Source organism: Carassius carassius, chromosome 8 (assembly GCF_963082965.1).
Source record: "Carassius carassius chromosome 8, fCarCar2.1, whole genome shotgun sequence".
Classification (NCBI taxonomy): domain Eukaryota; kingdom Metazoa; phylum Chordata; class Actinopteri; order Cypriniformes; family Cyprinidae; genus Carassius; species Carassius carassius.
Window position 1 is genome coordinate 12,992,940 of NC_081762.1, and position 288,358 is coordinate 13,281,297.

Sequence of the window (288,358 nt, forward strand, 5' to 3'; positions counted from 1 at the left end):
CCTTATTTATTTATTTATTTTTTTACTTTTGAAATGTCATAAAGCAGCCAGTTCCGTTAATTTCAAGTTGCCCCCAATCATGGTATTTCAGTTAGTGCATTTTATGTTCTGTACTAATTCCTAAAACTATTTATTCTTTTTTTCTCTTTGCTGGCTATACAACAAAATAAAAGTGCCCGCGGGCCGCGCAATAATTTTACGCGTTCACAGCCGCCAGACCATATATGGGAAGCCGGAAACTGAGCACGCGACCCATGAACATGCAGCATTTTAATGAGTTTGAATGATCAAAAATGTCCTAAAACGAATATCAGCTCAAGAAGGCGATGGATGCAAGAGGACACGAACAAAGCCTTTCATAGCTGGAAAGAGCAAACAACTGCAAACGCTGGAAAACAGAGGCCGAAGTTGCATTGTTTCCGTTTGACAGGTAAATATACTGCTTGAACACTGTTGTTACGTCGAAGAGTGGAGGTTGTAGAAAGAGAGGGGGTGTCTAAAGTCTGGCAGAAGTTCTAGAAGGTAACATCACGAACACTACCTGCCAGTCCTTTGAATGAAAACAACACTTACCAGCCTACTTACCTGTGTCCATAGAGCTTTCCTAGGCCACCAGGCCCAAGACACAGCTTTTATAGACACTCAACGTCTATACAGTGCTTTTAGTCCTTCCATCTGCCCACACATTTTAACTATGAACAACTGGGACAAGAGCTGGGCTTTCATTTCCCTCTTCCAGTCAGTGCTAAATAACAAGTTGGCCTCAATAAATGGAAACCCTCAACTTGTATTTATTCTCTTGCCTGGGTCAAAAAAAAATCCTATTTCCAAAAAACAGTGAAAGGAAAAAAAAGGCAAAAAGTTACATTGGAAAATAATTGACTGCTTGACAAATAAACAGGAGTGAAAAAGGTTGCAGAGCCCATAAAATAAATTGACGGGGGTAAATAGCATGTTGGTTTTCTGTGGCCCTGGTGCTTGTGATGAAGTATACAGATTTGCAATTTCCACAGGCAAAGACAAGCCCAATAAACCTCATAATAACATGCAGGGTTAACAGAGGTGTTGTTTTCACCTAGACAGTCATGCCATAAATATGCTTTTAAACTAACTGAAGATGGTTAGGTGTGTGGTGTATTTATTACCTGATGCCCTAGCGGTTTGTGACCGCCCTCTGTTCTTTTTTCACTTTATGGCTGTCTGTTAAGTTTATATTTTCCTTAGCTCTATGGCTAATCAATAGTCACATATTGAAAGCATAGATCTTAGGAATAACTTGCTGAATCTCGCTAGTCTCTCCCGAAATGCGAATGTGTAACAAATTTCATTACCAGTTTCAATAATGAAAACAGCAGGCTATTCAGGGATGTGAGTAGTTCATCAAGATGTGTCTGTGTGTTTGTGAGAGAGAGAGGAAAAAAAAAGTAAGGTTTAAGCTTTTTGTTTCTTTTACAGTGATCCTGACATAAACCAAGATTTCTCCTCCGCTGATGATAAACAATGGTGAGTATAAGTGTATTTTGAAAGAAAGGGGCAGTCAGGCAGCAGCACTGGGATGACTCTGGGGCTGGGAGATATATTTATTTACTTAAGCGATGTGTGTATATTTGGCTCCGTCGGATTGCTCTCTCTGAGGTAGTGGGCCGGTGGTGACCCTGCTGCTCCCTGTGTGAGAGGGTTAGTCTGCTGCTGCTTCAGGGCCCTGCTGATAAGACAGGGCTGCCCTGACACTGCCCAATGAAGAGCAACCCAGAGAAAGACAACAAACATAGCCTAACACCTCCGTGCTGTGACCAATTTAAAACACAGAAGCAGGCTCTAAAACCCTGAATGCAATGAACAATGAACACAGACGCACATGAGGGACATGCACAAACAAAAAGATTGCTGTTTATAGGATTGTAGTAGGATCTCTGTGTTTGTAGTATTTCTAGAGAAAACCTTTTGTACTGCATAAAAACCAAACATTTTTAGAGTAAAGTACAGTGGCAGCATAGTAATGGCATTCGTTGGTAATACTGAATGATTAGTATTAGACATGTATACTGTACCATTAAAAGTAAGTACAGTGATGATCTCAGATGGTAATGGTACAAATATGGTAGTTGGAAACTAAAATTCATACCGTGACATTTAGAACTAACTCAAGAATACTGTGGTACACATCCAAAAAGCTTTTGCAGTATCATAAGTACTGTAGTTTGATATGATAGTATAAGATGCTTTGGTACTTTGAAAGCATTTCTGTCATACTTCTATAGGAACTTTCAAATATTATGATAATGCCCTTCAACAATGTATTACATTTATTTCATATTTAAAAAAATAATGTAATTAGATTTTTATTTAAGAAAATAAGTTATATTTAAGAAAATAAAAAATATAGTATATGCATACATTTTTGGAGTAAAACATAAAGTTTGGTAAGACTTTTTTAAATGATTTGAAAGAAAAGTCTTGTGCTCGCCAAGACTGCTTTTATTTGATCAAATATATAGAAAAAAGGTAATACTGTGAAATATTATCACAATTTTAAAAAGTCTGTTTTTCTTCAATTTATTCTTGTGATGGCAAAGATTCATTTTCATGAGCCATTACATTAGTTTTCAGAGTCACATAATCCATTATAATAAGCTGATTTGTTGTTCAAGGAACATTTCAACATGATTAATGTTGTTGTTGTTGTTTTTTTGTGGAAACCATTTTTTCAGTATTCTTTGATTAATAGAAAGTAAAAAAAAAAAAAGTAATTTATTTAAAATGGAAATATTTTGTAACACAGTAAATGTCTTCACTATCACTTTTGATCAATTTAATGAATTCAAAAAAATATTTAGACATGTTTTGGTTTCAAATGTTAGTGGAACATGTATTTAATGAGAGGAACTACATCTGTAGTAACTCTGCTAGGACACCTGTGAGAACTGGATGGCAAATTACTTTATAAACCCACTTAAAATCATGATTTATCACTTGATTTAAAGTTCAGAAAAGCATCTTTTCTAATTTTTATTTTATTTATTTTTTTATGGATAACTTTGTATTTGTCATCTGATACAGTGAAATTCATAAAGTGTCTTAAGTACTTTTTACAGCCACTAAATCTGTAAAAAAAATCTAAGGGAAAAATATATAGGAAATGCGTTATAAAAGTATTCTTAGTTGCACAAGTAAAAAAAGGCACACAGCTGCAAAGGTACTGAAAGCTCTTCAGCATCTGTTTGCAAATGCAGTTACACATCGCCTCTCAACCCTCCTGTCACGCTTTTGTCTTGTGCCTGTTAATATGATGAAAACTGCTGCGATGATTTTATTAATAAATCCAAACTGGAACGCTGCGAACCTGTTGCCCATATGTTACATATATGTGGACTCCATCATCAAATCAAAACCAGCAGCTGCTGTGACTGTTAAAAAAGCGAACTGAATAGTAGTACAGTTGTCTACGCTAGATAGAATAATATGTTTATTATACTGGCAATGGAGTGCCATTGCCAGGAAATACATAATATACACAGCGATGTATAGGAATATATTACTCATCCCTTGTGTGGTGTGGGCCTCCTCGCAGGTAATGGATCCAGCACATGGTTTTGGACACACTCCTGCGTCCCTTCATCACAGATTGAGCGATGAACCCCTGACTGTAAGTGCATTACAGACCGGCTATAGTCAGTCCTGCCTTTAAAGATACTGCATTTAGTCCATTCAGAAGGGTTTTTCTTTCCTTCCTAAACATAGAACTGAATGTCGCTCATTTATTTCAGCTGCTCTCCTGGAACATGCCAATGAGCAATGTGATTAGGCTCAGTCGAACCTGAGAGATTGTTATTTTTGCATCCGTGCCAGGGTATAAAAGCACACCTTGTACATTATATGATACATCATATAATGTGAGCTCAGCGTCTCTGACAAGGGAAAAAATGTAGTGCTGTGTTGGTTACGGTGTGTTATAGCCAGTTCCATTTTAATGATTTGGGCTTTCCTCCACCGCCGGGACCCAGGACTCCACACAATATATCTAAATTCATATTATGTCCATTTTGTTTTCACATATTGTCTTTGTGCACTATAAGTTTTGTAGTGTGTACTTACATTTAAGGTGTTTGTTGATTTATTCAGCTATCTTTTAGTTTGATAATTAATCACGCTTCCTAAGGTATTCCACTTAGCTGCTGCAAACGTTTTAAGAGGTGATATATTCTCATATGTCTTTAAAAAAATCCATCTTTCATGCAAAGTACTGGTTAAAAAACGTAATGTACCATCATTACTCATCTTAGGAATTGCTTTTTTGATGAGGAAAAATAAAGCTAGAGAATGTGCAAGCAAGATGAATCCAAAACCCATGAATGATTAAACAATTTATTATGATCACAATTCGGGGGGCGATTACGATCAGATGATGTCATATACGTTTCAGTTGATTGCTTTATATGTATCATTCCAATTCCATCTCATCTTTAGCATATATTATTAGTTATAGTGCACAATAATTATTTTATATTATCATAACTCTACTGACAGATCACTCCTTGAGAGTGAAGTCAGTGGATGTTCTGCATTCAAACTCACATGAATCATGAAAAAAATAACCTATTAAATTAATATTCAAGTCTGGTAAGTAAATAAACAGAGCCACCAAATTGCCACCTGTCACCTTCCTCCTTTATGTAACATACTGTACAAAATAAATACAGACTTTTCTACTGTATTTTATGAAGGACTGCCATTGATCCACAAATAACGCTAGCCGTAACATCAACTGTTTGATTTTCCATGCTTTAAAGTTCCCTCACAGACTTGTTTGCTTACATTATGGGGACCAAATGTCCCCACAAGGAGAGCAAAAACTGAAAACGCATGAGCAAAATAGCTTAAATGTCTTCACACTTTATATGTGCTATATTATAAATATAAATAATAATGAAAATTGAAAATTAGATTGGGTTACGAATAGGGCATAGAAAATGACACAACAAATGATTATATTGTAATTTATATTCTAAATAACCTGTATCCATAATATAATATATTATCTAATAATATAATACATCTAATCAGTTTAAAAAAAAAAACTATAGAACTCAGTGGAAGGTCCCTGCCATGATAGGAAACAAGTGTTTTGTTTTGTGTGTGTGTGTGTGTGTGTGTTAAGCACGTTGCTTTAGTGGAAGGTGACACGTTGAGCTTGGTTTTTTTGGAACCTGTTGAAGCAGAAAATAAGTAATAAGTAGCATCACATGTATTCATCAACATTACTTTGACAGTATGAAAAATGTAATGAAGAATTAGCATAATTTCCCTGCAGCTATACGCTTCCCTCAGGAGACCCCTAAAGCTACTATGTGATATATTCTGAAACGATTTCAATGTATGTGATTATTTATTTTGACTAGATCAGACGATAACTGCGTTTATTCTTGTATTTTCCTTTAGCTGTCATTATGAAAGATCTGCCTTTCACTTCAGGCAACTGCTTTTGTTATTACTGTAGTCTGGGTCATTCAGGAAAATTATGCTTATGATGCACTACTCCAATCACTGTCAATTCTAACTCGCTTCCATTTAACCTGGGGTGAATATGCCTTTCTGTGAAGTCCTGAAGTGATAAAGGCAAATAAATAGAAATTGATGTTTCATAAGAATAGCAGAGCAATAATTTGTCCACATGGGGGTGCTATAAAGACTCCATAGTGTTTTTGACAATCTCTGTAGTGTAAAAGCATTGCAGTCAGACAGACAACGTCTCCGTTAACTACAGTTCTGGGGTCAGTATAACTGAACAGATGGGCCATGCCTTACTGACTCTTGAGCTGGTAATCTGAGCAGACAGAAGCACAGCAGGCCCAGACCAACTAGTAGACTATTTGTTCAACTGTACAGAATTTGGAAGTGTTGCTAACCCCGCTGGAGGCTATTTGATGTGGAGAAAAAATGATTATTGGCTGGTTAGGTATTGTTTCTTTTGGCTGTCAGCTGTTCTTATAATATTTGGTTAAAGCTGAATTGGTCAAAACTTAATGTTTACTGTCTATTGAAGACCACATTTGGGAGATAAACTTTACAGAGGGACTTTTTATAGAAAACTCTGCCTCTAAGGAGTGTTTAATTCGCTGGAATTTAGAATTAATCAGATTTTGTAGCAAATGAAACTAAATTAGCCAGTGGCATTGTCATTTTGTGGATAATTAAACAGAATGGAACAATGTTTGACCAAAATTCCTCTGGGTTTTTATTGCACACAGTATCTTACTGTCTCTGTTTTGCAAACTCCCCTTTTTGGAAGAACCAAAATAGAATCTTTTCCTTCAGTTCAGAGGCAAAGCCTCTCTCCTTTTCTAGATGTCAAGAGGAGAGATTTAAAAGCACGTTTTTCTGTGTTTGTGCTGGGTACGGTAAGATGTGTCACTAAATAACTTACCATGTCAAAGATACAGACAAGACTATTTCATTCGGAGCTTTACTTGCCGTTTCATCTCAGAGTATGTGTGCACATGAGAGAAATGGTATCAACGGGGAAAATACCTTTCAATTGGCGAGTAGAACCCATCATCTCTGGATTTATCCACACAAAGCTTTTTGAAATGTACCTTTTTTATTTTTTCCAAGTCTGCAGTGTTCAGGGCTTTCACGACATGTCTTACTGTACATCACTGACACATCCAGATGAAGAGATTACACCCAAAATCCACATGAGAGAGGGGAGCCCTGAGGGAATTTTCCCATCTTCACTGTCATGTGGGATCACATGAGGAGCCAAGCTATTACAGTGGCTCAGCTCACCCATCGGATCATAACAACTGTCACGCATTTCGATATAAGAGATCTGGCCCATTAAAGGAAGTGCTGGTCATTTGCACAGGAAGAGGGGTGATGTCATTGCTTTACCGCGCTTAGGGATTTAGTACAGTGGTTGGATCGCAGCTCAAAAATGAGACCCATGCACGTCTGTTTTGATGGGTTGAGGAAAGCAAGGAAAAACTATTTTAAAAGCATTTTTTTCCTTGTGTTGTTGAGCATATTAAAAAAAGATTTTATTTTAGTTTTTAGATCTAATTTAAATTGTATAATATTTTAATATAGTTTTATTTTTATTTTTTGATTTTGTTGTTTTTAAGTAAGTTTTGAAGATTGTTTAGTTATAGATCTTCTTGAGATGTCTTTATCCAATCATTTTGTCTTTGTGATTGAGCCTTGTTTGTAGAGAAGAGGCACGTATCGTGAGGATATCTGCTAACAAATATAATTGCTTCATCATTTGCCATGTGGACTTGCCATTTTTGGTCTTCCTGTGCTTATTATTTATTGTTTGAAATAATCAAATTGAAGAAACATGTGTGGAGTTGAGTGGATCACTTGAAAAAAAAAAGAAAGAAAGAAATTATGGAGTAATGTGCTTGCAAAATTGAATCATGCTGTCGTAGAAACAAGGATTTAGGATGTTTAGTAATGCACAATTATTGTTTGCTGTAACGGATTTGCGAAAATAGTAGACTGCTGTTTTAAAGACAAAGCAAAGCATTTTACCTCACAGGAATGTTGCATCACAGAATAAACAGCACATATAGCTACAGGAGACAAGGGGTGTGTAATACATATTGCACTTCAGCTTTTTTACTGTTTAACTGCATACAAAAACAATAGTTATAATAATAATAATTACTAGTTTCTTGCGTAGTTGTGCTTGCATGTTAAAATAGCTGTGATTACTGCAGCTGCATAATATTGCTGGATTTGCATATACATATATATTGTGTAACATACTAAATCATTATTTTTACTTTAATTTCATCATAAATTTAAGTTTTGCTAATAATAATTAACTATACTTGCCTAAAATAATCTGAAGAATCTGAAGAAAACGTTTATCTTCCAACTTCTTTCTATCATGCTCTCAAACAGTATTTCATACACACAAACCTGTTAAAATACAGCAGTACAAGGCTGTACCGTTGTTGAAATGTTCCTTATGCTCTCAGATTAACTTCTACCTTTACATACATCACATTAACGTCCTTGACTGGAGAACAGCATTTGTTCTTCCTTAGCTGACAGTCCTTGAGGGACTATTTCTATTTCCTTTTCATTTGATCACTATTAGCTTTTAGCTCTTAGGGTGCATTCAATAGCTGGAAGCGGTTTAGAGTGATGCCCATGGGCACTGTGATGCACGGCCAGTCTTTTGGAACTGTTTTTGTAAGTCTAAGACATTACAAAAAGCACACTCCCCCACGACAGTCCCCATGGGTGCATAGGAATGCAGAGAAGATGATTCAAACGTCTGCGTAAGTTACTATGTTTGTTAGCTCAGATGCAGATGAGCCATGAATTAGAAGAGACAAGAAGTCATTACATCATAAATGATGCAATCTTTTGGTTGTGTTCATGATATGATTTGTTTTTGTTTCTCTCAGAAATTTTTTTGACATAAGGCAATATGGATGATTGAAAAATAGTCCCTAATTAAAAAGTAAAAGGTAATTCATTTTAGTTGCTACTTAACTGTATATTTCAACTGAGATGTCATAGTTTACAATTCCAAATTATTTATCATAACTGTGACTTTATATCGCACAGTGGTTGAGATTGTAACTGTTTAGCATTTAATTTTTTTTTTTTTTATTTCATTTTTTAACTCTGGGATAAAACGGGTTCCATATTTATATTGATTTAAAAATATATATTTTTTAAAAATGTTTTTAAACACGTCTCTAATGCACACCGATGCTGCATATGTGTTATAAATAATGCAGTAAAACAGCAATACGGTGAAATATTATTACAATTTAAAATAAATGTATGCCTATGATGGAATAGCTGAATTTTCAGTGTCACATGATCTTTCAGAAAGGGTTCTAATAATGATTTGGTGCTCTATATGCATTCCCTATATTGTTATCAATGTTAAAAACCATGATACATTTGTTTCAGGATTCAAAAAGTTCAAAAGAACAGCATTTACTTTTATTGCAACAATGTAAAAAGAAAGTTTCCAAGCAAAATATTTTGTTAACATTAAGCAAAAAGAAGTTTTTTTAAATTTGCAATTATAAAGCAATAGATACATGGTTTTTTCTGTTAACTTAATTCTGATATAAATTTATTTTTTTTGAGTTTATATAAAATGCAGTGATGTTTCTAAATTTTTACATTGTGTATAGATTATTTTGAGACCACCGTAAATGCATCAGGCATCTATATGTGTCATATAATACTGTTGAAGTCTCTCGAGCTCCCTGACAGTGTGTTTCTGGCAGACAGTGCCTAGTGGTTTGCTATCTCTTTGTGTGTGTGTGTTTACAGCACAAGTAACCGCGGCTGTTGAAAACTACAGGCCGTCTGTGGTAAAGTCCGAGCCCTGGTGTTTTTAGCCCTTGTATGAGTAAAATGTGCACGTAAACAAATTAGGGACTGAGCGACGGCTTTCCACTCCATCTGATTCCTCTGATGCCTGTAGGCCCAGCCCAGTTGGCCAGGGTTAAAAGGAAGCCAAAAGTAGCTGAGTGCGATTTTTGGCCGTCTGCTGCTCCAAAATGAGAATGAAGAAAGATGAACTTAACAGACTGGGTATAACATATCCTTTTTCCTTCTCTATTTCTTTCACTCTCCCTCTTGCTATCACACGTGACCTGGCAGACAATAGACAGTATGGGAACACATCAACATTAAAAAAGCGAAGCTGGTTGGATGAGGGAAGAAAGCAAAAAGGAAAGGGTGTTAGGGTGGAGGAAGAGAAAAAAGGTTGCATCTCCATCGGGCGCAATCTTGGCAGACCGAGCTCAGCGTGACTGATGAGATGCGTGCCATCGCTGACACCCCCGCTGTCCGGCACTGGGAGGGAGAGCGGGTGGGAGGAGACGTTTATGGGAAAGGCAGATCATCCAGTTCTGGTGTGCTCGTGCCAGACACAGAGTAAATCTCTCTCTGGAGACTCACAGCAGCCAGACTCCACCAGCCGTGCCCACGTTGTCACCGTCTGTGATGTAACGCATTCTTCTTTCTCTCATGCACGGACGACACCTAATTTGGGCACAGACTCCTCATCTGATGAGACTCCATTATATGATTTAAACCATATCTTCTGTTAGCGTTCAGATGGCCATGTGATTCAGATCATGTAGACGTTTATCATACTGGCATGAAATACTTTAAGGATCTTTCAATACTTTATTTAAAACAAGTTTTTGTGTTTTTTTTTTATTGAATAGTTTTTAGTCCCAACTTAATTTAGCAAGTGCACAGAACATTTATTTATATTTTAAAAATTCATCGGACACACTGCAGAACTGTTTAAATTAACTAATTAATAAAAATGCCACTACATTTTTTTTTAAAACACTTGCTAAATAAGTATTGCTTTCTCTCTCTTCCTCTCTATGTCTGTATGTGTGTATGTATGTATGTGTATATATATATACAGTATATATATATATATATATATATATATATATATATATATATTTATATTTATATTTATATTTATATTTATATTTATATTTATATTTATGTGTGTGTTTGTGTGTGTGTGTGTGTGTGTGTGTGTGTTATTAACATAAAATGTGATCTTAAATGATTCTCTTATGTCTCGTGTTACATGTCAACTGTCCAAATACTTGGGTGAATAACCATTTCTTCAAATGTGTGTACATGAATCCATATTTCTCTAATAAGTATATACTTTCTGATACAGAAAGACACTGTTTTTGTAATTATGCCATTTCTTTGTAAATATATAATATAGTGGACATGATATAACATTTCTCGTTCTCGCTTTTGGTTAGTATATTCATTCTGTTAATGTTACACATGTCTAGTATATTATCCTCATTCTGTTTATTCATTGTGATTAATGTAGTTCAACACAGAAATTAATCTTGTTTGTACTCCTATTTAATTTTCTCTGTGCTCTCTCTAGCTTACAATCAGTTATACACTCACTTTTGAAGCATCAGCCAGCTAACAAGAAGGTTTCAATGAACACAGAATCTATGAAGAACTTTTAGTCTCCAAAGAAGCTTATAGCAACTTACAGGAACCTGTGAAGCCCAAAATGGTTCTCGTAAGGAAAACCTTCATTTTTAGGAGTGATGGTTAGGGTTAGGTTCAAAGATAACATAAAAATAAATTAAAGTGCTACTAATCAGATGATCTTGATCACTTGCACACTTCATTGCAAAACCTAACAATTGTATATTTGTTCTTACAGAATTCTGTGCTCTAATGTTACAAACAAGTTTGTATTAGGAAAGATAAAAACTGCATATTTTTACATGTGCACTCCCTCTGTCTTTTCCCTGTTGAGAGATTTGCTTTTCTCCAGACAGACCCTCATTTCCTATGTTCAATTTTTGCACTGTAAGAGGTGTTATTTAGTGTCGGTGCTGTTTGAACCTAAAGAGAATGTAAATGCATTGAGAACTTGGCTTATCGTTGGATGTCATCCTTAACTAGTGGCTTAATCTGACTCTCCACAGCTTTCAAGCAGCCAGGCGTAAAAGGAAAGGCAACAGAGAATGGTTTCCAGATTGAAAAAAAAAAAAAAAAAAACTCCCAGGAAAGAGAAATGTGGATCCAGATGGCTCCTCTGTTCATGTTCTTGTACATATTTAGTCATAGCGTTTCAAGTGGTGGATATTTGCATGTTGGTTTTGTAATGCTAATGAATATGTTTTTGATTTGCATTGAAGAAAAAGAAGAAGAAGAAAAGAAAGAAACTGTCCTGTAGTGACTCTTGGTCTCTCTTTCTCTCTCTCTCTCTCTCTCTCTCTCTTTTAATTACTTCCAGGAGACAGATCCTCCTTTAACCTTTAATCATTTTAATCAGCTTATCTTTCTCGGGAAGTGCCTGATCTTAGATGGTGATTTGTTTATATGTTAAAAGTTGCTCCCTGTTGTCTTCTTGAAAGCCGTCATTTGTTTTGTGGCTAACAAGTGATTAACAGTTAACAAAATGAGTTAAGCTATTCTCCTCAGGTCATGTTCATGTAAAGTGCAGTGTAACACCAGATATCATTTTTGATATTTTTTTACTAGTGGGTGCAGGGCTCTAGTTCATTTATGTAATGGAGGATAGCAAAATAAAGTGAACTGTGACACATTATATCCAAATATTCTTCATACAGTGGACTACCAGTAAAATTGATAAAAATTGGGGACCAAAATTATTCAGACACTTTGACCTGACCATGTTTTGACCAAGTGTTTTTTCTTTAATTGCTAATGCGGCATTTTTACACCACAGACTGAAAAAAATGAAGAATTACTTGGCAATTGGTTGACATAAATTGGTATTGTCTAATTGTGTACTTAAATTTAACTACTGAATTTTTGGTTGATTGTAATCCATTACATACAGCACCGTACCTTTCTTTCAAAGTCATCTGACATTACCAAGATGAATTTGTTCTGACGCAGTTTAACTCTGAGTTCTTGTTATATGTTATTACCATTTTCGAAACCATAGCGAATAAACTGATAATGTGAGAAATATTGAAGGTGTCTGAATAAATTTTGGTTTGACTAATATATATATATATATATATATATATATATATAAATCTCATATGTATTTATTTAAAAAATAAAAAGTAAAGCAATTATTAAATTACTTTTTGAGTAAAGTTTTAAAGCCTCTCCCTCTGTCTGTCAGTCTGTACATGTACTTCTCTGTGTGGAGTTGGCCGGTGGTTTGATAGGTCCTGCTTGGTGGGATAATTGCCTGTTAAAGTGTTTGGGAGGCAGGTGCAGGACGGCTGTGTTACCAGAGCACTTGCCCTGGCAGACATTCTGAATCAACACTGTGTTCTCTTACACATTACGCTCCTGTAAAAAACAGCCATCTGCACAAATAAGCAGACTTTTTATAGGTATACACTGAGAATTAGCTTCAGGAAGGACAGACTCAATGCTTGAAAGATTGGTGACGTCAAGGCCACAGCGTCATTCATTCCAGCCAAGGGTTTTGTTGTAGAAAGGTAGGCCTGCTTCAAATTAATTGACACTTGCACAGCTGTTGTAGATTATATCTAGTTTTAATCCAACATGCTTGTTGTCAAATCCAACTTATTTATGTAGACCAGAACATTTATTATTTAATCACTGGGGAAGAACAACTCAAAGTGTTAATGTTCATACAGTGTGTAGCATTGGAAACATTGATTCATTCTTGTGAATTGGTTCATTTGGCTTGTTTGTGTGTATGAATTATATAAATTGGAATACTATAATACTATATTTTCTGTTTATTAATTATAAGTAGTTTGTTGATGTCGCTATGCCATTTATCATTCAAAAACATTGTTTTTGACAAGAAAATATAGAAGTGATTACATTTGATATTTATAATATAATATAATTGTGTATATAATTATAATATAATATAATATTTATAATAATTAATATAATTTATAATATAATAATATTGTCACTTTAAAGCATTTTTCTATTTTGCTACTTAAAGGAGCTTGACTTTATAAACTCAACTTGATTGGATTCTATTTACTTTTTTAGGTCATGTTCCTCTTTAGCACTCAATTCAGGTGTGTAATGCACTTTTACTTCCTTTCGGTTTTTCTCTGAAATTCATTTTCAGTTCTGAGTATCTTCTAAGCTACCATTTTAAACCAGGGCTTGACATTTTCTTCATAGTCATGATTGAACATGTCATTTTATTATTATTGTTATAAGTCATGGTGTAATATAGCATTTAAATTCAGTCTTTTCTCAGCTCCAATCAGTCTGTCAGGTCAAGATGTGCTGCATTTCATAAGTATCAGCTTTGGCGATAACATTGGATCAGCTGTCTTTGATGGATGATCCAGAACCCGATGTCTCTAAATCATTGCTTTCAGTGTACAGAGGTCTCTCTGGTTGTGACCAGCCTATGATTATACGATCTAAATATCGTACGCTGGAATAAAAATACTTGTATGATGTTTGTTTCTCTGTGTTTTATGACCGGCTGAAAAACAAACCGAGAGGCAGGGAAGTATTCTAAGGTCACTAATGATTTTCTAGTGCACTTAGAGAAAAGCACATTAGGGCAGTTGAGGAAGTGTCTCCGTTTTCTATAATGAAACCACAAATTGAAGTCACAATTTCAGAATACTTTCCTTGTGGTCCAGACCTGGTTTTCCAAGCCTTTACAGTATCATCATAATCAAACCCATATGATTGCTAGAACCATGTTTTGAATCACTGAAGGATTTCTTTTTTATTTTTATTGTATTAGTTTTACAAACTAGATTCCGTCAAAGATATTTGGACGATCTTCTGAACTCAAATTCAAAGATATTTACATCACTGTTATATTTTGCGCGCTGTATGAAAGAGAAGAGCAATATGTTTGCAGTCAACATCTGACTGTTGAATGTTATTGCCATGTTTAGTAAATGCAGGGCCAAGCATGCGGTAAATTTAGCTTTGTTTAATGTTCAGTGCCTTTGATGTGTTTCACGCAGAGCTGCATTGCCTCCGAACATGAACTAAATCGCGTGAGGATCCTGACTGATCTCCATTGTTTCCCGTTGTTTTGCATTATTAATTGCCGTTTTGTAGCAGTGTTGTTCTGGAGCTGTAGTTTTAATTATCTGCTTTACATATAAATGACCATGCAATAAAGTGACTAATTGAGTTTTTTGACATTTGAGAAACCATATGTCTTTTTATGTGGCTTAGGGAGCTTCAGAAACACGCTGGAAAATGACTAGGCTTTGCGATACTATAAACCAACCACTTAAAGAGAAGTTTGTAATGTGAGGAATGTAAACTATTTTAACACAATGTTTATAAATGCGTAATGTTATAAAATGGATGTCGTAGAGTTTGTATGAGATTTACTATTACTGGGATCGCCTTGGGCTGAGATATTGCTTTAAGAGTGTAATCTATCACCATAAGGCTTTGGCAACAAAAGCTAGTGTGAGGAGAGAATTTTGATTATGGACAATAATGCCTTTTTAGCATTAATTGTATCGGAGTTATCATGGCCTCATTTATAATTTAATAGTTGGCCCAAAAATGATCATTCTGTCCTCCATTTCATTACAGATGTGGGTTCATTTCTTTTGTGAAGCTTGTCTCTTTTTTGCATGAATTGAGTCTACATGGAGTTTGACATTTCAAGCGCTTCATAAAGTATCCAAAAGCACCATAAAAGTAGTTTATAGGATATCTGAAACAATACAGTAGATTTGTGTCAGGAGCCATAGTGAGAGTGAACTAGAAGTTGTTTACCAATAATCTTCTTTACTCACTCAAAATACTAATTGAATCCTTCCAGCTGGATCAGTCGGACTCCTGAATGGATCACTGAAACATTTTTGTTAATAACTAAAGCAGCAGATTCTTTGAAAAGATCCATCTTGAATGATTTCTTCACAAATTGGATGCTAATATTTCTGTTATATGGCTTTAGAAGTGTTAATATAGCATGAGTCATGGGCCACTTTTATTATATTTTTATGGTGCGTTCGGGTCTTAAAAAAACTTCAGTCCTCATTTATTTGGAAGGAAGTTGGTTTTGAATAAAATTAGGACACATACAGTTCTATTCGAAAGTTTTGGTAATAATGAGATAATAATATGGTAATAAAAATGTTTCTCTAGCACCACTTCAGCATATTAGACTGATTTCTGAAGGACCGTGTAACACACTGGAGTCACGACACAGGAATAAATTACATTTCAAAATATATTAAAATAGAAACGGTATTTAAAGTTTTAATGATATTTCACAAATGAATGCAGCCTTCAGTGAACCTTACCGACCCTAAACTTTGGAATGGTAGCATAAATAATAGCTAAATTTCATTTTATCCCTAAACTAATCCTTTAAAATGGACACAGTGAGTTATTTACAATAAAAGCATGTTATCTACTTCCAGCAGTGTACAGAAAAAATATTCTGGATGGCTATGCTGGATCCAAACTGCGGATGAGCTGGGAAGTCTCCTGAGGTACGGATAGAATATAGTCATGCCAGCCTTTCAGATGAGAAGCACATTTCATATTCACGGGTGCCTAGCCTCACCATACCTTACAGTCTCAAAATCCTCATATAATGACATCGAGTTTCCTCTGCACTCCTTCCTCTGTTATGTTCACAGTGGGTGCAACATAACTTCACACACACATGGCCTGGCACCTGGGGACTGAATTATCACAACATGTCAACCACCTCTGCATCTTACTTGGCTTTTGCGAGAATGCACACTGGCTTTTTATTATTACCATTATTATAATTTCTATTATTTATTCATGCCTCTATTTATTTATTTATAAATGGCAGGCTGAGTGTACACTAGACTAGTGCTGCTTTCTGTTTTACTTGTGTCCCATAAGCCATGTTAATGCCATGCTGGTTGTGGATCTGTATTTCACATTAACAATACTAGCACCCAGCTGCTTTATGGAACCTGTAAACGTGGCTGACTCTTCAGTGCCTACACCAGTGCAGCGCATATACAAGTGAAAGGTATATGTCCATTATTATAGATCTGGTACCATCACAGTAATTCTAGTATTGGTAACTAACTTAAAGTAGTGATGCTGCTGTATCTTTCTGTGCATGTGTGACAGTCTGCTGGTTACATAGCAGTGTAGCTTTTCCAGCTATTTTTTTTAACAAGCGTTTGTTAGCGGTAGTGGTTTACTGTGACTATACACCGTTTTTTTTATGTCACATTGGATTGCACCTGCAGCTTTACACCCAAGCAAGCTGAGGCAATTATCAAAAACACTTTCTTTTATGTAGCTTTAGGAATTCTGTTTCCTTTCGGTGAACTGAACAGTTTATCTGAATCAAATGATTTATAAATGATTCACTGATTGATTTGATTCATCCTTGTACCCCTGTTCTATTTTTTTTTATTTAAACCTTTTTCATTAATTTAGTTGTTCTGACCATTTTTGTTTCCTTTTTTGACTGTTTCTGAGTTATTTCTCATTAGTGGATATTCCTATTGGTCTCTAAAATGTTGACCATTCAATGAATTCTAGTTGACCTCTCTGGATCAGATGAATGGGGTATTTGCATATAGATATCTTCTGTATCAATGGTGTCTTTGCAGGAAAAGAGTCATCTAATCACTGGGAGTAGGAAGTTATAGTGAGATTTCTTATTTTATTAGTTGTGTTTGATAACTAAGAGTACCTGTTTAATGATGTCACAAATTAATGATATAATTTTGGATTCATTTTCTAAACTACTATTCAAAGTTTTGGGGTTTTTAAGATTTTTTTTATGTTTTTGAAGTAAAATGAAGCATGCTCACCAATCTGCATTATTTTTTTTACAAATACAGTAAATTACTGTATGAAGTAAATACCGCAGTTTTGTATTGTAATATATTTTAAAAAAATATTTTATTCCTGTGATGCAAATCAGATTCTTCAGCGGTCATTACTTCACATTTCAGTGTCACATGATCCCTCAGAAAAAAAAATTATATGCTGATATGGTTCTTAAGAACCAGGACTAAAAACAGTTAATATTTAGCTTTTTTATATTTCTGCAAAAATAGCGATACATATGTCACTTTTGATCAATTTAATGCATCTTTACATCCTACTGACCCTAAGCTTTTTGAGTGGTTGTGTATTACTAGATATTTCTCCATAAATAGCCTCAAAATATCTTTAGTAAAGTTTCAAAAGAGTAGCTTGACTTCTGTTGAATTGTGAGTAGCTTGTCACCTGACACACTACAATTTCGAAGCAGCTTCAATGCCAAAGACCTTTGTGGGTCCCTGCATAGACCTGCCAGTACTGTCTGAAATGGACAAAAGGAATATAAAAAGAAAGGAAAAGACAAAAGGAAAAAATGTTACATTTCCTTTTTGCAGTGCTATGCCTTCATTTGTCCAAACATTTCAACATAGTGTCCTCTTCTCAGCTCACTGGAGCCGAGTGATGTGAATTTCATTTATCATACGAGTGGGCACTCAGCTTCCATCCATCTGCTTTGTGCTCAGAAAACAGGGAGCTCAACATAAAGAAAAGCATGAGAAAAAAAGAAAACAGAAAAAAATTAAAGACCTCTTCTTCCAGAATACTCATTTGTACTGGCTCATCTTCATTGGCTCAGAGTTCTTGTAACTCACTGGTTTTACAACGGAGTGGGAGGTGGGAGCGACATTTAATGGACTGCGCTGTTCAGATCAGATCCATCAGACAGCAGAGGTGAAGAGAGGGGAACAGCATGCTGGTAAAATGTGTCTCAAAACTGATTTTAGAGGGACTTTCTCCACAAGAGCATCTGGCATTTGCATGTGCAAGAGCAGCGGCCCATGACCTGACTTGCTCTAAGCAATAATGAAGCTCATAGTTGAGTTGTATTATCATCAAAGAACGCCTTGTGTTTATTGCGTTTAGGATGACAATGAGCGTCATCTGTATTGCCATGGTCTGTAAGCACTCACAGCAGTCGACAGAGCTCTCTTCTATGATGTGCCCTCTCAGTTCATAGTAATGAGTTCATCTTTAGATGAACAGACGTGGCTAATTATTAATGCTGCAAGCAAAGATTAACATAATTTTGGATTCATATAAAACACTGATCTCTGTCCAAATTAGAGTTAAGGTTAATAAGAGTTCAAAGTATTGAAAAATCAAATTCTCTTTTGCGTTTTAATAACAAGGACATAAGTGTAAATTTGAGAGGCAAGGAGGGTTTGTTTACTGGCTAATGAAGTGTCACAATCATGCATCTGAATTTTATTTATTGACACTTTCTGCAGGTTAAATCAATACACTAATAAAATATCAAAACTGTCTTTCTGAGTGAGACGTTGTATCATTCAGTCAAATGATTTGTTCAAAACTCTGATTCATTCATTTAAGAATAAATCATGTAGTTGTCTTTATGAGTGAGTGATTGAATCATTCAGTCAAATGATTTGTTCAAAACACTAATTCATTTAATGTTAGGTATTTAAGCAGGGATAGTACTGACTAACACGAAAATTAAGAGCCCAGATGATGTCACTTACATGTGAATGATAAGGCTGCTGAGTGTGTAAGTGGCGGGGTCTTAGACTTAAAAAAAAAAACGCTGCCTGTATGTGAAGAGGTGGAAGAAAAGCGCTCGGCTCTAATCGTGTACTCTCCTTGTGTTAGCCAATTATTTCTTTTTTTCTTTTGTTTTGGGACTGTTATTATCACTGTGTTTTAATATAAAAAGAAAAACAAACCTTGCATCCCTACATCTGGGTTAGGACTGCCTCCCACAGTATTTTGCATCATGTAGGGAAAGTTGATTGGTGTTACGACCGATAAACCAAAATAAAACCCCTGGACGGCTGTATTGAGATATATTTTTCGTTTGTTATTTCAGAGGTAGCTTTTGTCGTAACATTCAGGAATGAAACAAGTGTGAATGGAGTGTGAATGTAAATTATTCACTGTAATAATTAATTAAAAAAGTGTTCATTCAGAAATGAGTCAAGTAATTGTCTTTATGAATCATTCAGTCAAATGATTGAATGATTTAGGAATAACACTTTTAAATAAGTTATTTCTTCACAACTGTTAAAAAGAATGTTGTGTGCAGTATGAATTAGGTGTGTTACCGCATTCATACCGAAAATGTTTGGTGCGGGTCTTTCGATTTGGTACGCATGTGTACTGAACAAATCATTAAATTTTTTCAGGAAATTCAGGCAATAAATGCAATTTTGGCGGTCTTTGACATATACAAGCCTCACGTTTGATGCTATGAAGGAGCGCTATAATCCCTTCCTCTTTACTGCTGGTTTTAATGTGAAATAGACATGAATTAACACCTCATGCCACATGTAATCGCACAAACAGGGTTCCACTTATGAAAATGGCTTGTAAACAAAACAATTTCTTTACCTCAGGCAAGTCATCAGTGTCCACAGCTAGCCTGTTCACCAGAGAAATGAAGTCTACAGAAGAGCATTTCACGAAATATTTCACGAGTATATGACTATATACTCATTATATTTTACTTACCTGTAAGTGATGTCTTAATTATTTAATGTAGGCTATATATAAATAAATATTCAATAAAACTGATGGACATGGTGTAAATTATTATATTTCAACAAAAACTAGAAATTGAAGCCTATAATTTATAAATTAATTTAAAACTGTACTGAGTGCCATTTATATATTTGAATACAATTTTTAAATTTAAGTGTTGATTATTATAGTTAAAGATAATTGTAACCTTATAGTTACACTATGTAAGTAGTGTAACAAAAATACACATGAATTAGACAAAATTACTGACAACATGGGCACTATTTTCTCTAACACATTAGAAGCTGTTGCCCCCATCAAATTGAAAAAGGTTAGAGAAAAACGTACTGTGCCATGGTATAACAGTAATACTCACTCTCTCAAGAAAGTAACTCGTAGTCTTGAACGCAAATGGAGAAAAACTAACTTGGAAGTTTTTAGAATTGCATGGAAAAACAGTATGTCCAGCTATAGACAGGCTCTAAAAACTGCTAGGGCAGAGCATATCCACAAACTCATTGAAAATAACCAAAACAATCCAAGGTTTTTATTTAGCACAGTGGCTAAATTAACAAATTACCAGACGCCACCTGATTCAAATATTCCACCAACGTTAAATAGTAATGACTTTATGAATTTCTTCACTGATAAAATAGATAACATTAGAAATACAATAGCGAATGTAGATTCTACAGCGTCTAACCCTTCAGTTTCATCCATCGCACCCAAAGATAAACTGCAGTGCTTTACAAATATAGGACAGGAAGAGCTAAATAAACTTATCACTGTATCTAAACCAACAACATGTTTATTAGATCCTGTACCCACTAAATTACTAAAAGAGCTGTTACCTGTAGCCGAAGAACCGCTTCTCAATATCATTAACTCGTCGTTATCTTTAGGTCACGTCCCAAAACCATTCAAGCTGACGGTTATCAAACCTCTTATTAAGAAACCAAAACTAGATCCTAGTGTACTGGCAAATTATAGGCCTATTTCAAATCTTCCATTTATGTCTAAAATTTTAGAAAAAGTTGTGTCTGCTCAATTGAGCACCTTCCTGCATAAAAATGATCTGTATGAAGAATTTCAGTCAGGTTTTAGGCCCCACCATAGCACAGAAACTGCACTTGTTAAAATTACAAATGACCTGCTTCTTGCGTCAGATCAAGGCTGCATCTCATTTCTAGTCTTACTTGATCTTAGTGCTGCGTTCGACACCATAGATCATGACATACTCATAGATCGATTACAAAACTATACAGGTATTCAAGGGCAGGCTCTAAGATGGTTTAGATCCTACCTGTCCGATCGCTACCATTTTGTTTACTTAAATGGGGTGTCATCTCATTTATCATCAGTAAAATATGGAGTGCCACAAGGATCCGTCCTAGGTCCCCTTCTATTTTCAATATACATGTTGCCCCTTGGTAATATTATTAGAAAATACGGAATTAGCTTCCACTGTTATGCTGATGATACTCAGCTATATATCTCAACGAGACCAGATGAAACTTCCCAATTATCTAAGCTAACAGAGTGTGTTAAAAATGTAAAAGATTGGATGACAAATAATTTTCTCCAATTAAATTCGGATAAGACAGAGATATTAATTATTGGACCAAAAAACACCACACAGAATCTTGTAGATTACAATCTGCAACTAGACGGATGTACTGTTACTTCCTCTACAGTCAGAAATCTGGGTGTTATATTGGACAGCAATTTGTCTTTTGTCTTTTAAAAATCATATTTCCAATGTTACAAAAACTGCATTCTTCCATCTTAGAAACATTGCCAAGCTACGAAACATGTTATCTGTTTCTGATGCAGAAAAGCTAGTTCATGCATTCATGACCTCTAGACTGGACTATTGTAATGCACTTCTAGGTGGTTGTCCTGCTTCGTCAATAAACAAGCTACAGGTAGTCCAAAATGCAGCAGCTAGAGTCCTTACCAGGTCAAGAAAATATGATCATATTACCCCAATTTTACAGTCTCTGCACTGGCTACCTATTAAGTTCCGTATCAGTTACAAATTATCATTACTTACCTATAAGGCCCTAAATGGTTTAGCTCCTGCGTACCTAACTAGCCTTCTACCACGCTACAACCCATCACGCACCCTAAGGTCACAAAACGCTGGACTTTTGGTAGTTCCTAGGATAGCAAAGTCCACTAAAGGAGGTAGAGCTTTTTCACATTTGGCTCCCAAACTCTGGAATAGCCTTCCTGATAATGTCCGGGGTTCAGACACACTCGCTCTGTTTAAATCTAGATTAAAAACGCATCTCTTTCGCCAAGCATTCGAATAATGCATCTCTTAAATTGTGAGTGTAGTTGCATCTGCATTTTTATTCTTTAGCTTGGGTTAAACTAATTTTACTTTGTTGGATCAGCAGCTATGCTAATGATGTCTCTATTTTGTTTCTATGTTTTGCCACGGGATTTACATCCCGTGGTAACTAGGATTTACACAAGCTCCAGTCTGGATCCAGAACACCTGAGAAGAGATGATGCTGACCCTCAGAGGACCCCAGATGATCCTAACCTTGAATCAACAAACATAACTAACAATTATTGCTACATGTGTGACTGCATCATATAATTACTATTAATTAATAATATTGATAGTTCATCATCTAGCTGACTACGTCTTGTATTATTATTATTATTTTTCTTTTTCTAAAATCCTGTCAAACGTGCACAAACTACTAGCTACTACTAAATATTGTAGAAACATAATTTTCTGTAAAGTTGCTTTGTAACGATTTGTATTGTAAAAAGCGCTATACAAATAAACCTGAATTGAATTGAATAGTTAGCCTAATGTAAAAGGGCTCCCTATAGTTTAGAGCAGAGGAAGATTTTTTTAAAGATTTGTTTTATTTTATGTTTTGAGATTTAAAGACATTTTTCATTCTAATCATATTTTTTTAAAGAGAAATTTATTCAGTAAAACATTGCTCTACCGAAACTATACCATACCGTGATGCCAAAACTGAGATACGTACTGAACTGTCGTGTTTGTGTACCGTTGTACCCCTACTATGACTGAATTCCTTACATGTGTCATGTTGTCATTGTCATGTGACCTACTAGCATCAGTTTCATCACTTCACTGCCACTTCACTTCACTGCAGGCTAATTGGTGTATGACATCAAATTCCCGCGGGAACAATAAGAGTGCACATAGCCTTGTATGCTTTGAGGGTACTTTGATGTCATACATCATTAGGTCTGTGCAGCGCTGCTTCAGGTCGAACACACCTAATCACAATTCCTCTCCTGTGGCCTCATGGGATAGTAAAGTCAATCAAATGCTATTTTTGGTGAGGTTGTTTCATCTTCTATATAGCCACATATGAAAATATCACTCTCTTGCCCATATAATATTAATTGTTTCAGAACATATTCACACTCACACTTCATAGTAAAGTTTACTTGAATCAGAAGATGTTGTTATTAATCTCAGAGCTGAATGGTTTGATTCAAAGCTTAAATCTCTTTAGTGAATTTAGTGAATCATATAGCATGCCATGGTTTTGCTTTTTAGTTTGGAATTTTGTTCAAAAATTTTCATGAACCACCTGGCAGTTTGAGACAAACCCCCTGTCCCCAGTTTGGGAAAAGCTGTCAGGGAATCAATGGAACATTTTACATAAACTTAATGCCATGTTCATTTTTATTTATTTTTTTGCTTTTGACTGCCTCTCTTGTTGCTTTGGTGGGTTCTTGGAAATCACACATAGATATCACAGTGTCCAAACCATGAAACACAGACATAACCGTGATAAATGGCCTCCTAAACCAGTTCTGACGCAGTCGAGAAAGTCCTAAACTGTCTGTCCCATACAGGCTAAAGTGAGAGCCAGCTTATTGTATTAGTATTGTGTCTTTTTTCTCTGAATTCCATTATGGGTGTATGACGTTTTTTCTTCCCACACCATGTAATGTTTTCCTGTGAAATGTGTTTCATAAATGATTTGCCCAGACTTCATGTGTCATTTGAGATGCTCCGACAAAACTTCTCTTCCTTTGAGTGCAAGAGAAAAAAAAAACGTTATCTTCAAACAGCAAACTTTCTTCCTCTGGGACTCACAGACTTCATCAGTGGCGCCTTATTGTTCAGTTTCCATTCTCTTGGTTTTGAAGCTACAATAAAGCCCTATGTCTGATACTGTGTGATGTGGTTTCGTCCGAGAGAAAAACAATCTTTTATTTTTAAAGAAAATCCCATATTCCCAAATGAATTGATAATTACAAACAGGATCGTTGAGATCTATGGCTAATGCGGAGACTGAAAATATGGTCTCTCTGTTGGACGACATGTTTTATGAGGTTGGAGAGTGAAAATAATTAGAAATTCTTATGATGGTTCTGAAAAGACAGGGTGATAAAAGACATACGACCCACAGCTTGCGGGCTGACTGTTGGGCATGTCTTTTCGCTTTGCGTTCGTTTTTGCTTTGAGGCATGAGTGTCAGTGGGCCCTTTTCCTTTACTTTAAGAGCGAAGAGGAGAGCTAGCGTGAGAGAGGAGCGTGGTGGGTCAGGGTTTATGAGTAAGCACATTTTGTAATAGGGATTACACTGTCAGTTTAGCTGGTGATGATTCCCTGTGTGCAAATGTGGGTCAGAAAGACTTAAGAACCACCTTTAAATATGCCTCTTACTTCTCTGTGTATGTGTGTGTGTGTATGTGTGTGTGTGTGTGTGGAGAGAAATGCGAGATTCCATGCATTTACAACAAATATGTGAGCACTTTGACCCTGCACTTTTTAGAAAAGAAATTTTATATATATATTTCACTAGATATTCATATGTTGTCTTAAATAGTGTTTATTCAATTCAATTAAATTCAAGTTTATGCACACATTACTGAAGAATTGTCTTTTCCCCCTTTGAACATTACCATAACATCTCAACAACATTCTTACATTTTTATCATTTTTGGAATAACATGGCCTACTCATCTGTCTTTCACAAGGCTAATATCATTGTTAGATTTTTTTTGTCATCACAATTAAATAATATTTTCATACTTTTTGCATAATTTGACAATGATTGATAGAAGTGACGCTGTAAAATATTCTGTGATATATATCCTGATTTTCTTTTTTCCTCATACATCATGCCTCATATTTCATCTCAGACAGGCTCTTCACTGACTCCGTTGTCTCCTTGGTAAGCAACTAACTTTAGAAAAAAAAAATTCAAAGATGTAAACAAATCAGATTTCTTGCATTTTGCAAGAAAATACAATTTCTTTCTTTCTACTTCAAAATGTCATGTTTAATTAAATGTTACTTCCTGGTTCCTTGTTATTATTAGTAAAATTTACATGTAATTTATGAATGAAAGTGGTTTCAACGTAAACCTCAACTAATTCCACTGTTGAAAATCAGACATAACGTATGTAAAAAAATTCTAAATCATGCTTATGCAATAAATATTAGCAAAAATGTAATTTATATTTTTTATGAAATAAAGTGATATTACATTTGTAAAGTTTTAGTGTAGTTTTAATGCGTTTTTCCACATTACAGCAAGAAATAAGTTTTAATTTTACATTTTAATTATACTTATACTTATACTTACATGTACACAGACTTGTAAACTGTGTGTGTGTGTGTGTGGTAATATGAAATGCTAGAAATCCTCTGAGCAAGCACCTACCCAGTAAATGTAATGCATTTATTTAGCTATCGTCTGACCAGCTCCATACAGAAGTCAGTTACTGTTTAATAGGATGGCCTGTCATCATGAATGAATCCGGTTCAGATGAGGTCTATGAAAACAATGCTTTTTCAAAATGTCAATAGACCAAGACTAATGAAATTTTAATGAGACTTCTAAAATGATATTTTAGCTATGCGGCATAGTTTCTGCTAGAACAGCAATAAACATCCTCCGGGGATAGATTCGGAATTAGGAACCAGATATTGCCAAGAATTGTTTGTTTAGGGACCATTTTAAAAAGTATAGAAACTGAAAGTAGTTTTTTTTTAAACTCCCAAATTAATAGTCGACCTCATTGAGAGGTAAAAACCTCCACCCCGAACATTTCCACCACCATGTTTACTGCCATTCATGATCAGAACAGATTAATCATTCATGCTCTTTGAAAATAACTCCATCTAGTATCATAATTTTATTTTATTTTTTCCATGAGAAAGACAGAAATGTAATAACTGTACTTATACATGCCAATTTTATGTATACAGTATATGCAATTTTTACCAAATAGTGGTGCTGTTGCATAGGAGGAAAAATAATAATTTCTAGAAGCAAGATGAAATTATTGCTAGTTCTTCATGTTGACATTCTGGACATTTTCATGAATACATGGTTGTTTCTGGTATCTCAGCAGCACAGGCATGTCTGAGGTCTAAAATTGTTTCCAGTCTTTAAAAGCATAACAGATGCGTCTCCTTAGGGCCGTGCAACTGTGACATGTTCATTGACACGGCTTTGAACATGAACACTCGGCAACGCTAGGACCTCACACATTCACAACTGACATTTAAAGGACAGCGTAAAGCTGCGAACAGAGCATCCGTGTGTGTGACACATTGCTGAAATGACATCTCAAGTCTCTATTGCAGAGGAAAAAGGGAAGGTGGGTGTACATGTGAGTGAATTCACAGAAAGCAGGCTAACCTTTGGCTGCAGGTGTCTGTATGGAGGCAGACGTGTGGGCCCACCCCTTCATGAAACCATTTGTTCACAATCTAGTAGAGAGTAAAGGCTGACTTGTCATCTCTAGAGTGTAAAACAGAGGTTTGTCAAATATCAGAGAATGGATTTTTGGGTAGCCAATAAGGCTTTGGTACTAATACTGTACTGTGACCTCCACATGAATACAGTAACGTAGCTACAAATAGTGAAGCTGTTAGTTATTTCACTATACATTTCTCAGTAGAAAAGTGCTATTTTGGATGTGGTTTATTGATTTCATAGCATTATATGTGTTGCCTCTCACTATTAAACTACATTTTGCATGACAATATCTAAGCAATCAAACCTTGTCTGTTAACCCAGAGATATCTGATTCATGAATAATTCACTTGCGCGAGTCAGTTCATTTCAATGAATCTCTCATAGGGCTTAGCACAACTACTATAATTGTGTTACTAACATTGTTGCAATTTGGTTACATTTGTTTTTTTTTTTAACATTTGTTCAAACAATTAAATGTATTTTAGAGATGTTTTATCCTTATCAAATGCACCTCTTTTCATTTATACATATACTACTTTTCTATCTAATATATTCAATATTTTCTATATACTATTTTTCAGAAGTCTTTTAAGCTTTCCAAGCCTGTATTTATATGATCAAAAACAGTAAAAGCTGTAATATTGCGAAAAATTACAATTAAAATTTGGTCCTTAAAATAAAGTGTTACCTTTACATCTTTATATTCACTTTTGAAAAATTTAATGCATCCTTACTGAATATAAATTTTATGAAAGTATAATGAAATAATTAAGTACACTGAATTTATTTCCCAAAACTCTTACTTTTTGTATGGTATTGTATTTAGAGAGCAAATGGCAATATCATTTTTCAGTTTAATTTCTAATAAACATGTATTAGATCAAATTACAGCTGACTAATATTTCATTTTATACAGAAGAAATTATATAAATAGTGTAATTATTGAATTAAATATATTTAAATGAGGTTACACTTTATTTTAAGGTGTCTTTGTTACAATGTAATTATACATTTAAGGACTGAGTAATATTAATTAACTGTACTTATTATATAGTTAGGGTTAGGATTAGGGTTTGATTTAGAGTTACTTGCATGTAATTATGCATAATTAATTTGTTATTATAATAGTAAGTACACGTAACGTGTAACAAGGACAACTTAAAATAGAGTGTTACCTTAAATGATTAAATATAAGCTAATAATTTACAATGCCACATTGGTTGATTTAGTAGAGAACCTCACTTTTTTATGAAAGGAATAATTCATTTCTGTAGTCTCCATCAAGAGTTATGGACTGTCATAAAATTTGAAATTCATTTCTATGGTTGCACGCATCAGAAATAATCTGAACTTATGTTCGATAAATAATAAATATTGCAGTATGAGCACGCACTGGTGCATTAGTTTCCACTGCTAACCCCAGAGCTCAGAGAGAAACTAAGAAAATAATTGTATTAATATCTTATTTACAGACGAAAGTGTATATGTGTTGTCGTTTTTTTTAAACCAGTTTCTGTCTGAGCTCTGAGGTTAGCAGTGTAACATAATGTGGTGTTGTGTGTTCAAACACCTGGAGTGAGGGCAGACATGTGCAGCTGATGAATGCTGTGGCCCATCCCAGGTGACAGGACTAACCGGGTACGAGCTGACAAGAGTCCCTGGAGAGTTCATCCAGACCCCTGGCACGACTGCACACACGTTTGCTTAGACACACTCTCATTCAACCAACATTCTGTCTAAAGTGGTAGGGGCCCATGTCATAATATATATATGTCACTGCCTAAGTGACAGCACCATGGACTCATGGACTCCAGCTATGGTGGACATAGAGGACATGATGGGTCCATTTGTCATCTTTCTGTCAGGGTCCCTAGGGTGTTAGGGGGGTGGTGATGGATTGGGCTGAGGGAAGCAGTGGGGGTATTGATTTTCACGTCCAACTTTGCCATAGAAACCACAGGGAGGCGTAGTTACTGTACCTGTTGTTGTCAACACTTATTTGACAACTTTGTGCAACTATGCAGTCCAGCATTTGCAGAATAATGGAACTATACTCTCATTCCAGCGTGATAATCAAGGAACTTTGCTGCTGTACCATGGGTGTAGCAGCACAATGATAATAGTCCCCAGCTAGTTTGTGTAGTTGCAGATTTGCTGGAGACTATTTTTTTAGGTGCTGCGTAATATCATTGTGTTATATCATGATCTATGCTAAGCTAAGCTAAAAGTGCTACCGCCAGACCCGGAGATCAGCTGAATGGATTCAAAAACGGTAAAAGTCAACTGTTTAACTCTAGGGGAGTTGTTTTATCAACTTGTTTTATTGTTTACCTATTTTCAAAATTAGTGGCGAGTTCCTTCAAAACCACTGATGGTAGAAGAAAAATCTGCAGGTGATTTACAGACAAGAATATATTTTTCATAAACTATATGAAATTACAGACATGAAAATGAATGGCAAAATAGCATGTGAATTTAATATAAGATTAGTTTCGATTCACGTTGATGTTATAATGACATCATCAGCCTAATCAGATCATTTACCTATGCGTGACAGACTGACAGCCCAATGTAACGCAAAATGATGAATCACCTTTTCCCCCCTCTGCTTTGTCTTTGTGGTATTTAGTGATCCGTGCATCGAGAGAAGCGAAGCAGAGTAAGATTGAAATCATCGGCCCACACATGCTGTGCATGCTGGGAGGGGGCCAAGGGGCTGCTGGCTGTGGGGTGATAAAAACTTAATTGCTGAATGCTGCTTTACAGTCGTGTTTCTGCGGTGAGGCTGTGAATAAATTCCCCATGACAATGTCTGTGCTCTTTGAGTAAACACAACACTGGCAGGTCCTTGTTTGCATATTGTTAATTTGTCCACATCGCACCGCGGCTCCACGGTGCTCTTGGAACCGATGTCAGCCGTCACGCTGCCACCCGTGCCCTTCCGCCCGCCGCCCACTGACATGTTAACATTTATCTGAGAAATGCCAGGCCACGGATGTGACATGGGGCGGCCTACCACATGGTCTTGGACCAGGGTGATGGACCTGCATGGGGTGGAGTGGCAGTACAATTTTAACCCTGTCTGAAACACTTCACATTGCAAAGTATACCCCCTCTTTGGGTCTGATGAGGCCATATTCCTAAATTAAAAATGAATTCTTCACTCAGTTTGTTTCTGATGCAGCTTGGACTGAGGGTGGAAATGACAATCGACATGAGGAAAGTTGTCAGTTAGCTCACAGGGGTTTCACAGAATATGTTCCAGTAACACTAACTGGCTTTCTGTTTAGTGCTTTACAAAAGCAAGCTGTCTGTAAAAAGTTACAGCTAGGAAACTATATGCATGGCTACAAAACGAGAGATGAATTAACTGGATGAATTAACACCATTAATTTAACTAATTTTGAATTTGTTCACTATCACATTTGACCCAAATCCTCCAAACGTGATAGGAGTTTTACCATTAGCACAACAGTGCTGTATTTTTTTATTTTTTTCCGATTCATAATTTCAGTTGTGATCATTTTTATGAATGTCAGTGCATTTTCTTTGTTCTAATAATGTTACAACTTGATACGTCTTTAAATAAAAAAAGTTGTTTTAAATATTTTACAGTATTTCTGTTTTTACTGTATTTTTTATCGAATAAATGTGGCCTTGATGAACATAAGATTTTTATTTAAAAAAACCTTAAAAAAAACTTACCCACTTTAACGTTTTGACATTACTGTACTGCTGGTTTTAACTTTCAGTATATCTCTAGTGAAAAATAAATATACCAAAATGTATTTGAAATACATTTATTTCATGCCAATTACTGCTTACTATTCACATATTCCCTGCAATTGTAATTTTTATATTTTAAATGTGTATACTTAAAGTCTGCTAAATTGGAACAACTAATTTTGTAATTAATGCACTTTAATTGTAAGTAGACTTCAGGTAATACCTTGCATTTAAACAACAATAGTATTCAAAGATCTTAAAATCCTCATTAATAGTGACATTAAAACACATTATATTATTAATATTAATATTAATAAATGTGCATTTTGCACAAGTAGTACTCCAAATAAAGATTAATTATAATTTTTTATGTCAGTAAATCTTGAGCGATATGTCAGTAAATATGTTAATAGAGTTGATCTTGGTATGAAATAAATGTATTTTAAATATAGGAATTTAGGGATAGTATATAGTACATCAAAAAGTTTGAAACAAATTGACAAAGTTGTACAAAGTCAGACAAATCTTAGCAAATGTAAATTTTTTACAAAACATTTTTGTTGTCCCGTTATGTTCATATAACTTAAAAAAAGAAAAAGAAAAAGTGAATATGTTTATTGCATTTATTACCCTGCAGGTTTAAGGATACGCTATTTAAAATACTTAATTATTTTGTAGCCCAAAACTAGTTTCTTTTGACAATGAGTTTGTCAGTGGCCATGCTCGGGGAACTTTTAATTGAAACAAGGGAACAAATAGAGCCCTGCATTGGCCCGGCCCTTGTCCAACTACTTACAGCCTAAAGTAAACAGACATTAAACACTTCATGCATTTCACAGTATTAATTTAAACATTTAACCTTGATAAAGGAAGTGCATATCCAATCGTTTGTGCGGAGAGTGAGCCCTTTGCAGGACATGGAAGCGTCAGTGTGATCACTTGCATTAATGTGTTTTTTATTGACAGTGGAAACTCATAATGGTAAGAGTATACATCATTCAGAACTGCAATGGGTCTACTTGGTGCTTCACAGAAATGATACATATATCTATATAATGCTTTAAATTACTATTTTAAAACGAAATAATTCAAATTAAAAACAAAAACTAAATTATGTAATTCGTGAGATGCATTTCTCCCTAAAGGCACGTCCAATGAGGAGATGGCGAGTCAGGTTCATCAAATACATTTTGCAACATTAACTCAGAAAACATTAGTTTATTAAAAAAATTAATTAAAATATATCCCTTCACTATTTTTTACATTTTACTTTTTTTGCTTTTTGGTCTGCTGTGTCAAAATTGTGTTTGCATTCAGTAGCCTATACGGCAGGATTTTTTGTTCCACGTTGACATCATATTTTTTTCTTTTGATTTTTTTTTTTAATTCTGATTGATCGATTTATGAGACATTCATTTGTATTAAATTGTTCAGATTTTTTGAAAAACACATTTATTGTTGGATGTTTAAAGACTTATATTGGCCCAGGGCTGAATCACTATGCCACTGGAGTTTGTGTTTCTTCTGTTGTTTGTTTTGAGCCGGTGTGAATGTGCTGACTAGCTGCTGTCATGGTCCTGCTCACTATATGGAACATTACAACCACAAATCCAAACACAGAGACTCTCAGCTCTTATTGATCTGTCAAAAAGGTGAAAAGCTGCAATTACAAAAGCACCAGCACAATACGATAAAAACTGGGGAAAGTCATTTGCTTGTACAGCTTTCGAATAACTTTTTGACGTTTGATGTCAGTTTGGTTTCATAGATTTAATAGCAGGTTTCAGGGGAGAAGACCATTTGTTGAGGCAAACAGCGAAAGAAAAAAAAAACAATCACTGAAACGTATTTTCCGTTATTACTGGCATAAATCGCAAGGAGAGGCCACGTTTGCTTCAGAGCTAAAGATTTAAACTGGAGATAGAGTGGATGATGGGATTACAAGGGACACACACATATATATATATATATATATATATATATATATATATATATATATATATGAAGAAAGGTGGAATTTGTGTGGAGAACAGAAAGAGGTGTTGAAGGATTAGATGTAAAACACATTTAATCTTGATCTCTATCACAAAAAGTGTGTGTGGGTTAGGTTTGGCCTATATTGTGACGAGGTTAATCAAATGTATTTTTTCACACAAATTTGCTTAAAATAATGCTCAACATACAGTTAACGTCTGCACACATGGTTGAGCTCATAAATGTGCAAATTTTATTATTCAGTAGAGTTTTCTGCCAGATCAGTCCCTCTCACCGATGATGTCTCTTGGCCGGGTTGTTGTTTTGTCTCTGAATTAGCAGTCTCAAATATACTCCTTGTGATACACAGATGCATTTTCCAGAAGTCTATTTATAATAAGCCTGAAGTGTAGCTCCAGTAAAAAAAAAAAAAAAAAAAAACATTATTATGGGAAAAATGTCACTATGAATGCCTCCGAAACGTCTGTCCCTGCCAGTCCACACTGATTTATTCTGCGTCTGTAGACGTGATGAATTTTCCAAAATTCTCGTTATTTGGCCAAAATGTGTAACCGGAGTCCCTCTTCATCACTTCAGTGTAATGTTGCTAAAGCATTTTTTGAGTAGAAAATAATTTCTGTTAGTACACTCTAAATGCTAATTAAACTAACCCTAAACAGTGCATTACTCTTAATTAAAAAAAAAGACTAATTGATGGAATCATTCTAATGCAGCAGCACCTATGGCATTATACATTTGCTTTTGTGTTAACTCCATTTTTCTTCCTGTGTCCCAAACGGACTTGTTCTGATTAATTAGCGGCTGAAGAATATCAATGGCAGGCACATTTGCTTGGCTTGCAGGAGGGTGTGAAGATGCTCGCTGTAGTGTCTAAGTGCATCCAGATATCTGTTAATTGGCTCTCTGGATCTCCTATATGTGCTTTTGCCTTTTTTTATACTGTGTATCTTTGATGCTGGCATATCACAACAATTACTCCAAGAGCCTGATAAGAGATACCATCAATGTCATGAGCTGCGCACAGCAAACACAGCGTGATGCTGATGACTGTAGTGAGTGTTTATCACTTTCTGGTTGGTTGGCTGCTCATGGATTAATTATCCTTTTAGTTTTGTACCTCAAACTCACATTAGCTTAATTGAATCTTGCAAATATCACACACACAGTTGGGATATCTTCTGCACGAACAGCTGTAGTCTTTCTTTCCCCTGTTTTCTTCGTAATAGAGCATCTCCAAATGGTATCATTTATATCTTGTTGGTTAATTAGTCGTTGCATTGGACTCAAGCGCAGGGTCATTGTTTATTTAAAGATTTTTCTTCTGCACTGTAAGTTATGCTACTTAACTTTCTCTGCAAATATAGACCTTGAGTGGAGATGGGTTGTGAAATATTTATTGATGCTAGTGATTTGAATTTTCCCCTGAATGTATAAGTTTCATATTTTTGTAGTAAGTAAAAAGTACCTGTCTTTACAAGCATCTGTTTACATGCTGAATTCCATGAGGGTAAAATGGTTAGGGGATAATTAATATTTGATTATTGAGACATCTGTACCTTGGCGGTGAAAATGGATCGAACAGTTGTTAAAAGTAAGCACATGAGTTTCTGTATTCTAGAGTTATTTTGAATGAGTTTAGTTCTTTGCAAATGCTCTTGCCATTCTCTCTTGTATCGTTGCATATACTGATACAAAATAATGTGGCTTAATGTAATGTTTTCATTGTTTTTATTATTTATTAAATTACTGAAAATAAGTAATAAGTATAAATAATATTCCAGAATTGTATTTTCTTCAGTATTTTTATTTTTAAATATGTAAATATCCATTACAATTCAAATAATGGAGAATGTCAATTTTTCGGATCATCTTTACCAACTTTCTCAGCATGTCTTAATTTCATCATCCAGTGAAAGAAATATGGATATAATGCTGTAATGATAAAACACTTCCTAGTCATCGGGAAGAAGGAGGCGGGAACCGGCGCACAATCAACAGAAAACTTTAATGATCAAAATAAACACAAAGCAGCGCATCAGCCCCTCACGGACGACTGATGCGCGCAAAATAAAACCCAAAACACAACTAAAAGCCCAGGCCTGGTCCTCTCTCGTCCTTCACTGTCGTCGCTCCAGTTTTATATCCTTCCATCTCCTCCATGGGCCTCGAGACTGGTGGGTCGAACAGGTGTAGTTCATCTCCAATCACTCCCCCGGCCTCGCTCCCATGTCCCTCGGCCCCGCCCCACTCGTCACAAATGCTTTCCATAGTATGTCCCCAATGTTGAACAGCACAATTAAATTAATAATTGTTTATGTTTCACCAAAGAAAGAAAGTCATGTGGGTTTTGAGCTATACAAGAGTGAGTAAATTATGACATAATTACCGATTTTTGGGTGAACTATCCCTTTAAGGCTCATAGCCTTGGCAATAAAAATGTTTCCTGTTACATATACTATATATTTTTACATCATTTATCAGCACTTTGCCTGTAGTAAATCCACAAAAAAAAGATTTTGTATAGGCCTATTTTATTTCACAGCAGACAGTGGACTTAATTTTGTCTGTCCAGAATAACACTTCAGATGTGACTGAAAAGAACCTGGCTCTTATTTTTCTCGAATGAAAATGATTGGTTCATTAATAACGCGACATTCTGTTGCAACTGAGTTAAAGCTAGTCAGTTACCAGCCACCGAATGGTATTAATGCTTCAAGGTCTCTTAATATGCAATACGTACTGAATGCGCACCTGCTAGACCCATTAAGTCTGCAGGATGAAACTTTTCCAAGTCCCAACAATTTGACGATTTAATAGTGATCTATAAAAATGTGTGAGAGGGGCTCACGGGGAGAAAGTGAACAGCAGGGCTCTCCAGAAACATATCGGTTCAGTGTGTGCACATTATATCTGGCTCAAGTCTTCAGGAATAGTTTTGTAAGCAGACTGTGTGTCTAGCTGTGTGTGTGTGTGTGTGTATGTATGTATATATATATATATATATATATATATATATATATATATATATATATATATATGTACAGTATATATACTATATATATATATACCAGTCTGCCCCCTTCCCCCATTCTGACGACTTTATTCCACTTGGTTCCGTTACTCTTTTGCAGACAGCTGAAGCAATCGGTTGAAACCTGGAGTGGAGGAATAAAAGGTATCATATGATGTCAATTGATTGACAGAGGCAGGACAGTTTAATGAAAAGGAGAAAAGAATCGGGCTCAATTTTTGCAGGTGAAATGGATGCTGGGTAATCTGAGATGGCTGATGAATCGTCATCTTTGTAAATAGAACTTCAGCCTTCTAAGTGTGTGCAGGGGAAAAACGTCAAACAAAGTTGTGATAAATTGACAGCACATGTCCGAATGTGCCCACCATCTTTGCTAGCTGACAAATCCTTCTCGTGGGAAGATAGTCAGGGGTAATTACATCAGACGAAGACATTTAATGCATGTTGGGTGTTTAAGGTTTAGTGCAACTGAACTGAAGCAGACATTTTTAAAATGTGCAATTTTCTTCACCCATTTTGTTTTATTTACTACTTAACCACATGAAAACATACTTAAGCTTAATTGTTGCTTCTCATAGTTGCTGCTCCAAAAACAACAGTTAGTCTTTCACCAACGAACCATAGAATAGAATGCACAAATTTCACATTGTTTTCTTTCAAAGCCCAAAGATGTGTTTTGTTACGCATAATGGACAATATCATTTTAATTTATGCATATTCTTTAGGACTTCAACAGATGGTAGTTTTGCAGCTATTCAATATTGTCTGTTGGCGTTTGTGCATTTAGCAGATGCTTTTATCCATAACAACTTGCATGGTACAATATTTTTTTTTCAGTATGTGGGTTCTTTGGCAATGCTAACATATTTGCAATGCTTGTGTTGTACTGTTTATAATTTTAGGACCCTATTTTACAATTATTTTTAACCCAAGATGTTGACTTTAACATTTATAATTGTTTTTGAAATAATAATAAGACAAAAAACTATTTTAAAGTAGTATAAATTAACTAAAACATTCGTTTCACACAAAAATTGTTCACCCAAATATGAAAATGAAGTTATTTACTCATCCTCATGCCGTCCCAAACCTGTATGACTTTATGACTTCTGTGGAACATAAAGGAAACAATTTTGCAGAAGATTGTTGGTCACCAAACCATTGAGATAAAGAACACTGAAGCATTTCTCTCTCTCTCTCTTTTATCTGGCTTTCATTTGATGGCTTCTTTTTTGAGAGCAAACTGTCACATTGATTTGCCTGCTGTCTGAGGGGAAGAATGAGACTTGTGTTGGTTGTTTCTTAAAGAATCAATTTCCCTCCAAACCGTTGCTCCATTACTCAGTAGACAATAGTTACATTACCAGCCTTTTCCCCCACCGGCAATGCAGCAGCGCAGCTCGTTAGGCCTTCACCACATTAATTAGCTGGATATCTACAACACTGAATAATACTTCGCAAGTTAAAGATATCCTAACGTTCATGGTTAATTGAGAAATGTATTGATCGCTCAGAGGTGGGAGTCTCACAGGTCGATTGATGTGAGACTTGCAATGAGAGCTGAGTGAGATCCAGCTAATCTCTCTTTGTCTTTCTTTCTTCACACACTCACTCTCTTGAACTGTGAGAGATTGTCTTCATTGAACTAAAAAAGGTCCATCGGTTACACTTTATTTTAAAGTATTGTTACTATCTATCTATGTATCTATGTATCTATCTATGTATCTATCTATCTATCTATCTATCTATCTATCTATCTATCTATCTATCTATCTATCTATCTATCTATCTATCTATCTATCTATCTATCTATCTATCTATCTATCTATCTATCTGTCTATCGGTCTGTCTGTCTGTCTATCTGTCTATCTGTCTGTCTGCATTTATTTAATCAAAAACACAGTCAAATCACTAAAATTGTGTAAAAACAGTAATATAATTACAATTTAAGTTATCAAAGTTAATTTTACTTCTTTTTTCTATTGCATATATTTTAAGGTGTCATTTATTCCTGTTATACAAAGCAGAATTTTCCGCATGTTTTTCAGTGTAACATGATGTTACCTCCAAAAATCATTCTAATAACTTGGTGCTCAAGAAACATCATCATCATCATCATCTTCTTCTTCTTCTTCTTCTTCTTATATATTACATTTATTTGAAATCAAAATCTTAAGTCTTTACTGTCACTTCCCATCTATTTAATGTATCATCCTCTCTGAATTAAAGTATTAATTTCCTTCTTTAAAAATAACTAAAATAAACTTTTGAACAGTAGTGAATATAACACACACACACACACACACACACACACACACACACTGCATCAATCTGACTATGAGTTGGAGGACTCGAGCTTTACGAGGTCCATAAGTTGCATGGATAGAATTTAGCATAAACCTGCAATGCTTTTTTTTAGTCCTATCTACCGTGTCTCTGTTAGTTCAGCTGGTGTTTCTTTGGCCCACACTCACCTCTGGCCCGACCGCCCTCACCCTTCACAATCCATCCTGACCCATGCAGACTCTCTATACACCCACTTTACACAAGTCAAGGCAGCCAACTTCAGGCTAATGACTCTGAGAGGTAAGTTTGCATTCAGTCCCCTAAATTGTGCCATGACACGGCAGACTGCATTTATGACCGTTTTATTCCGCCTGGGATCGAGCTCGTTTTTATGATATACTGAAATTTGTATTACTATTATTGAATGAGGCCACAGTTTAGTGCTCGTTGCCTGGGCTGTCAAAAGCCATTAGTGCAGTGACTCAACCTAGTGCTGTCACACTTCCACATGTATGCAATAAGGATGATGTCTGCGACTCTAGCCATCCTTATGGGGGATCCACATCGTATATGCGTTATATCTGGATCTGGGAAAGCTAGAATAGAGGATAAAGTCAAATTAATAAGTTAAAGGCAATATAAATATTGCACAAAATAAAATATATTACAAGTTTTGGTATTTATGAAATATGGTGTTATAAAATGCATTTTATTCCTGCTTTTCTTGCTGCTGTGGTGCCGCAGACTAAGAACTTTAGGGCTCAGCTATGGACAGGATACATTACTATTACATTTATATTGTACATTATTCATTATTCAGAGATATGAATTTATATATATATATATATATATAAATCCTTGTGGCGTCCTCTATATCGTTACTGATTTTTTCATTTCTTGTCTGCAGCACTTTATCAGTGTACTTGGGGTCGCAGTAGCCTTCCTGTCTGCAGCTGTTGTATCTACTGAACACAGGTTGGGGTCAAGAGGTACAAACTCCCCCTGATTTGATCACGGCATGAATTGCTCCCCCTACAGGGCATATATAAGTAATTTGGGACTGACAATCACTTTTCCAGCTGAGATATCTGTTGTGTCTCATCTGCATGCTGCTAGCAAACTACAGCAGCTCTGCATTACGGCATGCAGATATTTCTGAAGCCAGTCAGGAAATTCCTGTGAAATATTACGCGGAATTAAACCAGATGCCTTTTGGTTGCACCAATTACAATTAAATATTGATCACATTCTCTTTGTCAAATAACAAGTGAAGCAGGTTGATGATAAACAGTGAACAAATGTGGACATTAAATTGCATATAAACATATATATGAAATCCATGTCAGTTTAACAGGGTCTGTTGGTACCTGCTCATTTCTTTTTCCAAGGCTCGGGTATGTTGAACTAAAATAAGGCTACCACAGGAATTTGCTGTGATGTTTCTAAACCGCTTTTCTGCAAATGTCATTTTAATTATGTAATGTCAAATCCGGTATCGGTACACACTACGTTTCTCTTTAACTCGTTTAGAGAAATGCTTCTTGTTTACGGGGGAAAAGAAAGATGTATTGTTGCTCAACATTATGAAGGAATGTTTAAACAGGATGTAGGTTTTTATAAGGCTGGCATTGGCACTCATCTGCCGTGAATCATTCCCAAAGCGCACACGCAGTGACAGTGGAGAAATACACAACAGGTTTATTAGTTTTGTGACGCATTAAGTCAGAGGAAACATAAATGCGGCTGCTGTTTGCGTGTACCCTGGAGCATAATGGCACAAGGGGCACAAAGTGACAGCGGCAATAAGTGAAAATAATCGCAAGTGACACTTAACTGGACTCTTGGAACGGGCCGCAACTATTCACCAGTCATCGCTGCCTCCTGTTTCATCACAGCAACTTCTGACCACAGAAAGATGGGAACATTTTTCGACCCGAAATGGCAGAAGCACAAAGGCTTGATTGTGCGGGTCATTAAGTTAACTAGTCTATTTTGCCTCAAATGGTCTCTGCTATGAGTTAAGGTGAGGTAATGTTTATATAGCATTATACGGCACCACTTTCTGAAATTGAAATGCGCACAATAGGTATATTCACACACCGTTTTTCTGCGCAAGAGTGGGGATGGAGGAAAAAAAGGAATAAATTCTATATTCCTCCACTCTAATAGGTGTAATTACATTGGTGATATGGTAATGTAGAGGCGCTCCCCCCGTCTGGTGCGAGAGGAACAAAGAGCCGCTTGTGCGGCAGTGGCAAAAATCAGATGTTAATGATATTTCAGGACCTTGTTGAGTCTGGACAGCAGGGCTGGAGCACCTAGAGGGGAAATGACTTCCATGCCTAACCTATTTCAGCCGGTCTGAGCGATATTGAGGGGGAGGGAAAAGGAGGAGGGTCTGTTGGGTTGGCAGCCGATTTATCCGTTTTACAATCTGGCCAATGTGTGAAGTTAGACTTTCAAGATGGCTATTCACAGGGCTTTTTCCAGACGTTGCAAAATTCGCAAGATTCGGATTCACTGATTAGTGTTTTTCCCTTCATACGTCTCATTCCACTTAATAAGGAGAGCAGGAAAGGACCCTCGGCGTGCACATGCAACCAAAGTCAAACAGTTTGCACTGAGGCCCCCCTTTTTTTCAAATAATTTGCACTTGGCTTGATGTTGTTATGAGCACAGAAAATGCCAGATGGATTTTCCACAGCGCTCCCCTTGATGGGGCGTGTGCTGGACATGTCTTGCCAGACAAATCCAGTATGAGTTTCTGTACCACAAAGGACACTACTGTTTCATAAAGGAATGGGCGAATGCCCAATAAACAGGGCTGGGGAGACTCGGCTGAGCAGCAGTAGTGTTTTAAGTCCACCATGGGCTTTTTACAGAAATCTACCATGACAAATATTCAGCTGTAAGGGGTCTGGAGATAAAATGAATTGAAGGCGAATCACCAGTGCAAGTCTATTCTCAGAAAACATCTGAGGTTTGAATCTGGCTCAAACCTGCACTATTTTTCCCTAAATTTCTTACATGTGTAAAATAATTTAAGATAATCTGCTGGAATGAAAAACAAACATATCCCACGATAAACAACGAGAACTCCTTTTAAAATCTCCATTTGACTAGTTTTAAGAGTCAATGTGGGTGGAAAGGGATTCCAGGATCGGCTTAATCTCCATACGATTTTCTTTTCTTTTCACTCATGCAATTTGTTAAATGGCAGCGTTTATTGTGTGTATGTGTATGTTTGCTTGTCTCTTGCAAGGATGCATTTGCAGCAGCTCTGCCACATTACAATATAGAAATTTATTACCAGGGTGACTGCAGTTTTCCAGGAAAAGAATATGTGAGCAGCTATTACAAATTTAGAAATCTCATAAAGCTATAGTTACCGTACCATTATTGATATCAATCAGCAAAGACATTAAATTGATATACAGTGCATAAGCTAAGTATAAAATAAAGCTGTTTTTACAGCAAGACAGCTTAACACATTAAGTTTAGTTTTTATGTCTTACAGCACATAGAAGTATCATCTTGATGTGAGGTTAGTGTAACATTGTGTAACACAGCTTTTGTTTTTAGAGGACAGATAGATGCATGTGATTTAGTGCATTTAGTTTTTTACATATTTGTACATATTTTTACATATCAGGAGCACATAAAAAGCATGAAATAAATATTTTTCAAACATATTTCAGGACTGTAAAATAGGTAAATTAACTTCATGATAGTGATTCACTGATGCTTGTTTTGGGTTGTGATTTGAGTATCAAGTTGGGTGACCGTGGTTGACACCTTTTTTTTTTTTTTTTTTTTTTTACTTAAGTAAATGTTTTTTATGTTTGTTTTTAAAAGATTCTGTGCAGACTAAACTAAACAAATCAACTAAACATTTACACGGTTATTTATCTGAAAAATTACATGTTGTATAATAATACTTTTTTTGTTTGTTTTACTTTTTTTTTAAGATTCTGCGCAGACTACATACTTTGTACATAAGTTTTGTATGAAATAAAATGAAATGAAACACTACAAACAAAACTAACAAAAACAAAACAATTTAACTAAACATTTACACTGTTATTTCTCTGGTAAAAATATATAGATGTTAATACATATAAACACCTGTTGTATAATAAACTTTTTTTGTGTGTTTTTTTTAATGTTTTTTCCCCCTGCATAATGCATGGTGTTTCAAGCACTGTAAATATTTTAAAGGCACAGTACAAAACCTCATAAATGTTTTACACCCCAGAGAATCTTGCGTGAGGCTGTTAATCTGACCATCATTCCATAATAGGTGTTGCACAAGTACAATAACATGTTTTCTGTGGCAAGTTCCACATGTTTCTCGGGCTTTGTCACACTGCAGCCATGCAAACTATTCTAAATCTGAATCCCTATACTCCTAATGTAAACACTGCCTCACAGAAAATCACTTCTAATCTGCCTCTCTCTGTTTAGTAATTGTGCCCAGTCTTAATCTACATGCCTGCTCGGCTCTGCTTCCCTCTGCTTTTAGTTTGGACACAGAGCTTTCATGTGGCATATTGTCTGACGCTCTTTGGAAACTGAAATGCATTACACCATATGCTGTGCTGCAACTCATTAAGAGCAGTGTCTGCTTCAAAGGCCTGAGACAGATTGATCCTCTGTACTAAACCCAGCCTGAAATGCATTGGAGGCAGGGCTTTGAAATAAATAAATAGGGTTTGAAATTGTTAACTCTATGTGATAATTTCTGTGCCGTTACTGCTAAGAATGCAGAATGACTTTAGTTTTTGTAAAAGTGGGGGTTTATGTTCCTATATTGTTTTTAATTGACATAATCGAGACAATAGGTTTGATTGCGTATGAAAATCTAGTATTAAGATCATCCCCCAAGCTTTTTGAACAGGGGCAAGGGGCAACTGTGAATAATTTATGTCCATCTAAGCGTAGCAGTCTGTGAGAGATTTCACGCATGAGCATACATTTTTAGCCCGAGTTTGTGCCATTTAGCGGAGAAGAAGGGAAAAATCATAATATTGCATCAACCCCTCCACAGCATGACAGTGATAGAACACAGCTCCCTTTATAGATGGGTTGTTTAGTGTATGCATGTAAGTGTATATGTATAAATGGGTCTGAACACCTGCAAGCCGACATACTGTATACATACATACATATATCTTATACGGAGATACATTTTGTTTGTGCGTTTGCATTAATAGGTACAGAGGGTCACGTCCAGCACATCTGGTGCTCTGTAATGCCTTTGTGTTTGATGAGCTTGTAAAAGCAGAACGTGTGACAGACAGCAAGAACCGTGTGAATTAACCGTAAAAGTGTCACAGTCTATTGCACAAGAAAAAGAATAATCAGTCCCACATAAACTTCTTAAAATTTCAGAAAACACTTTGATAAGCTACCATCTGATTCAATGTAATTATGAGTAAAAACAGTGATGTCTCACTTCTTTAATTGTACCTGATCTTTGTATTCCAAGTGATGAGGATAGAGTTAAGAGCTTGGTTTAATAAATTCTATGTCCTGACGTTTTTATGTTTAACATGATCATTTTAGTTTAAATAAATACAAATATTTAAAAATAAAATGAATTCAAATAATGTAACTTATTTAAAATAAAATATGAATATATATTTTAGGAAAAAAAGACCAAAAAGTGCATGTTAAACATTTTGTGTTCTGTATCATGAGATATTTACCAAATCGCATGCACGTTACATCTTTAATTCTGTAAAACTTGGATTTCAAAGTAATCTTTTTTGTGTTAATGTACATTTTATTAATTTCAAATGTTTGCTTATTCCAATTATTTATTTTATTGCGTTCCGGAATGTTCTAAATCAATTCTTTGTTTATCATAAACAGATGCCCCAGTTTCTTTTATTGTTGTATTTTGTTTACAGGATGAATATTACTTCAAAATGATGGACATGACAGTCTTGGAAACAAATGCAATATGGATGGAAACTAAAACATACTCTTTCCCCCCATCATCTGGTAACTAGTCTCGCTATTTTCCTCATTAAATACACTTTATAATGCCTGTCTGTTGTATGACGCTGCATAACTTTAAAATATTTTTAACACTCAATAAATCCAGTGAAACTGTATCTAAATGTAGGTCAACTTTTAGCCGTGGTAAACAGAAAACCAGAAATCCTCTCACAAATTACACTAATGTAGAACTGTTGAGATCACACGGAGACTCCCCCTAAAAATACTTTGCTTTTTGCAAGATTTGAGGACGAAAAAAAATCACAGAAATCTGTCTTCATTCAGTCCCACTCAATTTATTCCAGAAATGAAACACTTTTATGTCTTTACACGCAAGTGTGGGCCGTCGTGGGGCCTCTACCGAGAGATCTCAGTGAGCATCAGTAAGCATGTGTGTCCTATTTGGGTCTTACAGTAACATGCCATCTGTATTTGTGCTTGTAATAGTGTGATTAATACCGGGGAGGTACATCACACACTCTGGCTCGGGTTTTTAGGCTGGACTATCAGCGTGCAGCTCCTACTTTCATGTGCAGATCAGCAAATTGAACCCAAATTCTGTAATGATGTGCTTTTGAAATAATTCCTTATCTTTCATAAGCAGTTACTGTCTGAAAACAATGAGGTTATTCCTGCAGGCTGCTGAATACGATTGTGAATATTCAGCAGAAGCAGATCTGTGCCGTATCTGTCAGCATATTTGGAGATAATCGATATGACTAGTATCTAGGATTATTACAAGTGTTAGTGAAAAGGGCAACCTGGGGGTCTGCAGTTATTTATTTGTTTGTTCATAGGTCACATGGAGCTGGAAATCTCTTCATTGACTATTTCAGCCGATGATGGACATTGCCAAGGAGAGGTCACTGGCTTATGCAATACACAGAGAAAGGATCATTGTCTTACTGTATTTGTGTTTTATTGATGTCTGTTTTAATGTCAAGGAATATTATAAATTTGGATGGGTTTTTTGGCCACCCTTCAACATTTCACTTTAGCATTTATAAAGCTTTAAATTGGCTTAAAAAAAGATTTAAGACAGACGGGAGATGATTTTTTTAGACTATCTGACTCAAATCTGTTTAGTTACACATGGAATCCGTTTTTCTGTGGTTTAAAATCTAATTTTGGAAGCTTGATTCAGTTTGAACAATCAGATCAAGATTTCAAGTAGTTTTCTCATTGTTTGCGGTGAAGCATGTCAGTTTTCATTAATATTTGTACAGTTTGTGTCACAAGTCATACAGAAACGTGCAGGAATGCTTACAGTAATTTTTGCATTTTCACACAAATGCTTCATTTAAACCTTTGAGTGACCATGTTTAATAAATGCTGTTAATGGTCCTAATGGTTTTAAATTTAATATGATTGCAATGGAAATTAAGTACATTTAAATTAAAATAAATATAACTAAAATAAATATTAATGAAAATGATATATATATAGATATATATATGTGTGATACAGAGAGGGGTCCAGAGACAAAGGCAGGTTCAGTCTTGTTTTAATGAAGTAAACTTAAGGATGCGCCGCACGGCTGTTTAACAGAATTGAGGATACATAAAATAAACAGGGTCCTTGACCACTTTTTCAACGGAAAACTCAGGATTACAGCCGGAGGTCCGGGCGACTCTTTGGGCGGCGAGATCAGGAGCACAGGTGAGAACCGCAGATCTCTGCAACCCTCTATGAATCCCGCTGGGCACAGCGCAGAGAAGGTAAGCACAACCACAACACTTAGGCTCTACAAGAAACACTGAGTTAGACGAAGCAGGAGTAGATTTTAGACAGGACAGGACTACTACGATAACGCTCAGCTCTGTGGATCTAGTTTTAACAATAATCCGACAACACAGACACGAAAAAGAGAGCTAGATATAGCGAAGGCAAAGAGGCAGATAGTGAACAGGTGTGATGATAAGAGAACGGGATCCAGCTGGCGGTAATGAGGGGAAGAGTGAGAGTAGGAACGAAAAATAACCAGCAGAGGGAGGAAAGGAAAAAGGGAGGAAAGCCAGGATCATGACAGTACCCCCTCCTCAAGGTGCGCCTCCAGGCGCACTAGAAGATGGGGACTGACGGGAGCGGTAAAAATCATCGAAAAGCGAGCGGTCCAGGATGTCCCGGGAGGGGATCCAGCATCTCTCCTCAGGACCATAACCCTCCCAATCTGCCAGAAATTGATGGCCCCTCCCCCTGTCCGCATATATAATGGGGGCTTCTGACACGCCGCTTGTTCCACATAATGGAGCGCCATCTGTACAAAGGGCGGATCGGACCGATCTCCAAGTTCGTTTGCAACGTTGAATGAACGCTCGTACGGAAGGCACCTTGGATTTGGTGTTAGAGGGAAAGAGGGGGGGCTGGTAACCCAAACAACCCTGGAATGGCGACAGACCGGTAGCAGACGCGGGGGCGGAATTGTATGCATACTCAGCCCAGGGAAGCTGTTCTACCCAAGACGTGGGGTTACGAAATGCGAGTGCGTAACAGCTGACCAATAGTTTGATTAGCGCGTTCGGCCTGAAAGCCGGAGGAGAGACTAGCTAAGGCACCGATAAGGCGACAGAACTCCTTCCAAAAGAGGGAGGAGAATTGTGGCCCTCTATCAGACACAACGTTCTCTGGGAGACCATGGATCCTAAAAATGTGTTCTATGACCGTCTGAGCGGTCTCCCTGGCTGAGGGGAGCTTAGGGAGGGGAATAAAGTGGGCGGCTTTGGAAAAGCGATCTATCACGGTGAGGATAACCTGGCTACCTCTGGAGGGGGGAAGACCAGTGATGAAATCAAGGGCGATCTGCACCCACGGGCGAGACGGCAAGGGTCTTAGATACCCAGCAGGAGGTCTATTACTGACCTTCGTCTGGGCACAGACCGGACAGGATGCGATAAAACGGCGGATGTCTCGTTCACGTGAGGTCCACCAAAACCTCTGGCGAATGGCGGCAATGGTGCCTCTGACCCCTGGGTGAGCGAATAATTTAGATGAGTGTCCCCACTGAAGGACAGCACGACGAGTAGACGGAGGGACAAACAAAAGCCCCCTAGGGCAGAGTCTAGGCGTGCGAGCGTGAGACAAGGCGCGTTTAACCAGGCGTTCAATACCCCAGATGGCCGCGCCCACAATGACCCGCTGAGGAAGGATGCCCTCTTCAGACGGTATGGACTCAGGTCAAGGAAACTGGCGAGAGAGATTGTCAGGCTTTAGATTCTTGCACCCCGGCCGGTAGGAGATAGTAAAATCAAAACGCGTAAAGAAAAGGGACCAACGAGCCTGACGGGCATTAAGTCTCTTGGCTGACCGAATGTATTCAAGATTTTTATGGTCAGTCCAGACTACGAACGGGACCGCAGCTCCCTCCAACCAGTGCCGCCACTCCCCTAACGCGAGATGAATGGCCAACAGCTCTCTGTTACCTACGTCATAATTCTGTTCAGCAGTAGTAAGGCGATGCGAAAAAAAAGGCGCAGGGATGAATCTGATCATCGGCTGAGGAGCGCTGAGAGAGGATGGCCCCGACACCCACCTCTGAAGCATCGACCTCGACAATGAACTGTCTTTCTAAGTTGGGGGAGATAAGGATAGGAGCGGATGAAAATAGTGATTTGAGACGTTCAAACGCTGTCTGGGCGGCCTCTGTCAACAAGAATTGAGTATTGACTAAAGTTAGCGCAGTAAGGGGGGCCGCTACCTGACTAAAATTTCTGATAAAACGTTGGTAAAAATTAGCAAAACCCAGAAAGCATTGAAGAGCGACACGAGATTCTGGTCTGGGCCAGTCAGTAATAGCGCGAACCTTGACAGGGTCCATACTAATACCCTGGGAAGAGATAACGGAACCAAGAAACGTGACCGATTGAGCGTGAAAAGTGCATTTCTCTGCCTTGACAAAAAGACGGTTCTCTAATAGTCGTTGGAGGACCTGTCCAACATGTTGCATGTGAACTTGGAGATTTGGAGAAAAAATCAGAATATCATCGAGGTAAACGAACATGAACAGGCTTAACATGTCTCTAAGGACATCGTTAACGAGAGCCTGAAACACGGACGGAGCGTTAACTAGCCAGAACAGGAGAACACGATATTCAAAGTGCCCAAGAGGTGTATTAAATGCCATCTTCCACTCGTCACCCTCCCTGATACGTTCAAGGTGATAGGCATTATGAAGGTCCAGTTTTGTGAAGTATTGTGCCCCCTGCAGGCTCTCAAAAGCAGATGACATAAGGGGTAACGGGTACCGGTTCTTAACCGTTATGTCATTCAAGCCTCTGTAGTCTATGCAGGGGCGCAACGTGCCATCCTTCTTCTTCACAAAAAAGAACCCAGCCCCCCAGGAGAGGTGGAGGGAACGATAGTGCCCGCGTCTAACGATTCTGAGAGATATTTCTCAAGCGCCTTACGCTCGGGAATAGAAAGAGAATAAAGACTCCCGTGAGGGGGAGTGGTACCAGGAAGCAGTTCTATGCTGCAATCGTACGGCCGATGCGGAAGAAGAGATGTGGCCCGGGAACGACTGAAAACCGCCCGCAGATCGAAGTACTCCTCAGGAACCCCAGACAAATCACCTGGCTCCTCCTGAAAGACAGAAACAGAAGACACGGGAGAGACAGCAGACACAAGACATCTGACATGACATGACAAACCCCAGGAGAGTATGGAATTCTTAGCCCAATTAATATGAAGATTATGTTCAGACAACCATGGATGGGCCTACAGGGGTCTCCGGGGAGTTAATGACTAAAAAATAAATAGTCTCTCTGTGGTTACCGGACACGGTGAGACTCACCGGTGCTGTAGAACTGTTCACCTGGACGAGAACGCTACCATCTAGGGCGAAGACAGAAGTGGGGTCCCGAAGGCTAACAAGAGGAATACCCTGTTCCAAAGCCCAACTCCTGTCCATAAAGTTCCCTTCCGCCCCAGAGTCTATTAAAGCTGGACAAGATGCAGCGGATTCGGCCCAGCGAAGAAAGACAGGGAAGGTGGTCCGGAGGCGCGGTTGAGGGTCCAGAGAAGAGGCGCTCACCAGTCTCCCTCTTACGACTGGTGAGCTCTGGCTTTTACCGGGCACGCCGCGGCGAAGTGCCCCTCCGCGCCGCAGTAGAGGCAGAGGCGGTTTGTGATCTAACGCTGGCGCTTATCAGGTGAGATGCGAATCCCTCCCAGCTGCATCAGCTCAGGAGCGATAGAGACAGTAGGCAGAAAGCAAGCAGTAGCTGACGTCAGATCGGTCACCTGAATGGATAATGAGTCCACCATGCGGCGAGCCATGGTGAGCTCCTCATCGTGCCTTCCCAGCAGCGCTCCTTGCATCTCAACAGCGGCCTGAAAAGGGTGACTCCCAGCCTGGTCCATTCCTCGTGGTCGGATTATTCTGTGATACAGAGAGGGGTCCAGAGACAAAAGCAGGTTCAGTCTTGTTTTAATGAAGTAAACTTAAGGATGCGCCGCACGGCTGTTTAACAGAATTGAGGATACATAAAATAAACAGGGTCCTTGACCCCTTCTTCAAAGGAAAACTCAGGATTACAGCCGGAGGTCCGGGCGACTCTTTGGGCGGTGAGACCAGGAGCACAGGTGAGAAGCGCAGATCTCTGCAACCCTCTACGAATCCCGCTGGGCACAGCACAGAGAATGTAAGCACAACCACAACACTTAGGCTCTACAAGAAACACTGAGTTAGACGAAGCAGGACTAGATTTTAGACAGGACAGGACTACTACGATAACGCTCAGCTCCGTGGATCTAGTTTTAACAATAATCTGACAACACAGACACGAAAAAGAGAGCTAGATATAGCAAAGGCAAAGAGGCAGATAGCGAACAGGTGTGATGATAAGAGAATGGGATTCAGCTGGCGGTAATGAGGGGAAGAGTGAGAGTAGGACGAAAAATAACCAGCAGAGGGAGGAAAGGAAAAAAGGAGGAAAGCCGTTTATTATTTTAAATGTGCAGTAATCTGCAGTCATTTTCGCATACGCTTGAGTAAACACTTCACTTATCTCTTTATAGGTTCTACGTTAAGGTATCCAGTTGCTTATTTTCATTTGAAGCTCTGCAATGCCCTTTCTGGGGCACAAAAGTGCCATTTGGAATTGGTCCATTCTGTCCATCCATAACCAACAGATAAAATCTTTGTCTAATTACTGCAGCCAGTCCAGTAACAAAAGCAAAAAAGAACCTCCAAAGTAATTTAGCTCTGTGAGCATTGCTAGAAAGTAATTAAAGACTTTGTATAGAGAGCTGTATCTTTTGAGATGTGAGATCTGTTGAGCTGGAAAGCTTGGGATTAAGATGTTTTGCATCAGCTTTCTGTAACACTGGAGAATATGAGAGAAGAAAAATGTGTGTAATAGAGACACAATGGCATGACAGAAGTGATATAGCAGGTTTTTCTTTATCATAAGAATTGGTTGAAATGATGTTTCTCAATGCGACGGGAGGAACAAGAATGGTTATGAATAAAGATGAGGATTCTTTCCCAGTAAGGCTGTATTAGTTGAAATAAAACAGCTAATGTGTGTGAATGCTAATAATGTCCCAGAATACACAATGGTGTTACCTTGGAAGGCCTCTTCCTTCTCCTGAGATGTCTGGAAGTCCTGCAGGTATACTCAGTAGAGTTTCAATTCAGCTTGTGCACTTGGCTTTACCACACTATTGTCATTTAAATATAAAATACCTAGCATTCTACAACTATTTATGTCTTTCCATTTTAATATTGTTTTTAAAATTTGGTTTATTTCTGAGGTTCCATGTTCCATTGTCAAATGTCTCTCAGTGGGCAATGAGGGATTTGCCTGAACTGTTGAACCATGGTAAGAATTTGTGGTTAGAAATTAAGATATTGTTTTGAAATTGTGTAAATCTATGAAGCAATGGCTTGAACAAGCAAATAATTAAGCTTTCTTCATTCTTTGGGAAATCAAGTAATACTTCGCAATCATTATCATTTTATTTCTGTATTTATGCATTTGACAGATCCAGAGTCCCAGATTGCATCAAAGGGTTTGTTCACCTAAAAATGAAAATTCTGTCATTAATTACTTGCCCTCATGTCGTTGTAAACCCGAAAGACCTTCGTTCATCTTCGGAACAAAAATTAAGATATTTTTGATGAATTCTGAGAGCTCTCGGTCCCTCCCATAGACAGCAATGTAAATAACATGATCAACATCTAGAAAAGTAGCACAGAGATCTGTAAAATAATTCATGTGACATCAGGGGTTCAACCGTAATCTTATGAAGCCATAAGAATACTTTTTGTACACAAAGAAATACAAAAATGACAACTTTAATCAACAATTCGTCACCTCCCCATCACCCTAGCACCATTTTGGAGAGTATCCACTGAATGTAAACAGCATATGCTGTTTTGTGTCAGCTGTGCCACATCAGATACGTTTTCTACTTGGATTTGATTTGATCGAAAACATCGCATCTGCATTGCACAGTTGACACAGAACAGCATACACTGTTTACATTCAGTGGATACTCCCCAAAATGGAGCCAGGGTAACGCGAAGGAGATAAATTGTTGAATAAAGTTGTTATTTTTGTTTTCTTTGCATACAAAAAGTATTCTCGTAGCTTCATAAAATTACGGTTGAACCCCTGATGTCACATTTATTATTTTAGCACGATCTCCATGCTACGTTTAAGTAGTTTAGTAGTAGTTTAATGTGTTCTAGTATAATTAATACTACATACTATAAATACATACTATAAATTACATTCATATATTAATGTAAGTGACATATAGATTTATATATTCTTTTGCATACACACTACTGTTTAAAAGATACTGTTTTTTTTAGATATTTTTGTAAATGTATTATACTGACCAGTTGTTGCATTTATTTCATCAAGAATACAGTAAGAATGGTAATATTATGAAAAATCATTATAATTTAAAATAACTGCTTTAATATATTTAAAGTCAAATTTATTCTTGTAATAGCAAAGCTGAATTTTGAGCATAATTACTCCAGTCTTTAGTATGACATGCTTTTTCAGAAAACATTCTAATATACTGATTTGGTGCTCAAGAGACATTTGTTATTATCATCAATGTTAAAATCAGTTGATACATTTTGATTTATAGGTTTGTTTAATGAATAGAAATTTTAAACGAACATCAGTAACAATTTAAAAGTCACTGCCACTTTTGCAGTTTAATGCACCATCCTAAATAAAAGTATCAGTTTCTTTTAAAATAAAGTCTTAGTAATGTATGTGCTGTGTACATTAATAGAAATCATATTTTTAACAAAATTACAATGTGTGGTTGCAGCAGCTTTGGACATATGACCTAAATCTAGAATCATTTTGGTTGGTGTTTTTTTAAAGGACGAAAAAAAAAATTGTGCTGCATATTCAGGTTTAGTTTCAAAGGACCATAAGACTGAACACATCCACAAAACTTTGAGTGGGTTTTGTATGTGAAGCAGTTTGAGGAATATCAGCACAAGGCTGCTTCGCAAACACACTAACGACAAATGAAAAGTGACAGCAGTAATATGTTTTTCCATGGGCCATAAGACAACTTTAGAAGTTGTGTTTTCCAATAGAATTGCAGTAAAACGGAGGTAGACTGAAGAAAGAAATCTGAATGCAGTAGACGTTCTCCATCTGCCACTGCTCCACTGTGAGACTCCTCCACTTTGTTCGGCCCAGTTTGAGGGGGGTTGCTTCTGGGGAGCATGTTTGCCAGCCCTATCGCGTTTCCCAGAAACCTCAAAGAACATCTAAAACATGTTTTCTCTCTCTCTCTCTCTCTCTCTCTCTCTCTATCCTACAGACTGCAGTGAGGGCAACACTGTCTCTTCTGCAGAGGATTATATCCCCCGAGCATTCATGACCTTCATAGTCTCACTGGAGAAGGGCGTGTTCTGAGAGAATTGGATTCTCTTTGTTGTGTCTGTTTCTTCATTCTCTTTTAGACTTTCCTCTTAGTTAAGCAAGCAAACTGAGGTACAGTGAGCCAGAACACTTTTACTAACATTGGCCTGCTGTGCACTGTTCAGTGATGTTCAACTTCTGTCGCCCTCATGGCCTCTGCAAGTCATCATGACAACAAACATATCTGAACTGTTTTGGCACCAATTAGCACACATGCAAACCGGTATAAACACAAATTGATTGAGGTTTTCTTAATCAAAACTAGACTACAAAAGCATGACATCGCTTTATGAAGGACCTCCATAGACGATGTTGATGCAACTCATGTAAAGATTCCACTTTGTTGATAGTTTCTGCAAATGCAAAATATTGCAAACTTTTCAACTTGATATTATCAGCATATTTACATTTTCATGCAAAGAAAGCATAAGAATGGAGGAAAAGCATTCGCACTTTGTGGTCTTTGTTTTGTATAGTAAAAAGATGTCCTAAAATGAGACATAACTGACAGTATATAATAATATTATGTATATATGTGTTTATTTATATGTTAGCAATATAAACACACACACACACACACACACACACATTTTATACTTTTTTATAATTTTATACTGTACAAACTGTATATTCTATGGCCCTACACCAACCCTACACCTAACCCTAACCCTCACAGGAAACTTTGTGCAGTTTTACTTTCTCAAAAAAACTCATTCTGTATGATTTATAAGTGTTTTGAAAAATGGGGACATGGGTTATGTCCTCATAAGTCACCCTCTCCTTGTAATACCTGTGTCATACCCATGTCATTATACAGTTGTGTCCTGATATGTCACAAAACCAAGAGCGCACACACACACACACACACACACACACATTTTATACTTTTTTATAACTTTATACTGTAAAACTGTATATTCTATGGCCCTACACCAACCCCTATACCGAACCCTAACCCTCACAGGAAACATTTTTTACTCATATATATGCATATATATGTGTGTGTGTGTGTGTGTGTGTGTGTGTGCATATGTAAAAATGGTTGTTATACATGTGTGTGTATATATATACACACACACACACACACACACATACAGTACATGATATATATATTTCACTGTTAGCCAGGCTTTACATGTGAAAATGCTTCTTAGTTTCTTATGTTTCAGTGCTCGGACAGATGCAAGACAGATTTGAATGTGGGCTTGGCGAAATGAGAGTGACATTTTTACAAGTTCGCCCAAATTATAAAGTCCAAAGATTAGATAATTATGTGAGTTTTTCAAATCTACACTCTGCTGTTGTGCAAAAACGTATGACCTTAAATAAAGAAGAGCAGCACTAAGCCTTCTTTATAAGCTGTCAGTGATTACAGTTTTCTGCACATAGTCTTCCACCCCAAAAGCAAGCCCGGTTTGATGAAGAAGACATGTATCCTTCCGTATGATTAATACTACATCCACTTCTTAGTGCCTCTACTTCCCCTTCTGACCATCAGAGTAACTCCTCTCACAGCCAGGACACTCTGAATCATTTACCTGCAAAACAGCGTTTTAATTTACAAATCAAGTGTTGGTCATGAAAACAGAATTAAATTAAAAATATGCAACAATTATTTTAAAATCTAGTTGATGAATCTTTGCGCATCCATTTGTGATTTTGCAAGAAAATGATTCTTATGAACTGATTCTTTTTAATGAGTCAGTCAGATTCACACAACCAGCCTTGTGCTTGGGTATCATGTTTGAACCATAATCAACATAATCTTTTACTTTATTTTTATTTATGTTCTAGAGTTTTTGGTTGTTTAAAGCCCTGTGTTTTGTAGCCTGATCTTATTAAAAAGCGGGGCTTTGGTGGTTAGCAACTTACACGGTCATTTTAAAGACGCCACACAGTGCCTCTTTCATCAGTGGTTCGGTGGAAATATTCTGTCTCCAGCGCTTCACGTAAACCCTTTCACAGTCTGTTACATTGTAGAAGATGGAAGTCTGATAAATAACCTCATTACAGGAGTTCAAAGAAAGTCGTCATGGATTGTCTGGAACTTTCCATAGACTGTGTGCTGGTTAGCCATCTGCAGGCCTGCGTCTACAGTATCTCATCAATTCTAAGCTGATTGGGGTCACGTACCGTGAGGAAAATATATGCTTCGGGGCTCCAAACACTGTAATAATGAGACCTCCTTTTCCTACATTACTGAGGACAGACGTTGGTGAAATGTGATCACATATGTTAATGAAAACCATAATCACTTGCCAGTGTCCCAAATTGTAGACCTGTTGTCAATGTGTGTTTATTCACCATAATTTCATGAACTTTTTAGTCTTTTTGAAACTTTTGCGTCGAGAACCGATGGGCTTCATAGAATGATCTCATGGAGGTGAGGGTGGCATTAAAGTTCACTCAAAAATTGAAATGCCCCAATATTTTTCTAAACTCATAACTTGTTCTTATTTAATTTTTTTAACTGCCCATTGTTCCGATTTTTTGTAGAATGTCATATTAATTTGGAACAACATGAGGATTAGTACATTTTCATGTTTGGATTAACTATCCCTTAAAATTGGCGCATATGTGTTTTAATGCATGTGGGTTGAGACTTCTTCTGAATGTTTCATTACAGAATATTAATTAGATGAATATAACTTAGCACATCTCAACTATAAGGATTTCAGACCAGATTTTTACTTGCCCCAACATAAAAATAAGGAATATATATATAAAATATAAGAAATATATATATATATATATATATATATATATATATATATATATATATATATATATATATATAAATAAGGAATTATTTAAAAAATAATATATATATATATATATATATATATATAAAAAAATTTTTATAATATATATTACTATATTTCAAGCATATCATATTATTTAATAATTAATAAAACAAAATAGTAAAAATAACAACCGCAAATATAATAACTATTTATTAATAATCAACGTGAAGTTTAACAACTAAATGCTGGAATCATTGCTATTAGAAGTAGTTACTTGTTGTTATTATTATTATTATTATTATATATATATTTTTTATTAAATGTTACGTTTTGAAACTAAATACTGGCTTCATTCAAAATTCTCATGCATGTGACAAAAAAATCTTTGACTCTCAGTGATCTGTTGGGTCATGAAACCTCTTTAGCTCTTAATTGCCACTAGAACATTTTGGAAACTTCTAGTGCATTAATTGGATGTTAATAGCTGTAGACATGAATGATTCTGTCAAAGTGAACTGAAATGCAACCTATAATCTATAATCCTGCAATTTAGCTGATAAAATAGTTAAGAGTGTGGGTGTGAGGGGAGGTGACAGCGTGGAAAACTTCATGCCCGAGTGATCGGGGATGATTGGAGGCTGAAGTATCGACAGAAACATTTTCTCATCAGTTCCTTTAGATGGAACAGACGTCAGTGACAGGAGAAAGACACAAGACTTTTGTGGAATATCAATTATCCTGCTTTCACTGAGCTTCCATGGCTGAGACATGACGGGGAATCTTCAACGGGTCATCTGAGGGGGTTTTTTTATACTGAAAAGTGAATGGCAGATAAAACTCCTTTAGAAAATTGTCCTGGAAGTGTGTGCTTTATCCCCCCTACAAACCTGAGAGGATGATTTCCATCTCATTTCTATGCACGTATCAAATGTTGAAATACTCAAAGACTGAACATGCTCAGCGAGTTGTCTTCCTCTCTTGGTGGCTCTAATATTGGCTGAATTTAATACATGACTTTTAAAAAAGCAATAAATACCCTCCTCTTAAGAGAAGGAGGGCAGATGTTCTCAACATAAATGTGTTGCTTTGAAAAGCAAATGCAAAATGTATACTTTTCGTCAGAGAGGAAAGAGTTTCAAATGAGCAGGTTCAGTATCCACTTTGTCTTATTTTGGCCTTTACAGCTTGAAATAAATAAATAAAATAATCAGAGCGCTTGCGAGATCTCATGCTGTGTAGAGGGACAAACCTTGGTGTCTCTGAATATATAGCGAGTTCAGAGGAAGCCTGAGAGCTGAAACCACTTCAGAGACTTTTCTACTTCAGGTCTGCATGAGATCAGACCTTCTCTAAGTGCAACTATGAATCCATGACAATTTGAGTGTGATGAACAAATGATATTCCATATCAAGTGTTCCCACTTATCACCCACTTTTCCACTCCAGCCTTGTCTGTGATGTATAATGTCACAGATTGAATACCATAACATACCATTGATCTCTTCTCTTCTCTTCTCTTCTCTTCTCTTCTCTTCTCTTCTCTTCTCTTCTCTTCTCTTCTCTTCTCTTCTCTTCTCTTCTCTTCTCTTCTCTTCTCTTCTCTTCTCTTCTCTTCTCTTCTCTTCTCTTCTCTGTTGTGGTAACTGCAAGGTTGTAGATCTGGAAAACCTGAGAAAATAAAGTATATATGTTACACACACAAATGTCTTTGAATTAATCCTGCCTTTCATTTTTCAAAACTAAATTTTCAATTTTTTTTTATTTAGATATATTTTAAAATGTGAATTCTTCCTGTGATGATCATGTGATCCTTCAGAAATCTTTTTAATATGCTGATTTAGTGCTCACTAAAAATTTGTTCTTATTATTCATTTTGGGAGAATGATAATAATAAATATAATAATAATGGTACATCTTGTTTCATTTCCTCTCATCTTGAGTTTTCTTTTTCTTCTCCGTCACAATCTCAGCTAATGTCCTCTCAAAGTCTCATTATTGTCTTCTCTTATCTCATTTTATTCATCTAAACTTGTCATCTCATCTTGTCTTCTTCTGACTTATTCTGTCATCTTGTCTCGTTTACTCTCATCTCTTAGATTATCATCTCATTTTAGCTCATTTCATCCCATCTCTTCTCATCTTGGTCAAATCAAGTGGAGTATGTTTCCTCAAGAATATGTCAGCATCTATATTTCTTGAGGAAACTAAGAGTTCATGGTGTTGACAAGGATATTATGTTACTATTTTATAAGGCAGCTATTGAGTCTATTGTCAGATATGGTATGGTAGCTTGGTTTGGTAACCTGTCAGTTAAACTAAAATCACAGCTTCAAACATTGATTAAAAGGGCGGGAAAAATAATTGGACGAGTGCCACCGACCACTCTTAATGAGCTTTTTGAGGAGGCGGTGAGGAAACAAAGTTTAAAAATTACTAACGATCCGAATCATGTCCTCTACAGTGAGTATGAGATGATGCCCTCAGGTAGAAGGTAGAAGTTACCAAACTGTAGACTGAATAGGTTTAAATTTTCATTTGTACCACTTTCTATTAAAATATTGAATAAGAACAAATAAGGGGTGTGGGTTGGTGGTAAATTATGTGTAGGGGATGTACAGTATGTTGTGTTATATGTATATTGTGTGCATCTGTTATCCCGAATGCCCAAGACAAATTTCTCCATCAGGAGACAATAAAGGCAAATCAAATCAAATCAAATCAAATCAAATCAAATCTTCTGCCATCTTGTCACAGTTTTCTCCCCATCATCTCATCCCATCTCACTTGGTCTCATCTTTTCTTTTGTATCGTCTGGTCTCATCATCTTTCTTCTCTTCTGATCTCATTGCATCTTGTCTTGTCATATTGATTCTCAGTGGATGTGGCATCACAGAAACACTGAGTCCGTAAACGTCCTGCGGTGCTGATAGACCCTGCATTCCTCCACCACTGATTAAAGATCTCTCACTACACATTTATTCATTTTCTGATTTATGTCTTATCATCCAGCTGCTGGCTTCATATTTTTCTTGCTGTGCTCTGTGCTTTTTCTTACTTACGGTAATGGGTATGGTAATCCTTAGGCCAACATTCATAGTACTCTGAATACAGACAGAGTTACTGACATGACACCGACAATCCTTTATTTTTTTTTCTTTTATTTTTTTACAGCTGTTGAAAGCAGCAAGTCCCCCCCCCCCCCAATTGCTTTGGCTTGACACCTTTGCTAATGTTTCTGACTACTGATACTTGTTACTGTATGTCCTGAGAGTTAGACTCAAACAGATGTCTTTTCCTTGTCCTCATTCACATAAAAGAGTGGAGATGCCTCCGAGTTTCATTGCTTTAGAGTCCCGGAGGATCGCTTTAATTCGAAAGAGTGGCTGAAAATGTTCTTTTTGTATGACGGCCAAGATCATCAATCATTTTCCTTGTGATTTCGAATGCATGTGAATCCAATTTAGTGGAAATTCTCTCTACAAAGGCCCTACTAATGCGGTGCATAATCTGCTGGTTACACAATATACTGTGAACCAATAAGCAAATGATGTTTTGCCAATTTGATTGATATATGGAAATATGAGGAAATTTTGTGCATGAAAATTCCAGCTGACATTGACAAAGATACTTTTTTTCCGTCCTTTCTTCCATTATCGCAAAAAATCCTCTGCACTCATGAAGTGGGCAACAAATGAAAAATAGCTACACCACAATAGCTGGCAACACATTTCTCCATCCTAGTGACTGGCAGACTGCAGATGTTGGTTTACAGTTAATGTTCTGTTATAGATTTTTTAAACAGAATAGAAGATAAATCTCGATCGCCTAGGAAAATGTGAAGCTTGTGTGTTGTTTTATTCGTTTTCACCAAAGCTGGAGTGTATATAACTAAACTTTTTTTTTTTTCTCTCGGATTCCCTTTGTAAGGTGAGAAAGTTTAAAGCAAACACAATGTAAGTGAGCTTATGAACAAAACCTGCACAGATCCCATAGGAATATTTTCACACAAGCAACAAGCTACTATACGCTGCATCTGATTTAATCTTAAATTAACACATATTAAATGTGTCCTATATTAAGATGTGACCCATGTAACATTCTTTTGGAATTGTAGTGCTACTGATTCTTTTCAGAGACTGTGTTTCTTTATTTCTTTCTGAGAATGTGAGGCAGTGAAGCTCTACTGTTCCCATAAATCTGTCTGTTTTCACACATGAAAAATCACCCTTGTTGGCCTTTGGGGTCACGTTTACAGGGAGGGTGGTTGAAGTCATGTCCACACTAACTCAAGTGAAGCATTACCAAAAGCCTGGGGTCACTGGTGGATGTGAATACGTGCCTGAAAATGTGTTGAAAATGTGCTGCATGGATGTAGTCGGATTGGTGCAAATGCAAATAGGATAAAATGCTATTTTCAGTAGAGAAAAATAAATCAAGCTGCATTTTTATACTTTTGCACTGGCTGTTGAAATATGCAGTTTTATTTACAGTTACCATTTACAGTTTTTCCTGTCTGATGCATTTCTGCTTGAATGCTTTTTATCGTCTTGCTAAAAGAGTACATATATTAAATACATCAACACGTTCAATACAAACTGGAGTCCTGGGAGCCCTTAGCGGGCCGCACGGGGGTCTTACAGGGTCCACAACAAGTGTGACACAAAAAATGTCAAATTAATTTTTAGAGCTATGAAAGTTTAAATGTAAACAAAATGAATGAAACATGTTTTGTGTAATGATTTACTACATTCAGAATCGCAATTTTGATATTATTATTTCATGTCGCTTGCTTTTTTTTCGTGAAAAATTTGAGAACATACATAGTGTGAAATATGCAAATACACTAGATATATCAACATATTCACTGTATCCATAACAATGAATAAAAAACAGAAAAAGTAAAAGAAAAATGAAATAATTTTAATCCATTTGTTTGTTATTTTATTGTATTTACAGCACAACTTATTAGCAGTTAAAACAAACTGCATACTGTAGTTTTGAGGAGAAAATATCTTAAAGCTCTTTGAAGCTTGAAGTTTCAGTATAATGGCAAAATATTTTTTAAAACAAGTAAAATTTATATATATATATATATATATATATATATATATATATATATATATATAAATTTTACTTGTTTATATAATTAGTATTATTTTTGTAACTATTTCAGTGAAGGTTTTTTTTTTTTTTTTTTTTTTTTTAACCAGCAAGGAAGGGGGTCCATCAGAAAGGGACCATCATATTTGGGTGTCTAAGAGATGAAATGAATGTTTTATTGGTAAAAAAAACCCCATTATTTTCTTTAAAACACGGTTGAATTATTATTATTTTTTGTTTCTTTCAGTTGAGTCGGAGTTGCTTGGTTCTGGTATATCCCTGCATGCCCATTTCATAACCTCAGTGCCCACTGTGATTTCTGTTTGTGAAATGTTAATGGACAGGTCTGGCACAAGGTATAAGAGGAGCCCACGCGAAGAACCAATCAGACAGCAGTCATGGTCCTGATTGGACCCACAGCAGTGGTCCGGAGCAGAAGAACTGGGACGCATCTTGATACGAGAGGACGGGGCAATTTCTAATCTGGTGAAGGGGAGTTGAAAGGAAAGTGGAACCCAGGGTAATTCAGCACAGCAGCAACAGGCTTTTCCATTTGGACCCCAGGCTGTTGTTGGCAAGTCCTCACATTTTGCAGGTCTCCGTGGGATTAGCCATTACAATGGTGAAAAGCAGAGGTCTGCAACAGCAAAGGAGATCAAAGCCATTTCTTTGCAACCAGGACCATGCTAAATGCACAATTTGAAAGGAGAGAGAGAGAGAGAGAGAGAGAGAGAGAGAGAGAGAGACAGACAGACAGACAGACAGACAGACAGACAGACAGACAGACTGAGACCTATATATTCCGACACATAGAAAGTAAGAAACTGAGAAAGACACTTTTAAGGAAACTCTAGGTTCTATCTTCACCCCTCCCCTCTTGAGGCATTCAGCGATTCCATATTTCATTAAATGTGTCGGGGATGAAAGAGTGAGTGTGTCTCCAGCAGGGATTTCTCTTCTCTGATGCATGCTTCTGCTCATTGAGGCTGCTTTCTGCCTCAGATAGACTAATATCTGATTTGCACATCCTGAATTAGGATTGCACAGAGCACGTTTATTTAATCATCATTCTGTGTGCACTGAAACTTTGCTAAATAACATGGAGTTTTAAAAACTAGTATCAAATGAATTGAATGGTGGTGGTGAAGTGTCAAAAGAATATTTCAGTTTTACAAGTTTATGATACAGCTTGATTCACATGGCCATGGAAAATAAAACTTGGGTGTGTTTTAAAGATCGTCATGTCAATCCAAATCTGTATGACTTACTTTATTCTTTGCAAAATAGAAGATGATATTTTTGTTTGAATTTATGTTTTTTTTTTTTGGTCGATAGAATGAAAGTCAATGGTAGCCAAATCTGTTTGTCAAATCTCCTTTTATGTTCCACAGAGCAAATAAAATCAGTCCGATCTAGAACGACATGGAGGTGATTAAATGGTGACACAATTTTTGTTTTTGGGGGAAAAATCATCTTAAACCATATAAAGTCATAAATATTTCTTTAGTACAGTAAGTATGAATTTTATACATTTCTGGTTCTAAATATTTTATTGGCTAGAAATGGCCCTCTGAGTGTAAAAAAATGTAATGCATTAATGTGTTTTAATGCAACACTGTATTTAATGAAATACACTAATCTTTGACGTTCTGTCCGTTACCACAGGAAATAATTTGCTCAACAGTAAAAGGTTTGCAATGGAAGTTTAATAATGCGATTATTACACCGAAGTTCAAAATTAATTGCACCTGAAAATCACTTTTTTTTTCCTGAAAAATACATGTAAGTGCTTTAACGTAAATAAAAGCTTGACATTTCTTCTTTTAAATCCTCATTTTCTCCTGGCAGGTAGGCCTCCATTATAAGTCTATTGCTGCGTTTTTTCTCAAACTGAGGAACAATTTCAAAAGGTTTGTCGTCGTAACTGATGGTGTGTCACCAATAAATAACCTAAAATTACTTTAAATGAACTAAAATTCTTGGATGGCAGAAGAAGCCCTTATCGCTTTAATGCCCTTGAACAAAGCACTTTATCCTAAGATGCATTAGCATGTATGTCTTTACAGTTTTGATTTCACGAGAGCTCAAGTATGCAATTTGATTCATTATTGTCAATTGGAAAAATAATTCTTGCTTTCAAATGGCTTCCTGAAGACTCATAGTCTTCCACTGGTTAAACCTGTGTTGGGATGCTCCTGACGGTCCGATTTCCCAGTGACCGCTCAAGTCTGGGAAGTGAGAGTGTTGGTGCCCAAACCTCTCTAATTTAATTGACTGGGACCTCAGAAACTGGCAAAAGGTTGGGAAGCTCATTATCTGAAAAAGATCAAGCTTTTAACGTTGATGCAGGAAAAGCAAGAATATAATTTAATGAGTAAATGGAATACAGTCATGACAGGGAAGCTTTGTTCCTTGTTTGCGAGGACTGCATCAAGGGATGAACATAATTTGTTATAACTTGCTTGCGTGAGACAGGATGGGGGAAGGAGAGAGGGCATGTTGGGTTCCAGTTAGCAGCTGATGGGAGAGACACATATTCTTTTAATAACATATTTATTTTATATATTATTTAGTAATAGTATAGTATAGTATAATATCTAGAACATGCTTTAGCACTGGTAGGATTACCCAGGCTGCACAACAGGCTTTTGAGATAGGCTGAAAGGTATCATTATGACTGATTTGCCAGGAGGATGTGTCACCCCTCCAATCCAAAATTCAGTTTTGCATTTTGTGATCTTACAAAATTCTTGAAGCTACACATACTATTCATCCTTTCAAACTTATGTTGTTATTATAATATTATGTCAGCTGAGGTAACAGTATTTTGATGTGAGAGGACAACAGGAGATGCTCCTTTCCAGCAAATTTTTGTCAGTTATTTTAAGCTTTTAAACACCATTAACGTAGCATTAAAGTGGTCCATATGACATGGTACATTATTTTAATATAGCCATGTGATATCTTTGTATGAGGAACACTTCAATTTTAGGAGATTTTTGTAATTGCATGGGGGGAGGGGGGTTATATTTTCTTCATAATCTTTAATTTATCTTTTTAAACAGTCTAAGTAGAATTAAAATACATGGTCAGTATAGTTTTACTGTCCATTGAAACAGAAGCAATCTTCACATCACCTTTGTGTGAGGGCCAAGTAAAAAATACTCTTGAAAAAGCCAAAAATGAAAGCCTTAGGCAAATATGATGTCGTTAATGCAAATATATCCCCACTCAACATGAAAAAACAGCAAACAGTTCCCTCCCAATGGGCGCTGAGTTGACACTCTAATTGACATCCCCTGCCATGAACTAGAGGTGATAATTGCCTTGACAGAGAAAAAATGAGGCAGGTGATTTGGAGCAATTACTGTGCTTTTTGTGTCTAGAACATTCAGATGCACCCGTTACGCACTAATGGAAAGTCTAATTAGACAGCGTAACATTAGTTACTGATATCTAATTATTTGACTTAATTAGGCACAGCCACAGGAAAGATGTGCAGCGTGATGCACTGACAAATTATTTGACATTTCGACCTGACTTTTGTCCTCAGGTGTCTGCTAAGGTGATTTAATTGATTTTTCTTCGTGAACTCTTCACCGTGTGTCTGTAAAACATGTTTACTTCCCTTTCAGATGAAATAATCTTAGATATGTTTAGGGGATAAAACATTTCGAACTGAGATAATTGATCTTGTCCTAATCTGGTTGAGATAATTAATCTCCTGATGATGTTTGATTTGTGTGCCGCATTAATTGCTGTGCATCACAGGTTTACCTCACAAAGTTTCGGTGATTTATTTGAAGCTCTCATGACCGTACAAATATTTTCATGGGCAGATTAAAGAGAACTGCAAATACACCAAATGAAATCCCACTCCAATACACATTCATTCAAATGCAGTATATTGTGTCTGAAAAGTTACCCAGAATACTTGCCAAGATATTAAATATTAAATATGTGTCTGTCTCAGGCCATTAATCCTCTAATGCATGATGTCCAGTATACAGCAGAGATCTTTTAAAGCCATTGTTCTCTTTTCATGGTGGAACATTACATTTAAACCACTAGGGGTGACCTTTGACCTTTACTAATAATTGTATATAACTGTCTTCTTTATAAATACAGTTATGCAAATTATGCTCAATTTGCTTTTCTTTTTCTACTTTGGGATGCCCATTCAAAGATAAGTGATGTAAAATAACTGTGTGATTTTTATAATCGCAGAATTGTACATTTATGCCATTCAGACAAGTCACACACAATCACTCCTAAATGTAGAAACATTCATTTTCTGTGAAGCTGCTTTTGAAACAATATGTATTCTGAATTGGGATAATAAAAATAAATTATGGAAAAACTGGAAGAAATGGAAAAACTGAATTTAATTAAAATAAATAGAAGAAAATGTATAAAGATAAAAACAAATTAAAAATATTAATGAAAACTGCAATAGATTCTCAATGATAGTAAAAGAATACTGCAGCAAAAGTCGAATATGTTGAAGTATTATTATTATTAGATTAAAATGTAAAGTTTAATGAAAAAAGTTAAATGTACAAGTTAAATGTAGTATTACTAATACAAAATCCTTATTGTTAAGCCCTGTTTTGAAGCAAAAAGAATCATTATGGTTTTTTTGGTGATTTAATAATTCATGCATTAGAGGGTTAAACTAACTGCTTAGTTTAACCCTATAACTGCTAATGCTGCTTAACCTAAAAAATAAATAAAATAAAAACACAAACCTGTGACAGAAATGTATATATATATATATTAGCCCAGCAACACTGACCCTGTCATCCTTACATGAGCGTCAGATGAAGAGAGTTCTCCCTGCCTTCACTCTGCCCCTGACGACCATAAAAACATCCCATTTCTTTGTTCAGGAATGGAAATGTACTGTATGACTTAAATGGGGCAGTAGTAGAGTGAGAATGAATGTGTGTTTGGAGGAAAGCAGGGATACGCAGCCCTGATCTGCAGTGCATCTGTTTTTGAATGAACATTTTGTATTGTTTCAGAATATTTTTCTCTAAAAGAGCCTTTAAAAAGATGTTTAAACAATGTTGGCATGGCATGAGGCTGAGGTAGATCGTTGTTGATTCAAACTGGTAGCCTACAAACCTCTCCACTGAGCAAGGCACTCAACCCCAGATTGCTCCATGGAGGCTGTCTCTGTAATAAGTCTACTGTAAATCGCTTTGGATGAAAGCATCAGCTAAATGACTACTTAACATCCTCAATATACTGTATTGAATAGCTGCAGCAGTATGGGGAATTTCTGAAAAAAGAAAAAAAAATCCACATTTAGAGGGTCACATGCTGTGTTCAGCTTTGGCTGTGTAGAGCACTAAATACCTCACAGCAAATGAATGAGTATCAGGATATCTATTTGGCACAGAGTGTTGCCATTTTTGGGGGTTTTCTGTTTTTCTGCTTTGTTCTCATGCTTGAGTGAGGTCTTGGCATTAATGGTTTAAACCTGAAACAAGGCTTAAAGAAAACATCATGGTCATTGAGAACTCTCATCAGATTTCCAGAACAGTCAGGAACATGGAAGCCAGGAATAAAAGTCAGAAGTTCCACAAAAATTTTTTTTTATTTAAAATAAAAGTATTTCAGTTATTGTGCGTTACTTCAAATACAGAACTGCTATTTAGAGCACATTTGAAGATCTACTTGCATTTGCATGTAAGTGCGTGATATGATGTGTTTCCTTTTGTTGTGAATTCCTAGCAATTCTCCTGAATTCCCATTCTCCTCACACTTACTGTGAGTGACACGAGCAGCAGCAATCAGTCACATCTTTGAGTAATGAGCGCTGTGTCAACCTCAGCCGCCCTCTACCTGTGAACATACTGAGCTTCCATCAATAGTGAACGACTGCGGTGCGATTACGGTTTAATGTAGACCCGCAGAGAAGCCTTGTATGCAGACTGTGGAACGGGAGAGAATGACAAAAGAGAGGACACATGATATGGAATGTGAATGAAAGCCGAGAGAAGAAATCTGTTCAGTAAGCAATCTCAGGTGTGTGAAGTATCTCAGGCCATTTTTCACGAGCTGACTGACTGACTGACTGACAGGGTTATGCTGTTGTGTAGAGGCAAAAACAAGACTGATATCCTATCAGTGACTATCCAGTTCAATCAGTCAAGTTCAACTAATGTCCATCAAATATCCCTCAGTTTTTATGTTTCTGATCTTTTGGTGCGAAGTAGACTTTGAATGCAGCTCACACACTAAACAAATATAGAGTATAGTCATGGATTAGAAATAAAAAGTAAATGTATTTTCTATCCTCTTACCCGAACCCTAAATTTTTTTTTTCATTCATTTCAAACTTATGTAAACTGACTTTACTATCCTTGTAAGGAATACCATGGTACTCTCTCTCTCTCTCTCTCTCTCTCTCTCTCTCTCTCTATCTATCCATCTATTTTTTTAAACAATATCTGTCTATCCACAAAATGCATTTTTTATCATAATGTTTACAACAGGAAATCAATTTGTAGAAATTAAATGGAAAATGCTTTTAGAGTAAAACATTTACTATAGATGATTATCCCAGACCTTCTGGGACAGCCGGAAAGCTTTAAAGGAGAAAATAGAAGCTTGTATTTTTATTAAAACATATAGTTCTTATTGAACCATTTCCATTTATTCTTCAGAAAATGGTATTTTATTTTATTTTTTGTGACTATAGAAGCAAGTCTATGAAAAAGCAGTTGATATACAATTCCTAAGATAAAATTACATCTTTAAAAAAAAAAAAATGTATGGCATTGTGCACACACACTTTGTGACAAAAATGGTTATCAGGATTTGTCTTCCTGTGTAAACAGCTGAAGCTCTTTGAGTTTGTTGAACACAGTGCTGCCTCCTACCTAGAGGTCAGTGAAGTGCAATTAGTTGTCAGCGGGTTTCATGTTTATACACTAATCAGGAGCATTCAGAAAAATCAAACACTGACTTTATTGTGCTCTTTTAATACATGCTCATACACAACTGGCAAATAAAAGCTTTTCATGGAAAGTCTAAGGGATCTGATGACCATTTTTCTTATGCCTCCGCACCAATCAAAATGGCGGCTTTTATTGACGTCCCACTGTTTCGGCGGCTGCAATTTGCATAATATGAGGCCTAAAAATTCTGACACAATTAGACTTTCCTCTCCAAATGAGTCTGTGGGACAGGCCTGAGGGCGCTCATGTGTCTCGCCTCAGAAAGTGAGGCTGTTTTGTTTGGCACGGGCGTCTCGAGTCGGAGAGAAAGCGAGCCCTTGTGTGAGCCCAAAACCACTGGGTTTTACTCCTCCAGTCATTAGCAGAGAAAACCAGGCATTTCCTAATGACTTCACGCTTTCCAACGCGTGGGTTAATCCATCTCTACTCAGGGTAGTTGTGTTGGAAGGCATATAGCCACGAAAGAAGGAATAAATCTCTTTTTGGGCTTTTCAGGATGCAAAATTACCTCATGAGCTTCAGTGAGTGCTCACCTACCTCATTTGTGGTTAGAACTCACATTAGCAAGATTACAAAATGAAGACTGTTTTGTCTGGATACCACTATAATATCGCTGCAGATGATGTGATATACCTTCACAATCGTTTTGGCTATATGCATACAATTATTGCAGGTTTGACGGGGCGGGATGGATTAATTTGACTCGTGAGGTTAAATTAGTCTCTCAGAGGGCCGTTGAGTGTGTCTGCTCTGAGGGAGTCATTACACAACAGGATGAACTCGGCAGCACTCTTTGTTTAGCTTTGAATGAAGCAGTGCTTTCCTCCATTAGGTGGTGAATAGGTAAATGGGCTTGATTCATATTTGAAAGCTGTAATCAAATAACCGCCAGCACTCTCTTCCCCACTGTACTCTCTCTGCATCCAAGTGGATCGCCGCTGCCATGCAATTACATCCAAGCGGGACCTATTAACCCTTATGAGAAGAGAATGCTTGAAAATTGGATTATTTTGCAGAGGGAAATGTCATAGTTTTAAGTTACACTGGCTGAATGCTAAACGTTTTGGTTTTGAGCTCTCAGAAGTCTCTGAAATTGCTCTTTGGATTCGAGATGCATTAGCCTGCTGTATATTGTTAAAGACATTACAAATAAATGAAAAGTAAATGTTCATAACATTTAATTATAGATTTATTTACATCATGATTTTTATTTTTATTTTTATTGATGTTAATAGATACATTTAATAATTTTCATTTGCATTGAATAAAAGACGTTAAGACATCTGAATTAGATCTTGCATTTGAGATTCATTAAGCTCTGCTGTACTGATAAGATAAAACAAACAAATAAATAAATACGTAAATTAAAAGTTAAATCATTTTTATTTATTTATTCATGAATGAAATAGAGTAATATATTTATTTATGAATGAAATAAAGTAATAAATAGTTGTATAAATGAAATAAAATGTATCATTTTATTTATTCATTAATCAATCAATCAATCAATACTTTTTAATATTTTTATGTTATATTGGCTATAAAAATTCAACAGCCTTCTATCTACAGTCTGCTATGTTGATTAAGATTAAGAATTAAAATTAATGTTAAGAAAATGAAGGGATCTGATTTTTCTGAAGGGATCTGATTTTTCGGGTGGTGTTGGCGCAGTGGATAAGACACACGTCTTTGGCGTGAGAGACCTGGGTTCGAATCCACTGTGAGACACCAATGTGTCCCTGAGCAAGACACCTAACCCCTAGTTGCTCCAGAGGCGTGCGACCTCTGACATATATAGCAATTGTAAGTCGCTTTGGATAAAAGCATCTGCTAAATGAATAAATGTAATGTAAAGAATAAAATTGATTATAACTATGTAAAATGAATTAAATGTAGATTTATTTAAAACCAAGTTTATTTGTTTTTTCATTTTAAATAAATTAATTTATTGTTTTAAGTTACTTTGAATTTGATATACTGTACATTATCTACAGCTCACTGTTCAAGACATATAAATGAAAATACAATTGGATTAAATAAATCAATTTATTTACAACATCATAGTTTTACATGCATTTGGCTGGTTGCCAACAGCTTTACTTTAAAACTCATAAAACGCCTCTGAAGCTGCGCTTGGATTTGAGGAACATTATCCACAGGCCCCTGCTATTGATCAAAATCTGAAAAAATTAATCAGTTTTGATGCTGTGCTCAAAGCAAATGCCACAGAGTCTGTCTAAAATTGTTGTTTTGTAAATTGTTATTATTGATTTCTGGATTCCTTGTCTTCAGCTCTTTACATTTAAATTGTAGTGGGAAACTGGATTGCCTGCAAAATATTTCTTTTTTTTCTCCGTCAAAGCTGGAATGTAAATAAAGACAGAAGCAAATGTCAGAGCCCAGCATTGGCATTCTGAGATGTGGTTTTCCTCTTGGATACATAATAAGTTAAAGATGAAGTTTGGCCTCAAGCTCCCTTTAGATCTGAGCACAATCAGTTTTGCTCTGGGCTTTAATTCGAAGCCTGCTATGTCTTTTTTTCTCTCTTCTTTCTCCCTCCTGCTCTCTCCCCCGCTTTTTCTCTGTTTTATGTCATTTTATGAGAAAGCCACATTGGCATTGTTGTCGTGACTGCTTGCAATGGTGGGTCGCGGCGAATGGGCAGAGATGGATGAAGTTAATGACAGTTTGTGAACCTTGCTGGAATTTCCTCTAAAGAGGCCCCAGCATCACTCCTTCAGAAAGCCATGTGCTCCTGTGAGTTACAAATGCCCTGCTAAACCATTCATCAGTGTCAGCTCTCAAACATATACATTTGAAGATGAAAAGGAGCCATTTAGCTCAAAGGATGAAATTATGTTTATCTGTAAATATAACAAACCCGCTTTACAATTCAAAGCAGCTTGAAGAACGTTTGATGGATGGATGAATCACCTTTGATATTTTAAATCGAGGTAGAAAACTATCTGCATATCTCACTACTTTCAGTACAGAGATGGAAAAGTGCATATTGGTTGTTGCAAATCCATATTTGTCATTATTATATATTTCACTCAGCTCAGTAAATATGTCCTCTGTACTGTTTTTGCACTTCAAACTGATCTTTCAGATCATATTTTATTTATATGTGACCTGAAAAGCAGCGTGTACTCTTCTGGGCTACTTTGAAACTTTGAAGTGCAGTACTTTTAATGCCATTGACTAATTGTGTTTTGCACTTTTCCTCACAAGTTCCTTTTAAAAACCTTGTCAAGGGATTTCCAAGCAAGTCCAAGATGGTTAGTGCTTGTTTGCTGCTGGTTTAGCTGGTCAACCAACATACTTTGATCATGTTGACCAAGTGTGGGTTACTACATATTTTAGTGTCCGTCCATTATAGCATTATTGTATTCTGTTTTCTAAACTGTTTGGAAAGACTGCTGTGATTGTTTATTCAGTCTGGTTATTCAACAGTGATTCAGCAGCCAAAAAAATCTGGACTGTTTCATTGGTTTCCTTTGATTATAATTGTGCTCATTGAACTTGTGAATAGTTAGTACATTTCACAAACCATTACTAAGAAATGGCAAGTAACACATTTAATTAAAGTGGAAATTCTCAAGTAGAAATAGTTTTTTGTTATAAAACATACTCTAATAAGAAGTTTGAAAATGTCCCGAAACCTACTGCACTAGTGTTATTTTCAACAGGGAAGTGAGTAGATATAAAGCAAACCATTTCTTTCAAAAATAAAAGGTAGAAGCTAACCACTCGTGACTGTTTGGTAGGGAGATGACCTTTTGCGAGCACTGAGAGTATATGTTGTTCTTAAAAGCAACAGTATTTTAATGGATAAAACCCACTTATGGTGTTGTGGCTAAAGGTTCATTGGTAAAAAAACTAACATTTTGGCTTCCCAAGAAGATTTATTTTCAAATCTAAAACATTTGAAAGCCAAAAGAGATAGATGGGAGAGCAGGTGTTGAAAAGAATGAGCTGTGTATGTTTACTTGCGTTGAGAGGAAATTAATCCCAAAACTTTGCCATCAAAATCTACAAATGATGTAGAAATGACTCCTCCTCCCTCAACAGCTTGAGGCAACATCTCAGATTGATGTCTGGCACATAAAATAGCCTGATCATGTAGCACATCAACATTTATAAATGAAAACATCACAGTTCCTCAAGTCTCTCTTGTCTAAAATACTTTATTCACTCTTATGTTTTCAGTAGGGTATGCTGATGTATATATTCATAAAGTAAATGTACTTGGGGAAAAATCCCCTTTCATTTCTGATCATCTTTTGGGCATGTTCATAGATACAAGGCCGTCTTAATCCATATTTTGACCCTGCAAATTCATGAGTCAGATTGCTTACTCATGACTGAGTAACGTTCGCTATGTTGATTCATTGCAGATTCAAACAAGATCCTGGGATGTGGAATGAATCATACACTGTTAAAAATTTACTGTAAATTTTACAGTAAAATACTGGCAGCAGGGTTGCCAGCCAGTTACTGTAAATTTTACAGTAGTCTTACTGTAATTAGGGGAAGTCGTGGCCTAATGGTTAGAGAGTCGGACTCCCAATCAAAAGGTTGTGAGTTCGAGTCCCGGGCCGGCAGGAATTGTGGGTGGGGGGAGGGCATGTACAGTTCTCTCTCCACCTTCAATACCACGACTTAGGTGCCCTTGAGCAAGGCATCGAACCCCCAACTGCTCCCCGGGCGCCGCAGCATAAATGGCTGCCCACTGCTCCGGGTGTGTGTTCACAGTGTGTGTGTGTGTGTTCACTGCTCTGTGTGTGTGCACTTCGGATGGGTTAAACGCAGAGCAAAAATTCCAAGTATGGGTCACCATACTTGGCTGAATGTCACTTCACTTCACTTCTTCTTCACTTCTAATTTAATGTACAGATTTTTACTGTATTCTCAATTACAGTAAAATTCTGTAAATTAAATTACATATTTTGTATACTGCATTTTTACCAAAAATAAATTATATACTGCATTTTTAATATATTGTATATGGCAATTAACATAATTATTATCATCAAATACACATATGCTTTTTTCAAAGTATTAAAAAATGAAAGCATTCAATATATTTTCCCTATTGCTGACTTAATGACTGGCAGCTGAATTTTAAATGTAAACTATTAACTGCATATGCTTTAAACAATTTTTATCTGCATAAAGTGTTGTATAATGCATAACTTAATTCACCAAAAAAATAAATAAAATAAAAAATTTAAAATCTTTAAAAAAAAACAGGTCAAAATGTTATATATCACTTTCAAATTTACATGAAAAAATGCCATAAAAAGTATTTTATTTTGAACTTATTTTTATTTATTTTAAAATTATTTCTTTTTCTTTTTTTAATGGACATGAAAATTTTGGCATGATTTTTTTTTTTTTAATTACTTGGAACATATTGGCCATCATGGACCTTGACACAAAGAAATATTCAAACTGCGTTATAACAAAAACATGACCAACATGGTCATATTAAAACAGTTCACCCAAAAGTGATAATGCTGTCATTTCTCACCCTCATGTCATTCCACACCCTTAAGACCTTTGTTCTTCTTCACAACACACATTAAGATATTTTTTTATAAAACCTGATGGCCCAGTGAGGCCTACATTGCTAGCAAGATCATTTCCTTTTCTAATGCCCAGAAAGGTACTAAAAACATGATGAGAATGAGAATACTGAGATGTGTGCCAAAAAACAAAATAATGACTATTCAACAATATCTCGTGATGGATGATTTTTTTTTAAAACACTGCTTCATGAAGCTTCAAAGCTTTATGAATCTTTTGGTTCAAATCATAGCATATCAAACTGCCAAAGTCACATGATTTCAGTAAACGAGGCTTCGTTACGTCATAAGTGTTTTGAAATTTCAATAGTTCCTGTGACTTTAGCAGTTTGATACACGTTCCGAGCAAATGATTTAAAAACAAAAGGTTTGTAAAGCTTCTAAGCTTCATGGAGCAGTGTTTTGAGATCGCCCATCACTAGATATTGTTGAATAAAATCATTGTTTTGGGAAGTCATACAAAGTCATACAAGAAGTCATACAAACTTTCCATCAAAAACAGATAAAAATCGACCAAATAACCATTATGCTCCAGATGAAGTTCCATCCCAGGATTCAAAGTGTGACTAGAAATATTGAAAAGAGCAAAGAGGACAATACATTAGATATATTACAAAACATAATAATACTTTCAGAAACAGATAGGGGAGGACAAATACATTCAGAGACAGATAGAGGGATGAGAGGTACAGTCAGAGACAGATAGAGGGGTGAGAGGTACAGTCAGAGACAGATAGAGGGGTGAGAGGTACAGTCAGAGACAGATAGAGGGACGAGAGGTACAGTCAGAGACAGATAGAGGGACAAGAGGTACAGTCAGAGACAGATAGAGGGATGAGAGGTACAGTCAGAGACAGATAGGGGATGAGAGGTACAGTCAGAGACAGATAGAGGGACGAGAGGTACAGTCAGAGACAGATAGAGGGACGAGAGGTACAGTCAGAGACAGATAGAGGGAAGAGAGGTACAGTCAGAGACAGATAGAGGGATGAGAGGTACAGTCAGAGACAGATAGAGGGACGAGAGGTACAGTCAGAGACAGATAGAGGGATGAGAGGTACAGTCAGAGACAGATAGAGGGGTGAGAGGTACAGTCAGAGACAGATAGAGGGGTGAGAGGTTCAGTCAGAGACAGATAGAGGGAAGAGAGGTACAGTCAGAGACAGATAGAGGGAAGAGAGGTACAGTCAGAGACAGATAGAGGGACAAGAGGTACAGTTAGAGACAGATAGAGGGATGAGAGGTACAGTCAGAGACAGATAGGGGATGAGAGGTACAGTCAGAGATAGATAGAGGGACGAGAGGTACAGTCAGAGACAGATAGAGGGACGAGAGGTACAGTCAGAGACAGATAGAGGGACGAGAGGTACAGTCAGAGACAGATAGAGGGACGAGAGGTACAGTCAGAGACAGATAGGGGATGAGAGGTAGAGTCAGAGACAGATAGGGGATGAATGAGAGGTACAGTCAGAGACAGATAGGGGATGAGAGGTACAGTCAGAGACAGATAGAGGGACGAGAGGTACAGTCAGAGACAGATAGAGGGACGAGAGGTACAGTCAGAGACAGATAGAGGGACGAGAGGTACAGTCAGAGACAGATAGAGGGGCGAGAGGTACAGTCAGAGACAGATAGAGGGAAGAGAGGTACAGTCAGAGACAGATAGAGGGACGAGAGGTACAGTCAGAGACAGATAGAGGGACGAGAGGTACAGTCAGAGACAGACAGAGGGATGAGAGGTACAGTCAGAGACAGATAGAGGGATGAGAGGTACAGTCAGAGACAGATAGAGAACAATAAAAGGAAGACTCAATCTTGGTGTGTGTGTATCCTTACATTTCAGAAATTCCATTGGAAATCCATTACTTTGCACAACATGTGGGTTGACTGCCACACGTTTTCCTCTGTATCACTTGTCCTGTTTTTTTATTTTTCGATGGCACTTTTCCCTTGGCTTTGGTTCCTCTCTCACAAAGCACCTAAAGGGTCATGAAACAGACAATATGTAATTAAAATCGGTTTTAGGACCTCCCAGAAAGTTTGAGATGTCCACTAATAAAAAATAAAAAAAACATTTAACTCAATAGCTTGATGGTGTTAAACTGGGAGACAAATATATTCTCTTCTCGATTTAAGAAACATTGTTTTAAAGGCCTCAACAGAAATATATTTAACATAACATAACATTATTAAAAGGAATGTTCTGATATAACTTATCTATAAAATGCTGGTTTTGAACTTGTTAGAATTTAACCATTACCTTTGAATGAACTCCAAGGTACACACTGCTTCCTCCTGGTACTCAAGATTAAACAAGTAATAAGCAGCAAACAGAGTGGCAAGGCCGGACAGGAAACTGGGCCCTCACACACAACCTCGCCTTCAATACTCAGCATCCAGTGCCCACTTGTCAAAGTGTCTCCTAAAACAATCAATATCACAATAGTAATTTTTACCTATACCATTTTTTGTTTGTATTTCAGATTTTTACATTTACATTATATACTATATTTAGTAGGGGTGGGATAAAAATGTGATTCTTAAATGTACCGCAATGCATAAGCAGACGATTCTGAATTGATACACAAATGTCAAAAATCTATTTTCTAAATGTTAATTGATAATGTAATGTTGACAGAAAGTAAAAGGCGGATCTCTGAAACGTGGAAGTGCATGCCCGGACAGTCAGTAACGTGCACATACTGGCGCAGAGCGAGCTTTTTCAGTTCATTTATGGAAGTTGAGCTTCCATAGTTGCATATGGTCAGTAGTGGATCGATAATGCAGCAAAATGCCTCCTAATGTGAAACATTAAACCTTCGGGTTGTTCGTTCTTTTGTCCCGTGACAACATTGGTTAGAGTCATTAGTTAATTTACAACCTTCCTTACAAATGGGTGCATAGTAGGTTTTTTTTTATTTTTTATAATAATTATTATTTACTCTTACAGTTATGTGATGCATTTCTGGTTTCAAATTGTTGCTTTTAATTTCTGTCATGATGGTACTTTTCCATAACACTGAATGTGGAAATAAAGAGTTGGTTATGCTTTATATGATGGCAAAATCACTTTGATAAAGAAGAGATATTTTTTTCTGTCTGTTTTTTTTTTTTTTTACAGTGGATTGAAATCTTCAAAACTGACCATGTTGTATGATTTCGCTCTTTTGAGTTCAACCTTCAGATTAGACTATAGAACTGTAGTGTTACTTGTTTAGGATTCAAAATGTTATTTGCTTTTAATTTATGTCATAATGTACTTTTTGAGCAATCATCTTATACATATATTAGACCAATATGTCAAGTCTGCCTAGGAAAAGCAATTATTATACCAGCAAACTCAAAATTGGAGTAAAAATGAACAAACTAGCCTATAAATACTTTGTATTGTAGGCTAGGATTATTATGTTATTATATAACCTAGTGTTTATTTACTACACAGTCAAAAATACAAATTAATCAATACTTTATTTATAACAGGGTTTTATTTATTAAAAAATGATAACACACCACAGATCCTCAAGAAACGGAAACAAAAACAGTGACAAATGTCAGAAATAGTGTATGGGTCTGTCACGTGATTAAGGAACGACTTAAACCCGAAGACTTGTCAGACAAGAGGTGAGGTGAGCTAATCACAGACTGAAGACCCAGGTAAAGAATTAATTCATCTTTTCTGTTTATTATAGCATTTTAGTTTTGTATCGTTTGTAGTGTGAACGTTTGCGTAAGTACTGGATGTGTTGGGGAAGTAACACGTAACATTTAATTACATTTTGCTAAAATGAACGAAATGACTCGAAAAAAGATTCGTTCATTTTGCTGAACGAGACTCAAGAGTCCGAGTCGGTAAAATGATCCGAACTTCCCATCACTACAACTGATGATAAGATTCAAGTCAAAGGCGCAATAAAACTTCAGAAAAAAAAGAAAAATATTCTACAACTACAAAAAGTCAAGTCAAGTCGTTTGTTTATTGGTCAGCGTCGCGCATGATCAGTTCATTTGTTCAAGTGTCACCGCACTGATAAGGTGCCTTTGTGCACCCTGTGCAAAAATACACACAAGATTTGCCTGCCGACATAAATATAGACACATATCTATAAATAGCATATTTAATCATTTCAAGGAAAAAGTATTTGGTTGCCCTATGGTAATAAATTAGGCTAACTATACAAAGCAGACTTTATATCAAACAGATATGTTAAAGTTTTCACATTACCTGAAGTTAGCAAAGGCTCAAAAAATCTACATCTCACTGGTTACGCACCACTGAGAACGGACGGATGATGCTTGAATCTGGGGTTTCCAGTATAAACAGCGAATGTAGATACCTTCATATACTACAAGTTACCTAACAAGAAAAATAAAAAACTGAAGTCAAGTCACTTACCACAGTTTTGAATCACTCATCTTGCCTTTAACGTTAATCTCCTCGACCGTTGAAGACCTACGATGTGGCTCTGAAGATTTGAAATTTACAGCAAAATTCTGTAAATTTGAGTCAGACCTACACGTGACCCCAGAATGCATTGCAGTTTACAGCAATATGCTGTGTTATTAAAAAAAACAGCCCGCGGCTGTAAAATAATGCTGTAATTTTTTACAGCAATTCATTACAGTGTAAGATGATGGCTGATCAATATCTTCTTCGCTATTGATTCATTCATTTATTAAAGTCAACAGTCATTCAAGTTCACAGACTTTTTAGTTCAGGCTATTGATCCCCTGGTAGTTGAACTGATAAAAGATGACATGAACCTGATGTGGGTAGAAATTACTTAAAGTACGGCATGTTTTGAATGATGGACATTAAGCTATGACAACTTGTCTGGGTTGTATAATAGAGTGGTACACGATGTACAGGCAGTGCATTACTGATTACATCAGGTCTTGGATTGGAGGTATTTTTGGACAATGGTTCGGACAAGGTACGGTGGAAGTGCTTGGTTTCTTTTGGGTTGTTCAAGTTAATGCAGGAACTTAAAATTATATATATATATATATATATATATATATATATATATATATATATATATATATATATATATATATATATATATATATATTTTTTTTTTTTTTTTTTTAATTTTATAATATGAACACTGATCATGAGATCATTGTGATTTTATTCTATTGACAGCACTTGTTTTTAATAGTTAAAAATATACATATTGTTTAATAATAAGCTATTTTAACAAATACATTTAGTACAATGACAAATGCTAGTTATTTGACTATGGACACAAATATTTCAGTTTGTTGTTATCTAATATTTTTCCTCATGCAGTATACTGTACATGGGCTTTATGAAAATACATCATAATTTAAAAATCCAGTAAGATTTTCAAAACGTTTTTGAAATAATTATCTTATGCTTACCAATGCTGCATTCATTTAATCATATTTACAGTAAAAACAATACTATTATAAAGTATTATTATAATTCAAAATAACTGATGAATATTACAGTTGGTATAATTTAAAAGTTTTAATAGTTTTAGAATGTATTCAGTCTTCAGTGTCACATGATCCTTCATCAATCTTCAATATGCTGAAATTAAACATTTCTTATAATGTTTAAAACATTTGTGCTGCATTATAATTTTTTTTTTTTTTTTGGAAACCACGGTGCATTTCTTTTTCTCAGGATTTTTAAGATTTATTTGAAATAATAATCTTTTGTAATATTATAAATTTCCTTATTGTCATTATCAATCAATTTAATGCATTCTTGCTAAAATAAAAGTATGATTTATTTATTTTTACCTTTGAATGATAGTGTATATACATGCCTTTACTTTTTAGAAATGTAATCACAAAACAAGAAAAGGTTTGTCCCAATTTTGATGAATGTTCGATGCATTACTTTTGGTGAAAAGTAATGCATCGAACATTTTCCTGCTGAAAGACATTGCACTGATCTAATGCAGCTGTATACATTACTTTAAACTGGTTCTCTAGCTGCAGTGTAAATGCAGGTGAATCCCTCTGCTGGAGCGTTGTGTGTGTGTGATAGGAGCAAGGCTCAAGACACATTGCTGTGTGTTTGATAAATGTTAAAGGAGTTGAAAATTTGCCACTTCATGTGCTCTAGATTATTTTGCAATCAACAAGCATATTTACCTCAGTGAAACGCTGTCATCTGCTTTTTCTGCAACCCATCCCTCCATGAAAGTATCCCTGGGGCATCCTACTGCTCCACTGGTATGTGCAGTTCATTACTCTTTGCTGGTGACCAGACCTGAGTGCTCATTCTTCACATGCTGAATGTAGATCATCAGAGCTATTCATAATCCATCTCATTGAAGGCTGATTTGCCAAACATGCCCAGAGTCATGCTAATCAAGGACATAGCAAGATAAGAAAAAAGACCCACAGAGACATTTTGAAATATACTATACTTCCAGACTTTTAAACCTGCTTAACAGCAAGAGTTCATTTGTCAAGCAGCTAATTGACAGCTTTTATTTGCTAATAGACAGATCAGCTAAGCCTGCCTGGTTAATATCGTGATGAAACAGAAGTACTGTAGCAACAGATTGGAAGTTTTAAGTGGGCTAAATGAACACCAGTCTTTTGTTTCACTAGAAAATTATGACATTTTGATTAAACATTACCAAAAAAAATAATCAAATCAAATCATTTTCAAAAAAATCTAATTTTTTTTTTTTGTCAAATTGTGTAAAAAAATGTGAAGAAAAAGTGACAATATTCTACAGATGCTATTGTTAGTGAGCTATGTAGAAAAACTATTGTAGTGAGAGCATGAAAAGTGCATTTCAAGGATTATTTTGCTAAAGAAACATGGTTAAAAGTTGAATTGCTTCAACACATTTTAGACAGTGTTGCTATAAAACAGACTGTTGTGACAGTTTTGTGAAGGTCATACAGGCTTCTAAGTGTTAACGGTTAACTTTGATTCTTGTATGTATTTTTGAGTCACGTAAGCGTTCCAATGTTCAGAACAATTGAATTAGTTATTACATCGTGGCTTCAGTTCCTGTGCTTTGTGTTCTTGGGCACAAAGCACACAAACCCCTAACGGCTCTTTCTTTGTGAGATGACAGAGTGTAGTACGTGTTGTTTGAGTGACTCCGACAACAACAGAAAATGATTTTTAAAAAATTTCATTTCGGAAACTTTTATAAGTTTATCATCCTCCATCTCCGAACAAACTGCCGGACTGTAATTATTACAACAGCAACACTGTGTCGAGTACACCATTCGGTCACCAAATGGCTACCACTGGCTCTGCTGTGACCGAGCAAACGTTGTACTGGTCAGCCCTGTTGCCTTAGGCTGGAAAGTTGTGGGTTCCCGATGCGAGCCAAGTTTGAGTCAGCCCGCTCCTAAATCTAAAAAAAGAGGGCTTCACGGTCAGACAGGCTGACCACAGAGACATCAGTCGGCCCAGGGTTCCCCTGCCTTCTCATGAAGCCTGTGGCCTGCCAGCACAAAACAATGCAGGTTCAAACGGGCCAACGAGAAGCACGCTGTAAAAGACATTAGCTGGGAATAGCTATGACCGTGACCAGCCAGTCCATGCGGGGCGTGCAAAGACGGCTCGGCATTTATGGGAACAAATATCGGCCTTTTTTCTCGTTGTTGTTGTTTCCCTTTGCCTTTTCATGTGTGGACATCCCCACCTCGCTCTGTTCTTTTACATTTTAATACCCGACTTTGAACGGCTCTTGTTTGATGAGGTTTTGCGATCTCCTCCCTGTGTTCTCTTTAATTGGCCGCTTTCAGTTTTCCAGCAGGGTCTCAAAAGATTGAACGACATTTGCGAGCAGGCCAGACGTGACTAGCGGCTAGGCTCTGCGTGCCTGAGAGTATTGCATTACTGTGACCACAGCTCTTAAAAACAGAAAATCCATCTCCAGTGTTTTGAAGGGAGGGGAAGAGCCATAGCAGAGATAAGTCAGCAGGGTTTGTCAGATGCGGCGCTTCCTCAGAGCGATTGGCCTGTCTGCCAGCGGAGGATTCTGGCAGCCACTAGTATGCGTCGCCTCAGAAAGCCGGCCATAGATCAGAAGAGATGCGTCTCAGAGCGCGCTAAAAGTCTCAGAGCTTGGCAAGATATTCATCAAGATAACTTCCATTAAGAAACTTGTCGTTTTTTTATTAGTTGCTCAGTTTCTGTCACCGTCCTTATCTCCGCTTCTGCTGAATGTGGGAGAAGTATCACTGCATAAAATGCTGAATTTATGATTCATTCTGGATGTGTGGTTGAGTGTTTTTCGAAACAATCAGGTTCTCCCGCCTCAAATCAATTATGCTTTGACCAAGTAACTAGCGGGACTAGCAAAGACAATCCTCAGCTTCATGGGCGTAATTCACTTTGGCAGGTCTGCATATTTGGCTTGGCCGCACGCCTGCCTGCTACAGCTGTGCAGGAGACATTTCCGCAAGCTTTTCCCCCCTTCTTCTCTGGGAGACTACACTGTCTTTTTGAGGTCTGCCAGCCAGCAGATCTATGACACATGGGTCAGTGACATGACACTCATCTAGCCATTTATTTAAAAATACATTCAAAATGAATACACTTCTTCCGTGATGAGCATGTTTATTCCTTTTTTTTTAAATGAAGTTATTATTTGTTTTTGGAGATGTAAAGTCATGAAATGAAGATAAAGGGCAGAAAGAAAAACCATATTATATAGTTTGGCATAATCTTTTATTATTGTTTCTTAGAAAAAAAGAGGAAATAATAGTTAAATAACATATTTCCTTACAACCTTTATATATGGGTTTGCAAGGAAATATTTGGTAATATAACCTTATTAAAATATATCAGATAATACAGTTTCATAAAAATAAATTACATTTTCATTTTAGCACTAAATTAGTTCAAGGTATATGGAAAATGTCATTTTAAAGTTTTCCAAAATCATATGCAAACTTCTGAAAACTAGCACGTTTTAAACCCATTTTACCTTTTCTTTACTTCTTGTAGACACTCTTTTGTGTCACTGACCAATATGTTCCTGGTCTATCCTATACCACAGTCCACGGTGTCCAGAGAACAAATCGCTCTCATCAATGTGCAGCACTGCATTATATAACACTGATGATGGCAATTCTCCCTCTCGAACGTGGCTTGTGATTGATACTGGATAGCATCCATTTTCACTGGCACTCACAGCAAAGATGATATTTCTTTCAATCGCCCTGCCTGGAAAACAAGCCCATGTTTAGTTTCTTTCCTATTACCTTCTGAGACGCAGAGCTAACAGTGAAAGCGAAAAGAGGGCTGAAGCGATTGCAAAACCGGCCACAAGACCAATACAGAAGCGGGCGAACGTAGAGTAAGACATCAAATAATTCTCCATCTCCTGACAGGACATGAAGTACTGGAGCTAATTGCAGGGATCAAAGAACAAAGGAATTCACTCAGACATGATTTAATGGAGGCAGGCCAAGAAAACCTGTTTCAATTACAGCAATGAGGAATATTCAAGCGGCCAGTCGAACAGTCGGAAACTGCCTCTGAGGAAATCTCTGGCCGTTGAGAGGAGAGAGTGCTGAGAGCATTGACTGGGTAGGCTAGCACACAAATCAATCACCTGGGCGGTGGGCTTCAGCCAATAACAGGTGACATAAAAAGTAGATTGGGGTTAGGAGTAACAAGTAAAACACTTCAGAACATCAGCAGCTGATACTCTCTATCAAATTAAGTGAGAATGAACAATAATCTGGGCGATGACACACACACAAAAAATGGAGGATATTACTGCAGACAAATCTGTGTGAAATATATGTGCAATAGCCTTTGTCTGCTCAGGCTGAGAGGTCAAATCCTTCCTTCCTCCAGAATGAAAAGCAAGGGGAAATATCTGCAGGTGACAGGAAGCAGCAGATGCTGAAAATGTTATTGTTGCAGAAAAGTTTCTGACACGTCCCTCAAAGATGATTTGGTCTCACGGGCTGTGAAACAGGGCTGATTATTTTTCTCTTGCAAATCTGATGTTTGTCCACAATGTTACTGGCTAGTGAGGAAATCATGTCTGTGTGTTTAGGGCAGAGAAGTAATTTTATGACAAATATACATATTGGTTGGCATCGACATGCTCCCAAGTGACTTCCACAGCAATTGAGTGCAGCGAGCAGGAAATTTGTCATGTTTACATCATGATCGAATGTGGAATAGGCTGGAGGGTTTTGGCTGCTTTGGAATGTGTGCCTTTATAATTATTGTGTGAAGTGTATGTTTTCATTATTTAACATTGATAATAAAGTGTTTTTATTCTTAAGAATGTTTAGATTAAACAAATTTTCGAACGGCAGTTCCATAAATTAATACAAATAAATATTTTAAATCTATAAATAAATATATATATTTTTAAAGAGTTTAATATGTAAATATGTAAAACAGATGTAATTTATAAATATATTTTAAATAATGACTGTTATCAAACTGGTTTCCCAATTGCTTACTGTTTGCTAATGGTGGGAACTCTAGCCCTAAACTCAACATTTGTTGAACAGAGCAATACTGAAGCACACAGAAACAGCATTTCTTTTTTTTTTGGGGGGGGGGGGGGGGGGGCTATAAATGACTTAGCCTACGTATTGATGTCTTTGCATATTAATTTGAAATAAGTATTTTAACAGAAGAAGATTATACACTTTAGCTTTAAAATTGACTGTGTCATCTTAAATGGATCTTGGCTCTCCTTTTCCATCTTTATTTAACATAAAAGTCCCCTCTCTTCTCACTAATATAGAGCAATTGGAGAGAGAATGGCTTGTAATGCTGAGAATTATCAGAGGGCATATCAGTTGTCCCAGATCACCTCTCTAACTCGGTTACTGTTGGAAAGGGTCTTGCATCGCTGGCCTGGCAGCTACTTAAGACGCCCCTCCAATTCCCTTCTCAGCTTCATCGTGTGCAGCAGGCGGCTAAGAGCATATTTTGTGCATTAGTACAGACGTGTGCCTCCGCCACCGATCAGGATTCTCAGGCTGTCTCACTCTGTAAGTGTGTCACTATAAAGGGGTCAACATAGAAAAACAATGGAAGCAGTTCAGTGGAATGCAAAATATAAAAAAGGGTATGTATAAAGCACACTTTTCTGAATTCGGTGGAAACGCGGCACACATAGTTACACCAGTACACTCTTAAAAAAAAAAGGTGCTCCACGATACCATAGAAGAACCTTTTTGTCTAATTGGTTCTATTAAGAACCTTTTACATTTGAAGAACCTTTCTGTTTAACAAAAGGCGAAAGAAGGTTTTTCATTTTACAAAAAGCTAAGAAAGAGATGGTTATTTAAAGAACCTTTGACTGAATGGTTCTTTGTGGAACCAAAAATGCAAGTACCTTTTTGAAGCACCTATTTTTAAGAGTGTAGATGGCGAAAAGTGATGGTTTTTAATGAGTAAGCAATTATAGGAATCAGTCAACTGATTCGTTGAAACACTGATTCAGTCAGGAGCGAAACACCATGTGTTGTTTGAAAGGGAACTGCTTTGGCTTCGTTTGGAAATTTGTCTAAGGAAATTGTAGCAAGATTTTTTTTTAAATGTAAGTTACTGAATATTAACTTCTTGTTTGTTGAGCTGTTGTTTAAAATCAGCATCAATTAATTAGACCTTAGATATGAATTGATATGATTTTTGGGGGGATTAGATCATTGTTTAGACACACACAGATTCAAGTTCTCCATTCGTGTCAAAGGAAAAACAAAGTCATACATGTTGGGAATAAACATGAATAATATCTTAAAAGGGTCATGTGATGCGATTTTAATTTTTCCTTTCTCTTTGGAGTGTTGCAAGCTCTTGGTGCATAAAGAACATCTGTAAAGTTGCAAAGATTTAAGTCTTAAATCCAAAGAGATATTCTTTATAAAAGTTAACAGTCAACCACAACCTCCAAAACGGCTCATTCAAACATGCCCCCACATCTCTACGTCGCTATGTGGGAAGATTTACATAATGCTGCCCAAAAGTTCACGCAAAAGAAAGAAGGCGTAACTTTTATTCTCAATGTTGCTGCTGCTGCCATGTCGTGGAGTCGCTATGTGTTTTGTGGTGCAAGCGAAACTACTTGTTTGCCTTTCCGAAAGAGGACACGACCAGAATGTTGTATTTCAACACTGTTCCAGAACAGTTCAACCCAAATATTCAGATGTATGCTGCGCATTTTATGGAGGATAAGGACTGTTTCCTGAACCAGTAGCCTGCATTTTATGTTTACGCAGCAAAATACACAATGCAACGCATAAAAAGAAAGTATAAGTCATTATAATCAGTAATTATGTCCCCACTGGATGCAACAAATGCCTAATTTGTAATGGGTTTTATTGGTTTTGTCTAGTGAAGCCCTGATCGCCAATGAATCGTTCTATTTAACTGGATCTTCGAACCAGTTTACCAAATCGAACTGAATCGTTTGAAATGGTTCGCGTATCCAGTATGCACTAATCCACAAATTAAGTTATTCGGTTTATAAACGTGCCTTACACTCCCTCTGACGTGAAATAAACAAATATCCCAAGTTATTCAGTTACTCCTAACAGAACATTGACTGAACTGCTAAAAGAGAACCAATGATGGGATGTGGCAGAGCAGCTGGACAGATTCTTGTGCTGCTGGCCTGAGAGAAGGGTGTTTTTTTTTCTACCTTAAACAGCATAAACACATTGCATTACACCAAATACACAAAATAATGTTCTTTTTAGCAGCATCATATGACCCCTTTAAGTCTCATTTTTGGGTGAACTGTCGCTTTAATATGAGACCACCACCACCACAAAAACAGGAAGTATGACTCAGACTCTCAGTTGCACTGTCATCTCTCACCCTTTACTGCAAGTTAGTAAAGTCGAGTCATTATAGTCACTGGCATTTTTTCTTGTCTTTCTGCGGTAAAAACGATACGTGCATAGTGCAGGTATTTGAAACGCATGTTTCATGTCCTTGACGCATGTGTTGTTATTGCATACAAATACTAAATGCAGCAAATCACTTCTTCATTGTTATTGGTACAATGCCATAAACGAATTGACCGGTGCTGTCCTTGACTGAATCACATTCTTTTTGGTGACTCACTCTCTTTGTTCATTGGTTTTAATTTTATTCTATACAGTGCGCTGTGGGTTTTGTATATAAATGAAAGCAAATCATTAATAGTTAAAGAGAGAACCAGATTAATTCACTTGAACAAATTCCTGGCTAATGTGTTTTATTTGATCTGTTGCTGTTGCATGAACATGTAATTTATCGTTGCCTTTTTACATATGAATGATTAAAGGGAAGGTGCGGCATGGATGATAAATGTGTCTGGCTGGATGTTCATATCAGCAGTTCTGTATCATTAGCGTGGTGGAAATGATGAGTCACCTGCAGCTTAACCAGTTCCTGCTTTCACTGGCATGCAGGAGAAAGAAACCACTACAAATGCGGACACAATGCACACCTTTTCCTCTCGTTTTCCTTCATTCTTTCTCCTAGAAACAGATCTGTCACTAAAGCAGCAGGTCTTCTTCCTACAGGCAACAAATGAGGAAGTCATTGCTGAACAGGGATGAGGGGGGTGTTTAGGAAACCGACAATGTATAAAACTGAGCAGGGCACATAGAAATAATGACCTGTGATACTAAAAACAGAGGGGTTTGTTTGTAAGAGTTCACCTGGACCCATTTTTTTGTTCTTTGAACAGCATAATTCAGTCTTATTAAACCAGCCTAGCCAGTCTGCATCTGGGTACAGTCTGGTCTGATGACCAGTCAAAGGAATAGGTAACTTCAAATATGAAGATTTTGACATTAATTATCTTACTTTTATCTCTATTTCTTTCTATGTTTTGCCACGGGATTTACATCCAGTCTGGATCCAGAACACCTGAGAAGAGATGATGCTGACCCCTCAGAGTACCTCAGATGATGCTAACCCTGAATCAGCAACAGAACTAACAAATATTGCTACAAGTGTGACTGCATCAAATAATAATTGCTGTTAATAGTGTTCATCGTCTGGCTGACTATGTCTTGTATTAATTTTTTCAGAAAAATCCTGTCATACACGCACAAACTGACAGTCACCACTTATAAGCTACTACTAAATATTGTAGAAACTTAATTTTTTTTAAAAAGTTGCTTTGTAACGATTTGCATTGTAAAAAGCGCTATACAAATAAACTACTAAATTAATTACTTACTAAACCTTTATCACTTTCTATCTTCTGTGAAACACAAAATAAGATATTTTCAAGAATGTTGGGATCAAAACTGTTTCAAGACTGATTGTGATGACACGTTATTTTTTGTTCCCACAGCACAAAAATATGTTTGATGTAGTTTCTATTCATCATTTTCAAAGTGTACCACAAAATATTTAAAGGAAATTTGAGCTTCATGTTTTCTTATCTCTTTTAAATAATTTTATGGCTGTAGATTACATATTAAATCTTTCATAACTAAATAACTATAGGTTATCCAAAGCAACTTACACCAAGTTTAAGATATTTTAACAGTTCTTGCTTTTCCTGGGAATCAAACCCTTTTGTGTTATTAGTGACATGCTGTACTGTTTGAGCTACAAGAAGAAATATCACCAGTAGTTTCATAAATATATATTTGAAAGCATTTTATGTTCAATATTTGTTCAGAATCATGGAGCAATCTCACTTTCTTTAATTTCAATCTACTTTTCCTTATCCTGTTATCTCCTGATATATTTTCAAGATATGGCAATGTATATGATTGAGTCACATTTTGAATAATCACAATCGCGTGAAATTGCGTGACAAGCTTTTTACTTTCATGTGAGTGCACACGCTGTGTTCCTGAGAATAGAGTAGAAGACACAGATTGTCACAGTCTCCAGTAGATAAGAAGCTTTGTCAGCATCTCTCGCCGGGAGGCCGTATAGATCGCTCAGTAACATTAGAGAAACACTGTACCTGCTAGCTAATCAAAAAGAAGATGGTGATTACACCCTTCATCTGCACGTATTGGTGATAACCTAAGAGGTATTCCATAGCGCTTAATCAGTTACAGATCTGAACCTCTCGTTCTATAGTAGAATATTTATTCTACTACTTTCTTTTGAAGTCTTGCTCATCTTTTCCCAAGATAGAATGGACATTCACTGCACAGCCACTTCTCATCACTTAAAGTGCTGCAAAATCCATTAGTATCCTCTGTTATTGCCTCTCTGTGTGTGTAATGAAGGGAACATCTACTGGATGTGTATGAACTTCTGTGAGTGGGTGAGTAAAAGGGACAGAGAAAGAAAGAAAAAAGGAGAGAAAAAGAGCACTTCAAGGAATAATAAGTTTGTTGGAGTCACGTAGGTTTACATTAGGAAATCTTTGAGAGAGAAACTACTGGAGTGAGGCCACATAGACCTGTTAATAATGTGGAAGGCACTTAATTGAAGACCATAGCAGTGGAGAGAAAGGCCTTCTAAGGTTGTGTGGAACAGAATAAAGCAGGAGAAACTGACAACAAATTTTAAAAACTATTTTCCATGCAAAATGTGATTAACCATAACCAAACAAAACTAAATCTCTCTTTGGTGATTCGTTCATGAATCAGACTTATCCGGTTTTAACACTGACTCATTGATCCGGTACATGCTTGGAAAATGTTGCATGAGTCGTATTGACCATTTTTGTTGTTGCCCTTTCATTGTTATAGAATGGGAAAGATCAGCCAGCACAGTCACAATTTCTTTTTTTGTGTTCTGTGGAATAAAGTCATACAGGTTTGGGACAACATGAGATTGGTTCAGGACAGAATTTTCATTTTTAGATGAACAATTCCTTTAGTGATAAAGCTAATGCCAAAGCCAGTTTGAAAATATATTTTTTTCAGGTCAAGCAATAAATAGAGGCTCTTTCCGGCATGATCTTGAATTCATTATTTTATTAGAATACTAATAATGGTTGACCAAATTTATGCATGCCAACTATTAGTCAAACAGAAACATCCATGCAAGAAATTCTCATTATGGCTAAATGCCAAAATAAGTTGAAAATCAAAAACACATATATGCACTGTTTGTTACCCAGATGAAATTAATGAGCTCTATATGTGCAGAAATTTCAGTAAAAATGCCATAATCATAAAAAAAATAAAAATAAACACACACACACACACACACACACAAACATTGTCCTTTCTATTAACGCTTCTGTTTCAGACTTCAGTTTATTTGTGGAAATTTTCTCACCTCTGGACTATCTACATTTTTAGCTAATCATCTAATTAGTGATGACGCACAGACAGTGAATATTGATATATATATATATATATATATATATATATATATATATATATATATATATATATATATATATATATATATATATATATATAATTTATTTTGTCTTTTTTTCTCATTACAGTTGTTCATTGTCTAGTTTTGTGTCAGTTCCGGCTCTTCTCCTCTATCTTCATTATTTACTCCTCTCTGGTAGGCTCATTTTAATCACAACATCTTTTCCAATATTTTAAGAAACAAAAAATGTTCTAGAGACTCAATTTTCAACTCAAATACCAGGTCTTCTTCATTTGATGCTGTGAAAGTGTTTTGCTTCCTTCTTCTATTTTTGTTTTTTTGTAGGAGAGGAAAAAATAATATAATTATTCATGCAGAGATGTATCTGAAAAATGTTTTACTCAAGTGTAAAATTGTTTTTATTCTGGCCCTCCATGTATCACTTATTTTGCTCCTTGGAGTGCAAAAGTAATGTAGAAGAATCACCTTGAGTCGTTCTTCCAGTGCAAATTCCCCTTTTATTCAGAAGTTACACTCTGCAAATTCCGTTTACGCTGCATGGTTGAACCGAATTGTAAAATTGAAAACTGCCCATTTATGAATCACATTTGTGCCACATATGCAATTCTGTTGCTCACAGGAGATATCTTTAGGGACTGTGATGGTATAAGACATTGCAAAAAATCATTTTTCTCATATTAAAAAAAAAGTTTTTGTCCTTCAGATGTTTTCGTTCAAATCCATTAGTCTGTGTTCACTCTGCATGTAAGGAATCAATTTTTAATTAAAAATGCAGTTTGATTTAAAAGTTGTCACATTAAAATGTTTTATGTTTTAAATATATATATATATATATATATATATATATATATATATATATATATATATATATATATATATATATATATATATATATAAGCAGCTCTAAAAAATTAATATGCACTAATATGTTAACTCTAACAATATGAAAAAAGTAAAGAATGGATACTTGAGTGAGCAACTTTTTTTCCTTTTCTTTTTTAGGGGGAGTGTATTTTAATAATGCTACATTATACTATAACATACTAAAATAATTAGGGGAGACCATTAAAATGCACATAAAAAGGCTACAGAAGTGGATATTCAAGCCTTTACGTCAAAAATATATGGTGCTTTGGGGGAAAAAAGTCAGACCACTAACCAAACCCAATCACTAAAAAAAAGTTATTCCTTCACTTTTCTCAGATTAGTGATTTAAATGTAATATGCAAGTCAGTACATTGCCTACAGATGTGCCTATACTGTTAAACACATGTCGTCACTGTGAATACGGATGAATACAGATATTGTAGCAGTGTGTTTTATTGTAATGCTTGTACTGCAGGAGGCGTTCAATAGCTCAATGAAGGGCTGTCTCCTACGCATGAGGTGTTCTAAATATGACACATGATGAATCTGGCTGTTAGCATGGACAGAGGAAAGACTATACTGAAACAGTATCAAGCTCAGATAGGGGACAGCATTGGTGCCAACTTAATGTAATATGTCTAGCAGAATGTAACCACCAGGACTAAAAATATTTCAGTGACGACCACCTCATGGCATGATATCTCTGTGAAATAAACAACGCTGACTTCTCTTCTCAGGTTTCATCTCTAAAAAAGTTTCATCAGTGTACCTCACGATAGTGGTGCGGTGGCAGAGAACACATGTGAAACATTTTTATTTTTTTATAAAAGTCTGAATAGAGTGTGCTGCTTTAGTACTTCTTAAATAAGTTCATGGAAACATGCAGTATAATTTATGATTAAATTTTTTTTTTGCATGCTTATATATGTATTATATTTTTTTGAATCGCTGGGTGGAACATGTCTGAGTGAATTTTTCTCTATGTGTAATTGGCCCACCATTACTTCATCTGAAAAAAGAAAAGAAAAACATAATATGTGTATTCTTGGAAAACAGTTCTTATGCTATTTTCATGCAATGCTATTTTCAAATAATGTTAATCCCCAGGAAACCAATATTGCAAATGTTTGCAATCAAATCCATTTTTTGACAGCTTATTTATGCTGTTTTTATAAGAAAAATTCAGAGAAAGGAAAAGAAAACATAAAAAAGGAAAACATGAACATAATACATTTTGAACAACCTTTTCCTTTTGTTTAAACATGGAAAGTATATAGGTTATGTGTTGTATCTAATTTTGTTTTCTTAAATTGATAAATTATTTTTCTAAATAAATAATTAGTCTCTAGCTGAGAAAACTTTCCCAAATGTTCATGTATTTTCTTAGCAACTGAAAGTCTATTATTGTACACATTTACCTTGAAACTATATGTATTCATCTTCTGCTGTAGATTCATATGTTTGATTCACATTTTATACAGCTAGCACAATATAACTGATAAATTGGTGTAAAATTTTTATTTTCATAGATAGAAAATAAAATGCATTACAAACAGTAGTCATTTGGAGACACTACTGCCAAGTTTATTTTGTATTTTCTTTAGTTGTGTGTGTGTGTGTGTATGTGTTTGAAAACAATTGGCTGGTTCATCTTGAAGTTGTTATTGTGGACAGGACTAGTAATTATGGACCTTTGGAGTTATGGTTTATGGTTTGTCATGGATGAGAACAGAACATTTAAAACTTCGTGGTTGGATTCTACAAATACAAGTAAAGCACCTGGAACCCAAAACCATGTTAACATTGTAAATATGATGCACTCTGTATTATCATAAGACTATACAGGTACCTATATAGTATGTAACATAATATACATTCGTTTGCTTACAAAAATTTAATTTTCATTTAAAGGTTTTTTTATTTTTTATTTTTTTTTATAATGACACAGTATTACACATTCTACAAGGGCAGACTTTACATCAAGATTTTTAGGTTATAATATTTATATGAATGTAATGAAAAGTTTATGACAGCTAGGTGTTTAATATCATGTTAAATTATCCAGTGGTGTACAGATTTTCCATTCAGTCAATAAGATCATAAATGCTGCAGATATGATAATTATACAAGAATAATCATGAAATGCTTTTTACAGTAATTTTAGATGAAGTACACCACAGGACATGTCAACTTCCCAAAAGTGTTTCATGTCAGCTACACTCATACTCGTTGTCAAAAACATCAACTACTGTGTTCTGCTAATTATTCCACGCAGAAATTACCACCTGTCAGTAAATGCTCACAGAATGACAGAGTGTTTCATTTCACTTATTTGGTTTCAGTTCTACATTGCTGAGCACTGAGAAAGTTTTGAATAAACAAATATGTCCCTAAAATCAAAAACCAAAATTTATTTCTATATTTATTAATATGTTCTTACCCCACAATATCTGTAAAAACATTCTGATTTGCGTGTATTATATGTATATATCTGACCAAATGTTTGCCCAGGGTTTTGTGTCATACACCTTTTTCAATACCCTGAGAAGAACTGACAGCACTAAGAAGAAAAAAATTGTCCAATTTTGAAAATAACTACTAGCAATAATTCTTAAATAACATTTCTATTGTATGTCGAATTGTTGTTTTTTTTTTTTCTCTGCTCGGAAAAGAAGTGCGAACCACCGGATGAGAACCGATTCTAATTTAGATGACTTATCTGACTAGGTTTCTTCAGCAGTCTATGGCGAAGTTGCAGAGTGGCGCTGGAGCTGTTTTAGTGGTCACTGTCCCTTTAAGAGAGCGCGCTCTAGGGTGGCGCTTTCCTCCGCAAGGGCTTCTTGATATTAATAGTGTTGGTGTCTTGAAACTGACGTAATGCTTGGAGTCTGAGGTCCTGACAAGCGATAACATTTCTGATAAAGAACTGAGATCACTGCAAAAACCAGCCTCCTTTTTTCAATCCCAGACTCAGGCATTTTAACTATTAAAACACAGTCTCCCAAGATTTCACGTGTACAGGAGCAATTCGCTATCTTACATCCCCATAAAAAAGAAATCATTCCCCGCGATCAACAAACAAACAACACAAAGACGCGTCATGGCTCACGCCAAAGCTCCACCATCTTTCAGACTGCAAAGACTATTACAATTTAATCAACAGGTAAGGAGAAAGCGAATCAATGAGCATTGCGATCACGACAGAAGAACGATGTGAATTTTAGCTGTAGTTCCTGATGGCTTTTAGGGGGAGAATGTTATGTAATGTTGAGTAGGGCGAAGGGATTTGGTGATGAATCAGTTGAGTGCTACTTTGCAATGAAAATAAGAGCACGGCTCTTCGGATTTCGCCGTGCCATTTGGGTTTTGAGGCTAAATTGCAAATTGAAAAATTGGCGACTTGTGAGCTCCCAGTAGTTGAGAGAAAACACACGAAGAGGTTTTTGGATTACTTTTTCCTTCCCATTTCTTTTCAGCTATTTCGTTCTGTGTTGCAATGCGTTTTGCGCAAGATAATATCCCGAATGTAGTAATATCGTTTATTTCTCTTGTACATTTAAGCCGCGAGGCGTCTTTTATGTGCATTGTTTATGTGTGAACCGGTTGCACTGCGCGCTAAAGTAGCTAAACGGTGCATAGCTCAAGTTGTAGAAAGTTTCATTAGTGTGTAGGCTACTGTTTTTGCGTAAATGATGCTTCAAGCCGAATGGCGCTTTCCACACAAACTTCTAAAACTTTCCGTAACTGATGTACGATAAGAAAAAGCGTAGGCATGGCAACGCGCTGTACGTTACACTTAATTTTCCACATACAAAGAGTCTCAGGTTGTTTACATGACAGTCTACGGATTTTAACGGTGTTTTTATTGCTATTTTGCGGTTTTATTCGAAGGCAGGTAGCGAAAAGACGTTTTTCTGCTTCATTGCGTTCTTCGAGGCGATGGAGACGTGATATAAGTTTCTGAGGAAAAGTTTATGAATAGCGGTAACGAGCTCCTGACTATACGAATACTATTGTTTCATTTGGATGTGTATTTTTGTGAATATATAAGTAACGTTAATGGGCAAGCTTTTTATTTGTTTTAGCAACTGTGTGGACAGCTTTCGCACTGAGGTGTATTTGTGGGGGATGTAGTTCACAAAAAAGTTTCTTGTGGCGTGACCAAAGTGGCGTGATGGAGCTTATCACTTTTCAAAAAAACTTTTCAACAAAAGTTCAATGATTTTAAATAACTCTTTGTTAATCTTCTAAAATGAGGCCATGTGTATAGAAATTGTACTTTTTTTTTTGTTGGCGTGTACAGTAGTCGTTTTCTCCTTTTTTTCTTGTTGATGTTATTCATCGATAGAAACTTTTGTACAGAGGACAGGAACACACTTCCAGTGTTCTGTTTATTTATAACAAGTTTGAACAAGTTCGGTGTATACATGTTCATATCCTATACATTTTGTATCATTGTTTAGATTTTGAGTTTGAGTTGTTGCAAGGTTCCCCACTTCTGCAACTCTGGTAACGTTTCTAGTTTAATTAGGTTTTACAATCACTTTCACATTAGAATATCATTAGTACGTTCAAGTGGGTGGAAACTCATATTTATCTTCAAACTGATAAAATCACCCACACTTCACTTAAATGTGCTGTACTGAAGCGTAACCTGTATCTGATTGTTATGATACAAAATCCCATGTTGGTTCCAGTAGATGAGTTGCGCTGTTTCCTGTAAACTGTGAAAGTTGCCACACTCGGGCAGTCTGGAAATGATATGCTCTCTTTTTTCTGAAATAGTTTGTCGGTAAAAGTTTCTTAATGACAAAGCCTGTGCAGGTAAATGCGGCTCATCATTTAGAGAAACAGAGAAACTCACAACTGTAAACATAGTTTCAGATACAGTCAACAAGGAACCTCTGTCATCATCAGGCTTTTGCAGTTACAATTTTTTTATCTTAACTCTTTTTGCAGTTACATGACTATTTTTATTCTGCGAAGATTTAAAGAACTTTTCCCCACTTTATTGTCACGCATGAAATAGCTCATTGTCATTTTACATGTATAACAACCTGGAGATCAGAAGAAAAATCTCCATCTGCTTGGAATATGATTTAATTCCTTGTGCATCGTAAACTAATATGAATTTGTTCTCGCTATATCCGTTCAGTGGTTTACTAGATTCAGTTCTCAGTCGGCACAGAAGAATAAGATCCACATGAGTTGTCTGATAAGACGCGTTTGAAGTGATTGAAAAGCTTGAGGTGTATTTGAAATGTAAATGACTCCACATCTGTGAGCTCTTTGGAGAGAGGCAATAGATCAGCGCTGTATAGTCAGGAACTTTACGGCTGACAAATGAATTTGGGCCTTGGTGGAGGGAGAAAGCAGCAGTGGGGGTCTTCCATTTGTTCTTCGTGGCTTCGGAGTTTGCACAACTTCTTTTTGGGCTAACTTCTTGCCGCACTTTGATTTGCCACTTGTGTCCCTGCGGCAGATTCATGTGGCGTTGGTGCCGTTGAATAAGAAGCCTGCAGAGAAAATAAATTGTAGGGGATTTTTATTTTTTTTAATGACAGTGAAAGAGAATGGATCGCGCTACCATATTAAATCCAGGTGTTTACTCGCAAAGAACATATTGTAACTAGTTGATGATTTAAAAAATTGTAATTGTAATTGTTTTTACTTGCCTCGTTTGTTAGAAAATCTACTCAGACCAGATTATTTTTTTTTGTATTTATTGCTAATCAAAAGTTAACACAATCTTTTAAACACTAATCTCAAAGATGTTCATGTTGCAAAGGACATACAGTAGTACTTAAATACAAACAAAAACTTTTTTTTTTTAGATAGACTGAATAACTTTTTTTTAAACTTCTTAAAATTTTCTCTCTCTTCTTTTTCTTTTTAAAAATGATGTTTTATGGAACGGCATGGTATTTTTTCTACTCTCTATACAAGCGACAGGCAAGTCTGCAAAGTAGCATCACTGCTTGTGTTTTGAAATGACGCATCAATAACTTAATAGAAATTCTTTTTTGGTTTTGTTTTTCGTGGTTCGAAATCTCCAAACATAGGAGACATGAAAACTGAGAATTTCTTTTTTTTTGTGTGTGTGTGTGTGTGTGTCCGTCCCCGCCTGATGAAATGCCAATGTTTACACAGAGACAGCTTCTAATAATTGGTCGCCTTAAAAGCTTTTATAACATATGTTTGATTTACCCTGCGTATGAATAGCTAGTCTTTTTTCCTCCGGATTTTCAAGAATAAAAGAGTTGCAGTTCACTGAGGTCGTCCCTTGTCTCGTCATATGCTTTTCATCCTGTTTTAGCAGTGTTTTGAAGTCACTAAATGGCTCTGGATTTGTGCTATAGACTTGCTATGGTGAGTTATAGCAGATATATTGTAAAGACTTGCCATCGTCATGGATTTTCTCACTAAACTTTCATGCAGTATAAATGAATTTAAAGAGAAATAACTAGAAATGTGCAGTTTTATTTGAGTGAAGACAGTGTTGTGTGTGAGTGTAACATCGAGGCATTTTTTATTATCCAGATTAAGTGCTTTAAATGTAAATGTTTCTTTTGTTCGAAGAAGTCTTGTTCTCTTCCCTTTTTATTTTCTCACACTCTGTGTGGGGAAGAAACGCGAGGACCTTTGACCTGTGGTGTCATAGCAACCTCCTTTATCCTGTTATAAAGTTTAGGTTTAGCTTCTCCACGTATTTATTAATATTTTATTTTGATTGCTAATTTTAACATGTCACAAATGCAGCTAAAGTGTGTTTAACAACTCCTCCAGATAAGAGATGGTTTGGGTCTCTAACTCTGTCAGAGCTGTTTGACATCACTTGTTAGGCTAATTATGTGGCGTGTAATATTTTAGTGGTTAGCGTACATCTGGTAAAGTTTGCTGACAGAAAACTCTCGTATTCTCAGTAGAGTGGTAGGTTGCACTGCAAACGAAGAAATAGAAATCGAAGTTCCCCTAAATCTACAATCTTACTCATTGACAAAAACATACTTTTTTTTACTCAGAATATAAAAAAAACTTTTGTTTTGAATATGCAAGTTAAAGTGATGTGTCCCGATAAACCTTTTATTGGTGGGATGTGTTGACATTTTGGCTACATGTGGTTTTTCAAAGCTATTGGTTCCCGTTCGGTTAGCTTTTCATATGAACTGACTGTCCTGAACTTTTATACTAAAATTAGAGCATCAGTAAGTACTTGTTTGATAAAAAACACTCGTCTTGTTAGCCTAGCTTTATCCCGCCACAAGCCTCCGTGCTCGGCTTCATATCAGAAACTTTCTGAAAGTTTTCAGTTTAGATCTTCCAGCATTGCCCACTTCCTCTCCTCCCCATTCCGACGAGCTGAGTTTAGTGCGTCCGCCGGCCCCTCTGGAACGTTGATGAGTCAGTTTAGCCTTCTTCTTCTTTCTCTCTTTTCCTTTCTATCGCGGTGTGTGTTCTTTTACCTCGCAAACAGGTTTTTGCTTCGCTTTTTTTCCCTCTTTTTTTTTTTTCTTTCTCTCTCTCCATCTCACGGTGGCTGCACGTTCTCCATCTGTGTGGTCTGGAGGCTGGTGCGGTTGACTATTGCTAACCTGACACAGGTTGGACAGAATGAGTCGAAAGAAAAGGTTTGTGGGGGGGGGCTTACAGTGGTGAAGGGGGGAGTTTTCCTTGAGAATGTTTGTTTTCCTGTTTCCATTTTGGTTGGCCAGCAGGCCTGTACTGTCAGAACTCCCATTCATGAAACCTGCTGTCAGACTGCCTGAGTACATGACACAGGATTTCTCTCTGCTCTCTTTGCGTGCATTGCGGTGTCCATGTTGAGCTTTTTCCAAGATTCCAAGTCTTTTGGTAGATCATGCTTTCTATTTATTGTTCATAGTTTTTTTTTTTTTTTTATTCCTTCGTTTATGCAATTTTATTCTGCGAGTGTTAATGTGTGGTGATGTGTTTGACTTTCCCTCTTAATAATGACTCAAAAAGTACTGTTTACTTCAAGCACTTCCTTATTGCTAAGCATGTGCATTTTTGTTTCGTTACAGTGATCGAGAAGAACGGCGTGGTGTGGTCACCCCTTGCACCCAGGATCATCTGCACCTGTGAGGTCTTCTGAGAAAAGGAAGTACGGGACAGCGCATTTCACAAGCAACGCACGTAGAGCGAGTAAACTTTGTGAACACTGTGGGGAAAAAATGGAATGATTCCCAGGCCAGAATGGATGTGGAATAAAGGATACCTCGGAGGGCTCCTCAGGGAAGGGTCTTTGGATACTCTGCCAGCTTTGATATCTGCCTCCCTGTTGGATTTGAGTGTGATAATGCTATAACCCAATGCTTAACAGAGGTATGTATGCGTGTGATTGTGTGTTACAACAACGCAGGGATTTCTGGCATTGTGGTTTTTGATGCAATTCATGTTGCAGGTCTTCTAAACTAATACGTAGGATTAACAGAGAAGGACGTGATTCTTGTTGTCAGGTTTTTGATGGTGTTGTGTTAGGGTGATGTAGCTTTAAAACTTTATTTATGGTAACTTTTAACCCAGTCTTCCTGTAGTTCAGGGCAGTAATCTACACCGCTAGATAGCTCAAGCTTTTAAAGTGCTTTGATCTTCTATAAGGCCATCATCCCCTGCTTTGCCGTTTATTACGTGGAACAGTAGAATTTACTGACTTTTTTGACTATCTGTGGGTTTTCTCAAGGGTAATAAGAGAGGCCACACAAGCAGTATTTTTTTAGTCTGTGGGGGGTTTTCTTTGAGCTGTACATTTGTGGACCAGGTGATACTGTGGTCTGGTATTCTTCTCTGCCACTGTGTTTGTGAAAAGCTGGACTCAACAGACTTCCTCTCAGGAGATATTTCTGCATCGCTTATAAAAAATAGGTATATTAGCACAAAGATAAAATGAAGTCTGTTTTTGTAGTTTAGTCTTATAAATGGAGATTGATTATGTCATCCAAAAGCTCGGGTCAAACACTGATAGTTAAAAAAAAAAAAAGATGATGTTTGGCATGTTTTTGCATTAGTTGGTTTTTGTTTTTCAAAGTTATTACGATGCTTGGTTATTTACATACGTCATAAATCGTTATAGCAGCATTAAGTGTTATTAAGAAATATTGTTTATACTCCTTTTCGCTGAGATTTTATTTTTAAAAGTGGTTTGCCCACTTGCTCTGTACCGCACATGATTTTAAGTATCGAACTAATGAAGGGTAGAAATGCAATAATCTGAATTCTGAGAGCGGCCGCATTCTTTGCGGTCTGGGTTGCGAGCAGTAGTCGATCTTAAATGAGGTAATCTGAGAGTTTGTCGTAGTGGACTGTTTTCTCCTGTGCCGAAATATAATAAACGACCTGTAACGGCCAGTGATTAGGGGATCCTGCCTTTGTGAACGTTGCCACAGTGGAGGTTTCTCTCGTGTGCCCTGCCGTTTCAGCAGATTTGCGTAATGTTAAACATATGCCATCTTCTCCAGTCTGGATTTCAGGGGAAAACCTGCTTGTGTTTGAATGCACACCACACTTTGATGGTTAAAATGTGCTTGTGCTTGATTTTTTTTGTTTTTTGGTTAGTGTTTTATGCGTAGATGTGGGGGTGATTCTGAATGGCGAGATTAACCCCATGGATCCTTCACCTAGAACTCCGACACAGGCTTGTAGGTCAAGGGTCACCTGAGATCCCTGAGTGCTAATACGGGGGTTCAGGGGCCCCTGATGAAGCTTACGGGATTGTAATGTGTAATTTTTTTTTTCTAATACAGATTGAATTTTGATGTCTTTACTAAATATATTTTTTTATTTTACATTTTAATTCAGTAATTTAAAGACTTTAAAGACTTTTTTTAATAAGACCCCGTATTTAGAAGTGCCCACCTCATTTTGCTAAATTAATTTTAATTTGCTTTGAAAATGTGTGCATTTTCTTTAAAACCATGTGTGCGACCCAGTCTAAACCCATAAATGCTAATTCATGGCTGTTATTTGGCCCAGCTGATGATTCTTCACTATGATTTACTGATATTATGCATTAAGCAGCATGTGGTGTTTTTGCACTTAAGTACTCAATATTTTCAAAATTAGTACTTTCTGATTTCAGCCCTCTTTTAATTGCATCTAACCTACAGCATGGGCTTTACTTATGCTCATATCCTTATAGGTTCTGCTATCATGCTCTGGAACATCTCTTTGACTCGCATGCCCGTTTTTGGGTATAAACATGGATTTATGCCGTGAGTTAAAGCTTATGCTTATTACTTGTACCTTGCTTTGTATAATTTGGTTGAGTTATGGTGGGGAACTTTAAATGATCTGCATAGTTCTCCAGTAGGTGCCTGCGTGATGTATGGTGTGCCAGTGTGCCGAGGGAGGCAGACCGCCAAATGTTTTCATAATGTTCATTTAAAAGTCTGATCATTCGCTTCCACCGTTTCTCGGTTTTGCAGCGCATATAGAAATATTTGACGCAGCAAGAACTTCATCAGCAGCTGTAAAGTACTCAATAAGTTAGTTACTGTTGACGAATATAATGGCTCTAAGAAAAAGGCTTTTCATTTGCAGGTAAAAGTGCATTTAGGAACTCACTGTAATACATTTTTAAAGTCATAGATTTTTTTTCTCCAGACGTGGAATTAGCATGCGAGCATGAACTGGTTGCCACTGCAGTGGAAATTCCACATCTCTATGGGTTTCAGGCCTGCTAAATAAACAGCAGAGCCTTTACGGACTGAGAGGTGTTGGTCGTGAGCGCGCCTAATGAGACTCGCTAGTTTGACTCCAATTTCTGCCCTGTAAGAATATGGTAAGCCGGGCTATTACAGACTTTTGAGATAGTTGCAAAACGGCAGTAATGAGAGAGGACCGAGGAGCAAACCTGCAGGCGAACGGTGAGGAATGTGCCGTATCCTCCTGCCAATTAGCCCAATATTCTCCACTTGTATGGCACCTCCTTGCAGTAACCCCGAACCAGCACCAGAATAATCTAATTAGATCGAGAACACAAAAATGATCCCGGACCACTGGCAGAACGCACAATAAGGGAGCAATTTATTCTCACATGGTGTTAAAAAAGGAGGGAACGGTTGAGTGCAGGCCTGTTGTTTTTAGCGGATTGTTTCCGCGAGGCCTGCTCCATATGGTGTCGGAGAGGGGGAAAAAAAGAAGGGGGTAAAGAACAAGGGGCAGAGAGCTTCAGCGAAGCTGCAAAAACAAAACTTCTCCAGTCAACCCTCTCTAAATTAAAGGGTAATGCCAAGCACACCGCACACTCAGGAGTTGTTTGTTTAAAAAGCCAAACTGCATTAATCAACGTCTTCATCTTCATCGCTAACAGCATGATTAATCTGCTGTTTTTCCCTCCCCGCCATTCTTCTTTTTTTTTTTCTCTCTTTTTAAAAGTAATTGCCAATCCAATGAGCAGTTTTGACAGAGTGCTCCTGACCACATTGTTCACACATTGAGTGATGCCTGCACAGCGTCAGTGCACAGCAATATTATGCTTTTGGTTCAAAGCCCAGGTTCAGTTGAGTAGTGTAATACAGATCGTATTACTTGTTTCAGATACAATAATGCAGCTGCTTTAACCTGCAATAACTCTCTGCAACATTTGCGATCTTCTCCCCTCAGACCCTCTCAGATACACCCTGTTGGCCAGCTTTAACGTAGTTGAATAGCGCCTGGAGGCCATTGACAGGAGCCTCATGTATCCTGGCCGTGTCTTTGGCAAACACAAACAGTAGCCTTCTAAAGATCTCTCCATTTGTTTAGAGGAAGTCCCAGAGGCTTGTTACGCTCCCCAACCCCCTTCTCTTGTGGCTATCAGATGTTTATCCTCTACAAGGAGGGCAATTTACAAATGTAAGTGTTGTCACAACACAGGAGGAGACAAAAGGCGTCACGTTAGGCAAGGATGCACCTCAGTGTAAGAGCTCCATTATCTTGCAGATTAGAAGGGTTCAGGTGAATGTGGGAGCTTCTCTTAGTTTCATGTTGTGGGGAAGACTGAGGCTGTCCAGAGTGGCACAGCTACTATTTGCTGTGATTTGGCTCCCTCCGTTCGGACTGAAGTTCAGGTCTCTCACATGTCCAGACTCTGTCTTTGATGATCTAAGATAGCTTTAGATGTCACATAATCAAACTTCAAATTATGCTGTTGAGATTTTCTTGTAGGGTTATGATCAAATGATAAAAGATGGTATTTATGGTGTTTTTTGTCTTTTTTTTTGTTGTAGTGTTTGATAACTTTTTAATCTTCCTTAAGCAGATTTTATTTTTGATTTCATGTTTTAAGCAATACATTTTCCGCTGCTCATGGACAATGAAAGTGTGTTCTGATTGCCTGTTATAGTGCTGCATCACAGTATTGTTTGACTGGGAATTGAAAGGGAAAATGTTAATGTTTTTGTTGTTTACTCCCCCTCGTGTCTTTCCAAAAGTGTATGACTTACTTTTTTCTGTGGAACACAATAGAAGATATTTTGATAAATGCCCGAGTGTTTTGTTGCAACGTTCTTTAAAATATCTTCCTTTGTGTTGAGAAGAAAAAGTTATACAATATTTAACAGCATGAGGGTAAGTGAATTATTATAATTTTTGGATGTATATCTGTAATGCCACTCATATGTTTCATAGTCATTGGATTGCTGTCCTTTTCACACAGCTGTCTGTCGTGGCTAATGTCAGTTTCAGTCAAAACAGATTTAACACTACAGGACTTAAATGGCAGACACGTTTAGATATTAAACCTGCTAACTATCACTCAGGTAACAGTGACGCATCATCACTTCTTTCAGATTGCATCTTTGATAATGCAAACATAGGGATCGTCACTTGCATGAATGAGCAATGGTTTTGCCTCAGATTTGTTGCCAAACTCCATAAACTAAAAGTATGAGGAAAATCAGGACTAAAAGCATTAGGTTTAAGGCTGTTAATGCTGGCATGTCTAAAATTATGAAAAGGGTAGGGTAGTTCTTTCAAGTATTAGAGAAGTTTTGTAAAATAAAAATACAAAATCTCATTTTTAGGCGAAATGTGTTTAAAAGCATGTATGAAGACTTTCATTATGAATGCTTTATTTTACATGTATTAGTTCACCTCATGAGCCCTGTTATGTTGTGATCATATGACCAGATAAATACTACTCATTTGGTAACCATCCCATTATTGCATGCTTTTGCTCGTTGACAGACCTTAAAAAGCAATCTAATGTTAATGGGTGCAAAAAAGTAATCACAAGATTTTTCACATAACTCTCAGGCATAGCAAACCAGATGCTAACTGTCTGTGGTCAGACTTTGGCCTCAGATAGGCATCAGGCTGGAGGACAGGAAGAATGGAGTGGGTCTACTCTGTTAAACACAACACTAGTGAAAACTACAAGCTCCCTCTCCCTGTCTCCCAGAATGAACTCTGCTGGCTACACTTTGTCTTTGTCAGAAGAAGATATAGAATTAGTAGCTTACCAGGCATCCCTCCCCTCCCCATCACTTCCCGCACCATCTCATAACTCTTCTGGCAGGCCTAAGGAGCTGGTTCCTCATCTGTGGAGGCCGCCACTCTCAACACCTATTATGGTCAATGGGCCTGGGTCCCTGTCAGGGCCTGCTGCCTTTTTGATTCACCACTTGCCTCGGATTCCTCCCCAGGTCGCCTTCTTTTTCACCATGTCTTCGACTTCCAGATAGGAGATAAAATATCCATAAACAGCACTTGAAAGAGAATGTAAATGTTTATAGGCTTCCTGCAAGACTTATCTGATATTGTTCTTATTTATATGTCGGGGCCAGTTGACTTGGAGGCGGTCAGGACGGCCGAACTGGAGCCAAGCAGCTTTAAGTGCTCCTTCGGCTCGGCTTTGCCAATTGCGGCATGGGGGGAAGATTTAAGCGGACAGTTGGATGGCTGAGGACCGATCCAGTGACACCAGGCTGGAAAGAATGTGGTAACAATACAACGTCCTGAGTCCTGCTACCTAAACTTCAATCCAGTCTATTATATGCCGTTATTTGGGCAGTCATTTCTTGTTCTTAAACTGTGCCTATGAATCAGCTGGGTCTTTCTTGCCTATTTGGCAGTTTTGAATGTATCTTGAGGCAGCTGGCAACAGCCTTATTTCAGGCCCACTTTTTTGCTCATATTTCTTCTTATTTACCAACTGTAAAACAAAATTTCAGATCTATTTCAAATGATCTTCTCTATCTCATTTGGAAACCTCGACTACTCTAAATTCACACTGCGTGACCAAATCTGACACCCTACGTTACCACTTTTCTGGCACTAAACGGCACTCAGATTTCCCATGCAGTATAGCTATGCCATAAATCTGCGTGCTCCGAGTGTGTGCATGCTATAAGCTAACTTGGGCGATGACTCTATAGGAAGCTGTTGAGCAGAGAGCCAGGCGCTTGTGTAGGCGTCGGGATTGGATTTGTCAATTGTGCTGATATGTTGAGGGTGATATGAGCCCCAAGCGCTCCACTCAAGGTAGAGAATTATTGTACAGAGGCTAAAATGTAAAACCTCTCTAGCAAACATACTCATACTCTTGTGTGCACTCGCATGTACTTGCATGTACAGGCTTTACAGTCATTATATTGAGAGGAAATGTGTAATATTTGCTCTTATACAGGTACACAATTGCAGTGAGACCAATTATGGCACTCTAGTGCAGTGGAAACCACACATACGTGCATACAGGCATTATTACCTGACCTTTTCTCTGACAAAGCCATTGCTATGGAGGTAGAAAGCAACATTTCACCTTTTCAGACAAAACCCACAGCTCATGTGGGAAACAGGTTGCAAGAGCCCATAGGGTTGAAATTATATCAGAATTTCAGTATTATTGCACAGAGCTCTAGACTGTGACAATTTTTTGAGATTGTGCGAGTACAAATTTGACCTCGTCACATTAAGAGCGAGTGCATGGTCTGCGCTGCTCCAAAGCGTCTGCTCCATACAGCAAGCATTGCAGAGCCGCCATATATAGCAGCAGTCAGATCTTAGTATTCACGTGAAGAGAGGCGCTCCCAGTGCAATCGCTTCAGGTGTAGAGCCTGGTTTTTAACACAGACTATAGACTGGCTGTGTCAGCACGAGTGCTAAGGTGTGTGCAGCGTGAGGCAAAAAATGATGTGAATATTGAGTTAATGATGACTGACGGAGGATTTGGCTTACACACTAAAGTAAAGTAAAAGACCGCTTCTTAAACCAGAGAAGGTGAACATGTTGGTATTCTTGTGAAAAAAAAGAAAAAAAAAATTCAAGTCCTTTCTCCACCAGCCTGTTGAGTTTTACTTTTCTTTTTGTTTTTGATTTAAAAAGCTTGTTATCTTTTACCTCGCGTTGCGCTATGGAGGCTAACATTCCTCAGTGTTTGTTAAACATTCTGTAATTTATTAGTTGGTATATAATACAGCATGCTGTGTATGCCATGCCTCGTCTTATTTGTTTTGGTAATAAACGTTATGTAAGCTAGTTTATCATATAGCCTAATGTTTTATTGTTGTTATGCTTTCAAATTAAGAATAACAATGAATCCATCTTTTGTTTTAGTCCTAAAAAGTGAAAGGTGTCTAGATATATAAGCAATACAGAAAATTTTCTTTTCTTATAAAACGTGACACCAAGATTGCAAATTCAAAGTGAAAGTGAAAGCACACAAAGCTCGGCTTATAACACAGCAAAAGAGGAATTCCCAAAATTCAAATAAATAATCCTGGTGAAAAATAATTTGTTGAATGTTGAAAACCCACTCGTTACCATAGAACTATAAACTATGATAGAATTTCTTTAGCATGCATTGATTAATACCACGTTGTAGCAAAAATAAAATAAGAATTGTGACCAAATTTTGTGCTCGTGCGACCAGCTGAGAAAGTTATTCGCAAAAGAGTGATCAGGGGAAGAATGAGTTTAGAGCCCTGTTGAAATTTTCATGATTCTTTAGAAATTTTGGTACCACAGCAATATATGCAATGGAACAAACTTATTTAAAAGCTAAATGCTTATGTAAATGTGAAGAAATTAAATATAGCCTCCTATAGCACACACTGACATCAAACATCAAAATATATATGAAAATATTTGTAAACATAAATGATGACTTATAGGCTTATTGGGCTAATTTTAATTTAGTATAATTTAATTGAGATGCTGTAAAATTATATTTTGTTTTTCTCCCTTAGCAAATTTTTTGTCACATGACTGGAATTTATTTGGTAAATGTGTTTCCATCGTGGTTTGTGTGTGTGGGTTTTATTGAATAAAAATGTATCCACCTTCAGTGAGCATGTAAGCTTTTTATGCACATTTTTTAAACCATTCAAATCTTTGCTTTTCCATTTTAATGCAATTTCCCAAAATTTGCATAACACTATGTGGGCAGAAACTCGGCTACTTTGTGTTCTGTACCAAACTGAATGTTATGATTGCTAGAGAGACTGAATTTGCCTATTTTAGTCAGCACTTCAGCTCTTTTGACATCCCTATCTCACAGTATTGTTACTATCTCTCACATAACAGGTGATCAAGCGTTCAAATCCTGCAGGAGTGTTCCTGTCTGGAGCAGGCCACGTTCACCGAGCCTAATGATATGTGGCCTACTTCCCATGGTAAAAAGGCAGTGTGACAGACAGTTTGTGTTATAGATAGCGGTGACTTCAGACCTCTGCATGTCTAAAGTATCATCTCCGTCCTCAGTTTACTTCAGCCGTCTTGTTTGGGGTGCCCTTTCTGCTAATAGTTCGAATAGCTCAAGACCAAGTCGAGAGCAAATGAGGTGTCATATTTTCCACCTTCAGGTCATCTCGCTCCAGCTTTCGGAATTTTGTTTTTTTTTGAGAAGTAACTGTACTTTTCAGTCACAACAGGTAAATATTAATGCATTGCTGCACAGGATTTTTTTCTGCTTCATTAAGCGTAGAATGAGGCAGAGTTCCCATGATGAGAGAGACCGGCAGATACGTCTTTGCATAAGGATCACAGATGGTATCGGAGGGTGTGGTTGTTTTTATCAAACAGCTCTGATGACCAATCAGTCCTAAGGCTATACGGCATTTGAAAGGAGAATTATTGTACTAAGCAAATAGAGGAATCTTGTACAACCAGTGTGGTTAAACTGTTTCCCTTTAGATAGAAAATACCACACAGCACTATGACTTGATGCTCTTGTAGGTTGTTGGTCCTTTTTTAGTCTTGGCATTGGTGAAAAAACTGAATGTGTTTATTTAGGCAGTTCGTAGTGTCCCAGGTAGCCTAGTGTGTGTGCAAGGGTGGAGATACAAAGAAGTAGCAACTAACAAAGAATATTGTCTGTGTGGAGAAGGTTTATTTGAACTATTTGTGAGGCCATGCCTGTACCTTAACGCTAAGCTTCAGCAGCTTCTGTAATGTTCACCAAGGCAAATCTCAAGGTTAAAGCCCTTATTGGTATGTTAAGCAAGTCTTTCCACACGATTATGCGCAAATATTTTGTCGCAGATGCCAGGTGACATACCTGAGTTTCTCAAAGGGTGCTTAACTGTGGCTAATCACTTCTGATCACCTTTTGGAATCTCTCCAGAGAGACAGCAGAGAGACTCTAATACAACAGGTCTCGCTGTCACCAGGATCTGCCTCTGGTTGTGGTTCTCTGGGCAATGAGATAAAGATAATGGTTTTTATTTTCTCCTATAGTGGCTAGAAAAGATTTCCTCAGCAAGTGACGTTTTGTAAACGATGTGGCAGACGCCAACCTTTGGCCTTTCACATTCAGCCAAACCAGTGTCAATTTCTTAAAGGGATGTTCCAGGTTCATTACAAGTTAACTTGTTTTGTGCATCTATATATTCATGTTTGTTACTACAGAAAAGTAAATGAATAAAATATACAGTATTTGTTTGAAAAATAACTAATAAATCCAAATTTTCACATTTTTTTGTAATAAAAACAAGTTAATTAATTGTGGTCACACAAATGCGGTTAAAAATATCGATTTATCTAAAATGTTTTTCCATGTTTCTTGTGAAAGTTTACAGATTTTACATAATCGTTATAAAAGTACACATAATGATTTACTTTGTCAAAAAAAAGGTTGTTGAGCATTTCAAACAATTCAATAATTTCATGCATTAACTTGTGGATGTTCTTTTGAGTATTTTTAAACTGAGAGACAAATCAGAATTATTTTCTGTAGACAGAGCTTAACTTGACTTGAACCCGGAACATTCCTTTAACTTTGACTCGAACAAAGACCCCAAGCTTTGAAGTTTATTTTCAGACTTGCATGCAAGATATTGCTATTTCCGTGTGATACAACATGTAAACTCTCATTCTTGTTTTTTATTTAGTCAAAGAGTCCCTCAGCCTTTTCTGTTTGTTTTGTGGAAAGTCAAGTAGTGGGTTTAAAATGGCTCGAGTCCTAATGAGATTGTGAGTGTCGCTTTAGAGAAGCCTGAGGTATGTCGCAACGTTTTGTGCTTTTAACTTCGAGGGGAAATGCATCTCAGGCTGTGGTTTACTGTTGGTTTCACACTGTAGCTGCAACGGCTTGCTTTGAATAGTAAAGAATACCATTGCAGCACAGGAGGAAAACCAACTTTATTTAAAACTTTCTATCTGTTCAACTTTCTTTGTTAAACTTGATGATCAGTCATCTCAACTCGTCTGAAATCTCTGGATATCTTCTCTTCAGGTGCGTCTCAGAGTGACTCCACGTTGGTGGGCTGCAATCAGCCGTTTCCTCCTGGGTAGGACATCAGGGAGATGTCAGCTCGTAAAAACCTCATAACCATTTCAATCATCAAGGTGCAGAGTAGGAAATTAAAGCTATTGTTCTGCCTACAGGGCTGTTTTAACTGTCTGCTAGTCCTTCATGGGAAAGTTAAAAAACATAGCAGAGCAGGAGCTGTTTCTGCTACTCCATAAACGGAGGAGTGTGAAAAGAGGAGAGCAGCCCAGCGCAAGCAGAGCAGGGGGAGAACAGAGGAACCCGAGCAGAATCAGTGCCTCTGGTAGCACATTGTGCAATGAACAATCACGTCTTGACTTTTCCTGTTGCTTAATAAATATATATTTTTAGATTGGTACTACAGCACTGCTGGAAGTGTTACACATGTGGTGTGACTTGCGTTCTGAACGGCAGAATTTTGAATTTCACTTGAGATTTTGAAATACTGCTTGCATGGTTTGGCAGCTAATTGGTGGGGCTGTTTTTATGATGACTTTTATTTATTTTTGATCGTTGAAATGACTTGCCACTTTTAATGTAGATTATTCAGAAATCCATAAAGTTTCTCAACTCGCGTTCAAAAATCAAAATGCAAAAAAGAGATGATATCTTGCAGAAAGAATGTATTACTTAATATATTAAATAATATATTATATGAATTAATTTACATTTACAATTATTTGTATTTTTTGTAACAGCATGAGAATTTGAGGATAAATGTACTTTGTCTTGAAAAAATGGCAAAAAATACTTCTCGTTTTCAAAACATATTTTTAATCTCCATAATCTTTAATCAAAATGCTTAGCTTGCTCGTCATCAAAAAAAAAGGGCCGTTTCTGCTGATGTCTATTGAGCCATGTGAAGCAATAGCACAAAAGTTAGTTAGGCAATGTTTTTGCATATCCTCATTTGATCTGGGTAATTTCTGGTATACAGTGCCCACAGTTCTCCATCCACGGAGTTCCCAGTACATTAGTCCTGCCCTACTTTTTTTTTTTCTTCATTAAATGTTTCGCTCAGACATGTCACATTCTGGATGTAAAGCATGTTGCGACCGGCAGTTCACGTAAACGTAAAAAAGCAGCCATTTCTCAGGTCCTTTAAGTTCCACAAGGTCTTTTTTCCCATCTGTCTCTCCTTCCTTTCTCTCTCTCTTTTCACACGCACGCGTACACGCACACTCTCACACACGGTGGCGTTGGCGGAAGCCTGTTATCTGCAGTTCTCTCTAGAGCGCGTGATCCCTGCCCCTCTCTGGCAGCTCGGGGCCTGTGATCACAGGAAGCTTAAGGGAAGCAGTTGTTCTCTGTTGTCTCCGGTTCTAGCGTGCGCTGATTGAGTGCACAGAGGCCAGGTCATTCAGACGGGGGCCTCTGCTCCTCCCCCTCCCCGCTGCTTGACTGGAAGCCCGATTGGGGAGAGATTTGGGCAAGGCTTGGTAGAAAGTTCTTTTTTCTGTTTTGGTATAATGACACTCTGGCCAGAAGGTTCTGCGTCTTGCAAATTAAGCAGGTAGTTGTGAACAAGGCGTCTGTGTGCTGGAAGGTCACGTGCTAATTTGAAATGTAGTCTGATCACAGCTTTTTTTGGGGGGAAATTCAAAGGTTTCTTGATAGAGGTTGGCCGATATTTGCTGAAAAGCAATTTTGTAGTTTTAGAGCTGTGTTTTGTAGAAATTTTTCATTCTATATTAAAGTTTTATTTATTAGTGCTGCACTTCCTTACAACTTAACAATAATGCCGTAACCTTAAAAACATATGGTAATTGTTCAAATAAATTCAATGTGGTTCATCACTACTGACTTCTGTTTTCACATGATTTGAATTATATAAATAGGAACCGAAATAAACTCAACTCAAATCTTTTTGGCATCATTTTGGCATGGCATTTTGAATATTATTTGTCCATCATACACATGAATATTATGCTGTTCTGATGTGATTTACTGTGCTTTTGTGTTTCTTCTGCACTTACTGTTTAAATGTATGGGGGCGGTAAGATTTTTAGATTTTTCTTAAATGAAGTCTCTTATGCTCGCAGAGGCTGCATTTATTTGATCAAGATGCAGGAATAACAGTAATATTTTGAGATATTATTACAATTCAAAATTTTCTGTTTTACTATTCTACTGTCAAAATTAAATGTATTCCTATAAAAAGACAGCTGGATTTTGAGTTTTTGAGCCATTACTCCAGTCACATGATTTTTTTTTAATCAGTAAGTAATATGCTTATTTAGTGGTCAAGAAACTAATAATTTCTTTGTATTATTAATGTTAAAAAGTTTTTGTGAAAACCATGCTAGTTTTAAAGGTATAGGACAGAATATATTTGAAATGGGAATCTTATTTATATGTCTTATATGTCTTATTTATATTTTATTTATGTTTTATAATTACTGTCTTTACTGTCCCTTTTGATACATTTTTATGTATCCTTGTTAAAAAACAACCAAATGGTTAATTTAAGTAATATGATCAAGTATTAAATATTCTACTAGTAAATCATTAGTGTTGGTACATGAAACCTTGTAGCAGTTTCCTCTGTATTCAAATTATGTGAAACTTGTGATGAAATAATATGATGAAATATTGGACTATCTGTCAAGCATGTTTTGGTCGAGTGCAACAGGTCCACATGTTCTGCAGTTTGACTTTAGTTCAGTTGATTAAGAGAAGAAGTGGAGGGTGGGGGGTTTACGAGTTGGGGAGGTGGGTTAAAACCTTGCCAACTTTGCCGAAGGCAACAGTTTTTGGTGTTGTTTCTTTGATGTGAATGAGTTCTCATGAATAATCATGAAGGGGGTTGTGTTGATTGTATTGTGTACCGTTGACATGCCACGTAAAAAAGGGAAGAAAAAGTCACAGAGAGGCAGTTAGTCACGGGCCCTTCTTATTGAGCATGACACCCTTTCACAAGCTGCATCATGGAAGGAAAACAGGGGGTGAAGAGAATTATGGGAAAAGCTCTTTATTTTTGACATGCCAACCCCTCCTCTCTCCTTACTCCACAAACACACTCTCTCTCTTTCTGACGTTTTGTACTTTCTCCCTCTCACATACTGAAATGACACATCACTTAAGGTGAGGGGACTTCCTGTCTCAGAGTTGTAAATGAGTTGTATGTTTCCAGGCTGGATGACTCCACCACAAACACGTAGGAATGAAATCATCCCCTTTAGGTCCGTCAACTTTAAACCTTCTGTTTAACACACAACAGTAATTTTGTATGAAGATAAAAGATGGAATGAGGTACAGCAAACTATTAATGAAAGCTGAAATGCACTTTTAAGATTTTATGTAGAGCTTTTCAAATCTGTTGTAGCTCCAGAATCATAAAACCTGGCTATCTCCACAGGTTTTAACGAAGAACACCATAGTCTTCTCTTCAAGTGCTCTTTGCTGTTATTTTTCCCTATTTTTTTCCATTTTGCATGCTGATATTTCAAAGTCAGTGGAATATTGGGCGTAGCACAGATCGGCGTTCCCGGACATCTGTATGGAGACAGATTTTGGCAGTCCACGCCTCCTTCAAAGGCCTTAGTGTTGCAGTGGCAGTATTCGTTTTTTTTATCTTCTTCCTCTCGCACTTTGAGGATGGGAGGAGATTAGTATGCCGCTCCATACAAGCGCGCACACACACACACACACACACACACACACACACACACACACACACACACACACACACACACACCCTCTGAAGAAAGCCCTGTGTTCTGGCAGGCCTGTTGAGTTATTTCAGTCTCTAAAGATGTCTCCTCACTTCTTGTTTACATTAAAGGTTGAATCCCTTGTTGAGAGGCTGCCTACGTTCCACACTTTTTCGTTTGATATTCAGCTCTTCCTTGTAGAATCTGTATCCTGATATTTTGCTTTCTGTTGATGACTAGATGCTGTTTAAGAGGAACTCAAAAGATGAGATCATCGAAAAGAGATTATGGTTGCTATGGTGATAACATTTTCTTTATTTGTGTATGACACAGAAACGTAATGTTTTCGCCACTGGACAGCAACATTAGCAATATCAGACTTAAAAGTTAACTGGGAGTGCAGAATATGGTGCCAAACCGGAAATGTTATTATACAGACGTTTCTTATAGAAAATACATAATTGTTTCATTGTGTTAAAGACCCTGTGAACATGCGAACTGGGTTTAAGTCCCTCTGTGTTAGCTCTGATGGCAAATAATGTGCTCCTAAAATCTGGCAAAAACGTATTTTGCCATAATATACATTTACATATGTATACAATTTACATATTTTTTTCCCGCAAGAAAACTGACCAACAAATATTGTTGACTCAACCTGAACTACAAAGATTCTTTCTTTCTTTCTTTCTTTCTTTCTTTCTTTCTTTCTTTCTTTCTTTCTTTCTTTCTTTCTTTCTTTCTTGTTAACCTGACTTCAGGGTGTTTTATTTAGATTTTTGTTTTGTTTAGATTTCGTTAGATTTGTTGTTTTTGCTTGTTTTTTTATGTTGTTTGCTTTGCTTTGATATGCTCTTTTTTTCTTCCTTTCTTTCTTAACCTGTCTTTACGGCGTTTTATTTTGATTTTTGTTTTGTTGCTTGTTTTTGGTTTTTGTTTGCTTTGCTTTGATGTGTTGTTCTTTGTTTGTTTCTTAACCTTTCTTTAGGGTGTTTTATTTAGATTTTTGTTTTGTTTAGATATTTCTGCTTTGCTTAGATATGCTCTTTTCTTTTTCTTTCTTTTTCTTTTTCTTTCTTTCTTTCTTTTTTCTTTTTCTTTCTTTCTTTCTTTCTTTCTTTCTTTCTTTCTTTCTTTCTTTCTTTCTTTCTTTCTTTCTTATTTCTTTGTTATTCTTAACCTGTCTATAGATTTTTGTCTTGTTTAGAATTTGTTTGATTTTTGTTTTGTTGCTTGTTTTTTTATATGCATTTCTTTCTTACAAATATATATATATATATATATATATATATATATATATATATATATATATATATATATATTTATTATTATTATTATTATTTTAAACATAATGGATATGATGCATTTTGGTATGCAGCAAGAGCCCTGAGGCTTGCTGTCATGATGCCATGAAGACAGAGTGGCCCTGCTGTCTCTAGCTGACTGTTGCATCCTCAAAGTCACTTATTCACGGCACGAGAGCTACTCTTTCTCTCGGTTTCTATGGAAATGCCTGCTTGCTTGATTGGCTTTTCCAGATTGCACAGGAGATTTCAGTGTTTTGCTAACGGACTAACAATAGCGGATGCAAATAAAGTAAATTGAATTTAATTAAAAAGTAAGGTTGATAGAATTTCTTCCAAAGCTTACTATGCTTTCATCTAATGCTGTCGGGTTTCTCTTAATCAGTATAATTCAAGGAAAGAAAATCCATTTTCAGATGTATGTTAGAGAAAAAATAGAGCACTTAAATGAAATTGACTCAGTGTCACACAGCTTGGTAGTTATCTTGCTTTAGAGGCAATTATTTCTTTGCCATGTTTTAGCCCAGGGTCAAATTAATGTGCCACACAGCTGTATGGTTCATATGTGAAAGTGTGTGTGTCACCCAATTTGAAGGGTGGATAAGGGTGATGTGGTGTGGGGGGCCACTGACTCAGAGCCCAGTTCCTTCTCTTGACATTTTGCCTTAATGATAATTAATTGCACTGCTTCTATCTAGCATCTCACATATGTGTTTTCCATAGACCCTCCGCATACTTGAAACTCTGCTCCACAGACAGTAATGTGATTTATTCCTAATGTTACAAACGAGATTAAACTCCTCTGCAAGATGGATCTGGGTCCTTTGAGTCCTTTCTCACCGCAAAACACTGCGGTGGTGACATCATAAAGGATGGGAGGAATAATAAAGGAGACGGTACAAGGTGGGATTGTGGGATGGCTAGGGGAACACTTTTATGACGACTCGCTCTTAGACGTGACCGCACACACATGGTATGTCTGACGGATCCGAGTCGTGGCAAATTGCCATGTGTGCTGTTGAATATACCATTGTTAGAATGGAAAGCAGGGCCTGTTTCATTTTAAAGTGACGTTCTTCTAGTTTTTTTCCATGTCATTCTCCTTTTGTAGCCCCGAAAACTTGATTATTGGCAAATCCCAGAACATGCAAGTAAAACCAAACAGAGCCACAGTTCTTTAGCTCTGCCGTTGCTGTGATCGTACCAGTTACTGATGTTTAAATTAATTCCTCCACACTGTCTTTGACCCATGAAAGAAAGCAATTTGAGCGTATAGTTTGTCTCTCTATTTTTTTTTTTTCATGTCTATTGCTTCAATTTATGATGCCGGTAAATAAAGGATGCAAAATGAGTCTCCTCATTTTAGATCTTGGGGAACTCAATATTCCGCCTGACTGATCAGTGGCTCGTGTGCCCGCACAACTGCTTTAGTATTTATATGAGGGAGCATTAGCATGCATTTGTGTGTGTGTGTATAGGGTTTGTTATTTAAGACTTCACTCAGATCCACCCCCGACGGATTGAAAGCACAGGGCTGAATTATGAGGTTAGGTTTGGGTAATGTATTCTTAATAAAGTGACTTTCTGGGTGGAGAGCTCGGAGTGACCCAGGCTGCAGCGCTCCATGGGGTCCTCCAGCTGTGTGTGTGAATCTCCGCTCCCATGTGATCCTCCTGGGACCGCGATGTAGAGAGGATTACATCTGAACTCACAGTGAAATATTGAGGGACACAAGTCTGGGGCCAAAATAAAGTAGCTATGGGCTGTCTTGAGTAATTGACAGTTTGTTCAGTTTAGTCAGGAATGGCTCATTCGGAAATGAAAATTCGGTCATGAATGTTGTTCCAAAACAGCACAAGTTTCTTTCTTTTTCAAAACATGAACAGAGAAATTTTAAAGATTGTACTGATCACTATTTTTCATCTGGCTGAATAGGCATTGAATCTTTTATAAATTTAAAAAGAATGGAAAATCCATAAATGTATCATAAACCATATGATAGTTTGAAAAACAAACTGAAAGTTAAAGTCATTCCTTTGGCCTTTGTGTACAAAGTTTCAGCTAGAGCTTGTTCGATGCAGATTCAATTGTCAGATTATTAAATAATATAGATTTCAGTTGTATATTATTTAACGTGTTTGGTGATATATTGAATATAAGCAGTAAAGTCTGTTTGTGATGAATTTGATGACAGTTTAAACGGATGCAACGTAGTAAATAATGCAATGTTTTTAAAGGGCTTTTATTTGCCTGTAGGTTACTTAGACTACCGTATTTTCCGGACTATAAGTCACACTTTTTCATAGTTTGGCTGGTGCTGCGACTTATAGTCAGGTGCGACTTATCAAAATTAATTTGACATGAACCAAGAGAAATGAACCAAGAGAAAACATTACCGTCTACAGCCGCCAGCGGGCGCCCTCTTGCGGCTGTAGACTGTAATGTTTTCTCTTGGTTCTTGGTTCTAGATAAATGCGACTTATAGTCCAGTGCGACTTATATATGTTTTTTCCTCATCATGACGTATTTTTGACTGATGCAACTTATACTCGGGTGCGACTTATAGTCAGAAAAATACGGTAATTTAAACTTAAGTTGGAACCAGTTCAGTTAGATTTGCAAAGTTTAATACATAGGCCTATCAGTTCAAACTGTGAATTTAATTCTGTGAATCAATTAAATGTCTGTCAACATGCTTTATAAATACTGTCAAAAGCTGAAAGTAATAATGTATATACTGAACTGTCATGTTTAACTGTACAGAACATTTCTTATCGTTAAAGAAAGGGGTTTTATCATCTTCCCGGTGTCTTTGTGTTTATGTGTGTAGGTGTGTGTTTTTCAAGCAGACTCATTAAGCAGTAATCTCTTGCTATGCAACACCTTGACACACTGCACTAAACCAAAGCAACTGTAATGAGCACACACGGTAAAGAAATGTGCAAAACACAAACATATGTAGAAATTATTTGTACATTTACTACCGCCACCGCCAGGGTCTAACTTTAACCACCTGGACATTGTCTGGACTCCACAAATCTTCTTCCTAGTGGGAACGACTTGGTGGCAGAAGTTAAACCCTACCACTAAAAATCTCATCAGCGCTGACCAGATTGTGCCAGATTGCTGAGGAAATCCCCAGTATTTGTTGTTGTGTTTGAAACGAGATCTGCTAAATGAGTTTGACAATGAAGATGACATATTTGGAGTCACATTGCCTCTTCACAAATGAGGCTCTGTGAGTATGTGGCCGGCCATTTTGATACCAGAGATGGGCCAACAGGAAGCCAGCCATTGCTGACTTTTTCACAGATAGCTGCCTGTGCAATGTTAGTGCAGTTTGTGTGGATGTAAACCCATGGCAAGTGGCCGTCACAGCGTTAGTTTGCAATTCAGCGATCCGCTTTTCATCTGTAGTTCATTTTGGATCATTGTGATGTTGTGAAACATCCATCAGATACGAATTGTTTTGAGTTGAATTGTTAAGTGTCTGTAGTGCCTTTAAGTGCTTGCAGATGCTGGAAGTTTAATAAATGGGTAAAGTAAGTGACATGACATTTGTGCACAGATATGCATATCTGTATAATTATTTATATTAATATATTAATTGAATTAAATATATTGTATATATTATCATATATAATAATTTTATGCATAAGAATGTTTTTAATTTCTGAATTAATTTGATAATTGATTAATATTTCTTACGGAAAAATATTATAATTCCCCAAAATTGAGACAAAATATGGGTCTGTTTAGCCTGTTTAACCATATACAGAATATTATTAACTGTTTAAACTTTTATATATATATATATATATATATATATATATATATATATATATAAAACTTTGCACACATCCAAATGACTCATTCTGTTCTTCAGCATGCAAAATTAGCATCAGCTGGCATGTTAATTGAACGATCCTGATGTGTCACACTTGTTATTAGAGCGTTTTTCTCCACAGGAATGTTGCATCGCAGCATTGTCAGTTTTGATCGTGTATACAGTGTGTTTTTGTGTGTGTGTGTGTGTGTGTGTGTGTGTGTGTGATTAAATCACACCAAGCTTTTCCATCACCTTGTCACAGTGACAGTGATGAAACGCCTGTCGACAGGTAGATTTCTCTGATAAAAAAACAAATGTCAAAACATAATATAGTAGCTTTAAATCATGTGGCTGATGAGAGCAATTGACAGCATTTTGTTTATTCACATCTCTAAGACCCCCTGGAATTCTTCACTTAGTTAACATTCCCATACACCGTGTCAGAATCGTCGGTTTGTAAGCTTGTTGTAGTAATGTCGCTTATCAAAGCCAGATAACTGAGCTTTGACTCCTGTCATTAGATTGCATTAGCTGAAGTGTCATAGAGCGCTCGAGGGACAGCCCTGCTCCATCTCCTGCTCTGTATGCAGACAGAGGCCGCCGTCGATCCATTCACCCCCTCCTCACTTTTTTTAATTAAGAAAATTGATTGTCCTGTCCTTTTCAAAGAGCATATTATACTTTATTAAGTAAGTTCTTGAGTAGGCACAATAACAGAAGAGAAGCAGTTTAATATAGGAAAGGAAAAGAAGGTGGGGGTGGATAGTGAACTAGTGATTTGAATTGACTGGTACGGGAATGCAGCAAATGCCTGGGAGCTTTAAAAGCAGATTATTCGGTTTCTGATGGCAGCCTGGAATGGTAATGTCTCACCGCTTCCTCTGCATGTTTTAATGTAATTGTGCACCATATCAGGTATTAAAAACTTTTCTTGTCCTCCCACTCCATTCTTTTTTTTCTTTCTTTCCATGTTGGTTAAGATGTTCCTTAGTATTCAATCCTGAAAGCAGGGCTGTACCTTTTATTCTCAGAAATTGAGAGACAGTAAAATGAAAATGTGAATTGGAAAGTGTGTCTGTTCAGTAAATCAATAGCTTTCTAAATACGTTCTGTAGCCTTATATGCTATACAAATTTTAAATGAAGTTAATTTGAGCCGCAGTTTATTAAATAGTATCAGGGATCAAGTCGTTTAGATTTGAACTGCCTTTAATTGTGAACTGATTTGACTGAATCGTTGAAAAAAAGAATTGCTCACAAATCTGTTATTTCAGTGGCTTGTGGGCATGTTTACTCACCGGCTGTACACTAGAGTAATATCCAGCAGATGAAACATTTTATAGCACAGCATGAATAATAAAAAAGTGTATATTCATGACGGATGTGAATTGCATATTTTATAATTCTGGTTCTCATTTTTCTCCTTTAATGATTCTTTTAGTAATTTTTGAGGAAGAATTTTTGGGTGTTAAGGAAATTAATTTATATAACTTCATTAGTCAAATATCAAGATCATGTAAGATTTCAACAGCACAGATATATACCGTAATTCCTCAAATAAAAGCCGGGGCCTTTATTTACCTGAACTGCAGAAGGTAACAGGCTTTTATTTGAAGCAGGCTTTTATCAGAGGCAGGCCTTCATTTCTAATTCCATCTGTTTGATAAGTAATTGTTTTAAATAACCCATTTTAAATTAAAAGCGATAGCGTTCCAGTGGACAGAGATCATAACATTAGCACAGAATCAGTTCAGAATCAATCACCAAAAGAATCAGTTCGGTTCAGTTTATTTGACTACCGGTTTTTATTTGAGGAATTATGGTAACTGTGTTTGCACAGACTTTTTAATGACATTTCATGGACTTATTATAAGTGGCAAAAAATAAATCCAATTCAATTAATTCAATGTGTGATGTTCTCTGTTCTCATTTTAAAGCAATTTATTATCATCATCATCATTTATATATCTATGACTTTTGGTAGCCTGGAAAATACCGTTTTAAAAATTCCTTTATTTCTAAGTTTTCCATGACATTGGGACCTGTTTGCAATGCATCAAATCACATGAACAAGATCAACAAATGCCTAATCTTGCTGTGTGGTGTGTAATTAGCATTTAGTTTATTTGTCATTCTCATCAACATGTTTCAGATCCGTTATATCGTTGATTGCGTTTCTTGATATGATTAAATAATGATGTGCAGTTTTGGATGTATTATGACAGATTAAGAATGTAGGCTTTCAAGAACCGGCATCAGCCATTAGTTACATATTTTCTACCGCCAGACACACTCGCTTCAGACACCACTGATACTTGAATACATTTCTATAAAACACAATCTCTTTTAGGGGTAGTAATATGACACAGACAGGCATCCCGCTGTAGTGTGTTTAGATGCTGTGAAGCCTCAGAAATCGCAGAGTGTGGAGGGTGAGAGTGTTAGAGATGCTGTCAATGATATGATAGGGTGTGGTTATATTTATGATTAGATTTTCAAGGTTTTTATTAACTTAGCTCTGGTTAAGGTGTGGCCCCTCTGCAAAGCATGAATTGCTTTATTTAATATCCATTTGCATCACAGACTAAATGAGGAAATTGCTCTCGACGGTCTGTCGAAATAAGACAGGCCCCTGTTTTGTTAAATCGTGAGAAACTGTAATTGCCCTAAATTGAAATTGGCCAACACGCACACCATCTTGCAAATGCAAAATGATGTTTAACTTAGCACAGTGCTAAACCTTTCATAGAAATTCACTTGTGATAGCAGGAGTTTGTGCCAAAGGAAAGTCTAGTTAATAGTGTGATTTGCCTGCTATGAACAAACACGCATGACCTCATTGAGTTCTGATGGAAATTTTTCGCTATGAATCACTTTATAAATTCCACATTTTTTTTTCTCTCTCTCCCTATCATCTTTGATTTTGCTAACTGATTAAAATGTGTGTCTCTAAGCCACATCAGTGACATAAGTGCGCAGATTTTATTCATTAAAACATCATCAACAAAGGCCGGCGCCGACATAGTCACTGATATTAGAACCTCATTGCTGTTTATGGATTGAGCTGGAACAGCAGAACCGTTTCTAGGGCATTCCGTCTATGATTGTCAAAAATCAAAGAACAACTGAGAAGCTTTTATAGCGGAATAGACGCCATTGGCTCCGAAATTGTTTTTAGCATGTGAGCAGTCGGAACCACACATTGAGCGAGTTACTTCTAACATTGCTCTTCTCTTTTCTCGGTTCCAGATATGGTGCGGAAAAAGAATCCCCCTTTGAGAAGCTTCGGCGGTGAAGAAGAGGAGGGCGAGGCAGTGGCGGCTGAGGCCACGGGCCCAGAGAGCGGGAACGCAGTGAGCCAGGCCTCAGAGCCCGACCGGGCTGTGGGTGAAGAACAGGAGGAACCGTCCTCCCCTGGCCCCATCAAACCAGACAGGCCTGACTTGCATTTCTCAAGCCACAACCTGGCAGCATCTTACTCCAGCCACGAGGGCACCGATACCGAACCGCTGGACTCTACCGCCTCCCCAACGAACTCTGATCCAGATGAGAGAGGAGACTGTGAGGATGACCGGAGTGGTCTAAAACCCAGCACCCGGTCAGGCGGCGTCATCGTACAAGGCTGCACCAGTAATGGAGAGGAGAGGGACGTCACACACAGCCCCCTAGCATTGCTGGGCTCTGACAGCCCTCGTGGTGCGGCTGTCGAAGGCTCTAAAGTTCCTCCTGTTACACTTCATCCACAGAGGCCCATTGGGGGAGCGGAGGATGCCCCTAGCCCTCTGGGAGCTGAGACTGGAGCACCTCCACCCACCTCACCCAAACTACAAGACTTTAAGTGCAACATTTGTGGGTACGGTTATTATGGCAATGACCCCACGGACCTGATCAAACACTTTCGTAAGTACCATTTGGGCCTGCACAACCGGACACGGCAGGACGCAGAGCTGGACAATAAGATTCTGGCACTACACAACATGGTGCAGTTCACAGCTCAAACACAGGCCAAAGATTCAACGCGCCTCCTCGGCCAATCAACTCAGAGCAGCTCTGCGGCGGAAGCAGGGTCACCCAGATCCTCTGTACTTAACGGCACCTACGACGTACAGGTAATCACAAAGCAGAAGAAAGGGGAGAAATGTTGTTTCTCGATACAAGGATACATGTTCATTCAATATTATAATAAAAGTACAGTAGCACATTAATATAGGGACCAATTCTCACTATTAACTAGTTGCTTATTAGCATGCCTATTATTAACATATTGTCTGTTTATTAGTACTTCTTAAACGCACATTCTGCATGACCATATTCTACATCCTTAATCCCACTACGCAAAACCTAAACTTAACAACTACCTCAAAACAAAACAAAAAAACAATTTAGTTAACTAGTTTCTTTCTGAAAATATAAACTGAGCTACTGTTCAAAATTTTGGGATCAGATTTTGTTTTCTGTTTGGCAAGGTGAGTAAAACATTTATGGTAACACTTTAGAATGGGGAACACTTATTCACTTAACTATGACTTTTCCCTCAATAAATTCAAAATTTGCTGCTTATTAATAGTTAGAAAGGTATTTGATAAGTTTAGGTATTGGGTAGAATTAGGGATGTAGAATAAGGCATTAATATGTGCTTAATTACTACTTATAAATAGCTATTATTCTAGTAATATGCACGCTAATAAGCAACTAGTTAAGAGACCCTAAAATAAAAGGTAACCACATTCATAATGTAAATTAAAATGCTGTTCTTTTCAGATTTCTATTCATAAAAAATCTTGAAAGCACAGTTTCCACAAAAATATTAAGCAGCACAAATAAAAGAAATGTTTCTTGAGTACTAAATCAACATATTAGAATGATTTCTGAAGGAGCATGTGACACTGAAGAGTGGAGTAATAGTTGCCAAAAATCCAGATTTGCAATCAAAGGAATAAATTACATTTTAAAACAGAAAAAGTATTATTACAGTTATCCATATTTTAAAATAATAATGTTTTACTTTATTTTTGATAAAGTAAATGTAGCCATGGTAAGCATAAGTGACTTTTCTTTCAAAAACATTAAAAACACTTACCAGTCCCAAACTTTTGAATGGTAGTGTACATGTTATGTGTATTGTATCACCTGTATTGAAATCAGATTAATCTCTCGTCTGCTTTGCCTGTGAAATGATATTTAATGATACATGGACTTGTTTGGAGCGTTCCAAATCAGTGAATTGTGAAGGCTTGTTTTAGTTAAGATTCTGCCTTGGAAGGCAGCTGCCTATGTAGGAAGCAAGTTGGCCTTATAGTTTTGGAGCAGTGCTGTAGTCAGACCCATGGGTCATTAAGGCTTAAAAATGATGCATGCACATGCGGCTGTGAAACTTAAAATTTATGTCACATAAGTAAAACCACTAGATGGATGGCAACCGTACATGATGCATGCAAAGTCATGCACACGAAGAAACTCACACACTGATGAACATTGGCTGCATTAGTTTTGGCTGCTAGTTCAATTTTGACTAGCCCTCATAGAGTCTGTATTTGTTCATGCATGTGTTATAAAATAACGTCATGAATTAGCAATCAAGCTGCTCCATTCAAATTCAAATGCAAGCATCATTTGTCATGTCACCTTGGTGATTTCTGATTTATGAAAACAAACAAACAAAAAAAAGTGAAGGAGATTAGTCTGGATCATGCTGGCACACTGTATTTGGCTTTGTTCTGTGACTTTGGCTGATTTATCGTAGCACTAGCCTCAGTGTATCATGTTTAAATGGACCATTATGAACAGTTGCCTGCTTTGCACATGTGCATGTACTCAATCAAGCAAGCACACAACGCAGCTTAGAGTACCTGATGTTTTTTTTCTTCTAATAACACCGGCCACAATCTTTTTCAATTCAACATCAGCCCGTCTACAAATTGTCGCAATAGCGTATAAAATCTTAGGAAAAAAGTTTGAATAATGGGTCTATTCAGAATTCATTCCTAGTGGAATTTTCCATGCAGTAATATCGACGACTGCGATTTCTCATTTTCCCAATGAAAAAAGGGGGGAAAAAGAGAGTAGGGAAGCTGGTGAGGGGAGCCAGTGAAAACACAGGAGTCGATTTATTTTAAACGATGGGCAATGAACAGATGTCATAGTCATTTATCTGCCTAACTTTCACCACGATTTCACTCTTCACTTCAACAATGTCATGTTTACAATTTAAGCGGCATATTTAAGTTTGGTTCTTGCGAAATGAGCCAGTTTTGGAAGCGTTTAGCTTTAGTCAGTGCAAGGGTGATTTTGCCCGGTTTACCAGCCAGATGTAATGATTTTAATTATTGCTAAATCACGTGTTATTGCGCTCACTTGTGTTTCTTTGGTTAGTAAAAGGAATATTCAAAATGTATTTTTTTTTATTTGTATAATATAATAACACCATTTTTTTTATTTTATATTTAGCATTTATATACGATTATAAATTATCTATTTAATATTATGAACTAACTATTTATTCATATTTATATTGGTTACTTGATTTACAGACTCCAATATGCTTAAATATACATAGCACACATTTTTTGGACAGCATAGTGAGTTTTTATGTATTTAAAAAAATAATAATATATTTTTTACATAAAATTGTATTATTATTCATTTTATTATGTCATTTACTTGATTTATTATAACGTAAGATGTTTAATGATTAACAATAAATAATAACTGCGCATAATTTGATGAACATCGCATTTATTTTGCCAAGTCACCTTAGATGTGATGTTCAGTTGTTACAGAGGATGTTTGTTTTTCTCTTTCTTTTTTGCTCGCTTTTTTTTAACCATAACATAAAAAATATATATATTTCTTAAAAAAAGGTTTATGTAGTCTGTGTCACAAGTGCACTTTTCTTAAATGCAATTCTTCTGACAGGTGATACAGAGCGACCAGCTGAGACTTCAGTTTAGTCCATTTTGTATCTATAATATGCTTGTGTAAGAATTGTAATCAAGCACATATTACATACACTAAGCAGTGAGTGTTTATTTAATCATTGCTTCAACATACAGCTCAGGGGCTGCTCAGGGGAAAGGGCCTGTCTGTGCTGTGACATTCCTTGAGTGTTTTGTCTGGAGCATGACGTTGAATTCCCCACAGTGCTTATGTAGCTCAAGACCTCCCACTCACACTCTCTTTCGGCTCTATAACTGCCGGCTAAATATTCCATATGCTTTCTATAGGCCAGACATCTATAGCATCTTATGTCATAAATCTGCATCTCTGTATTTGAATATACATACAATTAAGAAATATTTTGCTAGTTATGTTTATGTTAGTCTTTTTTTTCTTTCTTTTTAAATCCAGAATTCAATTTCAAAATATAAGAACTTAAGTTACACCTGGATAATAATAATCAGATCCATTTGGTCACAGCATGCATGGTTGCTTTACTCTTTGACTCTTCGACAGGTTTCACATGTTCCCCATCTGCTCACAGAAGGATTTTCTAATTCTCAGTGCTGAGAAGTAATAAGAACATAAAATGTGATTTGCCTTTGTGTGGTGATAACTGCTGGCTTCCTTGTCTTAGAGACTGGGAGGGTTATTGAAAGTCTGTTGTCTGTTTTATTATATCACACTTCTATTTCTCTGTAATTCTCTGTAACTCACGGATGATTGTTCTTTCCCTTTATGTCATTTTCTTTCTTTGTCACCCATTCCTCCCCTGTCTTGACTTCCCTGCTTTCACAGGTAATGTTAGCCGGCACGTTCATCGGAATCGGGAGGAAGACACAGGACTGTCAGGGCAACACCAAGTACTTCCGCTGCAAGTTCTGCAACTTCACCTACATGGGAAGCTCTTCTGTAGATCTAGAACAGCATTTCCTGGCCACCCATCCCAACAAGATGAAAAGTCCACCTCCGTCCAACACCAGCCACGAGGAGAAGTCCTCATCTGAACGGAAGGGGAACTGTGTATCGCGCATTGGGGCAGACGAGCAAGGGAAGTGGGCCGATCGGGTGGCGGTGCGGGCAGAAAATGACTCTGTGGCTGGGTACTCCGTACCAATTAGGGCGTCAGATTCTCCTAGCCACACTGGAGGTGACACCCCTGCCTCCTATTACTGGTGCAAGTATTGCAGTTTTAGTTGTGAAGCTACCAGTGCTTCTAGGCTTCTGGAGCACTATGAGAAGAGACACGGCCAGGCGGCCATCAGGGAGGGAAGTCCAGGGGAAAGGGACAGAAAGGCCCGAGACGGAGACTCCCAATTACAGAAAAAGGAGAAGACTGGAGCAGCGGGTGACCAGGAAACGGTAGTAACAAGTTACAACTGCCAGTTCTGCGACTTCCGCTACTCCATGACTCACGGGCCGGAAGTCATCGTCGTGGCTCCGCTTTTGCATCACTACCAACGGGCTCACAGCATTCACAAGTGCACCATCAAACATTGCCCCTTCTGTCCCCGTGGGCTCTGCACTCCTGAGAAGCACCTGGGGGAGATTTCCTATCCCTTCGCTTGCCGTAAGAGCTCCTGCTCACATTGTGCTCTACTTCTGCTGCAGCTAACAGCCGGAGGGAACACTACGCCATCCCCGCCAGCTCCCCGAGCATCCGTCACCCATCAGTGTGACCAGTGCCCGTTCGCCTCGACTGATATTGACTTGCTTCTCTTGCACTATGACAGCACCCACACCTCGCACACCTTACTGGAAGTCAAACCAGAGGAGGAGGGATCAGGGGATGCAGGGCCAGGGACAGGACGGGACCATCCTGGAGAGTACGCCTGCACTAAGTGCCATTTCTTCACTGAAGTGGAGGAGGACATCTTTCGTCACTACAGGTAAAATCGCATAACAAATCACCTTATTTTTTGAGCATCTTTACTGGATTTATTGCTAACATTTTAAAACTATATGTAATATGTGACTCATTCTGCATCATTTGTGCTACAAACATGAATGATACCTCAAATTCTTTTGCTTGCTGAGGAGAGGTAGACCTCAATTTTGGGAGGGACCTGAACCATATCTAGAGGTCTTAAGGGTGGGATGTGTATTTATTTTTAAAAAAAGTTCTTATTTTGCATTGGATTAACTAATGCATCATTTTAACTCACAATTTTAAACATAATATTGGACCTTTTATAATAAATTAATAAATTATCTAATATTTTGATATTTTAGTTAAATATACTATATTGTAGCAAATGACCATTGGATAGAGCGAACTGTTAAACAGAAAGCTTTGCTTTCACGCTTTTACAATCCAATTCATTTTTGTGTAAATGAAATAAATATTATAAAGGTCCAGTATTTGTTTACATAGTTATTTAAGCTAATTTGTCTTTTTTTTTGCTTTAGCTTAAAATAAAAAAATTATACAAAATACATAGAAACATAAACTACTTACAATAAAAATAAATACAATTAAATACACTTTAAAATGGAAAATATAAAAACGGATTCAAAATATTAATTAAAAGTATAATAGTATCTCAGTGACACTACAATAACACTGATATTATATATATATATATATATATATATATATATATATATTCATATTCATATTCATATTTTTTTTATTGTAGCAAAAGACATAGCATTGGACAGTAAAAGCAGCTGTTGATTATAGCCTGCAAGCTTGTGTTACACATTTGTTTCTGTGTTGGCGGTTTTGCTTTCACCCTGATAGATAACAGGTTTTACTTTTTTTTTTTTTTTTTCCACTTTATTTGAAGTCGAGCAGCACAGCTGAATAAACTGAAAATGCTAAATGTCAGGGAGTAACTTTTCTTACAGCAGTCCCTCATTGGTTTTGATTTAGCTTGTCTTCAGGCCAGGTGCGCATGTAAATTTGTGCACTTCAGTGTTTGTTTGCATGTGTGTGTGAGCCCGTGCATATGTTTGTTAAGTGTGTACATGTGGGAAACTATTATACCTTTCCGTATTCTTTCTTTCACCAGCTGTGTACTATGTACGGCGCGGATGAGTATGGCTCTGCTTTACCTTCACATACGATCTCAATTACTCTCCATTTTCTGCCAGAGTTTACAGGCATGTCTACATGTGCTGGTTTGAATTTATTGATAAAAATGAGTTTACTGCACCACTGAAATCCATATGTCCGCTTGAGTTTGGCACAGTAGAAAGAGAACAGAAAGGCACTTTGCTAAATCTAATAGAAGTGTTGTGTAAATACACCAAACCACCTCAATGCCACATATGTTTGATATTATAGTATATTCTGCCATATTATGTGCAAGAACCTCTTCGGAGCAATTTTACTACTGATGTTTACATGGCAAAATGAACCCATTAACGAAACTTTAATATGGCAGCATCTTGCATATGCATTTATATGTATCTAAAAGTATTTTATGCTTAATAAAATCCACTGAAAAATTCTATAAATATTTATTTATTTATTTAAATTTTATAAGTATTAATTCTGGTACCAATTCCATTTAATGATTATGGCTCCTAAATTATGATAGTGTTTCAGTTCCATAAAAAACTGTCATAGAGAAAAAGTCATAGAGAATGTAACATCAATGTGATGGAGAACAGTAAACTGAATCACATCTGTCTGAATTTTTCTTCCCAATAAATTTAATTTCTTACATATTCTCATAACAATATGACTGTATTCTCAATTTAGTTTTACTTTAATGTGACATTAAAATGCTGCCATGCTAGATTACCTTTAATGATTCTGTTTTATTAAAAATAATCTGAATTTCCTATTGCATTCTTTACTCTAAGCAACCTGTTGCAAGTGATCAGATCATTTTTAGATTTCAAGCAAGCAGAACAGAAAAAAACCTTAAAAATCAAAAAAAAAAAAAAAAAATTAATACTCTAACCAACCTTGCGATTTAGTTGTTTTTTTGGTCACATCTTTTCATCCACATCTGTTAAAGAATGCCGTTATTTTAGAAGTCAGTGGAATTTATTTAAATATTTAAATATTATTTTTATGCAAACCTGTTTTGATTAAGAATAAATGTATCCAATCCATATTTTAGTCTAAATGCATAAAATAACATGCATACATAGTCATAGTACAAAGACTTCGTACATAACTGCACGACAGACATGAAAACGCATGTTTTTCTGCTATTTAAACTTTTTCAGTAATTGCACAGTTTCACATGTTGTTAAATGATCAACGATCTAATCTGCCTTGTTAAAGATCTTGGCAGAGTAATCATTTGTCAAGTTGGCGCTCTTGTCAGGAAACGCTGAATTTTCAGGCCTCATACACCCACCTGTCCCCTAGGGAACATGTGTGAAGGTTTTTATGCGTTTGAGCCTTGAGTGACGTCCATCATGATCCAGCTGCCCGGGGCTGGTTGTTTCAGGTGGACGTGGAGCAGAGTGTTTTCAGCCTGTGCGTGCGGCCTTTCTGAATAAGGCGCTGTTTGTATTCAGAGCCCACAGCCTGGAACCCGGCGAGGAGAGAGCCGAAATCAGACCTGTATGACCTCCCTGGAGAGCTCCTGCTTCTCAGCTCAGACCAAACAGTGTGTGTGTGTGTGTATGTGTGTGTGTGATCGAAAATGTGCATGTCAGATTTAGTTTTTAAACTAGTTTTCCCCTCATATACTACTTTCTCACCAAGCTTACGGGCAGCATGAGAATATTGTATACATTTGAAGTACACTAGATTTTAATGTGTGGCTACTGCATGCATGTTTTCAGCATTGTGTCTTCTGTGTTATTGTATGAACATCTGTGTCATGGTATCCGGTTTCATTGTGTGGAATCGTTCGGTGACCTCTGTGTGTGCATGCGAACGATTGTGTGGTCCGAGGAATCACTGATACATAATATTTCCAGTATACGTCTCTCCTGAATACTTTGCTATAGTGTAGATTTATGAGCAGAATCCTACCCTCTAGTCTCCAAACAGCAACCCACCCACCACGAACGTAAACCTGATATTGATGCCGTAGCCTCCCACACCTCGTGCCCACCCGATCCAGTGCACACTCAATATATCTCGCTGCCCTCCAGTTCGGGAAAGGGAGACCTTTTACGTGCAGGAGCTGAAATGGCAAGAACACTATATTGGATTTTGGACATGCTGGTTGCAAACTTTGTGTCAACTGATTGTGGGAGTCACTTAGAAAGGTGAAGTGTGTAATGTCTGCACATATTTTGATGCATTGCTTTGATAAAAGGTCCCACCCCAAATGTACATTTTTACAAAAGTTACTCACTTCACCTTTACAGAATTAAACATCTGATATAGTGATATTCTGAAGTGAATTTTAGCTGAAAACTGAAATGAAAGTTTTAATTTAAATTTGGGTAATTAAACTTGGTATGCTGTTTAGGTTAGCATGTTCTCAGGTGATTAATTACACCAGTCAAAATAAAGTCTAAAATTGATATTTCAGCCAATCAAATTTGACATATTTCCACCTGGATCATTTTTGGTCACATGGTTGGCATGTTAATGTGTTGTAGCTTGTTTACATGACACTAATTAGACTTAAACCAGAAATGATATATTTTCTCCTGCCATTACAGCATAATATCCATTTTTGAGTGTGGAAGGACACTGATAAATTTGAAATCATTCAATGCATTCATAATCCGTGCGTGAATTTTACTGTGAAAGTGCATTTGTTTATTTCTAAGGAGCAACAGTCCTCTGAATAAGTCTTCACATCTCCTTTTGTTTTAGTTTTTTTTTTAGTAATGAGAGCTCATTGTTTCCTTTTTGAGACCGAATGAGCGGATGAGCTCGCACTTTAACCCCCGCTGTGATTTTTCTCCAAGCAGTTTTTCTGTCACTTTTTCAGGTAAGTAGCAGCCCGCTCTGTACCTATTTTTCCATTTCCTGTGTAATGTCATGGGGACAGTGACGCTAACGCTTCTGCTCTGCTCCGTGTCCTGTAAAATGGTACTATTGAGTGGGTGTGCTGGTGCATAGCTAAAGGGCTTTATTTTCACAAGCGCAAATTACTGCCACTCAGTGCTGTTATTGACATCGATATAGGTTCTCATCCATGTTTTCATGTTTTCAAGTATTTCCCCACTAAATCGATGATGTTGTTTTGATGCTTTGCAAATTGAAACTGGAAAAAAAGTTAATCTATAACCTGTTTGCAACTAAATTGAAAGCATTCAGAAAATGATAGTGTACTTATGCTCATACAGTTTTGAAAGATGACATGATTTTTGCTGACCGTGCAGGGGAATGCTGAGCCCTTATACAGTGATTACTGCACTGCTTCAGTCTGAGAGGGGTGAAAGACAAATTCCTTGCTACTGTTTCTTGTGACTAAGTCAAATGAAGTAGCCTGCTTAATAAAGTTGGGAATCAAGGGAAAAAAGTCAGCAAGAAAAGGCCATGTCTAGGCTGATTTAAATCATTTGAAGTCTTCTCACCATCGCCATGATGTTGTCACCGTCTCTGAAATGCCAGTCTGATGTTACAGGCTCGGTCACTTTTCTTTTTGCGTGTAAAAGTGTTTTTTTTTTTTTTTTTTTTTAACAACAAATGATTCCTCAGATGGTTGCCTTTTTGAATGATCCATTGTATTATAAGTTGCTCATTAGTTACAGTTACATGTTGTCAGAACTATTAACATACCTCCCAGTGTGACGTAATTACACAAAGACAAATGACGCAAGACTGACATATTCCACAAAATCTGACTTGACAGCTTAAATTATAAATAATTATTTTAAGCTTGCCGTTGTAAATCTGGGTAAAGCAAGATCGTTTGAACATTATTATTATCATATAATTTTTTTTCTTCATTTTTAACCCCAAAAAATTCTACAGTTCGTATTAAAAAATTTTTTTTTTGTCTATTGACAACTTTTGAATTTCAGCTTGAATGTACTGATCTAGTCTGCAGTGTTTCAGTGGTGCTACATGTACCTCATTATCAAGCAGATGCAGCTGGGATTAACACTTTATTTTGTTAATGGCCATAATGTGTTTTTCTTAACATCACAGGAAATGTGACAACCTGTCAGCGCTTTAATTAAAACTCATTTTGAGGAAACTGTCATAATTACTGTAGTAATGCACTGTATTTGTGATTGACATTAACAGATGTTTACAGAAATCAGGTATACTTAATTATTTACTTAGTGTTTAAATGAACTTCATTGAGATTATTGTTACATTCACTGTGGTTACAAAAGGGGGATTGTTTTTTGTTAACATTTTCTTTTTTCGTATCTTAACATTAATTTTGAGTAGAAATATTTCCATTAAATCATTCAGCAGACTTACAAACAAAGCAAATATTAGTACTCTTTTTTTTTTTTCTATTTCTAAAATGCAATTATTCAAATGCAAATGTGTTTTAAAATGCAATTTATTATTATATTGTTATTAATATGGCAAAAGTTGAATTATTAGCAGATACATTTTAAATGTCTTTGTCACATGATCATTCAGAACTATTTCTAATATGCTGATTTTGGAAGATATATTTCTTATACATTTTGGTAAAAGTTAATAATTTTGTAAACTGCTTAATATTTTTGTGGTAACCACGATACTTTGTTTTCAGAATTTTTCAAATAGAAGGTTTAAAAGATTAACATTTACTTGTCACATATACAGTATTACTAATGTTAATGTACCAATGTTTGATCTGCTCCTGCCTTCGTGTACCTAAGAGGAACAAATTACAGAACTGCATGCTGGGAAAGTCAGGCAGCAGCAATGATGAAAAGCACTTTCCCACTCTGTCCCTCGTTTGGTGCCTGGAGGGACAAAGATGGCATCTAGCGGTTTTGCTCTCTTTCTTCTTCTCTTGCTTTTTGTTCATCCTGGTTCGATACAGTGTCAGATCATGAGAGGCTGTTTACTGGGCAACAGATCTTGAATTTTATTCTTTGTCTTTTTCACAGTAAGGAAAATCTTACACTAAGATTCAGCTTGAAGGATAGGGCTCTAGTGGGCATTTATGATACAACCAGACACCGCTTTGTTTCCCAAAGACACTTTGTGTCAAACTGGGATGGATAAAAAGTATAAGAAGAAAGAGCAAAATTGCTAGATGCCACATTTATTAGATTTAGTCATTAATGTAGAATTCTGGATTTGTAAAAATTGACATTTTTCAGTTTTGAATATCCTATTTTGTGTGTGACCTGTTGTTTTGTTTATTTTTGAGGGGAAAAAATGTTAGATCTTTTTTTTTTTTTTTGGTCAGGATTGTATGATGAATAGAAAGTTTGAAAGAACAGCGTTTATTTGAAAATATAAATCTTTTGAAACATTATAAATATATTTACCCTCACTGTCTTCGCTGTTTTTGATCAATCTAAGGTATACCTGCAGAAAAAAAAAAAAAAAAAGACTTTCCACAAACTTTTGAACCGGTGGTCATATCATCCTAGATACACAGAATACTTTTAACCCTGTGTCTAAAGTAATTTGTATTTTTATTTTATTGGGCTAGTCTTATTTTTGTATTTAAGGAATATTACAGGAGCACAATGTGCTTTTATGCAGTGGTTCTATAAATAAGAAGTTAATACTAATGAACTTAAATGGCAGATTTTATATAATAATTATAATAATAATTATAAAAAAAGCCAAAGCATCAAGCAGTGCATAACCACTCTGTTTTTCCATTTCCAAATATTATAGTTCTGCTGGACTTAGTAACAGTACTTTTGAAATGCTGCTTAGATTGAGGAACCGTTGTGTAACTATACAACTTCATTTGAATTCCTGATACTTGATGAGCATGTTAGCGTGTTTTTTTAAATTATTTTTGTTATAGTTATTTAATTTACAGATGATCTTGGCAAATGATATTTATAACTTAATTTGCCCTTGAACATTAAACGCAAAGGACTTTTTTTGCTTTTGAAACCTCTCAATCTGTGTAAATACTCCATTGCGGTACAGTTAGCACTTACAGGCAAACCTATCAATGAATGGCCATTGTCCAAGCACGTCTACTGATGCATGTAAAATAAACATAGTTTTTTGGGTGGGGTACTCTCGCCCGTACTTCTTTGACGGTGGTCGATTTCAAACAGGAAGTACAAGCTTATAGAAAATCATTGGTGTTTCTGGAGAGAATGTCACATTCAAGCTTTCCTTTGCGGAGAGTTTGGAGCAGCTCTTTGTTTCCTGTATTTAGAACGGAACAAAGAGGCATTATGCAGACGAAAATAGCTGATTAAACTGTAATTACACAATATTACAGAGATTCTGACCAAGCTCAGGGGGGCAGAGACGTCAGATAAGGAGAAAGTACACACACTCAGGATGTGGATTAGGTTTTTATCTCTCAGATGGCTCTCTAGGGGCCAAATAGCATGGCAGTATATGAAAAGAATGTTTGATCCATGAAGAATGATAAAAATGATGATTGATGATCTCTTATACTTTGTGCAGGAGAGTTCACGGCTGCTGCCGTTGTCGGCATTGTAGTTTCACTGCCACGGACACCACAGCACTGCTGGACCACTTCAACTCCGCCCACTGCCAGGACTCTGTGGATCCAGCCTCTGCTCCGGCCAACGGCTGCCCTGCCCCTTCAACCCTCCGCATCAAAGAGGAGAGCAAAGGTGATCTGAAACTCTATAGCCTGGTGCCTCTAGAGGCCAGCAGAGCCGAGCCGCTTCCCGGCTCAGAGGGTGTAAAGAGTGAGGCCCAGGATGAGAAGGAAAAAGGCTGGGTTGAAGCACTTGGCCCTGTGACTGGTGGTGCAGTCAGAGGTGGGGAGCAACATGTGCAGAGCCTGGTGTGGGTACCCAAAGAACGTGCAGGAGAGATCCTTAGAGGAAGCCCAGCCCCATTCCCCCAGGCCACACTGGGTCTGCTGAACGCTGTGGCAGCTGGGGTAAAAGACCAGCAGCAGCAGAAGGGGGCGACCATGCTTAGAGACTCATCGGGACTGATCTTCAACCTTAGTGCAGATGCTAAAGGCTACCTGTCAGGGACGCCGACGAGCGGTGTGGAGAAAGCTGGGCAGCAGTACCCAACTTCTACCGAGGGCAAGAGTGCCAAGGAAGAGTCGCAGTCTCTCTTACGGGTAAGTCATGGTCTATTTCTGTCCACTCTGTCTGGAATTTTTTTTTCTAAATCTTCTTAGAAATGTATGAATATCCTTTCCAGTTATTAAGCCACGTGACCGAGCTGAACAATAAGGATTTAATGTCTGCTGGCATAGTCATTTTTTTATTTTTTTTTACTTGCTCTGCTAATATTTACACTTGCCTCACTACACAAACTAACAAACAATTACGTACATTATTACATGTCAAATTTTTTTTAAATAAAATATTACAATAATAATTAGAATTGAATATACAATTTATGTAATCATATAATGTAATTATTATAATTAATAATTACTTAATATTAATAATAATAATAATAAATGATGGCGAATGTTGTTATTATTTTACATACTATTTTATTTAAATATAAACTATTTAAAATATAATAACAATAATAATAATAATAATTATTATTATTATTATTATTATTGCACAACTAGTTGTTTTTTTGAATGTAAAATATAAATATATATATTTAATATTCAAATGTTTTATTAAAGCAAAATGTGTGTGTGTGTGTGTGTGTGTGTGTGTATATATATATATATATATATATATATATATATATATATATATATATATATATATATATATATATATATATAGCAGATTAAATAACAATGGCAAATAACTTAATGAATATACGTACATGATCAACGATTGTGAGACCAAGACGTGTCACTCGTATTGGTTTGAATGGGGAAAAATGCAACACTCAATATGGCCGCTTTGCAACCTCAGAATGCTTACTGTTGCTATAGCTACAGTAAGCTTTCTGAGGTCTGCGCCTAGGACTGTGCATGCACACTGGCTGGTCTAGCATGAAAAATAAGCTTTTTTTTAATGCTATTTGAGCAAAATAAACAAGATCTGTGATAGTGCTGTGCAATTAATCTCGTTCATAATCGCAGATTAATCACATTAGATTTCGAAAGTGATATCGTCTAGCATGTCAGTGAACTCCGACTCTTTGTAGTAAATGACGCTCAATCTGAAAGCAGGAGATGGTGATTTACTACTTATCACAGGACCGTCTTTACTGACGAGATGCCCATCACAATCGAATGTGATTTTATTGCACAGCCCTAATCTGTCATTCAATCGTTTTCAGATTTCATTGGTGATTTCAAATATGACATTTTATCGAAAGCTTGGTAAACAGTTTTAGAGAATTTGATGTTTCCCCATTCCAAGAGATTTGAGCTGCACTTGCATGCGTTTTAAGACGCTAAGTGACATGACTCACTTTAAAGGGAGTTTGGTAACACTGACCAGTTCTAAAATTCTCTTGCGTTGCCATCCTTGCTTTGAGCCCTGACCTGAGAACATCTTCCAGGGTTTCTCTTAAGATGGAGAAGCAGTGTCCATGACAGTGAAGAGCTATCAATTACTTCTGCGTGACTATCATACTGAGCGGCAAGCTGGGGTGTGTGTGTGTGTGAGTGCGCGTGCATGTCTGTGTGTGTAATCACCCTTACTTGGGTTTTAATGAAGTCAGCATGTGCAGAGACCCTCTGCAGCTCAAAAGCCTGGCCGAACTAATTGAGGTAGTTTCCCAAAGAGCTGCAGACACAATAACAGAGTCATTGTGGACCTTAATGCTAGGAGACAAACAAAAAACTGGAAAATATACTTTTTGGGTCATGGACTAAACACTCAAATCCAATTTATAGATATAATGGGGAGTACAAGAGTGTTTAAACAAACAAGGTAACAAGACCTCTACCCTCTACCCATGATCCTGGATTCATGAATAACAAATGTCAACTGGCGTTGTGTCCTTTATCCTCAGAATTCAGATTGCACTGCACACCTCAGTGATGGATGTTATGACCGATACAGGCCTTGTGAGGAAGCAGTGCACTGCCTAATCTGGCCTGGTGGATTATTTCAGTTAAATACTCACATAAGAGCTCTTGTTACTTCTCTTTCGTCACTATATTGATACCACTTAAAAACTCTAGTAAGGTGTTTGTCCTGAGTTTGTTTGCGTTTTGTCGTCTTCTTTTCTTGTGATGAATTTGAAAAATTATTTTAGTCTGATTGTGCAGACTTTATTTGAACTTTATAAATAATTTCACCATTAGAAATTCTCTCTGTAAAATACTTTTTTGGCTATTTATTTATTTTAAGTTTTTGAAGCATTTAAAAAAATCTAATTGTTTTCAAGATTGAGTGAAATCATTGCAATATCTTATTGCAATAATTTTTAAATCTATTTTTGAAACTCTTTATCTTTATTTATTAATTTTGTTTTTACATTTATACTTCAGCCTTAAAGTTTAAAAAGTTGAAAATCCACTCTTGATTTACATTGACATTTCAGTATTCAGTGATCGTAATGTTTAGTTCCAATGCAAGTACTCAGTTTGCATGAAGAATTTTAATTGCCCTTCTACACATTTAACCCTTTATGACAAATGCTAAGTATCATGACACTGTCAAAGTCACTGGCTCTGTGACATTTAATTCACAAATGATTCCAAATGTTTACATATTCTTTCTGCAGCCTTTCAAGCATCAATATTGCATTCAGAAAATTCAAATCTGGTTAAAAATTCCTGTCAATTTCCATCTGCATCAGTTTCAGAAGTGAAATGCTTGTTGGTTACAGTAAACATAACACAATAATCTGTACGTAACGACTGTCTTATATCTATAACAATGTATTTGTGCTTGTGCCACCTGGCTTCCCATATGCCACAGTCTCTGTCAGGCACGTCAATGGGATAACATGGTGAATCTGACACACTGGCTTCGCCTGCAAAGAAACATGTGTTAGGAGTGTATTAAAATCAGGACATATATTGTCTTTAGTGTCACTATGATATGAGTAGCAACATGGATTTCTTCATGCAGTTGTTAAAGGTGAGCAGGCGAAAAATGACAGGCAGAGACTGCTTAAAGACGCACAGCTAGTAAAAACAAGAGATCTACAAAGGCTTTTTTATGTAATGTATTCACTGTCTGACATTTGGAGCAGAATTGGGCTGCGGTTACATGTCTTTCTCCAAAGCCAAGGTCGTGCGATGGTGTGGATTCAACAGCTTGGCAATGTGTTCTGTATATTTATGTGTATGTTAAAGCTCCACGTTCCTCTTTGATCTTCACGTTGGCTGACAGCGAGAAGAAGGAGTGGCTCTCCCGCAATTTTCTGACATAATTTCCGCTCACTAGCCTCCTTGTCTGCCTACATACTAAGTGGAGCTCTGAGTAACAAGAGGCCCTTGCTGGGAATTGTTCCTTCCTGTGCATCTCCCGTCCAAAAGGCATCACTGATGCAACGCTTTGGCCCAAAAAAGAAAAGGAAGGGGAATGGGGTTTGCGAGCCGTACGTCCTCCTTGGATGTTTCTGGAAAACGGTTGGCAGGAGAAGAGACCCGGGCGTGGTACGCTCGGTGGTTAAGTCATTAGGCTAGGCGTGTCAGTGAGTGTATGAAAACGTCGGGGTGGAGGTGGAAGCCTTGCTTTAGCCCTCAGGAAATGTTGAATCAGAACATTTTTTTGGGACTTCTAGGGCTTAATGGGACTCAGAAGGGATCTGAAGTCCGTCACAATATTTTTTGAGTTACCATGACTTGGCGTGTGAGTCATCTATCGTATTATGAAACCCGGCTCAGCCAGGGAGGGGTTCCTTACCAAAGAACCCGAAGAACCCAGTCTGGAGCCAAGGCTCACACAGACCTGTTTCAGCACTCGGTCTCGGAGAGGAGATTGATAACTCTGACGGAGACGTGGTGATGAAGGGGTGTGGCTTGGGAGCTGCCTTTTTTTTTTGAAGAAACCGGAGAACTGCTTGTTTCTTTCATGCTCTTCTTGGTTTTTGTTGCAATTTTGATAATTTAATATCTATTTAGTGACATGAACATCATCTGTCGTCTTGTGTGGGGGAAAAAAATCTGAAGAAAAAAATATATTTTGATGTCTGGGCTTAACAATAACACATAACAATGAAACATTTTTGATTCATCATTATCATCTTTTTGTTGTTGTCTTCCCACCGCCACAAATTAGATCAAAAGTTAAAAGTTCAAATTATATTCCATACAGTTGCTTTTAATTTCTAGCCTTTGGCCAACATATATTAGTTGTTTGCATCAATTTAAAAAAGTTGTACAATATTATTAAAGAATCTGCATCGCCTACGATAACATCTTCTTCCAGTCTACCACTTAATGACTAAGTTACCACAACTTTGTAAAAGTAGATAGAATCGGATAAAGTTGGAATTCAGTTTTTTAAAGCCGCAGTTTTGAGGTTATTTTATGTAACGCATGTACTTTTGACTTGGCTTTTAACATGCCAAACAAAACGAGCCTTTAAATCAGAATGAAAATGAAAGATGTTTTTTAATATATTTTTTACTTTATTACAGTTTTGTGTCCAAATCTGATAGTTATTGATTTAATCTACGCTGGGCTAACCTTAAGAATATTTGACATTAATGTTTAAACATAATTTTCCCTCAAAATACTTCATTGAGCAATAATGGTAAGGAATCTGGATGCCAGCTTTTCTTGTGGAGCAGAATTTTGTATCATTTTTGTCCATTGTGAGACATAGAAACCATTGTATTTAATGCATATCAAAGCACTGTTCAATTCTAAATATTAACACTATATCTAATCTTTATGCATCTGTACATTAATGTTAAGAAAGGTCATTGTATTTTAAGCAGTCTCTAGTACTCTCCTTTTTTCTGATGTCTAACTTTGTGATAAAACAGCATGCCTCCCTATTTCTAAAATGCCTGTTTGCCCTTGACTCTGAATTCCAGCTTCCTCTAGTCTTGCCGCATACCCATAGAGAGGCGTTCTCCCCCTGTGGCAGCATTCGGCCTGCTGGCCCGTTACCGGCGTCGCCTCATGTCAGAGCTCATTACTCCTGGTCCAATGTTCTTCTGTATGCTACCCAGAATCTGCCTGCTGGCGCCTTCTCTAGCCTGTCCAGCGATCAGCAATTAACCCCCTCCCTCACCCCGGTGCATTGTGGCTACACCCTGACCCACAATCATTGTTTAGGGTTGTGTTCAAAAGGGACGCTTTTTTTTGCAGCTGACCTCTTGCCAGTTGCAGGTCACGTTAATTGCCCCAGATTGATATCCCGCTGTGCTTGGTGCTGGCATTGGTCAACCCCTGGAGCAAACAAATATGTTTTTTCATTTGTGAAGACTAATCATGCGGTTATCATTTTATGTTGCCTCTTTTTGCCCTTCAGTATCTCTAAATATAGTCATATTGTTATTACCTAATTAAGCCTCCAGCCACAACCCTGAGGATTATACTGAACTTTGCTCTCAGTGGGCTGTACTTAGACTTTACAGACTTCATCCTCTATCATTATAGCACTGAATAGCATTGGATGCTAGTGTTGCATGAAGATCTATAGAATAGAATAGTGTTTGATGTGATTTGCATTGGTCTAGCCTTCATTACCTTTTGTTTTATTTGAATATTTTTAGATTTTGTTTTAAAACCTTAGGAGTCAAAAAATGTATCACTGATTTTAATTGGTAGCTGTTTTACTACTGCCTTAGATTATTTATTATATATTTTTAATTATTAAAAAGAAGATAAAAATAATTTATAGAGTTTTTACACACACATTTATGTAGTCTAAGCTATATTATATACTGTACAAATGAAGTGATAACCCAAGTCTTAAAACTCTGTGTCATATTATGCGAGAGAAAGCCTGTATGTGAAACCAAACGTTTGGCTTTCGGCTGTTTTTTTTGTTTTTTTTTCACCCATTTCCTTTTGTTTCTCTTCATGTGTGGTCACCTTCCCTGGAACTGTTTCCATCCCAGATTCCTATTTAGATGTGAGTCTGACCGCGTTTGATCCCAATCTGACACCAAGACTGACTGTGGATTCCAGTGTCCAGTGCCGCCTGGCCCACATCAAAGAGACAGGAGCTCCTTTTTGTTCCTTAACGAATACAATCTGCCGTTTAATTTGTGTGGAGTGTCGGATTAATCGGGTCTTTGAGGAAGGTGACATTCACAGTTTTCTCCCTTCCTTTCCCCATTTTTTTCACATGCTTTTCCCTACCTCTAGTTACCTTCTGATTAGCTTTACTTTACAACCTAATGAAGAGACGGCTTACCTATTAGTCTGCTGAATCCAGGTGCCAGGCTTTGGGATTTAGGAAACGTCTCTGGTTCAGAAATACATTCGAAGACTCTCATCCGGTTGCGATTCAAGAGCAAAGGATAAGGGGGAGGAGCCAGAGGCCTCTAAACAAACGCACAAACACAAAACAGCTGCGCTTGGCAGCAAACAAATGTGTGATTACCTTGTGGAATGCAGCATGCACATCAGGCAGGTGATGCGCGGAAGTGCACAATGACATGAAATCCAACAGCTGCTGTAAAACCCAAGGGCCAGACATCCCCTTCATTAAGCAGGGTTTACCAAACCTGTTCTGTGAAGTTGTTGGCGTGTTTGAGGAGCTGTTGTGTGGTTAAATGTGGGATATTATAAATGAATGGCTGTTTTGGTGTATCCATGAAATGGAGTTGCAGAAATTGGAGGGGTTGGTGGCACAGGTGAGGAGGGTGAGATGCTTTGTACCGTTCTGTAGACAGATGGTTTCTCCCCAGGGAGCCTCCCTCCCTCACCTTTCTCCGCTGTTTCTGCACTGTAAGGCTTCTCTCTGGGTATCGTGCTGACGCGGCAGCCCCTTCAATGTGAAGAAGTGTCGCCCAATCTGCCCGTCTCAGCCCCTCAGGTTTTCAACACTCCAGGTGAGAACAGCCAAGCAACCGGTGTCATTTTCTCCTGCTGATCCCCAAAATACCAATTCATTTCTCTCAGTCAGGTTTCCCTGCACCTGCACATAACCGAAGGAACTAGCAATTCATTTCGCCTAGCACATTGTGTCCACATGTCCCTGAATGCACGATTACCTTCTGAGAATCAAAGAGCGATTACATTTTAGGAGCAGTATGCTTTGATTACAACAAGCATGTTCTTCATTAAGGATCTATTAGATTCTGTTTTACATATTTATGTTGCACATGGATATTTTTTGCATATCTAGATAAAAGGCTTGTTTGGATACTGTACACAGGACAACATTCTTGTTTCTATAAGATGGTTCTTAATACGAGAACAGAAGGGGAAGGTTTTTTTTTCAACTTAAATATTTTTTGGAGTATTAAGGTGTTTCATAAATTATGCGGTAAAACTAGACAAAGTGTGATCATATTTACATTAAGCAGGACTTTATTTAATATTTTATCGTTAGATTTTTAGATTTACTAGAAAGGAATAAGTATGTTACCTGGAGTGTAAGTGTAACATTGGTTTAAAAATTTATTTTATTAACATTTATTTAAAATATTTAAAAGTAATTACTTTAGCTATCAGTAATAATGTGTTTGCTGCAAATTAAAAAAAAAACTATTACCTACATTATTATTATTTGAATTGTTTCCAGTACTGGGAATCTACAATGTTTGTATTGATCCACTTGTCTGTGTTGTGAATCTTTATGCCAGTAGGTGGCGACAAGAGTCTGTCTGTGAGTGAGTCATTGAATCATCCAGTCTATTAAGGGATTCAGTCTGTTCAATCATTCAAAACTGTTGTTCAAAAACATTGATTTGACCATTGTGGTTCCAAAACAATTGGCATCAATGTGTACAATTTACTCACTATAGTTAATCACATGTAATCACCTTTTTTTTTTTTTTTTTTGCGAAGAGCGAAGATAACTCTACTGCACATATTTTGTGTGTTATTGAGGAAGTTTAGTTCTTTACAATTGCATCCGATCCGCTGTGGTTCCTCCATTCCTGTATAAATCAGCACTAGATTAGCATTGCATTTTCACAGTATTGCTCGTCCCTTGCTACTCTTTACTGTTGCAAACACCTGTTTCTTCTGCAGCTAGCCATCTAGTGAAGAGAAATCTCTGTGCTGTGTTTCCCATTTGTGTATTTATTATGTGGAAAATACACCTTAAGTTCTTTAACCATAGCACTCAATTCACTGCGAAAGGTTCACAGGCCTGGAAGTACGGGCAAATGCAAGCACAGCGTAAATGAGTCATTGCAAGGAGAAAGGGTTGAGATAAGCAGTACGTCTACTTTGGGCAGGCCTGAAAAGAAATTCAGTAGGTCTGCCATCGTTTACATTTCCGCTCGCTTGCTCGCCTCAAATTATATTTAGTGACAGCTGCTTTGACAAGCCGCACTGTATGTTTCTGGGATTTCTTTCTTAATGCGTTTCATTTTCTTCTCTATAGCCTTTTCTTTTTCTTTTACTCCATCCTCTTTGTAATGGTATGGAGTCAGTCCTGAGAAGGAATATTACATAGACGTAGTTCCACCCCACCGGTGCGGATGATTGGGATGGGTGGGGCTGCAAGGAAAAAAAAAAAAAAAAAAAAAAAGGCAAATGATAAATTATCTTTTCTGCTTATCATCATTATCATAAGTCCGTAATTACTGATGACATTTTACAAATGACTAGGCCCTCTAATCTTTCTCTTCGGCCAGGAGTCGTCGTTGAAGCCCTACCTGCCCTGCATGACCTGTCATGATCCTCCAGCTGTGTGAGTTTCAGAGCAGGAAGCCAGAACATCTTTCTTTTCTTTTTTAATTTGTTCACTGTCTGTCATTTTAGAGTGCTCACCACAGGATACAGGGAGAGTCTTAAGACCAACCTGGCATATAGGAAACTTTCCATGAAGAAGGTACAAAATAGGGCCATTATCTTTTTTCTTTTTCAACAAATGGTCAGTGAAATTAGGTACTTAACCTTTAAAAAGTGCTGATCGTGCACCTAAGGAGGTCAAAAAAAAAAGGGGAAAAAAAGTACTTTTCACTTCTCAATTTATTACAGTAGTTAATGAATTAGGTATCATGAACTGACAATATTTAAAGTATGTATTGATTTAGATTTATATATATATATATATTGTTTATATATATATTTGCTTTAGGTTTTATAAACATGAAGGTATCTGAATAAACATAAATTATATAAATTAACCTACAGTAGTAATTAATGCAAAAATGGTTAATTCTATATTCTGAATGCGTAAACCTGTGCAACATGTGTAAACCTATTAAATCCTATTGTAGAGAGTTACCACAAAAAAATACATTAAAAAGGTTATGCAAATATAGCCTAAGGCTATTTGTTACTCTGTAGGGACTATAGCTAATTTGGGACCAAAATTTGTAGTCATTTGTAAACCTATATTTCCTAAAATTTGCACAAATTGGACAAAATTGAATATTTTGTTTTTGATAATTAAAATGACAAAGTGGCAATAAATAGCAGTTTGGATGTATAACAGTCAAATAGAAGTTCAACAGATAATGTCAAAAACGTGACTTAAAGTATTTAATTTTTTATTATTTTTTTATACAGTTGAGAAGGTCAAAATCAACATTTTAGAAATTACGCGTTTAAAAGTTTTTTTTGTGCCACGTTTATGTATAATATTTTAGATACTATAGATATATATATATATTTTTTTTGATATCTTGTAGTTCTAGCACAAAAAACTACAATTGTGCTTTTAATGCTTCAAACTTTTGATGTACACTTGTTATCAAAGTGCACCTTTTTCTTGGAAGTCTTCAGATTCCTGTAACACTGCTGTTTTTTATGCCACACGATCGTGGGTTACCAACTAGAGAGCTTGAGAGGTTGCAGTTTACCTCCAAAGATTAGAAGCACAACACATAGTTTACTATATTTTAGTGTTTCTGTATCTTGCCAATCAAATAACATTTTGTAGATTATTTCTAGTCGGCAACACATAATGAACACATGACCTGTTTTCCTTCCATCTAATTTGACTGGGCTATGCTTTCTATGCCCAGTTGTTCATAGCAGAATGGAAGCTTGGCAGGATTATAGGTAGGTTGCCCTTTCAGGAAGTCGGCCTCACTGGCAGAAAGATGACCAAGGTTATTTTCCTTTGGTGATAATAAGTAATGGCTTATAAAGATCAGTGAGCTCTAATCACAAATTCCTCTCTGCATCTCATTACTCTGACATTCTTTTAGCTGTATCAGCCGCAGCAGCACTTAATTTCCTCATCGGTCAGTGCTGAGTGGATCAGAGTTCTGGGCGAGATGCAACGGAGTGACAATCTGCTGGCCAGAAAAGAGAAAGAAGAGAACAGGCTGTACTTAGAGACTTCAGTCGAATAAACTAAAGGAAAAAGAGTATTTTTTACAAATAGTAAAACTAATCATCTCTGAAGTACTAAATAGACCATTTAACTTTTATAGCTGTATTGTTTCTTCATTTTTTAAAATTTGAAATAAGATCCCTCATTATTTTCTCTCGATATCTCTGTGCTTTTTAACTCAATGCACTTGCAATGTTTTGCCCTTTTTGTCTTTGCAACATCCCCAAGTGGCCATTTGTGGCTGTGCCGCCCTTGTATTGGAAGGTGAGCGTTGCAGTGAAGTTTGATTCCAGGATAAGACACACTTCCTTACCTGCACTGTGGAAATGTCAGAGGCACACATCAGTCTCCGACAGCATCTCCGCTGCTTGTGCTCTGTTTGGTGTTTGTCGACACTGAATGTTTCAGTTTATGGGTTGAATGGTCTGCTTACACAGAAAATATCGAGACTTTTGTTCTCTAATTGCTGTTCTCAGCAAGGTTTTGTTTATGTCAGTGCTTGTTTGTCATCGAACAAGTGTGTGTTTATGTTTTCACATCCATTTGTGTTCGAGAGCCGTGCTAATGCTGCTTGGACAGGAAGTGGAAAACCTTCCTCCGCATCTCGCAGACGAATTCTGTAACAGAGTGCCACATTTTATGAGCAAGGATGGGAGGGAAGAAAAAAAAAGAGGGGAGGGAATGTGACTACCTGCTGCAGTCTACAGTCTGTGGGCAAGCGGAGAGCCATGCATGACCTCACCGTCTGAGGGGGCAGAATACACTGAGCCGTTTCAACAGTCTTCCAGGACGCCCCTGTTTATTTTTGTCTATGGAATGATGGGAAATTTGACTGCTGCAGAAACAAACTGACACCCTTGTGCAGCCAGCCGGCCACGCCAGACCAGGCCAGTGTGCGTGTGTGTATTCGTCCTGTTTTTGGGGTTTGGCTGCACTGAGCAGGAGGTAGAATGGAAATGATGGCGAGGCTGTGAGCAAAGTTTGCTGTTCCGTGGCCCATAATGGTCAGATTGTGTTTAAAGTTGAAGCAAGACATAATCGGCGGTAATTCACTCATGTGTCTGTCTGCAGTGATTACATCCTTCTCCACCATCCTAAATCAAGTCCTTTCAGTTACGGCCAGCTGCTCATAACATGTTTACTCAGCGTTGGTTCCATGCTCCATATGAATTTCCATGCCATTTTTAACTTTTTTTCAATGACCGATTAATTTATCGACTTTGAGTCTGAATGGCACTTATGTCAAGCATACTGCACCTTCTGTTATGTTTGGTCGCACGCCTCGTTTAGTGTATTCACACAGAACCTGTACGCCGTGTAGGCTGCAAAGAAAAGGCTTTTTGTTCTGAATTGATATTAAAACCTGATGTTATGTGAAACTATCTTTCTAATGAAAGCCCAGATTCAAATGTGGTTCTCTTTATGTTGCTATATGTGGTAGCAGGTTGGAGTGTGTTCGCTGTTTTGTGTGCCCACCCTTCAAACGTTGCAGCCACAGCTGCAGCGAATCACCTTTTTAAATAGTGCCAGAAACATACCTCCTTACCACCCACGTCTGCTTTCATTCACCAAAAAAAAAAACTTTATAATGATAATAAATGTCAGTGATAATAAAACTTTGCCTGCCCTCCACCCCCAGCTCCACCTTTCCACAACGTTATTTACATTTGAACCCAAGCAAAATATAAAATGAGAGGGTGTAACGCTATCTGGGTTTGGAGAGGCTATGCACCACATGAGCGCGCCCATAATGTCGTCGACAAGCATAATTTGTTCACTGACAGGATGGCGGTTAGAGTTATTTTTATTCTTTAATTGTGTAATGCGTTGTTTTTTTATATGAATCACTCATTAAAATCTGCAGCCCCATGACGTATATGTTTCGGTTACTTTTTTTATTTTTGTTTTTTATTTTTTTATTATGCCCGTCTTATAGATGTAGATTTTGTTCAAATGTGCAGAAAGCTGAGGTGGGATGAAATACTCGAATGTAAACATCCTTCAGTATTCAAACATCTGGTTTTGGGGTGGGCTGTTAGGTGATCTGTCTCATCTGTCCTGATTCCACTAGTTTTTTATGGTGGAAACCCCACATACACCCACTCTCCATCATGTCTCATCCTTTTCCACCCTAAATAACACAGTGGTACACAGATAAGACCCCTGTAAGTTTGTATCATCAGCTGTTTGAATCTCAGCTGATATTGTACAAAGTTGGCCATTTCTCCACTCTGAGCCACCTGAGCTGTTAAAACTAGAACTGTCAATCAATATTATAATTTTTATTCTTTTTTCAATTTCTTTCCTCATTTGTATTTGTTTTTTTTTTTAATTTGTAGCTTTTTTTAAGTAATTGCACTAAATTGATGGTACAACTTTCTATGTATAGCTTTTGTAAAATTTTGTCATTCAGATATGTTGCTTAGGTAAATCAGCAGTGTTATTTTTGTATTATGTGTATACTATTATAGTATGTTTTAATATTTTGAATTGGTGTTTTTTTTTTTAAAGTAATTTAATGGGCCTTTATTTTTTTGTTTAGCTATATTTGATTATTTCAGTTTGATAAATTTTATTACTCTAACTTAGTTAGTTGCCAATGCATAATTTATATCTTAATTTTTTTTTATTTTTACTTTAGCATTATTTCAATGAATTGAAATTGGCAATACGTCACTACAGATCATTTCTGAATCAACTGAATATGCGGCATCATTCGATTAAACCTGGTTCACTCATTGGACGGTGCCAGAAACAGCCAGGTGGCCCTAATAATGGAGGTGGAGCCTGAAACCAAAATCCGAGCAGAGCTATTTATGACCTAAAGAAAAAGAAAAAACGGTACTGCATAATTTGAATGTTTATATGAATTATGCTTTTGATTTGCTGACCAAAGCTTGCTTTTTTGATCACAGAGGTCCAACTCCAGAGTCAGGCCGACTGCAATGAGACATCTGTTTTAACTGTGCACGACAAAAGTCATTGACATGACAGTGGATTTACCAGACATTTTTTTCCTCCTATTTCTGTCAATCTCTCCCTCCTTCTCTTTCATGTCCTTCACTCCTGTCTAGAGTGTGAGACGACAGCCATAGCGTTGAGGAGAACTGCCGTTGCGTGTAGATGAGTCGTTGTGCTCTGAACCCGACTGCAAATGAACATCTGGCCGGCATATTGGTTCCATGTGTGAAAATGAGATCCGTCCGAATAATGACCAGACTCAATCAGTATTCAAGGGGAGGAGATGAGTGCATGCTGATCCTGATTTGCTCGACAGTTCAAATTGGCAGTACCTTACATAATTAAGGAGCAATTGGCCAAGATTAGGCGGGCTTCAGACCCTGACCGATCATTAATTTAGAACCCCGTCTCAGGATCTGGCCCCCTGCTTTTTACTACCCCGCCAACCTCCTCTGGAGTTCGCCAAAGCACTATCAGCTGGTAGCTATTTGTCAGGAACCCCCCTCATAACGACCTTAATTGTTTTAGACAAACAAGCAAGCTTGTGGCCTAGGCTTTTTATACAGGAAGACATGGCTTCTTTGATCCAAACTATATTCCTTAGTGAAGCCTCGGAGCTATTTACCAAAGATATTTATCCTCGGATAGATAGACAGATAGACAGACAAAATGGCCACTTTATATCTGTGCCACTTGAGAGATAAAAGAAACCTCAACACGTAAAGATTTATTTAACAAAAAAAAAAAAAGCTAATTTTACAAAATAATGTAAAAAAAAAAAACGAAATGCAATTCATAACAATTTAATTAAAATTGAAATGCATCTTTTTATAATGACTATGCAATTTTTTTCCTGGTTTTGTTCCGCATGCATAGACTGAGCTTCAAGGTACATTACATATTGGGGGGGGGGGGGGGGGGATAAAAAATTAATAAAAATAAAATAAAGAATGAAATTCTTGTAGTTTGGCATAAAATTTTAGCATTATTTAATTATTTTATTAAATAATCTTCCATTGAACACAAAAGAAAGTATTGTGACTAATCCTTCAACCATTTTTGTCAAAAAGAAAAACAAATAGGTACAAAACAAAACCCCATTGACTTGTATGTATTAAAAAAATCACTTTTTTGTGTTTGGCAGAAGAAACGAACTAATATTGGTTTAGATTGACATGACAGTTTTTTTTGGGTGAACTATCCCTTCAGTCAATCAAGACAAAAAGCTTTGTGCAATCATTTCAGTTCTGAGCTTTGCTAAAAAAGGACTGTAGAAATGTTTGTGCATGGTCGTGTCATTTGTCATATTACTCAGCCCAGGTGGCATTTAAGGCAAGTGTGGCATAATGTTAGCACGAGTGCTGACGGTGGCTGTTATGCTTCATTAAGGGCCATAAATGCTGCCTTTGTAAGGGGGGGAAACGGTTTGCCTGCAGACTATTTGGCAGTCGCATTGTAAGGTAATCTTAAGCGAATCAGCTGACAGCTTTTCCAGGTATCATGATATGACAGCACACCAAGATTGTTTAGAGAAAACACAAGCTGATTTGGCACGACGATTCTCAGCATTATACGAATAAACAAAGCACAAACACTCCCATTGTTTACAGGCGTCGCTCAGCAACGGCTCCTGCGCAGCACAGCCGTCCATCGAAGGCTTGGCTGCGCTGATGGTGTCAGTGATGGAACGGGCGCGAGAGAGGAGGAGACGTAATCAGGAGAATGTGCAGCAGCCCTAAAATGAAAGGGGCAAGTCCATATGTGTGATTCTCTACCCATAAACAGCTCGCAGCCAGTTGCAATTACAACGTCAGACTTGACTTCAGCTATAATCACAGCAAGATGGACCTGCAGGCGCCCGGCTCTCATGACTTCTCATTCTCACTCATACTTGTCCGCACATCTGTGAGCTGAATCACAGATTGCGGTGGAGATCGTTCGCTGCGCAGTGGCGGCTTCTGGGATCGCTCCTGGCATCTGCAGGAAAAACGTGGCAGTGGGGCATCAAACAAACAAGCCGCCATTAAGCGTGTACGTCTGCGTACGCCGGGGGCCTGACTTTCTGCCCGTTTATTGCAGATCGCTGCCTGCTCTCCGCTCCTTTCTCTTTCATTTCCTGCTGTAATCATTTAAATGCTCGCAGCCTCGGGGCCGAGGTGCCACACCTACGCTTTTCTACCAATTCTTCTTCAGGTAGCAGCATGCTCTGATTGTCTTCCTGTGCGTTTCTCAACATCAGGAAAATGGCCTGTTCTCTTTTTCTCTCCTGCTATCTCGCTCGCTCGGTAGCTTTGTTTAGAAAGGGGCCATGGAGACAGGAGAAAGGGGAAAGAAAGCGAGAAGAGGGGAAGCACTCTGTTTTTGTTATTAAAAGATGCTTTCATTGTGGAATGTGTGCATTAGCTGTAGATTGTTTCCTATTAGCAGCTTATCTCCGAGGCTTTTGGCTAAGGGCCTGGCTTAAGCTTTTTTTCCAGAGAGAGAGAGAGAGAGAGAGAGAGAGAGAGAGAAAGTGTCAGCCTTGATGAGAAAGAGACCATGCAGGGCCTGGGGAATTAACCAGTGCTGCCATAGAAACCCTGAAATCCATGACACTGGCAGGCCGGTCTGTGACGTGGCAACACCCTTGGCTGACCAAGCAGAACTTGTGCCCTCACCTTCAGAAGACTGAAAACACCTTAGAGAGAGGGAGAATGTCAGCGTGCTTTCGTTGCATGTATTGTTTGAGATCATGAGTGAAGGGGAGATGGTGGTTTAATAGTGTATTGTGCTGTCAAGGACACAACAAACTATCACAATAGAGACGCAGCTGTCCTTGAAGGATATTGTTCTACTTCTGGGTGACACTTGACGCATCAAGATTCAATTTGCTTTCTATGTAAACTGATTTTAACAAGACAATGCAACAATGCATTCAGTAAATAGTTTTTAACCCTATACTTACTGAGAGTAAAAATTATATTACGGTTTCTTTACTCTGTCCAAAAACAAAAGTTTTTATTTATTTATAAAGAAAAAATACCATGGTATTCTGTTGAAATCATTTGTAAATACCATGGCACTTAAGTATGCAAATTATTCAGTACCATAGTGTGCAGTGGAGAAGTCTGAATGCACATTTGAATCTATTTGATTTTACACAGATTTGGTAAAAAAAAAAAAAAAAAAAAAAAAAATATATATATATATATATATATATATATATATAGTTAGGGTAAATAAAATGAATAAGTATGTATAAGTAACTTAATGTTTAATATTAATATATGTACTTTAAAATATATAATTTCTTCTTAGTAGTAATTTATTACTATATAATAAAATGTGTAAATAATAATAATAATAACATATGCTAAATTAGTTTATTTTTGGTCAATTTTTGTGCTACTAAAATACTTTAAATATTTAGCGTTAAATTATAAATGCATTTCATTTCAGTTAGAAGCATTTTCACTTGTGTTCTCAATAGATTTCCTTTAGTTTTATTTTTAGGTTGACAGAATGTGCACAGTAAACTTTTTATGCTTTTTGTCTTTTAGACATGGGATCTGCCCTCAAATGTAGTGTGTGTACTGCAGTGAACTAGTTTTGTCTCTGTGTTTCAGAATACAGGAAGCTTTAACAGTCCCACACTTTCAGCAGGCAGATTGGTGCCGTCCAACAGAAGTTCTCAGAGAGCTTGTAAAACCCATTCCTGAACAAATGTGCGCACGATTCTCAGCATTCCTCTCCCGCTGAATCGGGCAGCTCTGGAAAGTACGAAAGTTGGAAACGTGGTGTTCATATTCACTTTTATGGAGGCCTAATTAGGGATTTGTGTGTTTTCACAAACAGGTTGTTCATGGCTACAGATGTTAAGCTTCCTCTGTGTTTGCTGAGCTTGGCCCGTAGGCCTGGACTACCGCAGACTATTTGCTCAGGGATAACTTCCTGCTTGGCTAGCAGATTGCTGTTTCAGCATGCTTGTCTCTTTCTTTTGTGTGCATAAAGTTATAGATTATATTTTTATGATACATCATAGATAATTCATGAAATGCATGTGGGTTGGTGTCTGCGAGTTGCTTAATGTTTTGTTACGGAGATGGGGCTGCAGTTAATGGGACCCTTGGCAAATCCGGCAGGAAAAAATAAGTCCGGTTTTACTCTGCCCCTCCTGGTCATTGGCTTTTTATTTTTAACTTCATTGTTGTAGAAAGGAGGATCAGCGCTGGCAGCCCTCCTGCCAGCTGCACTTTTATCTCCCCGGCCCTTTTCAGATGAAAAATACCTCCAAGAGCTTTGCAAAACAACTGCACTTTTAGCCACGCTACAAAAAAAAGTATTTTTGCTATGCCTTCAGTAGACCGCCCTTCCTTTTTAATACTCCAAAACTTATAGAATTGAAGTCCAGCAAGAGATTTCTCTCCACAAGAGGGAGAAAGATCGCCTGGAAAGCAACAAATCCTGAAATGAAATTTGGCTAAATCCTCATCTCTCCTCTTTCTCAATACTAACTCCCCACAGATGTCCCTCTGCCGTCTCCCTTCCTGCATGGAAAAGTGACTGGAGGTCGCAGACGCGTGCTACCCACTGATAAATCTCAAACAAAAGGTTCTGTCGCAGCCGGACTCTGGTCAAAGTGACTCTGCCACTGTAGCCTTTTTAAACCTTGTGACTGCTATTGATTAGCAGCTGTGCTGCTGCCCTCTTCAGAAAGCACCACTGGGACTGGCCCTGCTGTTTCTGGGTACTCTCGTAGACCAGATTTCATCCCAGAACGGTTTGTGTTTGGAAAGCAAAGGTTATTTATTGAAAGAAAGGTGTACATCATTAATTAACAGCTTTTCGACAGGAAAGGTACAATGCGATTTATTATGCATGTGTGCCTGCCAAACATTTCTCATGAATGTGTCTTGTATTATTTTCTAAAGACGAAATTTGAATTCCTGAAGAGAACGTTCAAAAAAATCATTGTTATTAAAGTTAACCTCCAACCTCCTACTGGGCTTAAATCCCCAAAGTTAAAATGTTTAAGAAATTTGTTGGGTTATTACAAGTAAGCATTGCAATACATAACAGTAGCTACAGATAATAGTACTGCCTCTAGGTATAAGCACAAGTAGTCAACGATCAATGTAAACAGTGAGCCAATAAACAGTCATGAGATTATGCATGACAGGACTTTTCACTGAAATTATCTTTAAAAAATAGAGGGAAAAAATGGTAACTCTATAAGATGATTTTTCATCGATTTTCTTTAAAAAAAAAATTTTGGTAGGCTTTTTCACTGTTTGACTGGTAGATACCGTGAATAAATAATTTCATTCCAAAAAATCCTGTTTAAATGTAGCTGCATATTCTGATATGAATAAGACTCCAGAGTAATTAACCACTATGCCTCAGGTGATTGGCTTCTATCCAGAGAGCCCATTTTTACCTGTCATTAAGTTGAATGGAAATGCTAACAGATTGCTTTCTCCAATTATTAGAGACCCTTTATATTTTAAACCCTCGCATGTCTCCTTTCCAAAAACTGTCAGCACTAATGGTTACATTTACGTCCGTTATCCTTCCGACCTTTTCAGGTCATCAGGCTGTCTCAGTTCTGTTGTTTCTTTTCAGTATCTGCGATGTGGCATGTGCCCACTCATTCCCAGAGGCTCGGGGTCAGTGAATCATCCTCTAGCAGCTTTGTTATGCTCTCATTTGGGAGCCCGGGGAGCACAGGTCAGCATGGGGACAGAATGTGATGAGACTTCTTTAGCTTTGGAGGCAGGTCCATCCTGCTCCCCAAGGACATGTATAGGTATGTCCAGCAGGAGTTGAGCTATATGATGGTTTGCAAGAGCTGCTGTGTACGGATGTACCGGTGGGCTTTGTTAGTATGTCTGTCCTTGCTTTTGACGAGTCAGAAACTGTGATCTGTTTCTGCACAACTAGCCACACAGCTAGAAAGATCACTCTTCCCTCTCTACATTCTGACTCTCATTGTAGCATTCTTTTTGGAACTGAAAAAAAGTGCAAAAAATCAGATCTACTTTTGTATCTACCCCTTAAAGTGTGTAAATGATTATCTTAGTACTAATATGCAGCCTTTTTATATTTATAGGGTATATGACAGTGTCTTGTCATTTTCAGATTTCTTTTTTTTTTTCCACAGTGCATACATATACATGACACATGACTATTTAAAGCATCAGCAATGCTGTGCTAACAAAATCGTAGTCTCTTCTTCCATATACTCTCATTCAAGTGTTAAGATCCAAGTTTTGTTTATCAAATACACATCAATACAGTATGGAGCAGAAGTTGCTGGCAGTTAAATGCAATTTCCTGCAAGTTCCCTAGAGGAAACACTGGATTAAAATGAAGATATATATGCAATTCAACTCTGCTGAAATTTGAGTAAATGACAAATAAAACAACACGTACATAAATTCAGATTTTTTGGGATGCATTAAATTGATCACAAGTAACAGTAAATACATTTATAATGTTGCAAAAGTTTTATATTTCATTTTTTGAAACTATCTATTCATCAAAGAATAGTGAAAGAAAAAAATGCATGACAGTTTATAAAGGAAAAAAATGTTTCTTGAGCAGAAAATCAGCATATGAAAGGTCATGTGACACTGAATAATCAAGTAATGGCTGTTGAAAATTCAGCATTGCCATCACAGGAATAAACACATTTAAAAATATATTCAAATAGAAGCTGTTTTAAATTGCAGTTCTTCAAAATATTACTGTTTTTTTTTTTTTTTTTTTACTGTGCTTTTGATCAAATAAATGCTTCCCTGGTTAGCATAAGAGACTATATATATATTATGAACTGTAGGTCAGTGATAAGCTTCTGTTCAATGATATGCTTCAATTCTTTATTTTAGTTCAAAACTTTCAAATATAATTCATTTGAATAATTTCATATCATATATTTTCCTGTTGTTTTTAAATCTTTAATTCAGTTTTATTCAGTTTAGAATAACTCATGTCTCTGGCACCAGTTTTCTTTCCTCTCTGGCTGTTCTCTTTATCCTCCCTCTGTGTAGTTCCTGTGTTTACCCCTGAGCTTTTAAAGAGCACAGCGATGTGTGACATTATGCTGTCGAACAGCAGCACCAGTCGTTGATGAGCATTCGTTCCCACTATGCTTTTTCCTATCGCTCGTTTAGCAAGGAATCATTATGATGAGGGACCGAGTGTGCATCTTTGTGCAAAGCGGTAAATTCTGCAGGAGGGAAATAATGGTGGTCCTCAAGGCCAGCACCATGGCAACGGGTGGATTATCAGGCCAGTGTTGTGGGCTCAAAGTGAGCACAAAGAGCAGCCGAGCAGCACCAAGACTCTGACTGCTTTCATTACTCTCATCTGGCTATGTACACACACACACATATCTCTGTATTCCTCTTCACAAAGCCATACTGTTATCTGTGTCCAATTAACTGAGAAACATCTTACTTTGCTTGTCTGTTTATTTCTCGCTTTCTTCCTTTCTTCCTTGCTCTGACTGTCTATCTTTGTGTCTCTCTTTCCAATTTCTTTCCAGTCTCTCTTTTCTCTCTCTCTCTCCCATTTTTCTCCCAACATTTCTGACCGCAACTGTCACACACAACATTAACTTACAGCCATATTTTATCAGTACAGAAAAGCAGCCTTTAGTCATGAAGTCTGAACTTGATTGATACCAGACGAGGCTAGCTGTTGAAAACGCTGTTTACATTCCCCTAAGAAATCAGATGAGGCCATTCTCTCCCTGTGCTCTGATCTGGAGGTGTTTAAACTCACTCATAACATTGTCAGAATGAAAATGCCCACTGTAGTCAATCACATCCTCCAGTCGTGCATCCAGATACATCTATCACATATATCAATGATTCTGTCTCAACTGATTAAAAATCAGTTATATATATATATCGTATATTACGTCATATATTTAATATTCAATTAATACACTTTAGTTATTGATGTTAATACACTGTGTGTGTGTATATATATATATATATATATATATATATATATATATATATATATATATATATATATATATATATATATACTGTATATATGCATATACACAAAATTTTAATGAATTGTTACAGTAACTAAATATGTTTTCATTCTGTAATTAACTATTTTGTAGCATTTAATTGTAATTCATTTCTTGAATATTTAAAGATTTACTAATAAATTATACCAATATAATTTTGAATATCATTTATTTTAGTTTTAACATTTGAAGGGTCTGTAGCATGACTTGGTGCACTTGTAAAGTGCTGGAAGATACATAATCAAACCTTTTTACTGTTTGATCCCTTTAACGCAGTACTGAATGAGTTCTCTCTCCCATGAGCCCAGAAGCATTATGGGTATTTGAGTGAAATACTGCTTTTATCAGACCTCTCGAGCAGGATATATTACGTATTATTTTCTCATTTTAAAGTTCTCTGTGTCTGTTTCTTCAGAGGATGCGTTTGACATGTCAAGAGCCTTTCTCTCTCTTATTTATTTCTCTCCAGGCTTCCAGTCTTCAGTTGAAATGTATGTTTTAAAGATTTTATTCTGTTCTTCGCCTCTGTTCGTCTTTCATTAATATTTTTGTAACTGACTGTAAATATATGGTAGACGTTAATGTGTTCCACTCAAGTGGGAGTCTTGATAATTTTGTATAAATTCTGTGCAACCGCATAGACGCAACACCCTGGCAACAATCCACAGCATCCTAATATTGTGGCAGTAAAGATGTTTTTTTTTTTTTGGTTCATCCTTGGCCCTGGATTACAATAATAATTCTATAGAAATGTACTTAAGGCAATTCTAAAATAATATCTGTAAAGAATAAAGCAAGTCCCAGTTGATCATTCTTTCCTTTTTTTTTTCTGTCTATTTTTTTCTGTTTTTTTTCTTTCTGTTTCACTCATGCCCTACCGCCCCTTTCCCAGTCTATCTACACACGTTCAGAGGGGAAAATGAACAAATGAATAATTGAAGAGGAGAGCTGAAATTATTCTCCTTGCCTAGAGCTTGTTTCTTTCTTTTTTCCACTGCCTTCTTTTTCCTGGAGACTCGGGTTGCTTCAGTAATATTGAAGTTTTATGAGTGCAGTCCACAGGTAATGTCACAACATATTTGCACAATCAATTCTTGATCTCAATATTCATCAACTTCTTTTTTGAATGTTTTCTTATTAAATAATATACCTTTCTTATAAAAAATATATACAGTAATATGTTTCATACAGGTCATGCTGACAGTCATGTTTGCAGGACTTTAGCGGTTTATTTAGTTTTAATCATTTGTGTCAACGTGTAAAATATTTACGTAAATGTCACTGATTCGAGTAACTTACATATACTTCTGCATTCAGAGGCTGTGGCTCATAACCCATTGTCTTGCTTGCTTACTTGAACAACATTTTATTATTTAAGTGGTATCATGGCATACACTGGTTTGTAGGGTAAATAGTTTTTACGGTTTTCTGCACTTTGTTACTCTAATTGTTTATGGCAGTTAATGAGTTGGAAGCCTTGCACATTTACAGGAAGTACTGTAACACATTTCTGTGTTGAAAAATAAGGTGGAAATGATGGAGGCAATTATAGCACAAAATAAAATAAAAAACTACTAAATCTAGAAGTAATTTTGTTGTAAGAACATTGGGCCTCATTCATGAAACACGAGCAGAGCTAATTTTTGTTTTTAAAATAAGTTTTATTTATTTGATCAAAAATTCAATTAAAACAAATATGAAATATTATTATAGTATAAAACGTTTTTTTATTTTATTTTAATATATTATACAATTTAATTTATTCCTGAAATGGCAAAGCTGATGGCAAAATTTTCAGCAGCCTTTTCAGTTTTCAGTGTCACATGATCTTTAAGAAATCATTTGTTGTATAATTTTAATATTATTTCTAAATATTTTATTTTATTTGACTGAATTTTTTATTTATTTTATTATAAAAGGGAGAATACACTATTTTCAACAACTTAAAAAAATATATTCCTAACTTTTTGTGTGCCTACTGTACGTGTATATTTAGACACACTGCACAATATTCCATTATTTTATTGTATGTGTTTACATGTAAATATTTACACATACACACACAACAAAATAATTAATATGGTATAGAGTGCCTACATAGTCGCAAAGTCTGATAATGTAAAACCTGGCCTCCATCATGCTCAGAATGCATCAGCCAGTGTCTGTAGATTGATGGAGAGATAAGGGAGGCTTTTTTAAGAGGAGAGCTGGGAACATGTGTTTTAAATAAAAGCTTTAAGGCAAAGCCCCATAGCCAGTGTTACATTACAAGAAGGAGAAGATTATAACACAGGGAAAAACATGCTTCAGCATTTTTATATCATCCTTTATCGTCTCTACAGCTGGAAGTTCGTTGCACTTAAACTCTTCAATGTGAAACCATCCCTCTTCCCTAATCAGCAGAGAAATGATACATGTGTGTATGAGCTCTGACTGGAAATTGGGAAGGCCCTCGCTCAATGGAAAGACTGTACGCTCGCTCTCCGGCGTTCCGCCTGGCTCATTTTTTTCTCTTTAAGCTCCTGTGTGTAGATGTGGTGCCTGCAGGGCAGCTGAGGGTAATGTACAGCCCACAGATGGATGGAAGTTAATAGGCTTACATACTACTACTTTTCTTCCTCATCATTTTTCTTTTTTGTCAGGTTTTCCTTTTTTTCTTTGTTCTTTTCCAGTCTGTCAAAGTAAACTGCAGAAAGCATTATCCCTTTTCACGTTCAAAGACGGAAAAAGGACCATTGTATTCAGAAACTAAGGGTGGCAAATGGACTCAACGGACGTTCAGTCTCTCACTCACTATTCATTCCCTCGTTTCGGCTCTCACACCCTGGATTTCTTGTTAAGCAGATGTCCCTCAGCCGTCAACAGATGTCGTAAGCAGTTTTTGCTGTAGTCTGGTCACGCAGACTGAAAAGTGTGCAAGCCAGCAGCTTCCTAGTGTTTGCGAGGATCTTTGTGTGCACATGAAACAGCTGTGCGTTGTCACCTAGATGCTTTTTCTTGTTCTGTGTGCTTTACTGGGGGTTCCTCCAGGCCGCCATCATTTCCTAAAACCATGTGAAATGACAGAACACACACACATGAGTGTACCCTGCTAACCCCTTCAATGTGCATTACTGGGTTCATGTGTTATACTGTAATGTGATATTGAATTAAATGGCTGTGCTTTTGCTTTAGCGGTATTAATATTATTTTTGCTTGTGTACGCTTTCAGAAAAAGATAATCATAACAAATGGCCAGAATTTAAATACATATCAAAATTATTTGTGTAATTTTTTTATTTACAATGTAATATAACGGGTGTAAAGTACAACGTATTTGTATACTGTACAATACATATTATAAGATATATAGATAGATAGAAAAGATTATGCTTCCTAAATACATTTATCTACTTGAAATTATTTTGTTGTTTTTTGTGAATTTGCATACAGCATCTTTTTATGACAGTAAAGATCTTGAATTTTGACATTAGCTTTAAAAAAAATTAATCTCGGTTATAGATAGTTTTTAAACTACACCTTAGCAACTGAATAGCAACACTCCAGCATTGTAGCAGCAGGTTTATCTTGTGTAAACTACTTGCATTAGGTTTTTATTTTTTCTCAACATGTATGTTGCCTTCTTGTCTTTGTAGTGCATTTAAGCAACACCCACTGAGAACTTCTGTGTTCAGTTGTTCTACTGTGGCGTAGTATAGGCTAAACTATACAATGGACTTTAAAGCATGTGGTGCTGGGAGGTCTTGTTAAAAGTAGCCACATTTATCGCTTTCTCCATCTGCCCTCATTTCCCTCTCTTTTTTCCAGTTTATTCTCTTTTGTTTGTCTTTCTTTTTTTTTTTTTCTTTTTTTTTTTTTGGACAGCTATGCAGAACTTCTTTAACCCCAATCTTTGATTTGGCTGCCGTTCCTCACGAACTGAGGGAGGCTGTCTGCTTTTTGTTTTCTACTAATGAAACACTTGTTCTCAAATTGAGCTGTAAAACCTACCGTCCGAATGAAACAGTTATGCTCTGCATGTGAAATAAGCCCTCTCTTTGCCTCGCCTCTGTGGAAATGGCGGGTTATACTTTAAAATAGGATAAAATTCAAATAACAAGCCTTATTCCCAGTGATGAAACAAAATATGGACAACAACACAGTAGCTGCTGTCCATCAGCATTCAGATCGGCTCATTCTCATTGATTCAACAATCCAAGTTTGCTTCTCAAAGGACTGTTTTTCATTTAATGTCGGTTTGTTGCAGCCGTTCACTCAGGTTTGTGTCTACCAGGAGGGAGAAGAGACTTCTTTTGGGTTTAAGCCTGTAATCCTCCTCGGATGGCGGCAGTTAAACCAGAAAGGAAGTTGACAGCTTGTGTATGTCCACAGTAGAGCTGCTGTATTAAGATCTTGTAAATGAAGGTCAGAAAGGTGAGTGGCGTCAATCTTGACGAGCGTCTCTTCCTACAAGCCCAAGGGCGCCTTGGAAGTTTTGTGGTGTAAATGAATAATTTAGATTTATTTCCTCTCGTTGGATCAGTGAAAGGTATAGCAGAGATCGTAGCAAAGGCTGGCGCAGCAAGAATTAACTCAAATCCCCAGCGAACGTAAGATTAATCTGTATTTAATGATAAATAAAAGACGAAGGGAAAAGCGATAGGGATATGCAAAGTCTGTCTGTTGTGGTTAAATTGGAATTTGGAACAAATCCACTGTTGCGTGGGGAGTCAAAAAAGTGCTATTCCAAAAAACGTTCAAGAAAACATTCTTAAATGGGCTCATGGTGTCGATTGTGATTAGGCATGCTATGCTAACAAAAACTCATTATCACATAACGACAACAGCCAGGCTGTTTTCACTCACTTTTTTAAGCAGAAGAACAACTATACCCCAGTCAGAACAGACTTCCGCATTTCTCTGTCAAATTGTGAACAATTAACTTTCTTTCCAAAGACTTGCAGAAAGTTGGAAGCCTGTGTTGTTCACATGGGACGTAAGCAAACCGTCACCCCGAGTTTACACCTGCAATAGCCTGGAGGTTTTTTTTTTTTTTTTTTCTTATTTCCCTGTTGTATTGTGGCTTTTGGCTTAGCTATTTCCTGATTATTTCAAGCTTCGCCCTAAGTAGAAATGGAAGCTACATTTGGATGTAGCATGCATAACAAGATAGACAGTTTGACAGAAAGTCAAAACTGCAACCTAGAAATATCGTTTAAGTTTCTATTGACTTTAGTTTGCGGTCAAGAAACAGCGATATCTTCGCACACAGATGACTACCTGTGGGGTGGCCGGGCTAATTTCACAGGCTGTTGAGTAGTTCTCGAGCATAGAGACGTATCACTGCTTAGCATGTTCTGTTAGCACGACAGCTCGTCTTCCTGTGAGGCAATGCGGTAATGCCGCTTACCTCCCCTCTGGAGATCGCAGCAGATTCCTTCATGCTAAATCAATTACGGTAACTATTATTAATCTATCATGCTGTTTCTCCATGCTGCCCTCCCTACCCTCCCAAACGCCAACGACTCCCATTTCCTCTTTTGAAAAATGGCCATTTTGTGTTGTTTTTCTTTGTGCTGTGTTAAAGAAAAAAAGACAACAAAACAAGGCTATTGGTAAAGTGATAACATCTGTTTGGAGGCGCTGGATGCCAGGAGTAAAAATGGTTTCCTCTTGTCTGGGCCAGTGAGAGCCTGATGCTATGCAGATGTGCAGCTGGGCCCCAACTGTAAAAGTTATAAGTATTGTCATAACATTGTTCGACTTCTCCAGTATTTCCTGTCTTCTGCTTAGCACTTTATTACAGATCCTGGACAGTGTCCAGCTCAGGATTGCTCGGAGAGAGTAAAAGAGAGGGAGAATGTGAGAGGTGATGGGGGCAGAGCGAGAGGCTCTCGGACGTCTTTGCTTGGCTGATCAGCAACATTCACTGACTTTTATTCTTCTTTTGATAGCCCTCAAGTTGTGGGTTCAATAGCACTGCAGGAGCTCTGAGAGGAAGTGGGGGGATGACGCGTGACAGGAGAGATAGAGATGCTCATTCTCATGTACAGGGAAGAGGACAATGAAAGGCAGACAGGTTCACAGAGTTGTCAGGTGAGGGAAAAGATAAAAAGTTATTTCTCAGTACTTTGCCGCTTGTACAAAACCTAGTGAGCTGCCTGCATAGTGGGAAAACGGAGGACATCTTGATTGTGCTGTCCATTCAGGGAAACTGTATGGCCTAATTTGAATGCAGCAGTACCGTTCAAACATGTTTATTCAAGGCTGTATTAATTTGATCAGAAAACACAGTACAAGAGTAATATTGTGAAATATTTTCACAATTATTATTATTATTTTGCATTTTAATATGTAATTCATTTCAGTGATGGCAAAGGTGAACTTCCAAGACTTCAGTGTCCCATCATTCTTCAGAAATCATTTTAATATTATTATTATCAGTGTTTAAAAAGTGGTGTTGCTTAATATGAACTTTTTTTATTCATCAAATAATATAAGAATAATTTGTTGAGTAGAAAGTTTAAAAGAACTTATTTGAAGTAATTCTTTCGTTTTAGTTTCCGTTTTCCCATTTAAATAAGTGTTATTTCTATTCTAGTTACTATTTACTCTTCTTCATTGTTAGTTTTAATTTTAGTGTTTTGGCATTTAGTTTCAGCTTTCCCAATCATATTAGTGTTCATTTTTATTTCAGTTAATGGAAAAGTTTTCATTTTAGTTTACATTTGATGGCGATAGCAGAAACTGTGTTTTATGCTTATTTAGGTATTGTGCAGTCTATGATTTCCATTGAAATCAATTGAGTCTAATCTCCCTTCCAGAGGACCGTTTCTCTGGTGAGGTTGTGTAGTTAATTCCTATGTGAAGTGTTCCAAATAAGTCACATATGATCTTCTATGACGGCTAGAATGTTGTCTATGGAGGCAGTAGAAAGCGAGGCAGCTCACTAGGTTTTGGAAAAGAGCTCTTGTATCCTCTTGTGAGAACAGAAAAGCAGAGAGTGGGCATGAGCACCAGCTGATTCAGTCAAGGCTTGTGTTCATTTCCTGTCGAAGATGCCGTCTCTAGACAAGAAGAGAAAAGGGCCTTTCTTTCTTACTGAGCCTGTCCTGAACTCTCTGTCTCTCTCGCTTTTCTCCCACATGGACACGGCTCACTATCTCTGGCTTTAAAACTCACATAAATGTGCTCAAACAGTCAAAACCCAACCTTTTCTCTTTTGCTTCCCACTTTGGCCAGGAGCCATTGTTAAAGAAAAGAGTATAAACACACTTGTATTCTTTGCGAGTCTCCATCTACAGCACAGCTTTCTGCCCCCCTCTGACTATCTCCTGGAGGGCCGCGGGACTTAGCTCTCTGTTCTGGCAGATATTCCAACTGGCCTTTTTCCACAACATGTGCTTCAGCTTCTTTGAGTGATCAGCATGGTAATCTTTGATTTCCATGCAGATTCACGATCTTCCCAGACATTATACTTAACTAGCGTGCCACTCGTGAATGTATCTGTCTGGCTGTCAGTCATCTTTCATGCCTGCAGACTGCATTCGCAACATTTTCAGACAGAGAAGAGTTATCAGCCGGAGCACATCGCTGGAACAAATCCCTATTCTGATGTTCTCCATGGGCCACACTGCGCAAAGGCAGAAAAAAAAAAAAAACTCTTCAGTGTTTGTGTTGTCATGGAATTAGCTGATAAGGTCGTTTAAAAAAACATGCAGCTGGTAATAAGTTTACCAAAGTTTAACATTTACCAAAAAAGATGGAAGGGCTGTGTCATGGGAAAAGAGGCAAAGTGGCGAGTTGATTGGAGTTTGAATTGGAATTACATTACCCGTCTGTCAGTTGATCTATCTGTCTGTCTATCTGTCTATCTATCTATCCATCTATCCAACTATCCAGCTATCCATCTATCTATCGTTCTATCTGTCGTTGTCATTCTGTTATTCTAAATATCCATTACACTTGTAAAGCTTTACAATTTACACATTTTTGCTTTTGTAATTAGAAAATTGTTATATGGGTTTCTATGAATTATAACTGATTTTGATTCTAATTCCTCATATTCAAATTTTGAATAAAATTTCTGCACAATTTAAATAGAATGGAAATTTAAAAGGCAACCCGATTCTATTCTGAATGACACGCTACTCTTGGCGTGACTGTTTGCACATGTGTGCATGCATCTGTAAACTTTCACACATGTGTGAAACCCCTTGAAAATTAATCACTGCATCACAGTTTCACCATTTCACAGAATTGGAAAATGGAAATGAGAATAAACAGGTAGAAGAAAGCTGTGTGTGCGGGATTCCCCTCTCTCAGAGATGCTGAGTCACCGTGGAAGAGGTGAAGCACTAAGCTTGTACCTCCTGTCCAGGCATTTACTTTCAGTCAAAACTGTCTCGTATATATTTACAAGTATTTTGCCATTTAGAAGGTCAATCAGCAGATGTGCAGAAACGTCTGCTGTGTTTTTGGGTCTGTGTGCACATGTTTGGGGTGAGGCTAGAAGACCGGCAAATCATTGTTACCCTCGTCCCACCTCTGGCACATGATGGGAGTGGGTTGGCCACCAAAAGGGCATGACCTAACACAGCTGGCGGTGATGACAAGGACAAGAGTGCCAACCCTTATGAACACTTTTCTTCCTCTTTGTGTGTACTTTAACTGGACTCTATTTTTGCTAATAAAGCACGTCCAGAAAATACAAGAAATTAAAAGGAAGGGAATGGATCCATAACACAGGAAGGAATCAAACTTGTGGCTTCTGCATTAAAAGCCTCTTTTTTACATGCTTAGAACTCTAACTGCCAGCCCACAGCCCAACAAACTGTATTTAGAGTTAAATAAAAGCCTTTCTCCGATGTGTCAGTTGCTATCCCACTGCGTCAGACGTCACTCACAGCCGCAGCATGCGCATATGCGCCTGTGCCTTCATAGCTCGCTCGCCCATCATTTGTCATCATCCCAGTGCGTTTGTATGCTGTACGAGTGCTGCTGTTTTCCCAGCGTAGGGCGTGTAGGAATAGGACATTAATATCAGATGGGTTTACCATGTCTGATACTAGTAAGCCCCCTCTCGCAGTGACGCAATGCTTTCTAAATAGCACTGCTGCAGCTGCAACCCTCAGCTCTCATTTCTAAGGGGTTTTTCTTCTCCCTCATCATCTCCTCATGCTTGAGCACAGTCTTTATTCTCATGAAGAATATATCACAGGGGATATAAAATAATGGAATTGAAATCCGGAGACTCTGGTTCTCCGCCAGATCTCTTTCTCTTCTGTCTCACACTCCTTTTATATCACTTGGTTTAATTAATGAGTAAAACTTTTATTCTTTACTTAACATAGTTCACCAAGAACGAAAATTGTCACTCACCCATGTACGGTAGATGAGCTTTAATTGGTAAGCTGAAAAGGCTTTGGGAAATACAGATATGATTTATTTTGCATCTGATTCATTTTTGAATCATAATATATTATACAATAACATAATTTTTATGTGTACATAAAATGTGTAACATTTAATACATATTATTAAATGTTAAATTCTGTTGTATAATTTACTTACCCATTTAGCTGAGCTTCAGAGGCCTTAGTTGAAATGCATTTTTTTGTATCTTATTTTTATATCATAGTTTATAATAATATATATTACATATTTTTCAATGCGCACACTCACACACAAACACACATAAATGTTTTTCTATTATATAATATTTTTAAAAAAATGTATTATAATTTTGAGAGACAAATCTGTGTTAGCTAAATATATAAAGTACAATTTAAGTAAACTTCACATTTATGGTGGGCTTCATTCTTTCTTCCATGTAACCAAAAAGCAGGTGTTCCACTAAGTGCTAGTTACTTTTTACAAAGAGAGTCATGCGTTATAGGGGTTTGGAACAATATGAGCATGATTAACCGATTAGTATTTTCAGTTCTGGGAGAACTATTCCATTAAGATGAGGTGTTAGCGCTCCTGAGGCACTTTTTAAGAACACATCTCTTTTACTCACAGTTTCGCAGTGGCTGCAAATGTCAAGGTGGCCACCTGCAAGAAGCAGAAAATCTATTTCTCCTCTCCACTCTTGCATGGGCAGTGGCCTCCAAACACTTAAATTGATTTTCGAGTTTTCTGCCTATGCTCTGGCATCCTAACCATGCTCTGAAGTGATCTGTTGTTGAAACTGGGTGTACCTTTTGTCAGATGTTGGCTGACATCAGCACAAAAGGTATCAGAATTTTGCCAATGTGGCCTTAGTTGTTGTCAGTGTTTTTCTTGTTAGAAACATCCTTTTAGAGAGGATGCTTGAATGGCTTCAAACATGATTCATCTTAATCTGAATTTATAATGTAGTATTCTTTTGAGGTGTTTAGTTGTTAGGTTTTTTCAAATGTGCGAAGCTGTTTTGGCACCGATGACAAACTTCTTTTAGTTTGCATCCATCACATTCTAAAATAATAATAAAAAATCTTTTGCACTTTATTTAATGCACTGGAAATATTACATGAATGCATGTTAATGTAAACATTTTTTTATATGATTTCCAGCGTACTGTATGAAACCATAATATAGCAACATTTATATAAATAAGTAATAAAATATAGTACAGTGATATCACTCAAACCATATATTTAATTATTATTTGTTCATTAAGTAGTAGTTGTAACTTTTATTATATATATATACATATATATACATACATACAGAAAAGAAAACTCTTTGAATGAGGTGTGTCCAAACTTTTGGTCTGTACTGTATATATGTATGTATGTATGTATGTATGTATGTATGTATGTATGTATATATATATATATATATATATATATATATATATATATATATATATATATATATATATATATATATATATATATATATATATATATATATATATATATATATATATATATATATATATATATAATTTTTTTTTTTTTTTTTTTTTTTTTTTAGTTTAAATGGGTTTCAACATGTTCACAGAAATACTAGTATGATAATAAAATTATTTAATGTAATGTAATATTTTTTTAATTAATTTTTTAAGTTGCTCTGACCTTTCTGAAGTTGACTAGATCTGATATAACAGATGCCGAGCAATAATATCTCAAATCTCAAAAATGTTAAAAGAGGTTGGACTCTTCCCGTACATACTGCGCGTGCACACACACACACACACACACACACACACACACACACACACACACACACACACACACACACGCACACACAGCATCAACAAACAGACCAAACATAATTACTTATGTTACCCAGTCTGTCAAACTGTCTGGAGTAGACACACATGCATGTAATTGCTCACAGTGGGATATCCAGCAAGGCAATTGAAAACACACAAGTCACATCTGAGCCAAACAAAATAACAGGAATCAAATTAATAAATGGTTAAAGCTTTGCATACCCCTTTATTTGTCTTTTAACAGCCCCATAAAGTCCTCCTCCTTCTATAGACCTTGTCAGATTTGACCGATGATGCACATGTTTGTGTTTCCTTAAAGGTATACTCCACCCCAAAATGAAAATGTAATCAACTTAATCAATTAATTTCATTAATCACTTTCCTCCATGTCTTTCCAAACCCATCACCGTAGTGCCATTTTGAAGAATATAAACTGAGCGCAAGCTGCGTATGCTATTCTATGTCAGTCGTGAAACAAGGATATGTTTTTTTACTTGTATTTACACTTTGATTTAAAAGAAAATATTCAGAATTCAGCTCATATTCTCCGAAATGGCACTACAGTGATGTGGAGAGACAACAGAGGAGACGAAGTTGAACTGAATTGTTATTTCGTGTACAAAAAGTATTCTTGTCACTTCTGAACATTACGATTGAACCACTGATGGCAGATGGACTATTCTGATGATGTCTTTCATACTTTTCTGGACTTTGACCGTGTATTTTACTTGGCAGTAAATGAGACAGTCACAAGCCTCACAGTTTTCATCCAAAATATCTTAATTGTGTTCCGAAGACGAACAAAGCTTTCATGGGCATGGAACGACATGGGGGTAAGTGGTTAACAACAAAATTTTAATTTTGAGGTGCAATATCCCTTTAAGCATTAATAAATAGCTGAAGCTTCATTCATTACAGCTGATGTCATGTGGCAAATGTTCCTCTCGCATTAAATACCTATTCAAATTCATACAGCAGGTCAGCTCTGGTAATTAAGTATTGAATCCTGCTTAGAGGCCACACTGACCTTTCACTCAATTATCGATTAAGTTTGGCATTTTGACAGACTCTCGTTACAGAGGTGAATTAGGTCCCTTGAGTCCTGTGATGTCACAAGGTCTCTTACCAGTGACTTCAACAGCAGTGACACCTGAAATGAGCTGGTCCCGTGTGATTTGATTGGTCCGTCGTGTCCACCTAATGCTTAATGTGCATCAGAGACATTCAGACCACGTGTCCACTGGGTTTATGATGTCTGAAATAGAGCTCATGTCATAAAGGAAATAAAGTAGGTGTTAGGTTAATAAAGCTTGTAAAGTATTTAAGACTATTAGCAGCTTTTATTGATCTGACTGAAGAGAATTGTGTATTCCACATACATTAGCCACTTAAGTTGATGGATCCAACAAGGGATTGCTTAGTAGAAGGACATTTTGGCAGACAAAGTGAAACTCTTGCCATTTCTTCAAGGACAGGTTTGATGTTTTTCTCACCATTCAATAGAGGTCTTGAATTGCAATGTTTTTTCAATGATTTTTGTTTGTTTGGTTTTTAAGAAGGCTAAAGGATTAGTTCAGACAAAAATTTAAATTAGGCCATAAATTACTCACCCTCAAGTCATCCTTGTTATATATGACTTTCTTCTTTCAGACAAATCCAGTCAGAGTTATATTAAAAATGGTCTTTGATCTTTCAAGGTGTTTAATGCCACTCGGCGGGTGTTGCAGTGCTTCAGTCCAAAATAAGTTAAATAAAAAGCACCCATCATTAATAAAATGTGACCCACATGGCTCCGGGGGGTGATCAAAGACCGCCTGTAGTGAATTGATGTGTTTTTGTAAGAAAAATATTTAAAAAGTAATAATCAATTTAATCTAGCTTGCACTCATTGTTGTACACAGAAGCAGTTCTCAGCGGATGACGTATGAGGTCAGCTTTTTTTGTGCAAGTTCCACTCAGAAGTGATGAATGTGGAAGCGCAGGGGAGAGATCAAAACAAAACAGTGGTCACTAATTAGAAGTACAAAACAAGGATTTGTAAAGAAAAATGTTGGAAGATTTCGATATAAGACTGATTCTCCTTTGTTAAATTAAGGAAACTTTGCATCCTTTGCTCTTGTTAACAAATGTTGGTTTTCGCGAGACTCACCAGCGCATGCAGAATGCTGACCTCTTTACGTCATCACCCCTGAACTACTTCAGTGTGCAACTGTTGGCGCAAGTTACATTAAAGTGATTATTACATTTTAAATATGGATATTTTAAAAACGTGCACTTAATTTGCTTGGAAAATACTTGCTAATACGGCAGCCATAAAAAAAAAAAAAAATGCACAGTAGCCCAGCCTAAAAATAATTTGTCTTTATTTAAAGTATTGCTCTTAACAGACCTGTATGTTTTGTATCACTAGTGCAGTGTCCGTTCTCGGAGCATATAAGCCCTGCCTGAGTGAGGCACGCAGCTTTTGGCTCGCACTGTTCTGTAGTTGATTAAAAGTTGATAAATTCTGAACTTGTCGCGTGTCCATATTGCACCAAAATGCAACACTGCACTCTCTTGGGTCTGCAGCAACACACCTGCCATGCGTGAAGTCGATTGGATGAACGGTTCTGACATAGTATAAATGCAAACAGAGAGACAGACACACAGAGATTCTTGCCTTCATTAGAGAGAATATGATCATCCCCTCCGAAGCTTTGAATATTCGGTGTTGATTACTACCGAAAAAAAAATGCTATTCAGGCCAGCCCTAATGATATTTACACAATTGTTTTATTTTTACATTTTTTATTTTTAAATTAAAATAATCAAGCTGAAAACACTTAAGTGAAAAACAGCTTTTCTGTAGTTTTAAGCATCAAATATCAACTATACATCGAATTGGTTTCTTTAAATTATAAAAAAATGAAAAATATGAATGGTATTACAGTATAATGTTATACTAAAGTTTAAATAATGGGAAAAACCTTAAAATAACATGTAGAAAAAAAATGCATCTTAAGCACTCCGAATTGTTTGACATTCTTAACTTTACATAACTACTACAACAACTACCTTACTGGCTGTCAGTAAGCACCAAATTGAGAGTTTATTGAGGTAAAGCCCTTAGTTAATAGTGAACTTGTGTTCCCTGATCTAAAGCGTTACTGAAACCAGATAATCTAGATTTCTAGATGAAACTTGTAAAAGAATGGGTTTGTCTTAGTTTTTCATAGTGCATGTTTAGATGACATTTACCACATTCATTGGTCTCTGGGGAGATCAGATTGTCTTTTCTTCCACTTTGCACTGCCAACTGAAATAGATCAGTAACCCAATCCCTCTACACCCAAATCGAGGGTCATCCTATGCATCGGAATTCAATAATTAGAGTAGAAATCTAGTTCTGTAATCAGTATTTCTTTTTGTTCAAAGATTCACTGTCATAAGACTTCTGTGAAAAAGAACACTGTGACCCGACACTCCACTTGCATCAGTTCCCTTCATGGCTGTTTTGATCACTGCCCACGCTAGATAGGCTTCGATCCACTCAGCCAACGACGCGCACCGGGTCATGCTCAAGCCTGTGCCTGTTTGTTGTAAGCCCACTGGCATAGCCCAACTCCATGCATGCAATGAGCACGCTCTCCCCACAGAGTGTGTTCAAGAGCAGAGAAAAATAACAAAATTGTAATTCATGTATTGATCACAGCTGCTGTGCTCATCTCTATAGGAGAGATTCTCAGAGAATGGCCATCTCCCATAATACTCATCAGCGACATTCAGTAATCACAGAAAACAGCTTGCGATCAGGATTTACCTTCTATAGTACATTCAGATGGAAGCATCTGTTTCATAAAAAGACTGATCACTCATTTATGCATGTAATAATATTTAATAAATGCATTCTAAATTTTTACAGCTGTATTTCCATAGTCTTTTAAACTAGGCAAAAAAGTCTAGAGTTCTGAAATTACTGTTTGCATGAAACTTTATTATTTCAAAAGATCAAGGAATGTTTGATCTCTCATGATATAGCCCCTTTAATTCTCAAACTATGTAGCTGTTCAGCTTCAAAGACTTTATGGACTGAAGTTATAAAAATGTGTGTGAGCTTACAAATAACTTGATATTTTCTATCTTTCAAAAATATTTTGTGCTTTGTGAACTTGTTTTGTATTCCTGTTAGATTGCTTTTTCAAAAAATGGTTTGTTTTATAAAATTATTTCTATAAATCAGGTGTTATAGGTTAAAGCCGCAGTCCGTGAAATGATCCAAAATACATTTCTGAGCAAATAAAATAACCAGCCAATGTTCAAAACTATCTCTTTACCTTAGCCCAATTCACAATGGTTAGCTTATAATAACATTTTCTAATTTGAGTGGTACTAGTAGGTTTTTTTGCGGAAAATTCAAGCACACCGCAGCATCATTTAAGTTAAAAGAACAATTTCTTTATATGAAATACAAATGGTATGACAATTAGAGATCATACTGTAAGAAATTGAAATCTATCTTAATACTACACATGTAGTAGCACTACTGATGTTGTTAACATTAACTATTTAAAAACAAAGTTTAACAATGATAATAACCTGCACGGTTTTATGTGATAGGAGCTAAGCAATCATTAGATTTAATAACCAATGATAGCACAATTTATTTTAATGGATATTTCTAGGGACGCTGAACATGGATTTAACATCATTTAACATTCCACGGCCTACATAAATACAACAGAACAAAGATGCATGTTAAATAAACACTGCTTTTTAGGTAGGTTTAACAGTTTTCAGGTATAGGAATAAAGTAAACAAATGTAAAATAACACTTCACCCTATAAATTAAATACATATCCTTTATTGTAGCATACTTTATTATGATTAATCTTCTAATTTGTTTTTGTATACATTTTATATATATTTTTAAGTTTAATATGTATGGGATCTCTTACTAAGGCAGGACTCTTATTTTGACAGAGTTTCTAGTCTGCAGAGCTATCTGGGTATTGAAAGCACGCAGTTCTTCATATTTAAAGTTGGTCAGTTATTAAGCACCCCCCCCCCCCCCAAAGGCATTAGATCTCTATATATTTGTTTATTATTATTTGTAATAAGTGTTTTGTGTAATTTGATGTATGTTGATGTTTTTTGAAAAAGGATGCAATAAATTTAATAATCAGTAAAGTTATGTCATGACACTTACAAAGTTACAAAGGCTATTTAGTCAATAATAATGTGCGATCTTTGGTCTTTAGTTAATTGATTAGCATTAAAGTGCAGACAGCAGCACTACGATTATGCAACAGACATTATTTACCTCAGTGCCTTCATGCAGTTAATTAATAAACCATCGGTTTGTTATATCTGCCTTTTTCCTTATGTAGTCAATATGCTGATGGTTGTAAATTGTGGATCCCTAATGATGGTTGTAAATGGTGCATCGCTAATTATTCCCTCAGTTGAACAATCAGAACAAAAGTGGCAGACATGTAACCTACTTGTTCAGATGACAGTATCCGGTGAAAATTCTTATTTGGGGTTATACTTCCAAGATGTAGACTCTGTGATTCCGAAGTACAGTGAATATCCATACGTGTGCAGTGACTGACAGCCACACATAAAAATATTTTTTGAGTGATCTATCTCTTTCTGATAAACACTGAGCCAGCAATGGTGGGTCACACAGCAGCTGCACAGCTAGACTAGCCCCTAATAATGAAACAATGGGTTCAATGGTAAAATCACTGCTCCCAAAGGCCACATTAGACTGAGTGTTAGTGTCACTGAAAGGCACTTAATGGTTCACGCTGACTTCCTCTGACTGCAGAAGTCACTTCTTATGAATCTGGGTGAGTGAAGGAGAGTGAAATTACTATTTTAGTCAGTAACACACTTTATGAAACCTGACAGCAGTTCACACACTGGCTGTTGGTTCTATTAGTGAGATTTATCCTGTATTTGTAACTTTTCAGAGGTTAATATGTTGATTAATCCGTGCCAGGTTTATGACAAGGTGCAAACATAAAAGTATATTCAGTGTAATAGATATTGGATTTCATTTACTGAATAAATAAGGGTCAAGACTCTCATCTGTGCTAGACCGTTGAATATTTGTGTGCTTGACTTTCAACACATTATTAAATATCAAAGTGTCAAAAAATGCCTACACACCAAACCCCTTCATCTCCTGCCTCTCATGCTCTCAGATGGGATTTACAGTGGCTACTTTAATTCTAAAAGTCCGCAAACCAGCACATTTAAGCATTTGGAGAGGTAATTAACAATGGTTTGCGTGAATGCTAGCTAGCAGGAAAAGGTCAAGACAGAAAGTATGTTACAGGCACAGAAAAAATTAGCTGAATGTGTTTTTTCTTTGTTAGGAGGGTCGGTTGCACCAGACGAGAAAGAGATTGAATGTAGGTATTTAGATATTTAAGTTAGTGTGAAAATTGGAAACAGGCTAGTCATTCAATTCGCCTGAGGGCAGATAGGGCCCTGTAGTTCGACACTCTTCCAGATGGAATTGGTAATGGACTTTAGCACTGCTTATACCCATTAAAACATAACGCAGTGGTTTTCAACCTGTGGGCCCCTAGTGGGTCGTGGCGGTATTGCAGGTGGGCCGCCAATTATTTTTAAAAGGAATAATAACATTGTTAATATATGTAAAAATTTCATAACATAATAACATCATTTCATATATATAATTAAATAACAAAAAATAAATATTAAACTGTAACTATGCTTCCACTATTCGAGCTCGCTGATTGGTTTAAGAATAAAGCACCAATTTATATTTTTGCTGCATATGCTACAGAACAACACAATCAAACATGCATAAATCAAGGCTGTCAACAACATCAACATAAATGGCTGTCAACATGTTCCCTCCTGACTGCTTGCTCCGCTGACTGTCTACCCGCTGCCGAGCAGTGCCAGCCCGAGTTATTTTCTGTTCATTGCCAGTTCATTCTAGGGCTGTGTGATTAATAGAAATCGTCATAAAATCACGATTTGAGCATGCACGATTTCTAAATTGCCTTATAGCACGATTTTCCGTGGCTCTGTCCTACTGCAGTATGCTATCCGATCCAATCAGAACGCAACGTGCCTAGCGCGAGAACAGAACAGACTGGGCATATGCCTAACTCCAGGTTCACACACTGTCTGTGATGCGCCTTTTTTCCGAGCCCATGTTAATGGATCAGAGCATTCACAATGCACACGGTAAAAGGCTAGAAATAAAGCGTGCAAAAATAATTAATATCTAGCACATGAACATAGAGAGAATTGTGAGTGCACAAGACGCAGTTTGAGTGAGAGGAGACACAATTTAAGTGCACACACTCTCTCCAGACGAGAGCAGGGTGTATCTGAGCAAGCACGGTTTTGTGACAGAGCAAAGGAAATCTGCGTGCGAACAGAGAGATTCGTGCTCATGCATTATTTTAATGTGCTTTCGCGTTACAATAACGCGCTCTCGCTGCTGCTTCTGCACCGCATACACAGACTTACTGCAAACTGCAAACGGAGTAGGCCTACGTGTGAACCTGGATAATGTATAACAAATCTATTTCAACACCTGAGGCACCGCTACAATGAGCTCTATGAACAATGCATGGCAAAAAAGAAAAAATTTCCCTGGGCATGGGTTTTATTTATTTATATAAATATTTGTTTTTTGCCATAAGTCTTTAAATTTTGTTTCACCTTTTTTCTTTACTATAGTGATTATTTTGACTTATATCTGTTCTAGAGACGTTACAACTTAAATAAAGCTCCTATTGGTTTTCTTTTGGAAATATGTTTCAAATCCATCCTGAATGAATTTATGACTGTAAAGCATACCTGTGTGTGTCAAAGTTGTGATTAAAATCGAAATCGCGATAGGTTTTTTTTCTTTTTGTCCATATCGCACAGCCCTAATTCATTCAATAAATACAGTTAACAATCTAGCTTCTGAGTACTAAGTTATTAACCCAACAATAGCGGGGTCAGTTTAGCTGGTTTCATCATATCTGTATGTTTGAGCCAGTGAATTAATAGTTTGTTTCTACAGTTTGGCTGGCATTGCATTTGAAACTTTTGGTATTCTTGGTGACTGTGCAGAAAACTAAAGTATTTCCCGCTCAGAGGCTCGAGATTTTGTAACTTTTCGGACATATGACTGATTCAATTTTACCAGTACAGTTAAACCATAATGGTTGAAAGGAAGGGAACAAATTACACCGTTCATGTCTCCATGTGTCTTGTTGAATGTGGAGGCCCAGAATTGTGTCCTAAAATAGATTCTCCTCCTCCACTTCTGGCCTGTTTGGCGTATGCTGGTCTGTGTGACCTGCCTGCTCTGATTAGCTCAGTGGTGGGGAAGGAGCCCAGTGTTGGGAAATGATCAGAGCTCGTCAGGCCAGCGGGGTCAAGGTGAACATGGCCAAGAGGCGGTGACCGACTTTACTTCCTCATCCTCTATTTCCATTTCCTCTTTTTTCCCATTTTTCTATCTGTGAAATGAATATACATTTTATAAATATATGTCAATATATATTTTGAGGTCAGGAGGTATGATTAAATGTTAATTTGTCAATGTGTATTTATATACAAAGTCGTAGTTAAAGGTTTGTTAATAGCAAGGAATGGACCTTAAAATAAAGTGTAACCAACAAATTGTAATTTATTTATACTGTATCTGAATAGTAATCTAATCATTGTTCAATTTTTTATTTCATAATGTAATGTAATATAATGTATCACTTAATGTTTTATTCACTACTGTTAATTATTATTATTTTATTTTTATAGATTTTTTTTTTAAAGAAAAAATACTTATTCAGCAAGGATGCATTAAATCGATTAAAAGTGACAGGTGGAGACTTTTTGCATCATTAGAAAATAATTATATTTCAAATAAAATGCTGTTTTATTGAACTTTCTATACTTCAAAAAAAGCATTTTTGATTCTCATATAGAGGGTGAGCATATTTATTTATTTTTTTCAAAAACATTAAAACCCCTTACTGAGCCCTTTCCTAAATATATCACATTAAAATACTAAATTCACAGCCCTAGTATTTTTATCTTTTCATTTTCTAATTCAGAATTCTTTTCTTTCTTTTTTTTTCTTTTTGTGTTGCATTTTTCTCATTGCAAATTATCAGATTATAATGCTGTAATGATCTACATTGGAATAACTATTGTGGGCTGTTTTGTCCTCCTCCTATTTCTGCAATCACACTTCCAGGAACCTCCCCCTCAATCAGAGCATTATTATGACTTGATTGGGTTCATGAGGTTCTTAAAGTGGAATCTCAGTCATTGCCTGCAGACTGATGGAGGTGTTGGCCCCCATCCTCCAATAGGTCTTTGCCATATTCCAGCCATTTAGCCCCAGATTTAATACAACAAAGTGCCATTCATTACTTTAGTGCCTGAAAACTCCCATAATTATCCAGATTTAGCACAATGAAATTTACTCAACTAGCTCAAAAGTCTCCCACTCTTTAGCAGCTAATGTAGAAAGCTCACTTGTCCAGGGTTGCTAGGCAATTTCAACCCATGAAACTGCTTAGGCACTCTACTTGCGAAGCCAGTCCCACAAATAATAGACTTAACGAACATTCCCCAGGCTAGCTGCGCAATGAACACATCGTGTTAGTTTTATCAAACAACGTAGTGGTTTTGCTAAGCTGCACTAGACCCATTCAGACAAAAGACAAAGAGAACAACTTCTCAGTGTAGTCAATGAACATCGTTCAATATTAAATAATGTCTGAAATGTTCCTCATGCCTCTTTGTTTTTTTTGGTTTTCTTGTAAACCCTGCTGTGCTGTAGTGTCTTGTCAGGAGCGTTTTGTCTGAGCTCAGTGTTGATGTATAGTGATTTGAGCTGATGGGCACTGAACTATGGAAGCTCCATAGAGGCTTCATTAGTGTTAGTTGCTGGCTGATGGTCCCTTCCTGTGTATTCTTTGAGTTGGTGATACTTTCTGGGTAACCTGATGGAGGATCTCAGTTTGAGCCCCTTGGAGTTTGTCATGCTACTGCTAATTTTAGCTTAGTGGGGCGTTGCCTTCACGCAGCTCATCATTTTTTCATCTTCTTTACCCCCTTTTCTCTCCAGTTTTTCCTGTGATTTTTGAGTACATCTTCTGTCTCCTGCAAATGTTCTATTGAGGGGGTTGTTTGCATTGCTTTATCAATAGCTATGTTTCCATCCACCTGTTTGTATGCACACTTTGGGAAGTCACATAAAAAACACTGGATGGAAAGATGCTCATAAATTCTAAAAAATGTGCATAAAAACATGTGCTCAACTAAGTGAGATAAATTAAGAAAACTGTTAAGAAAACATAAAATCTGTTAGGAAAACATGCACATAAACTATGATGGAAACACTTTTACCGAATAAATTCCTTAATGCGCATCAAAATACATGTGACTTTGCATTGGGACAGCATAAAACTGGATAAACCAACAGATCGAAATTATTGCACAGCATCTGAAATGCTAATTTTGTCATTCTAAAATGCTTGAGCACAGTCTCGTTAAAAAGTGCTTCGTTATAATTAACTCCAACGTAGGCTCCGAAAACAACATGGCCCCATTTTGTCTGTACACTCTGAAGCTCATAAATTAGTGTATACAAAAATTATTATATACAGTCCTTTCTCCTACAGCAGCAAATGTACATATTCTTTATGATATTTAGCACAAGTTAACCAGAAAGTGATGATTTTCACTGGATAGAAACTGTGCTTTATTTGCCAAAATTTTACGACATTCCAATTTTGCGTGCAAGTTTAATTTGTAACTTTGGATGGAAACACCGATAATGTTGTTGTGCCAGCCAGTATCCATCAAGTCAACATGCTTCAGGTCAGTATAATCCATATATTTCCATTTAGAGTTTCCTCTCTCACAAAGCAATCTACTGCCATGCGGTTGGACAATTGCTTGTATTAACTGGCAGGCATCTTAGGCTGACTACTACATCACTTTAAGCAGGACCCTACAGGTATTATTTAGGTGCAGTGTGCAACATTAGAGGTAGGAATTCAGCTCAAGGACAAAAATATATATGGCAGTTATAATCTCAAATAAATGTTACATATTCTACTCAATTCAAAAAGACAATTAAGGGCAAAATTAAGATTGCTTTAATAGTTGGTTATTTCTCACGATGATTAAGTTAGTTTAGCTGCCCCAAGAAAAAAACACTGATCCTTATATCGCAAGACGTTCCCTGTTAGTTGTTACAAAACCTTACATTTAAGGTATAAATATTACCGTTTAATTGGTATGAAATGAGGAGTTATATGTCATTATATAAGTGTTCCTGTAGCTCAAGTGGTAGAGCATTGCGTTGACAAGCGCAAGGTTGGAGGTTTGATTCCTCGGGAGCATATGATAGGTAAAAATTGGATAAAAGCGTCTGCTAAATGCATAAGTTTAATTTTAAATAAAATTTTTAAATAAAATTTTAAATGTAATGTTTTGTTTACTTTGTGTTAATGCCTGTAAAAAGCTATATTTGTTAATATCTTATTTAACATCATCTCAGTTCTGCATTATGAGATTTATTTAAAGAAAAAATGATCTCTCCATAGTTATAAAAATAGCTTTTTATAACTCTTGTAAGTTTTGAAAGTTGATGATTACCAAGAGATGAAATTCAGAAAAGTAAGAGAACAAATAAAAGTAAAGCTTTTTAAGTAATTAAAGTACAATCAGGGAAAGGTTCATTATACATATTTCTTAAAAAGTTGGCAAATAGATTTATTCTAATGTGTCCCATTATACAATGTTGTATAATATAATGATGCAAATCTGATAAAAGACCATTTTACAAATTACACTGAGACCATCTGGTGAGTGACAAATGCTCAAATGACATATTGCCGTTAATTATAGTCTGATATTTTCATTCAAATCTCCACAATCATTCCAAAAGTCACTTTTATATTTAACGTAATGTCTGTCGCCTACCCTGAACCCCTGATCCAGGAGCAGCAAGCTGCCTCAACCAGATCTGGCCATATTTATCAAGTGAAATGGTGTCACTGTTATATCAGATCCCACACAGTGACTGCCTACACCACAAAATCTCAAACATAATCTCTCTTTCTCTCTGCTCTCGAGTGGGTACATTTGCCAGACTTCTCTGAGGTGAAGCGTATGAGTGTTATCCTTGTGAATTTGATATTTTCTCTGAGCACAGTAAAATATTGGGTTCTGAAGAACAGGGCAATTATTGTGATGCTCCATGTCTGACAGTGAAACCGATATGAGCTGAAAAGCTCTGGTTATATTTTTGAGTATTTTCAAGTTGGCTTAATTGCACATAAATGGAAAGCGAGAGTTTGTGTGCTTTTGCTAGGTGTGATTACCTCAGTGTGTGTATGTGGTTTACTTCTTTTCAGCTTAAGTCATTCTCAACAGTGCATTCTCGTAACTTGTTTATTGCATAGCCACAAACGTACAGCAGCCCACAGCTTACTTTAGCAAGCTAATGTGAAATTTACAGAAGAGAAACATAAGTTGAGTGGAAAAAAGGCTGTCATTGTTAGTGTACGGAGCGGCTCTCATTCAGGTGCCGAGTGTTGTGTAGTATAGACTGTCTCTCTCCCACACATAGACAGCTTCACATGTCTCTGTGGCCTGTGTTTCCGCTCCAGGGCAAGGTGAATTGAGGTTTCTATGTCCTTCTTTCCACACAATATTACAGCACACACTATTAAAGCAAAGTGTGCCAGAGTTTTGCCAGTGGCAGTTCCCACAGTCTTTATTTTGCGTAGTTTGGGGAAGAATTAAAAGAAGAAGAAGGAAAAAATTATTATTTGCCCCAGGCCTGCAGAAAATATTTGGAAAATTTTCCATGGTGAAGTCTTATTTTACAAGATACCTCTCAATCCTTCAAAATTGTTAGCTGGCTAAAGGTCAGATGAAAATGAATACAGGTCAATAGCATGCATGAGTGGTTATGATAAGGTATATATATATATATATATATATATATATATATATATATATTCTCTGTTCACACCAAGAACGATAACTATAAAGATAACAATATTAGCGTGCACACCAGTGGACAATATTGTCAGTTTATTCTAAGCGCACACGTGTGTGCTGCTTTAAATACTCGAGCTAGTTATAGCAGGATGGATTCTGATTGGGTGTCAATTATTTTATCGTTCATCAGCTGAAAAAAAGAAAGTCCTGGAAGTGAGTCCAACTATATTGTTTCTCTGTGCCTTTATTATTACAGCTGTGGTGTGAACTCTGCTATTCTTTAATATTGACAATGACTTTATAGTTATCGTCCTTGGTGTGAACAGGCCTTTGGACACACATTCACATTATATTTCATAAGGTTATAAAATATATATAAAACCACAATTAATATAGTTTATGTTTAGCAATATTTTTTTTATTCTATTTGAGGTTAGTCAAATCATTGTTCAAGAATTCAATATATTTTTAATGGGATTTTTTCTTAATTTTAAAATCAGCACAGTCGTTCCACTGACATTTTTGACGTTATACCCTCATACATTATCAGAATAAACATGTATAAAAAAAAAAAAGGAATTTACCAAAGAAACTGTCTTCTAGTGTTTACCCACTTTGAAACCCAGCATTTAATTCATCAAAGAACACAAAGTAGGTCATTGAATTTTTATGATGATCATTGATACTGAAATACTGATCCAAGACCAGAATTTATTGTTTTATCTCAAAATGTTGATTTGATGATCCTAGAAAATGCTTCTAGATAAGCATCAGCCAGTAAACCCACTGGCCTCTGTGACACACGAGCAGGTGTTCTGGTAAAGTCATGCCTGAACTCTTTGCTCTCTTTCCTGCCCGTCATTGTCAGTCACTTTAACTATTGTTTCGGGTCAGCTGGCCCCATGTTATGACATCCCAGGACGAGTCGTCACAAACAGCATTGAAGAAGACCTTATGGAGGTGACCGATGACACATTTAGAGGCCAGCTGTGACATATCCGGATTTCCTCTCCTGTCAACGAGACAGGATGCGTCCTCGGAACTGTTTCTCAGAAGAGGATACCACATATCTAAGGAAGACCTAGATAAGGGATATGGGTGTAGCGATAGTGTCAAAAGGCCTAATGCCTTTGTAGCAGTAAGGGGAGACCGGGGCTTTGTTCGGCCTCTGGAATAGATTATTCCAGAATACATAAAACCGCCTTCTATTTGCACAAGAAGGAGGGAGACCTTTGATTTTTGCAGTACAATAGGCTGCTCTCATGACTACAACCATAAGCCCTCTGAGTGCAAATGGATATCTGCGCTTCACACTTCCAGATAGATACCCGTCTGTCTTTGATCATGTCCTCCGATTCAATCTGATTTGGAGAGAAAGCCAAGGCTCTCGTGTATCAGCGGGGTACGCCGCGTTGCGATGCAGGGGTAGGACAAAGAGGGTGGATGGGGATTTGGATAGAGATAACAGAAGGGCTGTCTTTGAACGGAAAGCTGAAGCCCATCTCCTCAGAGAGTTCTGGTGGCTTAAAATTGGGCAGAGGGAACTGGTCAGCTGTGGCAAGTTGACAGTTTTCTCCATTTCTGTCTTTCATTTCCTGTAGATGCATTCCCAGTGCACAATTCACAACTAATATATTTAACACATGGGATATTGGGGCTAGTTGGCAGTGGTTCTCAACCTTTTTGATTCCAATACCTCCCATTGTCTGCAACAATATAGAAAGGCAAGCACTCACGGTTTCTGTAAATTTCAGAATTCCGGAAGTTTTAAGACCACACTTTATACCCAATGAAATAAAAAATAACATATTGGAAAAGGATTAACCATAAGAATTTTTTACAAATATATAGTTCTTACAATTTCTACCTGATAAAATATTTTAGAGCATAAAAATGCGTATAAAAAGGTGTATTCATTACAAAAATTATTTTATTATTTTACAAGGCTTTCCAGGTCTATAAATCACAAGTACATCCATGTCTGCTAAGACAGTTAAAACCCTGGTTCTTCAAATTAAGAAGTGAATCAAATCTTGTTTTCGCTTATTTTAATGCTTGTTTTGTCTGATCTTAAATAAGTCATCTTAAGTCCCCCTTGGGGGTTTTCTGTGGCCCCCTATCGGGCCTCATGCCACTGGTTGCGACCCACTGCTATGAGGTATCTTATCTCAAACAGACTTTACATTATCAGAAATTTTAATTTCATAGACTTTCAAAAAATAGAACCCTGAGAAGTATTCCCTGTCGTGAAAGAAATGTGACAAGTGTTCTCTGACACGTAAACTGCTTAAATAACCTTCCGATTGACTGCAGATGATTTGAGACCATCCTTACTGCTTTTTAAAGACATCATCCTGACGTGAAGTATTCCGAGAGCAACAAGCAGAAATATGAATGTGATGTGGGAATATTACAATGGCCTCCCAGGTTCCAGGAGAAATGAAGCTTTCACAGAATATATTAAACCTTATTTATCAAACTGAATTATATAATTACGACTCAGAAACAGCAAGAGACTTCGGATTTGCGTAAACCCGGTATAACATCCACCAAAGATAGGACTTGATGGTTCGATATGTTTGCAATTGTATCCAGATGTTTGCCAACGGCGTTGCGATGGTACTGCCTGAGCCTTGAAAAGTTGTTGCAGGATTTCTGAAATTAAAATTGTCAGTAGGGGTTCACCTAATTTCCCCACAGCTGATTAAATAATTGTTTAATGTAGGAGGCCCCGCGGATTGCCTAAGTGAATTACATGTAATTTCATTTCACCGGCTTTGTGTGCAAATCGCCTCCTTTAAACCAAAAATTCCTTTCTTTTACATCCACACAGCATGCCAAATGCATTATTAGCCCTTATTTTCACATATTACATCTGTGATTTGTGTCAGTCTCCAAGCATCCCCTGCTTCCCCTCATCATTTTAACTGTCTCTGCTTTTAGGCATGATTTTGCTGTCCACCTCACCAGAACCGACTATAGGATTGACGTTTCGGAGGCCTGGTGCTGAAAGCTATTATTTTCACCTCTAACACTGACATTTTTCATAGACGCCACATTGTTTAGAACCGAGAGTCTGCAATCGCTGCGAAAACGGTTGCAAAACCTTGAGAGCAGCTGATTACCATAATAGGTTTAAGACAGAAAGGTGTGATGTTTCTTCCCCGCCTCTTTCACCTGAGACTAGAAGCTTTTAATGGAGAGCTTTATGGGATTGTGGGAACATGCTCGTTAAATAAATAGATGTAATTAGGTCCTGCCTCTAATTACTTCAGATTCCTCTCACCAGGACAGAATTAGTCCAACTCCCAAGAGCACCTAGTGTTAGGCATGCGTAATCAATCACGCACAAACAGAATGCACAGGCTACACCCACAGAAAGTACCAGAGTGCAGCAGGGTCATTCATCACAGCCCGCAATGCAAACAAGAAGAGCCATTTTGTTGTTTACTGCAAGTACCTCTAACCTCGCGCTAACTGTACGTGTAACTTTGTTGTAGCCCTCGCCGTATGGAAATAAATGATCCCAAAAGATACATAATCCAGCCTATTATTACACCTCATCCCAACTGCAGATGAAAGGTAGCGCAAAGTTTTGATTATGATTAGTGGTGTTTTAACCAGTGACTGTGCTGCGTGATAATGCATGGCACCTTGCAAAGTGACGGATACCAGATAGCGGGAGCAGCGCTGAGAGCAGATACAGTGATAAACTGGAACAGGCCAGGAAACAGACAGGGCCTGGGTTCTCTGCGGCCCCTCTAGCCCGTGGAAAAAAACAATGCATCACCTCACAGCACAGCTAGACATGGCAGGCGAGAAAAATCACCCCACACTTTGGGAAAACAAAGACAATCAGGGCTTTCTCTCATTTGCCTCCCCTCCTTTTCCTTTGGTAAGCAGCTGCAGCAAGCCAGTCAAATGTGCGTTTTTTTCTTTTCTTTTTTTTTCTCGCCAACTTGTCCTTTTTTTTTCTTTTTTTTTATAGATGTAATGGAGGGAGAGAGAGATTAAAAAAAAAAAAAGAACCTGGCAGGGCAAGGTACACATTCGTTTTTACAAATGGCAGACTGGTCCAGGTGATAATTGAAAAGGACTTCTGGTATTGTGCACCATTCAACAGGAGAAAACTATTTCTGGGTTTTCCTGTGTAATTGACCCACAACCCGCTCCCAAACACATTCACATTTCAAACTATTGACACTCCCACTTTTATTTGATCCTGCCTTCCTACTTGAAATGTAATGGACTGTCACTATAGCTTGCGTATTTTGTGTATTTTTCCTTTAGATACTTGTTGCCTAATTTTGGATTGTTTTGGAAATCACTTTGGCCTGATATCAGTCCAACAAGTTATTCTTGCAATCTCTGTACCTTGTTTATGTGTATAGTTGATTGCTTATTAACAAGTAGGTAGTTAATGTAAGTTGCTGGTTCAGCTGAATCACTGTATCATGCTTTTACTGTTATCCAGCACACTAGATGCCACCAGTTTCACGCAGACATGGTCAGCCTCACCATTTTATATTTTATTTTGTGAATTTCCTGTAAGAAACCTCTTGTACATTTAACCTAATATATGAAGCCTTGTCTTTACAATGAACATAAACTTAATGACACTGAACATTTGATTGGAATAGTTTAGATTTTAATGGAGTTTTTCATTTTTATTTATTTCTTTACTGTCAAGGGTAAAAAACACCTGATAATGTTAGACTGAGTTAACTTTTTCAACTATAAATCCCCAAATTATTTATTATTAAGAAATGAATTAATCTTTTTTTTTACGTTTTTGTAAAATATATATATATATATATATATATATATATATGTATATATACATATATATATATATATATATATATATATATATATATATATAATATTTTTTTTTAAATAATTTTCTATAATAATTTTGTATATGTGTGGCTGTGTATATATACTTACTATGGATAGAATAATAAAAAAAACACCTTCTGAAGTTTTTATATGCTACATTTATTTCCCCTTTTAAGAGTCTAATTGTTTCTAACACTGTAACAGTCCTTTCAGTGGACACCAGAGTCAGATGCAGACATGATAAGCCTTTCATTACAATTTAGTTTCGGCTCTAAGAGTCAGAGCTTTTGATTTATATTGTTTTAAATCCAAAGCATTTGGCCCACTGTACACATAACCATATAAGCTTTCTGGATGGCTAAACAGGAGGCCCAGCACAAATGAATGATTTGACCAACAAGATAAATTATCAGTTGTGTTCACACAATGTGTAGGTTGTATGTATATTAATTCTCTGCGGCTGTTGTTCGATGAAGGTCTGCGGGCCAGGAGGAGGGAACACGTGTGAGTGATTTGGCTCTGGAGCCCAGAAGGCCAGGGAGAGAAATCCACAAAGCTGATGACGGACACTTTGTTTGGTTTGTAACGCTAGAACAGGATAGGAAAGAATAAATCCATCAATCATGTCTAAACTGTCAGGACTAGCATGTGGCCCTCTAAAAACCCCACTGAGATCAGAAAATATATACATTCTTGCTTAAAGGTTGTAAGAAAGCACTGATTCTGACGTAAATGAGCCATAATTCGATTTTGAGATAATCTTCCAGCAAGGTATTGTGGGACATGCCACACATCTTGCGGTCTTAAAGGGACAGTTCACCTAAAAGTGACAAATTCAAGTCAATTCCATTCCAAACTATCCCTTTAAGTCATAGGCCTGGAGATTTAGAATTACACATTTAAATATTTAATTGAAGTACCCATATAATATTTAAATGCATTACCATCTAAAGCCATCAACATAATATGGTAGTGCTACAGTACTTTTTGTGAAGGATAAAACTATTGATTTGGTTAAGTATAATGCTTAATGTAATGATAGTGTTATTATTTTTGCAGCAAGCCATTAGAAAGGTGTTTATGCACCTTCAATGAGTTTACCAACCATTTTATGTGCAGAATAAGGACGCGAGATCCTTCCCTCTCTGCCTGAAATGCTGCTTGCATCAGAATGATGCTCTGCAGTTGCAAAGGGCAGTGACTTTGCATTTGCTGATAGCTCATGGAAAACATTGCTCCATCTCATTAAGTTATTGCCATCATTTTTATTCTTTATGGTTGTGCAGGCTACCGTCCCTCATTCTCTTTTCACATTCATTTTCTACGTATCTATGATTAATGGAAGATGTCGAACCATAGAGTGAGCAAGCATCAGCGAAGGTGAGATCATAATTAGTTTAGCTGATGCAGGGCCCTCCAATGGCGCATCTGGATGGAAAAATTACCCTATAGGAAGTTGGCAGCGGCCCAAATCTTTTTACTGATACGTTGTGAAACACCCGATGAATCAAGTGCCCTTTCCCTGCCAAAAAAGCTCTACCGACTCGAAGCCAAAATTATGTCTGCAGAAAGCTTTCCATTCTAAATGTATTAGAGCACAATTAGGAGCATTGTACCTTTCTGGCAGGAGAAATGTGCTCCCTGCTCAAGCCGTCTGAAGTTAGGCTAAATAAATCGTACACATTCTATAAGGCTAAATGAGTTTTACAGGGACCATAATCGAGATAATTCCTGTGATTTGCCCCGGCTGACTCCCGGGAATCACTTGTAGTTCTGTCCGTTCCCGGTGGATGATTCATGTGGCTATATCTCTCTCCTTTTTTTCCTACTTGAGTTGATTTTTTTCCCCCTTCTCTCACAGTAGAGTGCCATATTTCAAGCTACTAGATATTGTGTGTTCCAGCCATGGATTTAAAGGTTCACATCATACATATGTTCGAGATGAGACATTTATTGAAAGATCAAGATTTGTATGTCAGGTCTGTGCTGGTGACCCAGTTTGAAGTTGGTGGTGTGTTGTCACTGACATGGTATCTTACAAGGCCTTTAAATCACGGGGAGGTTAATTAGTGTTGCAATCAGCTTGGTTCTATTAATTGTGCCTCATCCTGGTTTTCTGATTGGACACATTGTGTCCCTCACCATCAGAGCTGCCATATCCAGCTACACCCTGCCGAGTTTTTTTTCCACCTTTTTTTCTTGCTTTCTCATTTACATTCACCTTCCGTCTCCGAATCTTCCGAATCTTCATCCCTCTTTTTCTCGACAGCCTGCTTCTTTTTACTCATTTTGGCTATTTCTTTTTTATGATTTCAGAGACGGCGGGGCTCGGGGGTCTTCTGCGCCAACTGTCTGACCACCAAGACCTCACTGTGGAGGAAGAATGCCAATGGCGGCTACGTGTGCAACGCTTGTGGCCTCTATCAGAAGCTGCACTCGGTAAGGGGGGAACTAAGAAAACATCAGCACAAGGGATGGCGAGAACGCCTCGCCAGCCCACCCACAAATCTCAGACACCGAGTTAAAAACGAATGGAGAGGTGACAGCGTAGCAGCTCCAGTTTGATCGTTTCATTTCCACGCTGTCAGGCGAGGACCCAGGGGGAAGAGCCCTTTTGGCCTTCCTCAGCCCTGCAGCCAGCTAATGGCCCTATGGAAGTAATTTTGCACCAGCTAGGAGCCCCACTTCCCACAGTCCTAACAAACACTTGACCTTAAAACCAGAAACACAATGCCTACTGTCACAACCTTAAAACCCAATCAAATGGAGTCTTTCTTTAACATTTTTTCACCTTCATGTTGTTCTAAATCCGTCTGAATTTCTTAGTATTATGAACCTTTAACTAGGCAAATCACTTAAGAACATATTCTTATTTACAACAGCCTGCTGTGGAACACAAAAAGAGACGTTTAGAAGTATGTTAGTCTTCTTTAACTATAGTTTTTTCAACTACAGTTGTTTAAGTTCCCATCTACTTTCATAGTATGTAGAAAAGAAGCTTGGGAATTGCTAAAAATCTCTTATTGTGTTCCAAAGCTTATGATTTTGTGTTTCAAAGTTTATGAAAGTCAAAACTTGGAAGGAAAAAAAGTTATGACAGAAATTAAATTTTTGGGTAAACTATTCCTATATATATATATATATATATATATATATAGGAATATGTATGTATATATATATATACACACACACCCACACACACACACACACACACACACACATATATATATATATAACCAGGACGCGGTTCAACTTAAACCTTAGTAAGCATATGTAATATGGTTTGCTATAAATAACACGTAAAACACGTAAAACAGCTAATATACGTTTCTGTTGATGGATGCACACATTTCTGGATGGGGTCCCAGACAGTATAACATAGCGATTAAAAAAAAAAAAAAAAAAAAAAAAAAAACATGAACTCTTGTTTAGTGCAAATGCCTAATGCTGGAATATGAGCAGTCATTAATTCCGTCATCGATAACGCGTGTGCACAGGTGAGACCTGAACAGCACATGTTGATATCTGTTTAAACTAAACTCATTTAAGCTTTGTCAGTTAAAAAATTTAAGAGCCAAAGGACGCAAGCCTGCGCCTGCAGTGAGAAGATTTGTGCGTGCGCTCATCCAAAGCATGCAAACCCACGCCTCAAAAAGTGCGCAAATATTAAGCTCTCTCTGAAAAATCGTTTAAATGAACAAATTCAAACAAAAATTGTCAAAATGCCCGTCTTGGTAAGTATCCCACAGCAGACATAGCCAGCTGAACGTAGGCCTACTGTATCAGTGCACTAATCAGTGCATTCTCTTTAAGTGAAAGTCTTTATATTAATCAAACAGCAACAACAAAGAAATCACTCACTGCTCTTGATTGAAAAACTTTTGTAACTTTAATAAAGAATGATCTTTAATTTGTATAGTCCGATATGCAATGCTGTTTTACATTTGATTAGTTTTTAAGTACAGAAATTGAATAAAGTAATGCTAGACCTCTCTTAAAAAAAAACTGAAAATCACTGTTTATTTTATTTGTCTTTACGCTATTGTATTTACTTGTGCTGTTGCTTGTAGTTAGATAGAATATTCTTTTTTTTTTTTAAGTATAGGTTTTCCATAAACATAACATACCGAACCGTACTGAAACTGTGACTCTTAAACCATGAAAAAATCCGAACCATGAAAAAATTGTATATATGTATGTATATATATATATATATATATATATATATATATATATATATATATATATATATATATATATATATATATATATATATGTGTATATATATATATATATATATATATATATATATATATATATATATATATATATATATATATATATATATGTGTGTATATATATATATATATATATATATATATATATGTGTGTATATATATATATATATATATATATATATATATATATATATATATATATATATATATATATATATATATATATGTATTAGTGTTGGGCGATATGGTCATTTTTCAAATCGTCATATCGTCAGCCCGTGAGATCTACGATACACAATATTATCGAGCATGGGTGGAGCAAGAGAGAGACTCTTTGTTCTTGTCATAGCATAACTATTTGGTGTTTTAAACCGCGCAGGTGCGCGAGAGAGAGCCTATGGAGTCACCAATAATAAAAAAAAAAATTACTTTCAAACATACTGACTGATTTAACTAACGTTAAATATAAAAATACTGTATTTAAAACAGCTAGTTCATACATAGTCGGACGCAACTGTCATATCGCACGTCCGCATCTGCGCAGGGAAGTTATCAGTCTAAATGTTCTGCAAAATCAGTCAACGGTGAAAATCAATAGCAGATTTCATTTAAAGTCCAACAGTTAAACACTAATATTGGGCATAAACGAACATTTAAATATAAAGTATTTAAAACAGGTAAGTTGATATATTTGTAGTAAAGTTGAATTGAACTGATGCATCAGTCATACAGCGCTCCGGACCGCGCGCCTCATGACGAGTCTGACGCACCGTCACAGAAACAAGAATGAGATGCATTCTAACATAACTGTGGCATTAAACTCAGTTAGTGAGGGCTCGTTTAATATATTGCACATACAGTATATAGGCCGTTTAGATTACTTGTTAAAGTGCAATGAAACACCTTATATCTGCAGACGATGTACGTCTGTTTGTGGATGGAGACTTTGTAACGGCCAAAACTATGTATTTTGCATGCATCACATTATAGTGCGGTGTGCATGAAAATAATAACAAGGCGGCAGATTGAACTTATTATCCATAGTGGTTCTCACGTAGTCCTTCTACGTCATCACCACATAGTGTGTTTTATAAGTTAAGTGATCAGTCTTTAAGAAAAGGACTACGTGAGAACCACTATGCATGCATTATGGATGATAAATTCGCTCTGCCGCCTTGTTAATTATTTTGTCTTTACTTTATTTGTGACACCAAGAAAGAGTTAATCTGTCATGTATGAGAAGAGCGCATTGCCGTATACCAGCCATTAAATGTGTGGGACACCAACTCGTCGTTTTCTATCTTTTTCATTTCATGGATTTAACGAATTATCCGAGTCAAAGCGTTACAACTTTACCGACTACATGCTCTAATCCTCCTGTGCCTGCGAGGTGTGTGTGTGAAATGCGGGCAGTGAAATAGCTGGGCAGTTTAAAAGCCGAATTATAATAAGCAGCCTAATAAAAATAAAAATAATAGTTATTATTATTATGTGTGTATATGTATATATATATATGTATATATATGTGTGTGTGTATGTATATATATATATATATATATATATATATATATATATATGTATATATATATATATATGTATATATATATATATATATGTGTATATGTATATATATATATATATGTATATATATATATATATATATATGTGTATATGTATATATATATATATGTATATATATATGTGTGTGTGTATGTATATATATATATATATATATATATATGTATATGTATGTGTATGTGTATGTATATATATATATGTATATATATATATATATGTATATATAAATCTCCTTTTTTATAGAGTGTAATATTCTGGTTCTTAAAGTAAAAATTCCATTCATTTTCTCCATAGGGGTATTGATTTTAAATGATAACTTGTAAGCCTTTTAAAGATTTTTTTGAACTCCAGGGTTTTAAATCAAGGGCATATGTTTTTGCTGAAGCGATCAGCCTGCTTTTTTTAAATAATCATTCAGTTTTCCAGCAGATTTCCTTGTGAAAAACTGCATTACCCATGATTCTGCAAAGAAATCTCCATCATTCAAAGAACCATTATAAGCAAATTGCTCTAAACATTATATGAGCAGTAATCTTGTCATTTCTTTAATAGCTGGTTGGTTTGATTCATAGTTTATAAGTCTTTAAAGACATAAATAGCAAAAAATATTTATGCAAAAAGTGAGTAGGCACAGTTCCATTTACTTTTGGACATACGCATGCTTTCTGTTTATCCGAATAATATCAACTATAAAAAAAAAAGCATAAAATTATAAAAGCATAAATTGTGACTATACAATGATCATTTTATTAATTCTTCAGTCTGTGTGAAATGTGCACAAAGAAATGAAACCACTCGTTTCTGGACTCTGCCACTAAATGACTTAATTTGATTTGCTTTATCGCCTCAGTTCTTCGCTCTCCCAATTTAATTTTGATCTGAACAAGCGTTTTTTTTTTTTCATCTGCAGCCTTTAAAGTGTTCTAGTGTTCTTCTATTTCCTTTGAAATGGTGTCTGGATAAACATCATGGGTAAACAATCTCGACAACATGTGAGTAATTAAGCCGGAGAAACAGAAAAAGCATTGTGCTCGGGCCTGTTGCTGGACTTAACGTTGATTTTGCATTCTAATCTTTGGAGCTCCTTCAGAATTGGGTCAAGTCTGTGAGTGTTACGTTTCTTCCTGTCTCGATATGCAATGTTGGAAGCGCTCTGTGCCTCAGTGGCCTCGGGCTATCGGGACTAGTGCCTGGGTGGCACAGGCTTGGAAACAGGGGGCCAACTGAATCAGTGTGGTCGGCCGGGGTAAGGCATTAAGGCACCACAGGGCCCAGACCACAAGAGGCTCTTTCAGGGGCCATGCTAACTTGACCCGACACAGGCTCTCACATCTGCCCGTCTGTCTGCACCGCTTCATCAGAGAGCTTGCAATCAATGGACGCTTCACAGCCGAGCTTGTAAAATACTGTATGCTCTATTTACTGCCCCACATTAAACACTGTCTGGAGTAAATAAGTTTCCTCACGCTGGAAGTTTTTCTAACTTTGACATTTATGTTGGGAGTTCCATCATGCATTGATGCAGCAGCTGTACTGATGCTCGCATCAGTCTTGGCTCTGGCTTCCTGGGACAGAAAATGTGGGGTGGCCATGACTTTAAGGGAAATGGGAACCATTCATGACAGTTTTACTACTGAGATCACACTGATATTAAAAGCCAAGGAGTGATGAATTTGATGTGAGTGGAACACAGTGGCTTCAGTTATTCTTCAGGCCTAATCAGACACACAGGCGATAACTGGTTACAGGTGAAATATTATTACAATTTAAAATGGTGTCCTATTGTAAAATATATTTAAAAAAAATGTTCCTGTGGGTTGGCAAAGCAGTCTTTGTCACATGATTCTTCAGAAATTATTCTAATATGCTGATATGCTTGTTGATATCAGTTGTGCTACTTTGTAATATTGTGAAAATCATAATAATTTTTTTTTAGGATACTTTGAATAGACATTTCAAAAGAACGTCATTTATTTGAAATATACATTTTTAATAACAAAGCAGTTTTTTATCAATATAATGTAGCCTTGCTGGATAAAAGTATTCATATCTTTTCATATTTATATCTTAAGTATTCAGAAATCTTACTTAGCTCAAATTTGTAAATTGTAGTGAACAATAAGTAGGGCTGAAATGATTAGTCGACAACGTCGACAAAAAAAAATATTATCGACAAATATTTTTTTTTGTCGAGTAGTCATTTGATCTCATATGACCTAATGTAAATGCCTGCAGTAACGCGGTTTGACCAGTGTGGAGCTGTAGCGCAAGACTCTAATTCAGCTCTCCTGATGCAATTCAAGAGAAGACTGCTTCAGTTTAGAGCAAACAGAGCAGATCCGAATCCGAGGGTGCTGAGCGGCATTTGGATGAATATGAAAATATATATTGTGCACTTTGCTCTCAATAAAAATATAAACACAACAAAAACTGACCCCGATTTGAAAGCAGTACTTAAGAACACATTTGATTATAGCGATGCGGATGTTTACACGAACTATGAAGTTCAGCACTCCAGTAAAGAAAAGTCCAGTCATGTCACGTTTATTTAAATAACAGTACAATGCAATAGATATCCTTAAATCAAGCAGCTTTACAATATTAAACATGAAAAACCAGAGTCAGTGTTGCATTCAGTTCGAATTATAACTTGATTTTCTGTTATAAAGCAGCTCTCTAGTGTGGAGCTAGCTAATGATAAAACCTGTTTTATTAGTGGGGAAAAAATAGTTCATTAAAGTTTTAGTTTGGTTTGATGTAGCTCATGACTGTTTTGATTAACATAACCCTATAATGTATTTTAGAAAAGATTGTTATGAATAAAATGTTTACCCAAAAATAAAACGCACTTACCTTTATTTTGTGTCTTTTACATATGACTTATAAAAAGAGGCAGAATGATTTGTCGTTCAGCTACTTTCTCATATTGTTAATTAAATGGCGAAGAATATAGTTTCTCTCTCATCTCATTTTGTGTGGCAAATATATTTATTCTTATAAATTAATTTTATAATTGTCATTTCAAAAGTGGAAGTAATTACCTTAATGTTTTTGTTAGAATATGTATATTTTAACTAATCGCAAAACCCGTATCTTGTATTTAGTTCGACGTTCGATGTCTGGGAAAAACAAGTGTGCAGATTTCCAATTCACCGGCTATACAGAAGTGAAGTAAACCACTGAAAGGTGTGTTCAAATGGGCTTTATAAGCACAGGAAAGAAAGAATCATGCATTTAAAATTTTATTCTTGATAGCTGACAGAAAATAGGTCAAACCGATCATCTTGACAGCGGCAAAGTGGCATTATTGGTGAAATGTATGAAAATATTTGGTCATTTTGGATGTAATCTGTTAAGACCTTAAACCTGTTAATGAGTACTGCTAACTCTTCTTGAGCTTATCTCTTTATTTACATTTGTACAATGACTGCCTACAGTGCTGGTGAAATGTGTATTTCCCTCATATTGTATACAAAACTAGCAATAGCATAGATCTGTATTTTATTAGTTCTAGCTCAGTGCTCACCTTTGATGATACTTACAGCTGTGTGGTGCGATGATCTAAAGCCTAGACATTTGAGCGGTGGACTGAATAACCAGTTGGGCATAGTCTCTCTTCTCTGTGCTCTTTTACTGTAAAGTAGCTTCTGCAGTGGACCATCAGGTTGTGTACATGCCACACTCCACTAGAAGCTAATAAAAAAGATGAAGCCCTCGGGATCCTTCGAATCACTGCCGATTGGCTACAGCATTTGTTTCCCTGATGTTTCTGTTTTTGGTTTCTGTTATAACATGCGGAGTCATCTACGGCAGCCGAGTTAAAGCAGTGGAGTTGTTAAGTAGAAGGTATCTCAGTCTTTCAGGTTCTTGGTTTAATAAATAATCGAGTGACTGTTTCACTGATGGTGCTCTAACGCAGGCCAGCGGAGACTGTGTCCTTCATGTCAGCCTGGCAGTCAGTTTCCAGTAGTATTTTTTTATATTTTTGAATAAAAAGTTTTATATGCTGTACAAAAATCATTTCATAATAGCACCTCATAAAACCACACTGTAGAGAGCCCTAAATGGAGGTCTGGGCTCCTCGTGCCAGAACACATTGCAATAATAAATGTCTCTCAGAGTTTATCTTCTAATAATAGGACCCGACATGCGCCGTAGCCATGCGTCAATGCCCGACATAAAACTTGAGGCTGCCTCCGTTTTTCAGATTCATCATCATGGAACTTTTTATTTGGGACACAGAAAGAATATTTCGTTCGTTCTCCAAAAAAGTTCTCGATGCTTCTGAACTCTGACCACCCATTGGAACAGGAAAGCCCAAAATGTAGAAAGTAATAGCTGGAATAGTAACAAGGTTTTATTCACGGACAGCACAGTCTTCCAGGCTCCTTTGAGCATTTAATACATTTCAATGTTTTTAAAAAAAACTCTTTAGCTAAGGTACTAAGGTAAAATAGAATATATAAATACATAGAGAGATACCCAATGTTGCTGAATTGCTACTTCTTGTAGAACTAGTATTCCATTTGTGCTGTGTGCATTTATCATATTATTATTATTTTTATTATTTTTGGAGTGGAGTTGAGTTGGTGTTGTCATGCACATTTAGTGCCATGTACCATTTATTTATTTTTATATATATATAGATTATTTTTTAAAGACACAAAAGACAAGTCTTTCAGGATTAACTCCGTATTCTGGTTTTCTTCATACTGTAAAATACTGTATACCACCAAACTTAATCCCCTCTAGTAATTTTGTAGTAGGAAGTAGATATAATCAAAGTCTTTAAGACTTTAATGTCTCTTGTCTGGTTTGATATTTGAAACAGAAAAGTCAAGAACTCATAGCCAACTGATAAATCAAGCACTGTTCATTTTTTTTAAATAATAATAATCCTCTCAAAATTAGACTGAAGATGAAAAAAACAGAACAGGAAGGAATGCCCTCTTTCTGTAGTGTGCAGTGAGGGCCTGACATGGTCCAGCAGTAGAGGGCACTCTTTCTTTTTGTGTGACTTTCATCCCCGTTCTCTGTTTAGACAGACAGCCAGCCTGACACGTTCCAAAGAGTGAGCGCTCACATTTATTTTAACACCATCTATCACAAGGCATTAACTGAACTTAAGCAACACAGTACGATTTGTTTTAGATTGAACTCCAGTCCCTAGTGGCCAAACATTATTGAAAATACACATCTCATGTTTCTTCCCCAGAACATATGGTGCGAAGCCAAAGGCTAGGTTTGAGGTGGAGTTATATTTTTGCATAAATAATTTTTCCAGCTTTTATGGGGAAAAATGGCTGCCAGAGAAAAAATTTCCTTCTGTCATACTGAAACACTCTGGTTTCCCAGGCCTCCCCATCTTTGAGAGAGATTGCTTTCCTTAGCCTAGGAACATGACGGTGGATGTGGGTGCTACTAAGGCAAGTGGCTACCATACATGATTGATTCCCTTGATGTACCTTTACCTCAAAGTCAACAAGCAGTCGGAAGATGGTGGTAAAGGGGAGCGACATGATTCTTCTGTCAATTATCTCTGGCTCTGAGTGAGTCGTGGGTGATCTCTGCATCAATCGAGGACTTGTAAGAATGTGTCTGGCAGTGTAGCTAGATGAGTTGCGTCATCTTACTGAAGTTTCCCCCCGAGCCACTGCCTACCCGGATGGAATCTGAGCTCAGAAAAATAGATTACAGACAAGTGCTCCATTCTTTCCCTCCTGTTGCAGGTCTGCCACCTAAGGAAATATGCATATCTCACATCTCACCAACCACAGTAGTTTCCATTTTAGTGTAGACATAAAGGATCAGAAATGAGAAGGAACATATTGTTACTTCTGGCTTTATCTTGTAAAGTAGCACAATTGATAACAGTCGAGCTGAAAGTCACTTCTATAATTCACTCATTTCTATTTGTACACTCGCTGTAGTGTCTTGATTTTTGAGCTAGGTTTACGCAGTCCAGTGAAAATAAAGCAGTAATTAATAGCCATTTGATGGGAGATTATTATGCTAACCAGCCTAATTACAGGAGTGCATCCTCTGAGTCCCAGAAGGGATGAATCACTCTACTGAAATCACAATATTAGATCAGAGACCATTTTTATGAGGCAGTAAATAGATCAGGTCCAGTCTCACCGACACTTGGGAGAGCGTGTGAAATATTTCTTTGTTTGGATCACAAACACGGCGATTGTACCCAGCCATACCCAAATCTGGTATACATTTTTTTTAAATGTATATATTTAACACCAAAACGAAAATTTTGTTCAAAAACCTGTCTACATCCTTAGAAATGCATTGTTTTCACATGGTTTTGATGGCTGTGGTTTAGCTATCAAGTAAATAATAAAAAGAACTTACATCTTAAATACAGTATATATATATTAATTGTTCATTGTTCTCAGCAAAAAATATATTAAGGTAAAAAAAAAAAATTAATTATTAATTCCTATGAAATAGTCATGCCAAACCACTAGGTTTTTATTCTAACAAATCTTTTGTCTTCATGATATTAAACCATTTTAAATGAAATAAATCTTAAATAAAATCAAGTAGAAATATTAGATGGAAAATGTAAACTTAAAATGCATAAATGAAAATTAGAAATGGTGCCTTGGCAAATTACTTAATTTTACTAAAAATGTACTTTTACTAAAATTACTAAAACTTTAAATTAAATAAATAAATAAGCATCACGTCAGTAACCCCAATTTCAAATTGTAATAATTAGCATGTCTCTTTTTCAGACCCCAAGACCGCTGAACATTATCAAGCAAAACAACGGCGAGCAGATCATCCGTCGACGGACACGCAAGCGCCTGAATCCTGACCCCGTACCATCTGAACAGGTGGGGTCCAAGCAGCAGCGTGTCAACAGCGAGGAGCGTCTCAACGGCAGCCCCTTAGAGAGGAGGACTGAAGAAGCAGGATCTGATGGGTCTTTATCACGTGCTGAGACCCAAGCGCAGTTGGGTAAATACGAGGCTTACGGTTCCTCAGGACCCAAAAGTCACCCTAGCCCCCGCTCCACCCACGCGTTCCTCGTCAACCAGACGCTGGAGATCCACAAGCGCATGCCACCCCTACATATGCACAAGAGCCCTGTGGACGTCGGGGCTGAGGGCAACGGGCACAGTGCAGGACACCAGGGAGGGGACGGCAAGGGTGGTTCTGAACGGGGCAGCCCTATTGAGAAGTACATGCGTCCGTCGAAGCAGGCCAGCTACTCCCCTCCTGGAAGCCCTATCGAGAAGTACCAGTACCCGTTCTTCGGCCTACCTTTCCTCCACAATGACCTGCAAAATGAAGCGGACTGGTTGCGCTTCTGGACTAAGTACAAGATGTCTGTGCCGGGCAACCCGGGCCACTACCTGAGTCCCGTGGCTGGCCTTCCCAATCCGTGCCAAAGCTTTGTGCCTTACCCTACCTTCGGCTTACCGCCTCATTTCCCCCCACCAAACCCTTCTGGACCTGAAAACGACACGCCTCTTGACCTGGCCATGAAACATTCCAAACCCAGTCCTACGCCTAACGGGACCCTCGTCGCCAAGGAGAAATGGGCATCACCCGCTTCTCAAAGAGAGAAGGAGATGGAACGCTCAGAAGAACCCGAAGAGGAGCGCTCCACTTCGCAAATCGCCCAAACGGAGATGGTTGATCAGGCCACGCAAGATGACATCTCGAGCAAATGTGCCCACTGTGGCATTGTCTTTCTGGACGAGGTTATGTACGCCCTGCACATGAGTTGCCATGGTGACGGCGGGCCCTTCCAGTGCAGTATCTGCCTACATGCTTGCGCTGATAAGTACGATTTCACAACACACATCCAGCGAGGCCTCCATCGGGCCGCCCCCGAGGCGAACGCCAACCCCTCAAACCAATGAGCTTTACAAACCTGCAGTCCGAGCACAACTAGAGCAGCGAGGAAAGCGAGCGCTTGTACGAATGAATGCATTTAACTTTTTTTTGCTTAAAATATGCCAAGACTGATCATGGTGCCTAAGCAGAAAATGCAAGAAACTTCAGTCAGCATAGCATTTCTGTGAAAGCTCACACACACACGTATACTTTTAGCAAACAAAGACTGCTTTTTGAAGACATCGGTACATGTAGCTACTCAATCTAGATATATTTTCGTTAGTCCAGATATGTAATTTTCGACAAGGCAGTTCAGCAAGCAAGGTACATCTACTCCAATTTAATGCTTCGTTTCTCGTCATCGTGTGTATTCGCAGATTTATGGAAAGTTCTCTTACCTGGTTCTGATAAAATGAGGATGTGTTTCTGCATGTGTGGCTCAGTGTAGGAAAATGTGGCAGACGTCTGTCACTATGGCAACAGCATAAATGACTGCTGTCCTCAAACAAACATCCAGCATCCTCAGGGAATGTGTATGGCTGAATAGACAACATTAGTTTATATTCCGTCTCCAGTTAACATTATACTAAATGTCTTATGGTTTTCTGTTAGTTCTTGTCTTTTTTTGTGTGTTGAAGTTATAGGGTTAGGTAACTTCAGTCACAGAATTCCATCAAAACTTTTAAGCTGCTGCCTTAGTTTCTGGGATGCAATTCTCTACTCTAGAAATTTGGGAAGGAATAAAAAAAAATATTTTTTTCTAGGTTGTTAATAGTAAAACCATATTATCAGTGCCTGATATATTGTACAAAGTATTTTCTACATGAGATGTTGATATGCAACATTGAACTCACATCTGAATAAGGGCCTTGAGTTTGGCTCTGACATACGTTTACATTTGCAAATGTAGCAAACGTCATAAGGAAGCGTCGTAATGAAGAACACCTTTCATGAAAACAGTAAGACAATTCAGTTTCCTTTCCTCCAAAGGTGGAATAGTAAACAAAAGTACTGTTTTTTCATTCTTTCTTTTTGGCCACAAAAGGGCACTATTCATTCCAGGCGTTGTCATTTCCTGTTGCCTCTTCTTACCATGTACTTGTGCTTTGTTGTTGATGAAGAAGCTTGTATTGGACTGAAGTCTTCCTGCATTTTTCTCCTGCTCTTCTGATACCGAACATTCAAAGGAAACTGATGAGTCTGTGCTTTATTCGGTCATTTTATGGGAGCCAGTGCTAAAAATAATAACTTTCCGCCAGTCTAAATTAATTCTGTTCCACCTTCAATTCTAAAGAGCAGTTGAAAACACCTTTGACTTTTGTTTTTTAACAATTTTATTCAGTGTACTGTTGATAAAACTTAATAGCTGCAGGTGTTTCTGGTGCCTTTCGATGGCAGTTGTCTCAAAGAGGCATAACATTGTTATTTATATTGTTGTTTCACCCAGCTGTACTTTGGTTTTTATGCTCCTTTTGCAACTTTTATCATGTGGAGTGGACAACTGTCTACCTGAGCGACCGAAAAACATGTTTTGAAGTAATAATGAGCTCAGATATGATCCAAACATACCTTATCAAGTCAAGCGCTTGGATGTATTTTAAAGCTGTTCACGCATCTTCACAGTTTTCTTTTTTATTTGAATAGGAAAAGCTAAAATATTTGAACCTCCCAGATTCTGTTTTTGTTTGCTAGCAACGTTGAGATGTCTGTTGTTGTTGTTTTTTTGTTTTTGTTTTTTTGCTGTTGTTGTTGTGCTCCCATGTGTACTTCTCCACACTTGCTCCTTTTCATGGTCAAAGGTTCAGTGAGTTGGGTCTAGTCTGACTTCATACAGACATTATTTATATGAACTGGGGAAAAGGGGGAGAGCTTGAGACTCAAAATGTCTAACTTGTGCTCTCTCGCTTACTGTTTCTCAGAAACTAGCCTTACAACGCTGCTTAACTGCAAATGCCTCTTACAATAACTGAAATCATTATAGAGCGTTGCTTTTCAACAAACCGTTTATACAGTTGGGTATTAAATAACATAAGATTCTTTATTTTTGTCTAAATTTTCATTTTAATTTGAAAATGTTAATGCTTGCACTTCAGTTACTCTGTTGCAAAAGAAGAAAGATGAAATGTGTTATTAGCATGCTAAGTACAGGTACTGCATTATAATTAATGAAAGAGATCTTGCCTATGTTTGAAGGTCTAAGTAATATTGAAACACAAGGAGTATTTGATGGAGCCTGGAAGCTTGTTTAGCCAAGGTCAAGGCAAAGGGCATAAATATGTAAATGTTTTAACCATTATTCGTAGAATGTTATTGTTTTTACACTTGCTGCATTTAAAGTGCATAGATGATGATTTTAGTTTTTTTTTTTTTCAGCTGCCACCTTAACTTTTATTATTATTTTTTTCTTTCTTTTTTGTGTGGTAGGATTTTACATGCAAAAAGATTCGATAAAGATGGCAAAGATGTCTGTTACATCTAAACTTGAATAATAATGATGACGATGATAATAATAATGATGATAAAATAATAAAACATTTTAGCAATTTTTCTGTGTACCTTTTTGTGTCATGTTTTATTGTTTTTTTTCTTCTTGAAATTTAAGATTCATTGATTTTATTAACTGCAAATTGAACTGCATTTGATGTAGGAAAAAATATATAAAAACAACAATATTGTGAAATATTATATTATTACAATATAAAATAACTGTTTTCTGTTATAATGCATTTGAAAATGTAATACATTCCCGTCATGGAAAAGCTGAATTTTTTCTGCAGCCATTACTCCAGTGTGACATGATAATATATTAGATATATATTAACGTTTTCTATTTGAATTAAAATAACATTTCAATCCAGTGGCCAGCAGTCCAGCTCTGCCCAGGTCTATTGATTATTCTGTTCAATCTGGAGAGCTAGATCTAACCTTTTGATGCTTGATGAACTGGAGTCGGAGGATTCTAGTATCCCTGTGCTTGCTGTGTCACATTACATACAATCCAAAAAAACCTCTGACCTCTCGCAGTGCTGTATGGAACTGCTATCGATCGCCATCCAATTGTTTTGTCTCTGTTCCTACAAGACTGTTGGTTAAGGGTTCATTACATACAGTCAGTCAGGGCAGGGCTGACTGTAGGCAGCAGGATGTCAGTTTAAAGTACTGAAGAAAACAAATATTTGTAGCTACATAACTTAATTTGCATTTGTTTTAAAATGAAGACTCGTGTATTGAAATCTTTAAAGATAAAGGTGGTAATGCGATTTTGATCTCTCTCACTAAATAGTGAAGAATTTCAACCTCTTCTTCACTCAAAGAATTGATCGAACTTTTCCACATGAGGTAGATAAAGATTTTTGCCTTCAGTTACTAGTCGAAAATGCCATCTGACATGAACAGTGACTTCTCTTTTGATTTTGCTTTTTCGGTGCAAGTTGATTCTATTTCAAAACACTCCTTTGAGATAAAAGTGAGGATGAATGCGATCCACAACTGCCATAACCCTTTCTCCAAAAGTTCTCTTGCAGTGACAGCTGCAAATGGAGGTTTTCATAGCTTCAATTTTTCCTTTGCGCTTTATTTTTTCCCCACTAACTGCCCTTACTCACCTTCAAAGTCAAAGGCCAACCAAACCTTGAGGAAAGGTCCCTGACCTCTGTGTGCTTGGCCAGTGGATGTTGAAGAGACAGGACACAGTGAATCTTTGAAAGCAACCCTCACAGGAATCTTCTGGGCATGTAGCTGGTCAGCTCTGCTCACTGTGGGATACTGGCAGAGTTACATACTTTATTCTATAAAACCCTGCTGAAGAAGCTTGCTAAGACATTTAGAGTTTCTTTAACAGCGGGAAAGATGTGGCCTTCACATTAAAAAGGAATGATGCAACAAAATGCCAGCAGGGGTCACTCATAATTCATTAGCCTATATGAATAATAAAGAGTTAATTTAGCAGAAATACATAATACATGGACCTGTTTTGAGCTATTTTGTTTGTTTACGTTGCTAAGGGTTTGAAGTGATACAAAGACCATTGGGTGAAGCGGCCATAGATATACCGTGAATAAAACAGACGTTGGCCAATCAGAATCAAGGTCTGGAACTAAACATTTTATGATTAAAATAATAATAATAATTGGATTAATAATATAAATATTTAACAATATATTAGTCTTTAATGATAAACTAAACTTATGTATACAACTTTATTGATGGTGGAAGCGGTAGTGTAAGTTAGCTGACTGTAAGTTTGGCTGCTTGAGGCCAGTAGCAGATGATCTGAAAGTGAGAATATCACAATCAGAATTTAATCTTGGCTGCCAGCACAAAGATCAGACAGTATCATTCATCTCTGCTTGCTGCTGTTGTCCAGCATGTGTGGTCAAGTACTCAGACTGTGCCTTGGGCATGTGTATCTTTCTGTAGATAACAGTTCTGGACAAATCAATTGATAGACAAACCGGTTTCTATTCCCAATTAAGCGATTAAACCAACCTAAGTCCCCATTACCTTTCCAACATATTCTAGCTGCCAATTGGCTACCTTCTCCATATATTGCACATATTCACTTCTTCACCATCCTCAAGACTTGATTTGAAGCCTTGAATTGAGTGTATTGCACCCAAGGCCAATGATGCTTTTTTTTTTTACACTCCCTTGCTTAGTTTTCATCAACGCTGTGCCCTTGGTGAGCAGTTCGATTATCTATCAGCCAAAACAGGCCGCTTTGCATGTAAACAATATTCCATCAAAGATGGAAGAAGTCCTTGAATATCAAACATCTTTATCCTATAAGTCTCCTCAGGTCATCTGGGGTGGAGATGGCGCTGGTTTGGACATTTCAATTTCAAAGTTATCTTCAGGTCAAAAATATTAGCTAAACAGAACTTTTCCAGGGCAAAATGTTAAAGATTGGTCTGCAGCCTTGTGGCACATTTTGACACTAAAACTGCAATAAGTTCTGGTTGTGGGCAATTATCCCACTCAAAGCTTATTCAAAGCACCAATTAAGAAACCAATCTTGTCGTAAGCCAACAACATTGCAACTAATATTATTCTTCTCTTTTATTTTGGTCCTCATCCCAACTCAGTCAGTACATACCTATCAATTAGCAGGACGGTGAGGACATTGCCTCTTTCACCGATAAGAAGAAATAACTTTGAGATCCGTTAGTGTTTTGCCTCCTCAAGTGCAAGTGAAGATATTCCTATCTTCTGCCTTTTTATAATTTAAATCACAATAGACAATTGTACACAGTGGGCTTTATCATAACAGGATGATTATGTACGCTGTGCACAGGCCTTTATCTTTGTGAAACACGGCTACTCAACTGACCTTTGTCTGGCTGCGCAGGCGTTCTAAAGTGCAATTGCTCATTGATACACAATGCACCTTGTTCAGTGCCCTTCAGGGTTTTTTTTTTCAGCTGTACTTATTCCATCAACGTTCTTTGCAGAGGACTAGCTAATTTCACCAGGCAGGTCTGGAGAAGTAGAGCACTGAATGAACAACAATTAGTTTTGTGAATATATTAGAAGATTGTTATTACAAACTTGGCCAGAGCTGCTGCCTTGGCCTAAAACACCTCCATTAGAATTTTATTTTATCAATTCAATTGATGTGTATTGCACTTTTAACAATGCATATTGTTCCAAAGCCACTTTGCAGCCCCAGTTAACAAGCTGAAGGTGACTGTAGCAAGGACACACTTTCTAAAACGTAAACTTTAGAAAAGTAGATTAGGATTAAATGCTCTGGCTGGCAATTTTAAACAAAGTCATACAAAGTTTGCATATTCACAGATACATGGGCTAATTTGACCACATCCAACCGCACTTTTTCAAGACTCAACATTACAAGTTTGTTTTAAGATTTTACGATGTGAGTAGAGAACAGAAATGGTAAAACTGTAGTGATTAGAGCAGCATACAGAAACAGAAGAATTCATAATATTCAACAGTGGATCAGAAATGACAGGAACCATACCTTTTAAGCATATACAAACAGACGATTTGTAAGCTATTTTAAGCTGTTGAAGCACCCTTAAGAGTCATCTGAGATACAGAGATAGTTGGTTGCACAATTTAGATATTCTTTTTATAATGTTCTCTTTCAGTGAAGTAATTCATAATGTAATTGCTATGTTTCTGCTGAAAAATGTTGCTATTTGCACTGCTGGAAACACTGGAAACCATGCTGGTTTTTCATTATAAATGTGGCTGTCCATGATGCCTTTTTTTCTAGGGTAGCAGAAAAAAGTTTCACTTAAGTGCTTGGTCATTGCCAGACATCCAAAATGTTTGGAATAACCGTTGTACCATTATAATATTGAAGGACGGAGTTGTACAGTTACTTGTTTACTTTAAGATAAAATAGCCATCACTATCAATTAATCATGACATAACAAAATCTAATTCATTGTTGTGACAATAATTGGATCAGTTACATTATAAATGATTCCAGTAGTGTTAGGATGCTTATAAATATGAAAGTATCGTTTTCATTATGTGAATACTGAGTTCTCCAACAATCAGTATACTCCAAACAATTCATCAGAATCTCTAAATTAAAAATATAATTTAATTTTCTTGTGACTATGTGAGACTTCGGATTCATTAGCTGAATTTAGATCGTCATTATTACGTCAGTATTTTTTCCCCTGCTTGTAACAATTTTGCAGAATCTTAAATATTAAATTAAGACAAACTGGACAGCTGAAACAAGTTATAGGCCATTCATGAAAATCATTATAATGCAGCACAAAGAGATTCATAAATGTTAACTAATTTCTTAAAATGAGTAATAGAAATAATTCTCCAGCGCTTGTTACATCACTGTGAATTGGATAAGCACAAAGGGAAAACACTAAGAATGTATCATGCCACTGATCATTTATTTTTAATCTGCACTGTTTTGACTAAAATTATTATGCCATGAGAACAGCACACCACTTTAAAAATAGCTCCAAGTGCAATGTGCATGCTGCGATTGTGCCCCCCGGCACCATTCTCCATTTTTGATACAGGTTTATATGTGTTTGCAGTGTGCAATTAAGCATTAGATAACTTTGTGACACTGGGTCACTGGATGCCTTTCTTCTTCATCCTTGCCTATGTTATGTAATTAGCACCTCATTGGCGATGAGAATCAGCCCATTTCAGGTTGGGGTGTCTGACGGCCACATCCCCAGGTTGTCTTGTGACATGGAGGAAGGAGAATCTGAGGATGTCACGAGTCACCAGCGGCCACATCGTCCCCAGAGACCGAGACATCTGAACATGTTGGAGCAGCCACACCGCTGCCACATTAATGATTTATGAGTGACCTGACTCGCCCTGAACTCCCAGACAGTGAATGACAGGCGTCAGACAGCTAAGCTGGAGTTTGCACACTAGACAGAAGAGGACTGGGAAAGGTAAACAGCTTCGAATTCATGTGCACTTAGATTTGTTTTTCTTCTTCTCAAAAAAAAAAAAGAAAAAGAAGAAGAAAAAAAAAAGAAAATCTAGAAACTATTTCTACCTGTTCTAAGTTTCTAAACCAGTTCAAGAACACATGGGAAAACCATTAAATGCCAGACCAGCAGGGGGTGCAATGCACTTCAGAAACAGTATTTTTTTTGCTTGATTAAATATAAATAAATAGGATTGGATAAAATAAGCCAGCAAGTTATAAAACAAAACAAGGAAAATCAACTCGTTTTCCTTAATGGCTGTAGATAATGCCGTCGTGGAACAATTTTCTTGGACGGATTGCAAGGTGAGACAACACCGGCTATTTTCATTTTAATTAACTAAATGTTTGTGATACTGTTTATATTGTTACTTGAAACGTGCTCTTGTGGTAGGTGTCCATTGCCAGTTTGCTGCGGTGATAGGCCTAAATAATACAGTGTGTTGTTTATTTTGTTTGGTCGCGCATTTGTGTCATTAAATCTTGTAAGATACAGGTGTAAACAGTGTTGTTGATACTGTGGTTTGGGTTATTTCTTATTGTAAATAAGGTGAAAAATAGATTCAACCAAATGGACATAGCAAGAGAGATAGTAAAGGGTTGTTCACATGGGCATTGACAAATTAAACTGAAATCATTTTTCCGCATCCGCTTACTTCTCTACTGGGCATGTCCTATTTACCCACACTTGTGGCCTTATTTATTATTTTATTTTTTTTAATAAGTCCCGTTTTTGAGCGGTTATTCGTGGGTAAAGTGCACAAAAGGTAAAAGTTACAATGGAACTATCATAAATCCACAGGTAGATAAGACGCTAAGCAAAAGGTGAAAGTAATGCAACTATGATAAATACTGGTAAATAGGATGCTAATAATCAAATGCCTATGTTATGTAATTATTTAAAACACAAACTAATATGACTTTGCAGTGTGGTCCGAGTTCTCTTACGAGAGCTCTCTCGTACTGCGTCTTAGCTAAGACGCTACGGGAAAAGTCTCTTTTCACGAAATACTGAAGCAAAAAATTATCCTTAATTTTGTATTTTTGTAAAGCGCATTTGCAGCAGTACACAGCCATAGGCGAGACGGCTCGTTCGCTCATTGGCTTGTTCTGCGGCAACTGCACAGCCTATCGAGCGCGGGCTGATGCAACATCAGACCAATAAGGGCGCTTCGCGCCCTTCTTGCCACTTCCCTCCGAAACGGGTGTGGCCCAACCTATAAAAGGAGCTCGAAAAGGCTGACTCACCTGATTTTTCATCTCTTCAGCGAAGCTCACGCATCGCTGGATCACGGAGGAAGCAAGCGCCGTCTGAGAAAGCACATCAGCAGGACGAGCCATTCTGAAGCTGCTGGCATCGCCGCCTTCCATTGCCGTTCCTGCTGCGCTATCCGGCGCCTATATCCTTTCAATCCTGTTATATACAAGCTGTTCTTTATGTGTGTGTGTGTGTTCGCCCTGCGACACACACTCGTAAAAGAGCTCGCGTCTTTTTTAAGATGCCTTCCTGCGGCTCGTCAGAGCCCCACTCAGCGAGGGAGACCGGTACGTCATCTGTGTCTCCTGCCTGGGTGAAGATCATGCAGCGCTCGCTCGCTGACGGCGGATGCCCCCACTGCGAGCTGTTGCCATGGTGACTCTGAGGACTCGCCTGGCCTTTTTCTCTGAGCCTGCATTCTCCGCTGCGCTGAGGCGCCGTAAAAGCATCGCTTCCAGTGGATTCCGGAACCGTCTTCAGCTCAACCGAGCTCGCCGGTTCGCCCTGCTTCAACGGCCCCCCCCTGCATCGCTTCCCGGTGGGCAGCGCCCGCTGTTTGCCGGCGCGTCGTCCGAGGAAGTCGATCTCAGGGCCGCGTCGGGGGAAGAGGACACGCGCTCTCTGCTGGCTTCGGGCAGTGATGGCTGGGCGAGCTCCGAGGATCTCGCGCCTTCTGCTCAGAAGCCCAGCAGACGAGCTGACATCGAGAAGGAGCCGGGGCGAATGCTCGTGTTGGCCGCGATGTGTCTCGGCCGCGAGTGGTTTGCACCAGCGCCCCCCCTCTCGTTCCCGGCTGGATGGTATTTCCCTTTCGGATGAGCGTACTTCTCAAAGCCCGCCTCATTTCTTCCTGAGCTTCACGAAGAGGTGGCGAAGGCTTGGAACGCTCCATATTCAGCACGAACTCGTTCGTCTGTCTCACTAGCATTCTCCACACTGATGATGCTAAAAACAGGAACTACCACTCACTTCCGCCGGTGGAACAGGCGATAGCGACGCACCTTTGTCCGCCCTCTGCCGGACGGCGGCAAAAGCGGTGTTGCCATCTAAAGCCTCCTGTGTGACGCTGCGTCGGCACTACTAACGATGGCTGCTTCATCGAAGCGCAGGTGTACGAGTTCCGCTGTGGCCGAGCTCTCACCCAAGCGAGCCGCTGTTTCAGTTCCAGGAATTGTGACTGTCTCAGCGTTTTCTGCAATGCGCAAGCCTGCACAGTTGCCCGCTTGCCTGCACACAAAAGCCGTTATCACAACAGCTTCAGCAACGCAGCTCGAGACCCCCGTTCTCGCTCTACTGGCCGTCGCCCCGCGCCGCGGGGACCGCGGCAGAGGATTACGGTGAGGCCGGGAGCCCCGAAGCCATCCTGGGAAAGCCATCTACGCATGCTGCATGACGCTGCGTCGGCACTACACACGATGGCTGCTTCATCGAAGCGCCGGTGTACGAGTTCCGCTGCGGCCGGGCTGTCACCGAAGCGCGCCGCTGTTTCAGGTTCCAGAGATTGTGACTGTTTCAGCGTTGTTTGCAATGCGCAAGCCTGTACGGTTGCCCGCTTGCCTGCACACGAAAACCGTTATCACGGCTACCCAGATATTTCCCGAAAAAGGTGTAATTTCTGGTGTCCCGGCCACGGCCGATGGTGCTATAAATGTAGTGACGATGCCCACTGCTTAGTGCCCATCTCCGCATATAAGCACAGCCCTTCACACAGGGCTCGCGCCTATAAAAGCGACTCAAGTCGATCACGCGCACTACATAGTAGACGTGCCCACTCCTCAGTGCCCACAATCACTATGTCACACGCGTCATGTGGTTTCTGTAAAAACGAAACCCGTGCACGTTCGTCCGGCCACGGCCGATGGTGCTATAAATGTAGTGACGATGCCCACTCCTCAGTGCCCATCTCCACATGTAAGCATAGCCCTGCACACAGGGCCTGCGCCCATAATGTCGACTCAAGTCGGTCGCGCACACTGCATAGTAAACGTGCCCACCCCTCAGTGCCCACAATTACTATGTCACACACGTCATGTGGTTTCTGTAAAAACGAAACCCGTGCATGCTCGTCCGGCCACGGCCGATGGTGCTATAAATGCAGTGACGATGCCCACTACCCAGTGCCCATCTCCACATGTAAGCACAGCCCTGCACACAGGGCTAGCGCACATAAGATCGACACAGATCGGTCGAGCGCGCCGCATAGTAAACGTGCCCACTTCCCAGTGCCCACATGCACTATGTCACATACGGCGCGGGGCTTCTGTAAAAATGAGACCCGTGCACGTACATTCTGCACAGGCAGACAGCGAGTTGAAAGTGGTAAAAGTGCACACATGCAGCCCACGGTTACTCGCAGATATATCGAGTCCCACGGGACCCGCTCAGCCTCCCTCCAGTCGGTTAAGCGCCGGAACGGGGTCGAGGAAGAGCGATCTGTCCGCTGTGATCAGCGCGCTCCCCGCCTCAGATGCGCAGCACACTCGAGCGCCGCCGTTGCCCAGTCAACAGAGCGCGTTTCGCATCCAGCCCTTAGCCATTCATGCAGATGCATGGTCAGTGCTTCCAGGGGTTTCGGATTGGGTGCTAGGCATTATAAAGAGAGGCTACTCGCTACAGTTTTCTCGACGCCCACCGTGCTTTTCAGCGCGCGTCGAAACTACGGTCAAAACAGAAGTAGCACACATACTTCGGGCCGAAATATCAAAACTGTTGAGCAAAGGGGCTGTAGAGCCTGTGTCTCAAAGCGAGGGGGGGCTGTACAGCAGATACTTTCTGGTGCCCAAGAGAGACGGGGGTCTCCGGCCCATACTGGATCTAAGACAGCTGAACAGGCATTGATGAAACACAGTTTCAAAATGTTCACGACCAGGAAGCTCCTCGCGCAGATTCGCAGAGGGGACTGGTTCATGTCAATAGATCTGAAGGATGCGTATTTTCAAATACAGATAGCGTCAAACCACAGGCGATATTTGAGATTCGCCTTCGAGGGCCAGGCATACCAGTTTGCAGTCCTGCCATTCGGCTTGTCCGTAGCTCCTCGTACACTTACGAGGTGCATGGATGCAGCGCTCGCTCCTCTTAGACTCAGAGGCACACGAGTGCTGAATTATTTGGACGACTGGCTGGTTCTGGCCCGATCATGAGCGGAGCTCATGGACCACAGAGCCGTTTTACTCGATCACCTCGAGAAGCTCGGCCTCAGTGTCAATTGGGTGAAGAGTTCGCTGAACCCCAGTCAGACGATCCTGTTTCTGGGTATAGTTCTGAACTCGTGTTCCATGACGGCGCGGCTGTCACCACAGCGCGCGATGAGCATTCAGCGTGCAGCGAGTTCTTTCCGCTGTGGCGCGACTGTGTCGCTCAAACACTGTCAAAAGATGCTGGGTTTCATGGCCTCAGCATCTCCGGTTCTGCGGCTGGGCCTGCTCCGCATGCGCCCCCTGCAGTTCTGGCTGAAGGCTCGAGTGCCGCGCAGAGCGTGGGCGTCTGGCCGGCTGCATTTCAAGGTCGATCAGAGCTGTGTTGCGGCTCTAGCACCTTGGACAGCGAACGGCTGGTACCGATCAGGTGTAAGCCTGGGGACTTCCCCGAGTGTGAAAATGGTGTCGACGGACGCCTCCACTTCGGGATGGGGAGCGCTGCTCGAAGGCAGACCGTCCTTTGGCCTATGGTCAGAACGGGAAAAGCTCCATCATATCAACTGCCTGGAAATGCTGGCAGTGGAGAATGCGCTGACGCGCTTTTGTCCCCATATCAAGGATCACCACGTCGTAGTCCGTTCGGACAACATGTCCGTGGTGTCCTACATAAATCGCCAGGGCGGTCTCGGGTCCCGAAACCTGTACAGGCTGACGGAACGCCTCCTGATTTGGGCTCAACGCAACGTGCGCTCGCTGAGAGCGGTGCATGTGCCTGGACTGCAGAATCTGGGTCCAGACAGGCTGTCCAGAGGCAATGTCCCTACGGGAGAATGGTCTCTACACCCGCAAACAGTTCGGCTGTTGTGGGAGAGATTTGGCATGGCGGAGGTGGACCTCTTTGCGTCCCACGGAAACGCTCACTGCCCCACATTCTTTTCCAAGAACGAAAGCGCGCTGTCACGGAAATGGCCGTGCTGCCCGCTTTATGCGTTCCCTCCCGTCTCCCTCCTTCCGCAGGTGATAGAACGGGTGAGAGAAACGAGATGTTCAATACTGCTTGTGGCACCTCTTTGGAAGAACCATCCATGGTTCCCAGATTTGATGCAATTAGCAGATGTCGCCCCATGGCCGGTACCGTTGAGGAGAGATCTCCTCTCGCAGGCCAGGGGCTCGATTTGGCACCCTCGACCGGAGTTGTGGTCCCTCCATGTATGGGCACTCAACGGTTACCCGCTGATCTCGCAGGGGGAGTGCTAAATACCATCACTCAGGCTAGAGCTCCGTCGACACGACGTCTGTATGCCTCGAAGTGGTCGGTGTTCTCCAGCTGGTGCACAGCTCGAGGTTATTCACCCCTTAGTTGTGAGGTGACGGAGGTCCTCTCCTTCCTACAGGAGCTGTTGGATAAGGGCAGAGCCCCATCCACGCTCAAAGTTTATGTGGCGGCCATCGCGGCGTTTTCTGAAACGGCGTCCGGTCAGTCAATAGGAAGGAACGATTTAGTCATCCGGTTCCTCAGAGGAGCTAGGAGGCTGAATCCTCCCAGACATCCGTCAGTCCCTATGTGGGACCTCGCGGCGGTTTTGGAGGCCTTGAAGGGTCCCCCTTTTGAGCCTATCCAATCGGTTAGCCTTCAGCATCTGTCGTTCAAGACAGTATTCTTGTTGGCTCTCGCTTCTGTGAAGCGTGTGGGTGATTTGCACGCGCTCTCGGTGAGCCAGTCGTGCTTGGAGTTTGGGCCCAATGACTCAAGGGTCATACTCAAACCTAGGCACGGTTATGTGCCGAAATCCCTCAACACACCGTTTCGGGCTCAGGTTATTGCCCTGTCTGCCCTGCCGGTGTCAGGGGAGGATGGAGACTCGAGTCTTCTTTGCCCTGTCAGGGTTTTAAGAGCTTATGTGTCTCGCTCTGCTGCCTCTCGGCAGACGGAGCAGCTATTTGTCTCGTTCGGTGGACGTTCCAAAGGAATGGCTGTTTCGAGACAGACTCTATCCAGATGGATAGTTGACGCCATAGCGTTAGCTTACGCTTCCAGGGGCCTTCAGTGCCCATTGGGCGTCAGAGCACACTCCACAAGAGGCGTCGCCTCGTCGTGGGCGTGGTCTACTGGGATCTCCTTGCAGGATATATGTATGGCGGCGGGTTGGGCCTCGCCGTCTACATTTATCAGGTTCTATAACCTGGAGGTTCCCGCCTTGCAAGCAAGGCTGCTGTCGGTATAAAAGAATCAGGGCCCTGAGGGGAATTCTGAATTCATGAGCGCTAGGCGCTGCCGACTGTTATATGGGCAGTATTGCGTAAGACCCGCATTGCCACATTGGTCAGGCCTTGCCTCGGCTGTGTGATGTCATATTGCCGCATCTACGGATGCTGCTAGATATGGGACGGAGGGTTTTTCCCCCTTTTTTTTTTTTTCTGTCCCGGACTCTCTGTGAGTCCCTCAGGTGACTGTGCACTGTAAATCCTGGGCGTTGCTTCAGGTTTATCGGTGTGTGATCCCTGCGCGCACGGCGTTTTACATCGGGTTCCCGTAGCGTCTTAGCTAAGACGCAGTACGAGAGAGCTCTCGTAAGAGAACGTACTCGGTTACTAAACGTAACCTCGGTTCTCTCTAGAAGAGCGAACGAGTACTGCGTTCTCTGCCGTGCGTACGATTCACTCTGGTTCGCTTCGGCGATGAAATAAATCAGGTGAGTCAGCCTTTTCGAGCTCCTTTTATAGGTTGGGCCACACCCGTTTCGGCGGGAAGTGGCAAGAAGGGCGCGAAGCGCCCTTATTGGTCTGATGTTGCATCAGCCCGCGCTCGATAGGCTGTGCAGTTGCCGCAGAACAAGCCAATGAGCGAACGAGCCGTCTCGCCTATGGCTGTGTACTGCTGCAAATGCGCTTTACAAAAATACAAAATTAAGGATAATTTTTTGCTTCAGTATTTCGTGAAAAGAGACTTTTCCCGTAGCGTCTTAGCTAAGACGCAGTACTCGTTCGCTCTTCTAGAGAGAACCGAGGTTACGTTTAGTAACCGAGTACGTTTTTACAGAGGGTTATTTGTACAGTTCGATTTTCAATACTTTGTACTTTTAAATACAACATGTAAATGGATTTAGTGTGCTTTCAGATGTGGGCGTGCACTTCAAATACAGAGGAAATACACTTAATTAGGCTAAGTGAAAAAAGTGATTGTTGGACACTTCCATACACTCGTCTGTCACAGCTTCCCTTATGGTTGAGTATATAGTGCATGATAAAGTATGTCAATTTGGATGCAACTTGAGCAGTTGCACACTTGCTTTCAGTATATGTGCTCTCAAGTGGCCAAGACAGCAAATGTTGGTATTAGGACAGGCCCAAATGATGACAATACCCATAAATGAGTGTAATGTCCAAATACTAACCTATTTATTTAACCTACAAACTAGTTTTGTTGTATCGCAATAGCCCACTGACTTTCAGTGTAGACACGTGAGGTAGTGTTCTCAGAGCATCCTGATGTCATAGTCTGTCCTTGCATGAAATACATTCTTTTTGTGTTACCATACAAAACATTTTTTCAGTATATATCGCTTTGCTACTGACTGCAGTAATTTTGTGGAAGGTCATGAGAAGAAAAAACAATTGATACTTTTTTGAAGGAGAAGTCTACTCATTCTCAAGCAGTATTTTCCTTTCTTTCTTTTTATTTATTTGTTTCTTTTTGAGTACTGTTATTTATAAAGCTCTCAGAGAGGTAATAAGCTCTTTGACCTCAGAGATGAAGGAGCCGGCCCGGATGAGATGATGACCCGTTTATCTGGGATTCCAGAGGCCATGAGCGCACCAGTGAAAAACGACTGGTAAGCGCTAGTGACACTGCACAGTATATAGATTTGACATTTGTGAGCTGAGCTAATAAATAGTGCACTGACAATGCCAGGGTCTAGTTGTAAAAGGAGACACGGTCCCCGATACATTTATATACAAGTAGTGACTCTAATTTCCAGAGCTATTTTTCATTCTTTCAAAGGAAAAGATTTAACAATGCAATCATTTTTTTTTTTGCTTTTTTTTTTTCTTTTCTTTTTTTTTTTGCAGCAAATGTCAATATATCATGTGATTAACCTATTAAGTGACATTTCCAGTCATGGGTCTACTCGCAAACAAGGAGTTAATTTCCTGTAGCAGTTTCTGTCATGGCAGCCCTCCTCTTAATTGTTCCCTGTAAAGCGTAACTAGTCTGTCACACAAATGACAATAAATTCAGGTGTGCTGAAAGAAGACATGGTCCAGGTTGATTGCACATACAGCTTGTTAAAATTTGCCCCATCTTGCTTATTATAAAGCTAATAAAATCATACTATCCAGTTAACATCTCATATGCTGCTCTTGGAGCTCAGGTCTGAATTGTCATTTTGAATTACAGTATTAGGACCTTTTTTTCTTTCTTTTTTTTTAAAGAAGTATAAGACACTTCTTAAAAAAAAAGTGTCTTATGCTCATCAGAGTTGCATTTATTTGATAAAAAATACAGAAAACTATCTTCAGTAATATTATGGAATATTATTGCAGTTTCAAATAATGGTTTACTGTTTTAATATACTTTAAAACAATGTATTCCTGTGATCAATGCCCTGGGCTAACGCAGCTGCGGTTGCCACTCAATGCCCATTTAAAATCTCCTGAAGCAAAACCATTACCACCACTTTAGAGAACCACTTCATTACAATATAACTGAAAACAGTTCCAGATCTCCGCACATTTTTCTTGTCCTGTTACATCAGCAATAGTTGCATTTACACTAGAGAAACAACAAGAAACATGAAGCAAGCAGACGCAAAACGACTTTGTTGTAAGTTTTGAAATATTCATTCCACTAGGAAATGTCTTTATACGCTTAATGTACCACAAGATTATTCAACAAGGTAAAGGCATCAGCCGTGTTCGTAGTGTAACTCTTTAAAGATGCAATGGAACATCTTTACTCCTGTTCCTAACATGTTTCGTGTTGAGGGAGACCCATGTAACCCATGTTAAGTACCAAACCCATGTTGCTTTGCAGTTTTGAGTTTTGAGAGTTTCAGCTGCACATTTTTCCTCAGGTGTGCATAAAGAAGCAGTGGTGTAATTAGTGGCTCCCGTGCTCTGAATGCCAGCATTAATTACGCAGAGTATTAATGAGACGTTATCATGAACAAAGTTTCAAAAATCCACAACTCATTTATCTCCGTGGCATCTCAACAGCCTGACTAATGCAGAATGTCACCAGGCTGGAGTTTAATTAAATGCTTAATGCAAGCTTCTGTTTGCTCTGTGAGTCCCTTCTCAGTCACCTCATGCGCTAGCTGCTGATGTCATTGCACAAATAGATCTCTTTGCTGATTTGAGTCCATTCGAGGGGTTTTTCCCTTCACCATGTACAATAGGCAGGTAAATGGAGCCAAGGATGTTACATAAAAGCAAGAATAAAAGATCTGCCTGGAGCGGTTAATCCACTCTAGTATTAGAAGCAAGACATTATTCAAAGCTATCAGCTTTTGCAAAATAATTAAAACTGTAAAGCTTTTGCAAAATAAAGAAAACTTCTCTCTGCAGTTTCGTTTTCCTTTCCGAAAACTTTGGAACGTAAACAATGAACCGTAATTTAGCACACTTTTTCTTTCGTTTTGTTAATCTGTCAATATGATTTAAGTGAAATATATTTAGTGTATATGCCTATATTACTTTTTATGTAAGCCTATTTGGGTTCGTTTTTCAGTTTTCTCCATTCACAGAAGCGCTGCAGGTGCGTGTGGATCTGCATCCACATTGCATTGCATTACAATGCATTGCCATTGCGACTGACCTATAATGAGTTCACAGCTGAGCGGACATTTCACTCGCTGGCTTCAGCGTCACATTTGCATATGCTGTACTACTGGAATTCGTGATTCATTGACCGCAAATTTCAAATATTAAATGGAACGATAAAATAATGTTATTAACCGGAACGGCCATTTCAAAATTTCCATTCTGTTCGGAACTATAAAATTTGATTTCGTTTCTGTTTCTAGTTCTTTTCCTGTCAAAATTTTGTTCGTTTCCGGTTTTCGTTTTCGTTCCTTGAACTGGTTCAGAGCCCTGGATAAAAGTAAAACTTTTAATTTTTTAGCTTGCTTTTTCCTCAACATTTTAAGTGGATCAAAACCTTTCATCAAAGTTGTCCTTAAACCTACAACCAAAATGTGTTTTGATACACATTTTAAATGTTGACTTGTGTGTGTGTGTGTGTGTGTGTGTGTGTGTATAAAAGATCAAATACATAAAACTGGCAAAATATTAAAATAAAATAAAAAAATGACTACATAAAATAGTAATACAATTCAACTCATAATAAACATAATAAAATATAGTATTAATAAAAAAACTTTAGTAGTATCTCTGCTTCAAAAATAAAGATTTATCCAGTGTTAAGCTTAAAATCCTATGTGTTTCTCACTTGAGAATACATGACGTTGTGTAATGTGAAATTATGCAAACATTATAAATATTTAATTCTGAACATTGTTGTTTTCTACTAAATACATTTTGGGGGTCTTTTCTTCAGAGATAAACCAAATTTGAATGTATCAGTACACCTAATATTAAAGAGCTGGTGAGTATTTATATAATATAATATATATATATATAATATATATATATATATATATAATAATACAAATAATAATGTAAAAATATTAGCTGACCGGATTTTCGGTCTACCTCCTCTAGGATTCAGTCATGCATGTACACATGTTGTTATGAATTGGTTTGTTAAGGCTTAGTCATTTGTCCCGCTGAGACTGTTTAATTTTGTCTTTCATCTAGAATCCTGTGTATCAAATTCAGACACTTTTTTAAACATTTATAAGAATGTGCTCATGAAAGTCAAGTAGGCCCAAAATTAACGGGGAATTGGATTTGCACAACAAATAAACGGTTGGGGGGATACTGTGTAATTTGACTTGCTAAAATGAAGTTCCTGTTTCTGCCAAAGCTAATTATTCTCCTTATCTGTGTCTTGGCTCTTTTAATACGTGTGTGGAGTTTGACTTTGGTCCCTCTGGCATGAGTAAGTTTACATTATGCTCAAAACATGAAAATGATGAGCCATATTAAATTTGCACTGAATTTACTTAATTTGTCTCTAGTCAGAAACATTGCTGGCTGCTTTTGCAGCTTGCTGTGATTTGCCTTTGTAGATTCTCGTAACATTCTGCTGACTTTCAGCATACTCGCTCAGCTGTCTTCTTCTGCCACGGTTTCATTCTAAACAATGATAATGTGAGCAGACTCGACTTGTTAAAATGGAAGAAAGTTTGTGCATGACTTCCCAATTCCCATACTCGCTTATAGTACATGAGTCTCACACACTGAACAGAACAATGCTTTGCGTTTCCATATTTGGGTGATAAAAAAAAAAAAAAAATCAAATTCTTTGAAATCAGCACTTTGTTTTGCTCATCATCTAATTTGCCCTTAATTGTTTTACTCTATACAAAATAGAGAAATCTTTTATTTATTTATTTTTGGTTAAGTGAGGATGTTTGTTCTAAATATCAGAAATGTTTATCAGTCCTATATTGTGTTCAAAGCTTCTGATGACAGTTTGTCATGCTAATTTTTTCTGATGCATATGGTTATTTGCTTGTTAGAGTGCTCTGTTCCATTATTTGGTCATCATTTAATGATTTATTGCTGCTGTGTTCAATTCACACAAACTCCTTCAAATGAAATACTTTTTGCTGCCTGCCTGCTTTCCAAATTCACCCCAGAGTCTTGCTGACCTCTAAAACTTACACATACAGAGTACAAAACTGTGGAATCGTGGATAGAAATCTTCTGTTCCTAACATGCAATTTATCAAGACAATACTGCAAATCAATATCTGAATCAGTACAATATGGTTAAAAAGGCTGGTGCTGGATGAAAGTTGAGGTTAAGCTGCCGTAGGAGGGAGATTGTAGATTTTTACACTGTTTTGGTCATTTATCTCCCTCTTTGTGTTTTCTCCTCATCTCTCACTTGTGTAATATCTGCTTGCATTCACCAGAGATTGAATGTGTAAAATTCTGTAATGCATCTCAAAAGATCAATAGTGCAAGATTAAATCAAACTGCAGGTTAAAGATGCAATTTATTTCACACTCAGAGCCTGCCTGCTGCAGTTTATCTGCAGTTGTTGTCACTTATAGGCTATTATATTACAGGATGATATTGTTGGTCAGCATTCAGAGCCTCCCTGAAATCTGGATGACCACCTGAATGATATCTGACTAGAGCCGAGTGATCAAAATGTGTGATCCATAACAGTGAATCAGCTCATCTGTATGTGTGTGACACAAAAGAGATCCTGCTGTAGAGTTCACAGCCGCTTTGAATCACTCTCAGTCATTCAGATGCAATTTTTTTTATTTTTAGCCATTTGCTCCAACTTGACTCCATATGCAATAATAGCTATAGTGATCAATAAAATATTTAGGAATGCAGTGTTTTTAATTGCATGCTCTTGTCCTTTACATTTCCATTTTACATTTACCTTCCCTAAGGGCAAGTTATTTATTTTTCATTGGCTCAAGTTAAAAAATTTAGATGTGAATCATTACCATAAATTTTTTTTAATTGAATGAATGAATTTTTTTTAGTGTTTGTCATCATCTAATATTTGCTTTTAAATGACTCTTGAACTGAATTGAGCTAAATAAGGACACTATTGTGATAGTCTTATTTAGAGCTGCTTAGCTGAATCCAGTTTTGCAAGATTGACACTTACTGAATTGATTTGAATCCAAATTGAACTAACTCAAGCTGACCCTACTTTCTTCAGTTGAGCTGCTTAATATCTCTGAATTAAACTTGTTTCATATTTGATAAATTTTACATAGTTATTGAACAGCAAATAAGTCAACACGAAACTGACTAGATATGAATACTAACACACTTTTGTCTTTACATCAGAATTTGGGTTTTCCTTGTATTTGAATTTTGCATTATTGATTCTGTTACTTCCCTTTTTAATACTGTGAAGTTTCTTTGAAACAATCTGCACTATATTAATAATACTGTTTAATGTAATCTTTAGCAAATCATAAACTGCATGCTTCATTATGTTGACCAAGGACATTAAAAATCTTGGGTTAAAGTCAGGGCTAAATCCAAAATATATTTACATAACCCTGAGCCTCATATCCTTGGTTTATTCTCTCTTCGCTGTGCTGCCTCTGTTGAAGTGTTAGCAGCAGCCCTGACAGCCCTCAACAGCCCAGTGAGAGCCATGAGTCAACATGCCAACATACAGTCTCCGTTTGAGAGAAACAGACCAGTAACCTGGCCAATCAGTTTTCAGAAAATGTAAGAGGTTGGAACAACAACTGTGACAGTCACACCATGAGTAGTGAGTGTGTAAAACCCTGTGTCAAATAATATAATAATGTTCAAAGTTGAATTTATGTAAATGTTTTTGTTCTGTTTTGTTCTATTTTTTTTCATTTTTCTTTTTTTTTGCTTTGTTTTTTTTCCGTATTGCTTTTTTGTTTTGTTTTGATTTTTTGTTTTGTTTTCCATTGTTTTTTTTTTCTTTTTTGTTATTTATTTACTTGCATTGTTTTTTTTTTTTTTTTTTTTTTTTTTGTTAATATTGTTTTGCTTTACTTTCTTTTGTTTTTGTGTTTTGTTTTGTTTTGTTTTGTTTGACTTTTCTTTTGTTTATTTTTTTTTCAGGGATGACTTTCTCCCAGCAGTAAGCTTCCTACTGTTTCTAATTGCTCTACCTAGTGTTGGTAGCTTTTACCTTCCCCTCTCACCCCCTCAGTGAGCAATCTAACACATGTTGTTACACATGTTCAGTCTTTCCCCGCAAACACACATCCTCTCAGCATCTGTGCATTGTGCTTGACATGTCTGAGGCGCACACGCTGGAAGAATATGACTCCTCTGTATGAGATCAGAGAGCAAAGTTGGAACTGACGGAAGGCATGAATTAGAGCTTTGGATCTCTGTGGGAGCTCGGAGTCAGCAGCAAGTGTTGTGGACGGTGAGATCACATGATCAGACCCTGGAGCGCTAATTAAACCGGCTTGAAGTTGCAGCAAATTAAAAGGGGAATAAATTAAAGTAATTTACTTGTCGACACTCCGCCCACCTGCCACATGAAATGAAGGCTTTGTTATAATCTTTCACCTTTGCTTCCAGCTGTTAAGGTTTACTGTGTCACCCGTAAGAAGTCTGTTGATGGATCTGAGGGTGGGCACAAGTCAGAGGGTCAGGCTTGAATCTCTATGTTTGTGTTTTCTCAAGAAATTGCTGTGATTTGTGGTTGGTTTCATGCTCCCTTGTGTCTTTCTCGCAATGCATTGTTCGCGGGAGGAGTTTACACTCCATTTATTTGCTGAGCGGACCTGTCTCTGGTCACACCACAAATGTATATTATACTGCATTTAGTAAGACGTACAATTATTCTTGTAAATGTTAGTCAACAACTAAAAAAAAAAAAAAAAAATTGTTTGCCCGGTCACAACCATATTTTTCTGTTTCTATACAAGTGTCTGACCTTGGCAAGACAAACTAGCTTAGTGAGAATTGTGTAAAAATAGACCCATTAAATTAGTGTTTTCTTTTAATGCAAATCTTAGCCTGGTGTTTATAGTATAAAGTTTCCATTTAAATGCAAATTTAACTCTGTAAACAATATTAATATATATATGTAAACTGAAAACTTCAATATGCACTTACTGTAATGCTCATTTTGACGGCTTTGACTGTTTTCAGGGTTGTCAAACATGTCTTCATATTTTCCATGTTGGTCTCCTAATAAAACAGGTTGAGAATGTTATACAGTACTTGTCACTTGAAAGATTGTCTCCATTTCTGTATATCGCTGGCTGAACTGTGACCTGATTATTCTGTGTCAAGCAATCAGTGACCTCTCAGTGTTATTGCTTCATTAACTAGCTTTATGTTGGTTTTTGACTTGTTTTTTTTCAAGGATGTTTTCTTTGGCTTTTGAGTGAATTTCATTTCTGTGCATTCTTGCTATGAAAACCTTGCATTCAGCTCCACAAAAGAAAAAGCGCACACATTTTTATGATGAATTCAGTGAATAAAGCAATATGTATTTCAATGGAGGCTCTCTTGCAGATGGTTTATTTTCTTAAACGCATGTGAAGACAAAGCAACTGCTTCTCCTTAGGGGAAATAAAAAAACAATGAAACCGAAAAAGAGGAAAACAGCATAGAGCACATTACCTTCTAAATTACAAATGTGGATGAATGTTGAATAGTGCAAAGAGTGAAGGCTTTCTTGAGGTGATATTAAGAGCAGTTAGATGTGATGATTTATTGATGTGCCATTACTTACAATCTCTTGGGGTTAACTGGATTAATGCACATAAATTATATCCGCATTTATTGAAGTGAGATTGCTGTATTTATGAACATCATCACCATAGATGTAATCCCTGTCTTCTGCAGAGTGTTTTATATGTGTTTATGGTGTCCAAAGATTGTGATTCATCTTGTGGTGTCTTGTTGAGAAGAGTGTTTACTCTTTTAGGGCTCTACAGTACAGCTAGTCAACGGCCGGTCTGATTGCTGTAACCGAAGTCTCGCTCAATTTAGTGACATCTAAGGCTCTGTGAGTCATATCGGTTCATGACTGTGACTTTATATCTCACAGAGTGAATTTACAGTTTGTGTTTTTCACAAATTCTGTTTTCCATTTCAATATTTCTGGCTTCTGTTTTTAATGGTTAAATTTATTATTATTATTATTATTATTATTATTTTACCAATTCCATTTTTTCCAAACTTTTCCAAAAATTTTTCCATTTTTGTTTATTTATTATTATTGTTATTTTTGTGAGTTAATACTAATTCATCATCAAAACCATTGATAATCAAATTAACACAACTTCAATCAATCAGTCTTTGTAAGTACAAATGTAAATATATAAATTCCTTTAAAATAAAACATGCATTTTTTTTGTCAAATAAAGTGCTACACAACAGTTTTACAATTCACTCACTCATTAATTCACTTGTTAATTTGCTTATTCACTCACTCACTCACTGATTGATTCACTCACTTCATTCATTCACTCACTCACTCATTCACTCATTGATTTATTCACTCACTCACTGATGGATTGATTCACTCAATCACTCGATCATTGATTGATTGATTCATTCATTTGCTTGTTCGTTTGCTTGTTCGCTCATTCACTGACTCACTCATTCATACACTCATTCACATTTTATTTCACAACTACCTGTTTTGAGTAAACAAACAGGTTATTTATGTGCACTGATTTATTTGTATTGATATCTTTCATATATACACACATATTTATCTGTCCTTTTCTCTGTTAATGACTCTGATGACATCCTCTGCTCTGTTGCAGTCTATGAAGAGTGTGTGCAGCTCTGAGAAAAGATGCTCTGCACACTGTCAGTGTCAGTTTAGCTCAGGTCAGTGTCTGTAAATGTATGGAAATGAGCCTGTGATCCTTTCTGAGTTTCTTAATGTGTTCATGTTTGACAGTGATGAACAGCCCCAATGCCTTCATAAACTATAGTTTAGCAGAGGACATGGTAGGAGACATAATATGAAAACAACATCGAGTCATACAATTCTACTTTTAAGGACTTCTTCCTTTTCAGTCGCTCGCTTTCTTGTCCTCTCATGTCCGCTGTTTTTCTCACTCCTTTGTTCAGTTTTACAAAGACTACAAAGGATGCCTCTTATGCTTTGAACCTCTTCTGCAAATCAATGTTATGGTCTCTTTAAAACATATAGAATATTAAGGTTAGTCATTAGATGTGGTCAAACACGCAGACAGCTTTAATCCTGCATGCACTTGTCAATATGTCCGACAAGTTGGAATCCCATGTCAATATACATTGAGGTCCATGGTCCTCACTAATCCTTCATCTGACATCAGGGGAGTTGCAGCCTCTAGTCATGTCTGAGTCTTTAATTTCTCCAAGAATATCCTTATTTAAGCCCCTCATCCAGAAGTGTCCTGAATTATGAATTACATAGGAGGACAGCTTAAGCAAACCTTATGAATCTGACTTTGCAGTCAAGTTCACATGAACTACTCATTGAAGAAGGTCATTGGAGAGCTTCACATGAGCTTGACTTGACTGTTTACACCTGATATTAAGATCCATCTCTGGGATTGCAAGTGGTTTTAGTACATCATAAATCCAAAATAATAATAATAATAATAAAATACAAAAATGCTGCATTGAATCTTCAACTCTTGGCTTTGTATTATTGTAGTTTTAAAACTTGACTTAATTTAAAATATATATTATATTATATTATATTATATTATATTATATTATATTATATTATATTATATTATATTATATTATATTATATTATATTATATTATTGCACTGTCCAAGTTGATACTGGGTAATGAGGTCTATAAGCCTAAAATAACACTAAGATGAGAAAAATAAGTACAGCCACTTCAGTGTCTTTGAAAACTTTTCTATATCCTTAATAACAAGACATATGTAAAGTCTCATGAGAAAAACAAACCTTGGTTTAACTTTGCTCTAGTCGTAGAGCACTCACCACCATAGTGCCAAACAATTTATCATCTGACGTGTTCCCTGTTGCCATGGATACATTGCCTCCTTAGCATGCAGTGGAGATAAAGCATTGTCATGTCTCTATCCAACAGTGGTAGATCAAAGAGCAGTAGTTTTACTACATGAATGGATTTTCTCATGGGCATATTACCTTTAAGGTCTCTGGAAGGATGCCTGGCCAAAAGTTACCTCAAGTGTTGCATTTACACAGTCACAGAAGTGACAATGAAGGGCTACTGTGTGAGTATAAAGTCAAAAACAAGCCTTGGTTGATGCGAGCTACTGTTGAATGTCATTGAATTTGTAATGGATGACTGTACTGTATTTCCATTGTGTAAACGATACAGAGTACACACATAAATATGTATGTAAACATCATTACATATGCATGTACTATATGCATAAATTGCTTTAAGATATTTATTCTCTTTCCTGAACCAAATAACTTTAAGTTCATTCCTGTTTTTATATAGAAACTTTAGCTCAATTACAAAACCTACTGAGCTGCCTTGCTGCCTACAAATGTAGCTGACAGACTGCTTATAAGGCATTCTAACTGCTAAGTGACTGAACTCTCTAGATAGGCAGCAGCTGACAATGACACCAGCACCGCAGATTTAAAGTCTGTTCACATCAAGGGTAAGAACTGTTATGTTTTAATAGTCATTCTAAATCTGTGAGAAATAGGGAAGTCCACACCAGTGTTGCCAAGTCACGTGGAATTGGGCTATTTTAAGATGTTTGCCGAGGGTTGTTTTTCATGTCTGTGTGTTGAAGCAACCCCCAAAAAGTGATATTCAGCCCCTGGAATGCGATTTTTAACAGGGGAACCCCTAAGAAAATTTTTTTATTTTACCCCTAGAATGTGATTTTTACAGGCGGACCCCCCTCAAGACCTGATTGGGCTAGTTTTGGGCTAATTTTGAATAGCGTTTGGGTGGGTTTTGTCATGAAAACCAGGGATCTGTGCTTTGTACGTCACTATCTCAGTTAACTGGATTTGATTGTTGATGATTTGGCATGATCTTGGATTATCTGGTTCTTCGAAGATCATTATTTGGTTCTTCGAATGAACAGCGCTGTCTTCCACCCTCTGAGAGCACTAATTCCGACTATGGGTCACCATACTTGGCCACTTAAATTAATGCTGTCACACAAAATCCACGAAAACAGAACTAAACATGTAAAGCCTGTACAAATACAAGTAATCTTGTATATAAATAACTGGGAATCATGAAAAAAAAAAAAATACAGAGGACATTTATTTATTATAACTTTTATGTAGTTTTGTTCACTTGGCTGTTTCCTTCTAAAGGTCCATAGATTTGTCAAGCTTTTAGTCTTTTTTAATTATATGATGTCTTTACATTGCTGTCTTGACACCAACCAATCGCTGCATTTCTGATCATGGTTTCGAGTATCCATACATCTGCCCTTTGCAGGGAACACGAGAAAGCACAGTAATCTTAGACAACTTCATCCAGATATTTTAATCAAATACGCAAATTCGTTTGAATAACCAAAATTAGCCAGAGATCAGTTACCATGATTCAAAATCTGGCATCTTTCAAATCATCTCAGATTACTATATTAAGAGAGGTATGAAGAACGGGCCCCTGCTCCACACTGCAACTACAACAATGACAAAGAGGACCCATTTAGTTGGAATCACTTTCATGAATGATGAAAACATTCACAGGCAACCAGAATCCAAGAGTTAAAGGCTCCCAAGTATTTAAGTGCACTCTTAAAATAAACAGAATATTATTGTTGGGTTAAATGTGCAATATTTCTGATCAACATTTTTTTTTCTTAGGATCAGTAAGGACCTGTTTACACTAGTGCATTTTTGTTTTAAAACGACATTCTCCATATGGTTTAAAAGGAAAACGATACTTGTCTACACTGGCGTTTTAACTGCATGTCAGAAACAATCTGCGTCCACACTAAACAACCGAAAACGCATGTCACATGACCATTCATGCAGGTACAACAAAGTGTAAACACTCTTAATGATTATAAAACTTTTTCCCCACTTCTGCTAGTTACATCTTATATAGCTAAATACTCTTATATGTGACCCTGGACCACAAAACCAGTCTTACTTTATGTATTACAGTTATATTTGTAGCAATAGCCAACAATACATTGAATGGGTCAAAATTATTATGATGATATTAAATCAAGATATTAAGATCAAGTTCCATGAAGATGTTTTGTACATTTCCTACTGTAAATATATCAAAGCTATGTGTTGCTAAGAACTATAAATGGACAACTTTAAAGCCTTTTTTTTTTCCAAATAGCTGATTTTCAAATAGTTGTACATTGGCCAAATATTGTCTATCCTAACAAACCATATATCAATGGAAAGATTATGTATTCAGCTTTCAGATTATGTATAAATCTTCATAAAGTTTCAGTACATTGTGGTCCAGGGTCACATATTTAACTACATACATATTTTATCCCCCAAATATGTGAGTAATATTGGAGTAATTACAATTAATTAGTATGCCTAGCGTGCAATTAATTTGATGTAAAATCTTTATTCATTTGAGATCCCTAGTTACATTTTTGCGGGAGGGAATTAGGGATCCCTTTCTTTGTCTTTGTCAACTTTCTCCCCCTCTCAGGAGCTCCTTCCTTGTCTGTTAACCCCAGTCTGTCCCTGCTCTCAGTCAGAGTCTGATCCTGAGCCAGCAGGATCACTGCGCTGCTGATTTATTCATGGAGACCACTTCTCACAATAACTGTGTTGAAGCAGCAAAAGCAGCTCGTCTGCATGTCAGGTCCAATGGATGACTGGGGTTTTCCTGAGTGTAGAGAGATCAGAACCTTTTTCATGCCACATCAGCTGCTGTGTGCAGAGATATATAGATCCTGGAAAGCGAGCCTCTGCGCTCCGACGGACGTCCAGGCCCTGCTTCTGAGACATGGGTTTGGCTCTGTGGATATGCAGGTTGATGTTTTCTGAATAATTCATGAGCCACTCAGCATTTTAAGTGCTCTTTATTGAATTGCACAGGCCCACGATTTACCGACATCACTGGCTGAGAAAATTGCATGTTGCATGTAAAGGAATAGTAAACGGAGACCCGAGAAAATGTAGCCTGCTTATTTTTGCTTGTGCACTTGGCTCCAGCCAAATTATGTCCAGAGGAAATTTTACAAAAACAGCTGAACAAAAATCTGGTAAAGACCACCAACAAACAAACTTTGTGAGATTAGATTTTTCCTCTGGGAAGAAGAACAAAATCCAGAAACAATAACTAAACTTCCATTTAACCCTAAGACATTAGTATTATGTAGCTGTAACTTGCTTGTATCATCTCAAAATGTAAACTACTTAATGTGCTAAATGTGACTAAGGCAGGAAGATCACCAGTTGCTCTGAAACAATATGTATTGTAAAAAGACGCAAGTAAATTTGACTTGGTTATTAGTTATTATTTGTATTATTATAATTTAGTTTTTTTTAGAATATATATTTTTCTAACAATAAAGTTGCCATTGATCAGTCTGCCTTGTTATTCTGAGCTGTCTGCCTGTCATGGAGTTTCTGTGATTTATTTTATTAATTTTTTAGTTTCAAGTTGGGAAGTGAAGAATTTTGTATTCTTTAATGCAGCATTATACATTTCATTTATTTGTTTTTATTGTGAAGTAATGATTTGCCACTTGAGTGAACAAAACAACCATACTTAAAAAAAAATTATATTATCTGAAAACAAGTCTTAAACGTTTTACTTCTCAAGTAATTTTATCATTTTTTAAAACATGTTTAATTAGGAATGTTTCTTTTTTAATGTTGCTTGTCATGCACAATTTTATTTTATTTTTTATCTCAGCAGTCTGGCAAAATGTAAAGTGATGGTTTAACATTTCATGCAAAATCATACCCATTGTGTGTTCATATATGCCCAGTTACTATTTTTTATAGAAATTTCCATCACCTCAAATGCTGCTTGGCAACAAGAAAGTTCTTAAGAAGCACAAAAACACATTCCACCATGATGAGTGATTTTCTTATATAACATACTTCATAATAATCATTGTTACAATACCAATTTCACCAACTTGTAATTTCACTAAAAATGTCTTTCACTTCGGCACATTATTCGTGATATATTGAATGCTAAAAAGTATTCAGAATGTTTATGCTTATGAATATCAAGGATAATTTGAGTCAGTTTAAAAAAAGTTTACTGTCACTGGGTCATATGGAAATTAAAAAGAGAACTTTTATGGTTTTTATTACCAGATTGATCAGGCTATAGATTTTCATTTGTCAGAATGGCCGTGATCCAGTGCTGTCATAGGCAAATTAATGAATAAAATGCAGGGTAATAAAGATTCCTGTGCAGCCCATATAAATTTTGTGTCTATGAAGAGGACATATAATGTAATGGGATAATCAGAGACATATGGAAGTCTTGATATTCAGTTTAAATCAATGTATGGTTTAACTGTGGACAAATAAAAATCAAGCATCGTGTTTATGTGAAAAGCACTAATTAATCATCACTTTTTTGTGAGTTAACACCAGCTTCAGCTAAAAAACAAAACAAAACACTGTGCAAGTTGTAGGGGAAAAATAGACGCGAGTAATTTTTTGACCGACGTACAATTTGTTGGGTTTATTTTTGGTCAGGACTGATAGGTAGCAGATATGCTGCATATTGCTTTGTTACTTGACATATTGTTCATGTAATTGAACTATTTGGGGGAGTTAGCTTGGTCTTTTTCTTATTTTCTTTAGCATTTTAGTTTTCATAAAATAAACAAATAGACCAGTCAGGCACGATTTCCATTTGAATAGGGACAGAAAATTGATTGACAGTGTTTCCAGGAAGTCAACGGTGGGGCTGCTATCAGAGCAGCAGAGTCATTTACTTCCTGACTATGAACACTGTTACGGAGTTGATGATGAGATTTCCCAAAGGCCTGAGATTAGCTGAAGTGAAAATCTTCCCTGTTAGGATTTCAGGAAATTCACCTGATTAACATGGATTGAATGACCTTAGAGCCACAGGCATCTCAGATAAGATGCAAAGTTCAAACCTTAAGAGGACAGTAAATCAATCGCACATCCCTCTTCTTGCACACATGACACTTATGCCTGATGCGGCTTGATTAGACGCACAGCATTGCTGTTTGCTTAATTTACGATAATGAGCTTTGCCGAAAAGAAAAGAACCATTATCGTGGATTGAAATGAAAGTACTTGAATTTAATTTCTCAACAGTACCACTTCATTGGAACTGCACGTGAAGATTTCATTTTAATCAGCAGCTAAAAAGAGTATGAAACCCAAAATGACCTCAGTTTGTCTCACTCTAGCTTGTCCTCATGGCCGTTCGGATCGGAATGGTTTTCTGAAGCTAATTAGGATATGCTTTGGCAGAGACGTTTTGCTGAATATTATAGTTACCACTGCCTTGACCTCTGTCCTGGGCTGGTGGCTATGACAGTTTTATTGTAGAATCATTGAGACTGAGATATTAGTTTTTATTAAACAATTCATTTTATTTCTGTTTACATTTTAATTTTAGTAAAAGTTTTCATAATTTTGTGGTGTTTTCCTGTTTTTAATTAGTTGTATGATTTTGTCACTGTATGTTTATATATGTAGTTTGTATAAATGTTTATTTAAGTCTTAGTTATTTTAGAATATTGAGTTAAACTAAATGGAACAGCTGATGAAGATGAGCAAGAGAAAACAACAAGGAGAGACTGAATTTTAAAGAAATATGAATATTCAGTCATTATTTACTGGAACACAGTTGATTAAAATTGTTTGGCTTCAGACAAAATTGGATTGCAATTTTCGGTATGGGTCTTCTGGTTTGGGATGTATCATGCGAATAACGAACAAATAAAGCATTATTTTGACCACTGCATTACTGGTACTTCATCGGAAAGTTCCAATTTATATATTGGTATTTTTGATAAGAAACAAAGTCTCATCTTTCCAATTATTTCCTTTTTTCAGGAAATTCAAAAAATAAATAATAATAATAATAAAAATTTTACACTCTATGATGTGATGCTTAATGGCAGCACGGAGCGTGTGTGATGGGGAGGAGTGAACGCGAGCATCGCTTCCTGCCCTGAGTTATCGCTCAGTGTTTCAAATGTGGAAAAAACTGCCAAAACAATACTTAGTTTTCACATAATCATGTAGTAGTCACGTATGGAATTACATTTGTTTCAATAATAATGAACGAAACTTTATAAAACTGAACGTAACTTTTTCAGAAACTATCAAAAATATGCCGTTACAAAAGAAGAAGAAAAAACAATGAAAAAATGAAAAAACAAATAAAATGAACTCAGTCGCAAAAATTTAACAGGCTCTTCAAATATACTTCATTCTTTGTTAATGTTTTTCAAAGATTTGTTTTCGCTAATCGTGGATTCTGAATTCATTGCCACAGATTTCGCTTACGTTTCGCAGTTTTTTAATTTGGTGTTTTGACACAAACCTCTCATGGGGGCGGGCTTAACAGTGATCTACTCTGATTGGATAGTGAGTTTTTGATGGACAGGTGCTCTCTGACCGGGAAGTACAGTGGCACACATATTGGAAAGCTCTCATGATTGTGATTTGTATTACTAAATATGTAGCTAAATAATATTTGACCTTTGATTGTCTCAGTCTGTAAAGATGAGCTCTTGTCCTTCAAGGCAGCTTGAAGTAAGCTTGTGTTACTTGTGTAATTTTTTTATATACAGTACAGACCAAAAGTTTGGAAACATTACTATTTTTAATGTTTTTGAAAGAAGTTTCTTCTGCTCATCACGCCTGCATTTATTTGATCAAAAATACAGAAAAAAATGTAATATTGTGATATATTATTACAATTTAAAATAATTGCTTTTAAATTTATTATACTTTAAATTATCATTTATTTCTGTGATGCAAAGCTGAATTTTTAGGATCATTATCACATGATCCTTTAGAAATCATTGTAATATGATGATTCATTATCAAAGTTGGAAACAGTTTTGCTGCTTAATATTTTTTCAGAATATGTGATACTTTTTTAGGATACTTTGATGAATAAAAAGTAAAAAAAAAAAATTTAAAAAAAAAGAAGCTATGTTTTAAAAATATGAATATTTTGTAATAACAATATACACTACTGATCAGTAATTTGGGGTCAGTAATTCTTTTCTTTCTTTCTTTTTTTAAAATAAAATCAATACTTTTAAACAGCAAGTATGTGTTAAATTGATAAAAAGTGATAGTAAAGAAAATATATTATTAGAATATATATTATTAGAATTTTTTTTTCTTTTGAATAAATGCAGTTCTTTTTAACCTTTTATTCATCAAATATATCAGACAGCAGAACTGTTTCCAACACTCATAATAAATCAGAATATTAGAATGATTTCTAAATGATCATGTGATAGACTGGATGTTACATGTGACACTGAAGGCTGGAGTAATGATGCTGAAAATTCAGCTTTGCATCACAGGAATAATTTTTTTTTTTTTTAAGTATATTCAAATAGAAAACTATTATTTTTAATTTTTATTTTTAAGTTGTAATAATATTTCACAATATTACTGTTTTTTTCTGTATTTTTGATCAAATAAATGCAGGCTTGATGAGCAGAAGAAACTTCTTTCAAAAACATAAAAAATAGTAATGTTTCCAAACTTTTGGTCTGTACTGTATGTTTAAATAATTCTGTTATGAAGCAAGTTATGATGACCACTGTGTAATGAATATATTTCAACAAATATAAATTGTAGAATTTAAAAGTAAATTTAAATACTGCATTATGTGCAGTTTACATCTTTGCATAATTTTTTTTTAATTGATTGATAATCATATAAAAAAAATAGTAGTTAAATTTAAGTTTGGGCTCTGTTGCTAATTATAACCTCATAGTAATGTAAAAGGGTTCTGTATAGTTTAGAGCATAAGCTGAGGTACATTTTTATCCAAAAGAAAATTTTATTCATAATTGAATTCAAAGAAAGATCAATTTGTTCAGTAAACCACTGTTTAATAAAAAAGCTATTTTATGATTTGTTTTTTCCCCCTGTTGTACCAAAACCATACCGAACCGTGATGCGAAACGGTTGTCACATTCCATAGTTTTAGTCCTTGTTTTCTAACTTTGGTCAAAACTAACTCACAAAAAAAAAATGTTAAACTGTTGATATCCATATGCCAAATTGGTTCAGAAGTGTTAAATCTCAGATTAATACCTGTAAATACTGAAATTACATAACGTCCCCGTCTAAAACATCTGATGTCCAAATAAGACTTTAGATACCACTGAATCATTTTACTGAATATAGAATCTTTGTGACTTCACAGGAAAATTGTGCCATGATGGGAAAGATAAAATCTAAAATTGGCAACGACACTTTGTACTATGCCGTAAGTTACAGTTTACAATATAATTTTCCGTTGTGCTTGGATGGAAGCTGGTTTCATACTCCTTCACCCAATTTGCTTATCCTTGCCTTGTTTGACTTTTAAAAAAATATGCTATAAAACTTGTCAGATAAATTTGCATGTTTTATTTTGACACTATATAAAGGCAAAGGCAAGGGGAAGTTCACAGACCGGCCTGTGATAACTTTTATACAAACAGCATTTGTCTTTGGTTGTTCCACTGTATTTTCTTCTGCTGTGGTTAAAGGGCATGACATGCATGCCATAACTGGATTTGATTCTAATTCATTCACATATAATACCCCCAAGGCTCTCTTTTATTTTTGCATTTTTTTTCTGTGGAGATCTTTTAAACGTTTTGTTATGCTTTATGCACTTGTACTTATACCTCCTTCAGTTGGTGCAAATTCCCAGCACATCATCGTATTATTAACATACTGCACCATTCAAACCACTTTGTATAAACAAACGTGTGTTTGCCTGCTAAATGAGACATCCGATTTCATTTGCACGTTAGTCACCCAGTTATTAAAACAACAAAATGTTACAAGGGAATTGTATCAGGGATGAGCAAATCAATATATTTGTCCCTGTTTGAGTTTAATTGTTTACTTTGCGTAGATACCCTTTCTTTTTATGTGAGAAACACATGAGCCCATTGTATTGTGAAATTAAAATTAAAAACGGTCTACAAACAATTATTACCTTGGGTAAACCACATCATAAACTGTTTGTATTTATTAGATATTCTACGTCATCATGCAATCATAACTTTTGATAATTGTACAAGAATTTAAAAAATACTATAAAAAATGTACATTTAAACTGCTACTTCAAGTACATGATAAAAGTTAATTTGAAGCTCACTTTCATCTTTGAAGATTGCATAATGAATAATATTTTTAAGCACTCAATCTTTTTATGTAATTATTTAATCAGTGGAAGGCCCTTTGAGTGGCATTTTCAATTAGTTACATCGTCTTCAATTATTTTCAGGTTGTTCGATGACATCTTAGTCATCCTTGAGTCTTCTAACTGCGCATGAGCCATTGCCTAGAAAGAATAGAGTTTTAGATTGGGTCTTGCCTTTCATGACCCTCATTACTGCAACCATCATTAATGAACACGACCCAGTATCATAATTAAAAACCTATTATTAGTATTTATTTATTTATTATTATTTTTTAGCATTCTTTACAAAACTTATTAATGGGCCATTTTGTGAACATACACCAAAGATGTATGTCCACTGTCAACAGAAATGTCAGTACTGTAAGTTATTATTTGAAATTTGGCTCATGTGTAGCAGACTTATAAAAGTCAGCATGTTTGCAACCCATTTAAATGTTTTAATCTGGCAACGATGCAAATGTACAAGTAAAACAGCATATTCATTAGAACGGGACTGTTTCTTATGCACAATATCATCAGTTATTGGCTAATATTCTATTTTGTTGTTAATTTATGCTGATGTTATAAAAACCAATATTCATTTTTCATATTTTACATTAAATGTTGTGATGTGTCAATTAACTTTTTCATTAATTTTAAATAATTTAAATAATTTAATAATAAGTATTATTATTTATAAAAAATAAAAAAAACTTTTTAATGTTATATATCTTGTATTGCCTAAATGTGAAAGCTGTTAACACTTACTGGTATCAGTGTTTTTTATATCATGCAATCATATATTGTTGTATCATGCACAATATGACCATGAACATGTGTTAAGAAAGTAAATAGGTTCAATTTTGATTTAATGTTGAGTTTAAAAAGAACATGAAAACAGGCCCTCAGGGCTAGATTGATCAAAGCCTTCCATGAACCCAGTGTTGTTTATATTTGTATTTTTAGTGCTACGATTAATGCAGGAATCACAGGAGTTCAGGGGGTTTGAAGAAAACCTAAAGGTGAACCTCTTTTCAAAGCGAACCACAAAATGTTCCTGTCTAGTGATGGCAAAATGGGATAAATGGATGGGTTTTCTTTGAAGCTGTTGTGTTAAGGGGAGTGGACACTTGGTTATCTTGATCAAAGCCCCGAGGTCATGCACTCTGGCCCGCATCTGGGGTCATGAGTGATGGCGATTCTGTGTGACATGACACATCTTTGACATTTAATTTCACCCATCACCCATAATAGCGCAGAGAAGGATGGTAGCTCATTTGTGTCATATGAATAAATCTGTAGAGAATGTGTGCTTAATAGAATAAAAGCAGAGGTTTCAGCCACTGAAGCAATTAACAGTTGATCTAATGATGGTGATCAAGAGTTTTTTTTTTTTTTTTTTTTTTTTTTTTTTTTATTTGATTTATCTGCTCTGCATATTCCTAAAAAGATCTCTAGGTCACTTTGAATGGTTTTCTGTGTTTTTTAGTCTACCACACCAAAACGTACTGTATGGCACTATTGGTCTGTCAATATATTTTCAAAATCTTTTAGAGCATTTATGTGAAATAGGAGTCAGTCCATCACACTTTAGTACTCTCAATATATACTCATTTAAAATATCATCACATGCATAAATACATCATAAGAGGTTAAATCATGGTCTTATCAAGAGGAAAGGAAGCAACTTGCATACATACTGGTGAGTTATATGTTAGTGGACACTAAATGAGCTGGCATTTGTACCAAACCTTGGCTGTGCTGTTTTAAAAGAGTTGTGAGTCATCCTTCTCTTGGAGAACTAAAAATAGATTCAATCATGTGGCAGCTCTGGGCTTTGGATCATTTAAACAATATATTACTAAATGAAACATTACTGATGCATATAAAGGTTGTGAGAGGGTAGCACAGAAAACAGAAATCTGGAAAAAACATTTCAAATTGAGCAAAAGTTAGATTCTTCTGGTATACTTACTATTTAACAAGGCTTATTGGGTTGCTTCCTAAACTTAGATTAAAGGAACAGTTCACCCACAAATTAACTATCTGTTGTCATTTACTCATTTTAAACCAATATGATTTTCTTCTGTAGAAGATTTTTGAACTACTTTTATGGTGCTTTTTTAAATCATTATTACTTTGACAAATTCAGTATCCATTCACTTTCATGAAAATGAAAAAGAAATGGGTAAAAATGGTATTCTTTGAAAATGCACTGCTTTTCAGATTTGGACATTTCTTTCTTTCTTTTTTTCTTTTCTTTTCTTTTCTTTTTTTTTTACATATTGATAATTGGTCAAAGAAGATACTGTTTATCTGTGAATTGTTTGAAATTAATTTTATTCAGACAAACCTAGTAAAGTGACTACAAAGTTAAAGCATGGCACTTCTTTTAAGCACACTTTGTGTTCAAATACCTGATACCCTTAAAAAATGCACCTTTGAATGTCAGAGGTGATGCAGAGGGAAGCAAACCACTGTGGCTTTTCATCATTGTTCACCATCTCTGTCCATGAAAAGCTCTAAAATTACAGAGGGCGCATAAGGCCAGCCTCATGCAGACAGAGCCTGCGAAAGCACAGACAGAGCTGTACACTGTGTCAAACCTGGCTTAATGCACCATCCCTGTGGAAGACTCACTTTTAAAGAGCCAAATGAAGAAGATTAGGTGCTTTTTGTTTAGAGATATTGTTCTCCTGTGTAATAATTTGCCTCAAAGTGAAATGCTGGCAGACACTTGAAAGTGAAAATGACTTTTAAACTAAAAATTTTAAAGAACAGAATTCAAAGCTCAAAAGCCTGCTTATTAAAGGGGTCCTATTATGCTTTTTCACTTTTCAATTTGAGTGAATTTGTAGTGTGCATGTTTGGGCATAAAAAAGATCTACAAAGTTACAAATCTCAAAGTTCACTCCAAAGGGAGATATTCTGAGAAAAAAGAAAAAAAAACTTTTATAAGATTTACAACGAAAAGCTCGTTTGGATTACAGCATTGGTTTCCGGGTTTTTGTGATGCCACAAAAAGACCCATTAGAATATCATTTAAATAATTCCAGCTCCCGGAAATTCGAATGATGTAATCTGCAGAATTTCCACTTTAATGATGAGACTACAGTGTTTCCCATTCATTGACTGAGGGTGTTTATATTTCACCGTATTTCTGAAAGAATCTGACTGTCTTGAGAAAATTGGATGTCATTTTCATTTCATCTTGCATGTAATGTGTGATAAAGCAGTGTTTGTGAGTGGAGTGCTGCTTTGTATAGCGGTTACCAGGGAAACCTTGATCTTTACCAGTCCAACAGTGACTCTTGCTGCCAAAGAATTTATTTGCATATGTTTGCATAAGGCCCCGTCCACTTGGAGACGCGTTTCGTGCATTTCTCAATAATGCTCTGGGACAGCTAACCAATCACATCATAATTCATTTTTCAGAAGGCGGGCCTTTATCAAACCCACAACCAATCAAGCCGTTGAGGCTGGCTGGAGAGTAAGGTATTGTAATAATGTAAATTATGTGAAAAATAATGCGTTTTTCGAAACACCACGCATGAGAGTATGTTCTAGTTCACCCCCAAAATAAAAGCAAGACTTTGTAAAAGAGCATAACAGGGCCCCTTTAAGTCATACGCACATCATCATCCTTTTGTAAAAAAACATATAATAAAAATATTTTTTTCTCTCTATCACGGTGACACAAAGGTTACTTTTCTTTGTAAGTGTCTAAGTAGCACAAATTTTAATAATTTCACAATTTTTAATAATTATATATTCCTGAATTGACAGTAATTAAATTGACTACAGTGAATGCATTGAATTGCTGTTGATAATACTATATTCATAATTTGACAACATAAAAGTTAAACCCATATTATTATTATATATTATTGTCTATGTGTTTTACTTATTTATTATGCAATTAACAAAAGCAAAAAAGGCCTCTAACACTAGCTTGCTCTATTCTTTTTTTTCTTTGTTTTCTTTGTATTTATTATATATATATATATATATATATACATATATATATATATATATATATATATATATATATATATATAAATATTGATTTTGATTGCTTCAGCTGTCCTCATTTGTAAGTCACTTTGGATAAAAGCGTCTGCCAAAATATATATATATATAACTTTTTGTGTATCATTAACATGTTCTATAGTTTGAGATCAGATACCTGTGATCCAAATCATTGGTGTTAAAGTTTCTATTCCTCACCTTAAACTGATGCATGTACCACCTCAGGCCACAGTTCTGTGAGAATTATTGAAGTTTTATCAAGGTGTCTTACAGCTGGTTCAATGCCACTCATTCTGACAGCAAAACCATGGGCTCACAATCCCTGTATTTGGCTATTTCTGACAGCCAGAGAGGACTCAGTGAATATTTTATTTTAAATGGGGTCTTATGATGTTGTTAAAAATAACATTATTTTGTTTATTTTGTGAAATGAAATGTGTTTATACGGTTTAAGGTAAAAAACAATTTTCCATATACTGTATGTAACGAGTGGGGCGGGGCCGAGGGATGTGGGAACAAGTGAGGCCGGTGGAGTGATTGGGAAATGAGCGACACCTTCGACCCACCACCGGTCTCGAGTCCCACAGAGGAGATGGAAGGATATAAAACTGGAGCGACGACAGTGAAAGACAAGAGAGGACCAGGCCTGGGCTTTATTTTATGTTTTGGTTTTTATTTGTGCGCATCAGTCGTCCGTGAGGGGCTGATGCGGTGTTTTGTGTTTATTTTGTTATTAAAGTCTTTGTTTGATTGTCCGCCGGTTCCCGCCACCTTCTTCCAGATGAATATGAAGGTTTTATTATTACACTGTACATTATTGTTTCTCATCTATGCCCCACCTTTCTGAAATGCGTCATTTTTTTTACAAAGCTCATTGTTCTGAAAAGCCAAGTGTGCTCTGATTGACAGAAATGTAATGCCCCATACTGTTATGGCGTGTCCCATTCAGAACACAGGACAAAAACAATAAAATCCATTACAAACGAGGCAGCTGTTGCATCCACTGGGTACATAATTACTGATTATAGTGACTTATACTGTCTTTTTATGCGTTGCCTATTGTGCTGCATAAACATAAAACCATGTCTGCATTTGTGATAAGAGAAATTACAAACAATTATTGCTACTCTACCCTGCTCAACTTTTGCATTTGAATCCTCAGTGGCAAATCCTTCAAATATGTAAACGTGCTTAGACTGTGAGTCAGAAGTGCCAGAATGTCATTGCAAAGGGTGAGGAATGGCTGGTGGCTAGAGTGAGGTACAGCCGGGGGATTCAATGAAAGAACAGCCGGGGGCTTGAGGCAACCACATGTGACGACTCCAGGCTGAACTCTGCTTCGTCCATAGTGAAAGCCGTTCCGGTGATCCACAGCACGAAGTTGATGTATTTCCTCAACGACCAGCACGGATCAGCTCTAGACATGATGAAGTGCACAGTCTGTGATTGAACGGGGGAATTGTAACTAAGTAGTATCATTTTCAAAATGGTATGAAGTAAACTTTATCTTTGCAATACAACTATTGTGAATTCTGTTTGAAAAACAATATAGTGAGTAAAACTCTTTCAAATTAGAGCCAGTGTTTTGTGCCTTTCAACAAATTCTGGCAAGGTAGAAAGACTTCTTTTACACACGTCTTCTTTACTTGCCCTGCTCCAAGCAGCAGGTCTTTGAATACCTTGGGGGAAAAAAAGAAAAAAAGACCTTTAAAGTGAATACCCATGGAATGGTGGCTGTCTGAGAGAATCTATGTAAGATAAATGTAGGCTGAGACATTTTCTCCCCGAAGTTTTTAGCCAGAAAGTTTTTTCCCTTGACTCCAGGAAGAATAGTCAGGAATCACCTGTATTGCACCAAGAAAACAGCCCATTTCTGTCTGAGTTCCTTTTTTAATGTAATTTTACTTTTAGCTCCTTACTTGCAATTACGCCTGGAGACTAATCTTGTTTGTCATTGACTTGCATCAGATCGGAAAACAAGGCAGTTTATTTATTTATTTTTTACACACAGGGAGCAACATAAATTTCTAATCTCTTTGATTTTACAAATATGCCTTTTGGTGACAAAAAAAAGTCTCCAATCAAGAAGCACTTACTACAAATTTTAATTGCACTATACAGTTTCTTGAACAATTCTGTCATATTGCAGCAAGCTTCCTTAAGCTGCAACACATAGAGAATGGCACTCAAATCCTCAAATTATTCACCCAAACTCAGCAAAACAGTCTTAAATATAAATGTTAACCCTACATGACAAGAAAAAGAAAAAAAAAAGAGCATTTTAGAATTGTTGGGGTTTGATATTTATTTGTTCCCCTCACTGTGAACACACCACACATACATCCTTCCTTTGAAATGTTTTTTAACCAAGTTTCCTTCACAGGAGGCATTGAAGTTAGGGCTTGTCTCTCTATACAGAGTCAATCTCCCATTCCTTTTCAAATGCACTGCATAAATCCCTGACCCATATCTTATTCCCTTTCACCCGCAACACACGTCTGTAGTAGTAAAATAAATTAATATGAATGCACATGAAAATGAATCAGCTCTGAATTAACAAATAGTAATTTCATGAAAGGATGGAGAATGAGTGTTTTGAACTGAGACATGATTGAGGTTGCATTTTAATTATTTAGGGTTTGTGGGTGCTGTAACATGGCACAACAAAAGCTTTTACATAATTACTGGCACTATAACTACAGTAATAAAATAATTACTGTAATGCTTCTCAATTGCTTGTAATCAATGTTTTTGTACTCTATCCAAAACAACAACAACAAAATAATAATAATGACATGACAAAACTGTTCTTGTGTCGCCTGCTCTGTACTGTAAACAGGCCATTCCAGTTGCTCAAAGTTTTCACTGAATGTAACATTAAGTCTCTAAAATATAATAATGTAGATGGCACTAACTCCATCGCTGGAATTATTTAATTTTCAGGCTGTGATCAAGATGGATGACTTACAACAGCCTTTAATCAATATCTTTCAAGAATGTGTGATAATAGTTTTATGGTTGATTGTCTTTGCCTGAATAAATGACCAGTGAAGTTATTTACCTTCAGACAACAAGTCAAGCCTCATTGGCTGTCTGCATGTGCGGGATATAAAAATGAATTAAATTCTGTGAGTAATCCTTCAGTTTTTAAAAACTGGTGCAACAGAATATAGTGTACAAATAATGGGACTGTAGAGAAATCATTATGCTATGACTTAGCAAAATTATAGATTCTGTATAATGTCTCTGCTCTCACATTTATTGTACTACTATTAGACATGGAGCATTAGCATGAGAATTGAGGATGCAGAATTGCAATACAATTGAAGTACTGAAGTAGAATATAAAGTAGGTTTGTGTGCGATACATATGTACAGTGGGTAAAATAAGTATTGAACACATCACCATTTTTCTCAGTAAATATTTTTCTAAAGCTGCTTTTGATATGAAATTGTGTCTGTAACAACCCAAGTAATCCATCTATACAAAGAAAACAATACAAATAAGTTTAGAAATTAAGTTCTGTGCAATAAAATGGTATGATCCAGTGAAAAAGTATTGAAATGTATTTAATACTTCGTACAAAAGCCTTTGTTGGTAGTCGTATGCATTGCACAGGCATGATTTTGGCCCATTCTTCCACACAAACAGTCTTCAAATCTTGAAGGTTCCTTGGGCCTCTTCTATTGGCTGGGCCATTCTAGCAGCTTTACATTCTTTCTCGGAAACCAAATGAGAGTTTCCTTGGCTGTGTGTTTGGGATCATTGTTTCGCTGAAATGTCCACCCTCATTTCATCTTCATCATCCTGGTAGATGGTAGCACATTTTTTATCAAGAATGTCTCTGTATATTTTTCCATTCATCCTTCCATCAATTATATGAATTTTGCCATTGTTACACCATGATATTTTGGAGTGATGTGCAGTGACATTTGACCTCCAAACATGATGTGTATTGTGGCATCCAAAGAGTACAATTTTTGTCTCATCTGACCGGACTACATTGTCCCAGTATTTCACAGGCTTGTCTAACTGTTTTGTAGCAAATTTAGTTTTGCATCACAGGAATAAAATACATTTTAAAATATATTCAAATATAAAACAGTTATTTTAAATTGTAATAATTTTTCACAATATTACTGCTTTTCTTTATTTTTGATCAAATAAATGCAGCCTTGATGAGCAAAAGAAGCTTCTTTAAAAACATGACAAATCTTACTCTTACAAATAAAAACTTTAATTGACAAAATATTATAGAACATGTCCCAGAATGCTATTGTTGTTATTATTAGTTATAGCATATTTTATCATGCTATTTAATTACGTTATATGGATTCTTGTCATTTCAATTCAAATTTCTACTCACGTGGAACATGGTCAAATAAATTACAATTCCAATTCAAGAACTTGAAAGGAAAGCCAACTGTTTTAATTTAGAATTTTTCCCAACCCTGGTAACCTCTGATCCACGTTCAGTCCCATTGTTTAGACCTCGAAAGTCAGAAAGGGCATGTACCCAGAGTATCCTCGATCCCCTGACCATACGAAACAAGATCTACAACACGTGTAAAAGCTGTTGTGTGAGGCAAAGGCGAAGTGGGCCAGAATGTGCTACGTGCTGTGTGACCTGAATTGCACTTAACGCTTCGATTGATTAAATCCTGGAAGCTGCTGAAACTTCTCTGCGGAACGGAAGGTGCTCTTTCAATTACCCAGTGAATTTCGTCATGCTTTGTGTATCGAGCCTCAGCCACAAGAGATGCACATGGATAGAATTACTAAGGCACCCGGGGAAAGTTTGCGACAGGAGGGGTTAACCGAATTCAGTCCGATCACCCTGGCAGGTTTGATTCCTTCATTAAAAGCAATCAAGTGAATTATGAGCAATTATAGTCATAGAGATAAGTTAGAAAGCGTTTTTGGAGCCATGTGGCCTAGCATGTGTTTTGGTGCTCCCTGTAAACAACGGCTGGTCTTTGTTGAGCTCGCAGCTTTCTTTCTTACTGCCCAAAACAGTCTAAATTGGCTTATGGATATGATACTGAACTGTACAGGTTTGATCTTAATTTCACCTTAATTAAAGCATAGGTTTTGGCTCTTTGCTGCCCTGGTGATAAGAGAATGAGAGCACTGCGACTTTGCTCATTTCCGCTGGATTAGAGGTGAATGATAATTAGACAGTAAGACGGCAGGAGTTTCAGATCAAGGGGCAATTGCTAATAATGATACTGGCTGCAAAAATGTAAGGAAACTTCATAGCACATTATCAACAATGGACATCTCTGAACAAGGATCGTTTTTAGCATTGTGAACTGGCATAGTATATTTAAAGTTACAGCAATCTCTTGACAGTCATGGTCAAATTAAATTCAAACATTGTTTTATACTTTTATAGGGCCAAATATACCATATTAATGTAAAAATAATGGATTATTTTCTTCCTCAAAGGGGTTTTACGCACATTTTAAGTTATGCATTTTGTTTTGTTTTATGATTAAAAATTACCATAAAATTTACTGGTAATTTTCTGCCAGGACATTATCTGTATTTCTTCAGATTTTTGATACAGTGTGTCTTCCATAAGGATTACTTGTAAGCAAACACACTGGGGGACACAGAGGCAAGTGCACACAACAGCAGGTTTATTGAACACTGGCAGGTAGGTGAGAGCAAGACAACGAATCCAGGTAGTATACAGGGAATTGCAAGGGCTCTTGTTCCTTATCTGGGAGTTAATGAGTCCTTTTCCTTATCCTAGGAATCCAAGGAGAATGGAGCATTGAGACAGTGTAGCACAGGAGAACGTGGAGTGGATAGATGGAGTGGCTAACAGTAATAGCAGGTACTATAAGAGCCAGGGAACTAATCATGCAATGTTTGAGACCATACAAAAGCCTGATTCGAACGATAATTGTTTCACATGTGGACGTCTATAAAGATAAATTTACATATCATCTGAGTGATTAAACTCATGAATTTGAATGGCAATCTATTCACAGAGGAGGAGTGAGTTCTGTGATCTTACGAACATGCTGCTCACGTGACCAGTCACAATTGTCTGCTGTAAATAAAATGAACTTACCAAATTCTTATTATTGTGTGAAATGCACTTAAACACATTTTACACTGTAAAATGTATTCTTATAATATATAATCCTTTTTATTTTCTGATTTATATTTTCGGTTTAAAAATATGTGCTATGATTGTGCTATGAAGTGATAATCAAGTAGCATATATCAGTTTATACTAGTAAAATTTTTAAAACTGTATTGCATATTGCATTGCAACTGTATTGTCCCTGTGAGCAGTTATGAAGTAGGCGGTTCTTTGAAATACTTTCCAGCATTTTAGAAACAAACGTGTATGCAAATAAAACTGAAGTACAACAGTTAACGTAGCTTACAGTGTTCTGGAGTGCTCAAAAAGGGTTTAAGCACTGAATTTTGAAAATATTTCTTTGTGTAAACTAAGAGATGTAGATTCAGAAGGCAATTCAATTAACACACAACCTTGGTGTTCGTCAAAAAACAGTAGATAATTCAGCTGGGGATTTTTGAGGGGGTGGTGAGAGAAAAACATATCCTGGATTCAGACGACAATTAAACCACTGACTACCCCCTGTAAATGGTGAAAATCACTTATGTTCCTGTGAGAAACAATTACCGTCCGAATAAAGCTAAAGATTATATGGGAGGAGTGCAAGGGTATAGTGCTCTTGATGAGCGGAGACAGGTGGTGTTGGTTAATGAGTGGGGGATTGGGATCTGGTGAGCATAGTTGGTGGACTCCCTGACAGTACGCTCTTGGTGTACTATTCAAGTTTCAAATCATGATAATTAATAAATAAAAAAATAAAATAAAAATCTGTATCTATCCCACATGTGCATTCAAATGCACATAAACCCACTAACACACTTAACTCTTCTTGGGTGATAAAGTTTGATTGACAGCTGTCACCCCCACAGGTCTTCATAGACCATAGCAACAGGAGATAGTTGTGTTACAAGCACAGCTTGCAGAAAAAAAGAGCATGTGTGAGACATCTTGTTGTACCATTATTTTGATAACAGTATCAAGTCACACTTGGCCTATCTCCACTCTAACTCCATTTCTCACTTTTCCTCTGTGACCATCCTCACCGTTTCATTGTCTTTCTCAGTTTTCTGTGTCTGTGTCAGTAGTTCACCCAAAAATGATCACCCCGTATAACATAACATTAACATTAACATAACATTTTATTTCATGATTTTTGTTGCATATTTTTTAACAGTTGTTCTAAGGAATTATGCTACAGTACATAGCAATTCTTATATTTAAGTAGGAAAAGTCGTTTTTTATTTGATTTTAATTCCCACTAATGATCACATGTTTTTTGAAGTCCTGCAAAATCCAGATGTTTGCTCAGTTTGTATTACTTTTAAATAATTAAAACACACATAACTTGTCACATGCTTGTCTCATTATAAAAAATTATAAAAACGTGCAGCATTACGCAGAAAACAAGACAGACCAAACAGACAATACTGACTGATGTGCATTGAAATGATGACAACCTCCTTGCATCATTTCCGAGAAGCGCTTTCCAACTCCAACATTATTAATGTGCAGCAATTCCTTGTTTTTCAGTAAATGTGGAGACTTGTGAATGCACATTATTTATTTCTGTATAATTAACAGTCTGGTGAATAATAATGTGCAAATTTATTTCTGTGTGCCTAGACTAATAATATAGACTTCAGCCACCATCACTTGTGATAACGGTGTCCTCTAATTGGGTCCATTTCTAAATAAGTAGCAGCTCAGAAAGATTTGTCAGACCATATTACAACAGACCAGTATTGAGAATAACATGCCCCCTCAGATTCCTGAGCTAAAACAAAAAAAGTAAAAGACTTTTTGCAGATCATTTGCGTTCAAATTCTGTAATTTATTTCCAGACTAAATCTACATAAATAGCTAGTTAGTTAGTTAATTATGGATATTTCCTTAACAAATTCCTAAAAATAATTCAATTCAATTCAAGTTTATTTGTATAGCGCTTTTTACAATACAAATCGTTACAAAGCAACTTTACAGAAAATTATGTTTCTACAATATTTAGTAGTAGCTAGTAGTTTGTGCACGTTTGACAGGATTTTAGAAAAATAAAAATAATAATAATAATACAAGACGTAGTCAGCTAGATGATGAACTATCAATATTATTAATTAATAGTAATTATATGATGCAGTCACACATTTAGCAATAGTTGTTAGTTCTGTTTGTTGATTCAAGGTTAGGATCATCTGGGGTCCTCTGAGGGTCAGCATCATCTCTTCTCAGGTGTTCTGGATCCAGACTGGAGCTTGTGTAACTCCTACCCGTGGCAAAACATAGAAACAAAATAGAGACATCATTAGCATAGCTGCTGAAACTGAAGTAAAATTAGGTTAACCCAAGCTAAAGAATAAAAATGCAGATGCAACTACACTCACAATTTAAGAGATACATTATTCGAATGCTTGGCGAAAGAGATGCGTTTTTAATCTAGATTTAAACAGAGAGAGTGTGTCTGAACCCCGAACATTATCAGGAAGGCTATTCCAGAGTTTGGGAGCCAAATGTGAAAAAGCTCTACCTCCTTTAGTGGACTTTGCTATCCTAGGAACTACCAAAAGTCCAGCGTTTTGTGACCTTAGGGTGCGTGATGGGTTGTAGCGTGGTAGAAGGCTAGTTAGGTACGCAGGAGCTAAACCATTTAGGGCCTTATAGGTAAGTAATGATAATTTGTAACTGATACGGAACTTAATAGGTAGCCAGTGCAGAGACTGTAAAATTGGGGTAATATGATCATATTTTCTTGACCTGGTAAGGACTCTAGCTGCTGCATTTTGGACTACCTGTAGCTTGTTTATTGACGAAGCAGGACAACCACCTAGAAGTGCATTACAATAGTCCGGTCTAGAGGTCATGAATGCATGAACTAGCTTTTTTGCATCAGAAACAGATAACATGTTTCGTAGCTTGGCAATGTTTCTAAGATGGAAGAATGCAGTTTTCGTAACATTGGAAATATGATTTTCAAAAGACAAATTGCTGTCTAATATAACACCCAGATTTCTGACTGTAGAGGAAGTAACAGTACATCCGTCTAGTTGCAGATTGTAATCTACAAGATTCTGTGTGGTGTTTTTTGGTCCAATAATTAATATCTCTGTCTTATCCGAATTTAATTGGAGAAAATTATTTGTCATCCAATCTTTTACATTTTTAACACACTCTGTTAGCTTAGATAATTGGGATGTTTCATCTGGTCTCGTTGAGATATATAGCTGAGTATCATCAGCATAACAGTGGAAGCTAATTCCGTATTTTCTAATAATATTACCAAGGGGCAACATGTATATTGAAAATAGAAGGGGACCTAGGACGGATCCTTGTGGCACTCCATATTTTACTGATGATAAATGAGATGACACCCCATTTAAGTAAACAAAATGGTAGCGATCGGACAGGTAGGATCTAAACCATCTTAGAGCCTGCCCTTGAATACCTGTATAGTTTTGTAATCGATCTATGAGTATGTCATGATCTATGGTGTCGAACGCAGCACTAAGATCAAGTAAGACTAGAAATGAGATGCAGCCTTGATCTGACGCAAGAAGCAGGTCATTTGTAATTTTAACAAGTGCAGTTTCTGTGCTATGGTGGGGCCTGAAACCTGACTGAAATTCTTCATACAGATCATTTTTATGCAGGAAGGTGCTCAATTGAGCAGACACAACTTTTTCTAATATTTTAGACATAAATGGAAGATTTGAAATAGGCCTATAATTTGCCAGTACACTAGGATCTAGTTTTGGTTTCTTAATAAGAGGCTTGATAACCGCCAGCTTGAATGGTTTTGGGACGTGACCTAAAGATAACGACGAGTTAATGATATTGAGAAGCGGTTCTTCGGCTACAGGTAACAGCTCTTTTAGTAATTTAGTGGATACAGGATCTAATAAACATGTTGTTGGTTTAGATACAGTGATAAGTTTATTTAGCTCTTCCTGTCCTATATTTGTAAAGCACTGCAGTTTATCTTTGGGTGCGATGGATGAAACTGAAGTGTTAGACGCTGTAGAATCTACATTCGCTATTGTATTTCTAATGTTATCTATTTTATCAGTGAAGAAATTCATAAAGTCATTACTATTTAACGTTGGTGGAATATTTGAATCAGGTGGCGTCTGATAATTTGTTAATTTAGCCACTGTGCTAAATAAAAACCTTGGATTGTTTTGGTTATTTTCAATGAGTTTGTGGATATGCTCTGCCCTAGCAGTTTTTAGAGCCTGTCTATAGCTGGACATACCGTTTTTCCATGCAATTTTAAAAACTTCCAAGTTAGTTTTTCTCCATTTGCGTTCAAGACTACGAGTTACTTTCTTGAGAGAGTGAGTATTACTGTTATACCATGGCACAGTACGTTTTTCTCTAACCTTTTTCAATTTGATGGGGGCAACAGCTTCTAATGTATTAGAGAAAATAGTGCCCATGTTGTCAGTAATTTCGTCTAATTCATGTGTATTTTTGGGTACAAATAGCAGTTGAGATAGATCAGGCAGGTTATTTGCGAATCTGTCTTTGGTGGCTGGAACAATAGTTCTGCCCAGACGGTAACACTGAGACATATAGTTAATATCAGTTATACGCAGCATGCACGACACAAGGAAATGGTCTGTAATATCATCACTTTGGGGTACAATATCTATAGCAGTAAGATCGATTCCATGCGATATAATTAGATCTAGTGTATGATTAAAACGATGAGTGGGCCCGGTGACATTTTGCTTGACTCCAAAGGAGTTTATTAGGTCAGTAAACGCAAGTCCTAATGTATCATTTGCATTATCAACGTGAATATTAAAATCTCCCATGATTAGCGCCTTATCAACTGTAACTAGAAGGTCTGAGAGGAAATCTGCAAATTCTTTTAGGAATTCTGTATACGGCCCTGGTGGTCTATACACAGTAGCCAGAGCAAGAGATACATTAGACTTCTTTTGCATGTCTGACAGTGTAACATTTAGCAGAAGTATTTCAATAAGACAAGTTGTTTGTAGATTTTCAAATACAGAGAGAGATAGAGTACAGGGAATATGATGTTCTAGGTTGGAAAAGATAAAATGATCTGAGCACATGTCTGAATTGATCTATATTGCATCATGGTTTTGAACATAATATGATTTACTGTATGAAACCCACCATATGTAGGTCAACAAACACCCAGGTGGCTCTTTTGAAGTCTATGTCTGCTTTCCAGCCCATGAAAAATTACATGTTTTTACTCTTAGAGAGGGAGACAGTATGAAGCATGTCCTCTTACGTCAGCAAATATGTGCACACAGTCAGTGGAAGGCAGAGTTCAGATGGAATTCACCATGAATGTAGGAAGAAGTGACAGGGTTACCGGAGTTCTGCACTGTTACATTATCATCATCACCATCACAGTTTGCTGTTGGCATGTGTTGGCGTCACCCTCTCAATACCAGGATGTCTGGCATTGAGCGAGCTACAATCTGATGACCTGTTTCTAAAGTAGCTCAGGGGATTATGGTGACCGTTAGTGACCACAGTTCAAAGGTTATCAGTATACTGTAGGTCCTTTAACTATGTTTTTAGTCCACTTTTGAGACCTTGTATTATTGGATGTGAGGAGAATGGCTGTCAATATCTCATTTTCTTGCATATTAACGGATTGTTAATTTTAAGACACGAAATAATAATTTGGTTAAGATTAGTCTCTATTTTATTTTTTATATGGTGAGGCACTTTTTATGGAAGTAAATCTGCTTCTTTAATTTATATAATTTTAAAATGTGTATAATCACAATAAAATCATGTTAACATATTTATTATTGAGTATTTTTATGTTTATGAATTAACACCATCCATTTACTTCAAGCCACTAACTGTAACTCAGATTCAAATAAATTATTTTATGATCATTTTGATTACTTTTTTGTGGTAATCAACTTTTTTGTGGTAATCAACATTGTTGAAAGTGCTGTTGATGGATCTTAATTTCTATTAAACCCAGAAGATCCTAGTTGACCACATATACAGTGGGTCCAGTATGTGAAACCACCTAGAATTTGTTTTTCTACTAATTAATTAAAACCTGTAATATGAAATCATTTTTGAATTATTTTTTTTTATTTAGGATAAAGTTGAAGGATTTAAAAAGAAAGAATTTCCTCTCTTAATGCTTCTGTACAGGAAACTTGTCTATTAGGACTTATCCAATGAACATGTTAAGCTTGTTAATGATTAAATCAAGATGAATGTGAATGCATCTGTTGTGTGCCTAATGACAACACAGGAAACATTATGGACATCGAAATATGCAAAGCAGACAAATTATTCAGTGTTTGGTTAAATTATGTAAGAGTGTTATCACAGATTATGTGTTGGTATTGCATATTGTAACTGTTAATGAGACATTGTGATTTTTCTAAACCTAGACAACAAAAGGCACTTTTTATTTTTTTCATTGCCAGGAACACATACCAATAATCACGGTCTTAACATTTCCCCATACACTCTCTCCTGAGTTGAGGCGGCCACATTCTCCTTTCTTATCGTGTTGAGATTTCAGAGTCATTATATCCAATCAAAGAAATGAGTCAGAAATGAAATGAGCACTGGCTCTGGTGTAGAGTAATGGATCCAGAATTTTTCAATCTCGAGATAGATGGAAACACACAGGCTAGATTGAACGATCCTGAGGTGCTTCTTCTTGGGTCATTGACATCTTTCTTACAAATTCAAATATAAAAGCCTCCTCGACCCATTCACAATCACTATTCAAATACCTCTTTAGAAATCAATTGTCTCACTGTTCTGTCTCTCGTTTGTGATTGTTAATTAAGGAAACTTGTAGCAATTGCTTTGTCGAATTAGACCTCGTCAGCCTTCTGTGCTTGTAATTGTTGCTCTTGATGCTTTATGCTGGTGTAGTAGCCCTTGATTACCTCTTGCATATGCATTTCAATGTGAATTACTTTCACAGCACAACCAGCTTTTGATCAGGCCAGTGTAAGTGGCGTCTCATCCTGTGTGGCTATTTGCATACTAATTCCATATTGACTTGATTTCCAAGGTAATTAGAGACACATAGCCAGGCATACTGGCAGATTAATTATTTTACTTTTCTTTTCATTGACATTTCTTTTATTGCAAGAGGTCTCTGTGTCACAGTAAGCGATGGGCCGTACAGGAAAATTGTGCAAAAGTAAACAAATGTGGTGCGCCCCCACCAAATGATAACATTTGCCTTCCATCAAATTATCTTGTAAATGAGAAGAAAATGGCATGCTTGTCTTCAATTACAGGAAGTGATAGAGGACTGCATAAAAACAAGCACCTTAAGCCATTCTTGGTATGCAAACGGTGCTCATTTGGTAGTAATGACTCCTCTTTAGTCCTAAACTACATGCAGACCATGCAAAACTGCACAGATATGGAAATGACATTGGTGTAAAGAAACAAAGGCCCGTTTCTTCCTGGTGTTTTTAAGGTTGGTGCATTGTGAGATGCATTGTCTGTGCTGCCTTAAGAATTAGTGAGATTGGGTAATTAACATTGATCTTAATTGGTGACTAAATTTATTATAAATTTATAAGGGTCATCTTATTTATTTGTATTTATTTTTAGATTTATACATCACCTGAAAGCTGAATAATTAAGCTTTCCATTGTTTGATATATTTATGGTAGGAAATATCTGCAAGGAAAAAGCTTCTTTAATCTTATTTTTTGCTTTGCTTTTTGAATGCATATACCTTATTTTTAATAAAAGTATAAAAAAAGAAAAAAGTTTTGAGTGTGTGTATCTCTACATTTATAAAAACTTACACAATGGGAAGCACTAGACATTTGGGTAATTAGATTTGACATGAAGAAGAAATTTTACTTCCTGTTATTTTTAATTTTCCATTGACCTTTTCTAATACTTCAGTAGTAATTTTTTTGACAGGATATTTATATGTGGTCAAATAAGCTAATTTTCCTCCCAGCAGGATCCTGTGTTAACTTCCACAAAGATTTGAACAGATGTGTGATGAAATAGAAAATATTTGAATCCATTGTGAAATTAGTCTGGTCTGTTTCTAAAAACAGAATCGTAATATTTTAGAGCATTATGTGACTTGCGGGACAGGAAACAGTCTTTTTTTATTCGAACCCCAGTGGTAGTTGTTTGGTGCTGAAAGAATGTAGCTTTTTCTTGTTGTTCTCTTTGTAAATTGTTAATGTACAGTAGTTTATATCTGCATTTACTGGGAATGAGGTGAATTTATACTCAATTTTTAATCAGTTGTTAAAACTCAATTGTGAAGAGTTTTTAGACTATTAAACAAAATTTAAAAGCATGTTATTTAAATAAATTTTTTCCTTTGGAAAATGGTATATTACTTGTGTTGGAGGACAGTGTGCAAGTGGAGCATGTTTGGTGTGTGATGTGTCCAAGGCTGCAGTAGCCTGGAGGCTCAGATCTCTTAAACCTCATGATTCACCCAGTGGTCTTTAAGACGACTGGTCACTTTGTGTACAAACATGCCTTGAAGAAACCTCTGTAGGAAGCAGGTGCCCTGTGCTCTGAACCATAAAAAGTCAGCTTAATGCTTTGCCAGCCACTGGTGCAGTGTCACTGATGTAGACCATCTATGTGAATCACTGAATCACTCATGCCCAATGTTGTTGTTGTGTTGTGTTTGTTTGTTTTTTTTTTTGTTTTTTTGTCTAAGTCCGACTGGTCTGTGATATATTTCATGTCCATAGGGTGATATATAAAATATATATTATGTGTGTGTGTGTATAGTATATGTGTGTGAAAGGAAGTTGTACCTCACAAGAATAATATTTTAGCCACTAAAATACTTCAAAATATTTTATTTTAAATATTGTAGTTACAATTTTTTTATGTTCATCATATATATATATATATATATATATATATATATATATATATATATATATTTGTTTGCAACTGTGTTTAACAAAATATTATATTATAAAAGCAGCAAATCAGCATTTTGAATGATTTATGAAGAATCATTTGACACTGATAACTGGAGTCTATTAAATCTATTAAAATAATCTTTAAAAATGGATCACAACTTAAGTTGAATAAATAATTAAGGTATTTCCAGTTTTGGGCGAGATGTCCCATTGAGATTTGGTTTTGAACTGGGATGCATTTCAGAAAATAATTCTTCACTGCCCTTCCAGAAGAATACTGCCTCCATTTATTGATTCATTAAGTCTGAAAAAGACAGCCGAATGTGCATAATCATTGGTTTCAGTGAAACTCTAGAGTTTTTTTTTCCTGTCGTTGTCAGTGAGGGAGTTTAGCTCTGCGAGTCTGACTCCAATCAGAGCTCCCTCACTCCTCAGTCAGTGAGATGTTGCCACTCTAAACTGGTTGGTATGCTAGTGTGTTAAAACTAATGGCCACATCTGTCAGGAGCAGGGAAGCAGGGCCAGGTTTTAGCTGTCAGTTCAAAAATTGAGCACAGGCCAAATAAACAGCTTTTTCCCATCTGTCACATCACCTCTGACTGTGTGCTGTGGGCAAGGTTCAACTAGTGGACAACACCTTTTTACACCCGGGACCGTAGGGAAGAGGTGGTGATGGAGGGATGCCAGATTGCTTTTCCCACAGGTGCCAAGGCAGCAGAATGCCGATTGAACAGTGCTCCTGTCTTATTTTACTTCCCACCTAGGCAGATAGGATATGACATTCACATCTATTAAGTGAAGATGAACGCTTGGAGTCAGCATTTTGGGGATTTTTTTTCACAGGGCTCAATGATGAACATGAGGCTGGTTCGGGCTTGTTGACAGAACTGCCACTTGCTCAGATGGGCCAATGCTATGTTGCTGTCATGCCACCTCTTTGCCCTCTACAGAGGTTTGCTGTTATTGGGTAATGATGTGTAGGGTTAGAGTTAGAGCAGGGCTATTCAATTAGTTTCATCTGAGGGCCGGATTATCGAATTGAAAATTTGAAGGGGACCAATGGGGTGGGGTCCATCCAAATCTTTTTATATAGAATAATTAATTAAAATTAAATGCATATTCAGCAGTAAAAAAATGTTTTACATTTTGCTCCAAACTGCCTTCCTGATAATGTTCGGGGTTCAGACACACTCTCTCTGTTTAAATCTCAAAAACACAATCATGTACATACATGCTGCTTACATATTATTATAGCCCAGTTTGTGCTGATTACAGTGAGATTAGACTTTACCCATTAAGATATTTATCAGAAACTGAAAAAATCACAAATGTCAGGGCATGACAAAACTTCTCCAGGCCCCAAAAATACCCTTAGACTCCAGTGGGTTAAAAGCACATCTCTTTCGCCAAGCATTCAAATAATGCATCTCATAATTTTGGGCTGCAGTTATATCTGATCAAAAACTCATTATTATTCTTTAGCTTGGGTTAAACTAATTAATTTTACTTGGCTGGAACAGCAGCTATGCTCATTATATCTCTTTATGTCTATTTGTTTCTCTGTTTTATAACTAGGATTTACACAAGCTTCAGTCTGGATCCAGAACACCTGAGAAGAGATGATGGCAACCCCTCAGATGATGCTAACCCTGAAACAACATACAGAACTACCAAATTTGGTAGATGAGTGTGATTGCATCATATACTGTAATAATTGCTGTTAATAGTGTATATCGTCCGTTTGACTACGTCCTTTAATTGATTTTTACGAAAATTCCTGTCATATGCACATAAACTGACAGTCACCACTGATAAGCTGCTACCAAATATTGTAGAAACTTAATTTTCTGTAAAGTTGCTTTGCAATCATTTGTATCGTAAAAAGTGCTATTCAAATAAACTTGAATTGAATTGAATTAAACAGAAACGTTAAAGAAAAGTTAACATTTTTGTTTGTCAATCAAAAAAAAAATTAATCACACATTTTCTGTGATTATTCGAGACTAATGGATTAATATATTGTCATAATTTCACACTGAACCTCCAAATGAATGTAGAAACAACGTACAGTAAAGATGGTATATTTTAAATATATGTGTAATGACATCTCTTTACAAATATTCTTTATTATTAACACATTTTTGATAATACTACTGCTGCTGATGTTTCTATTAAATGCATCCTCCTCTCAATTTTAGCCATTAATTATAGACATTCAACATTACAGTATAATTGAAGCGTTATTTATCTAAGCTCTGAAAAATACAACTTTTAATTTAAGTGAATGTAAAACAATCTTCACAAACACTATAAATATTATTTATATGCACAAACTAGTAGATTAATCTTTATTCAAGCTACAAAAATAAATGAGCAACTACAACAGTCGAGTGATTTCCATCAATGACAGACTTCAGCAAGTTTTACTTCAAAAGCAGTGCTGTCTTTTTTTAAATCAGATGTGCATGATGCATATCAGCCTAGACCATCACACTACCACCACCATGTTTGCCTGTTGGTATCATGTTCTTTTTATGAAATGCTGTGTTGGTTTATGCTAGATTTAATGGGACACACACCTTCCAAAAACTTTAGTCTCATCAGCCCACAGAATATTTGTCCAAAAGTCAAATGTGAGACTAGCCTTTGTGTTCTTATTGGTAAGAAGTGGCTTTTGCCTTGGAACTCTCCCATGGATGCTGTTTTGCCCAGTTTCTTTCTTTTTGTTGAATCATGATCGCTGACCTTAATTGAGGCAAGTGAGGCCTGCAGTTCTTTAGATGTTGTTCTGGGTTCTTTTATGACCTCCTGGATTAGTCAGCTTTGCACTCTTGGAGTAATTTTGGTAGGCCGGCCACTCCTGGGAAGGTTCACCACTGTTCCAAGTTTTCTCCATTTGTGGATAATAGCTCTGACTGTGGTTTGCTGGAGTTCCAGTTAGAAATGGCTTTATAACCCTTTCCAGACTGATACATGTCAACTATTTTGTTTCTCATTTGTTCTGGAATTTCTTTGCATTGAGGCATGAAGTGTTGCTCTTTAAGCATGCTTCACTTTGTCAGACAGGTTCTATTTAAGAGATTTCTTGATTCAACAGGTCTGGCAGTATTCAGGCCTGGATGTGGCTAGTGAAATTTAACTCAGCTTTCTAAAATGTTGTTAATCGTAGTTCTTTGACTATTTAATGGGAGGGGGCAATTAATTTTTTCACGGAGGTTCAGGTAGGTTTTGACAGCTTTTTTCCCTTAATAAATGAAATCATCTTTTAGTCCCCGTCCACACGGAGACATTTCGCTGTATACGCATACATTTTGTATCTTATAGGCATTTCGTCCACATGGATCCAGCGTTTTGGGAGAGTGAAACCAATTTTTTTTTAAACCCGGTCCCAGAGCGGATACATTTGAAAACGCGGCCCTTCCGTTTTCATGTGGAAAGCAAATCCGTATATTTTCTGAAATGATGATGTCATCAACCCACATCTCACCCCTAGTCAGACACCGCTACGTCATGTAACACCAACAAAAACAGGAACAAACACTGTACAATTGTCTTTTTATTAACTAACATTAACACAGATTAATAAATGTATTGTTCCATGTTCGTTTGTATACCACACACAAGGTTTATGTGCATAGTCCAAGTCTTCTTCTCCATTTTTAGTGTATCCCTGTGGCAGATTTACAGCGCCAAATGCTGGTCTGGCATGTAAACTACATCGTTTTGTGGTTTTGTGTGGATGCAAATATTTCTTGAGACAAGGACAAAAAAGATCGGTTATATAAGTAGATAAATAAATAAAATGAAGCAATTTTCCCCCTTCCTTTCTGGCCAGTTAAAATTTCACCAGGCCATGTAAAAATTTGAACTTGGTCTGCAGAATTTTTTTTATTGTTGAGCCCTGGTTTGGGTTGTCTTTTATATTAAACTATGAAATCTGGGGTGAGAGAGCAGAATTTTAAATTATGCATCACATATAACATCTCTTCAGAGGCTGGGTGCAGTTTCCTGAAGGACCCTCACAGGTCCCCATTCTTGTGGTTTGAATGCCTCTTGAAACTTCAATAGATAGAGTGAACCCATTTCAAATCACCTTGGGTCATTTCACTTCAAGCTTTGCACAATGTGACGTAGCAATTATAACACATGCTGAGTATGATAAAGCAGTTCTCCATGAATTTGTAATAGAGCCACATGTTGTTGAACAGTGCTACAATTAGAGCGCAGCTGTATGGAATGCTATGTGAGGATTGTGTTTACTCATCCATGAACACAGTCTCTAGAATATTCATGCTGTTCATACATCACCACATATTTGTGTCATGGAAATTGACCATTGCATTTTTTGCCTGGACTTTGCGGTCCACAGCTTGCCTTTAATTTAATTTGGGGTGAAAGCATCAAAGCAAATTACATGCATGGCAAGTGACATGCATGCTTAGAGTATGTTCATAATATAACCTTGTGTAAAATACATTTTATTCTCGAAATTGTTGTTATTTCTTAAAGCTGTTGTTCACCAAAAATAAATTAATTTTGCTGAAAATGTATTCACCCTCAGGCCATCCAAGAATGAGCTTTTCTTTATTATTATTTTTTTTTCATCAAAACAGATTTGGAGGAATGTATCATTACATCACACGCTCAACAAACAGCTGATAAAAACATCACACTATTCCACTGATCAATCTGTAAATTTCAGCAAATTTACATTTCTGGGTGAATTATTTCTTTAAAACGCTACAAAAGGTGTAAAAATTTAATTAGATGTAGTTCATGTGTTCAGTTAGCTGTATAATCCTTGCAAACATTGCCATAAACTGTAAGTGAAAATGTAAGTGAAGAGTGGATAATTAACATAACTTGCACGCGTCGTTCTCTCTCACCTCTAAAGCAACTGCTCATGCTCTTCCCTCAGGCGAAATTTTACCTGAGTCCACTCGAGTTGCTCATATTTTCATAAAAATATGTACATCTGATAAGCCATATCATATTCATGTATACAAATCCTTTTTTTATTTTTTATAAATGCATTTTGTCATTGAAAGACACATAAAACACTAACATTTGCATTTTTGTCCTTAGAATTACGACATAATACTAGAGATGAACTAGTGTTTGGTACTTTTTTTTTTTTTTTTTTTTTACATCAATCAGCACTGTTATTGTATTCAAATATAAGGGCAAAAAGCCAGAAAAGTATTATATTTCCCTTTATGAATGTACTTGATTATTCATTAGACAACAGGAAGCACTATTGATGGGAATTTCTTGCAATTTCCTTTCACATAAAGTAGAAATTAAGGGCTGCTGGGGTCCCTTTTCATGTCATAGTGTCCAGTGTACTGTAGAGATGAAGAGTGGCTCACCTCAATTGAGCGGAACAAAACAGACAGGGTAAAAGACCTGAGGAGCCAGATTTTCATTTCAGCGCTGTTTGAAGAAGCTGTTTTAAATTTGAAATAAATCACTTTACCCACACTCTTCGGGAGACTGAACATGGATGGCAATGAGTGTAAAAACCCTGCCTTGTCAAAGCATTCTCAAATCAAGGTCTGGGATGGTACATCCTGCTCTTGGGCTTTCTCTGTTAAATACTTGATTCCATATGCAAGTCAGCACTTTGATCAAAATCCTCCATGATTTGTCTCATTGGTTTGTGCTTTGTTTCATCAGTTGTTTTTCACATATTTGTTTACTAATTTTTTATTACTTCAGTAAAGCTAAATAAGGATTTAAACAGATGTGCTGTGAGTTTGCTACAAGCGCTGAGGTGTTTAGAGATGCATATAGTTCTGTGCTGACAGAGCCATGGAAATGAACCATACAGTGTGTAATGCTGTGTTATTTTATACAGAATCATTTGCCTCATGGGGTCCAACATATTGAGATCACATGTCTAGAGGTAGTTCACCCATAAAGGAAAATTATTATTATATTGTTAATTACAGAGGCTTTGCAATTCTTTAGTGGAAAAGATCCTCCCCAAATTGTGTTGTAAGTCTTTGTACAATATAGCATTTGTGACCCTGGAACACAAAACCAGTCTTAAGTCACTGGGGTAAATTTTTAGCAATAGCCAAAAAAACATTGTATGGGTCAAAATTATCAATTTTTATTTTATGCCAAAAATAAATGTCCTACCATAAATATATCAAAACTTAATTTTTGATTAGTAGTATGCATTGTTAAGAATTCATTTGGACAACTTCAAAGGTGTTTTTCTCAGTATTTAGATTTTTTTGCACCCTTAGATTCCAGATTTTCAAATAGTTGTATCTTGGCCAAATATTGTACGATCCTAATAAACCATGCATGAATGGAAAGCTTATTTATTCAGCTTTCAGATGATGTATAAGTGTAAATCTTTACACTTAAGACTAGTTTTGTGGTCCCGGTTCACATTTGTTCTTCAGTGGACCTAAGGAACTGACCCAATCCAGTTACTTCACATATTTCAAACCATGCTGTGCACTGTTAATTATTTCACTGTAAATTTACAATAAATTGCAGGTTAATAATTGAATGACTTTCACAACAAGTTACCGTATCATTTTTACAGTAAATAATTGTGAAATGACAGCTGTTTACTGTGACTTCACAATAACTATGCCGTCATATTACTGTGATTTAGCAGTAAGCTGCTGTATAATTACAGTATTTTACTGTGCAATTACAGTTAGTCTATCATATTACTGTAATTTAACAGTAAGCTGCTGTAGAATTACTGTATTTAACCATGTCTATACTGAGATTTAGCATAAATGATGGACCAAACAAAACTGATAAAAACAATGGTTTAACTTTTATTTTTTTAGAAGAAAAATACATTTTAATAACAGGAATAAACACTGTGTAACATGAATGAACACTGGGTAACATGAATGTCTGTCAATATGTGTGTGAATGTGTTTACTGTGTTTACCATTATGTGATAATGGTACTTGAAAAATACAATTTAATAACAGGAATAAACACTGGGTAACAGGAATGAACACTGGGTAACAGGAATGTGTGTCTATGTGTGTGCACTGTGCATGTGTTTACTATGTGATAATGGTACTTCACAACGTAGGAGCTGAAAAGAGAAAGAAGGAGAGAGAGAAGAGAGAGTGAGAGAGGGAAGAAAAGACAAAAAGGTGGGAAAAGAGAGGGTTGCAGGTGTCTCACTCCTTCCCTTGCAGCAGGCACCTGCATAGTTTGGATTCTGTCCACTATCTACAAAAGATAAGAAAGACAAAAAGTTTAAGTTACTTTGTGGTGCAAGTACCTGCAAGTATGGTACTCGCATTGTAAAACTAATCCTAAAATGTGTACAATTTAAGAAATTACAATTGTAAACCTCATGATAAATCAGATAAATCATGTGAATAGTACTATATCAATTAATATTAAATCAACAAACCAGAGGACTCTGAAAGTAACATGATTGAGGTTAAGCAAAAATTACATGACATGCGTACATAGTAATGCAACTCAGTAAGCCAGTAATGTGATGTAAATTTATACTTAAAACTATTGTAAAGTACGTCCGTAAATTTGACGTTTTTATTCTAACATATCAATAACCTATAACATTGAAAAGGCATGTTTAATTCAAATAAACGTAAGAACAATGAATTTTACACATTTTGCAGCCTGTCTAAACTCGTAGAACAGATTAAAGGGATAGTTTACCCAAAAACCCACCCTCATTCCAAACAAGTTAGCCCTTCGTTCATCTTTGGAACACAAATTAAGACATTTTCTGACTCCTCCATGGACAGCAATTTTATTACCACTTTCAAGGCCCGGAAAGGTAGTGAAGATTGTTAAAATAGTCCATGTGACTACAGTGGTTCAACCTTAATGTTATGAAGCGATGCAAAAATACTTAATAGTGCAGAACGCACAAAAAGTATTCTCGTCGCATCATAGCAATAAGGTTGAACCACTGTAGTCACGTGGACTATTTTAACAATGTTTTTACTACCTTTGTGGGGCTTGAAAGCGGTTATAACATTGCAGTCTATAAGCGGGATCAGAAAGCTCTCGGACTTCTTAAAATTATCTTAATTTGTGTTGAACAAAATTGTTTGGAACATCATGAGGGAGTGTAATTAATGAGAGACTTTACATTTTTGAGTGAACTAACCCTTTAATAGCTTAAGTAAACATCTTACTGCATAACTAATTCTAGCTTAAAACAAAGACAGTGTTTCGTTAGTCTGTTCTGAAGTTGGAACACAACTTACATTAGACTGACATCCATTCAAAGTCAATGAGCTTCCTGATCAGTGTACAGACTTGCTGGTTTATGTGTCCTCTCTGCCTCTTTGATTTTGTACCTGTCTCTGGGTTGATGCCCAAGAAGCACATATAAACAAAAAGACATAGAAGAAAGATGTTAGTTTAATTCAAGTGGGATTAAAAAGGTTTCAGTTCCCAGTCATCACCTTCAGTGGGTCACTGCTGTTGCAGTACTGAGCAAAACTAAAGTTAGCTCAGTTTTAACAAGGTGACATTACTTGGATTCAATTAAACAGCAACCATTTAAATAACTTAACAGTAACTGAAAAACATTTACATCACAGTCAAGAATAGTCCTGCAACAAAGTAAGTTAGATGTGTGTGATTTACCCAGGCAATGCATTTGCACACAACAATTTACATAATTTACACGTACTGTTTGCAGAGGATGGAGGAAGAGGCTGTTGCCAGTCAATCTCCATGTGGCTGTTTCTGCTTGCACTCTTCCTCCTAGAATTATTATGCTGTGTTCACACCAAACGCGAATAGGGCGTCTGGCGCGAATGATTTCAATGTTAAGTCAATGCAAAGGCGCGTTTACGCACGTCTGGAAGTCTCGCGGGGCGAATGAGGCGTTTAGCGCGGCGCGGAAGATATAAATATATATATATATATATATATAAAACATATTAATAGATTAATTGAATAAAGGCCAAAGATAAGAAACGTTTCGTTTTACCCCAAACGAATTATATTTTAACTTGAACCACTAAAGAGACATCAGAGCTAGCGGCAAATGTAATTTTATTAATAAGATTCGGGAGGAGCGCGTCAGATACTTAGCCTAATCAACACAGGTGGACCATAATCAAGTAATCAATCCCATAGTATAAATATCGCTGACTTACCTCTATCCATTGACGGTTTATCAGCATGCTGGTTCGCTTCGTCTGTCACCTTACCACAGACCCAATTGTCGTACCAACGAAGAGAGCTACACAGGAGATTTATAAGACCTGCTGCTTTTGCCGGACCCGAGATCATTTGTACCCAGCCAAACACGGCGTTGAGCAGCATTAAGCGTCATCGTGACAGCTGCTCTCATCGCCAAGCCACACGTAGTGGCCAATAGACCGTGCAAGCTCCAAGCTCGCCTTGCTAGACACAACGATCTTGCCGCCCGAGACCGAGCTCTCCCCGAGCGCTGGATTGCAGCAGAAAGAACCCAACCAGCCCGGGTCGAACCCCAGTTCTCACCGCGGCTCAGCCTTTCACCCCGGCTTTCCGGCCGAGTGGCAGTTTGAGGCCGCTTCCTCTAGCGGCGCAGACCGCGCAACGTTAAACAATACATTTTCAGGCGAAGACGCTAAAAACAGGTTCTTCTTTTTCTTCATTGGATTTTTACGGCAGTTAGCATCCAAGCGTTGCATCTAAAAGCAGGTTCGCGGCTAAAGTTTGTTAAACGACGTCATGACGCAGTTCCGTCTTCTTCTGCGGTTTTGGTAAACCAGTATAAAGGTGCATTACCGCCACCTGCTGATCTGGAGTGTGGATTGCGCATAGATTTGGACTACAGATACAAACGTTCCGTCGGATGATGATGCCACTTAACCACGAAGCAAAGGCATTACATTCGCCTTACCGCGCACGTTTAAACCTCACGGAAATGATACAGACTTAAGTTCCATGAAGGAAAGAAAAAAAAAAAAAAAAAAAAAGGCTCGTAAGTCTCTGGATAAAAGAGTCTCTGCTAAATGCTTAATTTAATTTTAAATTTTAACTTCTATGCAAGTTTTCTGGTAGGACGAAATAATTTAGGGACCTATTTAACCATTCACCTGTGTGATCACTCAAAATTCATCTAAAACGCATCAGCCATAGTGTTTCAACGCAGGATAGCAAGTGTGAGTAAAATAACTGCCGCCTTTTAAAGTCCACATGAAATCAAAATTGACTATATTTACTTTGTTTGCCTAAATTTGATCGTTTTGTGCTGAACAATTCATCCATGCGAGCCAATCCACTCAAAAAAAAAAAAAAAAAAAAAAAAAAAAAGTTTGCCTTCATAATCTTTAATCGAAATCTGAAAATGCCCCTCCCCTCTGCATCGGAGGACCTTCACCTATGACGTAGGCTTGAGGAATTTGGTGTCTGCTTAATCTGTAACCACGCCCCTCAAACTGACAGTAGACAGGCTGCCCGTGTGCGGCGAGCATTGACAGCGCGTGAAAGGAGAGATGGCAAGGAGGTGCATTTTTGTAAATGATCCTCCGTGTGTTCCTGTTCTCATCTTCCTCCTTTTCCTGCTGAAAACTAAATTGCGGTGATTGAGGTGGCGAGTAATCCTCAACAACCGATTGTAAACTTGCATTTAGATCTGCCTCCATTTTTTGAATTAAACACCTACTTATCTAAATCCAATCAGGTGCTAGTTGGAAAATAAGCCACGCCCACTACTTTCCTCATTTATTATTCCGTTTCTCTCGGAAATACGTCACAACACTGGAGAAAAGTCGTTTGCAACTTCCGTTTCACGGGGACTTTAAGGACCGTAATACAAAAAAAAAAAAAAAAAAAAAAACTGGCAAGTAAACATCTTTAGAAACCACTTGGAAGCGAATAGCACATAACTGCCATTAACCCATTTGCTTGCAAGCATCGCCAACCGCCCCAGTTTATTATCGTTCATTTTCACAGCACGTTAAACATCACTCTCTTACTTGATCTGGATAAACCCTGCATCAATTGAAAGCCAATTGACCAATATTTCGATAAAAACATCATTTCAGTGACAGTTATTCAGTAATTATGCCAGGAAAACGATTCCTATTCCTGATCGGTAAACGTCGAAGTGTTAACTCGTGGACAAACGTTGATCATGGATCTAGTCAGAAAGAATCATGAGCAGAAACTTCTTTATTTTGGGTATGTAATTTCTGTCTCCATGCCAAAAAATGGGGGATGACTGGTAAGGGGTTAACGTTAATGCTGTAATCATGTCTTTCGGTACAACGTCCTACAAGACTAAACATGCCTCATCATTTCCAAAAGCCTCTGTTTCCACAGTCCATACTACAACGTGAAAACAGCGTTCCAAACGTATCCGCTCGGGAGACCGTCTAAAGAGCCCGGAGGCCAAACGAGAGGAAAGATGCTTTTCCAACAGGAACCTAATAAACGTGGACAAGGCTTGAGGAATTGTCAAATCAGGCAACCAATTGCTGAGCTGGTGACACAGTAGGCTACCCATTCATTTTTAGCTTGCCCCATCAAATGTTACTTACCCTTTTTTACTCTTCCCACAGCCAACATCTACAGCAGCCGAAGCAAGTAGCCTTGCACGTACCTCCTCACTGCCGCAGCAGTGTCTGCTCCCGCAGGAGCCTTTCCTATACCTCATCACTGCCGCAGCAGTGTCTGCTCCCGCAGGAGCCTTTCCCGTATCTCCCCACTGCCGCAGCAGTGTCTGCTCCCGCAGGAGCCTTTCCTATACCTCCTCACTGCCGCAGCAGTGTCTGCTCCCGCAGGAGCCTTTCCATACCCTCAATACCACGACTGAGGTGCCCTTGAGCAAGGCACCGAACCCCCAACTGCTCCCCGGGCGCCACAGCATAAATTGCTGCCCACTGCTCCGGGTGTGTGTTCACAGTGTGTGTGTGTGTGTGTGTGTGTGTGTGTTCACTGCTCTGTGTGTGTGCACTTCGGATGGGTTAAATGCAGAGCACAAATTCTGAGTATGGGTCACCATACTTGGCCGAATGTCACTTCACTTCACTTATTTATACCTCCCCACTGCCGCAGTAGTGTCTGCTCCCACAGGAGCCTTTCCTGTACCTCCTCACTGCCGCAGCAGTGTCTGCTCCCGCAGGAGCCTTTCCCGTATCTCCCCACTGCCGCAGCAGCGCATGCTCCCGCAGGAGCCTTTCCTATACCTCCTCACTGCCGCAGCAGTGTCTGCTCCTGCAGGAGCCTTTCCCGTATCTCCCCACTGCCACAGCAGCGTCTGTTCACACGCAAAAAAATAAATAAATAAATAAAAAAATTTCCGTTTATAGGTATGCCATGCATCCTAGGTTGCAGTGACAGCATCATGTATCGACAATAGCCAAGACGATATTAGGCCCATTCTCCAATCAACGTTTTTTATTATAATTATTAGGCGGCCTACCATAATTCGGCTATCAAACTGCTCCGTTATCCCATCTCAGCACTGCACTTCACGCTCGCCCATGCTCTCAAAGGATGACGTGAGCCTACAGGTGGCAAAGAAGTCTCCATCCACAAATAGACATGCATCGTTTGCAGATATAAGGTATTCCATCGTACTTTAACAGGTAAATCCGATACGTGCCATATTTTAAAGGAGCTCTCACTAACGGAGTTTAATGCCACAGTTACATTAGAATGCATCTCATTCTGGTCTCAGGGGCGGCGCGTCGGTCCCATCATGAGGCACGTGGTCTGGAGCGCGTATGACCAAGGCATCATTTCAACCGAACTCGCTTCAAATATATGAACTTACCGGTTTTTGAATACCTTATATTTAAAGCATTTGTTTACGTCCATATTAGGGTTAAATCGTTGGACTTTAAATGGAAAACACTATAGTAAAAAAAAAAAAAAAAAAAAAAACAGGACAAGCGAGATGACAGTAGTGCCGACTACATAAACTAGCAGTTTTAAATATAGTATTTTATATTTAATGCCAGTTTATCAGTACGTCCGAAAAATATATATATATATATTTTTTTTTTTTTTCCGATTATCGGTGATTCCATAGGCTTTTTCGTGCACCTGCATGGTTAAAATGTCAAATAGTAAGCTCAGACAGGTATAAAGTATCTTTCTCTTACTCCACCCATGCACGATTACATTGTCGATATGTACCATCGATCTCATGTGCTGACAATTCGACAACGACCACATCGCCGATACATGGCACCTATTTGGGGTACACTGGCACAGGAAATCCAATTTATTTTTGCACGCTTAAATTCGAATACAATGAATGCACCAAGATTTTTCGGACTCATTATCGGAAGCAGCTTATTGGATTTGCTAAACAATTATTCAAGTAAGCCTCACAGCGTCTACCCTCGTAGACAACCAAATCCTCCTTAGTATCGAACTCCCTGTCAGGCGCTGCCAGAGTGCTCCCGTTTGAGCCAACCTTTGCCTTCTCCGTTCAACTATCAGCAAAGCTTAGTCGTATGACATCGTCCCATGGTTTCACAGACAAGGCTTAAGCTAGTCCCAGACTAAAATACATGTTTGAGCTGTCTCAACTGAAAATATCTTGCTCCGACACATCTTAAAATATGCCAGTGTCATTGTTCTGTGTCAAGATGCACACCTGTAAAATTTTCCTCTAAGGCATTTCTGTAAAAGTTGCTTAAATATCTTAATTTAACTAAGGCCTAGTCCTGGCTTAAGCATAACCCCATTTGTGAAACCAGGCCCGTGAGTATTAAACTCCTGTCAGATGCTTCCCCGCTTAAGCAATCTTGGACTTTCCATCCGACCACCAGCGAAGCTTACCCGATTAAAAAGCCAGATTAACACCGGATGCCGGCCATAGCCTCCCGGACAGATAACCTTACCTTTTTTCTATCCTATGGCCGGCAAGGCTTCTCTCTTCGATGCCAGGAGTTTGAGCTCCCATCGGATGCCGACGAAAGCCTCCCGGCCAGACAACCTCACCTTTTCCATTCTGCGGCCAGCAAGGCTTACCCGTTCGTTGCCAGGAGCTCACACTCCCATCGGACGTAGGTGAAAGCCCCCGGCTACCCTTTTGCCATTCTGTCTTACGTACGGAGAGGTTTACCCATCCAATGCATGGAGTCAAGGCTCCCATTGGACGTAGGTGAGAGCTTCCCGGCTAGACAACCTTACCTTTTCCGTCCTTTGGCCAGCGAGGCTTAACCGTTCGATTCCGGGAGCTAAGCTCCTGTCGGCCGAAGGTAAGAGCCTCCCGGCTGGACAACCTTTTCCGTCCTTTGGCCAGCGAGGTTTAACCGTTCGATTCCGGGAGCTAAGCTCCTGTCGGTCGAAGGTAAGAGCCTCCCGGCTGGACAACCTTTCCATCCTTGGCCAGCGAGGCTCACCCGTTCGATGAGAGTGCTCCCATCGGACGCTGGCGAGAGCCTCCTGGCCAGCCAACCACGACCATTCCACGTGGTTTAGGTTACAAAACCTACAAGCAAGCCGTTCGATGCCGCAGGTACCAAACACACAAATAAACCCTCCCTCCTTCCTACGGTCGTCAAGGCTTACCCGTCTCTTGCCGTGAGTAGCAAACTCCCATAAGACGCCGTCGACAGCCTAACGACCACACAAACTTACCTTTTCCATCCTACGGCCTGCGAGGCTCACCCAGTTGTTTTTGGGGAACAGGAAGTCCCCGTTGGATGCTGGCAAGAGCCTCCTGGCCACCTATCGTTACCTTTTCTGTCACACATCCGGAGAGGCTTACCCGTTCGATGCGTGTGCTCCCTTCGGACGCCGGCGAGAGCCTCCCGGTTAGACAACCTTACCTTTTCCTTTTCTATGGTCAGCGAGGCTTACCCGTTCGATGCGTGTGCTCCCTTCGGACGTCGGTAACAGTCTCTCGGCCACGCAACTTCCCTTTCCATTTGACGATAGGCGAGGCTTAACCGTCCGGCGCTACGAGTCTCGTCCTCTTGCCAAATCCTGCAAAAAAAAAAAAAAAAAAAAAAATTTATAATAATAACTCGGCTACCCTCACATCTTTTAACCCCGCCTGGCGAGGCTTACCCGTCTGATGCGTGCGCTCCCTTCAGACGTCTGGCGAGAGTTCTCCCGGGCGGGCCTATGCTTGCCGGCCGCAAGTGAGTCTCATCCATCTAATGCCGTGAGTCGGGATCTCCCATCAGATGTCGCCAGAGTCCTCCTTGTCGGCCAGCCCAAAGCTTTTTATCTGCCAAACCGAGAGGACCCAGACGTCCGTCATTCTGAGTCTCAATCTCCTGTCGGAGGCTTCATGGGCCCTCTCGGTCAGCACTAGGCCCTTCACCCACTGAATAGCAGGGGCTATCAGCCAGTAGGGCCCGTACGCCGACACCGTGACCTATTCCGGTCGAGGCAACTCGGGTCCTCCCGGTCGGGCACCACAACCACGCTGCTCCTCCTCATCGGCCGGTAGGGCTCACCGTTCCAATGCCAAAAAGCTCCAGTTGAGCATCGGCTCGAGCCCTACCGACCGGGCGCCAACAACCACGTAGTTCACTAGCTGCAGCCGGTAGGACCTACTCTCCAAACGCCCAAGTCGCTCCCTCCGGAGTACGTAGGCCCTTCCAACCTGCCTACGAGACGACTTCTCAGAAACCAAATCAGCCCCCGCCAGTACTCTATGCTTTTGGGGGGGCATTCTCTAAACTGGCGGCTGTCCTCCTGTATATTTGCTTTTTGGGGGGTACTCTAGGTTCGGGCCATTCCCGAGCTCGGAGCCCTTCCCCGGACAGCACGCCAAATACGCATTCCATACCTCAGCTAATTATATGTAAGCGTGAACTATTGAAATGTAATTTTATTAATAAGATTCGGGAGGAGCGCGCAGATACTTAGCCTAATCAACACAGGTGGACCATAATCAAGTAATCAATCCCATAGTATAAATATCGCTGACTTACCTCTATCCATTGACGGTTTATCAGCATCCCTCCTCCACCCCATCTCCTCACTTCAAGTTCACTTTATAAATAGACGGGGAAGGGGGGGTACTCTAGGTTCGGGCCATTCCCGAGCTCGGAGCCCTTCCCCGGACCGCACGCCAAATACGCATTCCATACCTCAGCTAATTATATGTAAGCGTGAACTATTGAAATGTCAGAAGATCTAGCCGAGGTGAGGCTGCTCTCGGCGGATACATGATGACGGAGCTCCCGCTGATCGCATGGAGCTCAACTCCGAGATCGGCGAAACAAATTTTTTAAATAGACGCTGTCATTATAAATAAACCGCGTATTTGAGTTTAAAACAACTACATTCTCGCCTGAAATACTTTTAAAACTACATTTCATGACACAATAACAGTAATATTTTGAAAATTATCTGAATAAAAATGGCGGTTGGAAATGCTGCAACTCAGCTGGCAGAAGCCCCCCCATGACGCGAATTCGCGTCTGTTGTGAAGTTAATTTCACGCGCGAATGAAGCGAATGATCTCAAAATGGTCAAGCGGCAAACTAGACGCGGTAGACGCGAATTTGACGCTCTATTCGCGTTTGGTGTGAACACAGCATTACCCGTTCACAGACAAAATGGCTCCTAATATCTCCAGATGTCGACCTGTTTTACTTTAGAATAGCACAGCTAACGAAGCTCCACTAATTCAGTGATAAACACATTTATTTTCCTATATCTTTTTTATAATAAAATGCACTTTATTTTTTCTGTTGACGAGACAGACAACGGCTGCTCCGTTTCACACACACGGCAGAAAAATATGGACGACGCCCAGCTAGCTAACATTACTAATTTGAGATTAATTTATTCCACCTTTGCTCAAATCCACAACACTATAATGTATCTAGTTGATCATAACTGTCATAATACACACATTAAGGCCACAGCTTAACTTATAACTTTATTTCCCGGTGGTAGAAAAATGCTGTGGGAAAAGAGAGAGCGCTGTTAGAGTAACAAACGTTAATTAAGAAAGCATTAAGCAAAGCTAAAGTTCAATTTTGACGGTGTAGTTAACGTGAAGCCTCACAGTTAATAACTTAATACGGTACTACTAGCTATACACTTATTAACACAACCAACGTCTGATCATTCAAATTTGCGCACTCAAACCTAGACGTGAGTCTGCTCCAGCTAAGTTACAAAAACATGAAACAGAACTTAACTAACGCTAATTTGGTTCATACTTTTAAATAACATGAAATTTCATATTAAAAACAGTCATCAAATTGACAAAGTTTGAAATTAAACACTTACCGCACTGAATCCGTCGAGTGAGACCATGGAGGAGATCAGGCCAGGGAGCTCTGGGGGAGCTCAGATGACGCAGTTGCAGTGCGAAAATGACGGAATTCACAGTAGTTTCTTGTAAAAGCCCCACGCCTGCATTATTTTCACAGTAAAAGTCTAAATACGGTATTATATTGTGAAATATCACAGTTAAAGCCTGTGAAGTGGTAATAATGTAATTACCTGTGAAATATTAGTTATATATTGTGAAATCCTGGAAATATTTTACAGTGTGTGTTTATTAAGGAATGTGGGTTATGAATTATGTTCCTGGATATTCTAGCTCTGCTTATACCTTGATTATGATTTGTCTGTCTTTTTAAGATTAATCAGAAACCCCTTTTAAAACTACAGCTTTTTGAAATTACACCAAAATAAAAAGCCTACAACTACAGTATATGTAGCATATTAATATAAATTGCTTATGATGCTCATATATTGTGAAGCCATTCAGTTAATGGGAGGATGGATAGATAGATAGATCGATCGATCACAGAAATAAATTACATTTTAGAATATATTTAAATAGAAACAGTTATTTTAAATAGTAAAATATTTTATTGTTTTTGCTGTATCTTGGATTAAATTAATACAAACTTGGTGAGCAGAAGAGACTAAAAACATAAAAAAATCGTAAGAATTAAGACGTAAATTAAGTAAAAAATAATGTATGTACAATAAAAAAAATATATAAAAAAAAATAGCTAAACTTTAGCTTCTTAACTTTGAAGTTGAAGCTAACTTAATTAATGCATATTTTCATTTCTTTACAAAAATTTGTTTGAGATCAAACTGTATCAGGCAGACCCCCTGTAGTACTGCTATGGATCCCCTAGGAGTTACGGACCCCTTTTTGAAGATTCTGTTCTTTATTTATTTCCCTGAAACTGCTGAAGCTCAAAACTCATCGTTTATTTGTTTGCAAGTTGTAACTTCTGATGAATGGCTCACATCCGCCTCCGTGTTTAGTCTGGGGATCTAATGCTACACGATCTGATATGGTTAACCTGGTTTCTTCTTCTCCTGAGGTACTGTATGCATCCCTAACAAGTCAGCTTATAGCTTTCATGTGTCATATCTCTGTGTATCCACTGCCTTTCGGGAAACCAAAGTCACATTTGCTTTGATCTCTGATCAAGGATTGAGATAAATGAAGCTTGGACAAATAACGGACTGTGGCTGTGTTAAAAGGTTAATTACATGAGGCTGTCTCCATATGCTATCGTGTTTGCTATTCTATTTCTTTGTCATAAAACCCACTGACACTGTGGAGCACTGGAGAAGGTTCCCTGCTTGTTCTTTTGGTGACACAGGATCATTAGAGCAGATATTTGTGTGCTTTTATCATGGGTGCAGGGTGATCTAGGACAGAACAGTATGGTGTTTTTAGGTGTCACTCTGACAGCACATGCCCTACATTTACAGCAAAATATGACCTAAATGTAAGCTTGTTTGTTTGTCCTAAAGCGTGGTGCCATAAGATTTAATTTTTTCTTTCTTTAATATATTATTTAAATTGTTTTTGATATTAAATGTGTAAAACTGTCAGTTGTTTTGCTACAGTTGAAATTAGACATTCTAATTATAATGTATATTATATAACAAAGGGGGTTGTAAATAGAACAAAAATTATATGAGTATATTTTACAAGAAAATACTATTTCAGTCTTTCTACCTGAAAAAAAAGTTACTTAGCCATTTCTTTGTAATTATTAAAAAAAAAAAAAAAAAGTTTCTACTTTTATCAGTGTAAAGTTTGAAAATTGTACATTCATTCTGACATTTTCTAAAGATTGCATTTAATGATCTTAATGTATAACCAATATAAACTGATACCTCTAAATTAAAAAATCTGTTATATCAGGCAATAAAAAGAAATCACCAGGATGTCAGGATTTTTTTTTTCTTCAAAAGTTTTGTTATTGCTGTTGTAGGAGGACATGCATGATTTGCCAAAAAAGAAAAAGAAAAAATAAAATAAAAAAGAAAAACATGACAATAAATGGATAATAAGTAGCTTTTTATCAGTGGAGCAACTTGCCAGTACAGTGCATTTAGAACTAAATTATGATTAAAAGCTAATTTAATGACAAACACCATGCATTTTAAGTTGAACAGGGTCACATTGTAGCAGAATAAAAAATAGGCATATTTGCAAACTCTCTAACTTTGACATAAAAAAAAAAAATCTGAATGGCATGCATATTCAAATTACAGGTGTTCAGTTAAAGCGTGATATCTCCTGTGGCTCACACTGTGCTGACATCGGCATTCCAGCTGTTCGCAGTAGTGTGAGGGACGGCCATCACGCTGACTTTCAGAGCTTTGGAAGTCAATAGAGTGTTTATTTATTAATTCATTTATTTATTTTTGGCCTTTCACGTCTGTCATGATTAAAAGAATTATGTGTTTACTGCAAATGTACTTTGCGGTCGAAAGAGTCAGAGAGTGAAAAAAGTGTCATGATTTAATATACTAATTATCTCTGTCAGCTAATTAGAAATTTAGCATTTTGCTCGTGTAAATAGAGACAGACATGGGCACCTCTGCTGCTGCAGGGAAGGAGCGAACGTCAAGCTGAGAGCGTCGTCATTCACACGCTGGCTTCGGCCTCATTAATTACGCTCAGTAAGAGTTGAGAAGCCGTGATAATGACTGTGAGTGGCGCTGAATGAAATGAAGTACACAAGCCTGCTCCTTTTTTCTTATTATTCCTTCAAGATCTTTTTATGCATTGAAAAACCTTGACTCTAATGGATATCAGTATACTGTACTGCATGCTGCCATTGTCATGTATGTGTGTGCGTTTCCTGTGAGTCAATGTTTCATGTTCCCTTGGCATGTCAATGTTTTTAATAATTAAACATGTCAAAATAATAGTTATGTTTGAATTCTAAAGTGTACATTATTTCCTTCTGTTGTTTTGATTTCATTCATCTGCAGCAGGTAAGCAGGATCATTATATTGTGCTTTAATGTGTCGAACTCTTTGACCTCACCAAGTGTGCTTGCTTTCTTATCTTTAGCAACTGATTTATTCATTGCATGGGGTCATGGAGAACGGTGACCGTATGGCAGTAAGTGCTTTGCTTTGGAGGGTATTGCTGATATAGTGTGAAGTGTCTCAATCTGTCATCAAGAGCGTTCTGGAGCAAAACACCACCGTGACAGCTTTCAGTAACTGCACCAACACAAAATACATTTACGGAATTAACCGCTGAATCCTTGACCATTTTGTGATTGTATGTTATTTGTGATCTATGGTTTTTGGAAATGCAGAAGCAAAGTGTTTCTCTGCAGTTAGTATTTTTATTCTATATTGATGCCCCAGTTCCTTTTATAGTTTACATGGTTTCAGGGTTAAGGCATATGCAACAGCATTCAAAAGTTTGAGATTGTTAAAATATTTTTGTTTTCAAAATTTAACTTTGATCAAAAATACAATTAAAACAGTAATATTGTGAAATATTATTAGAATTTAAAACCATAGCTTACTATTTTAGCATATTATAAAATGTAATCAGTTCATGTGTTGGCAGAGCTGAATTTTCAGCAGACATTGTCTTCAGTGTCACTTTTGACATTTTGATCAGTTTAATGCATCTTTGCTGTATAAAAGTATTTATTTCTCTAAAAACAAAACAAACTGACCTCAAACATTTGATATGTAGTGTAGTGTATGCAAGTTTTTATTGCTTCAGAAATAACTACCATTGTACAGTAAAAACATTTATTTAGCTCTTTTCTTACTAGTAACTGCTGTAATAGTCACCCTCTTTTCAGAAACCAAGACACCAGATGTTCTGTAAATATCGAAAATGTAGCGATGGACATACATAGAGATGCAGCTCAGCTCATGTTCACATCTAAATGGGTATATCTTCAAATTGGACATGACCAAATGGTGATTATATCACCAAGGTGGGGGAGTTTCTGTCCATTTCCAAAATTTTGACCCATTTAGACTAATTTGTATAATTGTGAATAGAAGAGGTAGATGTTCACATTGCAGGGGTTTCCACCAATCACTGCCTCATCTTACATAACTTTTCATCTGTATATGTCATTATTTACTTTTTTTATCTGTCTAGTCCTTATTTAAATTTTATATTCTTTTCTCATCCACATTTTTGATAAGAAATGTACTTTTTTTGTATATTTGTATCCACTTTTAAATGCATAGCATCATGATGGTTTTATCTCATCCCCCACCCCAAGTTTCATCTCTCTTCCTCCCTGACTTGAATGAGACATTGATGTACTAACTGATGTAGTGAGTTTGACAGTAAATGGATTAGCTTTGATTAGACAAAGAGGCAGTAGAGGTTCTTGACACCCGATACTCTCAAGTCTCTCCTGTTTTCGCTTATTTTAGTTTCATAGCATAGTATATTAAGCATCATACATGTCTTAAAATAACTTTATATTACCATTTAGAAATGCATGTTTGTCTTTATCTGAATTCATTGACATTGACTTTAGCAGTCTGAGAAGTGAGACTCACATTGACATGAAGAGTAAGCACTTGACTCTGAAAAGGCTTTCTGTTTGAAAAGGCCATCCAGCAATCCAAATAGATTTATTATATGCAGTGTATTGTTTGGTAGAAGGATTATAAAGTTCTTGACAATTTGAGTAGTATTCTAATGGAGCATAATTATGTCACCCTGACTTAAATTAGTGAAGTAATTATATTCACATAAAATGTCAGGGAAAAAATCTCCAAGAAAGTTTTGCTCAATAAGTCATTCATTCCGCTCAAGCCCTAGCGATTCTAGGATTTAAAAAAAAGAGGTCACAGAGGGTCCAAAATGTGGTGGACAGGGGTCATCATAGGCACTATGTTTGGTTTGGAGCCATGCAGCAGAGTATGATGTGCTGTGTATTGTGGCACATTCCTCCTATAACTATCATTTAAGGTTTGTGTGACTTCAGATCTTCTGTTGGCTCAGACCAGATGGGGTAGCCTTTGTTGCCCTCATGCCTCGTCAAAGTCAGTATCTTCATTCCTTCCCATTTCTTCTGCACCCAACACATTGTATACGAGAGATGATTGTTTGCTTACCATCTAACCTTCCCAGACATTAATATGTGGACTTGTTAGGAGATGATCAGCTTCACCTGTATATATATATATATATATATATATATATATATATATATATATATATATATATATATATCAGCATATATATATATATATCAGCATATATTTTTTATATAATAAATAAATATATAAATAAGAATGGATTTCTTATTAATGCTATGGTAATGAACGCAAATTAAGAGAAGGTTAAAAATGTGAACAGTCGCGCAGTTTGTTTGTTCGTATATCTGATTCCACTGGGTGTCATTTCACCCTCAACTTGCTTTCTCTGAAGAATCAACACTTTTTGTTGTTGTTTTTGCTTTTGTTTTTGTCTTTCCCCATTCTAGGCAGAAGAAGAGAGAATCTCCTTTGTGAGAGCAGCCACTTGTGTCACTGTCTGCTGGGGACTGTGAGGCCAAACACCACGTTCCTCTTCAGGCAGTATACAGAGCCCCAGCTGATGCTACTGGCCCCCAGGTGAACTGTGTAAAAGCCCGGTCCCTCTTTTCTTCCCTTCTATACCTCTCTATCCGTGTTCATCCTCCCTTGTGTACAGACTACCTTCAAAATCAACAACAACTCCAGCTAGCTTCAAAGTGTCCTTTTTGTCTGTGTTGCATATGATGCTTGTTGTTTGAAGTTTTAAATGTCTTGTCATTTACGATAGAATGCAAATGTACTGAAGTGCCAGACTAGACATGCATGTGTGGGTGATTTCTTATGCAACATGTCCATTTGAGACAGTCTTGATTTATTAATGTTTTGATATGTGGAAACACTCACTTTATTTCATGATGATATTTTTTGATACATGAAGGTATGTAAATTAAAAAACTGAAGACAAACAACATTAATTGAACACTACAATTAGCCATACATTTCAAGAATATAGTCAATATAGTCAATACTACTTGATGATGGGCACTAGTTATTATATTATTGTCATTTTTTCTCAACCCTATGTTGTTTTAGGCAGGATGTCAGAGCTTCTGATTTCCATGCAGGGAATCCAACATTTGTTCTGCCAAGCTTCAAAAAGACAAACAAATCCATAAAAAGTGGTCTGTACATAAAAGTGTGTTTTTTTGAAAGTCTGTAATCCGGACACAATATATTGAGTTTTAAATCCATATTTGTACTGTAACAGAATATATTAGTGATGCAGTCGCAATATGAATTGTGGAATAGCTCACACATCTGACAGGAGAGATAATGTATGCTCAGCCTGTTTTCTCAGCAGACGGTTTGAAATTCTATAACAAATGATTGGTCATTCTCATATCCATGTTTAACTGTCACATTCGTCTTGCAATATTTTTTTTTACTAGACTTTCTGATTGTCGTCAAATTCATTACATCAATCTTCATCAGTCTTACTCTTTTTTTACTTTTTTTCTATTAAGGAAAAGGAGTACAGACAGGAAAGCCGAGGTGATAGAAATGGGAATGGGATCTGGACAGGACTCTGGTTGGATTAAAACTATAATTTTGTTTAACAAGTAATGAATTCTTACTGACATGTAGTTGACATTATAAACTGTTAGCTTGTTATGTTTGTGATGGAGCAGAATGATTTTGGCATAACAGAAAACATGATACTCTCTGATCATATATACCAACACAGAACATTTACCAACATTAGTGCATGAATATTGCTAGGTGTTTTTTTTTTTTTTACCAATTCTTTTGTAGTTTTATTTTCTATAACAAAAACAAATGTTCCCAGAACAATCTTGATGTGTCATTTTTGCTGGTGTGGTGTATTTACAGGAAGGTATTTTTTTTTTTTTTTTATATAGCTCATTTACCACTGAAAGTCCTGAACGTTTAACTTATGTTTAAGTATCTTCAGAGCCCGAGGCAGAAAATCCCTTGTTAAGACAAGCTTTTCTTCCAGGGGTCTTAATAGAGGATTAGAGGAATCCTCTGGCCAGAGCAGTCATCAGAATTTAATCCACCTTGCAAGATTGCCTTTAATTGTCATAACCTGACAGAACGGAACAACAGAGACTGATGCAAAGGTTTAAATTAGCCATAGAGAATTAAAATGTGTCAACCTGGTGTATCTGTCCACAAGTATCTGCATCTGATGAAAATCCTTACATATAAACGCTGGATGAAAAAAAACATGGACAACTGAACAAAATTGACCTAATTGGTCTGAGAAGGCTTTGCAGTCTGCTACATGTTATGAATACATTGGAGACTGTTGTGAAATAAGCAGATAAATGCTGAGGAAAACATTATGTTTTTATTCATTTTAATCCCTTTGTGTTTTTTTTCCTCAGTGTCCTCTCTTGGATGCTGAAGAATTTTATTGGAATATTGTAGCATGAGCCTGGGTTCCCTAAGGACTCTCCTTCATTTGAGCCCAGCATGTGCCAGATATTTAACCCTTTAACCTTTTTTTCTGATTGGAGAGGAATGCTGGCCTATCGTAAAATAAAATAAAATAGGTACTAAATGAAATGGTCAAAATGACTCTATTTAACAGGTGGTTGGACAGCCATGGTAATGCACTCTAATGTGATGAGTAAATGCCATTTTAGATGAGAGTGAGAAAGAACGCAAGTCGGATTGAGGAGATGACATGAGGAGAGAACTGGTTTTGTTCTAAAAACTCTTGACAATCTAGCAATCGCATCATTTACTAGTGTGTTATGTTTGTACACTTCTTGTAAATTAATAAATTATATATATTTTTTAAACTAGCAAAATGCATCCTTAATTCTTCAGCCATATGAGTTTGCCTACATTTGAATGATGTATATGGCTGTAGACCACCAGTATGAGGACTTTGTTGTGTGCTTCTAGTTTAATGTGCTTCAAGCCAGCAGCTTCACTTTGAACTAGTGTAATATTGTCATGCTTCATCTAATGAGTCATTTTATTCTGGCATATTCTAATATCACACTGTCACTTCTAATGAGTTTTATAAACATTTGCTTTGAAATTTAATTGAATAAACCTGCCATTCTGAAAATGGGATATAGATGTTTTATAATGCCAAACTCATCTCAACCCTTTGAAGCACCATAAGCATGTGCAAACCTATATATCTATATTTCTACATATATTTCATTTGAACCTTTGCTCAATTATCTTTGTCTCTACCAGAGCTGTAAAATCAAATGTTTATTTTTATTCCCCATTACAAGATAAAAAGGGAGAGTGGCAGTGCTGAGGTCCCCTCTGGATATAAATGTGCACCATTTGTGATGAGACTGACATGAACAGTCTGTTTAACTGTGGCAGAATTGGACATTTTTCATGTTTAAAAATTATGCCTTGCAGTGTTTAGCATACTCTGATGAGCACAGTTTTTCATACAAAAAAATATTGCATGTAAAATAAATAAATAAAATAAAATTCCTCCACTGATTAAAGAACATCGTTAGCCAAGATGGTACATTTTCAAAATTAATTTGGAAGTCCTGATTGTCCATGACCCCCATAAAAAGTTGTCACACAGTTTTGTGAAATATGCCACCAGGCTTTTTCCTACTGCCACTTTCTTTTTATAGATTTTCTTTTTTCTGAAGACAAACTAAGGATAAATCATTTCTTGACAGGGAATGGATTGACATAAAATTGGACAGGCATTTTTGCATGACCTGTCTAGGCTTTAATCATTGCAAGCAATCAGTTCATTGGGAACCGAGTTAGACCGGAACTCAATTTGGTTTGTAGCCTGTGAGATAAATCTAATTCTTAGAGCCCATGAAAAGATTCTTGAGATAAAGGTCTAAGTTATATTAACTGGAGAGTATTTAAAACATTTTTGATGAAGGTAGAGGAATGGACTGATTTCAAGGGTATCCAATGATCCATGCAAGACTTTGCACCCAGTCATTTAGTCATTTCAACAGGTATAGATGACAGAAACATGTCTCCCATCTGCTCATTTTAGACTTTGCTGGCAGTGCACTCATAATGACTATCATTACCTTAAATTTCCTCAACTTGTCCTTCCTCGTGTTACTTGAGGTATCATCACATACAGTGGGAGCCAAAAGTCTGAAACCACTCTGAAAATCTGCCCCCCCACCCCTTTTTAAATTTGAAAACAAAAGATAAGTTGAGAATGAATAAGAAATATTTAAGATTCTGTGCTTTTTCTGAATTGCTTTTCATGCATTTTCAACATTGATCATGTGAACTCCTTTGTACAGACATTCAAATGTTCTTTCTTCCTTTGAAGCACAAGAAGCTCTTCTCAAATTCTGAATCTCATGATCATGGTTTTACACAGTTCATGCAACTCAAATGCTTTCATTCGAAGCAAATTATATATGCATTTAAAGACATTCGGCTCCATATTACATTACATTATGTTATATCAGCATATGCAGCAAATAATGTTTTCATCAGTGCCTTCAGCTGCAAAATAATAATAATAATAATAATAATTTAAATTAATTGACATATATAAAAACTCTTAAAATTAGTCAGTGAAACTGAAAAGGCAATTTTACTTTGATCATTTTAGTATTCTGTTTTCATTGAGAAGACTTTTTTTTTTTTTTAACCTAAATTCATTACTTCAGACTTATGTGCCCTTTAGAAGCTTGCATGCTAAGTGCACAACACGTTATTGTGCCATCCCAAAGAGGCACAAAATCTCTTTCACAGATGTCAAGAATCGGCTTAAAACACATCTATTCCATCTTTATTTGACCCTCTAACTCTAGAGCTCTCTATTCAAATTCTATTCACGAGTTCACGCTTACATATAATTAGCTTAGGTATGGTATGCGTATTTGGCGTGCTGTCCGAGGAAGGTCTCCGAGCTCGGGAATGGCCTGAACCTAGAGTACCCGCCCTTCCCCGTCTAATTATAAAGTGAACTCGAAGTGAGGAGATGGGGTGGAGGAGGGATGCTGATTAACCGTCAATGGATAGAGGTAAGTCAGCGATATTTATACTGTGGGATTGATTACTAGATTGTGGTCCACCGGTGTTGATTAGGCTAAATATCTGACGCGCTCCTCCCGAACCTTGTTATCGAGAACATCATTTCACGAGTTCACGCTTACATATAATTAGCTTAGGTATGGTATGCGTATTTGGCGTGCTGTCCGGGAAGGGCTCTGAGCTCGGGAATGGCCCGAACCTAGAGTACCCCCCCATAAAAGCAAATGGACAAGAGGACAACCGCCAGATTAAGGACGCCCCCCAAAATAGCATTGAGTACTGGCGGGGGCTGATTTTATTTTCTGAGAAGTCATCTTGTTGGCGGGACGGAAGAGCCTACGTACTCCATTGGGAGCGACTTAAGCGTTGGGAAGGTAGGCCCTACCGGCTGAAGGTACTGGACTATGTGGTTAGAGGCACCCGGTTGTTAGGGCTCAAGCCGATGCTCAACGGGGGCTCACAGCATTGGAACGGTGAGTCCTACCGGCCGATGAGGAGGAGCGGCGTGGTTGTAGCGCCCGAGTTGCCTCGACTGGAATAGGTCACTGTGTCGGCGTACGGGCCCTACTGGCTGATAAGCCCCTGCTCTTCAGAGGCCGAAGGGCAAATGGCTGACCGAGAGGGCCCATGAAGCCTCCGACTGGAGATTAAGACTCAGGACGACGGACGTCTGGGTCCTCTCGGTTTGGCAGATAAAAAGGTTTTTGGGCTGACCGACAAGGAGACTCTGGCGACATCTGAAGGGAGGTCGATACTCACGACATCAGATGGATGAGACTCGCTTGCCGCCAGCAAGTATGGAACCCGACCGGGAGAACTCTCGCCGACGTCTGATGGGAGCACATGCATCAGACGGGTAAGCCTTGCCGGACGGGGAGAGGAAAAGAAAACCCGTGCTGGGAGGCTCTCGCTGCATCCGATGGGGTATCAACTCATAACATCTAACGGGTAAGCCTCACCAGGCGGGGGGGGGGGGGAAGATGTGAGGGTAGCGGAGGTTTTTTTTTGTTTTTGTTTTTTTACAGTATTTGATGGGAGGTTGAGACTCGTGGCGTCGGACAATTAAGCCTCGCCTATCATCAAATGGAAAGGTAAAGTCATGTGGCCGGGAGACTCTCGCAGACGTCCGACGGGAGCACCCACGATCGAACGGGTAAGCCTCTCTGACCATAGAAAAGTAAAAGGTAAGTTTGTCTATCATCAAATGGAAAGGTAAAGTCATGTGGCCGGGAGACTCTCGCCGACATCCGACGGGAGCTTGTACTCACAGCATCAAACGGGTAAGCCTCTCCGGATGAAAGACGGAAAGGTAAAGTAGGGTGGTCAGGAGGCTCTCACCAGCATCCAACAGGAACTTCGTGCTCGCTGTATCGGCTGGGTCAGCATCGCAGGCCGTAGGATGGAAGAGGTAAGTTTGGGTGGCCGCGGGGCTCTCGCCGACGTCCGATGGGAGCTTGTACTCGCAGCATCGGACGGGAAAGCTTCGACGACAGTAGAAATGGAAAAGGAGGTTTTCGCTGGCCTCCCGTGGGATCTGGATAGTGCATGGTGGAAATGACAGCTTGCGGCTGTAAGGAGAAAGGAAAGGTAGTCTGGCCAGGAGGCTCTCGCTGACATCCAATGGGAGCACATGCATCAAATGGGTAAGCCTTGCTGGCTGAAGAATGGAAAAGATAAGTTTGTCTAGCCGGGAGGTTCTCGCCGACATCCGATGGGAGCTTCCTTGCTGGCTGTAGAGTAGAAAGTCTCGCCCGCATCTGGTGGGAGCTCTATACTCGCGGCACCAGATAGGCAAGTCTCGACGACTAAAGAAGAAGTTAAGGATGTAGCTGGTGGGCTCTCGTCGACGTATGATGGGAGCACATTGCATCATGCGAGTAAGCCTTGCTGGCCATAAAATAGAAGATGTAAGGTTGTCTAACCGGGAGGCTCTCGCCGGCATCTGGTGGGAGCTCAATAATCGCCGCACCAGATGGGTAAGTCTCGACGACCGTAAGGGGGAAGTAAGTTTGTTTAGTTGGGAGGTTCTTGCCGACGTACAATGGGAGCGTGGCATCGAACGGGTAAACCTATGCTGGCCATAAATCGAAAAGGTAAGGTTGTCTAGCCGGAAGGCTCTCGCTGGCATTCGGTGGGAGATCAATTTTTGGGGCACTGAATGGGTACACCTGTAGTCAGACGTGAAGGCCAAGGATGCTTGACCAAAGCTTTTGCAGCCTTTGGCGAGAGTTCAAAATCCGCGCACGGACGTTTAAGAAATGCTGTTAGTTGGAGGGAAACATCCACTCGCCATCTCTTGCAGGAAAAGTAGAAGGGTTAGTAACAATTGATGGGGCAAGCTAAAAATAAATAAATAAAAAATAAAAAGTGCCTGGGTAGCCTACTGTGTTGCCAGCTTAGCAATTGGTTGCCTGGTTTGAAAATACCTCAAGCCTTGTCCACATTAGTACGTTCCTGCATGAAGCATGTTTTCCACTGGTTTTGGCCTTCTGGCTTTTTTAAACGGTCTCCAGAGCAGATAAATTTGGAATGCTGTTTTCGCGTTGTAGGATGAACTTTGGAAACAGGGGCTTTGAAAACGATGAAGCATGTTTAGTCTTGTAAAACATTGTATCAACCGACGTGGTTATAATGGTAAAGATGATTGCAGTTATGTGCTATTCACTTTCAAGCAGATTCTAAAGATATTTACTTGCGTGCTTTTCATATTACAGTCCTGAAAAGACAACAGAAATTTTACTCACCCTTGCTGTCCTGCGGCAAAACATGAGGGTAGTTGTGTTTTAGATAAATTCTGAGTGATCACGCAAGTAAATGGTGGAATATGTCCCTTAATAAATTGCAGACATGTTCACTGAATATAAACCTAACAGAGCACTCGGATCACTAGGATCGAGTCAGTATGAAATATCAAAGGTTCATGCAAACAAAGGGAGTCGGCTTTTAACATTTAAGTTACTATGCCGCCCGCAGTTAGAATCAGCTTCCAGAAGAGATCAGATGTGCTAATACGCCAGTCACATTTAAATCTAGACTTAAAACTCATATGTTAAGCTGTGCATTTATTGAATGAGCACTTGTGCAATGTCCGAACTGGTAGCACTTTTTGTTTTTTGGCAAAATCATTTCTGTTTCTAACGGTTTTTACATTTTAAATAAGTATTTTTTTTTTTTCATTTTTAAAAAGTTTGCTTCATTTTAACAAAAATTGCTTGTTTTATTTATTTATTATATTATTATTTCCCTTCATAATTATTTCATTTAGTTTTATGTAAAGCACTTTGAATTACCATGGTGTACGAAATGTGCTACATAAATAAACTTGCCTTACTTAAATAAATAGGTCCTGCCAGAATAATTGCATGCAACTTATGTCTGTATCATCTCAGTGAGGTTTAAACATGCACGGTAGGGCAAATGTAATGTCTTCAGACATTTCGGTGTGGATGGCTTGCCTTGAAAAAATGCCTTGGCTTTGTGGTTAAATGGCATCGTCATCCGACAGAATTACGTCATGACGTCGTTTAACAACTTTAGCCGCGAACCTGCGTTAGCGTCTTCACCTGAAGAATGTATTGATTTACGACCGGCGGTCTGCGCCGCTAGAGGAGGCAGCCTCAAACTGCGCCGCGATGAAAAGGCTGAGCCGCGACGGGAAGCGAGAGAGACTTGTTGCGGTGAGAACTGCGGTGCGGCCCAGGCTGGTTGAATGCCTGCTGCGATCCAGCGCTCGAGGAGAGCTCGGTCTTGAGCGGGAGCGGGAGCGAGGCGAGCTCGGGCTCGGGGCTTTGCACGGTCTATTGGCCATAACGTGTGGCTTTGCGAGAAGAGCAGCTGTCGCGATAACGCTTAATGGTGTTCAGAGGCCGTGTTTGGCGAGGTAGGAGTGATCGTGGGTCCGGAAAAAGTGGCATATCTGAAAAATCCCCAGTACAGATCTCTTCGTTGGAAGGAAGATTGGGTCTGTGATGAGATGACAGACAGAGTGAATCGAATGCTGATTAACCGTCAATGGATAGAGGTAAGTCAGCGATATTTATACTGTGGGATTGATTACTAGATTGTGGTCCACCTGTGTTGATTAGGCTAAATATCTGATGCGCTCCTCCCGAACCTTGTTAACGAGAACATCATTTCTTAAAAAAAAAACAATAAACTTTTCCCTTTTAGACTTGCACTTTATTCATTTGCTTTTTGTTTTCTTTTTATTTATTATACAATTAGCAAAAGCAAAAAGACCTTTAACACTAGCTTGCTCTATTCTTTTTCTATTATATCGGTTTTCTTTTTATTTATTATATAATAATAATAATAATAATAATAATAAAAACTTACCATTTGTACTGTGTTAAGCTAACTGAGACTTGTTATAGCACTTGCATATCATTGCTCTTTTATTGATTTTGATTGCTTCCATTGTCCTCATCTGTAAGTCGCTTTGGATAAAAGCTACTGCTAAATTAATAAATGTAAATGTAAATGAAAATAATGTCTTATACTGAGACAGAGCAAAATTTTTGGCTGTCTATTTTTTGTTTTATTACTGTTCTAATATTGGTACTCCAGTGCTATTGTTGTTCTGTCTTATCACTGCTGCTCTAAAAATATCAAAAGCTCCAAAAGAAAAAGTAGAAGCAAGTGAAGCCAAATGTTTTTTGCTGATATAGTTAAAAAAAACTTTTTTAAGATAAGAATATGCCAGTGTGTGTTTAGACCCTGTTCTTCAAATGTGGAGGAGGAGCAAGAGGGTGAGAGAGGACTGGTATAGAGTGAAACTAGAGTGCACCTCTCTTGGCAGAATCACATAAGTTGAATATGTGGCTTTTTCCCCTTTCCTCACACAGTGCTCTTCAGATAGGATTATTTGTGACATGTGGGCCATCTCTCCGCTGAGGCTGGCTCTCATTAAATGGGGACCTTGGCTACGTAACCATGGAGAAGATGGGACTGGGGCTGACCGGTCTCGGCTCTTGGGACCGTTCATGAAGCGCCACGCTGGAGACAGCTGGTTACCCAGGCAACACAGAGACCCATTCCACTCAGTGTAAAGAATCGAAGGGAAAACAGATATTAAAGTGTCAGCGTGTTTGTTGGGATGAGGCCCATCTGCATCTGGACTGTCATTGTTTTAGGGATTTACAGTATATTGGTATCATACTGGTTACTGGCCAGTATTACCTTTTTTTTCTTGTAAATTTATCTGTTGTGCTTTATATTGGATATTTTTTGGACATGCCCATGCCATTCATTTTGAATATTTTGGTTACCTTCGACATTATCAATTTCTCATGTAAAGTTAATCTTTAAAAGCAAATAATTTAATAACAAATAAATGTTTGACAAATCAGAATAAACATCAAATTTTTTATCATTATGTGATGAATAAATTAACTTGCATCAATTTAAACCAGCTGTTTTAAGTTTCATTTTTAATGTATTTATAAAGAAGAGTTTACTATTCATCAGAGAGCAGCCATAATATGAAACTAATTATTTGTATTTCATTAATAATTTAAGTAGTTATCACTATCTTTAACCACATTAGACTCAACCACATGGTTTTAGCCGTTTTGTCTAAAGTTTTATTTTTTTCATTTTTTGAAATGAAAAGGTCTTGGAAGTGAACTGTGTAGTTGCTTTAATAAATAACAAAAGAAAAAAGAAACCGAGGCTAAACGAAATCCCCAGGCAGTGTTGCTGAAACTCCTTTCTCAAAGTCTTGGCAATGAACAGAACATCATTGTACATAAAACAGTACATCTGTAGTAAATTACGACAAAGACTACAATTACCACTTCAATGAAATACCAGATCATGTTCTCATTGCAGATAACAAGGTCAAGCAGGCCTCTTGTATGATTTTAAAGCTGGCAAGAGGCGTATATTTAAGCCCTGAGTGTTTTTCCAAAAGCAGACAATACATTCCCCTACGTGACAAACAATAAAACATGCCATCTGTCATGGATGGTGTCAGTGATAAACCAATACACTTATGCGTGCCGAGCTTGTGTCGCATTTAGGCAATTAAATGATTTTCTGTCATGTCTGGCTTCATATATGCCTTGCAGGGCCCCTCCAAGTGATTGCTTAAGATTGCCCACATGGGCTTTATTTGTTGATCCTTGGAATCAGACATGCGTGCCCGCTGGGTAGATGTAAATGGAAAATTTGGAGATCAGCATGTTTTCAGATGAATTATAATGGAATATTTCCCATCTTTCCCTTTCTCTCTCCCCAACCCTGCTCTTGTTTCTCTCATAATGATGATGGATTGGATACGAGGACAAAACAATAGCAATGGTATTTGACACTGTCTGTATTGCATTTTCACTGCCGACTCCAGACTGTTGACAGGAAGTTCTTTTTTTAGGTTGTTGTGTTGTTGATGTCTGGTTGCCCTGTTTCTTTTAAATTGACTGTGGATGTGCATTGTTCAGTTGGTTTAAAAGGTTCCTGTGTTATAGTTCCAAGGATTTTTTTCCTCTTAAAAGGAGGGTAAAAGTAAAAATAAACTGATAAAATGTTGCAATTTCTTGTTAACTAATAGAATCCATCAGACTAGCAGCTATGATGGTCCCTGCTTCAGACCTCTGATAATACGTATTATTTTATATATGAAAGTGCGTGTTTTTAATACCAGAGTGGTTGGCTTACATAGATTAGGCAATTAGGTTAAACTTAATTTCATGTGTTTACAGAAATGGTTTTCTGTTAGTTTACTTACTGCATTGTTTCAATCCAATATACTTAAAACCCAAACCAGTGCTACAGGAGGGCTGAGTACCAACATTTTATCATCACAGGTTTATTGCATTGATGTCTACCGATGTAGATGTGCTTAATGAGGGAAACAAATACATTAATGTAAGTTTCTTAAAGTTTCCAATAAACTTATTTTAGACTTTTTCTAGTCAAGGTTAAACCAAGGAACCACCAACAGACCCTTGTTTTATTTGTTTAAAGTTTAGATTTTCACATTTCTTATTTAAATTTTACTTTTAAATTTTTTTGTCAGAGGCAATAATGATATTTGAAACAATATTTAATAACATTTTGCTTGACTGCAATGTGATTTCAAAATGTGAAGAAAAAAAGACATGGCATCGTCCATCGCTGTTGGCTGATAGACATCACGATGTTGCGCCAGATTCGTGATGCCAGAACCCCCACCCACCCCCCACCTCCCCTGCAGATGTCATTGTCCATCGCCATACCAAATTTGAAGACATCACCCATCCCTATAGTCTGTATAGGATACAGGATACAGGACAGGATTTAGCAAAAATTATATTTTAAATAATATTCTAATTCTATTTTGCTTGGCTTCAGTGTGAAGGAACAAAAAAGACCAATAATGTTCTCTTCCAACCGGTTGCATCATCATGATCATCGATTGAGCGATCAGTCTGTAAGGGGTAATTCTAATATTTCTAGCACCCACTTACCTGCTTTTCAGAGAATTAGTTACAACCACTAGAGGAACGTTACATCACCTAATTTACATTCATGAGCCAGGCTTAAAGCTTTTCAGATCATTCTTAGAACTTTGGAGGTCTGTAATATCTGAGATCTGTCTGTTAACATTCCCATTCATCTCAGAAGTACATGACCTGCATGCTGCCATCTTTGCTTCATCTTCACTCGCTTCTGGACACTTTTTTTGGAGAGCCAGTCACCTGACATGTAAATGCCACGTGGCTAATAATTGGGTAAGAAAATGACATCCTGATAACACTGATTGGTCTACAGCACCACTAAACGCCCCCAAGCACTTCACTACACTGACATCAAAGACAGTGGACAGTAATCAGCTTAAAGGGTTAGTTCACCCGGATAGCAAAATTATGTAATTAATAACTTACCCTCATGTTGTTCCAAACCTGTAAGACCTCCGTTTATCTTTGAAACACAGTTTAAGATATTTTAGATTTAGTCCGAGAGCTCTCAGTCCCTCGATTGAAGCTGTGTGTACGGTATACTGTCCATGTCCAGAAAGGTAAGAAAAACATCATCAAAGTAGTCCATGTGACATCAGAGGGTCAGTTAGAATTTTTTGAAGCATCGAAAATACATTTTGGTCCAAAAATAGCAAAAACGACGACTTTATTCAGAATTGTCTTCTCTTCCGTGTCTGTTGTGTGAGAGAGTTCAAAACAAGCAGTCTGGATATCCGGTTCGCAAACGAATCATTCAGTTCACCAAATCGAACTGAATCGTTTTAGACGGTTCGCATCTCTAATACGCATTAATCCACAAATGATTTAAGCTGTTAACTTTTTTAATGTGGCTGACACTCCCTCTGAGTTCAAACAAACCAATATCCCGGAATAATTCATTTACTCAAACAGTACACTGACTGAACTGCTGTGAAGAGAGAACTGAAGATGAACAACGAGCCGAGCCAGATAACGCACAAAAGACTGACTCGTTCACGAGTCAAGAACCGGTTGCATCAGTTTTCGGATCACCAGTAGTTCTCTCGGACAGTTCGATTCAATAAACCGGTTGAAGAAAACGGTTCACCGGTTCTTTTGCGCTCGACGTAATGGCGTCATTTGCGATGATTGCCCTTGATTCAAGCCTTCGGTTTACCTGCGCTCATAACACTAGCACAGAATCAGTTCAGAATCAATCACCAAAAGAATCAGTTCGGTTCATGCGCTCTGTGTGTCGGTCTGCTTCACGCTGAATCACACATGCGCAATATCATCAGCTCCTCGATTCTTCTTATCTGGCTCGGCTCGGTGTTCATCTTCAGTTCTCTCTTCACAGCAGTTCAGTCAGTGTACTGTTTGAGTAAATGAATTACTCGGGGATATTGGTTTGTAT

The 288,358-nt window shown here is 37.4% G+C and overlaps 1 protein-coding gene and 1 long non-coding RNA gene across 7 annotated transcripts; both read left to right on the forward strand.

The window, feature by feature from the left end:
* Positions 1-205: 205 nt before the first annotated feature.
* Positions 206-53,083, forward strand: LOC132144720 (uncharacterized). 5 transcript variants are annotated; one of them, XR_009434391.1, is made up of 6 exons: positions 206-430; positions 1,456-1,503; positions 3,572-3,646; positions 15,888-15,959; positions 43,659-43,752; positions 44,547-44,781. It is a non-coding gene; the product is annotated as an uncharacterized LOC132144720 (long non-coding RNA). The 5 variants fall into 5 exon arrangements; XR_009434392.1 differs by lacking the exons at positions 15,888-15,959; positions 44,547-44,781 and adding an exon at positions 52,552-53,083; XR_009434390.1 differs by lacking the exon at positions 15,888-15,959.
* Positions 53,084-93,027: 39,944 nt separating this feature from the next.
* On the forward strand, positions 93,028-201,079 carry trps1 (trichorhinophalangeal syndrome I). Of its 2 annotated transcripts, none has more exons than XM_059556239.1 (7): positions 93,028-93,336; positions 98,216-98,516; positions 120,911-121,770; positions 125,396-126,486; positions 134,037-134,676; positions 187,177-187,299; positions 197,426-201,079. In XM_059556239.1, exons 2-7 carry the CDS (start codon positions 98,504-98,506, stop codon positions 198,560-198,562), a joined length of 3,864 nt encoding a protein of 1,287 aa, XP_059412222.1. In that variant the 5' UTR covers positions 93,028-93,336; positions 98,216-98,503; the 3' UTR covers positions 198,563-201,079. The 2 variants fall into 2 exon arrangements, with proteins under 2 accessions (XP_059412222.1, XP_059412223.1); XM_059556240.1 differs by lacking the exon at positions 93,028-93,336 and adding an exon at positions 96,302-97,801.
* The last annotated feature ends 87,279 nt before the right edge of the window (positions 201,080-288,358 follow it).

Excerpts from the sequence above, each read along its gene's own strand:
- trps1 (XM_059556239.1), top strand. Across the intron at positions 121,771-125,395 it reads ACGGCACCTACGACGTACAG|GTAATGTTAGCCGGCACGTT; the intron begins GTAATCACAAAG and ends CTGCTTTCACAG. Across the intron at positions 126,487-134,036 it reads GACATCTTTCGTCACTACAG|GAGAGTTCACGGCTGCTGCC; the intron begins GTAAAATCGCAT and ends TACTTTGTGCAG.